Here is a 284,603-nt window from a genome sequence, read left to right as displayed (position 1 = left end):
GAGGGGCTGGGGTCGTCATGGAGACAGGGACAGAGCAGCAGGGATTCAGCTCAGATCCACAAGGACTGAGAATGCATCCTTGCCTCTCTAGAGCCTGAGAAGGCCCAGAGAAGGTCTGTGCAGGTCAGCCCAGTAGGATAGGTAGGGTAGACAGGCCCAGCCTCAAGGCAGCCTGCTGAGAACACACTCCCACCTCATTCTGCTTTATATTTCTTATTAACAATAACAATGTCTATTTTTATTGAACTTTACAGCTTGCTTGGCACTAGGCCCTTGCGAATATGTTTTGTTATTTAACCAGGTGGTAGATACAAGAGCCTCTAATTTATAGATGAGGAAATTGAGATTCAGAAAGATTAAGCAATATGACAAGGTAACACAGATTGTAAGTGACAGAGCAGAAATTTTGAATTGAAAACCCTTTTCTACCCAGGCAGGGGGGAGATGATATAGCTAATGATGCTCTGAGTCTCTCAGTGAATAGGGAAACTGAGTCCTTAGGTGCCAAGGGGACTTTCCCAGGCTTCTGGCTTTAAAAAGATCGCTGGGGACAGAACTCATGTAATCTAGCCCTAACCACTAGACCACACGGCCTTGCCACTGCTTAAACTGGGAAGGTCCAAAGAGAAACTCCCTTTCCAGCCCCAGCCTGGAGCACAGGCTCTTCCCCAGTTAGCATGGCTGGCCTTGTGGAGGCCGCATTGGGTCAGGGTGCGGTGGGGGATGCTGGGGGGTTTCTGCCCACACATATGGTTTCCAGATTCCAGGGGATGAAAAGGAGGCCCTGAGGGGCGGAAATGGGGGATGTGTGATGACAAATTTAGACTGATTGCTTAAAAAAAAAAAAAAAAAAGCCAAGAAACCTTAAAAAATAAAAGCAAAAATTCCACTAGAAAACCAAAGGGAATTATTTGATTGTGAAACCGAGTGTCAAGTGCCGTGAGGCACAGCACAGTTTAATGTGGAACAGTACCAAGGAACTTCGACTGCTCAGAGGATACAGGGAGGGAAGGAGGCTATATGTTTTCCTGCCTTGCCTCTTAGGGTTTGGGACAGGGATAGAGTTTTTGACAGGACACCTAGAAGGATTTCCGGAGTCAGGAGAACTTGTGAGTGTGTGTGGGGGGGCAATCCTGGTGAAGCCTGAGCCCTTCAAACAGTCATATCCCAAGAGTCCTACCAGTTGCGGCCAAGGATCTTCCTCATAATGGGGAGCTTCCCCAGTGGAGGCTCTTCCTGGTCTATACTGGAAAGCATGGGAAAGGATGAGTGGTAAGGTGGGGGTTTAGGGTGTCTCTCAATTCTAACCTTGAGGGAAATGACCAGAAACAGAAGGTAAAAGATAGGATATCTGCCTGGAATTCCTCCTGCAGCAGGTTGAAGGGGTCAAACGTCAAGGGGGGACAAGGGGACTTCCTGAGACTCTCAGGGGAGTGCCAGCCAGCTAGGTTGTTATAAAAGATCTGGGGTAGACCATGAGGGGCAGGCTGGCAGAGGAGCCAGATCTGGTCAGTGGCCAGAAAAAGTTCTCTCCACAGTCCTATCAGTCCCCTCTCTCCTCCACAAAACCAGGAACTGACCCTCCAGGGAACAACCGTGTCCCACATAGGTTGCCACATTCTGTATGAGGGCTTTCTCATTTTCACCCTGAACCTCTCTTCTCTAGAGTCATCATTTGGCAGGGAGCTTTTCTTAAGTAAGCTTTTTCCTTCTAATTCCTGAAGAAATCAGACAGGTTTGTGAGACATGAGCTATCATGGGGCTCACAAAGCCCCAGGAGTCCCAGAAAGGAGAAACAGGGTAAAAGGAAGAGAAGCAAGCATCCAGGGACTGCTCTGGTGCCAGGTGATGGGGTAACAGACGGCTGCCCTATGCTCAGTGAGGCTTCACGAGAGCTGCTCAAGGTCTGTGATAATTCATTCTCATTTTACAGATGAAGAAATTGAGGTTCCAGGGGCATTATTAGCCTGACTTCTGGTAAGTGGCGGGGTAGAGACCTGCACTTGCTCAACTCCCTACCCCTTAGCTCAACAAACTGCCTGAAGATGGGAAACAAGCACCATGGAGGGTCTAGGACAATGTTTGGCTCACAGTGGGCATGGGATCACTTCCAACTGATGCTGAATCTCATGGAGAAAGGATAGAACCCTGGATGAGCCTCCTGTCAGCCACCAACTTCTCCTCTAAGATTCAGCATCTGTAAAATCAGGAGGTAAAAGTGGTAGATCAGTGGTTTCCAAACTGGGTTCTTGAGCAACCTGGCATCCCACAGAGACTGGGATGAGGAGGAAAGGACACACTGAATGAACAGGAGTGTGCTCCCTCCAGGAGCCCAGCTTCCACCAGAGGTGCTCAGCATATAAATTTCAGGTACTGGACATTCATGGAAGTTTTTATTTGAACAAGGGTTCCAAAGAACTCTATGGTCTCTATCCAAGATCTCTGCAGCTCGGGTGGGCAGATCAGAAAGATTCTGAGCTGGGGAGAGAACCCAGAGGATCTGGTAAGGGAAGGGGGTAGACCCTGTATTGGCTTCTAGCCCTATGGTAAAGCCAGGGAAGCAGGTTGTGGGTTATAGCCCTGAGATTGGGCCACAGTATGGGATGATGAGCTGCACATATATATAGCACCTGCCTCTGCACCTGGGAAACAAAGACCTTTGGCCCCAGCAGCCTGGGAAACAGGAGCAGCACCCACTTTTCTGAGGGTCAGACCAGTGCCCCTTTCCTTTTCTGCCCTGACTTGTTCTCAGTGGATACAAGTTGCTGATTGTCAACCTAGGGCTACTCAATGTCCCATGACCTCATGGTATGGCTCCTTACTGCTCAGCTCAAGGATTACTACAAGGCAAAAGTTGTGCAAAGGCGAAGCTACTCAGCCCTGGGCATTAAGAGGTGGCCAATCTCCTTGAAAGGAAAACCCTACTTTGTGTTCCTCTTACTGTTCATCATAGATTAAGGTTTGTCCCTTTGCCTCAGTTTCCCCCTTTAGAATCTGGACATGAGAATAATATTCCTCTCCTGGTGGCATGAGCATGCACATTTTTCTGAATATCATCATCTCCATGGTCCAGGTAGAGGGGAAAGTTAAGGGTTCCAGCTCCTTAGCACTAGAACTATCCATCTTCCTTCTGTTCCACTGCTTCCCCACCCCCCAGGCCGGCCTCTGACCACTATTCACCCTCAACCTGCTGCAGGGCCCAGCCTTGCTCCACATAAGTAAAGCTGCCAGCAGGGTCCTTTGTGGTGCTGCTCCCGTGTGGCACTGCCTAGGGGCCCCACCATGGGGCAACAGATGGACCTATGGTCTCTACAGAACAATGGTGGGGGAGGGGCCCTGGCATCGCCTGCCCCAAACAGGAAGCGCTGCATGAGCTTCAAAGGACTGGCAGGGCCAAGGGGCTGAGTGGTGGAGTCAGTGCCAGGGCTGGCGGCTGCCTGAAGAGCTGCCTGCCAGCCTCGGGATGCCCAGCCTAGTGGTGGGGGCAGGGCTGCGGTGGCCAGGGCAGCTGGGGCTTAGGCAAAAGATGCCATGCACCCTCAGGACAGCAGCCTCTGGTTTGGAAGCAGGTTGGGGAATGGGAGCTTGCACCCTGCGCTGTTTCCCATTTCAGTTGCCACTTGCCACTGTGAGGGGGACTGCAGGTTCTCTCCCAGACCAGTCTGGCCCTCCAGCAAGCAACCATGAAGGGCAGGGCTGGCACCAAGCCTGCAGCCCACTCCCTGCCTCCTGATCCCAGCTGCTCTGCTCAGGGCCTTTTCCTCTCCACTTCCTGTTCACACAGGGGGGGGCGGGAAGTGGAGGGAGGAAGTTGGGGGAGGCGTGTAGGGGGGACCCATTGAATAAAAGGAATTAACCGTTTCCCTCCTCTGACCTCTGGGAATTTCCGCCTGTGAAAGTGTCTCGAAGAATCAGATCTGCGGGAGTGGAGAGGAGGTGTGCCCCCTTTAGGCCCCCTCCCCCCACCCGGTGGTGGTGGGGCCAGATAACTCCCTCTGGGCTCCTAACCTTTTGTTTCCCTGGCGCCAGGGGGGCAGCGTCAAGGGCAGCCTGCAGACTGGTGGCCTCAGAGACCCCTCCCAACCAATGAGGTTGGTGCCAGGCCCCAGCCAGCGACCCGAGCCTTGGGAGGAGGGGCAGGAACCCGAGAATCGGTGGTCTTGGGAAGAATGAGCTCACACCCAGGATGGCCAGGCTGAGCCTCGCGTCTCTGTGACAGGATTGGTGCCCTTGGCTGGTCTGCCTAGGGAACAGGAGGAGAAGGACAGGATGGCGAGGCCAGGGACTCCAGACGGGCCCACCCTCCGCTGGCCACTCCCCCAGAAGCTCTGGTAGGGAGCGGCGGGTTTGGAATGCCAGTAGACAGCGCCTCCTAGTGCCGGAGGCCGACCGATCCGAGCGGCCCCCAGGGCCCTCTCAAGGGCGGGCCTCAGGAAGCACCTGCTCTCCAGGACCAGTGGCCGCCCTGCATCTCCCCCAGGTGGCTTCCTTGTTTACAGGCCTCCTGCCCTAGTCCCAGCGTCACTGCCTGGGGCCACTCCTCCTATTTCCAGTGACCGCTCCAGGAGCAGCTCATTCATCTTGGCCCCTGCCCACACAGCTGCTCCCCCCGGTGCCCCGCCCCCCCACCGCTTTTGGCCCTCCCTCAGGCTTAGGGCCAAAGCTCTGAGGACCTTCTCTGCGCTCCATTCCAGGCCTTGCTTGATTTCCAGGGATCTAAAAGCTGTAGCTTCCCGTTGCCTTGACTCACCGGAACCCCTTCTGTTCGTGCCAGAGAAGCCTGGGGCCTTTTCCCAGGAAAGAGGAAAAAGCCGAAGACCAGATGGGCTCACTTAGAAGACAGAAGGGGCAGGGGCATCCCAGGTTGCTTTAGCCACGCCCTCTGGGAGTAGGGAGCAATAGGGCAATGTTTGTTTAACTAACATGTATTAGGCATCCATCATGTACAAAGAAATTCCAAGCTGTTTTAGCTAAGTAAGCAACTGACCACACCAGTAGCAGATCAAGGTTTTATACTGTGTTCACTGATGGTGGGGAAAAGGGAATCCCCTGAGTCCTCCTTTAGTAACATCTAGCTGTGAGGGAGCCTCAGGCTACATGGGGAAAGGAGCAGCAGCCCCTCAAACCTTCCTGGAACAGTACAAAGAGAAGAGGATGCTTGCTACCTCCCCCCGCCTCAATTTACTCTCCTCTATTTGCTCCAACTCTTGCTTCTGGGGAAAGTTGGGGAGCCTGGGACTCATCAAATGAGCAGCTTTCACCCATCTCAGTCAGCAGAGACTATGAAGAGATCTTACTCTAGAGGTTAGGGAACTCAGGAGGGTGATTCAACCAGGACTGCAGGAGATAAAACTCCTGGGAGAGGATTAGGGTGGAGAAGAGAACATTTGCCAGTCAGGTGAGCTTGATTCCAGCATGCTTATAGGAACACATTATCTCGTTCCAATACAGCCCAGCAGCTAGATCACACTCACAGAGTCTAGCAGTGCACTATGAACACCTGTCCACTGAGCAAAAGGTGCTGAGCTGCTATCACTGGAAGGCCCTGCTCTAGGATTCCCTAAGATTTAGCCTCCAGCTCCAACTAAGAAGTATAATCTTGGGGAAGCAGCATGTCACAGGAGCAAGGTGAGGAGCAAAGCCAAATGCCATGGATAGTGGGAGTAGCAAAGTCAAACAGCAAGGGCAGGGATCCAAGCTGGCAGAGGTAAGTAAAATTTTGCATGTGTAGGGTAGTGGAGGAAAGAACAAGAGGTTTAGGATTATGGTTAGTCAGTGCAGATTTCCAGAAAATTCTTGGGGCCACCAGGGAGGGAACAGATGAGGATACCAATGACTTGAGAAACCAATGCTCCAAGTTGATTGAATTGAATGGATTCTGTGGTCAGTAGCACCACCTGCTGGCCAGAGGGAACTGTTATTTAAGATGATGGGCTATAATCCTTAAGTGAGTCAAAGTATAGAGGGAGACAAGGAAGAAAGCAGAATCTGACAAGATCATCCTGTCTTCATCTCCAGATGAAAGACCATGTGCCATGGCTTGAAGGTCAACAGGGCCCTGGCAGCCTCCTCGTAGCATTCCAGTCCCTCCCAGAAATCACTCACACCCCACTAAGCTTAACATCACAAAGCCATCAACTCCAGTGCCATCAATGCAGTGCAGACAGTTTAATGCTCGCTACCCATGGTCATCTCCTACTGTCCTCCATGAGGTCCCCAGCTCCAGGGCACCCCTCACACTGGAGGTCTAGAGTGTGCATCATAGTGCCACCATTAGTGTCACCTTCCCCGCCAGTGCTTAGGACTTAGAGGGCTGTTTTTCACTTCTGGTACACCTAGGCACAGACAGAGAGGAGGCTTCCTTTGAGGGAGAAAGGTTGGCGGTCCAGAGGCCACAACACAAAGAAAGAAGGGTACTCACAATCCAAAATGTGAACAAGGTGGGGAGTGACAAGGACAAAGGAGCTATTAGAGAGGGGTGGGAGTGGATCTAGTTTCTGACCTTTCCAGCTGACAGCCTGAGTAACAGCAGTTCTAAGGTGGGTCGAAGCACAGCAGGTAGCTGGCAGAATGCCCTCACCCCTGACCCCTCAGGGTGACAGTTCTACTCCCACTCCCCAACACAACCATAAGATGACTGAGCCCAGACCAGTGCTGACGTTCCCAAGAGGGCCAAGTAGCAGCTCCCCATGCCTGCCCATTCTTCACAGGACACCCTTCTACAGCCAGCTGAGGTGCTCCTCCTCATAGCGCTGGGGATCAATGAAGGGCCGGTCAATAGAGCGGATCATCAGCTCCCCACAGTACACGCACTCAGCAGCCACCAGTTCATCTAGATCAGCTTTGAGCTGCTCTCTGCTGGGCCCTCCTGCTGCAGCCCCACCCTCAGCCTCCTTGGCTCGGGCAGAGCCCTTGGCTGGGGGAGGTGCAGCCCCCAGCTTTCGCTGCAGCTCCTCAAGCCGGGCCTGCTTATAGGCAGGCAGGCCAGGCCGCACGGCCTGCAGCAGGCAGTCAGCATGGAACATGTGGCCACACAGGAAAAGGTAAAAAGGGCGGTTGAGCAGAGGGAAATCACAAGTGGCACATTTGTCCTGGGGCTCCACAGTGCCATAGCGGCTCCGCAGCTCCTGCAGGTCTCTCCGAATGCGCTGGGCGCTGGCTGTGGCCTCTTCCATCTCTCGCTGCAGCTCCTGGATGTGGTGGTTATAGGCCTTAAGTGAGCTACAGATCGCCTCCTTGAAGTGGTCGATGGTGACAAAATCAGGAAAGAAGGGCAGCACATCCTCAATCTTGAGTAGGGGGCAGCTGGCCAGGCAAGCCATAGCTGTCTGCACATCCTCTTCTTCCTGCACCACATGCCGAGCAATCTTCAGCCACAGCTTCTTTCGTAGTTCCTCATCCTCCTCAGGCAAGTCTGCACACTGCTTAGCCAGGTCCACGTCCACCTGTGGGGAAATACTCAGTTACGGTCAAGCCCCCTCCTCACCCGGGACAGACACTATGGGAGAGACAGATGCCTAGGGAGACCCTGCGGGAGTGTGACCTGTCCCTGTCACAGCTATGAAAAAGTTACTTATGGTGGTAGGGCTTCAATTTCAGAGAATTTAAAAATCACCTGGAGAACATATTAAAAATACTGATTTGGTGGTATATGTCCTTCATCCCAGTGGCTTGGGAGGCTAAGGCAGGAGGGCTGTGGGTTCAAAGCCAGCCTCAGCAACTTAGCCAGGCTGTAAGCAACCTAGTGAGATCCTGTCGCAAAATGAAAAATAAAAGATGGCTGGGGATATGGCTCAGTGTTGTTAAGTGCCCCTGGGTTCAATCCCTGGTACCCTGGGAGGGGGAAAAAAAAAAGAAAAAAACAGATTTTTGAACACTATCCTCATTCTGATTCAGTAAATCCTGGGTTCAGCCCAGGAATTTACATGTTAAATAGCACTTCATGTGATCCTAAAGCAAGTTACAATTCATAGTTCGAGAACTGTAACTCAGCCACCTCTCCTTTTGCTCACATGTTGTGCCAGGCACTGTTCTGAGTACTTTTCTCTGCAGTTCTATGCAGTACTAATCAACCTTATGAGATAAAAGAACTCTTAACATTACTCCCGCATTATGGCTGAATAATCTAAGGCACAGAAAGGTTCAGAAGCTAGCCCAAGGTCACAGAGTTTAGTAAATGGCAGAGCTCTACAGAGTCCATGTCCTTAGATTCTACAGTATAGCTCCTCTCTGCCAGGGAAGCCAGCACCCTCTAGCCTTGTTCTCTGCCAACCCTTCACCCTCTGAACCTACTGCTCTCCAGGTCCCTCTCCTAGCTGGGGTCATGACTTACCTGCAAGGCCAGGTCCACGGCTTCCTCATATAGCTCCAGCACCTTGTAGACATGGACACAAGCACGGTGATGGCCGTGCTCAGCACAGAGCCGCAATGCATACTTGAGATCATAATGCACACGGTGTGGGCTGGCCCCAGCCTGCTCCAGGTAGGCCAGCAGTGAGGCTGGCTGGCCGCGGGCATACAGCGACAGCAGGTAGTTATGAATGGCCTGCTCAGTCTCCCCGAGCACATTCACACAGAACTCCATGTAGCGGATGGCCTGGCTCACCTGCTGGGCCTCACCACCCTGGCTATAGTTCACCAGAGCAGGGATGAGCTGCCGGGCATCCAGACGGTTGCCCAGCTCAATCCAGGCGTCTACCAGCTGGCGTGGGATGTGACGAATTAGGATGGGCGAGAACTTGTAGAAGAGCTGGGGGTCACGGTGGCGGGAAAGCACAGCCAAAGCCTCCTCGTAGGCCTCATGCTGGCAGTGGTACGCCACCACGCGTTCATAGTCCTGCATGATCACTGCAAAGTATACCATATGCTCTGTGTCCCCATGACTGGCAAGCAACTCATGGATAGAGGCCCGGCTGGCAAACAGCCACTCCTTGTGGCGAGGGTTGATGAGGAAGGCTCGGAAACGCTCCCGTGTTTCTCTGTAGAGGTTCAGAGCCTCGGGGTCACCCTGCAGAGCCCCAAGCCGACTCAGGTAGAGCTCTGTCAGCCAAGTGGTCAGCAGTGTGGCCTGGGTACGCTCAGCTGGCTTCAAACTGGCCAATTTTCGCTGCAGGAACTCAGCCAGAGCCTCTTCCTGTCGGGCCTCTAAGAACTTAAGGGCAATCTCCTCAAAGTAGCTCTGGGTCAGGGCATAACAGCGGGCACTCTCCAGATAGCGCCGCTGGCGAAAGCAGAAGTCAGCCTCACGGGCCAGGACTGTATCCAGGCAGTCAGGCCTATCTCGGCAATACTCCTTGGCCAGATCAAAGCGGTTCATGTCCAGGTAGGTGCGCCAGACATCCCGAGCTTCACGTTGCACATGGTAGCGGAAAACAGCTCGCTCAGTGTAGGCCCAGAGCTGGCCCGTGGAGGAGTCTTTCACCATGTGCTTGAGTGGCCCAAACTTCTCCAGGAAGTGGTCCCGCAGCACCACCTGCCCAGTCAGCGTGCACACTGCCTCCACCCGGTCGGCCAGCAGCAGCAGGAAGTGGAACTGGGTCAAGACAATAGCTAAGGGTGGGCTGGCCCCAGGACCTACTCCCTCTGGGTATTCCCAGACTCGCTCCTCACTCAGCAGGGAGTCAGGCCGGCCACAGTCCAACGAGCCATACAACACGCCATCCCCCATCATCCAGGCAAAAGCCCGGGGTGCAGAGCGCAGCTTGGGGGTATAGAAGGCCAACTCACTGTAGCCCAGGTTGCTGGGAAACTCACGGAATGGGGGTGGGTGATCCGTGTAGGCAGCAAAAAGCCCTGAGAAGCCCTGGGCCTCAGCCCCCTCTGCTGCTCGGCCTATGAACTGGAAGAGGCGCTGCCGAGTGGTAGCAATAACAAAGCCACGCCCATCAGGGCCCCGCTCCGCCTCCAGCGAACACACAGGTGCTGGACCCCCTTCTTCATTTAGCACGTATAATGGACGGAAGTAGAGATCTGGGGCAGGGCCAAAAAGTCCACCTTCACTGGCTGAGAGCTCTGCTTCGAAGATCTGACCTTGGGCAGTGCCAACCAGGATGGGTCCCGTGCTACTCTCAGTGCCCAGTGCTTTGTTCCAACCTACACTCTCCACCAGTTGCCCCTTCCAGCGTGCTAGTGGCCGTACTTTCTGTCCATTACGGTTCACATAGAGGACCTCAGTGCTGCTCAGAGCAATCAGCAGATGAGAGCCTGGAGAGGGCAGAATATGGCATCCTAGAGGCTGCTGCCATTTCTACCCGCTGCCCCCTCCTGGCCCCTTCCCTGCTCAGATCCCTCCCTCCCAGGCAGTGACTGGCCCACAGGTCCTGTCAGATCTCCACCACCACTTACCAGTATGGTCCAGGAACATCTTGTGAACTTTAGCATCATCCTTGCGCCCCAACTCTACATGGTTGGGTTCATTTGCTTTGCCCAAATCAATGCTGTGGGGAATAAGAGCCACGGTATCAATCTAGAGAAGGGCAGAGCCTCTTTTGGATGATGAAATTCTTTACTAATCTGGTAAAAGTCAGTCATTCTTCCCTGAAATCTACATAAACACAAAAATTCTGAATGCAATCCCAAGAGAACCCTGAAACAAATATAGTGTCCTATTAAGAACACTCAGTTCTGAGAAATTCCCCACTTCATTCTGAGAAGTCACTAAGGAGAAGACCTTCCCCTGTGCTCAAAAGATCTCCAGTGCATCTGGAAGGCTTATCCCAGACAGCAGTGGTAAGAAGGGAACAACAGAGTTGCTAGTGGTTACTGAGCACTTACTATATACCAAGCACCATGCCAAGAGCCTAATCTAGTATTACCTCAATCTTCACAATAATCTTGATGGTATACACTTAAAATATATTTTTTCTTATTAAATTCTTTCCAAATTATATGCCTTTTCTCACTAAAGAATTAATATAAATATGTATAAAGAAAAAGGTAATGATTTCCTTTGCAAACCTGTCATTCCCAACCTAGAAAATCAATTCTAACATCTTTTTTCATGCTCATAACATAAATGGGTTGTTGTTGCTGTTATTATCAAAAAAGCCTTCATATTCCATGTATGTGTATTAATTTGTAACTTGCTTTTGTCAACTACTGATATTCCATGTACATTCCATTAGTCAATAGATGAAGCTGTTTTTTTTTTTAATTATAATTACTAGAGTATATTAGCTGTACAAAATAATGGGTTTAATTGTGACAATTTCATACATGCATATAACATGTTTTGATCATATCTATACTCTTTGTTCTAATAACTGCATGACATTCCATTTTATGGCCAAACCATAATTTAATTGCCATTTCCCTGCTAATGGGCATTTGGCTTGGGTCCAGTTTTTTCTACCACAAATAATACCACAATTAATATTCTTGTATCAATACCCCTGCAAACTGGTACTTTTTTTCCTACAGTATATATTCCCCAAAGTGAGATAGCTGAATCAAAGTTATAGTTACTTTATAACCTATCAGATTACTTTTCAAAAAGATGGTGGTGGTAATTTACACCCTCACCAGAAATACACGAGAGTCCACAAGAGTTCATTTTACCATATGTGAAAAAAGATCTCTTGCTATTATTTTAATTGTATTTCTCAAGGGTTAAAAATATTCTTATATGATTATTGAAATTAAAAAAATTTTTAGTTGTTGATGGATATTTTATTTAATTAATTAATTCATTAATCTGCAATGTGAGAATCGAACCTAGTGCCTCAGGCATGCTAGGCAAGCATCTACCACTGAGCCACAACTCCAGCCCTGATTATTGAATATTTTAAAGTTTCTCTTTTGGGTACCACTTTTGGTATTCTTTGCCCTCCCTTTTTTACTGAATTGTAATTTTCATATTAATTTGTAAGGGTTTTTTAAGGAACAGGGATGTAACTCCATCATATGTGAAACAAATATTCTTTTTTTTTGTCTTTTGTCTTGACCTGATTTATAGCTTATGTTTTATCATAAGAGCAATTTTACTTTTTGTGGGGAGTTACTGGGGATTGAACCAGGGAACTCTACCACTAAGCTACCTTCTCAGTTCCTTTTATTTTGAAACAGTGTCTTGCTAAATTGCTATCTTGGCCTCAAATTTGTGATTCTATTTCTCTTGTAGCTGGGATTACAGGCATATACTACTGTTCCCAGCAATTATTATGTAGTCAAAGATATATATCTAGATAGACAAATTTATCTATGTATCTCTTTTTTCTTATAGCTTCTGAATTTTTTTTAATTTTTATTTTTTATTTTTTGTACCAGGGATTGAACTCAGTTAGCCACATCCCCAGCCCTTTTTTGTATTTTATTTAGTGACTGGGCCTCACTGAGGTGCTTAATGCCTTGCTAAATTGCTGAGGCTAGGCTTGAGCTCGTGATCCTCCTGCCTCAGCCTCCTGAGCCACTGGGATTATAGGTGTGTGCCACCATGCCTGGCTTCTGAATTTTTTTTTTTTCTTTTTATTTGGTACCAGGGATTGAACTCAGGAGCATTTAACCACTGAACTACATCCCCAGCCCTTTTATTTTGAAACAGGGTCTTCCTAAGTTGCTAAGGTTGGCTTTGAACTTCCAATCATCCTGCCTCAGTCTCCCAAGTCATTGGGATTACAGCACCTCACACTTCTGGATTTTTCCAGCTTGAGTAAAAATATCTCCCTTTAGTCCAAGAATAGACATTCATTAAATGTTCTTTTAATATTCTCATTATTTTTTATTTTTTGCAGTATGGGATCAAACTGAGAGACTTGTGCATGCTAGACCACTACACTACACTACTAGACCACTGAACCACACCCTTTTGCCCACCCCTGTACTGGGAATTGAACGCAGGAGTGCTCTACCATGCATGCATGGCATCCCCAGCCCTTCATTATTTATTTTTACATAATTACATATTTACATATTTTACATAATTATTCTACCTAGAATTCATTTTGTGAGACAGAGGCTCTGTTTATCCCAGATGGTTTTCTAGATAGATAAACAATTTTGGTGATACCTTTCTCATATATTATTTCCATTTCTAGTAGATATACTTCAGGACTCTATAGATAGTTCCAATGATTAGTGTAACCAACTTGTGAGCTGGGGCTATCTTTAACAGATGAAGGACCACGTTTAGAGAGATTAGGTGACTTGCTCAAGTCACTTATAACTGGAACTGGGCCCAGTGGGGCACAACTGCAATCCCAGCTATTTGAGAGGCTGAGGCAGAAAGATTGCAAGTTCGAAGTTGGGCTAGTCAATTTAGCAAGACCCTATCTCAAAATAAAAAGTAAAAAGGGGGGGTAGGGATGTAACTCAATGATAATCCTTAGTACTGAAAAAAAAAAAAAATTCCATAGCTGTTAAGTGGCACAGCTGGAATCTGAATATGTCTGTCTGATTCTTAACTACTATACTACATTGGTTCTCTTCAGGATCCAAATAGAATATATTCTCAAAATTCCAAATCCACTGCTTCCCTTGCCCAGAGTTAAAGAAAGGACCTAGCTAATAGTCTCTACTTCCTATTTCAAAACCTTTTGGGCTCTAGATTACCGGAGCAGTGAATCTTTGCCCAGGCTCATGCAGAGCTGATTGCAGGAGACCACAAGACTGGTGATACGTTCAGAAGGAGTAAAGTCAATGCGCTGCTTTGTGAAGATGGGCACTTCCTTCTCCAGTTGGGCATTCACATACCCTACAGGTGAGAAGTGAGGACTAGTTATGGAAGAGACAGAGGCAACAAAACAAAAAAAACCCAAGAAACAACAGTGCTATGTAACACTTTCCCAACATGTTCCTACCCCCAGGACTTTGACAAATAGTTTGAGATCAAGTAGTTTGTTGTAAGGGTTTTGGGCTCTTCCCACACTTCTGACAGCAGGGAGTGGTTGATTCTTCGAATCCCTGTTATATTCGATGCTGTTATAGCAGGATGTACCTAGTTCCAGTGGTAATGGAAGGGGAGGAGGGTGAGTCTTGCAGGGAGTTGATTTGAGCTTTCTCTTTTATCAGTTTTTGGCCCCACAATCCCACTTTAGCTTAATCCCAGCTCCATTATCCATACTCCTTCCTGCACATGCAATAGTGAAAATTAGTGAGTTTTCAGAAGCCTGAAGAAGGCGGGAGCCCTGGGGAACTGCTTCAATCATTGGTGTTAACAAAACTGCAGCAGCTTTCTCGATAGACAATTACTCAAAAGGTTCCAGCACTCTGACAACTCTGCACTACTTTCTACAAAAAATTTCCCCTAAACCCAGCTCTAGCCAAGGCCAAGAGTATTTCATCACCATTTTTCCCAGATCAGTGACAAAATTCCCTTTAGGAATCATCCTTCCTACATTCCTCTTTCACAAATTTCATTACCTATCACCTCCCCCCCCCCCCCCCCCCCCCCGCAAGGGGTATGGTGGGAAAGCACAAAATCAGGTATCAGGAAAAGCCTGGATACCATTCTTGGTTCTCCCAACAGTTCAATTGCGGCCCTGTAAGCAAGTATTTCCTTAACTGAGCCCCAGTTCCCTCTTTAGAAAGGATCCTGGTGGCAGGCCCTAGATCATGCGGTTGCTCTTGTGGCTCTTTAAAACTTCCACCATTCGCCAGCTGGAAGCCAAGAAAGCCTGAGGAAAATCAGGAGCCGCAAAATTCAAGTCCCGGAGGTGACCCTAAGCTCTTGGAGCCGTTCTCCCCGCTCATCCCCCAAAGGTGCCGAAATGGGATATCGGCGCCCCTCTTCTTACCGGAGTGGGGGATTGCCACGTTAGGGCAGCCGGGTTGCAAGACTGCGGAGCGCGACAGCGAGTCCTCATACTCATCCAGGATGGATGCCATGGTGCTTGGCCTGAGTCCTTCGTCCGGGGCGCGGAGATCACGACTGGGCTCTCCCCAGGGATCCCCGTCGCCCCGACTGGAAGCTGCGACTCCCCAGCCTCTGACAGATCTTGGGAACCTGCCACCGCCGCCTCCTTTTTAAAGTCCTGAGGACCTTCTTCCTCTCGCCTTATAGTGGAAGAAGGTGGGGGACTCCTTCCCCTTGAATCTGGAGCAAACTTGCATCCGACTCAGGCCCCAAGAGATCCCAAGCTCCCCTTAGCAGATCCCAACCAACCTCGACCGGCAGCTCAGCGGACTCCCGCTCCCCTGGCGCGCGCCTATGGCGTAACTTCCGGGTTCTCAGAGCCCCGCGTTTGCAAGAGCAGGCTGCCGCCGGGCCTCCATCCCCAGCGCCGCAGGGGCAGCGAGGGAGGGGTGCGGCCAGGGCGGGTGGGCCCTGGGCGGCTCCCGCGCTGCAGGCTAGTGAGCTTGTCCTGCCGGCGCAAGCCCCTCCCTCCAGGTCCTGCTGCAGTTCCGGATCTCGACACTAGGGGGAAGTCCCGTCTTTCTTAGCCCCTTTTCCTGATACGCCCCGCGCAGTCCAGTACCAGCATAGCGGTTTCACAGCTTTCAAGGCCAGGCTTCTCCTTTTCAGATGGTCTGCTCGGCCTCTCGAACAGCCCTCTGCCCTAGGTACCCTGGAGGACCTCCAGTTCCTTAGTCTAATCGTTCTTTCTGTCGACCATCACACGGCACAGGCAGAGCCGGGCAAGGTGGCGCTCGCCTGTGATCCCAGTTACTGGGAGACTGAAGCAGGAGGATAGCAAGTTCGAGGCCAGCCTTGGCACTTTTAAGCGGCAACTTATATAGACCTTGTCTTGGTAGGGGCGGTGAACCAATAAATAGATCATAAATATTAGCAAAGTGATTGACTTATGCATAATGTCACTCGTTTCACAAATGAGCACCCCTCAGTGCCAGTCTCTGGGAACATGATAGACAACAAAACCGACAAAGGTCTCTGACTTCATGGTGCGTTGCCAGCGACGTGGCCACAGGACTGGGGGAGCATGGAGGAGCAAGGAACAAATACCTGCAAAGCCTAGCAGAAATGAGGGACAAATGGAGATGGTGGAAAAGGTGAGAACCACTAGCCAAAGTCAGAGAAGGGAGTCTTAAGGCCCAGAAGTTTCAGGGCTTGAGCCAGATGTGGTAGTGCACGCCTGCAATTCCCAGCGACCCAGGAGACTGAGGCAGGAGGATTGGGAGTTCAAAGCCAGCCTCAGCAAATTAGTGAGGCCCTAAGCAACTTAGCAAGACCCTGTTTCTAAATAAAATATTAAAAAGGAGTTGGAATATGACTCACTGGCTAAGCGCACCTGGGTCCAATCCTCGGTACCAAAAAAAAAAAAAAAAAAAAAAAGAGGGCTAAAGTGCCTCTGCATTTGGGTTTCTCTCATCTGCCTAGGTGACCCAGACGAAGTCTGTCTCTTCTGGGACCCAAGGACTCTACCTTGGTAAAATGAAAGGGTTACAGCCAGGATAACTGCTGTCCTCACTTTTGCAGGTAATCCCATCCTGAAAATGAAGAGTGTCCTTTCTCTGTCAAAGGCATGTAGGTTTGCACTATACCTTATGTGACACTCCCACCATGGGCTCTCAGGGCCTGGCAGTGTACTGGCTCTGGAGAGATTGAGAGGATAAACTGTCTAGGATGCTTCCTGCTGCACCAGGGTCCTGCTTTTTCTGCCCAAACTTATAGTTGTGACACCACTTTCCAGAAGGAGGCCCCAGATTGGAGGAGGGAAGTGTCAAGGCTGGATATTATGCAAGAGGTTTCCACCTTGGGGAAAGTGTCCCAGGTAGGGAGTTGCCCTGCTCCATGCATAAGGCTCCACCTCATATCACCTGCCACTTACCTTCAGGTTTGGACAGAGCCTGGGGATGTCATGCATATGGAGTAGGTTAGCAACTGGAGGCCAGCATACCTTGAGGGTTGTCTCAGGGACACAGAGTACTTCCAGACACCTTGTCACTGTCCCATATCTGCACTCTGTGGTTTGTATGTGGTGGGTCCTAGGTGAACCCTGTTTGCTATAGACTCTGTACATTCTGCTTGGTGGGCTGGTTACAGAAGTCCACCTCCACATGCTCATCCTTCAATTCTTTGGCTGTACTTTGGAATAGGAACCAGAGATCTGCCTTCTTATCCTGTCCAGCCACTCAGTAGCTGTGCTACTACACAGCAGATTCTCTTAACCTCAGTTGCCTCCTCTACAGAAACAGGTAGAATACATACCCAGTAGGTCTGTGTGAGAAGTAAATTAGGTGATCTAGGTGCAAGCTCATTGCTATAGTGTAATATCCAACTTGGAACATGTGCTCAGTAAACTCTAAATGTGGTTTTAACCTGAGTACTTCTCAAATCCACCTTCTCTGTGGAGCCTCCCTGAACCCCTCAGAACTGCTATAACTTTTATCCTGGCCACTTGGGGGCACCCAATTATGAAGTATGGGCATTTTGTTTTAATATGTAACACAAGTGATTATAGAGGAAAACTCAGACATCTCTGAACATGGGGCTACAGAGGTGCCTTAGGGAACTCATAGCCGGAGATGTGGGTCACTGATCTCTAGCCCTCAGAGTCACTTTGGTGGTTGCCAGAAGACAGGTAAGAGCTGATCAATTGCTGGGTCAACAAGACAAGAATTTGTGTATGAAAGCAGTTGAATTTTTTTTTCCAAGAGAAAATCACTTTATTCTAATAAACTCAAAGAACATCAGAACAGCTGGCTTAAGGAGGGCACGCAAACATTTGACCAGCCCCAAATTCTGAACCAACTCGCTGAACTTCCATGCAATTAGAACTCTCTTTTGCTGCCATTCAGAAACATTGAAGCTAATAGGTGAGGCTTTACACTGCAGTTTTACATTTCATACTTTCACTATCGATTACATTTTTATGCTGAAGTAACTTGGTCATCAGAGCCGATTTTCCATTTCTTCAATTTGAGCCTCTCAATTAGACTAATCCGTCAGCAATTCTGCACTGCTTCAGCACCTCATTGAAACCCTCACAGAGCTTAACATCACCCTGCTTTTAGGCATGCTCCAAAATTTGCTGCTGCTGCTGCGCTGGCTGGGTTCCCTATGGCTACTGGTAGGTGATATGGGGCTTTGAGGGCTCTGCAGCACTTTCTCCGCTGAAGCCCCCCGTGATGACATGGCCCAGTGTGTGCCCCACAGCAGAGCCCACAGCCACACCCGCCGCAGTGGTCGCCAACTGGGCCATCAGACCTGGCTGCCTGGGTGCTGCAGCAGGTGAGCGCACTGCAGCTGGTGGGGCTGCAGCTGGTGGCTGAGCTGGTGGTGTGGGCCTGGGCACAGCTCTCATCTGAGGGGCCCGACATCCAGAATGCGCAGCAGTTGAATTTGAGCTAAGTTTGAAATACACATATAATCTCCAAAGGCATTATGTAGACCTTAAAAACTAAAAGCAAAGTCCTGTAAACAATGTGGGGGTAATGTTTGGGAGTTAAAAACTGGAGTGCTGGGAGCTGGGGTTGTGGCTCAGTGGTAGAGCACTTGCCTAGCATGTGTGAGGCTCTGGGTTTGATCCTCAGTACCACATAAAAATAAAATAAAGGTATTGTGTCCATCTACAACTTAAAAAATAATAGGTATATAGATTTTTTTAAGTTGGAGTGCTAGGGAACAGGGATGTGAAATAGGGTAGGTCATGGCCAGGTTGTGGAAGCTATCAAATGGGTCATCAGAAAGTTTTGTTTGGGGATGAAATCATCTGATGTGGGTTCTAGAAAGACGGGTGGTGGCTTGGGTGGAGCTCACCTCAGGAGGGATCTGAGGTGGAGGCAGAGGAGAAGCTGTGAGGTACCAAACAGGGGAAAGAGTAGGCTGGAAAGACTGGGAAGGGTCCCTGGCAAGTTAGAGGTGGAGGGTGAAAGAAGAGTGCAAGGCAACTCTTGGGAAGGCCTGGCAGATGGTGGCACTGACTCCATTTTCTGGGTCAAGGGAGGAACTATGTGAAGTTGGATGGAGGTTACATGACTGATCTCAGCCTGAACAGTTGCCCATGACACTTGCCGGGTAAACTCTTCCAAGGCAGTCACCAACTTACTAGTCAGAATTTATTCATTTATTTATTTAGGGTACTGGGGATTGAACTCAGGGGCACTTGACCGCTAACCACATCCCCAGCCCTATTTTGTATTTTATTTAGAGACAGGGTTTCACTGAGTTGCTTTGCACCTTGCTTTTACTGAGGCTGGCTTTGAACTCGTGATCCTCCTGCCTCAGCCTTCTGCCCGGCTAGTCAGTATTTACTGTTAAACAGTTGCTTGAATGAACCCTCTCCTGCCTCATTTCTACATTTGTAAAATGAATAAATCCATTAGTAGCACTGTGAGTGCACTAGCCTACAATCACAGAGACTCCAGAGGCTGAGGCAGGAGGATGCCAAATTCAAGGCCAGCCTTGAAAACTTAGGGAGACCCCATCTCAAGATAAATAATAAAAAGGGCTCAGTAGTAGAGTGTCTCTGAGCTCAATTTCCAGTACTTAAAAAAAAAGAAAGAAAAAAGAAAATGCTTAATGCAAGTTAACTATGAGTTGTAACTGTTGACCAAATTCAGACCCAGACCAAAAGGAGTGATATAATTGATTTAATTTAAGATTAAATTTCCTTCCTTCCCTCTCTCCCTCCTCTCCCCTCTCTCCCTCCCCCTTTGCTTGCTTGTGCTAGGAATTAAACCCAGGGTCTCAGACACAGTAGGCAAGTGCTCTACTACTGAACTATGACTATACTCCCAGACAGATTTTTAAAAATGGTTTTAGATTAACAGAAAATTTGAAAAAATAGTAGAGTTCCCATATACCTCACATACAGTTTCTCTCATGATATTTTACATTAGTATGTTGCCTATGTTAAAATTAATAAGCTAATATAGATGTTATTATTAACTAAATTGATACTTTACTCAGATTTCCTTAATTTTTATCCAGTGTCCCTTTTCTGATTCAGAATCCCATCCAGGATACCACCTTATATTTACATGTCATATTTGCTTAAGCTCCTCTTGACTGTGGCAGTTTTTCAGATTTTCCTTGTTTTTGGTTTTTTTGTTTTGTTTTTTAGTATTGGGATGGAACCCAGAGTCTCACACATACAAGGCACTGCCATTGAGCTATATCCCAAGCACTTTTACTTTTTTTTTTTTTTTTTTTTTAATTTGAGACAGGGTCTAAGTAGCCCAGGGTGGCCTTGAACTTGTGATCCTTCTCCATCAGCCAACCCAGTAACCAGAATTTCAGGTATACACCACTGTGCTTGACAGATTTTCCTTGTTTTTGATGACCTTGATGATTTCTTTTTTCCAGTGCTGAGACTCAAACCCAGGCCTTCAATGATCTTGATTGAATGTGTGTTTTATAGGATACTCTCTATTGAAATTTCACTTTTTCCCCCCCATGTTTTGACTTGGGTTATTTATGACTGTGGGGGAGGAAAAGTACCATTATCATCATTTGATATCAAGGGTACATTTTAGCAACATGACTTATCACTGTTGATATTGTCTCTGATCACCTGACCAAGATAGTGTTCTTCAGGTCTTTCCACTGTGAACTTCTCCCTACTTTCCATGCTGTTCTCTTTGGAAGGAAATCATGACTCACTCTGCACTTAAGGAGTAAGGGGTTTTGCTTCCTTGAATGTGAAATATTTATATAAATCCTTTGAAATTCTGCATGGAAGTTTTAGGATTTTTCTTTTCTTTTTTTTTTTTTTGTTCCAGGGATTAAACCCAGGGGCACTTAACCACTGAGCAATATCCCTAGCCCAGTTTTATATTTTATTTAGAGACAGCCTCTCATTGAGTTGCTGAGGCCCTTGCTAAGTTGTGGAGACTGGCTTTAAACTCGTCTATCCTCCTATCTCAGCCTCCCAAGCCACTGAGAGTACAGCCGTGGACCACCGCACCCTGCAGGACTTTTTTAATGTGTGTACCCAGGGTCGCATAATTTCCAGGTAAGTGTTCTACCACTGAGCTATATATCCAGCCATTTTTTTATTTTATTTTATTTTTTTACTGTCCTGCTAAATTGTCAGGTTGGCCTCAAACTTGTGATTACCCTGCCTCACCTCTGAAGCATCTGGGATTATAGGAATGTGGCACCATACCTGAGTAGGGTTTATTTTTAAATTTTTATTTTAACCATCATAATATATGTGTGCAATTAAACAATATAGCCAAAATACTTAAAACCCAACAGTCCTTCGCCTCATCCCAGTTAAACTCCACTTGTACTTATCACTCAGTGCCTGGGACATGCTGATCTAAATCTGTTCCTAGAATGCACCACACCCCTCTTGACATTTTAGCATTTGATCTTGGGATTTTGCGCCCTCTGGAATGCTTGCCTTCTCTGATCCTCCTCCTCTTGCCAGACGTCTCCCTGTCTCTCTCCTCCTTGACAGAAAGGGATGAGTGTCTCTAGCTCACCACCTCCTGGCACAGGGCCTGGCACATCGCTGGCTCTGGTTGAAGTATGCTGAAGGAACGAGGCCCTTGGCCCACTCGGAACATCTTTCTTTCCCCCTCCGGTTTAGTTTCTTTCCAGATGTTTCCAAATCTACCTAAATGGTCCTAATTCTCAAAAGCCTCCCTTTTCCATTACTGTCATCCCTTTACTCACTGGACATGTCTCTACCCAGCCTGACCTCTTCCCCACCCCTGTCCAAGACTGTAGGCTCAGTGGCCCCACTTGTCTAGATGGGAAACAAGAGTATCCTCTGGTCAGGGGTCCTCAAACAGGGATTCTCACATCCTTAAGGATATGAAAGGATTTCTCAAGGGGTACATGGCACAAAATAATTTTAAGGGGATCAGCTTCTAGAGCCTCAGCTTCCTTGGCCTCTTGCCTAAAGGTGCCCAGTAGCAGAAGATACCCCGAAGTAAATGGCAGGTCCCCTCTTGCTCCTATGTTACAAAACAAAAGCTCACCACTCACCCAACATGGTGGTGAAACCTCACCAAACCCCCACCCTGTGGTGCACTTCTTGGGGAAACAAGGGAGTGTAAAAATCTCCAGGGAATCCGGTAAAGAGCCCACTTGAATTACTGGTGGTGTTCCCCACATAAGACCAATGACCAGGTAACAAGTGCTTTGTACATCAAATGGCTTCCAGTTCTTTAATTTGAATAAAATTTGAGAGTCTAATCTGTTTTTAGCTGTCTGGGAAAAAAAATCACTATTGTTTTAGGCATATAACATGGAAAGAGATCAAATAATAGTGTAACAGCTTTATACCAAACCTCCTTCCGTTCCAATCAATGATTTATGTGAATGAGATTTTTACACAAAACAAAATTTAGAAAGGTGTGACAGCACGGCCCATAACCCCTGCAACTTGGAAGGCTGAGACAAGAGGATGGCAAATTTGAAGCCAGCCTGGGCAACTTAGTGAGATCCAGTCCCAAAAAAATAAAATAAAAAATGCCTGGGAGTGTAGCCCAGTGGTAGAGCACTTTTGCCTGTCATACATGAGGCTCTGTCTCAAAATAAAAAACTAAATGGCTGCGGGTATAGCTCAGTGGTAGAATGGCCTTTGGTTCAATTCCCATTTCCAAAAAAAAAAAAAAAAATACACACACACACACGCACATGTATATATAAATATATATGTGTGTGTATAAAAATATGCATATGTAAATATTATATTATACATATATGTGTCATATATGTATAAAGTATTATATATATACACACATATATACATACACATATATACATATGTATGTATATATAAAATTTTATAAATATACATGTAATTGATGATGCTGGTTTTGGTATTCTACAAATACATGAACTAATTTAAAACAAAACATGGGCTGGGGATGTAGTTCAGTAGTAGAGGGCCGTCCTAGCATGCACAATGCCCCAGGTTTGATTTCCAGCACTGCAAAAAAAAAAAACTAAACAAAAACCCTATGAGTCTCATCAACAGATGTATCTCTATTGCAATTTTACTTATATCTGATAATCTTTACCAAAATGTATATTTATGCTTTTGTCAGTTGAATATTAATAAAAATTATTATAACTTAATTCAGAAGAAAACAGTGTTTAGACTTGTGTGTGTGTGTGTGTGTGTTTGTGTGTTAGGGGGGATTAAACCTAGGGCCTTGGACACATTAGGCAAGTGCTGTACACTGAGCTACACCCCCAAATTTGTGATCCTCCTCCCTCAGCCTCCCAGAGAACTGGGATTACAGGCATGTGCCACTATGCCCGGCTGTCTAAAGTCTAACAGTAACAAGAAATATAACATCACTGTATGATCTTAAAAAAGTGTATACTCATTACAAATAAATATGTTATCAATAAAAACACTCAAACATAACATATATTAGAGTAATATTGGAAGCATTGAAAGAGAAAATGACTAATATAAAATTCCAACTATTAAAGAAGAATTTATTCATGTATTTTTTAAAGTGGATAATGGAGAATATCAAATTGCTTTGGTATTTGAATTTAGATTCCAAGTCATACATATTTAAAAAGTAAGGTAACGGTCTTATTTAAATTTCTGTATTTAGGACTGTGGATATAGCTCAATGGTAGAATGTATGGAAGGCCCTGGGTTAAATCCCCAGCACCAAAAAATAATAAAATAAAGTCAATATTCACAGTATACTAGAAATGATGTGTTGGAACTATTTAGTCTTGAAATGAAAAGTTTGAGTTGTCAGTATAGTTTTATAAACTTCTTTAGGGGAGTATGGAAGTGCTATGGTTTGAATGCCTCTACCAAAACTCATGTTGAAATTTAATACCGAATGTGTGGTATTAAGAAGTGGGACACGCTGGGTGTAGTGGTGCACACCTGTAATTCCAGCAGCTCAGGAGACTGATGCAGAGGAATCACAAGTTCAAGGCCAGTCTCAGCAATTTAGTGAGGCCCTAAAGCAACTTAGCAAGACCCTGATTCAAAATAAAAAATAAAAAGTGCCTTGCAAGCACAAGGCCCTGAGTTTAATCCCCAGCACCTCCAATAAATAAGTAAGTAAGTAAGTAAATAAATAAGTAAATAGGGCTGGGAATGTGGTTCAGTGGTTAAGGGCCCCTGGGTTTAATCCATAGTACCAAAAAGAAAAGAAAAGGAAAGAAAAAATTAGAGATTGAACCAGGGAAGATCTTTTAGGTCATAAGGTTTCTGCTCTTATGAATTGATTAATCCATTCATGTATTAATGGATTATCTCAAGAATGGGCCTAGCCTTAATGTCTCATGTATACACTCCTGTCATGATGTGCTTCCTCAGAACCCTACAGAGTATTCACACCAGTACAAAAGACCTCACCTTAGACTTCTCATTCTCCAGAACCATAAACTAGATACATTTTAGTATTTATAAATTACCCAGTCTGTGATTTTCAGTTACAGTGACAGAAAACAGAGTAAGACAAGTGCTTTAGTGGGGTCAATGCTTTGTGCCAGCACTACCTGTGCCTGGAGCCCCCTGGCTTTTGCTCTTCCTACCCCATTCCCCTCATGCTGTTTTCCATGGCCTCTTTGGCCAAGCCCTCAAGGTCCCTCTTCTCAGATTCAGAATCCAACTCAGCCAGCGCTGGCAAGTACTCTAGCCCCTCGGAGCTCCCCTCTCCCTTCCTCAACTGTAAACCGACAGGGTAGAACTAGAGCATCTTTAACATTCTGTGATTCTCTAAAAGTCAAATAATTTGTCACAGTGCATTTAGACATTTGGGGACAGTGCCCGGAAATAATGATTTCAGGGCATTGTCTCAGAAATGAGCTCCATTTTCATATCTTATTCTAGGAGACATTTCAAAAAATGCCTCATGAGCCATGTTCACTGATGAATACCTGTAACCCCTGGCTGAGGCAGAAGGATTGAGAGTTCAAAGCCAGCCTCAGCAATTTATTGAGGCCCTAAGTAACTTAGTGAGACCCTTACTCAAAATAAATAAATAAGTAAATAAATAAATAAATAAATACAAACATCTGAGGACTGGAGTTGTAGCTCAGTGGTAGAGGGCTTGCCTCACATGTGTGAAGCCCTAGGTTCAATCCTCAGTGCCATATAAAAATAATAAATAAATAAATACAGGCATTGTGTCCATCACAATTAAAAAAATAAAATTTAAAAAAAAAAAAAACACAGCTTGGGTTGTGGCTCAGTAGTTAAGCATCACTGCATTCAATCCCCACTGCCAAAAAAAAAAAAGATGCATCATGCTGAACATGGTAGTGTACACCCATAATCCCAGCAGCTCAGGAAGCTAAGACAGGAGGATCACAAATTTGAGACCAGCCTCAGCAACTTAATGAGGTCCTAAGACCCTGTCTCAAAAAATAAAAAAGGTTGCACCCCTGGGTCCCCAACCCCCCTGAAAAGGGAAACTCACCCAAGCCAGGGAATCTTCTCTGATTAATGTGAAACCTAATAAAATCCAACAGCCACTCCTCATCCTGCCCACAGACCTAACAACCTTTTAGATCATAAGACCTGACACTTGGGAAGCGCCTACTGACTGAACTCGTGATTTGACACATTAATGTGCAGTACACACACTGCACTACATGTGTGTATGAATTAAATGTGCATATATATTCAACCATGTGGCCTTCTGCAAAAATTGTTTTCAAACTTTAAAAAATGATATTTTTTTGTGATAAATGACACAACAACAAAATCCAAACTGTTTTAAAAGACTAACAACATTGAGTTGTGTAGAAAATACAACTTTCATACATTGCTGGTGGGAAGATAGAACAGTACAGCCATTAACAGTCACATAACACACATATTTTTTTCTTCATGGTGTTGGGGATTGAACTCAGGGCCTTGCGCTTACAAGGCAAGCATTCTACCAACTGAGCTATCTCCCCAGCCCTTTAACACACATATTTACTTTATGACCCAGCAATTTCACATCTGAGTACTTATCCAAGAGAAATGAAAACATACGTCCACACAAGATTTTTTTTTTTTATTTTGCAATCCTGGGGATTGAACACATGGTTTTCTACTACTGAGTTACATCCCCAGTGCTTTTCATTTATTTTTAAATTTTAGAACAGGGTCTCACTAGGTGGCCTAGGCTGGCCTTAAACTTGTGATCCTGCTGCCTCAGCCTTCCTGGTAGCTGGAGGTACTGGTGTACCCCCACCTTGCCTGGTCCACACAAAGATTTGCATATGAATGTTTATAGTAGCCCCAACTGAAAACAGATGTCTATCAACGATAGAATGAACAATTGTGGCATAATTATACAATAGAATACTACTCAGCAATAAGAAAGAACACACTACTCTTATAGTAGTATGAGCAAATCTCAGAAACATTGAGGAAGCTGGGCATAGTGGTGCATGCCTGGAATCTCAGTTACTAAGGAGGCTAAGGCAGGAGGATCACAAGTTCAAGTCTAGCCTGGACAACATAGTAAGACCCTATCTAAAAGTGAAATAAAATTGGGGCTGGGGGTAAGTAGCACACATACACTAACCCCAAGTTCAATCCCTAGTATCTCAAAAGAAACAAAAACATACTGAGCCAAAGAAGCCAGACACAGAGACTATGTAGAGTGTGATTCTATTTATTTGAAATTCTAAAATAGCAAAATGAGTGGGGCACAGTGGTACTCACCTATAATCCCAGCAGCTCAGGAGGCTGAGGCAGGAAGATTGCAAGTTCCAGGCTAACCTCAGCAACTTAGTGAGACTCTAAGGAACTTAGTGAGACCCTGTCTCAAAATAAGAAGGAGGAAGAGGAGAAGGAGAAGGAGGATGAGGAGGAGGAGAAAAATTGGGGATGTAGCTCAGTGGTAAGCTTCCCTGGGTTCAATCCCAAGCACCAAACCAAACAAAACCAAACAAAAACTCCAGGAAAATATGTAAGCTATAATGGCAGAAAGCTGGTCACTATTCACCTGGCCTCTGGTGTGGCAGTGAGAAATTGTCTAGAAAGGAGCAAGATGGAACTTCTAAGGGAAGATGGAGATGTTTTACAACTGGATTGTGGTGGTAGTGATTACATAGGTGGAATTATAAGTTGAATTATGGCCAGACATTGTGATACATACTTATATCGCAGTTACTCTGGAGGCTGAAGCAGGAAGATTGCAAGTTTGAGGTGAGCCTGGGCAACTTATTGAAACATTACCTCAAAAGAAAAAATAAAAAAGGTTGAGGATATAGCTCAGTGCCCCTGGGTTCAATCTCTAGTACCACAAAAGAGAGAGGAGGGAATCCTCAATGAGCTATGAACTTAAAGTGGGTGCATCTTATTGTAGATAAATGATATATCAAACAAATTGATTACAGCTGGGTGTGGTGGCACACACCTGTAATCCCAGCGGCTTGGGAGGCTGAGGTAGGATTGCGAGTTCAAAGCCAGTCTCAGCAAAAGCGCGGTACTAAGCAACTCATTGAGACCCTGTCTCTAAATAAAATATAAAATAGGGCTGGGGATGTGGCTCAGTGGTCAAGTGCCCTGAGTTCAATCCCCAGTCCTCCCCACCCCCCACAAAATTGATTACAACACAAACTTTTAAAAGTTTTCTGTGGCTGGGATGTAACTCAGTGGTAGAGCACTTTGTATATAAGGCAAAAGATAATAAAACAATGGATGACATGCCTTATTGTCCTAATTCTTATGAGGAGACTGAGAGGCTGGTGTTGGAATGATGGACCAGCCCTTCTCTCTCTAAGCTATGAGGCCTCAGAAAAATCACTTAACCTCTACAGAGGCTCAGTTTACTCATCTGTAAAACAAACACAATAATAGGAGAAGGAGAAGGAGAGGGGACAATAGAAATTTACAAAATAGTAATCACAATACTACCATATTATAATGATGACTTGAATCAAAGCTACTTTCTTTTTGTGTGCCCTGTCTAGGTCACAGAAGACAGAATTCTGAAACTCACTTCACCTGAAAAATTTTTATTGTTCATTCTTAGGCAGGATCTTCATTTACCTAAGAAAACTTGCCCTGACCCAGGGGAAGAGGGTATAAGAGTGTACCATGGCAGAGCACTCTATGAATGCTTTCTAAGCCCTCCCCAGGAACCATTTCATCTCCACCATGCTATGAGATAGATACTATTTAATTAAATTAAATTAATTTATTTATTTGGTACTGGGGAGTGAATCCAGGGACACCTAACTACTGAGTCCTTTTAATTTTTTTTATTTTGAGATAGGGTCTGGCCCAGTTACTTAGGTCCTTCCTAAATTACTGAGGCTGACTTTGAACTTGTGATCCTCCTGCCTTAGCCTCCCGAGTTGCTGGCATTACAGGCATGTGCCACCACGCCCAGCAGCAGATATTATTTTACTCCCATTTTGCAGACAAGGAGACTGAGGCCTGGGGAAGACAGCTGCTGGTAGGTGGCACAACCTGGATACCAGTCTAGATCCTTTGGCACAGAGCCCAGGCATGTGACTATCAAGCACTATGCGTCCTGTTGACAAAGTTGAAATTTGTGATAAAAGAGGGGAAAAGAGTTCAATTTAGAAATAATAGCTTTATACAAATTTAAAAGTTAACAAAACCTAATACCCTTCATGTCGGTATTTTTACAAAAAATAATGAAAGCTGATTTCATGTTGGTTTGGAAAACCCTATTCTGTTTCTAGTTTCAGTTGTTGCCATCCTTCTAGAGAGCAGGCGGGGAGTACTAACAGGGGTAAAAGGGTGACTGGCCATCCTGGTCTTAGCACCTCTGGTCTTGGTCACCCTTGTGGTCCTCCAGTAAAATACACCAAAGGAAAAGAGAAGCTGCGTGTGACCTTTGGATTTGACTTCTGCATTTCCCTCTAGCTCCTTTCTCAGCCTCCCTTGAGCTGCATTTAGCACTGAAATGGACCACACTCTCTTTCCTCTCAGCTTGATTCCTGCTGTGGTTTCTGGCTGTTTCCACACCTTCATCATTTGCTTTGGTTCACACCCATTTGTAATCTGACCAGACTTATGGATGTGGCCACACCATTTGTTAAAATACTGATATATTTCCCTATTGGTTGGCATAACTATTTCCCTGAGTGTGTCCCTTCTCCATCACTCTCCCTCAGGATCCATGCATTAAAGGGTTAATGTCAGACACAACAGAGAGCTAGACATCTGGTCCAACACAAAGACTAGCATCTTTTCTGTGGTCACACTGCTTGGTAACAATTTAAACATCCCTGATTTCAATTATGCAAAATATGAATTTATATAAGCAATGCCATGGAGTGATATGACTAATTCAATGCTTATTTATTGGATCCTCTTTTTATAAAGTTGCTGATGTTCAGCATAGTTATCATCATTCTCAAACAAGAATGCATGTTTTGGGCTGAGGTTGTGGCTCAGTCTTAGAGCCACTGATTCTTAGCACCACATATAAATAAATGAATAAAACGCAGGTTCATCAACAACTAAAACAATTTTTTAAAAAAAATAATGCATGTTTTAGGTTTAACCCCAAAGCCTTGAATGGATCTCAGAGGTAACAGGCCCTGGCTTTGATTCAAGAGGCTGCATTGGGCCAGTGTAGCCAATCTTCAGAGAGAAGCAATGAAAAATTTGGTGATTTGATGAGGCCCAGGGATTGGTCATTTGGACACATGCTTGTGGTATCAGGAAAGGCAAGGCTGCCCACCAGCCTTACCATTTGGTGAGCTATGCCTCACCATTCTTTTATTCATTCATTCCACAAATAGTAATCTCCTACCACCTGGGATTCAGCTAGGCTGGGGAGTGAGATCTCAAGACCTTCCCTGCCTTCTGTTGCTTTCAGTCGAGCTTAGTTTGTGTTTTTTGTTTGTTTGTTTGTTTGTTTTTTCTTTTGGGGGTGGGGTACTGGGGATTGAACCCAGGGCCTTGTGCTTGCAAGGCAGGCACTCTATCAACTGAGCCATATCACCAGCCAGCTGAGCCATATTCCCAGCCACTTTCAGTCTAATAGAAGTATGAGATAGCCACACAGGAAACATGGAATGACCTCAAAAATAGTGAAATGGAGCTGGGTGCAGTGGCCCATGCCTGAAATCCCAGAGACTTGGGAGACTCAAGCAGGAGGATTGCAAGTTTGAAGCCATCTCAGAAACTTAGCGAGACGATCTCAAAAACAAAACAACAACAAAAAATGCCAGGCACAGTGGCACATGCCAGTATTCCCAGCAGTTCAGGAGACTGAAGCAGGAGGATTACAAGTTCAATGCCAGCTTCAGCAAGTTAGCAAGACCTTAGGCAACTTAGTGAGACCCTGTCTCGAAATAAAAAATAAGAAGGGCCGGGGGTGTGGCTCAGTGGTTAAGTGTCCTGAGTTCAGTCCCCAGCACAAAATTTTATATATATATATATATATATATATATATATATCACCCCCCCCCCAATTTTTTTTAAAAAGGAAGATAGGAACTTAATTAGAGGAGAGGGTGTCTTTTTAGGTGAGCATTTTAGGTGGCAACTCTTGCAGGCATTTCAATAATACTGGCCAGGACTTGAGAGTAAGGTTGGGTAAGAAAGAAACATTCAAGGGGCTGCAGTAGTTGGGATCAAATGGATGGAGAGGGCATGGCAAGAAATGAAGGGAGGAATGGAGGCTAAGGCTGGGGGGCATGGGGCAGGATGGGCATGGTAGAAACTCAGGAGCTGAGAGAGAGCCCAAGGGCGACATGGAGAATGTGGGGACTTGGAGGCTAGAGGGCTGGTCAGACGTACCATGAGTCAATGAAATTTGCCACAAACTCCTTCCACACTGAGTAGAGAAAAACTCCTGGTGACCCCCTTAACTGGAAAGCTCAGATAATATGCAGTCTAATGATTATATCATCCTCCTCCTCAGAGTGTTGGTAAATAAGTGTTAAAAATTACTTTTCTTGCATTTATTTATTTCTGACCTGCCTATCTGAGTCTCCCAGTTCATTCTCAATAGCAGACCTGATTAGGAGATCTTTGAGTGTGCAGAAGAATTAGAAAAAGACTATGGAAAGTGTATTTTACTAACCTCTTATCTCTCTGAATGAATTTTTGGAATAAACACTTTCTCAAAATGGGTGTTCTTTTGTTAATCCCTTTTATGGCAGCAGGAAAGTCATAGGTAACACAGAGGGTTAGGTTTCTTTTGGTTTATTCTGGTTGAGTTGTGATTTTGCTATAGATATCCAAATATTTTTAAGTAAACTTAAATTAGAGATAAACAAAAATGCCTATAACTTGGGGGTGTACCTGCGTCTAACTGGTTCTAGACCTGCCGGTCACTTAACTAGTTTCTTTGATCCTGGGATGGGTCCCCTACTTGTTGTTGTTGTTGTTGTTATTATTATTATTATTATTATTTGGTACCAGGGATTAAACCCAGGGGCACTTGACCCCAAACCACATCCCCAGTCCTTTTTATTTTTTATTTTGAGACAGGGTCTCAGTAGGTTGCTTACAGTCTCGTTCAGTTGCTGAGGCTGGCTTTGAACCTACAATCCTCCTGCCTCAGCCTCCCAAGCTGCTGGGATTTCAGGCATGTGCCACCACATCCGGCGGGTCCCAGTTCTGAGTTCTACCCTCTGGGTCTCACTATACTCAATATAATGGGCAAGAGCATATACACAACTGTCACAACCCCTCACCCCAATCTCTCCCCCTCAGCTGTCTCACTTGGATTCTTATCAGACAGGGCTAATTATAGCACTTTTACAAGTCTAAAGCCCCATACAACTGTGTTGAACATTCTGGAAGCATGATGTAACTATTGCCATGATTCAATATCATGGCTATGGTTTAGTTTTTTTGTTTGTTTTGTTTGTTTAATAATAAACTTTACCTTAGAACAGTTCACAATAACAGAAAAATTGAGAAGTCAATACAAGTTGTTTTCATATACTTCACATGCAGGTTCCCTCAGTATGATCATCTGACATCAGTATGGCACACTAGTCAAAATTAATGAGCCATCATTGGTACATTTTTAGTATGTGTGAAACTGGGATACATCCCCAACCCTTTTTTTATAGGGTCTTTCTATAAATTATCCAGGCTGGCCTTGAACTTGAGAGTCTCCTGCCTCAGCCTTCCAAGTAGTGGGAATTATAGATGTGCACCACTGTGCTTGGCCTCTATTTTTAACTAAAGTTCTGATTTTTTTTCAAATCTTCTGAGTTTTTACTGATTTCCCTCTTTCTCTTCCAGAATCCCACCCAGCATATCATATTACATTCTCATCATACCATATAGAAGGTACATAAGATCCACTGGACTTATCACTGTTGATCTTAATCTTGACCACCTGGCCAAAGGAGTGTTTGTCAGGATCCTCTGCTATAAAGTTATTCCACTCTGCCCAGTTTTCCATACTGTATTCTTTGGAAGGAAGGCAATGGATGCAGCCCACTTAAAGAGTGAGGGTTTAAGAAATAAATAAATACATTTTTTAATAAGGGGGGGTGGTAAGTCATTTGGGCATGGTGGTGCATGCCTGTAACCCCAGAGACTTGGGAGGCTGAGGCATGAGGATTGCAAGTTTGAGGCCAGTCTCAGCAACTTAGCAGTGCCCTAAGCAATTTAGTGGGGCCCTACACAATTTATTGAGACCCTGTCTCAAAATAAAAAGCAAAAAGGGCTGAAGATGTGACCCAGTGATAAATCGTCCCTGAGTTCAATCCAGTACCAAAAAAAAAAAAAAAAAAAAAAGTCAAGTGTTTATACTCTGTCTCCTTGAGGGCAGAATATTGACATACATTATTTAGAATTCTTCTGCATAGGATATTTATGTTAGTCCCCATATTTATGTATTCAATTATTGATATTAGTATGGACTTATGGACATTCATTTTATACTTTGGGTTATCATCTGACATTATTTTGCCAAATTGTTCCAGTTTTGGCCATTGGCAGCTCTTTCAGTTAGTTGCTGTGTCCATATGAAGTACCAACATCTGTCTATTATTTTCATTTTAGCACCATCTTCTTTTTTATTTTTTAAACTTTTTTGTTATTAAAAACCTTATTTAACAAAAAGTTTAATATGAAAATGTACATGACCCAATTTTTTTAAAATTTATTTTTATTGTAAACAAATAGGATACATGTTGTTTCTGTTTGTACATGGAGTAACAGCATACCATTTGCATATTCATACATTTACATAGAGTAATGATGTTTGATTCATTCCGTTATTTTTTTCCTTCCCCCCCACCCCTCCCACCTCTCTTTTCCCTCTATACAGTCCCTCCTTCCTCCATTCTTGCCCCCCTCCCAACCCCCATTACGTGTCATCATCAGCTTATCAGTGAGATCATTCGTCTTTTGGATTTTTGAGATTGGCTTATCTCACTGAACATGATATTCTCCAATTTCATCCATTTGCCTGCAAATGCCGTAATTTTATTATTATTTATAGTTGAGTAATATTCCATTGTATATATATACCACAGTTTCTTTATCCATTCGTCAATTGAAGGGCATCTAGGTTGGTTCCATAGTCTGGCTATTGTGAATTGAGCAGCTATGAACATTGATGTGGCTGTATCTCTGTAGTATGCTGATTTTAAGTCCTTTGGGTATAGGCCGAGGAGTGGGATAGCTGGGTCAAATGGTAGGTCCATTCCAAGTTTTCTAAGGAATCTCTACACTGCTTTCCAGAGTGGCTGCACTAATTTGCAGCCCCACCAGCAATGTATGAGTGTACCTTTTTCCCCACATCCTCTCCAACACCTATTGTTGCTTGTATTCTTGATAATCGCCATTCTAATTGGGGTGAGATGGAATCTTAGGGTAGTTTTGATTTGCATTTCTCTTATTACTAAAGATGGTCAACATTTTTTCATATGTTTGTTGATTGCTTGTAGATCTTCTTCTGTGAAGTGTCTGTTCATATCCTTAGCCCATTTGTTGATTGGGTTATTTGTATTCTTGGTGTAGAGTTTTTTGAGTTCTTTATATATTCTGGAAATTAGTGCTCTATCTGAAGTATGAGTGGCAAAGATATTCTCCCACCCTGTAGGCTCTCTCTTCGCATTGCTGATAGTTTCCTTTGCTGAGAGAAAGCTATTTAGTTTGAATCTATCCCAGTTATTGATTCTTGCTTTTATTTCTTGTGCTATGGGAGTCCTATTAAGGAAGTCTGATCCTAAGCCAACAAGGTGAAGATTTGGACCTACTTTTTCTTCTATAAGATGCAGGGTCTCTGGTCTGATTTCAAGGTCCTTGATCCATTGTGAGTTGAGTTTTGTGCAGGGTGAGAGATAGGGGTTTAGTTTCATTCTATTGCATATGGATTTCCAGTTTTCCCAGCACCATTTGTTGAAGAGGCTGTCTTTTCTCCATTGCATATTTTTGGCACCTTTGTCTAGTATTAGAAAATTGTATTTATTTGGGTTTGTGTCCGTGCATGACCCAATTTTTATGTCATAGTTAAACAGGCCCTCTGGAAAGGGGACATGGATTTCTCTGCTGAATAGCCATTATTTATACTCATTCCAAGGCTTCTAACATGATGATACTACTTCCTCATATTACCACCATTCCAATATTGTTCTGTTGACCACTGGTTGCCATCTCCATACATTCGTCTATCACAAGATTCATAAAGGAGTCAAATCCCCACAATACTCCTTGGACATGTCTGCCACCATTTAATTTCAATGATAACTTCTTGTCCATAAATTTTTTCAGCTTAAGAGGGTGAGCTTTGCTCCTGCTGTCTACTCTACAGGCTCAGAGAAGCTTTGAAATGGAATTGGTGGCCACCTTCACCTTTTTTTTTTTGATGAGAATGGAGAGTGAAATATGCTGAAGTTTTGTTTTGTTTTTTGATTCTGGGGATTGAACCCAGGGATGCTTTATCACTGAGCTAAGTTCCCAGTCCTTTTTTTATTTTTTGAGATAGGGTCTAGCTCAGTTGCCTGCTGGTTTTGAACTTGTGGTTCTCTTGCCTCCTGAGTTGCTGGGATTACAGGCGTGCACCATGCTACCAAGCCTGACTAGCACTTCCTTATTTTCTGTATACAAAATTTTCCAGGCTCATCTTTTATATTTCATGCCCTAGTCATAGAATCTATCATTACTTCATGGAAGAATGTCAGGGCCGAATTTTAATCCTAACAAATGTGTGCCTGGAAGTTGGGGCAGATCTGGCAGGCGGGCAGGGATAAGACCCAACCCACCCTTAGATAGGACTTTCCCAGCAGTAGCAGCCAGAATTGCAAGTCCTTAGCTGAGAAATAGGTGACTCACCAGCTCCCAGGTTGTCTCCTCCCTCCCCCTCATGCTGACAAGACTATACCTAAACCAGCTCAGACAGAGGGACCTAGGTCACCAAGTGTCCCCACCCTGAAGGTCAAAGAAGAATGGCTTGTCTCAGGCCAAGTCAGGACTTTTACCAGTGTCCAGTGGATATCACCCCTATTTGTGTATTACGTATGCCCCTCTACCTGCAGAAAGAATGAAACAGAACTGTCCTCAAATTTAGAGCTATAATAAAGCTATTATTATAACCCAGGTAAAAGGACAAGGGCAGTAAAGAAAAGAAAGCACGTGTGTGTGTATGTGTGCTTGTGTGTAGCAATTTTGTTCCAGACACCTGGGCTGGGGCAGGTTCCCTAGGATCCTTGAATCACAGGTTGCTAGCCCAGAGGACTTCAGAGATAAACACATATCACCTATATTTTTATGGCATTGAAATGGGTGAAGTGATTTTGTAGGAGTCACAAAGCTAGTGAGCTGAAAACCTGGGACAGGTTTTCTGATGTCTTGGTATTTTAAAATCCTCTTCCCTTTCTAGGAGAGGGAACAACAACAACAACAACAACAACAACAACAACAACAGCTCTTGGACTTTCTAGGGGATACAATCGCAGGATAACACTTAAGGCCATGAATAAATTTATGTGGATGTGTCTGAGAAGTGTTGGGGTGTTCTGGGGCTACAATTAGGATTATTACCATCCCTAGACACTGGGATTAGGGAATGGAGGATGTAGACACTGGAATGAAGAAGTGGATACTGGGGATCTTATCATTTCCCCATATTCAAGATGTTAATGGTTTACTCAGCAACTTTTTAGCTTTTATCAACTTTTGACAAAAAAAGAAGGAGGAGGAAGAAAGAAAGAGGGAAAGAAAAGTAGGTAAAGAAAAAGAATGAATGAAGGAAGTTCAGTCAGTTAAGGATCCTGAGACTTTGCCCAAGAGATCTGGAGATTTAAATTTATGGATTTCTGTACTATCAGCTCTTTGAGAAATAGAGTTGTCTTTTTCCTTTAATACTCACCACCCTCCCAATCCAATGTTCCCCTTCCCAAAACTCATGAATGTCTGACTCCCTTTGTGAAGGTGTTTCAATGATCTTTGTATAGGCTGAGATGAAAGACTGCCTTGGGGATCAGAGAAAGGATTCTGGGTCTGGTGTCACTCAGTTTGGCTGCAATAAAGAGACTAAATTAGCATCAGGCTACTCTTTACTTGCTCTCTAGGTGACCTTTCTAAGGCTACCTGGGAGATCCTGTTTCAGTCTGCAAGTGCCTTCTAGGGCAAGGACAGTGGGTGGCCCAAAACAGCTTCTGCAAATAGGTAATTATGTGCTTTTGATGATAATGAAGATAATATTAGGTACTTTGGGGATTTATAAAATATTCAAATAGAGAGCTGTTCTTGAAGATCCTCTCCAGCTGGCTTCTCAGCACCCTGAGTTCCATTAGCAGAGGGGCATAAAGTTGTTCAAAGTTTGCCTTCAGGCCGAATCTAGAGAAAGCTCTTCCGTGAAAGGGAAAACAGGAAAAAACAATCCTGCCTGCTATGCTCACGCTTCAGTTTCTCTGCCTCTCTCATCTGTATATTTTAAAAATATATTTATTTATTTGCTTGTTTATTCGGTTTTGGCGATAGAAACCAGGCCCTCATGCAAGCTATAAAAGAGCTGTGCCAATCAACACACCCCCAGCATAATTTTAAAATAATTCTTTTATTAATAAAATTACTATCCCGACTTTTAATACTCATACAAAGATGTATAGAGTTTTTAAATTTGAACATGCCATATTATGTGCTCTACAACTTGCATCTTCCTTCTAACAATAAATCATGGATGTCTGCATCGAGATACCTCGATTTTGGTATTGTGAGGTGATGCATTGTCCTTGTACCTGAGTGATGCTTCGAGTACCAGCTTTTCGACTCCCTTTCTTCCTCCCGGGTCTTTGTGATTGCCTGGCAGCGTGGAGTGCCCTGCCTAGAGAAGTCCAGCGCGGTGGGCGGGGCCCGGGGCCGCTCGGGACATGCAGATGAGGTGGGCGGGGCCCTATATATCCGCGGGTAGCGTTGGTAGCGCGAGCCCAACCCCGACAGACAGCGAGAGCAGACAGCGGAACCTGTTTCCCTCAGCTCAACGGGTCCTGTGGTCCGGGCTGGCCCCTCTGCTGCCCCGGGAGCGGGCCATGCCGCCGCGGGAGCTGAGCGAGGCCGAGCCGCCCCCGCTCCGGGCTCCGACCCCACCTCCGCGGCGGCGCAGTGCGCCCCCTGAGCTGGGCATCAAATGCGTGCTGGTGGGCGATGGTGCGGTAGGGAAGAGCAGCCTCATCGTCAGCTACACCTGCAATGGGTACCCAACACGCTACCGGCCCACGGCGCTGGACACCTTCTCCGGTACGTTCAATGGCCCTAGCGGCCGCGTGGCTGGGGTGAGGTTGTGGGGGATCTGGGGCCGGCGTCGTTGGGGGAGGGCCCCGGAGACCCCAGGTAGGGAGCGGAAGCAGTCCTCGAGGTGGCGCTGGTGAGGCCCAGGACGCTCTGCTAACTCAGGCTTTCGCCGCCCCTCCCCTGCAGTGCAAGTCTTGGTGGATGGAGCCCCGGTGCGCATTGAGCTCTGGGACACAGCAGGACAGGTGAGAAGCTGGGCGCAGCCTCTTGGTTTGGGCTGGGGATGAGGGGAGTGATGAACTGATAGGGCAGGAATGGAGAAGGCCTTGGGTCTTGTCTCCAGCCCCAAGTGGGAAATGGATTCCTGTCCCATGTGGCAGGGAACAGCCCTTCTAACCACCTGGCCTTCCAACCCCAGGAGGACTTTGACCGACTTCGCTCCCTCTGTTACCCGGATACTGATGTCTTCCTGGCGTGCTTCAGCGTGGTGCAACCCAGCTCCTTCCAAAACATCACGGAGAAATGGCTGCCTGAGATCCGCACTCACAACCCCCAGGCACCCGTTCTGCTGGTGGGCACCCAGGCCGACCTAAGGGACGATGTTAATGTACTGATTCAGCTGGACCAGGGAGGCCGGGAGGGCCCAGTGCCCCAACCCCAAGCCCAGGGTCTGGCAGAGAAGATCCGGGCCTGCTGCTATCTCGAGTGTTCGGCCTTAACACAGAAGAACTTAAAGGAGGTGTTTGACTCAGCCATTCTCAGTGCTATTGAGCACAAAGCCCGGCTGGAGAAGAAATTAAATGCCAAAGGTGTTCGCACCCTCTCCCGCTGCCGCTGGAAGAAGTTCTTCTGCTTTGTGTGAGCAGTTATGGCAGTGTGTAGCAAGTGAGTGGTAGGTAGGAGGCCAGAGACTTCTGGAACCTGGGGCAATGGGCCTTTGAGTGGGCTACTGGCAGGGCCTGACCACCCTAAGGGATTTAGTTCCCTTTTGAACACTGGGGACACGGCCTCTAATTGATCGTTGTGATAAGCCAGGGTGAGCCTAGGGCCTGAAGAGAGGGAAAGCTTTGAATTGGATTTCTTTGGTCAAGGCTCACCGAGAAAACCCAGCACTTTGATTTTCAAGGGATGGCCATAAGAGGGTCAGCCATCTCTGAGCAACCTGGGATCCAATTGCCAGTTTCTTATTATGGGCCTACAGGGCAGCCTGGCCCAGTTAGGGCCCTTTGTGGTGATCCTCACCCACTCCTTGCACAAAGGTGAGGAACAGCCTGGGGAATAGCCAGGCATCTTGGAGGGCTGGAAGGTGCTAGCCTTGATTTGGAGAGAAGTTTGAGATGGAATGGGTTAGACAGAGGCCAGAGAAAGAGATTGAGAGAGGGAGCAGTAAGTGAGGCTTGGAGCTGTTGGACAAGAGGCAGATTAGAGGGCTGGGCTGGGAAGGAGGAAGAGAAAGAGAATAGGGGATGGGCGACTGTGGAGCAGGCTGACACCTGGGCTACCCTCAACCCCCAAGGCCAGAGAGGGCGGGGCTGGTCCCTGGGAAGAACTGGGTCTCAGAGCTCCCTAGGTACTGCCCAAACTGGCTGGGCCAGCATCCGGGCAGGAAGTGAGAATCAGGGCCTAGCAAAGGGAGGGAAAGAAACTGTAAAATAGAGCCTGAAAGAGAAAAGGGGTTAGGGTCCCTTTTGCCAAAGTCACAGCCTAGAAGGTAGAGCAGTTGCAGTTTGCAAATAAAACCTTATGTTTCTGAAGCTACTGTCTCTGTCATTTCCTGCGACAGTCTGCTGCCCTTTCCAGGTGTCTGTAATTTGATTTGGGCCTAAAGGACTGAGGTTAGGTTGAAGGGTGGGGGCTGGACCAGATGAGACAGTGTGATGGGAACTGGATGGAGGGGGCAGGTGTGGGGCTCCCCAGTTGGGGCTTGGCCTAGCTGGTTCCCAGGAGAGCTAGCGTGGGAAGCAGCCTGGAAACGGGTTTCCCCAGGTGTCAGCGCCAGACCTGCTTTCCCATGACCTCACCAGGTGGGTGGGGCCCCTCCCGTCTCTCCCTCCTTTCTAGAGCGTGGTGCTCAGCACTGGGGCGCTGGTGTAATCTCAAGCCATCTAACCTTTCTGTTCTGATTCTTCTAACAGTTTACAGGCCCCAGAGACTCCTCCATTCACGATCTGAGCACAAAGAGCACCCCCATACAACCATAAACCTCAATCACTGTCCAAAGTTCTGGACTTGGGCTGGTTGGACCAGTCTTCAGCCTTGGTGCTTAAGAACCTAGTGAAGGTCAGGGTGCTGGTTCTGAACAATTTAAATAGAGGTTTGCCCCAGAAATCCTGTGTGCATGACAGTTCATTGGGAGAGGGCTTGGAAAGGAGATCCAGAGGGTATTTCCTGTAATTGGAACTGGGAGGAACTTAAAAGGCAACCTAGGGGAAACAAACCAAAACCTTATTTTATCTTAGGGAAACTGAGACCCAGAGAGAAAAGGTACTATCTCAAGTGAGTGGTCATAAGAGCATCTGATAAAGTTGGGCATTTTGGTAAAGAAGTATTTCTAAAGCACACCTGGGACACCTGCTAGGCAACCACTCTGCCAGGTGAGCACTCACACCCATCCCAGTCCACTGGGCCCAGCTCCCTCTGCAGGAAGTACAAGTGTTTGTGTGTGTGTCCCTCATAGCTGAGGGACAGAAATCCTAGCCAAGTGAAACCTCAGATAATCCCCAAGTTTAGTTTTAGCCAAGACTGCCTCCTATCCCCCAGAGCATCAGTCACTTCTCCTTTTATCCTCTTGTCCCCTCAGTTGTAGCTGCTGAGCCACACTATGATAGCTAGGTTCTCAGGGTCTCAAATCCATGGGCTATGGCCAGCTGTTACCTCTCCCCTTGAGGGCATAGACCCAGGTTCAAGTTCAGGCTCTGACACCTACCATTATGATAGACAAATCATTTCCCTTCTTTGTCCCTCATTTCCTTATTTGCGAAATGAAGGACACAGGCCTGACTGGACTAGAGGTTTTCAAGCTGTTGTAAAGTATATACAAGGCATAGTGGTACACACATATACTCCAGTGACTTGGGAGACCAGTCTCAACAACTTAGCAAGATCCTGTCTCAAAAGATAAAATAAAAAGGGGCTGGGGACATGGCGCAGGGTAGAGAGCCCCTGAATTCAATTCCCAGTATCCCTCCCTCTGGCACACATACACAAACTGTTCTGAGGTGCCTTGGAGTCGCCATGGGTGGAAAGAGAAAGCCCAATCGGGTGATATCTGTACCCCCATACCTGAGGGAACAGGGAACAATTTCTTTCCTAATTCTCATGGTACCAGCGCATCCATTTGATCCAAACTGAGTACCTCCTGCCAGGTGACTATTCCTGGTCAGGACCTATATCAGCCTCACCTCTACACTCTTGCCATGATGGCTTCCCACTCCCATCCACCTAGAGCTGCTGCCTCCTTCTGGCACAACTCAACTGTTACTGTTCTCACTGTTCGCAATGAACTCCGAGTTCCTATTTCCTCATTCAAGACATACCTGACAGCAACTTGGACCAAACCATTTTGTTCCAGTGATCTCCCATTATCTCCTAACTTTGATCCCAAGTCTTGGCTTTTGTTAGATCCCCTAAAAAGCGCCCCCACCACCTCCCAAATCTCCTGTTTGTTCATTTTCCTCCATCTCCCTCCCTCTTTCATTTATTGGTACCAGGGATTGAACCCAGAAGTAGTCTACCTCTGAGCTATATCCCCAGACCTTTTTATTTTTTTATTTTGAGACAGGGGCTCACTTAAGTTGCCCAGGCTGGCTTTAACGTCCTGCTTCAGCCCCCAGAGTAGATGGGATGACAGACACGTTACACTGTGCCCATCCTGTTTCTCCTCTTACTACCTTCTAATAATCTCTCTCCTCCAGAAAGGACTCTTGCTGGTATTAGTGGCCTCTCTGTTCCCTGGGCAACTGAGGCTACTCTTTATCACTGACCCAAACTGCATCTCTCCAGCCAAATATACATAGAGAAAAGCCCATTCATGCTCCCTCCTTTCCTACAGGGTCCCTGGCTCAGGCAGTGTTTGCTGTTAGCTCTTAAGTGCTTAAGAATAAAACACCAGTCAGAGTCCTGGACGAGACTGAGAGGATCAAACTCAGCTTCAGGTTTGTTTTACTAAGGTCTAAGAGCAATGGCTTGCAGAAAAGGATTCCCAAACTTGGGGCCCAAACCTGTGCAGGATGAGAGGTTTTATCTCTGATTCCAAATCCACCAGCTCTCTCTCTCTGGTTCTGTTTCTCTATATTATGTGGTGTCTTTCTTCTTTTCTGGGATAAATTGGTTTCTTTAAATTAATTTGGAGTAACAGGTACAGTGGGGCACCCATATAATCCCAGAGGCTCAGGAGGCTGAGGCAGGAGGATTGCAAGTTCAAAGACAGCTTCAGCAACTTAGCAAGACCCTGTCTCAAAATGAAAAATAAAAAGAGCTGGTGATATGGCTCAGTGGTTAAGTGCCTCTGGGTTCAATCCCTGGTAACAAACAAACAAACAAACAGGAAGATCTAGGGGACCCACCCCAAGCACCTTAAATATACATTTTAAAGGAATATTTATTATATTAACTTGATAACATTGTTTTATTTATGTCCTTATCAATGTAAGTTGTTTTTAATGTCTGTGCAACCTTAGCTGATTTTTAAAATAGCATTTATTTTTCCATGATAAATACCCAGAAAAATTAGAAAATTCAAAGAATTACAAGACTTTAAAAAATTATCCAGGCGTGGTGGTGCTTGCCTGTAATCCCAGCTACTCTGGAGGCCCAGGAAGAGAATCACAAGTTCAATGTCAGCATTGGCAATTTAAGGAGACCTGGTCTCAAATAAATAAAAGACTGGGCATGTGACTTGGCAGTAGAGTACCCCCAGGTCCAATCCCTAGTACTATAAAATCAGTCAATCAGCCTTTTTTTTTTTTTTTTTTTAAACCCAGTGGTACTTAACCACTGAGCCACATCCCCAGTCCCTTTTTTAAAAATGTTTTATTTACAGACAGGGCCTCACTGGGTTATTTAAGGCCTTGCTAAATTGCTGAGGCTGGGTTTGAACTTGCAATCCTCCTGCCTCAGCCTCCTGAGCCGCTGGGATTACAGGCATGCACCGCCACTCTGGCTCAATCATAGTCTTAATTCCCAAATACAATAGAAATATTTTGGTGCACTTCTTTCAATCTTCTATGCATATTTCTTTAAATGTTTTTTGTGATAATGCTGTATATATAACTTTGTATTTCTATTTTTTCATTTAGGATATTTTCTTTTCCTTTTTTTTTGGTACTGGGGATCTAATCCAGGGGTACTTAACCACTGAGTAGCATCCCCAGCCCTTTTCTTTCTTTCTTTCTTTTCTTTTTTTTAAATTTTGAGACAGGGTCTTGCTAAGTTGCTTAGGGCCTTACTAAATTGCTGAGATTGGCTTTGAATTTATGATCCTTCTGCTTCAGCCTCCAGAGCCACTGGAATTACAGGTGTGAGTCAACACATCCAGCCATTTAGGATTTTTTTAAGGGGACAAAATTTTATTTGCATTATGTTTTACTATAGTCAAATTCTTTGAATTTCAGTTCCTGCTTAAGAAAGAAGTTGTGGGCTGGGATCATGGTTCAGTAGTAGAGCACTTACCTCACACATGTGAGGCACAGGGTTCCATCCTCAGCACCACATAACATGAATAAATAAAGTAAAGGTATTGTGTCCAATTAAAGAAAGAAAGAAAGAAAGAAAGAAAGAAAGAAAGAAAGAAAGAAAGAAAGAAAGAAAGAAAGAAAGAAAGAAGTAAGTTGTAGCTTGAAATCATTTAGGATTTTTTTTTTTCCAGTACTGGGGATTGAACCCAGGAATGTTCTATCACTGAGCTACATCCCCAGCCCTTCAGATTTTTTATTCTGAAACAGGGTCTCGCTAAGTTGCTAAGGCTGACCTTAAACTTACAATCCTTCTGCCTCAGCCTTCCAAGTTGCTGGGACTATAGGCATTTAGGACTTTAACAGTGTTTTTTTCATGTTGTTATTAACTCTGACCATGAGGCTATAACTATGGTATGATTGCTTATTGTTTCACCCTAACCTTAAATTCTTTAAATTCACATTTTGGGGCATTTAGGTTGTCTTCCTTGAACTTTTTTTCTATTATAAATGTTCTGTCTTTGGGTTGATGACTGGGCCCCAGTATAATTCCCAGTGGATCTTACAGGGAACTTGGGTTTCTATGTATGTGTGTGTGTGTGTGTGTGTGTGACTGTAGGGGGTGTCTTTTTCTGTTGGAGCATGACTAGCAGATTGTGGGTGTTCAATAAATACTAAATGATGACAAAGTGTATGTATGTGTATTCATGTACCTTTCTTTGTGTCCCTAATATTGCTCTTGTGTGTTTAGAGTGTTGTCTTTCTGAAAAACTCTGAATAATTCCATATATGTGTACATCTGTATTTGTATGTAAATGCAGGTGGTTTATCTTTATGCTAAATGTGCATACATTTTTGTAGACCTGTCTTTAGGAACATGTGTTAAAGGGCTGGGGATGTAGCTCAGTGACAGTTCTTGCCTAGTTCAATCCCCAGTACTACAAAAATAAGGTGCCTATTATATACAACTGTATATGTGAATCTCTGAATGTACATTGCTCTCTTGCCTCTATGTGACCATCTAAGGTGGGCCTGCTTTCTTGGGACTGTATGTCTATGTGGCTTTGTGTGCTTATGCTCAGTTCTATGTAGGTCTTTTGGGGGCAGGGTTCCACATTCATCTTTGTGCTGACTGTGCATACTGGGCTAGAACTGGGGTAACCCTGAGTGCTTGCACCCTTGAATGAGCTATGTCCTTGCTTTCCCCACGGGAGCAGAGTGGTGGCCCAGGGCAGAGGTGACGCACCCTCCCTGAGCTTCCCGTTCTCTTGGGAACCAGCCCGAGAGTGAGTGAGACCGAGAGTAGACTGCGTCAAGAACACCAGCCCCTTTTGCAACCAGCCCTGGCCCCAGGCAGTAACCACAGCTCTGCGCTAGCACAGGTCAGACCTGCCTACTGTGTCTCTGCTGCCAGGAAACCCCCAGTCTTAGCAGGACAGTGCTGGCAGTGCCCTCGTTGGCCTTGGGCCAGATCCCAGTGAGCGGATCCCAGCTGAGGGGCCACATGAGTCATGCTGTGGCAAAAGTGGGGATTGACTTCCTGCGTTAGGGCATGGCCGTTTTCTGCCCCTGTATGCAGCAATGCATAGGCAGTCATGTCCTTCATTATTGCCTTCTATACTTACAACCGAACTAAAAGTCCAGATGGCTTTTATTAGCTCATTTTCAAATGAAGGATAGAACAACAGACCAAGTTGAAGCCTTGGTCCTAAATTTCTTGACCCTGGGTCCAGTCCTCTTCTCAATGTTCCATTCAGAGCGTGGAGGGTTCTGCTCCTAGAAATGGGTCTCTTAGAGGACAGAGTTGGGAAGTTAGATTTCTGGCACAGACCAAATTGTCATGAGCATGTGGATGTCAGCATTGAGTGGCCTCCTGTGCTGGTGGAACATTCTCAGGACTAAAGGATAGGCCCATAGCTGAGATGACCATGAAATTCATTGTCAGACTGCATGGGAGCTCTGGTAATAAACTGGGTCTGTCTATAATCACTGTATCTGTAATCCCTCTAGAAGGTGGACTTCATCACCATCTCTAGATTCATGCCTCCTTGATCCTTACCTACAGCAATGTGCCTGTCTCCCCAGGTATCCAGATGATCCCCTGGGTCTCCGGTAGTGGGGGAGCTTTTGGACCCCATGTGAACATCAGAGTTCCCTGAGACCTCTTGAAGTTGGCAGAAAAATAGGTAGCACAGACCCCACCCAGGGACACTTGACTCACGACGGCTTCCTTCCTCAGACCTGTATTCTCTGTTGTCATAACTGCTCCTGCCTGCCTTCCTCTCCAGTTCCCTGCACTAGCCAGCACACTGCGTCTCCAGGTCTCCCTCCAGGGATGGTGAGATTGCTGTCTTTGAAATAGGAAACTCTTGATTCCTGGGACTGTGTACATTTTCTACTCCTGACCCGAGCCAGCAGGCCATGTGCCCTGCTGACCCCTCTCCCATGAGGACTGGGAGAGTGTACCATTCTGGCCCCATCCCGACTTGCTGGGTGACTTTGGGCAAATTACTGCCTTCCTTCTTGTTCAAGTTTCTCCCAGTCATGAAGTGGGGCTAATACTGTGCCCCTCCCTGGCTCCCAGGGGACCTGCAGGGATAAGCAAGATAATAGCCAGGAACCGATTTGGAGGAAGCTATCGGGTGCCAAGTGAGAGGTATCAGTGCTGGCCTGTGTTTACATGGGTGTGGACCTTCAGTTCCCAGCCTCCTTGGGCTTGAGGCCAGCCCTGACAGCTTTTTGGCTTGTGGCTTCTTTGTCCCATTTCCAGAAAAAGGACAGAAATCAAAGTCAAAAACCCAATCATCTGTAGAGGATGAGAACTGCACTGCATAGAATTTGGGGTGCTGGAACACTGGCTTCCTGACCTGGCCACCTCCCCAAACACTGGCTATGTGATCTTGGGCCAGTTGTTGCTCGCCTCTGTGCCTCAACTCCTCAGCTCTGAAGTGTCCCCAACTCTGGACTGAGGGGGCCTTAGAGCCTGTAATTGGAGGCCAACATCACTGTTTTGGAATAGAAAGGATCTTGTCATTTAGTCTAGTTTCTTTATATTTTGATAGATTACCATTGACCCCTTTTGGGGGCCACAGACTGACCCAAGATCAGCCTGGTCAACCCAAGGTCATAAACTGGTCATAAAGGGCATTATGCAGAAGAGGGTGAGTGGGTCAGGGAAAACCCCCCCGGAAGAGGATCCCAAGTGAGTTAGTGGGTCAGCAGTGTAAGCTGTTTACTCCACCAGAGCTTTGTTCTCCCTTTTGCCTTCAGCTTTTCCCTCCTTGCTGGTCACCCCCTGTCAGCCTAATGCCCAGCCCAGGCCTCTCCTCAACCTCTCCCAGGCTCTTCGAACCTTCCCTGCTACACCTAAGACAGCCCCACCCCCACTCCACTCCCTGTGGCCTCTCCACCAACACTGCTCTCTCGACCATCCTCACAGGTTAGCAATCTCCTCATCCCAGCCTGGCAGGGTTTGAAGCCTCTGGTTTCCTGGCCTTTGACCTTCTTCCCTGCTGAGTCTCCTGCTGCCCCTCTAGCCTCTCCTCCTCTGTGTCCTCTCCTCCTCCTAAGGCTCTGTCCTGCCCTCACACTCTCTTCCCTTGCCTGTCCCTCTGTGCACGTTTCTTTCTTGCCATCATCTTGTGCACTTCTCTGTTTCACCCTTATACCACCTCCTCCAGAGCCCTGGGCTCCATTGCCTGCACCAAGTCCAGACCCATCACCCCTAGGGTGTGAGGGGCCTCAAGGGATGCACTCAGAGATAACCTGTACGGCCCACGTGTACTTAAACCCTGGTCCTATTTTATGTTCCCCCTTGTTTTTGTTTTTTAACTTTATTTATTTTTATGTGGTGCTGGGGATCGAACCCAGTGCCTCACATGTGCTAGGCGAGCGCTCTGCCACTGAGCCATGACCCCAGTCTCTCCTCCTTGTTTAAAAAAAAAAAAAAATCTTTTTACTACCTCATATCCATGTTATCTCATAATTTATAGACCCTGTTAAGCTGTCTTACGTTCCTTTCCTGTAAGTCAAGCATAAGCAAACTAAGTAATGACAATAAAATCAATGAAACTGGTCTCCATCTGATACCTGGGGCCCCTGGCCTTCTGCCTGGTTCTCCTGAAACTGCCCCTCCTCTACTTGTCCCTGTCTCTGTCAGTGGCATTGCCACATGGTCAGGCTCCCAGGACTCTGCACAGCCCAGAGTCACCAAATCTTGCAGTGGCTGCCTTCTCCCTCCAGGTCCTCGGAAGCTCCGTCTTCTTTTCCAACCTTCCTATCTTTATACCAGTACAGAGTTCCTGGTTAATGATTTGTTTATTCCGTATATATTTAAATACTTTTTCTTTATTTTTTTTTAAATATTTTTTTAGTTGTAGATGGATGCAATATCTTTATTTTTATTTTATTTTATATATATCTTTTGGGATACCAGGGATTTGAACTCGGGGGCACTCGAACACTGAGCCACAAACAAGCCCCATTTTGTATTTTATTTAGAAACAGGGTCTCACTGAGTTGCTTAGCACCTTGCTTTGCTAATGCTGGCTTTGAACTCGTGATCCTCCTGACTCGGCCTCCAGAGCTGCTGGGTTTTACAGGCGTGTGCCACCACACCCAGCAATACCTTTATTTGACTTATTTATTTTTATGTGGTGCTAAGGATCGAACCCAGTGCCTCATGCATTCGAGGCAAGTGCTGTACCACTGAGCTACAACCCCAGCCCCTAAATACTTTTTCTTATTGTCAAAGAAAGTTTAGAAAATACAGAGTGAAGCCAGGCATGGTGTGGGTGCCAGCTACTTGGGAGGCTGAGGTAGGAGGACTGCTTGTCCCCAGGAGTTAGAGGCCAGACTGGGTAACAAAGCCAGAACCCCTGCAAACAAAGCAGGAACCCCTGCAAACAAACAAAACTCTCATTTTATCAATGAGAGAGAATGTTGTGGACAGTTGAGCATTTGTTTTTCTAAACATATTACCCATCTCCCCCTTTAAACACCATGACAAGGGACCTCTTTATTTCCTTTTCATTTTGATCTCTGGTTCTGGGATCTGTTGATACAACCCCCAGGAGCTGCTGTAGCGGGGGAAGGAGAGGCAATTGGGAGGAATTAGGATCCCCCTGGGCTGAAACTGGGCTTCCAGGTGAGGTTATTGACAACAATCCCTCCTCTCTGGGGAAGCTTAAAAGTGCCTTGCTGCGGTTGGGTGGGGACAGGCGTAATCTTGTGCAATAGGACAAACCACTCCTCATTCGGGGTTGATTGTTTAGTGGGCTGATTGTTTAGTGGGTTTGGGAGAAAGAAACCAGTTTTTGTCTTTGTTTATTTGCACTGTTAGAATATATAAATTGGGGGACAAACCCCCAATATAGGGAAGGCAGGATAGATTTTAAAGAATTAGATAATGCAGATTCCAAAGTTAAATGCCTACAGGGCTCAGGTGAGCACTGAATTCTGGTGGTGGCAGGCAGGGTGAATGGGATTATAGGCATAACCATTGCATCCAGCTCTAAAATTTATTTTTATTTATTTACATATTTATTTAGTACCAGGGATTGAACCCAGGGGTGCTTAACTACTATGCTGCATCCCCAGCCCCATTTATTTTTTGAGAGAGGCTCTTGCTAAGTCCTTAGGGCCAATTTGCTAAGGCTGGCTTTGAACCTGTGATCCTCCTGCCTCAGTCTGCTAGGCTGCTGGGATTATAGGCATGCACAACCTTGCCTGGCCTCTAAATTTTTTTAAAAATTGAAGTTTCCTAACTCTTTAAATGTTGGCAACTAATTAATTAAACCACAGTTTGGGTCAGAGCATGGTGCAGCTGCCTGAGTACAAAGGCGTTGACTAGCCTGTACTGATTGTGTAGCTTCCGTGTCCCTCACGTAGGTTATCATGGCTAATTGACTCGGTCTTGCCTCCTCCCTCTGTCACTCTCCTGTGGTGTGAACTCTGGTGATGTGGCCCACTATCCACTTCTTAAAGCCTAGCTTTAATTCTCAAGTGCCTGCTCAATACCCTGTTCAATACCCAAGAGCCCATTGATGTGGCCTCTATTCACCAACCTCCTCACTTTCCTTCTCATGACTTTGGGACACACTGGGCAGCTTTCCACTCCCAAATGAAGCAAGACCTATAGGGCTGGGGATGTGGCTCAGTGGTAGAAATCTTGTCTAGGATGCATGAGGCCCAGGATTCAACCCTCCCATTACTACGCACAAACACACAAAAATACCCATGATTTCTGCTACTTATTTTTAAAATTTTTTTTAGCAGTACTGGGGATTTAAACTCAGGGTCTTATGTATGCTAAGCAAATGCTCTACCACTGAGATATATCTCCAACTGTCCATTTTTTTGCTTGCTATGGTTTTGCTGTGCTTGAAATACCAAACTTACACCCATATGCACCTTCTTATCTCTTTTTTTTTTTTTTTTTTTTTTGCGGTGCTGGGGATTTGAACCCAGGGCCTTGTCCTTTCAAGGCAAGCACTCTACCAACTGAGTTATATCCTTAGTCCCTTATGTCATTTTTTTCAAGTTATTTTTATTGTGGTAAAATAAAATAACATTAAATTTATTATCTTAACTATTTTAAGTGTCTACTTCAGTAGCAATAAATATATTCATATTGTGCAACCATCACCACCATCCATCTCAGAGCACTTTTCATACTGCAAAATGAAATAAATGCATTAAACAATCTTTCCCATCCCTCCTTCCCCTCAGCAATCACCATTCTACTTTTGGTCTCTATGATTTTGACTCTCTAAATCAAAATATGTCTAAATATGAGTGGAACAATACAGTATTTGTCTTTGTGGCTAGTTTTTTTCACTTATCATAATATCCTCAAGGTCCATCTATGTTGTGGCATGTACCTGAATTCCCTTCCTTTTTAAAGGCTGAATAATATTCCATTGTTTATATTATATGTATTACATTTTGCTTATCTGTTCATGTCCATAGACACTTGTGTTGCTTCCATATTTTAACTATTCTGGCTAACACTGTTATGAACATGGTTATACAAATATCTCTTCAAGATCTTTGCTTATCTATTTAACACCCCCTCCATAAAGCCATTTCTCAACCTTAATCTCCATGGCTTTACTAGCTTCTGCTTCTTTTCAACAGCTATTTACTGGATACTTAGTATCCACCAGCATGGCCTGGAATTAGGAATACTGAGGTAAATATGAGGCAGTTCCAGCCCTGAAGAATCTCAGTGAAAGCAGACACACTGGTTCATCTATATGCAGCTTGAGCGAGTGGAGAGAGCGACAACGAACTTTCACTGGAGAACCAGGGAAAGTTTTCCGAGCTGGGTCATAGGTAGGTTAAAGTAGGAATTTCCAGGGGCAAAGGGGCATTTGAGATAGAAGCAACTGCTTGTGCAAAATATGAGGAGTGTCATTTGAGTAGGGATGAAGCAGAGGAAGTGATAAGGAGTGGTTTGGGAATCAAATTATCACAGTGTTCGCATCTGTGCTGCCTGCATTCCAGAGTATAAGCTCCCTCGGAGCAAGGCTGTGTCTTGGACTCCATTCCTTCACACCTGCCACCTGCCTGAGACTGACTGTCCCTTAAACTCTTGCAGGAAAGAGATCACACTAGCCAGTAGTGGTGAGAGCGCTCCCTAGCGGTCTCTGCAAAGCTCTCACCTCCTCCAGCCAGAGCTGACAGCCACGCAGCCATTAAACCAGCAGCTGTTACTATGGATGGCACTTTACCTGGCATCAGCCCACTTGATCTCTACCCCTCCCCGAGAGTATGTTCACTTCATGCCGACAAACACTTATTAAGCACTTACTCTGTGTTGATCACTGGGCATTCTAGGCATTGGGTTAGCGTTTGAGTCATTAATCACCCTGCTTATAGAGTACCAACAATAATGGGGGCCCAGAGGAGGATTGAGTTTATTTTGAATCTCAAAGGATGGACAACTGCCTGGAAAAGTATAGGGTTAGGAGGGAAAATGCAGTGCCCCATGAAATGGAACACAGAGAATGAGCCCCACCCCTGCCATCTACTCAACGTTCACTGAATAACTACCATTAACTAAGGTCACAGAGGGTGCATGAGGTCCTTGAGATCCAGAGATGACTAAGATGCCATCTGTGGCTCCAGGAGCTCACGACAGGAAGACAGGTAGGCAAACAAAAGAAGAGGTGCCCTGTACTCAGGGTCCTATTGGCAGGTACAGGGGTGTGGAGCAAGGACTGCCAACCAGCAGGACCATTGCGGGGGTCAGAAGTTTTGTTTTGGATACCGGGGATTGAACCCAGGGGCACTCAACCACTGAGCCACTTCCCCAGCCCTATTTTGTATTTTATTTGGAGACAGGGTCTCACTGATTTGCTTAGCACCTCCCTAAGGCTGAGGCTGACTTTGAACTTGTGATCCTCCTGCCTCGGCCTCCCAAACCACTGGGATTACAGGTGTGTACTATGGAGCCCAGCTCAGGGGCGGGAAGTTTTGAGTTTAGGTTGGGAAAATAAAGGGGAGGTAGTCTCAGTGGACAGAACAGGTACAGAGGCATTACCATCAAAAGGTGGCTCATTTGATGTGCAGGAAGGTTCTGCATCCTGCTCTGGTTGCTTCTTCAGAGATGTGCACAGTAATGGAAATTCACTTCAGCAGCACACCCAGGACTTCACATACGCAGGTTCATGTCAGTGGCACTTTGGTTGCTTACAAGTAGCCCCCAACCTCTCTTGGAAGACTATACTCTGGAGACATATTGTTTGGGTTTGGTTCCAGTTCTCCCACCCCAATTCCAGGACCTCAGAACTAACCTTTCACCGTCAGTTTCCTTGCCTGTAAAATGGGGGTAATAGCACCTTCGCCAAAGCGTTGTGCTGGAATGCATATGAAACGTAAAGCACTTCAGTAGTGCTTCCCACCTGCTTATCTCAACGATGCCAAATTTCTAATGGTCAGCAGTGCTTGGCATACAGGAGCTCAATATAATTTGTTTAATAAATAAATTGAAAGTAAACTTTTTTTCTTCCCCATCAGGAGATGCTTTAGAGCAAACAGAGGAGTGGATTGGTATGGGGTACCTCAACTAGTGGCTCCTGGGCAGCACAGCACATGGGAGGGGCAGCATTGGCTTTTGTGGGTAGACAGGGAGGCAGACCTAAGTCTGATCAGGGAGAGGGAAGGATCAGGGTTCAGGTATGTGCAACCCATCTCCCAACCCACTAATACACAGGGAGTTAAGACTCGCCCCAGCTACCCAGCAGGTCCAGTAAGAAGCTCCACCAGAAGTCATACTACACAGCAGGGCCTTGGCCTCCAGGTGCCCCTTACTCGCATGACCCTCACCCCTCCCCTCTGGTGGTCAAATTTGGCACTTCTCTCCACCCTGGGGCCAGAGCAGTTTCGGGAGAGGTAGGAAAACCTGCTAAACAGGGTGGCCAAAGTCTGAACCGGTTGGACTGGGCAGTTACATCTCCCCCTAGCAATCTTGTCCCTCTCTTGCCCACAGAACAGAGGCAGAAACTCCACAAAACAAACAATTTTATTTTAAAATTTTAGTTTTTGAGGTGCTGGGAATTGAATCCAGGGCCTCAGGCATGTTAGGCAAGCACTCTACCACTAAGCTATACTCCAGTCCTACAAACCATTTTATTACACTGTGTGTGAACTGGATTTGTGGGATTTGAGGAGGGGTTGGTGGTGTGATGTCAGAGAGCTCTGGGGTTAGGGACTGGGGATTCAAGGGCTGGTCAAGGGCAGAGCTCAACCTCAGAGGAAAAGGAAGAAAGAAGGCAAAGGAAGACGTACCTTCCATTCCTCTTCACCCCACCCCCAGGGCATTAAATAAACAAAAAGCCCCCCCCCCCCCCCCTGGGGAACTGGGGATGGAACCCAGGGCTTTGTGAATGCTCAGCATTAAGCACACACTCTAGCACTGAGCTAGGCCTCCAGCCCCGAAAAGCAATACTTTACAGCACTAGCTACATAGGCAAGTCCTTCCTCCCAGCTCTGGACTATGCAGTATAGAAAGGCAGCTGTCAAGACACTGGGGCCTCTAGCTTCTGAACCATCCAGGTTCCTTCCCAGTGCCATAGGATTGGGGCAGGCAGCTTTGACCAGGACATAAAACTCCAACTTCCTCTGAATCCTGAGGCAAGGCAGGTCCTTCTATGTACAGTACTCCTGGTTCAAGGATTTTTTGCTCCTCTTGGTTTCTTGCATTTTCTCAGAAACAACTAGTCTGGGCTCAGTTGAGACTTCCAAAACAACTAAAGCCCTGGCTTCTGAGGCAGAATGTGCCTGGGAAATGTGTAAGAGGAGTCTGGTCCCAAAGTTTTCCCCAGTCTAGGCCTCTGTCTTGGCAAGCAGGAAGCTGGGCCTGGTGAGAGATGGCAAGAGCCCCCAGGCTCAGAGGGGTCGGGTGGTGTGATTATAGACCAGGTGCTCTGTGTCTTCAGTGGTGGAGACAGTGGAGCTGGCAGGGGTGGGTGGTGGGTGGTGGTGGTGGCGATGTCTGCGGAAGTCGCTTCTTTGGTTCTTGAAGTACCAGTAACCCAGGATGGCTATCACCACAATGATGCAGATGACCAGGAGAACAGCAACAGCCACCTCCACAGAGCCTGGGGAACACGGGGCAGAACAAGGTGTTCCCAAGCTGTACCTGGCTGACACCCACTCCACTCTGCCAAGGGAGCCAAGTCAAGTACGGGTACCCAACTCACATGTACATGGAAGTACATGGGTACCCAACTCACACCTCCAGCATACAAGCAGCTGAATGGCAGCTCACAGGGGGTTCCGATGGGTCTTGGCTCCAAGTTACTCTACTTACAGGTAGCTTGGGAAAAGACCTGGGACTCTGATAACAGACATCTGTCACACACTGTGTTTCTGTCCCTTGCCCACAACAGACCTCACTATTTGATTGTAGCATTCTGTCCCTATAGGTGACCTTAGGATCCTTTTCAACATGGTTTAGGAGTCTTATCACCAACCATGTGGAGTTGATTCCTTGAGTTGATATCTATGCATCACCTTGGCATCAGGACAGACCAGGACTTACCAACACTGGAGATGGAGCTTTCCCGTCGCAGACCAAACACATCTTTCTCTGCAACATGATCGGGGAGAGAGATCAGTTAGTTAAGGGTCGGCTGCTCCCAGTGTCCCAACCCCTCTCTGCTATCCTCTCCCATGGCTTGACGGAGGGGTGACCTGCCTAGGCCTTGGGACAGTGCTGTTTTCTCCTCTGCATCCCACCCCAGACATCCCCAGCAGCCTCCTCACTGGAGATGCCACGACAGGACTCGAGACACTGCTGCTCTTCCTCAAAGTTGTTCTTGTTGCCGTAACAACCACCATAGGTGAAGCGGGCACAGCGTTCACTGAAAGGGTTGTAGTACCAGCGTGGGATGCTCTCCTGGCAGAGTCCTGTGTCTGGCAAGTCCACACAGTGCCCTGGGGGTAGAGAGCAGGCAAAGCAGCAAGTAAGCACAGAGAACCCGTCGCCACCCTGCAGGCTCCATGGGGCTGCTTCCCACCAACTCTTGCCTGCCCCATGAGGAGAGTAACTACGGCTCAGTGAGGGTCTGGGAGCTCCAGAAACATGTGGCTCATCTGCTATGTTACCAGAGGCAAGGAAGACAAATCCTGACAATAATCTTCGGTATAGTGGGAAACTACATGGATTTATACAGTTATTTTTCAATTTTCTGTTAATGGATGGTTTGCTTTTTTGACAAAGAAGATGGGTCTCAAGAAGATAATTCCCAGAATCTGAGTCTTGTCAGGCAACAACGTCCAGCTAAAATTCACTAACATTGTTTATTATGTTTATTTTTATCATTATTTTCAACTTATAGCAAATTATAGTTGCTTTCCATTTATGAGAAATTCCTTTTTAATACATTAAGTTAAAAAAAAGTAACAGATTAAATGACATGCATTGGGCACAGCTATTCTAGAGCTGTTCAGACAATAAGTGATGGGTGATGTGTTGGAAGCAGAGTTGCAGAAGAGGACCCAGGTGCCAGCCAGCGAATAGGCTACTCAACAGGAAAGCCCCCCCACGGCTTTGTGCTCTTAGTCTGGGACACACAGCGGATCCCTTGGGCACTGCCAAGTAGAATGAGGATGGCAGCGCCAGCGTCTGCCCTGACCCAGGGGTCCTGGGGAGGATCTTACCTTTGTCACTGAGGAAACGGATACTCTGGAGCTCATCAAAGCCACTGGTGTCTGCAGAGATGAAAGTCAGAGGCTTGGGCCCAACAAGGATCTCTCAGGGACACAGGGCAGAGCTGCTGGGACCTCCCTGCCTGCTGCCCACCCCTTTTCCATCCCCCAGGTCTCACATTTTTCACAGGTGGCCTCGTCAGAGCTGTCAGGGCAGTCTGGGGTGTCATCACACTCCAGGAAGCTGTCGATGCAGCAGCCATCACTGCAGCGGAATTGGGTGGGGTGGCAGCTGCCAGAACACACTGGGTGGGGGCAGGATGGGGTGGAGGTGAGGTCAGGCTCAGGCGAACAGCACGTGCCAAGGGTCCATGGTCCACCCGGCCTTCTCCAACATGGTATGCTGATGTGTGCCTACTTCCTCTCCACCAACCCCAACTCCTCATACATGTAAACTGGGAAGATCCTGACAGGAAGATGCTGGGTTGGAAGGAGTGGGGTGTTCTGTGGTCCTTCCATAAAGTTGGATTGGTCACAGGTATGGAGGAAGACCTGGCAGGGTGAGGGAGAGAGGGAAAGGAATAAAACCCACCTGGATGGTGCCTTTCCATCGAGGGACCTGGGAGAGAGAGAACAGAGAAGTCAGAGGAGACATGGTCAGGTCCCAGCAGGGATGAGATGATTGCAGGTGGGGAACGGGAGACTCCCACAGCCCACTCCCTGACTGGTGAAGAAAGAACCCCCACCCTGGGGGAAAATCAGATAAACCCCCAAACTGCCTCTCAAAGACCCACCTTGCACATCCCGGCAGGCTAGCATACACTCTTCTTCCCGAAGGTAGTTGTTCTTGTTGCCCAAGCAACCTCCATAAGTGAATCTCTTGCAGATTTGTTCCTTGGGGTCATAGTACCAGCGGGGGAAGGAACCCCGGCAGCGGCCCACCTTGTTAGATGCAAGGCAATAGTCTAGAGGGAGAAGAGCTTGTGAGGTGGGGCCTACAGGGCCCATCAGCAGAGGGTGGGAGGCTCCAGGTGCCACCGGTCCACCCTTCCCTCACCTTCTGTCTGCTTGGCGGATAGCACAGTGACCGTGATGTTGGCCTTGTTCTCTGGATGTTCTGAACCAGTCACTGCCAACTGGAACAGGTAGGTGCCTTCCTTGAGTCCCCACAGCTCCACCTGGTCCGGACTGTTCCTCTACACACAGGACTGGCTATCAGGCTTGGGCACCTTTAATGCCCTTGGCTGCTGCCCCAGGCCCTCCTAGCCACATACCCACCTACTAGGGAGAGTACAAGGACTTGGTGCTAAATGCATCCTAACCTTCTCTCCACCCCACTCCACCTGGAGCCATTGGTTGGCCTATGACCCCAGGAAGGGACCCCTGGGAGGCTGATGGGGAAGGGGGTCAGGGAGTCAGCCAGGTGTCTTACCTCTACTCTGACGTCTGTGTCACCCTGCAGTAGATGCCAATCTGTGTTGTCCATATCCTTTAGCACCAGGGGTTCCTGGGGCTGCACCTTCAAGTCTATGCCCACCCAGGCCCTGGGGATCCGGGACCCTGGGGGAAGGTGAGGTAAGGTCAACTCTCACTGAATGGACCAGGTATCTCCTGGGGAGAAAGTGGGGTGGTGGCAGTATGGGCAATATCTGGATCAACTTGGAACCTAGCAATCTGTGTGGGACATGCTAACATTATGTCTTTAGTATACTAGAAACATTTTTTATGTGGTAAAACCCACCTTCTGTTTATTACTGAACAGCATGTGCTATCTAATCTCATTTGGGAGGAGGAATGAGCTTGTTCCTCTACCATAAGCAGGTGCTTGTTCTAATTGCTTTAAAGTGACACTTTACGGTTAAAGTAACACTTTCTTTAAAAGCCAAAAAAGGAAACGTGTAATTAAAATTTATCATTGCTCACTCTGCCAGTCTAGACCATACAAGAAGCCTGTCTGGACAGAGGTCTAAAGCAGAGTTCCTGGGAAATAAGGTAGCAGGCCCTGGTGCCCCAGGGTGAGTGGTTATGGGGATGAGGTGTCTGTGTCAGCTCTGACAGACTCTACAAGTGATCCCAGACTCTTACTGACAGTCTGTGCCTATGGCTTCCTCCATCTCAGGGTTAAAATCCAGGGGACAGAGACAAGCACAAAGCATGAGTCCCATTTATAAAGGGTTAAAATGGTGGCTCCCAAAAGATATGTCCACTGCAAACCCCTGAAACCTACAAATGTGACCTTATTTGGGAAAAAGACCTTTGTAGAAGTACTTATGTTAAGGATTTCCAGATGAGATCATCCTGGATTAGCTGGGTGGACCCTAAATCTAATGACAAGTATCCTTTTAAGAAACAGAAGAGAAGACAGTGTGAAAGAAGAGGCCATGTCAAGACAAGCAGAGATTGGAGTGAGGCAGTCACAAGACAAGAGACACTTGGAGCCACCAGAAGCTAGGTGAGGCAAGGAAGAATTCTCTGCGAGAGTCTTCAGAAACAGTATAACCCTGATGACATCTTGATTTTAGACTTTTTTTTTTTTTTTTTTTTTTTTTGCGGTGCTGGGGATTGAACCCAGGGCCTTGTGCTCGCAAAGGAAGCACTCTACCAACTGAGCTATATCCCCCCAGCCCTTGATTTTAGACTTTTGACCTCCAGAACTGTGAGAGAACAAATTTCTGTTGTTTTAAGTCACCCAGCTTATAGTACTTTGTTACAACAGCCCTAGGAAATGAACGCAGTGTCTGGCAGGGATAACAAATCGGGCAGATAAAATTCAACAACATGAAGCAGTATATGTACAAGACAAAGCAGAGGACACTGTGAGAAGGGAGAGACTGTGACAGGCGAGAGGAAGAAGGGAGGGCCTTCTGGAGAAGGGAGGAAGGTTTTAAAATCTTTTGTTTTTATTTGTTTAGTTGTGGGGAAGGATGTGGGGTGTTGCTAATGACAAGAGAAACCAGAGTGAGGAACTAGGAATTTGCAAGCTGGTTCAGTGGGCAGTGAGGAAATCAACCTCAAAGAGCTGTGGATGCCAGGCAAGGGTGTTTGTACACAGCAGAAGTAACAATCAAATATTAAACAACTGGTGGTACAGGAAAATAGATACTGGCTGTGAGCAGTGGGGCAAAGTCCTAGAGGCTCTGGCATTACCAGACACTGACCTCTGAGATTCCTGATGGAGACCCAGGAGTCCTAAGGAAGGGACTCAGCAGGATGCTCCTGTTCTGGGCAGTACCTGTTCACATGTCTGTTTGAAAGGGTTTTGTGCAGCAATGAGGCTGACAGGTGGACCAGGGCAGTGGTCAGGGCAAGTTCAACAGGAAGGGTCTGAATCATGAAGTAGCCAAGGAAATGGAAAAAAGGATGTGAGAAACACTGATGGGCAGACATTTCAGGATTCTCATGAAAGGCTCTTGGGAGGAAGAGCCAGGGCACAGGTAGAAGGGAAACCAGAGGGAACCCGTGTTCAGTTACAGAGAAACCGAACTTGAGGCAAGGAAGATCCACCAGAAACAGCAGGCAGTAGAAAATACATGTGGGTTCTCCAGAGGCCTGGGCTGGAGACAGATCTAGAGGCATATTTACCAACAAAGCTGACACTTTGCTGGGTACATTGAGTATGTGCTGGGCATCACTGAGTACCTATCTGTATTACCTATATCAGAGGTCAGCACACTAGGCCTGCAGGTCAAATTCATCCCACTATCTGTTATATTTTGAAATGGATAAAGGAAAAATGTATATAAAATTAAAATTTGTGGGGCTGGGGATGTAGCTCAGTAGCAGACTGCTTGCCTAGCATGTGTGAAACCTTGGGTTTGATTCCCAGTACTGGAAAAAAAAAATATGTGCCAGTAAGCTGGAGCACAAACTTGCCTCTGTGCTTACATATTGTCTATCTCTGCTTTCACATGACAACAGCAGAGTGTTCACAACAGAGACCATATTTCATACAAAGCTTAAAATATTTACTATTTAGACCTTTAAAGAAAAAAATGTTTTTACTAGTCATAAAATGTTTCTTTCATTTACTTAGAATAATTTCATTATTCCAAATAAAATGAGTTCTATATTTAAAAAAAATAAGAAGAGTTTGTTGACTCCAACACTTTTTTTTTTTTTTCCTTTTGGAACTGGGAATTGAACTCAGGGCCTGGAGCATGGTGCATAAGCTCTACTACTGAGCTATACCCTCAGCCCTTCCTCCAGCCCATCTAAGTTGTCCGGGCTGGCCTCAAACTTGTGATCCTCTAGTCTCATTCTCAAGTAGCTGGGATTACAGCTGTACACCACCAAATCTGGTTTCAATACCCTGCTACACCTACATTCCCATCTTGTTTTCAGATGAGAAAACCAACACCTGAGAGGTTAAATAACTTGCCCAGAGTCATGGCTCAGTTTTGCTGTTTTTTGTTTTGTTTTGTTTTTAAGTGGAACAAGGCAAGCACTCTACTACTGAACCACATCCCCAGCACTTGTGGCTCAGTTTTTAAATGGCAAAGCTGGGGTTTGAATTCAGGCCTGACTCCAGAGTTTATGTCTTCTCCAAATGTCATGCTACAGGTCATTATTTGCTTAAAGGTGTCATTTTTGTCGCTTTAAAAATCCTGATTTTTTTTAAAATTTACATGATACGTGTACATAAAAATCAAAAAGGACAGTGAAAATTAAATAGCCTCTTCTTAATCCCTCAAATTCCTTACACCAAAGGCACCTTCAGTTTGTGTGTATATGAATATAGTATTTTAATTCCCAGCTTTTCTTCCTACGTTCCTAAACCATGCTTCCTTAGGGTTTATTATTATTCTAACAGCATCACAGGATTCAATTAGAGGCTATGCTGACAGACACTGAGATTGTTTCCAATTCATCATTATTATAAACAATCCTACATTGAATAAGTGTGTGTTAAGTTGTTGTACACATGTATAAATTGAGTGGCAAAATGAATTCCTACAAGTACAATTGTGTCAATGGTAATAAGCATCTAGAGTTCTGATACATATGACTAAACTGTCCTCCATGGAGGCTCTAAAGAGTGTTACTTCCAAGGGTAAGACTGAGTGAGGGCAAACCAAAAAGAGAAGGTAAAGCCAGGTGTGGTGGCACACACCTGTAATTCCAGGAGGATCACAAATTCAAGGCCAGCCTCAGTAACTTAGTGATACACTATTTTAAAAAAGGACTGGGGATCTAGCTCAGTGGTAAAGTGTGCTTGGGGCTCAATCCCCAGAACAACAACAACAAATAGAAAAGAAAGAAAAAGAAAATGAAAAAGTTTAAGAGATAAGGACAACTGGTAGAAGACGAGCCAAGGTATGGGGGCAGTCACAAAGGTGGTCACAGAGGAGACCCAGGACACATGGAGACAGCAGAAGGGATGGAAGCGAGGAGGTTTCATAGGGAAGCCTCTCATGTCAAAAGGTATAGAGACCTACAAAACTGAGAAAACATTCCTGGATTTAAGGAATTGAGGAAAAAGAAGGAGAGTAGAAATGTGTCTGGAAGCAACCCTGGCTCAGTGGCGATCAGGAAAACAGACTGAGAGATGAACTAAGGAAGCAGTGAACTGGGAGGAGCCCCCTCCTTGCATTTTGTAGAAAACAACCAGCTGTCTGAAAGGGGGAAAGAAAACAGACTACTTAGAAGTCTACCTAGCAGGCAGACAGACTACCCACCCCAAGCCTCACACCCTAGGTGCAAGTGGCAAGCGGAGTGATGCCAGACTTTAAATTGAATTAGGAACTTCCTACTCTTACTTGCCAAGCGCCAGGTCCGTCCCAGGACCAAGGGCAGATGCCCTGCCCTACCACTCCCTTCTTCCCACCCCCAAGAGAGCAAAGGCTAGACTGGCAATAAAACCAACCCTCCCCCAGCTGCCAGGCCTCAGGACATCTCCAGGGAAACACAGACTCCACCTCTTAACCACTCTGCCATAGGAAAGATGGGGGAGGGCAGGAGCAGGGGAGAGGAGGGACAAGCTCCTTAGCCTCCAGCTGTAGGAATCTGGATTGGACTGGCCTGGCCACAGGCAGGGAAGAGAAAACAAATCAACCCATCTTGAATAGTATTTATCTACCCAGTATAAGAATCAAAGATTTAGGGCTGAGGATGTGGCTCAGTGGTAGAGCATTGCCTGGCATGTGAGAGTCTTGGGTTCAATGTCAGTACCCACACCCACCAAAAAAAATTTAGAAGCCCTAACTACCCAGTCCACTTTGCCTACTTCTGTCCACTCTCGCCTCCAATTTACCAGCCAGACTTAGCTGATAGTGGAGACCTTGACATGCACAGCTTCCCCTACTTCCCAAGGCAGAACCCTGAGAATATTCTACAATGTCCTGGGGCTCACCTGCAGTCCAAGTTCTGCCCAACTCCTTACATGCCCCAGGAAATTCCCACTCTACCCTACCTTGTGCCAAATGGGCCTGTCCTTGGGGGTTTCCAAATGAGAAAGGCTGGACCCAAGACCAGATGACCCTGATCTAGCTCGGCTCCCTGACCAGATTTCAGAGTTTCAGGCTCTGGCCCTGGAGTGGTCCTCCTACAGTGCCTCTGTAAGAGTAGGAAGGGCACTGGCAGTCAATTAGAGTCACTGCCACCTACACTATCTGCTGCTTCCTTGTGGAACAGGCTCCAGTTCTAGCCCAGTGGGATCTCAGGTTTCAGCCTAGACCACAGATGTTGTCCCCCAATTCACAGAATCCCCATTTTACCACTCCTCAGAGGCCCAGAAGAGCTAATGTGAGGCTAGGGAGAAGAAAGAATCCTTAACCTGGAAGAGGTACCAGCCCAGGAAAAGGCTGGAGAGGAAAGTCCCTTCTCTACTTTCCAAACTGAGCTCACCTCTGACTCAGCTCCAGTCAGTCCTGGCCACTGGGTTCCTCAATCTTTGCTTTTGTTATCTGTTGGCTATCTTAGGTCAGAATGGTGGGTTTCTACTGGAATGGTGGTCTCATGTGAAAAAGAACACAGGACTTTTGGAGGACCCCCCTGGTGAGTCTTAGGTTTACAATTTATGGACAGTATTATCCTGGGGAAATTATTTAACATGGGGAGGGGACTCAGTTTCCTAATCTAAAAAGCAGTTGACTACCAATAGCATCCTTTTCAGAGATTGCTGAATGAGGCCTGTGGGATGTATGGCACAGAATTCAGTAAAGGTCATTTATGACCCACTTCTACCCTGGAGCCTTACCTGGCCAGACAACAGGTAAAGAAAATGGGGAGGGAAGGCTCTTACCAGTCCTGATCTCAGCTCAACTGCTCAACTGGAGGAAGAAAAAGGAGGAGTCCTGGCCCCCATTTTGCCCCTATCCCTGGAAGTAAATAAGGTGAGCAGACAGCTCTGCTACCAGTTCCTAAGCAGGGAGAGCCTTGCTTGGTTCACATGGGTGCATGCATACACAAACACACACACACACACACCCCTGCATGAACAGCTGACAACCTTTCCCTACCAGGTATACATGCCATTGGGCTGACTCACCTAGCAACCCTCCTCATCCCCCACCACAGAGCCTCTGGGCTATTGTACCCCCCAATACCACCTCTCCCCCTCTGAGTCAATGCCAGACTGGGTTTGTTCCTAAGTCTCTTGGGGTCTGCCTTTTTTTCCCCCCAGATCACCAAAAGGCCAATCTGTTCCCAGGAGTACAGAGATGCTAACCAGTTCAACATCCAGTCAGTGGAGGAGAATGGTCAGGATGACTGCTCAGGCTAACTGGCCAAGGCCTCAGGGTGCCTAGCACAGTGCTTGGCCAGGGTACCTTTCTAGTCACCAGGCTGCATCCACACAGCTCATAACCTGACTCAGCCTATTAGGGTCAGAGGTTGTGAAGCCTGGGGAGTTGTCTCCTCTCTCCCATACCTACAGCCCAGAGCCAGGTTTCCCTTGGATACCAGATCATCACCTTTGAATATCCTGAATTCAGAAGCCAGAGCCGGGGCTCTGGAATGTCCTGCGTCCCCACTCACATCACCTTTCTTTTGTTTACTGTCCCCACTCACATCACCTTTCTTTTGTTTACTGTCCCCACTCACATCACCTTTCTTTTGTTTACTGGTTATAGTTTCTATTGAAGGAGTCGGGTGGAATTGTATTTTTCTCCCTAACTCCTTTCTGATGCTCAGCTCCCTCAGGACGATAACTAGTTCCCTTTTGAGTCTCTCCAGATCCATCCAGGCCCGCTGCCGCCTCCTTTTTACCTCCGAAGCCCTGGGTCCGAAGCTCGCGGTAGGAGCGGTAAACCTCTCTAGTGAGGTAATTGATGAAGCCCTCTCTCGGAGCGAATTTGCACACGAAGTTCTGCTCGTACAGGCAATTCATGAGGAAGCAAGCGGAGATGGCGTCCTCGCCGCCGTCGGGCTGCAGCTCTACCAGCGCCAGATTGCAATTCTGGGTGGCGCAACAGGCGCGCACGCAATCCCAGCCCCGGCGCACGGTAGGGGAACCCAGGAAAGTGGCCCCGTTGCTGACTGAGGCTTCCGTGTCCAGCACGAAGGCAGGAACTCCCGGGGTGAAGAGGCCAAGGCAGGCGGCTCCTGCGGGCGGCTCAGGAGCTGCGGGCGGCAGCCCGGCGTCGGTGATCTGGAGACCCAGCACGCACAGAAGCAACACCGCCACCACAGGGATGCGGGTCTGGGCAAGGCGGGCGCCAGCCATCGTCCTTCCAGGGGCCGTAGCCCTCCTCCCGAGGGGGGTCACCTTCATAGTACCGGCCTCTGGGTTCTGAGGGTGCTTGAGACCTGAGAGAGGGGAGGGGAGAGAGGAGACACACCTGATCAGCCTGGGAGACTTGGAGGGGGCGGGCAGGCCGGCAGGAAGTCGCGAGGGGCGGGGGGTCACGGAACACCCCGGAGTGAAGAGGGGCACGCGGGCACGACCCTCTAGTGACCCGGTCACCGGACGGACGGACACACGAACTGCTAAGGAGCTCACGTACCCGGACGCACGCATAGGCGCCAAACAAACGGCCAAACATGCTCAGAGCCCGCTCCGCCTCCTCCTCCGCCTCGCGCTCCGGGGCCCCGGTTACCTGGGCAGGTGAGTGGGGTGGGGCCTGGCCTGCCGAGGATCCGGGCCCGGCTTCCTGCGCGGCTCAGGCCGCGGCTTCCGCCGGGGTGCCTAGTGCTCTTGGGATCTGCCACCGCCACCCCCTAGTTTCTGGTGAAACTGAGTCAGCGCGGCCGGGGCGGAGCCGACATTAACTCCTGCGCCGCCGGCCCCGCCCACGTCGATGCGCCCCTACCCGCCCTTCCCAGCCGAACTTCCGGCCCCGCCAGCCCTGCCGCCCTGGGATCCTCGACCCCCGGAGCTGCCAGGTTCTCAGAGCACTTGGAGAACGGAGCCGCGTCCCCTCGAGGCGACCTCCATAGGGCCCAGCCTCCGGAGGGGCTCTGCGCCCCAGAACTGCTTCCTGAACTCCGAAGGCCAACGCAGGTTGGGGACGCTGCAGCAAAGTCGCGCAAGTCGTGCTCTTTGACTGCTGCTTCTTGTCTTCCTTTCCTGTCGGAGCCAGCATTCCCAGTCCCAGGCCGGGAGGAGCTTGGGTAGGGGCTGGGGAAAGGCAGATGCAAACGATCTCGCTCTCCGTAGCCTACACCTAAGACATCATGTCCATCTCCTGAAGGGAAGAGAACCCAGAAGCTGGGTGGCTGCACCTGGGATCTGGGATGTCAGCCTCAGTGTCATCACCCTTTCCAGTTCTGGGCAGCCATCCTTTCTGCCAGAATGAGAAACAGGCGATTCCCCTTATCCAGACTTCTCTGCTTGACCACAGTGGTTCCGTTTGAGGCCTTCCCTCAACTTGTATTAACATTTTCTTTGTAGTCTCTCACCCCTCATTGATGGGCTGCCCCCTTATCTCTTGAGCTCAGGTTCCTCTCCTCTCCCACAAAGGAACTGTTCCAGGTCCGCAGTGACCACTCTCGTCCAGTGAAGTGTCATCCATGGAAGCTTAGAGGTTCCAGTTCACAGATGTAGCTGGTTTTATGTCCTTCACAAAACCGTGGCCTCCTTGAAGCCAAGTTCATTGCACTAAGTGAAAACCTCTTAAAAGACCATTCTCTACACAACAAGATCAGTCCTATTAATGCTCTCCCTCCCTCAAAGAGATTCCACATCTTTTCATGATGTCTTTACGACCCAATGGGAACATTCTTCCCCATTTCTCACAGAGAGCAGCTTTACCTAGTAGGACTTGTAGCCAAGGATCATTTTCTTTCATGAACAGCAACATCCAACCCACTGCCCACATTATGGGTGCTGGGGTTGGGAGCTGGTGTATGTCTTCCCTTCTCTAGATTTTCAGGGGTGTTCCACAGCCCTTGGCATAGTGGTGACCATGGTGGTATGCTGGGAAAGAAGCAACTGATTGTGCAGCTATTGGGAAGAAAAGTTTTTGTCAAGATCTGATTTCAGCAGTTTATACATACAAGAATCCTGATTCTAATAATATATAATATATAGTATTAATATATAGTGAATTACATTACCAGAGGTTTGTCATTACATTCATTATACACACCATTACAAAGACCTGCATTTATCAAGTACTGGGAATGCCCCAACCCTATTCCTAAGCACTTCCCACATCTTACCCAATAAGATCAAATCAAGGAAGTCATTACTATTTTAATTCCCATTCTATGGATGAGTAAATAGGCTCAGACAGGTGAACTAACTTGTCTGGTCATCCAGCAGTTAAGTGGCAGAGTGAAGATTGGAGCCCAGGTAAGCCCACCTTACTTCCACACTTGAACACTGGGCTTTATGGTACTTGCAATTCTAACTTTATCTGGAAGTTTTACCCTTACCTCGGATTCGATTAGCCTGAAACAAAAACATTTTTGAGTGGTGAGCAGCCACCGTTTGTGATGCATGCTGCTATGGTTTGTCCCCTCTGAAATTCATGTTGAAATCTGCCACTGTGGCAGTGTTGGGAGGTGGGGCCTTTAAGGAGTGATTAGGTCATTAAGAGGGATTAATACCTTTCTTAGGGACTGGGTCAATTCTTGATGGACTGGATTAGTTGCCATGTGAGCAGAAAGTGTGACCACACTTTGTATGCAGTAGACACTTGTTTTGTGCCTACTGCACATGCCCACCTGCCCTTCCACTTTTCTTCCATTGTTATGATATTTCACAAGGCTCTGACTGGATTTGCGCACCAGATCTTGAACTTCTAGCCTCTAGAACCATGAGCTAAATAAACTTCTTTATAAATTACTTAGTCTCAGGTATTCTGTTAAGTAGCCGAAAATGGACTAAGACATCTACTGTGTTCTTTCCAGGCACTTGACATGTATGAATGCTAATGCTTTGGCAACACTTACTATTTCCACCATACACAGAAGTACACTAACTATGGAGGTCCTATAGTGAAGAGTGGGAGACAAGATTGCATGTGGTTGAGCTGTGGGCTTCATATTTAGATTTGGTGTTTATTTATTTTGGGGGATTACTGGGGATTGAACCCAGAAGGACTTTACCACTGAGCTACATCCCCAGTCCTTTTATTTTAAGACTGAGTCTCACTAAGTTGCTTAGGGCCTTGCTAAGTTGCTGAGGCTGGCCATGAACTTGCTATCCTGCTGCCTTAGCCTTAGCCACTGGGATTACAGACATGCACCACCATGCCAGGCTAGACTATTGTGTTTAATTCTTTCATCTGCCACTTACTCTCTTTCTACTAAGAGGTGGAGTCTATTTCCCTTTTCTTTGACTCCCATAACTTTCTTTGGCCAATAGGACACAGCAGAAGTGGTGCCATGTGACTTCTAAGTGTGGCTTAAGAAACTGTGGTTTCCATCTTTCCCTCAGTTGTGATGTAAAGAAATTTGAGTATCTTGCAGGAGAGAGAAAGTCACCTGAAGAGAGGAGGGCTGGGAGGATGAAGGACTGAAGGAAAAAAGAGGAGCCTAGCTGGTTCCCAGTGTCCTCTGACCCCCAGCCAAGGAGCTGGGTGAAGCTGTCTTGCATCCTCTGCCCCAGTAGGTCCCCTCAGCAGAAACTAGATGGTCCTGCCAAGCCTCTACTAAGATGCAGAATTGTGAGCAAGTAAATGTCTGTTTATGTTTTATTTTAAAAATTTTGGGGGTGGTACCAGGAATTGAACTCAGGGATACTCAACCACTGAGCCACCTCCCCAGCCCTTGTTTGTATTTTATTCAGAGACAGGGTCTCAATGAGTTGCTTAGTACCTCACTTTTTGCTGAGGCTGGCTTTGAACTTGTGATCCTCCTGCCTCAGGCTCCTGACCTGCTGGAATTACAGGCGTGCACCACCGAGCTGTTTTCTTTTTCTTTTTCTTTTTTCTTTTTTTGGTGCTTGAACCCAGGGCCTTGTGCATGCTAGGCAAGCACTACCAACTGAGCCATATCCCCAGCTCCCACTGTTTTCTTCTTTAACTCCTTGAATATTTGGATGTTTTGGTACATGTCAATACTAATGGAAACAGAAGGATAATAATTACAAAATAAATTTTACTGTTAATGATCTAAGTAAAAGCCCACTACTTACAATGCAGAAACAGTGATTTTTGTTAAGGAATTTTGAGGGGGAAGTGATGCAATAGTTTTAAAGATTAGGCCACTGTCAGTTTTATTTAAAGGAGGATAGGATGGGCCCTCTCAGATACTGCAGCAGCCCTTAAGTGGGTTTTTTTTTTTTTTTTAAGTTGTCAGTGGATCTTTTATTTTATTTATTTATATGTGGTGCTCAGTATCGAACCCAGGGCCTCACACATGCCAGACAAATGCTCTACCACTGAGCCATAACCCCAGCCCCTTAAGTGGATATTTTTGAAGAATTCTAAAGTTGAAAGTGCCCACAATATTCTACTATGGTTGGTAGCCTTTTAATAGCTACCAATGATCTATACCTCCAGGTATTCACACCCTTGTGTAATCTCTTCCCTTTGAGTGTGTCTGGATCTGGTCACTTGCTTCTAATGAAAAGAATATAGCCAAAGTTATGGGATGTCACCCCCTAGATTACAGATAGACTGTAACTCCTTTCTCTCCTTCCCTCTCTCCTCCTCTGGTCTAATGTAATTGATATGCCTCTTCCTTAGTAGCCTTCTAGGGGAGCCCACATGACAAGGAACCCATGTTTCCAGCCAGCAGCATCTGAGAATTCAAGACCTGCCAACACCCATGTAAATGAGCTTAGAAGTAGAAGAAGTAGGTCCTCCACAGTACCATCATTTTTTTTTTTAACCTTTACTTTATTTATTTTTATGTGATGCTGAAGATCAAACCCAGTGCCTCACATGTGCTGTGCAAGCAATCTACCACTGAACCACAACCCCAGCGCCAGCCACAAGTCCAGCCCCCTGCAGTTGCGTCTTAAAATGATTGTAGGCCTGGCTGACACCTTGACTGTAACCTTATGAGAGTCCCTGAGCCAGAGGACCCAGCTGAGCTATTCCCAGAATCCTCACCTACCCAAACAGTGATACAACAAATGCTTACTGTTTAAAGCTGATACATTTTGGGATGATTTGTTATACAGCAATAGATAACTGCTGCACTTATTAACTGAAAAAAAGTATATAATTTCAAATATACAGTTTACTTGATACAACCATTTAGGTAGTTAATATATCCATAAATATCACCCTCCCCCCCACAATTTTGCATATCCTCTGACATTGTAGTTCCACCTCTAAAAACTTTTCTAAAGAGAAATAAATCATGAATGTGACCAAAGAAAGTTACAAGAATGTTCCTAACAACACTATTCATAATGGAAAATTGGTTGCAATCCATATGTCTAATAACATTAGTGACTGAGTGACTAAATCATGATTTTGTTCTACTAAACCCATTAGTGAGTCTTAAAAGCAATAAAGAAACTTGTTACCAACTCACTTTTTATTTGAAAAAGTAAAATGGAATAGAATTAAAAATATCAGAGTAAGGGCAAATTTGACTCATAAGAAATTTTAGTTTTATATTTGTACATGTATATGTTGCAATGTTAAATGAATCCTTTACTGTGAGTCAAAATCCATAGTTTGAAAAACTATAGCATTAAAAAAGAAATGTACAAAACTACTATTTAAAGATGCAAAATATATTGTTATAAAATAGCACATATATGACAAAATGATCTAATTTTATGAAAATCTAAAATAATATAGAAAAAAATCAAAAAATAAACATACTAAAAGGTAATTTATGCATTTCTTTTATCTGTATTTTAGTTTTCTACAATGAGCATGCCTATTAACTTACTATTGTTATTATTATTATTACTATTATTGGTACTGGGGATTAAACCTGGGGGGCTTTACCATGAGTCACATCCCTATCCCTTTTATTTTTAAAGACAGGGTCTCACTAGTTTCTGGTCCTCGTTAAGTTGCTGAGGCTGGTCTTGAACTCACAATTCTCCTGCATCAGCCTCCCAAATTGCTAGGATTACAGATATGCACCACCACATCTGGCTGGACATGCCTTTTTAAAAACTTCTTCTTTTTTTCCCCACAATTTAGAAAGCCCCTAAACAACTCAGCAAGACACTGTTTCAAAATAAAAAATAAAATGGAATGGGGATGCGGTTCAGTGGTTAAGTGCCCCAGCGTTCAATCCTTGGAACAAAATAACTAAATAAATAGAGTTGGGAATATAGCTTAGTGGTAGATCCCTGGCTCCACAAAACAAACAAAAAAGCTTAATTCTTATTTCTTGAATGACAATAGCTAAGAAATTTTCCAAATAACTGAATATAGTATTTCCTCAACTATATTAAGCATATATGCATAGAAAAAAAAAGACTAGAAAGAAACTTACCAGAATGTTGGTAGTAGTGGTTTTCAAGCTGCTGTGGTTTGGATATGGTTTGAGTGTCCCCAAAGGTTCATGTGATGGAAGCTTGGTTCCCAGTGTGTCAGGTGGCAGAACCTTTAAAAGGTGGAGCCTTTTGGAAGATAATAATGTTTGGGGGGCACTGCCCTTGAAAAGGATTATTGCTGGTCTCTCAGAGTAAATTAGTTCTCATGAGAGCAAGTTCTCATGAGAGGTCACCCCTTGTTATTTGGGTTGCATTCAGCCAGTTCCTCTTCTGTTTCTTTGCTATATTGTGATATAGCCAGGAGGCACTTGTCAGGATACCAGTGTCATGCTGTTTATATACTTCAGCCACCAGAATTGTAAGCCAAATAAACCTTCCTGCTTTATAAGTTAACTAGACCCAACCCAGGTATTTTGTTATAGAAACAGAAAATGTACTAAGACATGTATGATGGGATTATGGGAGATTTTTAATGTCTTAAAGCATTAAAAAAGTTTTTCTTTTTATAAAACATGTTTTTCTTTTTATATAAAAATTTTTTTTAACAACGAAAGAAAAGATATTTAAGGACATTCCGGCTCTGCCTGCTACCCATTTGATCCCACCACTGGACCTGTGTCAGGCCAGGAGAACAGTGCAGAGGCTTCCCCTCCACCCTGTGTACCCTCTTTGTCTTCCTGCCCTCATGTGGTTCTGCTGACTTTTTCCTCGCATCTTTTCTCAGGTCTTGAGCTCTTTTATCTTGGGCAAACTTAACGATGAATGGAGGCACATGTAGGGTAGGGAGGAAATGTATGTCAATACTGAAGTGGAAGAATGTAAATAAGGAGCCTCATGCTACAAATATCGGATATAACTGTGTGTCATCAAGAGTCACAATGTCTATGTTGTATGTTTATGTAAAATCTCACAAAGTTTACTTACAAGGAAATAGGCTCAGAGAGGCTCTATGAATGAATCATGGATGCCCTTGGAGACATTCATGTCTATTTTTCAGTACTGTGGATCAAATCTACAGGCACTCTACCACTGAGCCACATCCCTAGTCCTGTTTATTTTTTTGAGACAGAGTCTTGCTAAGTTGCCTAGTTTGGCCTTGAATTTGCCATCTTTCTGCCTCTGCCTCCTGAGTCACTGGGATTACAGGTATGCACCACCACACCTGGCCAGGTTCTGTTAAACATTACCGCCCAAATAGTTCTTCAACCTGTCTACTTCTAACATTGACTGTACCACATCTTCAGTCAAGTCATTCAGCAATGTCCTCATAACTGGTTTCCTCTAGCTGGGTGCAGTGACATATGCCTATAATCCCAGAGACTTGGGAGGCTGAGCCAGGAGGATTGTGAATTGAAAGCCAGCCCCAGTAACTTAGTGAGACCCTGTCTCTAAATAAAATATAAAAAGGGCTGTGATGTGGTTCAATTCCCAGTACCAAAAAAAAAAAATAAGTTTCTCTAGCCCCTCTATACCCTCTGATCCTTTTCCCGTTCAACAGCCAGCACGAGATTTAGAAATTTAAATTTGAGCTTGTCAACCCACCCAGTCATCACTGCTTAAGAATATTCAGTGACTGTCCAATGTTCCTCAGCATGGCTCACAGGGCACTATGTGGGTCCTCCACCTCTTCTGCTTCATATCTTGGTTGTCCTTTCCCCCTCCCTCTGCTCCAGCCCCACTGACCCTCTTTTAGTTCCTTGTACTCACCTTCTCCCTTTTTTTCACCCACCTCGTACTGGGGATTGAACCCAGCATACTCTACTACTGAGCTGTGTTCCCAGCCCTTTTTATTTTTATAAAATAAAAATAAGGGTCTCGCTAAGTTGCCCAGGCTGGCCTTGAACTTGTGATCCTCCTGTCTCAGCCTCCTAAATTACTGGGATTACAGGTGTGCACCACCATGCCCAACTTCACCATCTCTCTTCTACCACTGGCCTTTATATGTACTCTGTCTTCAACCAGACCCATCTCTGTTGACCCCTGTGCTTAGTTAACTCCTACTAAACCTTCAGAACTCAGTTTGAATGTTTTCATTCACTATGTCACAGCCTCACTGGACTGGACATTCTTTTTTTTTAAATATATTTTTTAGTTGTCAGTGGAAATTTTACTTTATTTATTTATATGTGGTCCTGAGTATTGAACCCCGAGCCCAGTACCAGGCAAGTTCTCTACCACCGAGCCACAACTTCAGCCCCTGGACATCAAAGCCCCTTTCTTCAAATCACTAAATAAAATGGTAGTTTTACTTTCATTTGATTAATCAAATAATGTTTATTTTTACACTGGACCAGACTATGAGTTTTATAAAAGCAGGGTCTCTCTCTCTCTCTCTCTCTTTTACGAGACAGCCCTTTACTACCTTGCCAAGCTAGCTTTGAACTCCTGGGCTCAACTGATCCTCTGCCTCAGCCAGTACCTGGGGCTGACTACAGACATGGGCCACTCACTACACCTGGCACTGACTTTTTCCCAAAACTCTCTTTTAGGAGTCATGCATGATAGTAGAAGTCAATACAGTGCATGCAGAAACTCAACATCCTAAAGGCAACAATTATAAAATCTGAAAAGACATATTAAACAAAAATTGGAATGTGGAAAGTGAAGGGAACAAGGGAGTTAGCGTGAGTTAATTTCTCATCCTTCACAGTGAAGAGACAAAAGATACTTTCTGACAAATGCAAAAAAGATATTCTATAAAGGGCTAATGGTGATTGCAGAAGAGCTAAATCCACAAGGTGTTGGTGGAGTTGCTGCTGGGGAGAGAAGAAAAACTCATTTTCATTTGTTTGTCCTTCTGAGCTTTCATTTAAAAAAAAATGTTATAGTGTTCTTCTGTAACCAGAAAAAGAAAAAAGAAAAACATTTTTAACAAAGGACTAAACAAACAGTAATATTCTCCCTTTAGAATGCAAGCAAGCTTGTCTAAAGTCCTAGTCCTTGACACCTGAGACACCTGAGTATTAGTTAAGTCTGCAGGTTTCCTCTGTGTCAGGAAGGAGCTGAATCAACAGAGGGTCATGTGATGATAAACATGGCTTCCTAAGAAACTGCCTCTAGGGAACAGGCATGGATGGTAGACCAGCCTGATAAATTTGCCTTCATAAGCATACAGGCCAGGTTGATAGCAACTCACATTCAGACACACCCAGACACAAGGGGCACTGAACCTAGGTAGCCAGTTCCTAACTCCCATCAACCAGCTGAGACTCTGCCCTTGTAGTGCCAAGCTCTGAGCAGGAAGCCCTGCCAGCCAGGGACCCTGCTCTTGCAGAAACTGACCACAGGTGCTCAGTGGTCCAGAGTGGATTTTGTACCAGGAAGGTGAGATGCAGAGGGCCCTCAGGCAGGTGATTCAGGTACTGTTTAAGAGCTCACCAAGGGGATGGGGTTGAGGCTCATTGTTAGTGTGCTTGCCTAGCATGTATGAGGCATTGGGTTAGATTCTCAGCACCACATATAAATAAATGAGTAAAATAAAGGTCTATTAACACCTAAAAAATAGTTTTTTAAAAAAGAGCTCACCAAAGGGCACCCATGATGGAGTCCCCTCACCCCTCAGGATCCAAGGTTCCCTTCCTTCTTCCTCCTGGGGCACAGCAGCCTCTTGACTTCTGCTTGTCTACGGTTTATGATACTGTGGGCCTCAGCAGCTACAGAAAGGGAAGCTGGGGGCACAGCTCTGGAGTGCCACTTGCTGGCAATAAGGAGCCAGGAGATTGGCATTCCCAGCACCAGACAAAGGCCTGTTGATCTTTGACCCTCACCGCTCCCAGGGCCCTTGGCCCTCCTCCCATCTGCCTTCCCACTGGCCTCTCCGTTCTGTCTCCTCATTTCCCTCTGTGCTTTTGGTCTGATAGGCAGTTTTTCTCAGCTCCTCGCCCAAGCCAGTCCTTCCATGCTGTCTTCAAGTCAGGGTTCCTGCACATCTCCCAACCCGGACAGGGAGAAACCAAATAAGAAGGTTCAGTGGACTTCTGAGAGGAGGAGGAGGACATCATCCACAGACTCAGAGTCAAAGTCCCACACAGACCCCTCTAGGGTGTCCAGGTCCAGGAGACCCAGCCGACTAACAGTGAAGTACGACGTGGGGCAGCTCCAGCGCTGGCTGGAGATGGAGCAATGGGTGGATGCTCAGGTTCAGGAGCTCTTCCAGGTGAGTAGTGCTGGGGAGGACTGAGGAGATAGGGAACCTGGGTCCTGGCCACGGGCTGAGAGAGCCTGCTCAGAGACCTTGAGAGGAGCTGGAGGGCTGACACAGGAGCTCCCAAGAAGAGAAAGATTTTCCTGCAGGTGGATGAAAGTAGGTCTTAGCTGTCCCTCTAACTCTCTTCGCAATCTGGTGAAAGCAGTTTAACATTTCTGAGACTCACTTTTCTCATCTATGAAATGTGTCTATCAATGCCTGTTATACTTCTCTGAAACTACTTTTTGAGGCTCAAATGAAAAAGTCAAAGGGAAAATCCTTGGCTAGGCTATTTTACTTTTTTGTCTTAATTACTCTTATCCTCAACACACATATGTGTTTAGATCTACACTATCCAACACTATAGCTATCAGCCATATGTAGCAGTTAATTTTATTTATTATTTCTTTCTTTCTTTCTTTCTTTCTTTCTTTCTTTCTTTCTTTCTTTCTTTCTTTCTTTCTTTCTTTCTTTCTTTCCTTCTTTTTATTGTAAACAAATGGGATACATGTTGTTTCTCTGTACATGGAGTCAAGGCATACCATTTGTGTACTCATAAATTTACATAGGGTAATGTTGTTTGATTCATTGTTATTTTTTTTCCTTCCCCCCACCCCTCCCACCCCTCTTTTCCCTCTATACAGTCCTTCCTTTCCTCCATTCTTGCCCCCCTCCTAACCCTAACCCTAAACCTAACCCTAACCCTAACACTAACCCCTCCCACCTGCAGTTAATTTTAAATGAATTAAAATTAAATAAAGAAAAAATTCAGGTTCCCAGTCACACTAGCTACATTTCAAGTGCTAACTAGTTCCATGTATTATACTGTCAGCACAGGTGTAGAACATCTGCAACCTCTAAGGGAGAATAGCCAGGGGTGAGGGCCAATACCATGACCCTACTTCCCTTTGAACCTAATCCTGACTGACTCCCCTCAATCCCACCCTGGGTAAAGGATGGGTCTAACACCCTGGTCACTGGAAGTCTTTCTCTCTCCTTCCTTCCTTCCTTCTTCCCTCCCTTCCTTCCTTCTCTTCTTCTTTCTCTTCTTTCTCTCTTTCTTTTGTACTAAGAATTAAACTCAGGGGCACTTAACCACTGAGCTACATCCTTGGTCCTTTTTATTTTGTATTTTGAGAAAGGGTCTTAGTTGCTGAGGCTGGCCTTGAACTTGTGATCTTCCTGCCTCAGGCTTTTGAGTGGCTAGGATTCCAGGTGTGTGCTACTGCACCTGGCTAGAAGTGGCACTTTCTTACTTAGAAATCTTAACTCCAAATCTGAATCCCAGAACAGTAACAGCTGCTGCTTCAACAAATTAATATTTTGAGCACTTAACTATGTGCTGGGCACAATGGCCAAGCACGGACATGGGTTATTTCATTTAACCCTCCTCACAGCTCCATTAAGTGGGTACTGTTTTACAGCTGAGAGAATGAAGTCTTAGAGATGTTGAGTAACTTGTCCAAGGTCACAACACTGAGAAGTCCTAGGACCAGGAGTTGAAGACAGATCTCTGACTGCAGAACTTGGACACACCTGAAATACTTAAACACACACACACACACACACCAATGCCCCAGCTGTACTTCAATTGAATTTAAATCTACTAAAGTGGGGCCCAGATGCTCGCTAGGCAGTTATCGTAAGCAATACAATTCGTTCTAATGTGTAGCTGGATTGAGAACCATGAGATAGTCAGAAAATCAGGAGTCCGGCTTGTCCACAAGACGTGGTGCTTGTTTTTCCTTCTTGATTCAGGCCCTTTCTTTTCTTTTTAGGGCAGCAGCCACCTGTCAGTGATCCTATGGTGGGGGGTGTGTAAGAGTGATGGATGGGGTTCAGCCAGTCTGAAACTCTGTGGATCAAGGGTCAGTTTGGTTCAGGTGTTGACCATATTCCCTGAAGCATCCTGAGCCCACTTATGGAGGGTGGGGATATGCACTACAACTGCAAGGTGGAGAAGCAAAATTTTTTGGCTTGTCTGCTCTGACCTTCCTGGGCCCCTCCATGCCCTTCACTACTTCCAGAACTCTCATCTGGCTCAGTTTCAATTTCAGGTTGGTTGTCGTACACTTGCATGAAAAGTCTCATATTTCAGACACCTCAGGCAAATCCTGTTGGGCATCAGAGAAAGATACCGAAGAACCTTGTTTTACAAGATGAAGGTGGAGGGGGGTGGAATCTGTACAATTATGAGCCCGTAACTTTAGAAAATAGGACATGTGGGAGGACCACTCCCAGGCAATGACCGGAATAAAATGCTTGGCCTGTGGTTACCATGGCAACTGTCCAAAGGTGCCAGGTGGCAGTTCCTCTCCCAATCCTTGTTCTTTTCAGCAGGAAGCAGCTAAGTGCCTGGGGAAGCCCCAGGTGGCTGGACTCCTTGGTCAGAGGTCAAGGCAACCCAGACTCCAGGCTCACCCTGCTACAGTTCTGTTTTCATAGAATCCCTCGTCACCTGCCAGGGTGTAGGGATGTGTCACTTGCTTATTTTAATGCAACTCAACTTTCCTTTGTTGGAGGGCCCTACTTCTCCCTGGGTGTACAGCCTGGTTTGGGGTCTTCAGAGGAACCAAGTTTTGGAAATACAAACAGACCTAGGACCCTGTCCAGAGTTAGAGTGTGGATTTGGCTTCTAGGCAGAGCCTTAAACATCCATGCATTTCTCCCATTTTAAGGAGACCCTTGCTCAACAACACGCCCTCCTTTATTTATGATGCCCTGCTTCCTATCTCCTCATAGCCAGATAACTAGATGTCTTAAAAGATTCATTAAAAAAGATTTGTCCACACTCACAGCCTTTACTTACTTTTTATTTGGCCCTCTACCACTGAGCTATACCCCTAGCCCCTTTTATTTTTTATTTTGAGGCAGGGTCTCATTAAGTTGCTAAGGCTGTTCTCGAATTTACAGTCCTACTTTAGCCTTTCAAATTGCTGGGATTACAGGCCTGGGCCACCTCACCTAATTCCTTTTCCTACTTTTTCCCTTCTCATCACCTTTCAATCCACTGAAATTTCCTATAGCTTGTTAAGATCTCTTGTAGTTATCGTCAATAACTACAACTGCTTTGGGGCTAAATCTAACGTACATATCAGCAGGGGACACTACTGATCATCCCAGGGTTCTGGAACATTTCTTTCCACTGGGTGTGGTTGTGCACAACAGTAATCCCAGCCACTGGAGGCTGAGACAGGAGGATTCCAAGTTCAAGAACAGCCTCAGCAATTTAGTAAAGCCCTCAGCAACTTAACAAGACCCTGTCTTAAAATAAATAAAGGGCTGGGATGTAGTCTAGTAGTTTCCTGTAGATTCCATGATATTTTTTCCTCCCTGGTGGCAGCTGTCATTTTGATACAGTCCTTTTGATGTGGTGACATTCTTAATTAACCTATTACATTTTCAACTTAAAAAAAGTATTGCAAACAATGTGGGAAACAAACACATTAGCTCATTTGAACCTATTCCATTACTAGGCTTCATGGTGGAGAGATAGGACTAAGGAGTCTGGTGTGGAGTGGAGGTAAGGAAAGGGGTCAAATCAGACCACCCTTGTTCATTCTGATAGGTTTTTGTACACCTGCTTATTTTCTGAGAATTCAAAAGGTACTTTAGAGGGTTGGGGGCATAGTTCAGTGGTAGAGCATATGCTTAGCAAGTGCAAGGCCTAGATTCAGTCCCTACCAAAAAAACCAGACTTGCGGGGGAAAAAAACACCAAACTATATGATCCCTTATTATCAATGCTAGACTGCAATGGCAATCATATTCAATATATGTATATATATATATATGTATTATATATCAATTTATGTATGTCAAATAAGCAATATGATAATGGTTTGGGAGATAGGACTCACATTTTTATAGAGGCGAAGTTTCAACCTTTATAACTTAGCTTTATTATTCTTTCCCATCCCTTCTGGGACTCTGGTCACACGTTAGACCACTTGATATTGTTCCACAGGTCATCAAGTCTCTTTTTGGTTCTGTTCTCTATCCCACTCATCCCATAACCGGGTTTCCCTGCCTCTGATCTTTTTTTCTGTAGTCTTAAATATGCAGTTGATTCCATCCAGTGAAATTTTAATTTAAAATATTATATTTTTCACATCTAGATATTCCCCATTTGGCTCTTTCTTATGTTCTCCATTTCTGTCATTACTGTATCCATGTTTTCCTATTTGCTAATTCCATCCTCTACCCCTTCTGGGTCTGCTTCTGTTGACTGCTGATTGAAGGTCTCCTGCTTCTTGGCATGAAATTTTTCTTTCTTTCTTTTTCTTTTCTCCCCTCCCTTCCTCTCTCCTCTCCTCCCCTTCCTTCCCCTCTCCTCTCCCCTCCCTCCCTCCCTTTCTCTTTCTCTCTCTCTCTCTTTCTCTCCCCTCCTCCTCCTGCCTCTCCTTCCCTCACCCACCATTGAATCCAAAGCCTCACACATACTAGGCAAGCACTGTACCTCTGAGGTATGCCCCAGCCTCGCTAGTCATTTTTGATTAGACATTAGACATTGTAAATTTTATGTTGAGGTAAATGTATTTTTTAAAAAATCTTCCTTTAAGCTGTGCACAGGGCTCATGCCTATAATGCCAGCAACTTAGAAGGCAGAGGCTGGAGGATCATTTGTTCAAGCCCAGCTTGGGCAATTTACTGAGACACAGTCTCAAAATAAAAAATAAAAAGGGCTGGGGATGTAGCTCAGTGGTAGAATGCCCTGGGTTCAATCTCTAGTACTACAAAACAAAAACAGTTATTCATGATTCAGTTTGATACAATGGAGACTTGTTTTTAAACTTTGTTAGGGCTGGTCTAAAAATAACCTTAAACTAGGAAATATTTCAACTCCCTAGTAAAGCAGGACTCTTTGAAGGTCTCTGCTGAATTCCTGCATGATCAAGAATAACTGTCCACGGAGCCGAGGTTGTGGCTCAGTGGTAGAGCCCTTGCCTAGCTTGTGTGAGGCACTGGGTTCGATTCTCAGCACCACATAAAAATAAATGAATAAAATAAAGGTCTATCAACATCTACAAAAAAAAATTTTTTTGGTACTGGGGATTGAACTCGGGGGCCCTTGACCACTGAGCAATATCCCAGCCCTATTTTTTTGTATTTTATTTAGAGACAGGGTCTCACTGAGTTGCTTAGTGCCTTGCCATTGTTGAGGCTGGCTTTGAACTTCGAGATCCTCCTGTCTCAGCCTCCAGAGTCACTGGGATTACAGGTGTGCGCCACCATGCCCGGCTACAAAAAATATTTTTAAAAAAGAATAACTGTACACTCTAGTTGGTTGGAACTTGATTTATCTTCCAGTCCTACATAAAATCTGGGAACTGTTCACCTCTGTTTTCAGCCTCATAGACCTGGTTTGTAGTTTTACTTGATGAATGTGCATCTTCTTGTTCAACACAGATAGAAGAAAACCCTCACACAATTTCTGGAAGTGTCTTTCTATGTAACTTCTTTCTCTCCAGAACTTTGTCCAGCAACTTCTAGCCACCTCAAGCTGCATCAGCTCTGATCTCTGTCACATCAATTTAGCGAGACTACTGGGCTCTGCTTGGGATTTCCCCCCCCTGCTCCATAGTCTTCCCAGGAAGAAATATGGGTGCGATTATAGAACTTCCTTCTTTCATTTCCCTTCTTTCTGGGATTACAGTTCCAAGCTACCTGTTGTCTGATGTCTAAAAATATCGTTCATATATTTTGTCTAGTTTTCTAGTTATTTATGTTGTGAGAATAAATCTAGTCCCTGTCACTCCATCCTGTTAGCACAGATATCTCATTAACGCTTAGCCTTTAGATCTCAGATTAGAGGTCACTTCCTCTATAAGAAGCTTCCTGAACCCCAGGCTTGGTTGAGTTTTCTTCCCATATGCTCCTATAGCATCTCCTCAGGGTGCTTATACTATTTCTCTTGTTTCTATCCTTCAGGAGACTATAAGATTTTTTGTTGTTGTTTGGTACTGGGGATTGAACCCAGAAGTGCTTAACCACTGAGCTACATCCCCAGACCTTTTTATGTTTTATTTAGAGACAGGGTCTCCCTAAGTTGCTTAGGGTCTTGCTAAGTTGCTGAAACTGGCCTTGAACTTCCAATCCTCTTGCCTCAGCCTCCAGAGCTGCTGGGATTACAGGTATGCACCACTGCACCAAGCACTACAAGTTTTTTTTTTTTTTTTTTTTTTTTTAAGTTGTAGATGGACACAATACCTTTAGCTAATTTATTTACTTATATGTGGTGCTGAGGATTGAGCCCAGTGCCTCACACGTGCTAGGCAAGCACTCTAGCACCGAGCTACAACACTAGCCCCAGCACTATGAGCTTTTTAAGGGCAGTATCATGTCTGTTTTGCTGATATGACCCCAGCAATCATCACAATGCTTAGTACATGGCATGCATTCAATAAATAGGCATAATATGAATGAATGAATGAATTAATGAATGAATGAATGAATGAATGAATGTGGAATAAGGTGAGCTAGAGATCAGGGGCTGTGGCTGTGGCTCAGTGGTAGAGCACTTGCCTAGCACGTGTGAGGAACTGGGTATGATTCTCAGCACCACATAAAACTAAAGAAAATAAAGGCATTGTGTCCATCTACAGCTAAAAATATTTTTTTAAAAAAGATGGGCTAGAGATAAAAGAAGCAAAGGGGAAAGTCTAGAGCTCAGGGTGAAAGGGCTAACTTAGGCACTATTTATTTTTAAAAAGGTGTGGAAGGACCAGAAGTGTTAACAGTGGTTACCTGTTGGCAGTGGGAAGAGTGAGAAGGTAGGTGAGGATTCTTTTCCTTTTTGCTGTCTTTTCTTTCTTTCATCTGTTTTATTTATATATTTAATTTATAAAGTTGGCTTTATTGAATTATAATTGACAGAATAAAATGTGCCCTTTTGAAGTATACATTTAGATGAACCACCACCACAAGGAACATTTCCACCTTCCAAAGAGTTCTCCAAACAGCACTTACCTTTAAACAAATTAAATAATTGCTTATCATACCTGGGTTCCCCCCACCCTGCTCCCTGGGTACTAGAGATTGAACCCAGGGCTTCATGCATGCTAGGCAAGTGCTTTATCCTGAGCTACATTCCTAGCCCTTTAGACCTATTACTATGACTCACTGACTACCACTTATCTGTAGGCTCTCTTAAAGCATTATCTTTGTTTTGTTTTGTTTTTTTTTTCTTTTTTGGTACCAGGGGTTGAACCCAGAGGTACTTTTACCACTGAGTTGCATCCCCGATCCTTCTTTCCTTCTTTTCTTCCTTTCCTTCCTTTCTTTTCCTTCCCTTCCTCTCCCTCCCTCCCTCCCTTCCTTTCCTTTCCTTCCCCTCCCTCCCTCCCTTCCTTCCTTCCTTCCTTCCCTTCCTTCTCTTCCTTCTCCTTCCCCTCCCTCCCTCCCTTCCTTCCCTCTCTTCCTTCCTTCCTATTTTTCTATCTATCTATCTATCTATCTATCTATCTATCTATCTATCTATCTATCTATCTATTGATACTGAGAATTTAACCACCCAGGGGCGCTTAACCACTGAGCCACATCCCCAGCTCTTTTTTTTTTTTTAGATTTTATTTAGAGACAGGGTCTCATTAAGTTGCTAAGGATCTCACTAAATTGCTGAGGCTGGCCTAAAACTTCCAATCCTCCTGCCTCAGCCTTCTGAGCCACTGGGATTACAGATGTGCACCACCACGCTTAGCTATTTATTTTTAAATTGGTGCTTTATAGAAATACATAAAGGTGGAACTCACTGTGGTATATTTACACATGCGCATCGCTTAATTTTGTCAAATTCATTTTGCATTTCCTCCCCTTTCCTGTCCCTCCTCCTTCCCTCTCAGTCTTAAACTCATGTCTTGTTTTTTTTTTTTTTTTTTTATGTGTCACTTTTATTGTTATCAAGTAAAATATAGCCGAGCCCCAGCAAGCTATGATTTTAAACTATAATTGTTATCAAGTACAACAAGGGGACCCGGCTCCCTCCCTGGGCTTTCCCTTCTGCAACCTCCCCCCCCCCCAACGCTGAGTTATGGATGATCAGTTAATTGGAATTGGTGGCATGATGTGGCCACCCTCGCTGAGGGAGGGGGGCTGGGAAAGCAGCCTTTCCTTGCCTCTCCCTCCTCTGTGGTCCTGCCACCCCCCCCCCCCCATCATGGTATTCCTATGGGAGGGTGGCAGAGGGAAAGTAAGGGTGGGAATGGGCTGGAGAACCCCCAAAACCTTCCCTACCTCCCCAGCTTGGTGACCTCACTCCTCCTTTTTGGAAGGCAGCCTAGAGCTGGCCCTTGGGAAATATGTGTTTACATGTAAACACACGTGTTACATGGATACAGTCCCCTCATGTCTTCTTAAAAAAGTCTCAATCTTTCTTTGCTGAGTGCAGTGGCATATGCTTGTAATCCTAGCAGCTCAGGAGGTGGAGGCAGGAGAATCACAAGTTCAAAGCCAGCCTCAGCAACTTAGTGAGGCTCTAACCAACTTAGCAAGACCCTGTCTCAAAATTAAATAACAACAACAACAAAGGGCTGGGCATGTGACTCAATGGTTAAGTTCCCCTGGGTTCAATCCCTGGTACTAAAAAAAAACCAAAAAACAAAAAACAAGACTCAGTCTGTAAGAACAGTTTAAGGTTAAAAGCAAAATTGGGTGAAAGGTACAGAGTTCACATATGCTCTGTCCCCACACATGTACAGTCTATTATCAATATCCAGCACCAGAGTGGTACATTTGTTACAACTGATGAACTTACACTGACACATCATTACCATCCGAAGTTCATAATTTACTTTAGGGTTCTCTCTTGGAATTGTACATTCTATGGGTTTAGACAAATGTATAATGACATGTATTCACCAATATAGTATCCTACACAATAGTTTCACTGCTCTAAAAATCCTTTGTGTTCTGCCTTCTTCTTTCCTCTTCCCCCAATCTCTGGCAACAATTGATAATAATCTGTTCCAAAATGTCATTCATTATAGTTGAAATCATATGGTATATTGCCTTTTAAAAACATTTATATTGGTACATTATAATTATATATAATAGTGGTATTCATTAAGCCATATTCATACAAGCACATAACATAATTTGGTCAATCTTATTCCCCAGTACCTTCCTCTTTAGTATATAGCCTTTTAAAATTGACTTCTTTAGGACTGGGGATGTAGCTCAGTGGTAGAGTGCTAACTTAGCATGCACTAAGGCCCTGGTTCAATCCCATTGCAAAAAAGGAAAAAGAAAAAAATTGACTTCTTTAACTTAGCAATATACATTTGAGGTTCCTCCATGTCTTTTCAGGAGTTGATGCTCATTTTGTTTTTATACTGAAAAATATTTCATTGTCGGAATGTTCCACATCTTATTTATGGATTTACCTACCAAAGACCATCATAGTTGCATCCAAGTTTTGGCAAATATGGATAAAGCTATAATAAACATCTCTTTACAGATTTTTGGTTTGTTGTTTTCTTGAGACACAGTCTTGCTATGTTGTCATGTGGTCCAGGCTGGCCCAGAACTCGTGATTTCTTGCCTTAACCTTCCAAGTAGCTGGAACTATAGGCCCTTGCTACAGTGCCCAGCTGTGTGCAGGTAGGTTTTTGTTGCTGTTTTATAACCCCACTTCACCTTCATTGGGTATTGAACCTAGGGGTGCTTTGCCACTGAACTACAGTCTGCAGCCCAGGCTGCATTCTCCAGCCCTTTTTCCTTTTCCTTTTTTTTCCTTTTTGGTATTATGGATTGAACCCAGGGGTACCTTACCACTGAGCTACATTCCCCAGTCCTTGTAATTTCTAATTTTGAGATAGGGTCTTATATTAAGTTGCTGAGACTGGCTTTGAATTTGTGATCCCCCTGCCTCAGCCTTCCAAGTATCTGGGATTACAGGTATATACCACCAAGCCTGTGTGCAAGTCTTTGTGTGGACATCTTTCCAACTCATTTGGGTAAACACCAAGGATTGTATGGTAAGAGTATGTTTTGTAAGGAACTGCCAAACTATCTTATAATGAGCCTGTACATTCTTTATTCCCATCAGCAATGAGTGAGAGTTTTTGTTGCTCCACGTCCTCCCCAGCTAGGTGTTGTTGAAGCTTTGGACATCTTGCCATTCTAATAGATGCATAGTGCTGTCTCATTATTTTAATGTGCAGTTCCCTAATAACATGTGAAGTTGAACATCTTTTCATATGCTTATTTGCTGTCTGTATAGTTTCTTTGGTTACATATGTGCAGGTTCCCCACCCGCCAAGTACTGGGGATTAAACTCAGGGTCACTTAACTAGTGAGGCATATCCCAAGCCCTTTTTATTTTGAAACAGGGTCTCCCTAAGTTGCTGAGGCTGGCCTTGATCTTGCAATGCTCCTGCCTCAGTCTTCCAAGTCATTGAGATTATAGGTATGTGCCATACTGTCCAGCTCCATTCAGATCTTTTGCTTTTTTTTTTTTTTTTTTTGTGGTGCTGGCAATAGAACCTAGGTGCACTCTACCACTGAGCTACATCCCAGTCCTTTGTGATTGTTTGTTTACTGAGGCAGGGTCTTGCTAAACTGGTGAGGCTGGCCTCAAACTTGAGATCCTCCTACCTCAGCCTTCCAAATCACTGGGATTGCAGATGTGTGCCACCACACTTGGCATTTTTGGTCCATTTTAAAAATTGTATTGTTTATCTTCTTACTGTCCCACCCCCCGCCCCAGTACTGGGGACTGAATTCAGGGGCATTGAATTCTTTGTTCATTTGGGATAATAGTGCTTTTATCAGATATGTCTTTTGCAAACTTTCTCTCTCAATCTGTGGCTTGCTTTCTTATTCTAAGATTTTTTTTCATTTTTAACTTTGTATTTAATTTTTTCAGTAACTATAACTTTTTTATATGCATATTTTTTAGTTGTTGATGGACCTTTATTTTTATTTACTTATATGCAGTGCTAAGAATTGAACTCAGTGCCTCACACGTGCTTGTCAAGCACTCTACCACTGAGCTACCCCAGCTCTCAGCACCTTAAAACAACAACAAATAACCTTTATTGAAGTAGGTTTCACACATCACATAATTCACCCACTTAAAAGTGTACAATTCAACTGTTTTCAGTACCTTAAAGGGTTATGCAACCATTACTACAGCCTAATTATAGAACATGTTATTTCTCTCAAAAAAAGAGCATAAGCATCAGCAGTCACCCCCATTCCCTACCACTACCATTTCCAGCTCAAGGTAACCACTAATCTACCTTAGTCCTTACAGATTTGCTTATTCTAGACACTTCATATACATTGACTCATTGACAATGTGTGACTTTTTTAACTGGCTTCTTTCACTAGCAGGTTTTCAAGGTTAATCCATGTTTTAGCATGAACTGGTATTCCCTTCCTGTTTACTGCTGTGTAGTATGATCTATCTATGCAATATTTTGTTTTTCCATTAAATAAGTTGAGGGACACTTGGGTTGTTTTGATTTTTTAATGAATAATTCTGCTTGTGAACATTCATGTGCAAGTTTTTGTGCAGACCTCTGAATTCATGTCTCTTGGGAGTACACCTTAGAGTGGAATTTCTTGGTCTAACTATAACTCTATATTTACCATTTTAAGGAACTTCCAAACTGCTTATGTATATAACCTTGGCGTTAAATGTAGACAGTTTTTAAATAATCCTACTACTGTTTCAAATAGAACATAGTAGGTATTAAGTAAATGTTTGTTGAATGAAAAATGGGTGTTTTCTGAGTAAGGTGAGGCTGAACGTGAGTCAGAGAAGATAAGGTTGGAGATGGGTGAGTTCCTGACAGTAACTTCCACTCTAGCACTAACTGACCAGGCCCATCTGAGTCCTGTGTTCTTCCCAAATAGGATCAACCAGCCCCTTCTGAGCCTGAGATTGACCTGGAGGCTCTCATGGAACTATCTACAGAGGAGCAGAAGATTCAATTGGAGGTAGGATGGGAGAATGGGCCCAAAGGTTGGGGGCTAAAAGCTGGGCTGAGACCATAGGGAATTCAGGAACACAGGGTCTGCATCCTTGGGTTGAGTGGGAAAGAACCAATTTAGAGGGGAGAATTAGTGGGAGATTGAGTGGGACTCATAGGAAAGTACTTTGGCTCATGGATCCACTCTGCTCTCTTCTATTCAGGCCATTCTCCAAAACTGCCCCCGCTCCACAGAGGTATGGGATATTCTGCTGGTCTAGGGGCAAGAGGGGGATGGGGGAAGGATGGTTGTGGGGAGGTCGCTAATGAAGAGGAATGTTTGAAAGGAAGGCTTGGTTCTGCATCCTTCTTCCATTCCTTGGCTATGGGAAGCTAGGATCAAGGTCAGGAGAGACTGGGGAGGGCAGTGTGGTGGGTGGGTGTGACTCCATGCCATGATCTCGCTCTTCTTTCTCCTTCAGCCTTTTATCTCTGAGCTTCTCAGTCAACTCAAGAAACTCCGAAGACTCAGCCGGCCTCAGAAATAAACCTGGAGAGACTATCTTTAGCAGCCTCAGTACCCTGGACTCTGGCTGAAAGGGACACAGCTCCTTGGGACACAGACAAGGAATATAGATGACAGGGAGGGACATTGGTACACCCTTAGTGTATGTGCAGTAGCAGCTAGGCTCTCTGGGAGCCACTTGTAGCTGTTGCCCAATGCTTTCCATGTCAGCCAAGTGGATAAAATCTTCAGCAGCCCCAGCTTAATGGAGTGTGGAGCATATCTGTGCCAAGGGACCAGGGGAGGGAGAGGGTGAAGTGACTCATTCAAAGACGAATGACCTCTTCATTAGGCTGTACCCACATACCCTATCTATCCATCCATCCATCCATCATCCAAACAGGTATTGAAAATTCAAAGATGAAGGTCAACAGCTTTCCTTTGGTAAGATCACAATCTAATAAAGACTGGAGGGCAAGCTGAGGGCAACTGGCTAAGACACATAGCATCCTGGCCTTACAAGAGAGCTCAAATGTCAAAGATTAATCTTGAATCCAAAGAGATAACAGGAAACACTTAGCTGGATCTGGAGGTATCAGAGAAAGCTCATCTTTCTTCCACTCACAGCTGATGGGGAAGGCCTCAGGTGAGGGTCTCTTTCTTGAGTTGATTCTAGTTAAGGGCAGGAAGAGAAAGAGCAGAGGCTATGCAGAGCATAAAGGCTATAGGCTGAGAGGGGAAGTTGTTAGAAAACAGATACTGGGTGAATGGCAGGCAGATTGGGACAGGAGTTCTGGGAGGTGGGGTCCTTTGTGAGTAAGGCAGGAAGCAGGGTATGTATGCATCATTCCTCCATGCACTGTTTGATTACTAAGAGAGGCTGAGAAATTCAATATGAAGGGGTCTGATAGTTCTGCCTAGAGCAGGAAGCACAGTTTGGCTGAATGAATTTTCATGCTTACTTCATATGAGGCCACCAGGATGGGTGGGACTGTTCCTGCTGGAAGAAGCTTACAGGGTAGCTCAATTTTTTTTCTTTCCTTCTACAGAACTGTTCTCGTCGCCTACTCTGCTTGTGCCACCTCTCACAGGGTCTGGGCTTAGGGTCAACCAGGTTCTAGAGATAAGAGATGCTGGGAGTGGGGTAGCTCAGTGGTAAAGCATATGCTTAGCATGAGCAAGGACCTGGGTTCAATCCCCAGCACTGCTAGAAAGAGAGATATGGGTAGATGCTGAGCCCAATGAATAAATATACTTTATTAGATCGACTACATGCCAGGTAGGGGAATAGGCCCTGGCCAGGCTACAGGACTCACCCTTAGGTTCAGTTTGGTCTTTCTAGAACATCATGCCTCTCACTTCCAGTCCAGGATTCTTGGAGGAGGGTCCCTACTTTTTCCCTTTGGATCTTTCACTTGTTGTTTCAAACAGAATCTTTCCCCTTTCCAGGGGTCACTGAGGCTCAGGAAGGGGAATATCCATCATCGGTAGAGCCTGATCCGCTGTCTCACTGATGCCCTGAGGGCATCATTGCCAGCTTGCAGGCTGCCTATAGGACCACCTTTCCAGGAGGACCAGGTTTTCCTCAGTGCTCTTGGCCAGCATATGGGGGATGGTAGGCTGATGTCTGGTGTTCTTTAAGCTCAAAGGCATCATGGCCCTCCCTGTGGAGCAAAGGGATACAGGTCAGGGATTGCAGGCAACCCTCAAGCTCTTCCACAGAACATTCTACCTGCACCCACCGGAAGCACTGGGCACAGTACAGGTCTCCATCACAGCCGGCACAGCGCAGGGTGGCATCCTCATTGCAGATGCAGCACCAGGGAAGTTCCTCTTCCTTAGCCTCTGGCCTGGGAGCCATGACCTGAGCCTTCAGGGATTAGAGAGGAATGCAGGAAGTAAGATACATGATAGGAGCAATCAGCCAGGCAGGAGGAAGGCTGTGGGCAGAATGGGGATGTATTTGGGGCTTTTCTCACCCTAGGCTCTGTCCTGCAGGGTGGGGCCTGGGGTCGGGAAGCTGGCTCCACAGGGATGTTAAAGCCACTTGCCTCATCCAGGGCAGCTTCTTCAGTGAGCTGTGAACAAGGTGAAAAGGTACCACTCCCAGTTCCAGGGCCATTTCCCAGTATTTCTGTGCTATAGCCTTAACTTCTCAACTCTTCTTCCTTTACCTCTTGCCTATGGTTGCTGATTCCCCATCTCAAAGGACCAGGGGGCAGATGTGGGTCACAAGGACAGAGGGACCCCAAATTGAACAGTAGCTGCAGAATGACTACCCCAGAATGGAGGTCAGGTGAATGGGGCCAGGCAGCAATGAGGCAAAAACAGGACAGGGGTGGCTGGATGGGTAAGCCAGGCCCACCTGCTGCATGACTCTCTGGATGGCTGTCTCCTCATCCTCATCATCATCACTGTCTGGGAGGCGGAGGTCCTGGAGGGTCACTTAAATGAGGGAGAGATGGAAATGAGGAGTAGGGGTGAGAGATTTCACCTGAAATCTGTCCTCCTCTGGAACTGATTTGTTTCCTAGGGGTTTGTTCCAGAGCTGAGGCTCATTAGCTACCCTGATCAGAACTTGTCCCTCCCTCCCTCACCTCCACAAGGTTGGACCAATACTGAAGCAGCCTTGAGGAACAGGGTAGGAAAAGAAGCCTCAGCACCTGAAAGAACTGAAGGTCCCTCTGCCTCCTGATGGCTGCCACTGATTCCTCATCTACTGCTTTGCCCAGTTTATTCCTCATGGCACTGGGCAGGGCTCAACAGATATCTGGGCACAGGGACCTCTAACACCTGACTCAGTCCTGGCAGGGAGAGCTTGGCCTGAGTGCGGGAGGGAGGCCCTGACCAACAGACGTGAGTGAACAGCTGACTCCAACCTCTACCTTTGTCAGGGTCTTGTCCACGCAGCACAGCCAGTCTCTTGGCAAGGGCCAGGATCCGCTCCTGCCTTGTGTTCTCCTCCCGTAGCTCTATGGCTGCCTCCGCTAGCAGTCTGGCCTTCTCCTCTTCCAGGGACCAGCTGGCCTGCCCCTGGGAATTAGTGTGCTGGCTCCCTGTGCCACCCTGGTTGAGGTCATTCTGGAGAGAGGCAGCTGGAAGAAGTAATGCAGTCAGGGAAGCAGAGGCATTCCAAGATCTCACCCTCATAAGCCACTGAGCCCATTTCTCAACTATTTTGTTAAGTATACATTATTAGCTTTGTGCTCAGCCCTAGTACCTGTGGTTTATATTACAAATAAGATTAGCATTTCCTCCAATTTTCACATGTTAAAAATTAGCAATCTTAGACATGTTTTTTCAACCACATCCATCCCCACTCCCCTGATATGGGCTGGATATCCCATGGCTTTAGAATCACTGCCCTAAAGGATTAGGATATGAGGAGGCCAAGGTTCAGTCAATTTCTGCCTTTCAGGGCTGGGATTAAGACTTGCCTGGGAGCAGCACGAAGAAGGCATGACTGCAGCTAAGGTCTTGTATATCACGGGGTAGAAAGAACTTTACCAGAGTGGGTGTGGCTCTGACATGATCACCTTTAGCCTAGAGTTTCAGAGCAAGAGGTTTCAAACCAGATAGCTTTGGGTTCAAGGCCCATCCCTGCCACTTAAGAGCTATGTGACCTTGGTCAAGTTCCTTAAAGCTCACCATGCCTGAGTTTCCTTATGTATAAATAAGGACGATTATAGTTCATACCTCGACATTATTGAGAATATACAATGAGATTGTGAAAAACAAGGTTTCTCAATCATAATTCAATTGACACATTGGATTGAATAATTCTTTGTTGTGGTAGAGGGGCTAACCTATGTATTGTAGGATGTGGCTTATAGCATTCTAGACTTCTACCCACCAGATGCCAATAGCATCTCCTGAGTTGTGACAACCAAAAGTCTTTAGACATTTCCAAAAGTACCCTGGAAGGTAAAATCATCTGTGGTTGAGAACCACTGCTCTGAAGCCTTCAAAAAATACTGTCCAACAGAATTTCCTATGATGATGGAAACCATCTATATTATGTTCTATATCTATCCTGTACGATAGTAACCATGAGCTTATGTGGGTATTGAACACTTGAAAAATGGCTGGTACCGCTAAGCAAATGAACTTTTAAATTACATTTAATTTTAAATAGCCTCTTATTCCTTCTTATTACCATCATCATCATAGAGAACACTCACTACTCTAAATGAGCACTTACTATGAACCAGGCATGGCCCCCAAAATTAATGGATCATCTCATTTGCTCCTCATGACTTCCCTGTGAGGTAGGTTTTTACCATATATACCTCCATTTTAATGTGACAAGAATGAGATTTAGGTCACGTACCTTGCCCAGGGTCACACAATTAGTATGTGGTAGAACTGGTGATCACAGTCTGATTCTAAAGCCCATGCACTTACCACCTAACTAGGCCTACACTAGCTCCCTTTGGAGTAAGCACTCAATAAATGATAGCTCTTACAATGTTGATCATTCTTTGATTTATAGTCATCTCCCCAGAGGGTGGATAGCAGAGCCTCCCCCATGTGGGGGAGAAGATGGGGCATGTCCCTGGAGGAGCCAAATGGAGGGGTTACCTGTGCTTCCTTGTTCCCAGCTCTCAGCAATAGCCACCTCAGCTGCCAGTTGTGTTAGCAGATCTTGTGTCTGCTGAGCCTGTGTCCTGGTGTCTGCTGTCAGATATTCCTGCCCAGAGGAAGGAACCTCAGTGGAGAGTGGGAATAAAGTAAAAGCCACATAAAGCCTAGAAGTAGCCTGGGTCAGGGGTGGATGCTGAGGAGTTCTCAAAGACCAGGCAAAGGACCACATAATCAAGTAGGTCTGGCAGTCCCCAACAGGACTGTGTCCACTCTTTTCTGACCCACTCAATCTTGCTGCTTGTCACTTGTTCCTTGGCCTGGCAGCAGGCCTGAGGCTCAGGAGGTAGGGGTGGGAAGCTTTACCAACTCCTGCAAAGTATATGACCATACATGTATCTGAGCTTCTTCTGGATCCTTTCCCTAGGAATCCCTTCCCTCCCAAGCCATAGCACTCACCAGCCTATGGGTCTGAGAAGGCAGAACTCTGCCCTGCAGGGCAGCAAGGCGAGTCTCCATCTCTTGGACAGAAGGGATGGAACCCTGGGGTTCATCCTTCAATGCAGCCAGCCGTGCCTCTATTTCTGCCTGTGAGGGTATTGACTCTGCAATTGGCATGGGGGGAACCAGGTAAGGGCCAGAGGAACCCCTATCTCAGAAGTTCCAGACTGTGTCCTTTTGGCCACCCTGCCTGCCTCCACTCACTCGGCTTGTTCTCCTGACGGAGTCGTGCTAGGCGCTCAGCAAGGACTTGGTCTTGTTGAGTCAGTGCCTGGTTTCTGGAAGTGCTGGGCTTCTGCTTGGTTTCCAAGGCTGCCACACGTCTAACAGGATAAGAGATAGAGGTGCTTGAAGGCAAAAGTGAGGACTGAAGGTACCCATTCGCTGTTTCCCATTCAAATTATTTCAGGGCACCTATGGAGTCCTGCAGTGGGCAATTTTCTATGGCTCTTGCTCATGTCACCCTGCAGCCCAGCTCCACTGACTGACTACAGGGTCTGGCTGAAAGGACACGATCTGCCAAGTGCCCTTTCTGGGGAGAAGCTACTTCCTGAGCCCAAAAGCATATGCAGACGCCTGTGAAGTGGGGATTCTCCTGACACTGTACTTATTTGAACTAGAGACTGGGAGAAGAGTCCTACCCATGGCTCGCTTATCTTTTCCCTGTCCGCATTTGTATTTTTTTCTTTAGTACTTACTTCTTATAGTTCTGAGGTGGTGACCACTTGGAGGCATTGACAGGAGACCCTCTGTAGAGAAGAAATCTGGTGTCAGAAGTCCTACAGCCCAGTCAGTGTCCCCACCCCCACCCCAAACACTTCCTGACCTCTGGCTATAGAGCACAAGGTTGCAAGGGCTGGCCAGATGCTCCCTGCTGTGGTTGGTGGGGCCTTGTCCAGGCTGATTTCTTACCTGGTCAGGACCTCGTGACACTGCTTGCAGACTTTCTGTTGGGTATTGCCAGTCCGAGGCACCACTGCACTGAAGTTAAGGCAGCCGGAACAGAAGGCCCGGCCACAATTCTTACAGCCATACTACAAGAAATATGAAGTAGGAAGATCCACCTCTCATCTACCCCTATAAGCTCCTCCCTGGTGCTCTAAGTATACAGAGAGCACAGTGAAGTTGTGACCAGATGCTAGGAGGAGGAAAAGGATTGGGGTCCCTAGGGCCTAAGACTAGGACAGAGGGTGAAACAATTCCTTGGTTTCCAGTCTCTTATTCAAATCAAACAAAGCTTCATATGGAATTCCCATGCTTTCAACAATTTTCAATTCCCTGCCATTGGGAGCGGTGTAGAAAGCAAACCCAGTGCTTCACGTCACCGACTCTTTAACAAAGGAGAATCAAATAACACAGGGCTCATCTTCTCTGCTCTGGAATAGATAGAGGGAGGTTTGGCTCAGGATGGGATGATAACAATAGCCTCCATTTATTAAGCACATACTGTGTGCCAGGCACTAAGCTCAGTACTTAACCAAAGTTACACAATTTGCCCAAACCAAGGTCACCCTGTGATAAAATAGCAGAGCTCAAATTTGAACAGGGACTCCAAAATCCAGGATTCTAAAATGTTCTGCCTCCTGACATGCCATTAAGTTACTCCATCTGGGTCAGGCACAGAAAATCAGCATTTTACCATGATAACCTGGTAGGTCTACGTTGAGGACAAGAAAGCCTTTGCCATGGTGCCCTGGGGACGATAGAAGTGTGGGCATGTAACTCAAGAGACCCGGATAAGGTCAGGCTGCTGTATGGGGAAGGTTTCACAGCAGAGAAAGTAAAGGGCAGGACAACCGTCCGAAAGTATTAAAACCGCGCGGGGGAGGAACACAGTGGGAAGGAAACAGTTGAACGCTACATTAAGGCTACAGGAAAGCGTAAGTTTCCAAAAATGACGTTAACAAGCTTTAGGGTATTCTCACCTCCGGCACCTCACTGGACCCTCGCATCGACCTCGAAAGCGAGGGAGCCCTGGAAAGAACCCATAACACCGAATCTTTGAACCGTAAGTCTCATGCTTTTCCCTTGCCTTCGCGTCCTCCCTAACCCTTCAGCCCTCGGGAGAAGACTCGCCTCCTTCTTGAAGAGGGTGAACTTGACAGCGCAGCCATAGCACCTACTCTCCATCGTGGCTTCCGGCGCTGCAGAATCAGCTGGACTGAAGTCAAGCCCTCCAGGTCTGAGCCCCTAGGATCCTCGCCCACGCCCTGCTCTACACGCCCACTTGCACTGTCCTGCTGCGGCCTTGGGCTGGGGGAATCCGGACTCTCCGCCCACGCCAGAGCGCGGCAGAGCCGCCAGCAGGGGCTGCCGGGAGCCGTAGTTCATTTATGGCTGCGCGGTCCCTCCGAGTTAGTCAAGCCTGACCGGAACACGAAGATTCCCAGGGGGCTAAGCGCCACTGGGTCTGATAGGAGCCCGCAGTCCCCACGCACGCTTGGGCTCCTGGGAGTTGTAGTACGAGTACCGTCAAGTCTGGAACCATGGCGGTGACCAAGGAACTCTTACAGATGGACTTGTACGCGTTGCTGGGCATTGAGGAGAAGGCGGCGGACAAAGAGGTGAGGATGGTGGTGAGGAAGGCTGATTCTGAGCGAACTGGCAGCCCCTACTGTCCTGGCGCCTTGGCCGGGACGGGCACCTTTTCTTCAGGTTCGACCGGGCCTTGAGCGAGAGCGAAGGGAGGCCCAGCGGCCTCAGAAGGGGGGCTCCCACACTTTCCTGAACAATTTGATGGTCTAACGAGTAAGGGGAGTACAGGGGGCTCTTTAGGAGAGGCCCTGTTTGGGAGAGTCCTGGATGAGTCTGTGGGGGAAAGCTGGCCTCCTCTCTGCGCCTCCGCAGCCTTAGTCGCGGATTCAGCTTCTGCCCTGACCCGCTGGCTGTTTCATTTCAGTCTTACCATTCTCAGCACATGATAGTAGGCCAAAAGCGAGAGAATCGGAAGGGTAAAGCAAGTGGCCCGGAGTTCCTCCTGTCTAGGTGTGGATCAACGTGATGGGTGGGGACGACGGGTTCGGTGGCACGCACCTCTTTCCAGCGACTGGAGAGGCTGAGGCAGGAAAATCGCAAGTTCGAGGCCAGCCTCAGCTATTTAGTGAGACTCTGTCTCAAAATAAAATAAAAGGGACTGAAGATGTAGCTAAGTGGTAAAGCACCCTTGGATTCAATCCTCAGTACGTTTAAAAAAAAAAAAAAAAGCGATGGCGGATGGTGAGATGCCGATCAGGCTGGACTTAAGTTTCTGTTATTTCCCCCAGGATCATGAGGATCATGGTGGTAGTTGGAACAATATAGGGGAGGATGATAATTCATGGGATGAAAATTAATACCCACCAATGCCCCAATGCCCCTGTACTTCTGAGCCGTTCTGCTTAAGGTCTGAGTGAGCTTTCTAGAAGACGGAGCTCTGGGGCAGAAATCAGGGAGACCCAGGAGGGTATTTGAGAATAGATGCTGTTAATCTGCACAGAATGTCCCCTGCAGCTGAAATCAGAAGTGGCCATAGGAATATACATAAAGCACCAAAAGCATCTACTACATCTCTCTCATAAGGCTAATATTTCAGTATTAATAATGTTGAACATGCCAGGCAGGGAGGTGCAGGCCTGTAATCCCAGCAACTCGAAAGGCTGAGGCAGGAGGATAGAAAGTTCAAAGACAGCCTCAGCAATTACTGAGGCCCTATGCAAATTAGTGAGACCTTGTCCCAAAAATAAAAAACAAAAGTCTAGGGGATGTGGCTCAGTGGTTAAGCACACCTGGGATCAATCCCGGTATAAGAAAAAAAGCTCAGGGAACACATAGCTGGGTATGGTGGCTGACCTGTAATCCCAGCTACTGGGAAGGCTGAGGTAGGAGGATAAGTATGAGGCCCAGGCACTCAGCAAGACCCTGTTTTAAAAAAAGGCAGGAGGGCTGGGGACTGGAATGTAGCTCAATGGTAGAGTGCCCCTGGGTTCAGTCCTCAATATCAAAATACTACTATCACCACCACTACTATTACTACTACTACTGCTGCTGCTGCTGCTGAACATTTATGTAGTACTATGTACTGGACACTAAGTGCTTTACTTAAATAACTTGTAAGTTATTTAATTAGCATTTTATTAATAATGAGTAATAATTTTGGGACATTTTACCCAAAAGCTATCCCGTGTGGAGTCTGAAGCATGGAACCCTGAAGTTTAGAACTCCTGAGAAAGGCAATTGGAAGGCCAGGAGATATATATCAATCAGAGGTGACATAATTGGACTTTAAACATAATTGGATTTTAATTCTTTCTTTCTTTCTTTCTTTTTTTTTTTCTCGGTGGTGCTGGGGATTGAACCCAGGGCCTGGGTATAGCTTAGAGGTAGAGCCCTTGCCTATCGTGAGAGGCCCTGGTTTCTATCTCCAGCACAGAAAAAAAAAAAAAAAAAATCAACATTTGTGTGTAGAATGGACGTGAATGGGGGTGGGTGAAGGAGCTGCTATTAGGTGTCTGGCATGTTGGCACATGCCTGCAGTCCCAGCAACTTGGGAGGCTTAGGCAGATGGTAAGTGAGGCGCCAGATCAGCAACTTAGTGACACCCTGGTAATGCCACCATGCCCAGGGTTTTTTAAAAAATATTTTTAGTTGTAGATGGACACAATACCTTTATTTATTTATTTTTATGTGGGTCTGAGTATTGAACCCAGTGCCTCACGCGCGCTAGGCAAGCACTCTATCACTGAGCCACAACCCCAGCCCCCATGCCCAGAATCCATATGTAAGTGAGATCATGCAGTATTTCAGTGTTTGGTTTCATCAATGTTGTCTCAAGTGACAGAATTTCCTTTTAAGTTTGGATAATATTTCATTGTGTGCATATATATGTATATATTTTTAAAAATTTATTAGAGTGTTATACATAGTAGTTATGTTCATCCTAACAAACTCATACATGCATGGAATTTGATTTCAGTTCATGATCTCCTACTTTTCCTCCCTCCCCCATTTTCTCCTGCCTCTCCTTTCACTTGTCTATTTAAATTCCATTGGTTTTTACTTATATATAAAGGTGAAATTCCCTGTGGTATATTTATATATGTATTTATATATTCATTCTGCTTTGCCTCTTTTTTCCCATCCTTCCACTCTGCCTCTTGATCTCTTTCTACATTACGGATCTTCCCTTTGTCTTCATAATATCCTATCCTTCCTTCCCCCTTTCTTTATTTCACTCTAGCTTCCACATATGAGAAAACATTTGACCTTTGAGTTTCTGAGTTTAGCTTATTTCACTTGGTATATTATTCTTCATTTCCATCCATTTACCAGCAAATGCCATAATTTCATTCTTATCTATGCCTGAGTAGAACTCCATTGTATATACATAATACAATTTCTTTATCCATTCATCTGTCAGTGGACACTTTGGTTGATTCTAGGTCTTGGCTATTGTTAGTATTGCTGCAATGAGCAAACTAGGAACCTGAATCCTGAGCCATTCTCTCTCTCTCTCTCTTTTTTTTTTGGATACTGAGTATTGAACCCAGGCATGCTTTACCAGTGAGCCACATCCCAGTCCTTTTTTTTTTTTTTGAGACAGGGTCTTGCTAAATTGCTGAGAGTCTTGCTAAGTTGCTGAGGCTGGCCTCAAACTTGGAATCTTCCTGTCTCAGCCTCCTATGTCCCTAGGATTACTGGATATGCCACTGTCCTGGCTCTGATTCATTCATTTTTTTTTTCTTTTTTTAAATTGTCTATTTGACTTTTTTAAAAAAAAATCCTAGTCTATTGGGCCTGTCCAATCTATTCTCACAGAAAATGAAATGATTTTTGTACTCCCTTAAACCACCCCCCCTTTTTTAATTTTTTTTTTTGCAGTACTAGGGATCCAATCCAGAGCCTTTCACATGTAAATGCTCTTCCACTGAGTTACATCCCTAGCTCCGCTATTGAACTATGCTTTTTATTTTCTAAATTGTGGGGAGGGGTCACACACACACACACACACACACACACACACACACAAAGGACGAAAGGGAAGGAGTGCGTGGGTATAAAGTGCCCAGGATAGTAGGTGAAAGGGATGGATGGCAGAACTTTTAATTTTTTTCCCCTGCTGTCCTTTTAATAAAATAGAATTTCTTACTCTTTTGTACGTGTTTTCCCCTCTGCCAAGAACTTTCCTTCTGTTAATCTGGGTTGTTTTTACTTATCCTTTTTTTTTTTGCGGTGCTGGGGATTGAACCCAGCACTCTACCAACTGAGCTATATCCCCAACCCAGCTGGCTTGTCTTCTTTCCAGCATTTGTATTTGTTTGCAGTTATGCATTGAGCTCTATGATTATTTGTTTCCTGACTTACCCCCTTTGTGCTACTACCTCTGTGGAGCAGATCTGATCCATTAACTTCTGAGAGCTCCTTACTTGGTGACTGGCACATAGTAGAGCTTTCAATAAATATTTGTTGAATGAATGAAAGAGCAACTACAGAAATCCTGCATTTACTTCACTGGAAAATCAGGAGACCTAGGATAGTCACTGTCTCTCTCAGGGAGGAGTAGGGCAACCTATGGTTTGGGGTCAAATGTTCCATGTAATGCCCATTTACTCAATGTGTGAAAAAGAACATATATATCACTCTAAACTTTTACTCTCTGGCCCTTTACAGAATAATTTGCTCATTCTAGTTAAAGTAGAGACAAGTTCAATTCTACCTTTCTGTACGCAGAGCTAGTCCTCCTGCAAACTTTTTCCCCTCCTATCAATACAAACCTGGGAGGCCCAGAAATGGGCTGAACACCACCATTCATATGAGTTTAGAGAATCAATAATTCCCTACATCCCCCATCCAGCCATGGAGCAGGCAGGTGTTGTTTTCTTATAGAAAAGCCTTGAGTGGAGGACCTAGGTTTGGGGTGGAAGAATTCCTGGGGAGAGGATCAGGCTCCTGCCAGAACCTGTAGCATTGAACACTGAGTTCTCATATGCTCACAGTTCAGGGCACCAAGGCTTGCTAAGATGAAGAATAGGTTGTAAATTAATGCCATTGGCAAATCCTCTAGGGAGATTCTGAAGTAATCTCAGGAATTTTGAGGGTGACTGCCGTGAATTTCTAACCCTTTTCCTAATTCTGGTCTTGTCCCTTGATCCTGTATACACAGAAGCCAAAGTGACTCTTTAAAATGGTGAGCAGATTTTGTCACCTCTGGTCCCACCTCCCTAGTGGCTTCTCATTGGTCTTAGAATGAAATCTGAAGTGTTTTCCTTGACATGAGGACTTCTTTGCCTGACGTGCACATTCCCTACCATTTTCCCCTTTACTTATTGTGCCTCAGGTACATTATATTAGTTCTTCTGGTTTGTTTTGTTTTGTTTGTTTGTTTGTACTGGAGATTGAACTGAGGGGCCCTCTACCACTGAGCTACATCCCTAGTCCTTTTAATTAATTTTTTTTTTTTTTTTGAGACAGCATCTTATTAAATTGATAAGACTGGCCTTGAACTTGTAGTTCTCTTTTCTCAGCCTCTGGAGTTACTGGGGTTACAGGAGTGTACCACTGCACCCTGCTGTTATTTATTATTATTTTTAATTTGTGGCAAACATACATATATAACATAAAATTTGTCATTTAAATCCTTTTTGAGTAGGATTTTCAGTGGCAATAAGTATATTTATATTGTGTTGCAACTGTCATTACCATCTATCTCCAGAACTTTTCCATCATTTCACCATCATTTCAAACTGTACCTCTGTACCAAGTAAACATAACTCCCCATTCCCCCCTCCTCCCCTCTCCCTGTAAATACTCCTCTACTTTCTATGAATTTGACTATTCCATGTACCACTTATATGTGGAATCGTATATTTGTTCTTTCATATCTGGCTTATTTCACTTAATATAGTATTTTCAAGGTTCAACCATGTTGTAACGTATCAGAATTTTCCTTTTTTTTTTTTAGTTGTAGATGGGCACAATACCTTTATTTTATTTATATGTGGTGCAGAGGATCAAACCTAGTACCTCATACATGCTAGGAAAGCACTCTACCACTCAGCTACAACTGTAGCCCAGAATTCTTTCTTTTTAAGACTTTTTATGCCTTTTAAAATTATTTTTTATTTTAATTTTTTGTTATTGGGGATTGAACCCAGGCACACTTTACACCTAGCTACATCCTCAGTCCTTATGCATATATACACACACACTTGTATGTTTAAATGTATGTGTGTAAATATACATATATACATTTTTTTTAAATTTTAATTTTTTAAAATCTTTTTTTGTTTGTTTTGGTGGGGGCAGGGTACTAGGAATTGAACTCAGGGGCACTTAACCACTGAACCACATCCCCAACCCTATTTTGTATTTTATTTAGAAACAGGGTCTCACTGAGTTGCTTAGTGCCTTGCTTTTGCTGAGGCTGTCTTTGAACATGCAATCCTCCTGTCTCAGCTTCCTGAGCCACTGGGATTACAGGTATACACCATCTTGCCTGGCCTTATTCAGATTTCTAGAGAGACTTTTCATGTAGAGAGACTTTCCATGATCCATTATTTAAATTAACTTCCTGACTGCCTATTTTGCTATGTGTTTCTGAGTAATAGATCTCATTACTGTATATTATATTACATACCCATTTACCTACTATTGTTCTCCCCTTTAGAAGGTAAAAAATCTGTGAAGAAAGGGGCTTCATCTTTTTTGTTTATTGCTAGGTCTCTAGCCCTTGACAGACGCACAACAAATCCTTGTTGAATGATTGAATTAATATTCATTATTATTTTCTTAGGCAGCAGTATTTTATGACAAAGTGAAATTACTAGACCAAAAGTAAATATATTTACAAGCTTTTGATTCAAAATACAATCTTTCAGAAGGATTATACTGTGTGCTTCTACCAGCCCTGACTCTTGATAGCAGCATTTTGTGTGCCCAGTGTCCTGCCCAAGAGAGCTACACCCTGAACCTACATGTAGTCAAACTGGACCCTGTTCTCCCTAGTTCTTTTTCATTTCCTTTTCCTTTTTCCCTGTGTGCTTTAGAGGAGGGTGGAAATATTTCCTATCAAAAACATTTTTTTGGTGTGTGGTGCTGAGGGTCGAACCCAGGACCTTATTTATACAAAGCATGCAGTCTTCCATGGTGCTACACCCCTAGCCCATAAACATTTTTATCAAGGGCCTACTGAATGCCACAGTGTGCCTTGTGCTGGGGATACAAATGTAGAATAACTGTAGAGTTTTCACCTGTGCTCTGTTTCCAACTTTTCTGTCCCTTCCTCCTAGGTGCTATCATTTTGAAATGTGGATGTTAACAGTGGTAAGTCTCCTAGAAATTCCTAAATCAGAAGGTTATTTCTTAGAGAGGAACTTGGTGTAGAAAGTAACAGTTTTTATAACTACTCTTAAGTGAGACCAAGAACTGTTACTCGTCATGTCTACAGTGTGTTGAAAATAGTTGGAAATCATAATATGGAGGAACACAGCAAGGCTGAGAATTGTACCTTTATAATCACTTTCGTACTAATTATCAGTTGTAGTTAAGAAAGTGAACTTTGGAGTCAGACTGCCTCACTACTGACTATGATTTATTTAGTTGGTGACCCTGAGCAAATATTTAACTTTTCTGTGCCTTGTATTCCCCATCTGCAAAATGAGAATGATTACATTTTCTCATTGTGAAAACTTGATCCATGTACTTTGCATGGTATCTGGCACAGCGTGAGGTACACTGTAGGGTAACTCTTGCTGTTTTCATTGTCATCATTGCAGGTTGGTTTGTTTGTCACTTTACTGGGAATTGAACCCAGGGGTGCTTTAACACTGAGCTATATCTCCAGTCTTTTTTATTTTTTATTTTGAGACAACATCTTGCTAAGTTACTGAGACTGGCCTTGAACTTGTGATCCTTCTGTCTTAGCCTCCTGAGTAGCTGGGATTACAGGCCTGCACCCAGTTTGTCCTTTTAGTTTTGAAGTCAAATATAAACCCTCAATTCGTATCCAAGGTTGCCCTCTACCCTTCTTACTCATTCTATTCCTGACAGATCAGTGCTAATTCACCTCATAACACACCAGTGATTCTTGATTGGGGCAGGGGTCAGGGTTTAAAGGAGGTGGAACAATATTGATGGCCCTAGAGTTCACTATTTTGTTCAAATCAACAAATTGATGGAGTCCATCACTATGGACAGGTTCTTTTTTTTTTTTGCTACTGGGGATTGAACTCAGGGGAGCTTTACCCTTGAGCTACATCCCTAGTCCTTCTTATTTTTTTAGGACAGGGTTTCACCAAGTTGATTAGGGCTTCATTAATGTGCTAAAACTGGCCTTGAACTTGTGATCTCTTGCTTCAGTCTCCCAAGCCGCTGGGAATACAGGTGTACACCACTGTGCCCAGCTAGACAAGGTTCTTTTTGGACATGGTGGGATTTGAGTGCTGAATAAGATGCCACTTCTGGCAGTTCACACAGTGTAGTAAACAGTGAACTCTGAGGTAGAATGAAAGAGGTTCAGTAAAAGTGTACAATAAAAATGTTGTAGGAATAAAGAAGACACGATTCAGATGATTGCAAGATCAGGGAAGGCCTTCCTGAGGAGGCATTTTTGTGCAAGACCTTAGAAAAGAGAAGAATACATTATAGCAGATTTAGAAGGGATCATTGTGGCCATTTACTGTTTTCATTAGTCCAGAGAGGTTGTAAAACATGTCTAAGACCATTCCGTGAGTAAGTGTCAGGCCTGGACTAGAGCCCAGTTTGATATGTTTTCCAGCGTACATGTGTCTTTCTTTCTATCTTTAGCAGCCTTGCTCTTCATTTGAAACCCTTTGAAGGAAGGGGTAGGTAGCTCACTCAATCTTGGCAGGTATTTGGTGAAGTCAGGTGCTTAAAAATGCATTTTTGAAGGACTGGGGACGTGGTTCAGTGGTAAAGCTCTCCTAGGTTCAACCCGTGGTACCAAAATAAATAAATAAATAGATAGATAGGTAAACAAATAAATAAATAAATAAATGCAATCATTCCTTTACCTAGGGCCTGACCTCTCTCTGATGGTAAAGTCACCTCTATCTAATGTTGTCTGGCCAAAACTCTGGAGTTTTGAAGTTAGTTGGCTGCCTGTTAAATCAAAAGGAATGATTCATTTGTGTTTGTAAGCTGTAAGCTACTCATTACCATTCAAGATAATACCTCACATTTATATGAGTGCTTTCACATAAATTATCTCATTTGAAGTGATCTTCAAAACAAGTCTGTGAGGTAGGGCAAGGATCATTAACTCCAACTTATAGATGAGAAAACAGACTCAAAGAGTTTAATTGATTTGCCCAATATAAGATGTCTAGTAAATGCAGAGCCCCTGAAATTTCTACTCCATCTTCACAGTAGTTTCCATGACCCATACTTCAGGAGCAATTAGGGCAACAAGAGACTATCTGTGGGGTCCAGAGGGCCTCAGGACTCCATCAGTGACACAGAGATATGACTCTAAGTAAAGCTGCTGGCTTGAGTAAATCAGCAGGTGTAAACTGATCTGAAAATCTTGAGGAAGTGTGCTACAATTTGTATTAAAGCTACATAATGTAGTTTCCGTTTTAGCTAACTACAGCAGTATTGAAAATATTTTCCATTTGCATACTGCTTTCCCTAATTTTGCTGTTCCTAAGTACTGTTATTTATTTTTTTAAATTGACCACTTTTTTTTTTTTTTTTCCTTTTTTTTTGGAGGGTTGGGTACCAGGGATTAAACTCAGGGACACTCAACCACTGAACCATATCCCTAGCCCTATTTTGTATTTTATTTAGAGATAGCCATGTCTGGGGGGTGGGAATCTATAACTTGAGAGAAGAAGGTGGGAAAGGGGTTGGGGGACTGAGCCTAAGATAGGAGTGCTTAGAGAAAGGGTGGGAAGGTAGAGGTGAGGCCTGAGAGAAGGGAGGCATTTGAGAAGGAGAAGGGTTGTGGGCTGGGTTCCAGGCAGGCAGCTGGTTTGTGGAAGTGTGCTGAGAAGCAGGACAGGACAGGAGTTGAAACCCAGGAGGGAGTGCTGGAAGAGCTAGAAGGGAGGACCCACAGGGGCCAAGATTTGGAGAGAAGCTAGTCAGTGGATGCTCCCAGTTTTTCAATGTGGTGTAGTTCCCTGTCCTGAGTTGGGACCATGGACCATGGTTAGCAGTTTGAGGGAGACCTTGGTGTGAGATATAGCTTCCCCTAGAATCATCTCATTCCACCAGCAGGCTTGTTTTGAGGTCAGTGAGCTGAAGGGGCTGATCTGGGAGGTGGCTGGCTCCCTCTCTGCTTGTGCTAAGCCCTAGGAGACCTCCCTCCTCCAGTATCCAGTGTCCAGGTATTTGGGGATTTCTTTGTGGTACTGTCTTAAATGGCCACATGCTCTAAGGAGTGAAAGTGAGAAATCTTTCAGGCATTTTTCAGTGCCCAGAGCCCAGTGGTTTACTTCCTGCCTGTGAGCTCAGGCAGTCAACTTCTGGTTTTCTTGCTCATGAAGAAATAAAGAGATGTCTGCCTTCCCCAGGCCTGGGGAGAATGACTGCCCACACCATCATTACAGACCATTTCCTTTTCTGGAACTGGGTCTGGTAATGAATATCTAGCTGATTCATCCCATATGGTTTGTTCAGTCAGTCCCTGTTGTCACATAGGACTGCCTTCATGAAGTGTGTTCTTATCTAAGTCCATCCTACCAGCCTGGCTTTTGAGAATTGGGCCTAATTTATTTGTACTGCTTACTTAGCTGGCTCCAATTTGCATTATAAGAAAGGTCAGAAACCTTTTAAGAAATAATAACTTCTTTGTAGGGCACCTTTCTTTTAAGTTAATGATGGCAATTTTCTATTTATTGGACCCCTCAGCGCCTTGCTCTTTTGGTTGTGTCAGGAATTGCTTCCCCTAAAGAGGTGAAATTGGGGCAGGAGGATTGTTAGAGGCCCTGCAGGGTACCTAGGGCAAAGCCCAGTGGAGGTGGCAGGAGACCCACCTTGCAGGACCCACCCCCCCTCCCCCCAGCACACACATACTTTGGTTGCTGAGAGTGATAGAACCAGTTATGGAGCTTCTGGGGAAGGGCTGACTGGATGGCTGCTAATTTATTACTCATTCTTCCTTTCCATGATATGGGCTGTTGGGAAGGGATGGGGATAATATTTAGTTCCCACTCTAGTTGTCCTTGCAGTCTGCTTGAGTAAGTTCTTCCCATTTCCAGACTTGGTTTTCTGGAGGAGGTGTTAGCCAGGTAGAAAGGAAAATTACAAAATAGTTGCAAGGTCTCCTAAGGTCAGGACAGCAGCTTACTTCCTCCTACTCCTTAGTAGGCCTGAAGTAATTGACATAATTGAGGTTTCTATTTGTGTTTTTTGTCAACAACATACGAATTGCCCCTTTTATTCCACAGATACTTACTCCGTGCCTACTAAGTGCCAGGTGTTATTCATTGTGCTGTTCTGGGCCCTGGGGAGAGCAAAACTTCCTGCCCCTTAAGCACATTCACTGTATTTGTAAAGGGGAACCCTGTTCCTTCTTACCTGAAAGCTCTAATTTGACATATAGTTTTATATATATATATATATCATATATATATCATAGTTATGGTTATCTGTTAGTTATGGTTATCTGTTTTTCAAGCTACACCAGAAAGAAACAGTAGATTAAGAACAACTTGTAGGGACGTGCTGATATCTGGCACAGTCTAGGAGAGACTGACTAGGAAAGTGATAGGAAAACAATAAAAGGAATAGACCTTAAGATCATTACCTCCTAGAGAAGCTTAGAGAAAGCTTGATAATTTGCTCTCAGTAGCACTTGATTGTGTTCTGCCCTTAGTATTTTATGTAGTTTATAGTAGATGATGATCCTGAGGCAATGAAGACAAATTAAACTCAACTAGTGCCTTAGGATGGAAAAAGGTAGGTGTAGGTAGGAAGATTTTAGAAAGATGTCAAGAGAAAGACCAAACTTCTGTAAATATGAGTTTGAAGTCCTTGTGGGGACTTCATTCAGATCTTTGTCATTCTGGGGCTATACCTTAGAGACAGCCTGATCCTCTGAAAAACCATAGTTTACACAGAGGTGGTTGTGTGGGTAGCCCCTCAACTGTTACCCAACTCCTCCTCTTTGTGAAGCCTCAGGAATGCAAGTGTTTGCAAGTGCTAGAGAGACCAAGGAACTTAGGGGAAACCTATAGGTAAAAGAGGGAAAGCTGCAAATATTTAAGAAAATCCAGGAGACTTTGTAAACTTGCTGCAGTTGCTTCAACTTGGCCTAAATGATCTCAGGGCCTGTGGACGGGGCTGTGTAGAGAAGCTTCCAGCCTGAGATTCTTGGGTTTCCACAATCCTGTCTTGGTTCTACATTCTACAATGGTATTTCTTTGTCTTCTGAAAGCTCTTCTTCCGACTTTATCATAGTTAAGAAAAATACTGTTTTGTTGCCTCTTGAGCTACTCATGAGGTGGGGTTATTTCATAATAAACAATATTGGGTGGGGCTGGAGTTGTGGCTCAGCGGTAGAGTGCTTCACATGTGTGAGGCACTGGCTTTGATCCTCAGCACCACATAAAAATAAATAAATAAAATAAAGGTATTGTGTCCACCTATAACTAAAAATATTAAAAATAAAAAAATAAACAATATTGAGACCAGAATCTTTTTTAAAGGCCCACTTCAGGTGAGTTATGTTTACCTGTTGAGAAATTCTTCAGACAGCTATCACTCCAGGAGGGCTGGATTAAGTTGGGAATCCAGTTTATGACTCAGAGCACCAAAGTCCAGACCAACTGGTTCAAAGTCAAAACTAACTTTCCAGGCTCAAACTAAGGAATAGGACACACTTAGCCAAATACATTAATAATTTAATCTTGACTGGTATTCTTAGGCCAGCTGGGTTTTGTTTCATGGTCACTCTGGAAGATCTCAGGATACCTACCTATGCCCCTCTTTGAATGAGAATTTTTCAGAGACTCTGGGAACCAACCAAGGATTGACTTTTAGGACCATGCTGTAGCAGACTGCTCACATAGAGAATTCAAATTGGGTTGATCTGTATCCACAGTAGACCAGAGTCCATTTCTGAACCTTGTCAGGTTGGCATCCTACTGAGCTGATTTTGTGACTTATTCCACTTCCAGGAGTTGGGTGAGGGAAGCATTTCAGAACTATAGAGGGCCTCATTTTTTGTTGGGTGCATTGCATGGACTGTTTTCTTTTAATCCTTCCAACAACCCTGAATGTAGGGCTTATTTTTCTTATTTTGAAGTTGAAGAACCTAAGGCTGAATAAGATTCAGTAATTTGCCCTCTATTAGTATGTGGAAAATTCTGAAACTGATGATGCATCCATTAGACTCTAGAAACCTTTTACTGAACCATGCTGTCTCCTAGCTTAGAATAGTATAAAAAAGCAAGCACCCTGTTTGTTTTTTATTTTTTTACTTGTATTACTTAAAAAGTAATCCAAATTCATTATAGAAAGTAAATATCAACTGTTAATAACCCTGTCTTTCGGGGATTTTTTTGTATTTTCATGTGGCAGGAATGAAAGTCCTGGCTCCTTATTTGACCTTCTCTGATTCTACTCTGATAGAGGTTTGGGCTGTTTTGTTACAGCTTGGGAATAGTGGAAGTTTAGACCTCCCCCTCCCCCGACCTGCCATTCAGCCTTTAATGTTCTAAGAGAAGCCAGAGCCAGTGTTGTTTCTGTAGTGTTTGACTGGAATAGTATAATGTTTTGATTTTTTTTTTTTTTTGTTTTTTTGGGTACTGGGGATTGAACTCAGGGGCACTTGACCATTGAGCCAAATCCCCAGCCCTATTTTGTATTTTATTTAGAGACAGGGTCTCACTGAGATGCTTAGTGCCTCTTGAAGTTGCTGAGGCTGACTTTGAACTCTTGATCCTCCTGCCTCAGCCTCGTGAGCCGCTGAGATTACAGGTGTGTGCCATTGCTTCTGGCCCTGGAATAGTATGTTTTTTGTTTAATGTAATGACTGTATGATTTTCCATCAAATGGATTTTCAGTATCATAATTAACTCCTCATTGTCAGTTTCCTCATTTATAAAATGAGGATAATAAGGATTTCTACTTCAAAGGGATTTTAAGTGTTAAATAAGTTAATACTTGTAAAGTACTTCAAACAGAACTTGTCATATGGTAAGCATTGTATAAGTGCTAGCTACTATATTTGTTGTTGTTTTGGAATTTAAATAATTTCTAACTTTCCTCCATTATGAAAAAGTTATACATGAATAGCCACATTTATAAATATTATATTAATTTCTAGATATTTCTTTAGAATAGACTTTTAGAGAGGGCTTGTTAGGTTAGTGGGTCTGAACTTTTGAAAACCTCCTGATATGTACTGCCAGAATCCACCTTTAGGTAGTTTTTAATTTTATTAACCATTTATATTTTATTATGAGTTATCTCTGTGTTTTATCTCCTTTTTCTTATAGTTTGTTTTTTCCCTTACGTCTCTGCATGAGTTCATTATAGAGTGAGGATTGTGTTGTCTCTCATAGTTCATGCAGAAAATTCCCTCAGTTTTCATTTTCTCCTGCCTTTTAATTCCCTCTGTGATTTTCTTTTCTTTCTATCTTTTTTTTTTTTTTTTCTTTTTTTGAGAAGGGGTCTCACTATGTTGCCCAGGTTGGTCTTGAACTCCTGGGCTCAAGTGTTTCTTTTGCCTCATACTCCAGAGTGCTGGGACTACAGGCTCATGCCATCATATCAAGGTTGTCTGTGATTTTTGACTTAGAGGAATACTTTTGTGGGGGTGGGGGAATGACACGTGTGTGGTTTCTTTCCTTGATTTTATACTTCTCATCCTGAAAGCAGATTAGTAACCCCATTATTTTCTTTCTTTTTAATCATTTTAGTTTTGTTTTTTAAATTAAATGTTTTAATATATCTGGAATTATTTTGGTATATGGTTGGAGATGAACATCTAACTTTTTTCACTTAATATAATAAATTTTAATAATACCTTTTACTATATATTGAATTTGTATGAATCTGTTCTTTTCCTACAAATTAGAAAATTATTAGTTTACTTCGACTAATTTTTTTTAAAAAAATTTACATATTTATTTTGGTAATGGGGATTGAACCCAGGGGTGCTTAACCACTGAGCCACATCCCAGTTCTTTTTAATTTTTATTTTGAGACAGGGTCTCACTAAGTTGTGTAGGGCCTTGCTTAATTGCTGAGGCTGGACTTGAACTCACAGTTCTCCTGCCTTAGCCTTCCCAGTCACTGGGATCATAGGCATATGCCACTGTGCCCAGTAATTTTTATTTTTATTTTTATGTCTTAAGGCACCTCTCTTTTAGATGTAGTTCTTGCTGTGTTTCCCAGACTGGTTTCAAACTCTTGAGCTCAAGCCATCTTCCCACTTCAGGCTCTGGAGTAGCTGGGACTGCAGGTGCAAGTCACATGCCTAGCTCTTTATTACTGTACCCCCCCCCAGGGGGGGTTGAATTTTTTTTAATTAACCAAAGCATCCTCTAATGAAAACCATTATTATTATTTTCGGTATGGAATTGAACTCAGGGGTACTCTACCGCTGAGCCACATCCCCAACCCTAGTTTGTATTTCATTTAGAGACAGGGTCTCACTGAATTGCTTAGTACCTCACTGTTGCTGGGGCTGACTTTGAACTTGAGATCCTCCTGCCTCAGCCTCCCAAGCCACTGGAATTACAGGCATACACGCTACTCCACCTGGCAAAAACCATTATTTTTATTTCCATGTTTTATTACACTCATGACCCTTTCTGTTCTCAGTACCTTTTCCTTATTAAAACAAAACTTTTCTATTTCTCCTCTGAACTGGTCGGGGGCTTGAGAAGTCCAGGTGTTTTTATACTCTGGACTTTGAATGTCCTTTCTGGCTCTCTGCCTGGAGAACCCCATCACCTTTCTTTTCTTTTTTGGGGTGGGGGTGCTTGGGATTGAACCGAGGAGTGCTTAACTACTGAACCAATCTCCAGCCTGTTTTATATTTTATTTTGAGACAGGGTCTCACTAGGTTGCTTGGGCCTCACTAAGTTCCTGAGGCTGGCCTCAAACTTGGGATCTTCCTGATTCTCCTGCCTCAACCTCCTAAGTTGCTGGGATTACTGGTGTGCACTACCACACCTGGCTCCACTCACCTGTCAAGACCCAGTTGAATATTGCCTTTTCTGGGAAACTTTCAAGGCTAAATTAGCCACTCCCTTCTCTGTTTCCATTCTTATGGACCACTTTTGTGGCATCTCACATACTGGCATCTTCTCTACTAAGCTTTGTCTTCCTCTTCTGTGTCCTTCTGTGAACATTCCTGATTTTTCTTTGTATTCCCATAGCCCACATCAGCCCCTGCATATCTAGATGCTTCTTTAATGGACCTAAGAGGTATGGTAGATTCACTGCTGCAAGGAGGGGTTTTCAGAGACCTCCTTCTGCCCTTAGTCATAACCTCCCTGGGAATGAATACCAGCTAGTCTTCACTTTCAGAATGTCACCTCTCTCCCATGCCCAGCCAGTGCATGACACTGGCAGTCCCCCCCCCCCCCCCCCCACCGCCTTAGAGGAGCTTCAACATAGAATGTTCTTACATCTTTATTTTATTTTTTGAGGTGCTGGGGATCGAACCCAGGGCCTTGTGCTTACAAGGCAAGCACTCTACCCACTGAGCTATCTCCCCAGCCCTGTTCTTACATCTTTAAAAGGTAGTTTGGAGGCGGGTGCAGTGGTGCACGCCTGTTACAGAGTGGCCAGCACCCTGACAGAGCAGGTTCCTGCTCAGGAGGTGAGAGTTGCTTGAGAAAATGAAAAGTCTGAAATAATCAGTAAGAGATTAAAGACAAAGCCAAAGGTTAAATTTAAAAAGTGGAGTGCCTCATGGGTTTTCTAGTCCTGATAGTAATTGGAACTGAACCACTGAAAAAGGCCCCAATTCTTTATTTAAGGGGTCATATATCAAAGGCAGGGATAAGGTTTCAGTGGGAGGAGTTTTGATTCAGTACTTGGTTCTCTGTGTGGCAGGGGTCTTGCAGTAAACGGGTTGATTGCTCTTTGGCATGTTACACCCATCTTGGGGAGGCTGTGCTTAAACTTGGGTGGTGAGCAGGTCAGGGAGCCAGCGTGAAGTGGGCAGTCTCACACTAGGGGATTTCCACCTGGGAGTTCCCAAGACAGAACTTCCCTGCCAATGGCTAGAACGTTGGTCAATTAACACACATGGTTCATAGATGACTCCCAGCATGCCTGTAATCCCAGTGGCTCAGGAGGCTGAGGTAGGAGGATGGAGAGTTCAAAGCCAGCGTCAGCAATTTAGTGAAGCCCTAAGTAACTTAGTGAGACCCTGTCTCAAAATAAAAAATTAAAAAAGGGGCTTAGTGACTAAGTGCCCCTGGGTTCAACCCCTGGCACCAGGAAAAACAACAAAAGAAAAGGTGGTTTGAAAATTGAGGCACAGGCCAGGTCTTGAGGGAATGGGGGTCCAGGCAGTTGTATTTGGTTGTGTGGGAGGCTGGGGACAGGATAGGGTTCACCCACGTAGGGAGTGAGATAAGGTAAATAGGACTACTAGTTAACTCAAATAAAATTTCATGAGGTGTTATAGACATTTGTCAAACACATTCTGAAAAGAAAATTGATAAGGAAGCGAATTAATATGTAGATTAGCCTTTTATTGTTAAATAATTTTTTTTCAGTTTGAACAGTTTTGTTTCTCTATTTAGTGAAAAGCCAATTATCTCATGGACATTCAGAATGAATTTTAAAATGCAGAACAGTATTTAATATTATTCTTTTAGAATAAAATTCATATAGCATGCTCTCAAAAACAATAGAAAAGAGAAATGAAGGAGGTATCTTTACCCAGCCCACCCTATGCCTTTTTTGTCTTGCTTTCTTTCTGGTACTTTTCATTCTTTTCTTTCCCTTCTACTGCCCCTCCCAGATTTACAAAAAAGAACATATGAACTACTTTATAAAAACCCCATGATATAAAAGAAAAAGTCTTCCACAAAATTCTCTTATATCGTATGGATAGGGCACACCTATTAATCCTAGGACTAAGGACATTTATTCCCAGGGCAGCTTTGCAGGTTGAGGCCATAAGATGTGGGAGAGACTGCTCCCAAGACGCATGAACCCTTCTTCCTGTCTCTTCCCCTCACTCATCTTAAAGTGAAGGCAGAGGGAGTCAGAGAGAGATGGGAGTAGAGGGCCAAGAACCCCATCCCTCTCCTATAAGTGTGCATAGGTGCTTCCATGTGTTAGAGTGACCAAGAGGAAGGGTCAGAAGGACACCCACCATCCGGTTAACCTGGGAACCTCAAAAGAAAACAAAAACAAATGAACTATTTAATAAAGGTAACGAAGCTGAGGGAACCACAGAAGAGGCATATGAATGAAACGGAGAAGAGACAAATGATATGAGACCTAGAGAGTAAAGATGACATTGCAAATGTAAGACTATCCAGAAAGTTTTCCCCTCCCCTTCCTTTATCATTATCATTTTTTAATAGTGAAAACAGAACTAGTAGGTGGGCCAGATGTGTACAGGTGGGTGATTGGAAAGGTAGAAGGCAGGGAGGGAGGCACATCTACTTGCTTATGGCTCAGGGCCTGTCCTGAGAGTCATTCCTATCTCTTTGAACTCAGTCAGGAAAGCCAAAAGAAAGGCTTGGGTTGCCCTGGCAAGTGAAGGTGTGGGGCTGGCCATGGCCCAGCAGGTGGCAGCAGACCCACAAAGGTCATGGACTTGACAGCTGGCTCTAGAAGTAGGAATTGAGTCAGGAACCTGCCCAGTAGGCCTTCCCCTGGCAAATGCTAGCTGCCTGCCTCTGAAGGTCCTTATTTAGCACACTTGGGTGTAGAGGTATTTATTGCTTCCATTTGAGAAGCCTGGAAAGCCAGTCTGCTTAGCTGTTCCTCCTGGAGTTCGAGCAACAGGTAACCTGTGCAGAACCAAAGTGAAGGGTGGGGGCGTTGGGAAGCAGGGACAGATTCTGTGATTTTTTTTTTTTTTTTACTCTACTTTCACTTACAACGACTAGGTAGGTCAAATGTGAAACAGAATCTTGTGAGCTATGATTGCTTATTTTTGCTAATATGAGAAATAGTAGGATTTTTTTTTCTTTTTAATACTGAGAGATACAAAGATGAAAACTAAAAGTGGGACCATAACTTCCCCACTAAGGGCAATGAAAAATGATAGACCTGTTTAAGGTTAAAAGACCTGTTTAAGGTTTGACAGTTTGAACCATAGAAAGTTATAAAATGATAAGTAAGTAAATATTTTCTTCCCCTCCACCTTCATCCTGTCCAAAGGAGACTACCATTAAGTTTTTTTGTTTTGTTTTGTTTTGTTTTTGCAGTGCTGGGGATTGAACCCAGGGCCTTGTGCTTGCAAGGCAAGCATATCCCCAGCCTGCCATTAAGTTTCTTATGATTGCCTTGAGAAAAAAATAAAACAGTACACATGCCCAGGTATCTATAACTTTGTGTGCCATTTATTTTTTTTTAGATTTTAAACCCCAAAGTAATTACACTGTTCTGAACCTTGCTTGTTTCACTCACGTGACTCTAAAGATCTTGGTCAGCACCCAGAGACCTCTGGCTATTGTAATATTTGTGTGTGTGTACTGGGAATTGAACCCAGGGCCTTGTGCATGCCACATGAGCATTCAACCACTGAGCTACATACCCCTAGCCTTTTTTTCTAAAAAATTTTTAAGGGACTTGCTAAGTTGCCGGGTTGTTCTCACATGTGTGCTCCTCTTGACTCAGCCTCCCCAGTAGCTGGGATTGCAGGCATGCCCCACCACATCCAGCTTATTAGAATGTTTTTAATGGGTCTCCTTATTGATGAAAATTTGGCTGGTTCCAGTGGGTGCCTTGTATAAACAGTGTTGCAGTGAACATCTTGTGTATTTGTTTTGGCATAACTCTATGAATCCAAATTCCTAGGACTGAGTCAAATGGAAAGTACATCTTAAAATTTGATGACACAGTTTTCCTCCAGTAAGGTTGCCCTAGCTTCCATGCCCACCAAAACTGTGAAGAGAATAGCTGTTTGCAGGTGGTTATATAGAGACCAGAGTACAGTGCTCCTGCCCCTTTCAGGAACCCCTTTGACACACAGCAGTGGTGAAATTCAGCACTGAGAAGAAAGTAGGCCTGGCTCCTCTGCTGGGCAGCAGGGGTTGGCTCCTTCCATCACTCTTGCCTCCTCTGTTGCAAATCTCTATGATGACTATGAAAGAGGGAGCCAGAAGCATTTCTTTTAGATGGGCATGGGGTTTCCCTTATTGTTTTATCAAGATTTCTCTGTTTGTGACTGTGATAGGAATGGATAATCACATCTTCTGACTTTTCTAGGTGAAGAAGGCATACAGGCAGAAGGCCCTATCCTGCCACCCAGACAAAAATCCTGATAATCCCAGAGCAGGTGAGACTCCAAGCCATGGGAAGAAGAAGACCCAGTTAGTCTCCTGGGTGTTGTGCTAAGCTCTGCATGTGAGTGCTCTGGAGTGTACATGCTCATGGCCTGGTCTGGGCTTCACATGTTGGGCCATGCAGTCAGTTGCTGATGTACTCACTCACTCTTCCTTGCAGGTTTGTCATCTGCTGATGTCAGTTTTTCTGCCCTCCTGTGGCTTGGAAGTGCCTTTTTGAGGGAGCATACCATTGCCAAGTCTAACTGTCTTTCTTCTCTGTTTTTTGGGTCTTTATATAAATAGCCGAACTCTTCCACCAGCTCTCTCAGGCCTTGGAAGTACTGACAGATGCTGCAGCCCGGGTAAGTGCCTCCTTCTGTAACTGAATAGTTCCCAGTGGTTAGAGACCACTGCTGCTTTCAGCCTTGATCCTCTGCCCTCTGCCATGGGGCACAGTCACTGTCTAAGCCCCAGAGACCTAATCACCCACCTGTTGCCCTGATGACTATGGGCTAGGAGGCAATGGCTAGGGAGATTGCTGGGGCTCTGTCCTTTTTCTCTGGCTGACTCACAGCTCTATGTTCCTTCTCCTTCCAGGCTGCATATGACAAGGTCAGAAAAGCCAAGAAGCAGGCAGCAGAGAGGACCCAAAAACTTGATGAAAAAAGGAAGAAAGTGAAGCTTGGTAAGTGACTTCGCAGTGCTGGGTGGGCCTGGAACTTCCTTGACCATTTTCATTCACCTTCCTCACTTTTCTTCCTGGAGCTTCACTTCCAGCAATACAAAGTCTCTTGGCCCAGGTTCTGGGCAAAATTGTTCCGAGAGGTTAGGTCCTAAAGACCCCCTTAGAAATAATAGCAATTATTAAATTTATTTTTAAGTTTAGAAACTTGCTGGAGCTGGAATTTAAACCCATACAGTATGAGTAAAATCAGTATTCTTATTTCTCATGGTAGGCTGGGTCTTTTTTTATTTGTTCCAGTCTCATCCCTGCCCAGAACTTACACTCCTGAAATGCTCCCTCAGAAAAATTCTAAGAGGTCCAGGCTGGTTGCTTTTTTTCCCCCCTTCTTCCCTTCTTCCCGAGGTGTTAATCAAACCCAGGACTTCATGCAAGCTAGGCAAGTACTCTACCACTGAGCTACATCTCTAGCCATAAGCTTTGCTTTTTGAACAACTTTATTTTAAAAATTTTATTAGTTGTAGATGGACACAATGCTTCATTGATTGATTGATTGATTTACTGATTTATTTTTATGTTGTGTTGAGGATTGAATCCAGTACCTCACGTGTGCTAGGTGAGTGCTCTACCACTGAGCCACAACTTCAGCCCCTGAACAGCTTTATTTTGAGGCACTCTTTACATATTGTAACATTGATTCAGTCCAACTGAATGCTTCAGTGATTTTTATTAAATTTACCAGATGTTGCTACTATGACTATAAATCAATTTAGAACATTTTCATCAACCCAAGAAGATTGGTCCAGCATTCTGTACTCAATCTTATCCCCTTCTTAGATGTTGCATATTCAGTGGTTTGTTTTTTTTTTCCCGCCAATATCGGGATTGAATTTGGGGGCACTCTACCACTGAACTACCTCCCATACCTTTTTATTTTATGTTTTGAGACAAGGTCTTGCTAAATTGCCCAGGCTGGCCTCTAACTTGTGATCCCCCTGCCTCAAGCATATGCCACTGTGTCCAGCCCAATTGCATCCATTTCTCTATCAAAAAAAAAAAAAAAAAAAAAGGTGGAACCACACAGGGTGGCACATGCCTATAACTCCAGCAACTTGAGAGGCTGAAGCAAGAGATTCATAAATTCAAGGCCAGTCTTAGCAACTTACTTAGGCCCTAATCAACTTAAAAAACATCTCAAAAAATGAAAAGGACAGGGGATGTAGTTCAGTGGCAAATTGCCCCTGGGTTCAATTCCCAGTAGAAAAAATTTATAAAAAGGTAAGGGGTGCCTGCGAGTATAAGTCAGTGGTAAAGCACTTGCCTAGTATGTGACTTTGATTTCCAAGCACTGCAAAAATAAAATAAAAAGAGGTCCAAGGTAGGTAAGTATGCAGAAAGGAAAGCAGTGAATCCCAGACCTGAAAGAAGGCTTTGTGGTGGCATCTGGCTAGACACAGGACCACAAGCAAATTTCCCTTGGGAGGCAGGAGGGCTCTAGGACCTGGGGTACCCTGTCATAATCTGCCCATCCCTGCAGGAGCCACTGTAGCGAGGATCACAAGTAAGGCTTGGTAAAGGTGAGTCAAGTGGGAGATAAGGGAGACAATGAGAACTTGAGCTTAGTGGTGGGAAATGAATCAAAGCCAAGGCAAGCTTGGTTAGGCAGTGGTGCCAAACCACAAAAATAGAGGCCAGCAGCTCTATCCGTGGGCATCCCTGACTTCAAGGCCCTGAGCTGCTGACATAAGTGCCCACCTGCACCCTTTTCACTGCATGGAGAGGACCAGCTCAGTCAGTGTGAACTGTTTTAACTCTTCTAGCCCCTGGTCACTTGACTGGAACCCATTCCTCTTCTGTGCTATGACCTTTCTTAGTGGAAAGTAACTTAGGGGCAAATGGGCATGGTAGGAGCGGGCAGAAATTACTGTGTGGTCTCATCAGCCAGAGCTATGGTGATCTGAGTCAGTGCAGAAACTGTGCAGACCAGCAATTGAGTCATTCAACCTTGGACCTAGACCTGGAAGCTCGGGAGCGTCAGGCCCAGGCCCAGGGGAGTGAGGAGGAGGAGGAGAGCCAGAGTACCAGGACGCTAGAACAAGAGGTAAGCCCAAGGGCCATCTGCTGCAGGAGGAGGGGGTGGAGGAGGGATTTGGGTGATTATTGTAATGGGGAGGACTTGTTCTTTCCACCTTCTTCTGTGGGAGATGGGTGATTTGTTCCACCCACAGGTTGCTGAGCCCTAGCGTGCAGGTGGGACCTTTACAAGGTGAATCAACCTGAAATTGGATCTGCACAGAATTGTCCTCCCTCCGCTCCCTGCTCTATAGATTGCACGCCTACGAGAAGAGGGTTCCCGACAGCTGGAGGAGCAACAAAGACTGATCCAGGAGCAGATACGTCAGGGTCATGAGCAGAGGCTAAGAGGTGAGAACACCATTCTCTCCTATCTCTCCTTAAGGGCAGCTCCCCCTTGCCCAGAGCTAGTAGCTGTGGAGGCTTCCACCTCCTGGAACCCTGTGAGCACCCCATGGCACCCTATTCCAACATACCAGTCATTGGGGAACTTTTTTTACTCCCCTTGGAATCTCCTGCCATATTGGTTTTAGTCCTAAGCAGAAGTAGCTCTCATTTGGAAGAGTCCACTGGAGTAAAGGCCCTGGGGTACTTTGCTTCAGTGGGGCCTCCTGCCCCCAGGAAGTGCTCCCAACTCTTTGGAGATAGCTAACAAGTGACATTCAGGAGGTGGCCAGGTAAGCCACTTTGGGGATGGGGTGGGATGACATGCACTGTCCCCACCAGGTGCCTCATTAGGGTAGGGCAGATATTGCCCTTGGTCTGGAGTGACCTTTTCTAGATCCTCTAGCTTTTGGCTGCCTCCCCTATGGGAGAAAATCAGACTCCCTCATATTGTACCTTTCGTCTTTTCTCAATATTTCTAGGAAAGGTAGAAAATACTGAATGCAGAGGAACTCCCAAACTAAAGGTGAGCCTGGGTGAGATCTGTGGGCTACCTCATAGCACCTCCTCTTCACAAGAACACATGGTTCATGTGGTTTTAGGGGTCCTGTTCAGTGATACTTGGTCTCTAAGATAGCCACATCCTTTCCATCCTCCAGCCTCCTAGAGAACAGGACTGCCCTCAGAATTTGCCATGGAAGCAGCTCTCAGGTTTGGTGATTGCAGGGCAGAGCATCCCCAGAAGCCCTCTAAGGAGAGTGACTTACAGGGTGGAAGGCATTGCTGAGAGTGAGCAGGCTACCCTGCCTCTGTTTTCACCAGGAAAACATGTTTTTGGTGGTGCTTGGAAACAAGCAAGGCATCTGCTCAGTTGTGGGTCTGGTCTTGTTCAGCCAAAGGTCAGTTTTTTGTTTTTTGTTTTTGTTTTTTTTTTTGCGGTGCTGGGGATCAAACCCAGGGCTTTGTGCTTGCAAGGCAAGCACTCTACCAACTGAGCTATCTCCCCAGCCCCAAAGGTCAGATTTTTTAAAAATTTTGTTTTAATTAGTTATACATGACAGCAGAATGCACTTTGATACATCGTACATAATGGAGTATAATTTCTCATTTTTCTGGTTATACATGATATAGAATCTTACTGGTCATGTAGTTATATATGTATGTATATATGTATGTAGGGTAATAATGTCTGATTCATTCTACTATCTTTCCTATCCCCACACCCACTCTCCTCCCTTCACTCCCTTCTGTCTAGTCCAAAATACCTCTATTCTACCTTACCCCGCCCCATTGTGAAGTAGTATCTGCATATTGGAGAAAACATTCGGCTTTTGGTTTTTTGGGATTGGCTTATTTCACTTAGCATGATATTCTCCAGCTTCATCCATTTACCAGCAAATGCCATAATTTCATTCTTCTTTAAGGCTGAGCAATATATCTCACTTTTTTTTTTAATCCATTCATCTGTTGAAGGGCACTTAGTTTGGTTCCATAGTGATTGATTGGTTCTCTTGCAAATTGAGCTGCTATAAACATTGATGTGGCTGCATCGCTGTAATATGCTGAGTTTTAAGTCCTTTGGGTATAAACTGAGAAATGGGATAGCTCTGTTAAATGGTGGTTCTATTCCAAGTTTTCTGAGGAATCTTCATACTGCATTCCATAACAGTTCGCATTCCATAACAGTTGCACCAATTTGCATTCCAACCAGCAATGTGTGACTGTGCCTTTTTTCCCAAAGGTCAGTCTTTAATGATGCTGTCTTTTCAGTTAAAATGGAAGTGCAAGAAGGAGGATGAGTCCCAGGGTGGCTACTCCAAAGATGTCCTCCTGCGCCTCTTACAAAAGGTATGCCCTGCTGACTCTCTCCCTTTCCTTGTCATTCATCCCACAGCTTATCCCAGACCCCAGGATTCTTTATGCCCCTAAACTTCCCTTAACATCTCTATCCACTTTTTCTTGTTTTTATTTCTTGTTTAGGCTGACCATGCGACAGCCTGAAGACTTTTCCCCAAGATATGGTCCTCTTGTCCCTTAGGTTGCTATGTGCTGCCCCCAGCCAGGTCTCTCCTTCATCGCCCGTCTAGCCTTTACCTTGGAAACATGGGCTTGGCTGAGCGTGCTGGGAGAGAGGGGTACATTTCTGGCATGAAAGCCCTATCTTCATGACTGCCTTCAACTAGCTGAGGCAGCTGTTCCATTGCTGTCTCCTTTGCTATCCTGCATTTCTGGAAAACACTTTTTTTCTTCCTCATCTCTGACCTCATTTCTCTGGACCTCTAGCAATAAAAAATTATCCTCAGGCTGAAAATGTCCTAGTGGGCTCCAGGGCAGCCCAGGCTGGTCTCTGGCATGTGCTAGACATGGCCAACAGCCTAGTCATGCTTACTGGGACATCCTTGTCTCCACAGTATGGTGAGGTTCTCAACCTGGTGCTTTCAAGTAAGAAGGCAGGCACTGCTGTGGTGGAGTTTGCAACTGTCAAGGCTGCGGTGAGTCCTGCCTGGGACTTGGGGGTAACTGGGGTCCCTATCATTCTAGGACAGGGGACCACTTTTGTGGACCCTCTAAGTTGGTGATCCATACTCCCAAGCAATCTCTGGGCCATTCCAGAGCCAAGAATCTCTCAAAGACCCCCTGAGTCCTAGGGTGAGTGCTCTGACTTTTAATTTGATGTTGGTTGGCTATATACCCTCCTTCACCCCTCCAGGATGTGAGTCCCACCTTCCCACCCTTCATGCTCCTCCTTGCTCCCCCAAAGCAGAAAATTGATCCCCATCACTCTCCCATGAGGAGCATCAGAGTTTTAGCACACCATCATTTGTGGTAGTTGAGGTTGCCATCTCTGTTTGAGGGACTAGAATGTTGGTTCTGGTCTTTCTGTTGGATAGAGAGTACCATTTTAATAGTTGATTTGATGGATGAGATGAGGACTGGGTCTCTGTTTGGCAGGAGCTGGCTGTCCAGAATGAAGTGGGCCTGGTGGATAACCCTCTGAAGATTTCCTGGTTGGAGGGACAACCCCAGGGCATGGTGGGTTGCAGTCATCCAGGACTGTCAAAGGTAAAGAGCCAGGCCTCACCCAGCTGGGCCTGATCAAGGTTCAGGGATCTCTTCTTGTTTGTGCTCTTCTCAGGACCTTTCTTTCCACGTTCAGATTGGCAAAAGTAAAATGAGACTAGCAGGTTCAATCTCATTGGAGGGCTGTGACTCCCTGTTGACCCCTTTTCCTTTCTTTTTTTGGCCTGGTGCTGAGGATCAAATCCAGACCCTTCATGTATGTACACCACACTCTACCACTGAGCTACACCCCAGCCCAACGCAGTATCTTTGGACCTTGCTCTCCTTCCACTTCTGTCTCCTACTGGGGCTGTAATTCTCATCCAGAGGGCACACAGGTTGCTTGATCGTAGTTTGAAGTATTTGGAGCTTAGATGACCCAGTGCTGCAAAGAAGGGGCTAGTGACTAGGGCAGCTGTGTCCTTCTCTAGCTCCTCAGTTTTCCAGTGTCTCCGATTCTCCAGTCAGGGGCCAACTGTGAAGGGGCAGCATCTCCTATAAAAAAACACTGGCCCTTTGCTGACCCTGGGGTGCCCCCAACTGGTGGTGAAATGTGCACCTTCCACCAGATGCTAGCCCAGTGCTGGCTCCTAGACCTCACAGCTCCATGAAGCCTTGTGTTTACCTGCTTCTGTGACCCTGCTATTTTCTAACCTAGTTTCAGTGGCTGGGGTTGCATAGTTTCTGGGCACAACTGCCCCTACATTGTGGGACATATTGCTTTGTGGGCAAGATCCAGCAGCTTGGCTTTTTCCTTTTCTGAACTGATCTTGGTGCTTTTTTGATATGTCCCTGGCTCCTCAATAGGTCACCTGTTTTTCCCTTTTCCTATCTGAGGGACTAGAAATTTTATGGCTATGTGTTCCAGACACCGGACAGAGGAAGAACATGTAGTCTGACCCCAACTCAAGACCCTGATTGAAAAGACCTCATTGCCAGGCACAGTGGTACAGTCCTGCAATCCCAGAGACTTGGGAGGCTGAGGAAGGAGGATCTCAAGTTTGAGCCCAGTTTCAGCAACTTAGTGAGGCCCTAAGCAACTTAGCAAGATCCTGTCTCAAAATAAAAAATAAAAAGAGCTGGGGATGGACTCAGTGGTATAGCACCTCTGGGTTCAATCTCTAGTAGAAGAGATAGAAATAGAGAGAGAGAGGGAGAAAGAAGACAGACACAAACCTTATTTCATGCCTTTAAGGGAGACAGAGAAAAAGTGGGTGTGGTGGCACATGCCTGTAATCCAGCCACTGAGAAGGCTTAGGCAGGAGGATTGGGAGTTCAAAGCCAAAAGCAAGGCACTAAGCAACTCAGTGAGACCTTGTCTCTAAATTTAAAAAAAAAAAAAAAAAAAAAAAAGGGGCTGGGGATCTGGCTTAGAAGTTGAGTGCCCTGAGTCCAATCCTTAGTAGAAAAAAGAGAGAGAGAAAGAGAGAGAGAGAGAGAGAGAGAGAGAGAGAGAGAGAGAGAGAGAGAGAGAGAGAGAGACCTCATCCCTGCTTTTAAGTCTCAGCATTTCATAGTCCCAGGTAACACTTCATAGATTGGATTAGAAAGAACTTTATTCTTATCTCTATCACAGAAGTGCTTTTCAGCTTGGCATCTCTGCACAAGAGGAGGTAAAAAAGAGACCACAGATTTGGGCTGTAGAAGCAGTGTATGTCCAAGTTTTTCTCTCCCCCTCTGCCACATTTGGAAAGGCCAACAGATCAGAACTACATGGTCCAGATGACTGCTGCTGGACTTAGGTTTCAGAAATTCTGGCCAGGCCACAGGGCAGGACAGTAGCACAGCTGGTGGCCTTGGCCTGATAGGTAGCCCCATTGTCAGGTTTGGGCCCCCAGAGCTCCCAGTCCTGGTGAAGGATCCTGGAGTCCAGTTATGCCTCTCCTTGATTTAGTATCCATCTCCTGATCCAGTTTTCTTTTTCTAGGAAGGATATCCGCCATTGTTTTTGCAGCATTTCCCAAAAGCTCCCATCACTAATAGTCCTGAGAGTTCCCCACAACACCTTTTTGCAAGCTGCACCTGTGTCTTTGGCAGGCATCTCTTAGAGCTACTTCTTCAGGCATCAGGGATTGCTCTGGGCAGCTGTTTTGGCAGGCTGAATCTCTCACGTTCTTTTATCTGCTAATGATTTGTTTGGCCTTTTTCTTGTGTTTTGCTCAGTATCTCTACCTACCTTTCCTGCTCTGCAGCCCATTCTTGCCATCACAGCCCCTGGATGCCTCTTCCTTCCCCTACTCATGCCACTGAGGCCTCCAGGCCAGCATCAGCAAGCACTGTTCAGTGAACCTTGATCCAGTGATATCAGTGTTCATGTTGTGCTATCCAGTATGGTAGCCACTAATCAGGGTGGTTGTTGAACATTTGAAATGTGGCTAATGCAAACTGAATTTGCAATTTTATTTTATTTCAATTGATTTAAATTTAAACAGGTACATGTAGTGAGTAACCACCAGATTGGACAAAGGCAAGCCTGTCTCCCTTTTCCTCTCAGGCTTCCCCAATTTCCTCTTTAGCCTGGATTGGACCATTTTTCCCTAAACATGTCCTGTGACCTCTCTGTTGACAGTGGCTTCAGAGGAAGCTGGTTCAGGACACTGTCTGTTCTGCTCAGTCTGTGTCCTCCCACACCCCAACTCACTTCTGTGCCACCCTGTCACTTGTCAGGCCTCTACCTGGTTCCTGTGGTTGCAGGGTGTGGCTTCCCTTTCTTAGCCTCACCAGCTTCCTTTAGGGCTCCAGCCAGAAAGTGACCCTCCAACAATCCCAGCTGGTCTTTGTTCCTCCATTGTTAGGGACTTGAAGGACTGTTTAGGACCCAGAGGATAGGCAGAGACCCAGATTCCTATTCCTTCCTTTTCTTTAATTTACAACTGTACTGTGCTTCCTCCAGTCATCCCAGCTGTGCCCACCCTCACCCCATTCAAAAGCTAGGCTCACTAGGAAACTGCTCCCTCAGCATCTGTAGAACTTCTTCAAGAAGTGAAATCCCCAAGTCCACTTTGAAGGAGAAGAAGGGATCACTGAGGTCTGGAGCAGGTGTCTTCTGGAAGGTGGCAGTGTCTGAAAGGTCCTCCTCTGAGGATTGGTGGAAGGTGCCAGCCAGGGAGAGTGCTGAGGGCAGGGTGGCTGAGTAGGCAGCGGTGTAGGTGTCTGCGGGCTCCAGGATGTTGGGACAGCTGGAGCTCTCTCTGTAGAGACGTGGGGGCTTGGGTGGTGCCAGCAGAGTGGCCCGGGGCTGCTCATCCCCCCACAGGGGAAGACGCCGTCCGTCTGGCCTCCCTCGCAGTTCTCGGATGACCTCTCTGTTGCTGTACTCCTCGTGGTCACCACCAGCAGTGCTGGCCTGGCTAAGCACACTGCCCTGTCGCCAGAGTCGCCGTGGCCGTCCCAGAGTCAGCCGCTTGAAGAAGGAGGCATTACGGAAAGACCCTTTTCGCCAGGTCTCCATGGGCCCTGGGGGACCAGCAGACAGGCTGACACTTCAGAAGCCCAGCAAACAGGTGTTTAAGAGCAGCTAGTGACCATTTAGTCCCTGCTGGAGCAGTGAGTGCCAAGAATCAGGGAGTCAGCCCTAATGGGCTAGAAACAGGCCCCAGCTTTCTGCTCAGCAGAGTCTTTTGGTCAGCATTTTGGATGGTGAGATGAGACCAGGAAGAGGGCACTTTTTGTCCAGGAAAGCAGAGAGCTGAGAGTTTCTGGTAGCAAGAATTCCCACAGGGACAGGAGTGGCCTGGTTACTTGATAGGACAATGGAACAAAACCCAGAGGAAGAAACAGCACTTACGGAACCAGAGTAAGGACAGCCCCGGTGGTGGCAGAGATGAATCTTCTCAGCTGGGCAAAGGCAGCCGTGTGCTTCTTCCGCAAGAGGCAGATGGGCCCCAACTCATCCTTTCATCTACTCCTGAGGGCTCCTGCGCCCTTCTTTAGACCAGTGTAGGGTTTGCCCTCTCGCCAGCAGCTGCGGGACTCTGATTAGTGGCTTGGCTATTTGTGCCAGTGTGTGGCAGTGCAGTTGTGTTTTGTTTTCAGCTGACTCAGTCAGGTGGGAAGCCGGGTTTCATGCTCTTAGGTAATTACAGCATCCGCAGGCAGGGATTGGGGCAGCTGTGACCAACACCCCAGGGCAATGGGAAGCTTAAGATTCTTCTGGGGACTGGTCTGGGGGCAGCCTTGCTTTATGTGTCACCACACTGCTTCCTTTCTCATCACAGCCCTGCCACCGTGGCCCCTGCACCTGCACCTGGCTCCTCAACCCCCAGCGTGTCTGGGAGGAGCCTAGGGAGGTGGGCGTTAATTGAAAGGCAGGCCTGTGGAACAATTGCTGGGGAAGGAAGAGAGACCTGTCCTTGGTGTGGGTGACTCAGCCCTAGGGCCTGATGACAGGCCCTCATTAGCAGAACCTGCAGGAATGAGGGGAAGGAAGCAGAGGGTGTGTTAATGTGGAGCAGCCCCATGCCTATAAAGGGCTCTGCTCCTCCCAGGGCTGGGCCCAGGGCATGCCAAGGGTGACTCTAGGTTTTCTTGGCAGAGCAACATTAACTTGGGGAGGGGAGTGTTGCCCTTCCCATGGCCTGACATCCAGTCTGGCTGCTTAGTTTCCTACTCCTCCCTCCTGGCAGGAGAGCAGTTGAGGGTCAGGGTGTGCTGCTCCCTCATTCCCCTTCTGTCCTTCCCCTCTAGCTACTGTACCTTATTTGTGACCCTTCTTCTGTGGAGGGGGGTGGGTCATGTGGGACTGCTGGGAATTGTCAGCAGTGGCTCAGGGATTTGGCTGGGAGGGTCACTCGCTTAGTGCAGTGGAGGGTGGTGGGGTGTGCTAGGGCTGAGTAGCCTCCCTGTTTCCTGACCCCACCTTACTCCACACCAGCTGACCAGGGCTTGGCAGCTTAACTCCAGCCACTCCCTCCTTATCCTCAGGTCACTAACCACCATACTTTCCTCCTGGCCTGTTCCATGTGAGAACCCCAGAACAGGGCTCTACAGCTTCCTGGCATGGACAGGCCAACTCATTTGCAACACCTGGCCTGGCTTTTTTAGGTGGGCTTCACACTTCTCTAATCAGCCAGTGGAGCACTGGATGGTCTCTCAGCTTCAGCTGCATGTGGGGAGGAAACGATCTAATTCTAATTCTAATTCATACTGCAGACCTTATCAGGACCTGGTGCTGATAGCTCAGGGCTCTGCTATAGCACTGCTTCTCCACTCACAGCCTCAACCAGTTGAGGTAGTTGTTTATTATTCTTTTGATTATTAAAATATAGCCCTTCTTAATCCCCTGAACAGCACTGTAAAAATCATAAAAGCAGGCCACAGGCCCTGCCCTTCAGGCCTCTGTTTATTTTTAGGAGGCAGATGGTCTCATGCTTAATTCTATAGTGGGGATGTTTGAGGCTGTGTGGAGGGCAGGGCTCACTTCTGTGTTCTTAGCAGGAGCCTACCTCAGGGAAGCCTGGCAGCTGGTCTGTTCCCAGCTGAGCCAGGTGGATCCCTGTACTTGGGGCAGCTTCCTTCACTGGAAACTATGTGAGGCAGAAGCCATGGGATAGAGGGAAGGAGAGGCAGATAAAGGTTAAGAGGAAATGGAGATAGGGCCTGGTGAGAGAATGGGGAAGTGATTCACTCGAAAGAGTACACAGAGCTGACTACAGATGTGATGGACCTAGTTAAAAAGAGGCTGGCCGGAGATAACTGGTCAAGATGGGCCAAAGGGGAGCTGGCTGAGAGGCCAGTGACTGAGCACAAAGCCAAAGTGGGGCTCTGAAGGAACATGGATGAGTAGAGATTCCAAAAGGATGTTCCTAGGTCCTTCCCTTCTTGACCGTTAAGAGTACAGCTCTGTCTAGGCCCCCTGAGTCTGCAGTCTGTGGAGCAGTGCCCTGCTGGCCCTGACCCTTCCTTTCCTTTCTGTTCCCCAGGGTTCAGTACTGTCAGAGAGGGACTATGAGAGCCTCGTCATGATGCGCCTGCGCCAGGCAGCTGAGCGCCAACAGCTGATCGCCCAGATGCAGCAGGAAGAGGAGGGGCAGCCCACATAGCCCCCAGCCCCATCCTTCCCACCACACAGCTCTTTCCTACACAGCATCAATAAACTTGTTTTTCTTTTTTCTTTCTTTTTTTTTTAAGTTTACCTCTACTCCATGCCTAGGTATAGGGTACTGGGCTCTACCTCAGATGGCTGCACCCAGGCTCAGTAGTGACAGTAACTGCATAAACAAAGTATAGAAGCTTCCACTCATCAGAGCCATTTATTGGCTTGAACTAGCTGCACAGGACCGCCTGTCAGGTCCCAGGGCGTCCTCTACTGGGCTGACCAGCTGCACTGGGCACCTTCCCCCAGAACCCAGCCTACTGCAAGGGTCAGGGTTAGGCCTGCAACCAAAGGACAACTGGGAGCACCAGGGCAAGGGGCTTGTCCCCCACTGACTAGAGCAGAATTTCAGAGACTGTTCAGTGCCCATTGGTGCTGGGCTGAAGAAGGTAACAATTTGGGAAGAGAGGCAGGGCCCACAGCAGACCCTCCAAAGGAGTGCCCCTTCTGCAAGAAAAGGTCACTCCTTGTGCAGGCACCACACCAGTGTCTGGCCCACCCCTGTCATGCTCAACACACGGAAGCCCCTGCGTTCCAGCTTGTCCAGGACTATGCGAGGAGGGTCATTGACGTAGTACTCGTAACTGCAAAGAGACCAGAGTGGCAGCATGAGGGAACGCAGACAAAACTCCTATACAAAGCTAGTATCTACTGAGGTCCAGGCCTGGCCAGGAGCTCCCTTCAAAGTGGCATTTACTGGGACTTTCTGGGTACCAGGCTAAGGGCACTTTCCCATCCCCTCCCCTGCGAAGCACTTTACATGTAAAATTTACTCCTCCCAACAACATAATGAAGGTACTATTATTGTTCTCATTACACATGAGAAAACTGAGAGGGGCTGACTAGTTTTCCCATTGTCACAGACAGGAGACCCAGTTAGTCTGGCACCAGCCACACATACCCTGAGCGCCCCACTTTTAGGCCTCACTCCTTGCCCAGCCTCTGGGTTATTCTGGTGGTCCTGCAGTCCTGGCTCTGCATGCCACTATCTTGCATGGAGAATGCTTGGTTTCCCTTCTTTAGGTTTAATTGGTGCTGAAAGGCCATGAAGCAGATAAGAGGCTGAAGCCCCAAGCTGGGCATCTTGAGCCAAATGCCTCATGGCGAAGGGATGGGGGTGGTTTTCGCACTCCAACCCTGACTGAAGGGGCTAGGATCAGTTCTCTTTCCTTCTTTGAACTGGGACTCACTCTGGCAACTCTTTAGGATTCCTCAATCTGTGTGACCAGGGCCTCCCCTACTCCTTGAGTAGGAAGGGTAAGGAGCAGAAAAGGAAACGGTGGTCCCAGTGTAGACGTGGAGATGGTGTGAAGGATGCCGAGGGAAGTGCCCCAGCAGCAACTGAGCTGGAAAGAGGACCCAGGCATTTCTAGGGCTGACCTTTGTTACTCACCAGGTCTTCAAGACAGAAACCCTTCTCTCCTGTCTTTGCTTGATGGGGTCCAGCTTAGAGCTGAGAGGTCAGGGCAAGGAACAGTCCACTCATGGAGTCCTAGACCCACAGAACAGACTGCCTTGGGCTTCCACTCAGGATGAACTGCCTTATGAAGAAAAGCTGGGGAGAAGGCTTTCTGAGTGAGCCTCATGGGCACTGTAAAGGGGCTGGGGGAGAGCTGTGGGCAGGACCAGCCCTGCAGAGGACAAATCCCTGGATATAGGTTAAGAGGGCCCAAGCTGGGCATTGCCTTTGGGCTTAGTGGCTGTAAAAAGGGAACAATGGCAGAACTAGTGGGTTCCAGGAAGAAGATGCTAAGGGATGTCACTACTTACAAGTTGTTTCCCAGGACACTTCTCTTTGAGGCCCCCAGATGCTGCATCAGCTCTGGATCCGAGTGTTCATCACCCACCATGGTGGGGCCCACCTCCTGCAAAGTAAGCCACAGTGGCTGTTCGGTTGGCTGCTTTGGCTGCTAGTAGAGGTGGAAGGTATAGCTCTCCTTCCTCCCCTGCCTGCTGCCACTGAGCAAGCTTCAGATAAAGGTGAGGTGGTAGTGAGGATCCCTGGAGAGTGAGTACAAGCTGGGAAGGGTGGAGCCCTTCAACATTCAGGCCAACAATGTGAAGTCTCCCTGGCCCTTCTAAGTGGACCTGGGCATAGTGTGACTATTAGCACCCTCATGCCAAATACCATCTTCCACATTTGTGTGTATTAGAGTCACCTGGAGAATGAGAGAAATGAAAACATGTCCACACAAAAATTTGTACACAGGTAGGTAAACTTCCTGAGTTAAAAGAAACAATGGGTTGGGATTGTGGCTCAGTGATAGAGCGCTTACCTAGCATGTGTAAGGCACTGGGTTTGGTTCTTATCACTGCATACAAATAAATAAATAAAGGTTCATCAACAACTAAATAGAAAATTTTTTTAAAGTTTAAAAAAACAACAAAAACAAATGTTTTTGAACAATTGTGAACAAATATTCATAGTGTTAATATCCAAAAGGTGGAAACAACCTAAATGTCAGTTGACCTTTAAGTAAACAACATGTAGTACAGCCTAACAGTGGAATCTTTTTTGCAATAAAAAGTAAGAACACTGATGCATGCTACAATATTGCTAAAACTTGAAAACATGTAAGTGAAAGAAGCCAGACCCCGAGACCACATGGAGTGACAGAAATGAGGTTAGTGATTCCTTAGTGCTAAGGGAGTTGGGGGAAAGGAGGAGTGACTGCTAGTGGACACAGGGTTTCTTTGTGGAGGGGGGTGTTAGAATGTTCCAAAATTGATCATAGTGATGTTTGTGAAACTCTGAATATGCTAAAAGAGGCATTGAATTGTACATTTTAAGCCAGTTGATTCTTTGGTATGTGTATTAAGTATCAAAGATACATGTGTGTCTATATCTTTTTTTGGCAGATTGAGCCCAGGGTCTCTCCTGGTAGGCAAGAGCTCTACCATTGAATTATGACTCCATTCCTTCCCCCCGCCATTTTTTTTTTTTTTTTTTTTTTTTGTACTGGGGATTGATCCCAGGGGTCCTCTATACTGGGTCACATTCCCGTACATTAAAAAAAAAATTTTTTTTAGTTGTCAATGGACCTTTATTTTTATTTATTTATATGCAGTGCCTCACACATACTAGGCAAGTGGTCTACCACTGAGCTACAATCTCAGCCCTCTGATAACATTAAAAAAATTTTTTTTGTTCAGTTGTAGATGGACAGAATGCCTTTATTTTACGTTTATTTTATGTGGTGCTACGCATTGAACCCAGTGCCTCATGTGTACTAGACAAGCATTCTGCCATTGAGCTACAGCCCCAGCCCACATTTCTGATACATTTTATTTTTTGAGACAGGGTCTTGCTATACGTTGCTAAGGCTGGTCTTGAACTTGTGATCCTCCAGTCTCAGTCCCCTGAGTCACTGGAATTACACTGTGGGCCACCATGCCTGGCTAAAAAAGACTATTTGTATTTATATCTATTTATGTGTGTGTATTTATTTTAAAAGAAGAATCAGGACTGGGGATATGCTCAGTTGGTAGAGCACTTGCCTACTATGCACAAGGCCCTGGGTTCAATCCCCAGTACTGGAAAAAAAAAAAAAAAAAAAAAAGGAATCCTCATCTGGAAACATTTCCCCAAACGCACAAAGAAAAAGAGTTTCAGGAGATCTGGGAAGGGGACCCAGGGACCCACATCTGAACAAATGCATAAGTGACCCGTGAACTGCTGCTGCCCTGGTGTACTGCCAAGACTTCTGTCACCCTGTGAACCCACCCGCTCTTTCCTTTCCTTCATCTCAAGGGAGCTGGAAACCCTCTGCTTGATCACCCGAGCATTGATTGGGGAGAGGAACAGGGGAAAGGGACACCCTGTCGCCCAGCTGCGGGCCCAGTCGTACTATTCCGAAGTTAAAAGGGGACTGGGGCTTCCAGGACAACCGGAACCTTCTTTTCCAAGATTAGCAAACTGCACCAAGAGAAAGGGTCATACGATCTGGTTCCTGGACGGCCCTCTCCCCAGCGCTATCCTAAGCGCACCTCTCCTTCCTTCTTCACAAACAGGGCGTTCTTTCTTCCTTCCTTTCAGGGCTATCCCTTCCTAAAAGGGCGTAAGGGTGTTATGGGCCAAAGGCTTAGTATATGGCTTTTAGCGCCTTAGCACGTCCTTTTCTTACCCAAACCTCCTTCCCCAGCTTATTCCACTTCCTTTCTACAAAGTGTCCCAGTGTGGGGTGCTGGATGCAGCACGTGTGAGGCCAGGGCTCTCTGGGCACCTCCGCAGACAGGGAGGACAGTCCGCCCTGTCGCGACCCAGGCACCCGGGCCCTCCGCCGCCGTGGCACTCCGAGCTGACAGAACTTCGTGTGTCCGGGGTACCGGCCGATCCCGCTTCCCCAGTTCCCTCTCCCGGCTGTCGCGGGAGCGTGTCGGGCGGGTTTCCCAAGTTCAGCCCTCCGCCGGGCTACTCTGAAGGAGGCGCCAAGGGGCAGCCGTCCTCTCTTTAGTCAGTGCCTGGCCGAGAGCCGCCGGGCGGCAGGTACTCACCATGCGGATCTGGGTGCTGATGAGCACGTAAGGCATGGTGCACGCCTCACGACCAGATCCCACCAGCGGATCTGGACTCGGCGCCGACGCCAGTCCCTCTTGCGTCGGGACTGCGACCCGCTGCCCGGAATCCCGTTACTCCGGCTCTGGCCACTGGCGGCGCCAATCTGCCAGCCGGCCACCGCTGCAGACCAATCAGGGACAGGCAGCAGTGACGCGCCCGGCGCTCCGACCCGCCCCTGCAATCGGGGACTTGGACCCTGGATCCTACCAGCTTCCTCCGCTGAGCAGTCCGCCCGCGAGGAACCGAGAGCTAGATGTGGGGCGCTCCCGCGGCTGGGAGGCGGTGGTATCTTGGCGGACTCGAACTGGCTATGGCGGCCGTGGCGTCGAGAGCGCGCGTTGACCCTGCGCCCTCTTCCTATGGCACCTCCAGGTACAGGTTCCAAAGTCGTGCAGGTCCCTGCCTGTCCCTGCGAAGCAGAGAGAGCAAATGGCGCTTCAGATCAGGCTCGAGCCCTCGCGGTCACGGACTCCTCGACTGCTTTAGTGGACCCCCTAACCCTCGCCAAGACACTTCTTCAGAGATTCCGTAGAGGGAGCGGGATGCAGGGACAGAAGGCTTGTGACCACCCCTTAACGTTAAAGCTGAACTACCACTCGGGACACACTGCGCAGTTCTGCCTCTCAGACTATAATTCCTAGTACAGAGGCGGATGCATGCATTTCTGTAGCCCTACAAATAATTCTGTACAGGAACTGTGCGCTTGGCTTGGTGCCAGTCTGGAGTGACCAAATGGATGGAATCTGGCTGTCTTTGGGGGAGCTTCACCGCACTCCCGCAGAGACGGGGCGCGTGCGCAGATACAAGGCAACACCTGGGGCAAATGAAACATCACCCCGCACCAGCTACTGGAGGACAGCGACTTCATAGCTAGGCGTCCAAGCCGCCTTCTGGATGCATCAAAATCTGACACTCTATCTGCCTTGTCGTGACTGCCTCTCTAAAAAGTAAAGCAAAAAACAAAACAAAACAAAACAAAACAAAAAACAAAACAAACAAACAAACAAAAAAACCCAACAACACCCTGTAACTTTCCCTCCTGGGCCTTGGAAACATCTGCACTTCCTTCAGGGGACATTTATAGGACACGCTCTCTGTCTCCAGCATTTTGATAGAAGTGAAGAGAGCTATAAGGGAAGCAGGAAGTTTTAATTCTAAAGGATCTTTGCTTAAACTAATTTATTATTCTGTTAGCAAGTGTGAGGCTCTGGGTTTAATTCCCAGCACGGCAAAAAAGGAAAAAACCTACTTAGGGCTGGAGATGTAGCTCCGTGTTAGAATGCTTGCCTCACATGAATGAGGCCCTGAATTAAATTTCCTCTAAGGAAAATAAAATAAAATTGCTGGGCATGGTGTGGTGGTGCAGTCTGTAATCCCAGCCACACCAGAGGCTGAGGCAAGAGGATCCCAAGTTTAAGGTCAGCCTCAGCAATTTAGCAAGACCCTAAGCAACTTAGTAAGACCCTGTCACAAATTTAAAAAATTTCAAAAGCACTGGGATGTAGCTCAGTTGTAGAGTACCCCGGGTTCAATCCCCAGTACCCCTTCCCTACCCTCCCCCAAATCTGAAGTTTCTACCCCTGCCCTTTAACTCCTGGACTAACAATTTAGAGGGTATAGTTACATTCATCCTTAAAGGATTTTTAAAATCTGACTAAGCACTCCTGTAAACCCAGCTACTCAGGAAACTGAGTCAGTAGGATGGAAAGTTCAAGGCCACCCTGGGCATTTAGTGAGACTCTGTCTCAAAAAAACAATAAAAAGAACTTGGGGTGTGGCTCAGTGGAGGAGTGTTGGCCTTCCATGCAGGAGGCCCTGGATTCCATCCCCACTACCTAAATAAATAAATTGTAAATGTCAAATGTTGGTGATGTCTAACAACTAAACTACTTACCTTCGAGATTGCAAATTGATGCGACTGATACAATCAAATGTGCGTCTCCTATGATGCAGCCAAACCTGTCATATAAACCTCAGAAAGACTCTCATGCTGCCAGTACACTTACAAGCATGACCATAGCAACACTGTAATTAGCAAAAATCTGGAAACAGCCCCTACTATCTATCACAAGCAAACTACAGTAAAAGCTTTTGGCAGATTCATAGAATGGAAACTTTATGGCAATGAAAATGCTGAGTGAAAAAGCAAGCCTTGGAAAAATATAGAATAATTCTATTTATTAATTTATTTTTCACATAAGGGAGTTTATTAAGCAAATAGAGTGTCTCCCTGCAGGGTAAGAGAGAAAATGAGAGGAAGAGAAAGGGCGCATGCTAGAGAGTGGAAGAGCGAGGAGGAGAAAGGCGAGAGAAAAGATGGCTGTGAAGCTATCTTTAAGAATCCCACTGGGCTAACGGGACCAATGACAGAGAAGGATACTTGCAAGCTGACTGATGAACCAATAGCTAGCTAGGATGTTCACAGACTGACAATAGTTGGGAGGTGGGGAAATGGCTGCATTGGAAAGGGTGGGGAGAGCAGCTTTGTATATTACATTCCCCCCGTTTCTGTTTTTATAAGAAAATCTTTTGCTCTCCAGTTCTTTCCAGCCTTATCTCTCCTTCCTGCCTAAGTGACTAGGGCTGGTTTTGCAGGTGAGGTGTAAAAAGTCCATTCTCCCAGGGGCAGTGTTCATCTTCCAGACTTCCAGAGGCAGATGGTTTTCATGGACTTCATTTCCTCCATTTGACTGATCCCCTAATTCTACGCTAACTGCCTGTCCCCAATTCTGGCTTCATTCACCCCTCTAATTTTAGGAACTCCTTTACTGCTGTAGGGAAAGGGGATCGATAACCGCTCTGGCTTCTTCAAGCTGGAAGGGGGCAGTGTGGGGCAAGCAGTTTGGAGTTCCCTTTTTAGAAATTGGGTTGATCGAGGGGTCCATGGGTGAAGTCTGGTTGGGGAAGAGCAGGTTGTAAAGGCATCTGAGGGTGGGCGCTTCTATGAGAGAAGAACAAAAAGACATGAGTACTGAAATGAGATTAATACAATATAAATGTTGCTGAATCTGAAACATGTCAAAGACTATCATGAAGGTGACAGAAGTCAATAATCCCTCACCAGGGGATGGAAGAACTGAGAAAGCCTAGCAAAGGCTGGAGAGGACAAGGCCTTCATTTGGGAACTTTAACATTGTGTAGGTTATCAGGAATGTAAACACAACATTTAGTAGAGATACTAGCAAACATAGATTAAGCCTACCTGTGTCTGTAGGCCTTAAACTAACTAAAACTTCTGACTCTGGCAGTTTCTCTTGATAGTCATCAGGCACATTTGCCTAAGAATCTCTCTTTTGTAGCTTCCAGTCTTTATTCTAGTGGGCTAACACAAGTGTACATCTTAAGTTACATTTAACTATTATTTCTTTTAAATGCCCAAGAATAGCTATATTTTGGTTTTAACTGTTTTGCTAGGTGTGAGATCAAGCTGGTCAAAGTGACATGTTCCTGTCTGTTAAAGAGTCAGCTGAGTTCCCACAGGGGTCACTCATAGAGAACTTGAGAGCCTTAGCTTTAGTGCTGTCCATTAGGCAGGGTCTCCTCGATGAGGTGGCTTCCCTTGAAAGCACAAGGGATGTCTCCCTTTTTCCTTGACCCTCCTCTGCAGCAGATGCACTGATTGACTTTTCATTCTCTAGTGGCCTTATCAATCTCCTTGATCAGGAGGTTGCATGACCCACCCAGAGTTGCAAAGCTCCTTAGAGAAGTTCTCTTGTTCCCTGGGTTCAGGCTCACTTTGAGGGAAAGACCCAAATATGGACTTTTCTTGACCTCTGTATTTAATCTCAATCTCTAAGTTTGATCTTAACCATCAAGCAAGCCAGTCTCACCAGTCATAAAGTAAGAGTACTGGGCTTTAACTTCAATGTCTATAACTCTGCAGTTATTTATCCCTTTTTATCTAATTGGGGTCCACATTATCTGTCCTATAGGTGATGGCTTTTCAAGTTAAATCTATGGTGTACGTCTGCAAAATATCAGGCAACAGTTAGTTTACAAGGAAAATACAAAATGGAATCACCAACAGTAAAACAGTTTGTGCAATAGCTATCTTGAATTTTGGCTGAGTTATTCATTATATCCCCTGTTTGAGATCACAGTAATCTTTACAACAAACATCAAACTTTGAACACAACTCTACATATATTGACTCCTGAGTCTATATGAACATTAGTTAACACAATTTAACATTATATCTAAAACATGAATCAAAGAAAGGCTGGGAGAGCTTTTAACTTTCCTTTTGTGTGGCAAAGTGGCAAAATGCTTTCATGTTTCATGATATTAACCTTTAAGCAAATCATGCTCTCACTAATTTTTAGAAATACATTTAAATTTCTTTTATTTCAGTGTAACAAATTTTACATATACCCTATTGATGACAGGTCCTATAATAGAACATTAAATGATGAGTTTAAAATTACCATTACAGTCAAGTTTAATTTGGAGAATAGCAGCTTGATAAATTTTCTGCTTTAAAGGCTTTTACACCTGGAAAATACGAACACATTTAATATACAAAGAATAATGTTTTTAAGTATGTTACTCCATGGAATAATTTTATAAATTAATCAGATGTCTCTAACAAACACATTTGAGTAATCCCATACATGTCAACTCTAATTCACTCATCTTATTATAAAAAAAAACCAAGATATCAAACAAGTGTACCAACAGTATTTGCCGTCTCTTTCCTGTGGAAGAAAAGTCCTAGAAAAATTGATGTTAGACGTTTTATAAACATCAACATTTTATTAGTTCGACCACCTAGAGACTTGTGAGTTAATTTTAAAGACATTTTACTTCTTTTAGTTTACCCAATTTAAATTGAACCTTTTTAAATCATGTGAATTAAAAGTATTTGGATCCATTTTTTAAATTTTTATGTGCGCTTATATTTAACACAAAAGTAAAGCCTTGTAATATTTATCTCCATTGCAATGTAACAGATGTTCAAAAATAATTCTAGAGTTGGATAAAAAGAACTGATAAAAAATCATTAAGCTAGGTATCTCTAGGTTACCTAGATAGGTATGTAGGATCAAAATTGTGAGCTCAAAAATATAGCATTTAAGAAAAACAAGAGTCCTAGAAGAAAAGTGATAATGGCCATTAATTATAGCATGAGAAAATGGGGAAGAGAAGGGCAGAGAGAAAAGGAAAAGGGAGAGATAAAGTGTTGTGTTGCAGCCCAGGAAAATTTAAAATGGACACTTTTTTTCCCCTTGGGTTTGAGACTGGTCTCCCACTGCACCTTCCTCCATTTACATTTCAATATAAGCCTTGACTGAGATCTGGATCTGAAAGGGGCTAACAGGTTCTACCAGAAACTTGATGCCTAGGGCATTTTAACCCTTTTCCCTGGTTAGTAATCAATTAGGTTTGGATGCAGAAAATTGTGAAACATTATCTCCCACTACTTCTGGGGAATGGGGCTGCTATATCATACTCCTTACTGGGACATGCCACTGATGGTTGGGCTGGTTACTCCCTCCACAGTGGCCTATGCAGGACCTCCTGGCAGGAGGACTAGGTGGGCTGGGCTGGGGAATGGAAGCAGAAACAGCTGAGTCAAAGTTGGAGGAGGAGGAGGGATTAAGAGGGGGAGAAGGAGGTGGCGTTTGAGTTTGCAGGAAGAGCCAAGAAGCAAGAAGGAAGAGACTTGTGATAAGGAATCCCTTTCTATCTGCCCACTCGCTCACAGAAGCTGTGTGCCATTACACAAAGGAATTTTGATGGCTTTAAGCCGGGGGTCAGGCGAAGGGTTGAATCTGCCGGAATGGAGGACCCAGATCCCATGGTGGAGACTGATACAGCCGAGTCTGTGGCCAGGGCGTCCCGAGGCCAGAGTAGTCGACTGGAGACGAGAAGGTGGCACATAGATGGTGTCGAAACACAAACATCAATGTGGGGCCAGGCAAAAGCTGAGAAGAGTTGAGGACCTGATATCAGGGTTCTTGAGTACGAGTGCGAGCGTGAGATGAGCCTCAACCCTGAGAGAGAATCTCCACCATAAAATCAGGAATCCTCCCAGCAGGTAAGACCGACTATAGGGGCCAGCCATAACTATAAAAGTTGTGGCTGGGGGTACTCCCCACCCCTCAGCCGCCTTGAGAGCCCCGGACATTTGATGGTCGCTTCTCAGGTTAGCAGAGGTGTGTTTAAGTGGTCTAGAGTGGGGACCTGTCTAAGGGAATTCACCAATCTAAAGTCCAGTGTTGTGTGCAAAAAGCTGAGCGTCCAGGTGAATGGAAGTTGGGGCCGTGTCCGGGGGTCACTGGGGCATCAGATGGGTTTCCACTTGCTTAAGAGGCAATGGAAGGACCCATCACGAGTCACGGCACCAATGTAAGGGATCCCATGAAAACCATGCCGGACACGGGAAATCACATAAGGGAGTTTATTAAGCAAACAGAGTGTCTCCCTGCAGGGTAAGAGAGAAAATGAGGGGAAAAGAGAGGAAAGAGAAAGGGTGCGTGCTAGAGAGAGTGGAAAGCGAAGAGGAGAAAGAGAGTCAGGGGGAGAGAAAAGCAAGGGAATAATTCTATTTAAATAAAGCTCAAATACATTTGTGTGTGTGTGTGTGTGTGTGTGTGTGTGTGTGTGTGTGTGTGTGGTACTGGGATTAAACTCAGGGGTGCTTTATATTCATATCCCTTTTTATTTTTGATTTTGAGACAGGGTCCCACTACATTGTCCAGGTTGGCCTTGAATTTATGCTTCTCCTGCCTCAGCTTCCCAACTAGCTTAAGTTACAGGCCTGTGACACCATACCTGGCTCTCAAACATATAAAAGTAAATATATTGTTTCAGAATAAAAACTCAATCAATTTAAGTACAGAAGCTAAACATACAAGAACTTTATTTGGGGTCCTAGAAATTGCAATTTGGGAGATACAAGTTCACATATCCCTGACTCAGCATTCAAAGGAGGCAGGGAAAGTAGAGCTTATGATGGCAAAAATCTTTTAAGTCATTACAAGGTAATTGTTTTAGTCAGCTTTGTTTTACTATAATGAAATACCAAAGACAATTAACTTATTAAGAGAGAAGCTTTGTTTTGGCTCATGATTTTGGAAGTTCTAGTCCAAGATTGGGTGGGCCCTTTGCATTGCGTCTCTGGTGAAGGCAGCCCATCATGGTAGAAGTGCATGGTGGAGCAGATGGCTTACATCAGGAGGCAGGAAGCAAAGAGGAAAAGATTGGAGTTCCACAACCCACTTCACGGGCCCACCCCCAGTGACCTAAGGACCTCCCACTGGGACCCATCTCCTAAAGGTCCCACTGGGAGTTGGTACTCCCAATAGTGCTAACTTGTCAACTATGCCTTTATCACCTGGACTTTTGGGGGTCATGCCTCCAAACCATAGTAGTAATTAAAAGTGTTTAAAGAGAAACTCCCATTGAAGTTGGAAAAGAACGTAAATGCTACTTGACATGGACTACATGATAATAGCAAGAAAGACAGTATAAGCCACATGGAAATTTTCATAAAGCAAAGTCCATCATGACTCTGGTAACACTGTAATTATCTGGTTGTTCCAGAGGCCTACAAAGAGTGGGGGTGACCAAGGTTCACTTTCCAGGTAGCAGCTTGAGGCTTAAGTCCTATTCTTTAATGGCCTCCTGACTTCATTTTGAAAAGTTCTTTCAATGTTGTTTCCATCATGATGTTCCTTTCATTTTCATAAAATATATGTAGTCAAGTTTCAAACAAAAAGGGATTCCTAGGTGAGGTGGCACATGCCTGGCTCAGGAGGCTGAGGCAGGATAGCAAGCTTGAGGCCATTCTCAGCAACTTAGCAAGACTGTAAGCAACTTTGTTACATCCTGTCTCAAAATAAAAAATAAAAAGGGCTGGGGATGTGGTTCAGTGGTTAAGGTCCCCTGGGTTCAATCCCCACTATCAAAAAAAAAAAAAAAAAAAAGTAGGAGGTCATAAATACAATATTCAGGAAGTCAGTACCTCTGAGAGAAAAGGGAAAGGGATGAAATGGGGAGGACACACAGGGTCACACCAGGAGGTGGGTACAAGGACTTTCCTTGTGGGGTGGGGGTTACTAGGGATTTGAATTCAGTGGTGCTCTACCACTGGGCTATATCCCAGTCTTATTTTTTTTTTTTTTTATTTTGAGACAGGGTCTCACTACATTGCCCAGGTTGTCCTGGAACTTTTTGATCCACCTGCCTTTGCCTCCCCAATAACTGGATTTATAGGCATATGCCACTGTGCCAGGCCAAAATAAAAACAGTTTTTAAAAAAGGTCCATAACTGTAGAGGAGAAATGAGGGATAAGGCCACTATCCGAAAGAATTTAATTATTGGATTGTTTCCTCTTTTGGCAGTCAGGTAGATGAGGCAGATGTTCTGGCCAGAAGGCAGGACAGGAGTTTGGGGTCACATCAGCTCACTTCTCTTGGGCTGGACTGTGAGTATGTGGGAAGAAGACAGGAGGGTAGTGCATTTCTCAGGCTTTATTGCATTTGCAAAACTGGTCTGTAGATGTAGCATAAGATAGAGAGCTCCGTCCTGAAACACTCATCCAGAAAAACCCGCTGCACCGCTGACGGCCCTGCCAGCCTCATGCCTGCCAGATAATATCTTTAATATCCAGGGGGAAATGAATTCTCTTGCTTGAGCTGTGCATCTGGTCTCTTATCTCAGTTTATCTAGCAGAGTTGTCTCTCCAGCAAAGAGAGGAGAAATTGTTCTTTTGTAATAGAGGTTTTTCTCATCTGAAAAAGTATCACCAAAGCAACAGGTGCTTTCCTTCCTTCCTCCAGTCAGTTTTTATGGATGGCTTTTGCATTAGAACTGTGCTAGGCACAGGGAATGTTGAGATGAATCAGGCATGACCCTTGCCCTGAGACAATGAGCAGTTTATTGGTGTAGCAGATTAGAAAGCAAATAACCACAGTGTTATGAGGGTAACAGCCTCCAGAGCAAAGAAAAATGAAGAGATTAATTCCACCATGGTGGGGGGCCTGGGAAGGTTTCCTAGAGGAAATGAGTTTTTATTTCCTTGAAAATAAAGTTAATATCTTTTTCTTATTACAGAAGCGATACAGGCTTATTACACGAAAATGAGGAAAAAAACTGAAAAAGGATATTACATAGTAAATGCAAAGGTACTGAAATTAATCTTTAAAAATGAGTAGAAAATATTTTTTGGTATTGGGGGGTACTGGGGTTTGAACTTAGAGGCACTCAACCACTGAGCCATATCCCCAGCCCTATTTTGTATTTTATTTAGAGACAGAGTCTCCCTGAGTTGCTTAGCACCTCTCTTTTGCTGAGACTGGCTTTGAACTTGGCAATCCTCCTGCCTCATACTCCAGAGCTGCTGGGATTACAGTTGTGCACCACTGTATCTGGTGTGAGCAGAAAGTATTGATGAAGTTTTATTCTTTAAACTGTGAGGTGGATACCTCATGTTTTTATTCTTTATGTTGTACATATACATTAAATATTTTGTACTAATACATTAAATATTAAGTGCATTCTTTCTGTTTGTTTTGTGGTGCTAGGTATTGTGTAATCCAGGGCCTCAAGCATGCTAGGCAAATGCCATACCACTCAGCTATATCCCCAACCAAGTTGCCCAGACTGGTCTTGAACTTGTGATCCTCTTGCCTCAGCCTCCCAAGTAGTTGGAATTTATAGGAGTTTGTCACCATGCTCAGCTAAATATATTCTTGTACATGTAAAATATTTCATCATTAAAAGATAAGTATAGGGTTTAATTAAGGATCTTGGGAGGACCAACCTAGATATTTGCAGTCAAAATACCCTCCAAAATATTTTGATGCATACAAAAATTTTAAAAAATTGACACATAGTAATCGTACTATGTATATTTATGGGGTACAATGTGATGATAAACTAAACTCTGTTAAGAAATTATTTATTATTATTTGTACTCAGGGTTGAACTCATGGGTGCTTAACCACTGAACTACATCCCTAGCTTTTTTCATTTTTATTTTGAGACAAGGTCTAACTAAGTTGCTTAGAGTTTCATTAAGTTGCTGAGGCTGGCTTTGAACTTGGGATCGTCCTGCTTCAGCCAACAGAGTAGCTGGAATTACGAGGGCTCCACTACAACTGGCAAGAAATTCTTTTTTTTTTTTTTTTTTTTTTTTTTGTGAACCCAGGGCCTAGGGCATTAAAGGCAAGCACTAAACCAACTGAGTTATATCCCCAGCCCAAGAAATTCTTGATAACAATAAAACTGAAATCACAGCCCATAAAAATCCTTTTTAGTTTCTAAAATTACCAGAAGTTGCATAACATCACAAGAGTAAAATGGTTATAATATAAGGATCACTGGTAAGCACAGAAAAACTGATCAACACAGAAAAACAAAAACTTGGAATGTCATGTGAACCAATTCATAGGTCAACTCAAATATCAGCCTCACCCAAATATTTAAAAACATTATCATCAGCCGGGTGCTGTAGTGCACACCTGTAATTCAGTTGGGGAGGCAGGAGGCCAGCCTCAGCAACTTAGAATTTGTTCCAAAAATAAAAAAAATATAAAGGGCTGGGGATGTGGCTTTGAGATAAAGCGCCCAGTACCCCAAACCAAACAACAATTATAATCAGATAAAGGAATTTAAAAGATTCTATCCATTCTGAAAGTGGAAAAGTTTATAATCTTGTCCCCATTAATGTGAGAACGATTTATTAGTGCTGTATATGCATCTATCTTTTGAGTTTTGTTTTTATGTTTTGACGGTAAGAGTGGTTTGCTGGGGCTTCGTGTGTGCTAAGAAAGAGCAACACTACTGAGCCAGTTCTATGGTGTTAATTTAAGCGTTAGCAGGCAGAAGCCTGCGCCAGGGACTCGGGGACCTCTCACCGATAACCAGCAATCTACCTATTCTAATTTGATCTGCCAATGGCGATATTGTCTGGGGTTTAGTAAATGGTCTGACTAGGAAGTCTTTAAACTATTAAGCCTACATGAGAAGTCTGAGCTAAGAAACCATAAAGAAAAACTGGGGAGTGGCGTTTCCCAGGTAGAGAAGGGAGTCTTTGCAGGCAGAAGCTAAAGTAGAAAGCGTGAGATATGTTGAGCACATATCGGGAGCAGCAGATGAACTGATGTGATTGGTGGGAAATGGAATCCCAGATGGCCAGACCGTGGGGTTCTGGCAAGAGGTCTGGCTCTAGAAGACTTCCAGTTTTCTAGCCTTCTCTTCTCTGGGGTCTTGGCTCTCCGCGCCCGCTCTCTGGTGACTCCGCCCCTCTGATGACCCCTGGACCCGCCATCGGGAGGCGGAGCTGGGTAGGGTCATCGCTCGGCGCCTGTCTGCGGTGGGCTGAGCTGGTGGCGCAGTTTAATTGACGTCACGGTCATTGACAGCGTGAGGCCTCGGCGGCTGCTGCTGCCATGGTGGCTGGAGCCTGGGTAAGGGTCTGAGTTAATGCCTGCCAGGCGAGAGCGGCTCAGGGGACTTGAGGAGGCTAGGGCAACGAGTTTGTCATCTGCATTGTGTGGGCCGAGAGGGGGGGTTTAAGACTCAGAAGCCAGATTCTGACCAGGGTCGGGGGCGTGTTGGAAGGAGGGCTACGTCCAGGCTGGGTGAGGGGTGCGACAGTCAGGGCCAGGAAGCTGGGGGAACCTTGGGTCGGGTTGGTGTGAGGGTAGTCTGCAGCCTAGAGTGTGGGCAAAGGGATATCTGCCGGGTTCGGCCTTGCGGTGGGTGACCCAGGCTCACGAATCTCTTCCTCTCCGCCCGCCCGCCCGCTCGCTCCCGTGTCTTACGCGGGCTGCAGGTGCAGCATGTCTAGACTGGGGGCCCTGGGTGGCGCCCGCGCGGGGCTGGCGCTGTTGCTTGGCTCCGCCGCCGGCCTTGGATTCCTGTGCATCCTTTACAGGCAGCGATGGAAACGGACTCAGCGCCATGGCGGGAGCCAGAGCCTGCCCAACTCCCTGGACCACGTTCAGACTTCAGAGCCTGGACGCCAGGGTAAGGAGCCTGAAACGGAGGTCCACCTGTTGAGTGATAGGCCTAGGGCACGAACTGCCTTTGGCAGAACCTGTGGGACAGGCAGCGGAGGAGGTTGCTTGAGGGTTTAATTTTTTAGAGAAAACTTATTGAAAACAAGGCATCTTCATTTTGTGTACTCATTCCTCTATAATTCCAGGAAAGTATATTGCGAAAAGGTCTTTTGCGAAAGCCTTTCCTTTTTTCCTTTTATTTCTGGCTACGCTCCGGCTGTATGTATTAAAGACACTTACTAAGTGTTGGGTGAGGTGTGGTAATAAGAGTCCAAAAGAAGGCAAAAGGAATAACCTTGTGGAAGTTAAAAGTCTTTAGGTTCATATATTAAATTACATATTAGAATATGAAGGAACTTGGAGACTAATCCAAGCTTTTTAGTCGTCTTATGAAGAAATAGGGATCCAGAGAGATTGTGTAACTCTCCAATGGTTGTCTGAGTGTAAGTGGCAAGGTTGGGCCTAGTCACCTGGTTCTACCTTACTATTGCTGGGAGCACACTCATGCAACTGAAACTGAATATGGCTGGAAGCCAGCAGCTGAAATGGGTTATGCATTCAATTTTGAAAAACTTCCACTTTCACTTGTGGGCTGGTTTAAACCACTCCTCCTATTTTGTGTGGAGGATCATTTAGATCCTCTCACCCCCTGTTAATTGGAAAAGAATGTTTTCTCTGACGCACAAGATCTGATGATTTAGAAAGCTGTTTTGAAGAGTCTTTCAAGAGTTACCACCTTGCTGCGCACAGTGGCTCATGTGTGTAATCCCAGCAGCTTGGGAGGCTGAGGCAGGAGAAGCCAGCCTTGGCAACTTAGGGAGGCCCTGACTTGATACAAAAAGAACTGGGGGAAGTGGCTGGTGGTTAGGCATCCCTGGCTTCAATCCCCAGTACCAAAAAGAAAAAAAGAATTACTACCTTATATTGCAACTGTTTGTCAGCGTTTGTTAACACAGTGCTAATGTGGTATGCTGGGTGCATTTGTCTTCCCTTTGGTTTTTCTTGTGTTTTGTTAATTTGTAGTTTCTTAGTAGTCTGTTTTACTACTGAGGCTGGGAAAGTGACCACAATCCCAGAGATGTTTCTTGCTTTACTTCTTGAACCCTGGGTAGTATGTATTAATAATTTGGCCTACATTGTTACTAGATTTCCTTGAAGAAGGGATTTCTGCTTTCCTATTCTGTGGGTTCTGCCTTCCTCATTTCTTTCCTGTTTAGTCCAGTTGAGTGGCTCTTCGCTGACTAGCATTTCACTGTTGGAATTCACCCAACCCTCAAGTCAGGGTTCGGTAGGTGGGGCTTGCTATAGCATTTTTCTGATTTGGATGGGTTTTTTCCAGTGTAACCTTTCTTGGTAACTGACCCCTCTTTCTCTTTATCTTTGCAAGCATTTCACATTATTTGTTGTGCACAGCTTTGTTGAAGGATTCTGGTATGGAAGGTGCTTGGAGTACAGGGCACTTGTTTGTAGAGACTTGGAACTTAATTTTTTTCTGGATAGTTATTTGGGACTTGTTACCAACAATTAGCCTTGAATGTTTCTATCTGGGCCTCAGATCTTCTCTGTATATTGAACTCCACTGAGAAGCAAGTGTTTCAGAATTCTAAGCATGAGACCTTTCCCCAGACATACTTGGCTGTGTGTCTGTCTCCTGTCCCTCTTCCTTCAGCGATACTGTTGCGAGCTGTCCCAGGTGAAGCTGGAGATGCTGCGGTGTTGCCCAGCATTCCACAGGAAGGGCAGGAGAAGGTGCTGGACCGCCTGGACTTTGTGCTGACCAGTCTTGTGGCATTACGGCGGGAGGTGGAAGAGTTGAGGAGCAGCCTTCAGGGGCTTGCTGGGGAGATTGTTGGGGAGGTCCGGTGAGTAATGCAGCCTCCTTTCCTGCTTTGCCTCTCACCCTTCAACTTTTCCCTGCCCCTAAAAATTTTTTCAGCTACAGTGTTCTGACTTTTGCTGGCCATCTCTAAGAAAGAGCCAGTTCTATAGTTTCTAACCTAATTTGAGAGGAAGCTGTGCATTAGGTTTCTTATCTTGCACAAGCTTGTTGCTTCTGGCTCCTCATGATCCGTTGTAGCAGCTGACACTGTTCTGTCCAGCCTACTCTGCCATGCAGGCTGCTGCCTTTCTTGCTCTTTGGAGAGTGGATACCCAGGATTTTCTCTGCTCTTGACCCTTTAATGAGGAGGAGTGAGGGAAACGAGGCTGTATTGGGCCTAATGGTCCCTCTGAAATGGGGCCTGCCTTCTAGATCCCACATGGAGGAGCATCAGAGAGTGGTTCGGCGACGGAGGTTCCCGTTTGCCCGGGAGAGGAGTGACTCTACTGGTTCCAGCTCTGTCTACTTCACAGCCTCCTCTGGAGCTGCATTCACAGATGCTGAGAGCGAAGGAGGGTGAGTCGTCTTTCCTGGAGGCAGTTGTGGCTGCAACCACGTTGTGTTTTGTAAAAGTATTATTTATCAAAGGAAAATTCAAGCCAAGCCACTCTAAATTTTTGGAACAAGGTAAGGGTATGAATAAATGAAACAGAACTATTGAAACAAATATCCCATCAAGTTTGTCATTTCAAAAAATGGAAATTTTAATAGTGGTTATAGTTTGCATTTGTTACTTTCTCTGAGTCAATTTATTTTTTACAGTTATATTTTTTATTAATTTAGGACATTTTTCTGTGTTATCACAAGAATTTTTTAACCATTGTTTCCTGACTTTGTTCCTTTCCTTGAGTAGTTGAGTAGGGTGTGCACAGGTCTCTAAGCACAAAGTATGCATCCTTTCCTTGGGAGTTATTCTCTTCTCACAGGGGAGCCTTGTCCATACTCCTTTTCCTCTTTACAGTGGGGAGGTAACTGTCCTAACTTCTCAGGTCTGACCATAGGCTTTGCTATGAAGAGGGATAGTAGGCAGGAGTCAGCCTCCTCCAAACTTGGTCAGGTTAAGGGCTTTTTAATTTTAAACCACTAACACCATTTTGAAATGGTCCCAAAGACAATCTGACACTGTTGGTGGTAGGAAGCATCTGTCCCTGTCTGCTGCTAGCTCCAGTTGTCCTAGTGGTAGCCTGCATGAAGTCTGGAAGCCAGTTTCTCTGTGGCCTCTGCCAACCTTTCTTCCTCAAGGAAAAAATTGGTACAGAGAACAGCTAAGGGTATGCCAGGTCAGAATGACTGAATCAGCTTTAAACATGCACATGGGAACTAGAAGTTAAAAGTGTTGGACTGGGGATATAGCACACACAAAGCCCTGGGTTCACTCTGGATGATCTTTGTAGATTCTCTTGAGCTAAAACACCTGAACACACTGGCTACCATTTGTTCTCTTTTCCTTTGACAGAAACTATGCTATACACCACAGAGGAATTTCCTCACTACTCACACTAGTCCTATGACAGATGTCCTGCTTTTCTGTTCCTCAGATATAGAACTGAGGCTTATCAAGGTTTCACACCCAGTCCAGGGTTGTATAACTACTGAGTGCAGACTTAGCCTTTGTGATGCTGACCTATTCTCCTGACAACTGGGTTCATCTACAGGGATGTAGGGGTTTTTAATCTAATGAATGGCTGGGTTATTAGGGCACACAAGGGCTATCATGGGAAGACGAGTGGGATGTGGACATTGGGAGTTTTTCCTATTGACTAAATTGCCATTGTTCATTTGCCCACTTCTAGCCAGGAAAGCTGGAAGCACAGTGGTAGTTCTGCATAACTTACTCAAGTAACTTCAGCCTTGTTTAGTTGTTTGGGCTATTTTTTCCTGCCTTTCCCTTTTCTTTTGTGATGCTGGAGATCAAACCTCATTTATGCTAGGCAAGTCCTCCTCCATTGAGCTATATGTGCACCCCATTTGATTTTCTAAGAAAATTAAGAATAGTTCTTCTTTTTCCATATCACTGCCATTGGTCAAAATGCTGGATTTGATCACTGCTCATGTGCCTCCTGAAACAAGTGAAATCTTTAAATTTTTTGGTGCTGGAGATTGAATCCAGACCTCATGTATGCTTCACCCAGCTGTACCCCCAGCTGGAACAGTTGAAGTCTTGATGTATAGCTCTAATCCTTCATTCATCATGACTATTGCCTGGGTTGTCTGATCCCTATTTTCTGTATTCTCAAGAGCTAGCAGAAGTGGTTGGTTTCTATTCAATTTACCTAATAGCTCTGGGCTGAGAGATACTTCCAAAGGCTGTTAGAGGAGGGAGCAAAAATGAAATGAATATTTGACATATCCAAAGGGCAAAGAGAGAGAAGGATGAAGTAATTGATAGTGGGCACTGAGACCTAATGAGTATCTCTCTGCAACCCAAGGGAGTAGGTCATGTGGATGGGTAATTGATGTTTAAACTTTGTAAGAGGAAAGAATGGGAGGAGAGGTCAAAGCTCTGTCATAGCTCTGTCCAAAATCAGGATGTGGAACTCTAGGTCCTTAATGATTAAAAAAAAAAAAAAAAAAAAAATACAAACTTCTGGGGTCAGTGTGAGTCCCAGAGTGGTTAACCAGGGAAGCTTGTGGGTACATAAGTGCTTGGGGTGCTTACTGGAGCTTCCAAGGTAACTAGGCACAAGTCAGGGCTACCAGCCACCAAAGGCATGGGTGGCTTTCTTAATTAGAGCTCCGGCAGGCTCAGCCCCATGGCCAGTCCTGTGAAGGCCAGTGATGGTGCAAGACTCTGTGGCTTAGCTGACTGCTATCTGGAGCAGTGGCCATGATAAGTAATTCTTTTTGTCATGGAAGGTGCCATGTAAGTCAAGAGGGGATATTCTGGGAAAAGTCCACAAACTGACATGGCTTTGGGCACATGGGGCTTGGGAAGGAGAGAACTCTGAGGAGTGAAAGGATGAGATTTGATGGGCTACTCTGTTACAATGAAAGCTGTTTTTTCTTCCAAATAAATCAAATAACAACTTTGAGCTTCCAGGAGACAGATTGGCAGAGGCATAATCACCGTGCAGGTTTATGTGCTTGTTTTCAGAGCATTGTACAGTTTGAGTTCCCTCCCTGGCAGAATCCAACTTGCCTTAAAACATCAGCTTCTATAGCCAGGCTTTCCAGGTATTCCAGCCAAGCAGGTTGCTGGCAACCTCACCTTCACCCTCACTTCTCCTTGAGCATTTATCACATCGTTTATTTTGGGTCTTATCTTTTCTCCCTCTCAGGGTCAGGGTTCATGCCTAGTCATCTCTGAATGCCCAGGCTCAGCTCCTTTAATGGGGCTTAGGAGTTGAAGGAAACTTAATTGCCAGGAGGGGACATATGTGTAACTCAGTCCTTATTTCTGACTGGTGGGCTCTCCTTAAGGAATAAAGAAGGGTGGCTTGGTCTTCTGCCCACTGTGAAAGCAATGTGTCCAAAGGGCCTTTTCAAAGTCCTGCTTGTCCCTATCAGCTCAAGCCTGAAGATATGTTAAAGAAAAGGACCAACCCTTCTCCCATAAGGGCTAGATTGGTAGTGCAGCAGGTGTAAGGCGAGGGAATGGTGCAATGTACTATCCCTGCATGTGATAAATCTCAGGCCCTGGAAACCCGTGGGCTGATTCTAGGCAGTGGGGCTTCAGATTGGTGAGGCTGAGCTTAAAGTGGGGTAAGGCACAAAGTCCTCCCGATGCCAGCCTTGCTGGAGCCTCCCTGCCTCACAGGGCTATACCAGCTGTCACTCTTGTGGTGACAAAGCCCCTCCTGACCTCTGCTTCTTCTCGACTGTGTGAGCTCTGCCTTTAGGTCTCAGGGATAGCAGCACTGCGGCCCCTTTCTTATAGTTCAGCTTTAGCAGAGTAAGACAGTGTTCCCTCCCTGGGTGTGCTGCAGGATAAGAGACTCCTATTTTGAACTCAGGTGACTGAGGCAGCCCTCAGTCTAGCCCAGAATATGGTCTCCCCATCTCTAGACTTAAGCTCTCACTCCAGATAAACCACTGCTCATTTGTCTTTGTCTCTAGCTAGGCAAAGTAGACTCTGGTTTGATTTTCTCATCCAAGGCAAGTTATTGTCCAAGTGTTAGAGCTTAGCTGAGAGTTTCTCTAGGTTGCCCCTCTCTGGTCTCATCACTGCCCAGGTTGGTTGTGAAATTGGATATCACTTTTCCTTGTCCTTTTAATTTCTAAAGGTTTTACTGCAAATTGCAAGGGAAAGATACTTGTATAATCTCTTGAAAAGCAAGATGAGGTTAGGAAGATTTAAAATATAAGTTCTCATAGTGAATGTTTCTAGGGTCTTTTTGCAGATAGACTGGAAGCTCCTCTATAAAGAGGCGATTTGCATGCTTAGATCAGCACACCGGGTATGTTTGCTCACTTGGTACCTTCTGGAGCCTGCCTGCCCTCTTTCTCTGGCTTTCTAGAGGAGGAAGACTAATTTGCATACTAATTTAGCCTGACTTTAGGCTATTTTGTATTTACTTTGTCTCCCTCATCTCTCCTCCTTCAGTTGTTTTGCACCAATCAGAAAGAGCCTATCCTTATCTTTCACTCCAGGAAGTAGGAAGGTTTACCTGAAACGGACATTTAAGATCTTTCCTGTGCTTCAGTACAGAACCTGTTTTACCTTCACTCAGACGTAAGGGCTCTCATGTCTTCTTCTGGCTCCTGGAAGTCCTGCCTTCTCCCCAGTCTAGTTCATGTCTGACTTAATTGGAAAACACCCTAATCAGCTGCTGATGGGGACAGATCCAAGAGAAACTTGGCTGCTTCTTCAATGGTTGGGCTCCCTAGGGTGTAGTTGGCATTATCTCTCCTGCTTTCAGGTGCAAAGTGGCCTCTACCACTCAACTATTCCCCCAGATTCCCAAGAGTTTCCTCTGTTGTTACTGAGGTTTGGTTGTTGACTTGGGTTCAATCCCCAGTATAGTGTGGAAGGGGAAAAAAATAAGGATATGAAACTGCCTGTTGCCTCAGAAGCTGGCACTCACCCATGTTGGTTCTGGCAGGTGCCTTTGACTGATAAAACAGACAATTAACAAATCCTGAGTCTGGTGATCAGTCCACCTCAGGAGATCAGTTCCACCTGTATCTTTAAGGTATATGTGTGAGTGTGTGTGCACTTCCCCTCTCCAATGCTGGGATCAAACCCAGGGCCTCACAAGGCAAGGTAGGCAAGTGTTTACCACTGAGCCACACCCCAGTTTGCTTCTTATTTTAAAACATTTTTTATTTATTAAAAAACAAAACAAGAAAACAAAAAAACAAACTGGCTATTCCAGAGGCTGAGGCAGGACTGCAAGTTTGAGGCCAGCCTTGGCATCTTAGCAAGACCCTACCTAGAAATAAAAAGGGCTGTAGCTGGGTTGTAGAGCATTCCTGGATTCAATATTGCACGTGTACACACACAATTGCATGTTCACACACACACACACAAGTATGTGTATGTGTGCGTTTACTGAAGCATCTTTAAAAGATAGAAATGACCTTTTGTTACCCTATGCGAAGAGATTTACTGGCAGCATTTTTCACATACTTTTCCAGTTTTCCCCTTTTTGTTTTCTGGTAAATTTGGTGGTCCTCAAAAAACATTCTTATATTGGCACTGACCAGCACAGGGCCCTCACTTGTATGAATACTCTAACCCTCCTTGATGATTTTTTTATTCCATAGTTCCCATGGGAAGCTTTTTCTTGAAGACTGTTTTCTACCCTTAAGGGGTAGGCATGATTCTTATTTGGTACCTTGTATAACAATGCCACAGAGTCCCTCTTTGTGGATGAAGGATAGACCCTAGAGTCTTGAACAGAATAATCCGTTGAGTTGACCCTGTTACGTATGTTTCTCTGCTAGTTATACAACAGCCAATGCCGAGTCTGACTATGAGAGAGAGACTGACAAGGAGAGTGAGGATGAAGGGGAAGATGAAGTGAGCTGTGAAACTGTAAAGATGGGAAGAAAGGATTCTCTGGACCTGGAGGTGGAAGCAGCTTTGGGTCCAGCATCTGGTGTCCTAGAGACTGAAGGCTCCTTGGATTTTGAGGATGTGCTGCCTCTCTTGCGGCAGGCTGATGAGTTACACCAGGGCAGTGAGCAGAACAAGCGTGAGGGCTTCCAGCTGCTGCTCAACAACAAGCTCGTGGTAAGGCTCCAACTGCTTGTCTGCTTCCCCTCTCCTCCCTCCCTTATCTCTCGACTCCTAGAGAATGAAGGAAGGCCCATATGGTGACTGAACCTGCTAGACAACATGGGAAGGAACATGGGGATGAGATGGCTGGTTCTGCATCTACTCCTAGGTTGCATGTCATCTTTCAAGAACGCCCAGCCAGGGTACTATCTGCCCTAGAACTTCCCTCCTGCTGAGGAAGAGAAGTAAAGTTCTCTGCCTCTCGAACTGCAAAATGAGCTCTTCCTTTCTCTGTAGGGGGAAATGTGGAAAGGACTGGAATTGGTCCCTCTCCTTTTATTTTCCTTGAAGTAGAACTCAATCTGTCCGTTCTAACTTGAACTTTCTATCACAAGTAACAATTGTGTAGATCACTCGATCACAATTCCTGAGGCTCACTGACAAAATCTATGCTTTCTCAGGCATAAATGTTACCCTTGCCCAAGTTAGAATTTTCCCTTTTCACACTTTTTTTTTTAATCAGCAAGACTTCTTGCTGTGTTTCACTGTATCTTCTTGGAGTTGACCTTTCCCCCAACAGTATTAGGCCAGAATGCCCTCACCCTGTGATTATGCAAGGTATCAGCTAGAGATGCGTCATCAGTTAACTGAACCTGGGAGGTCATGGGGTGGGAATACTGCACAGGAGTTGGCCTCATGTCAGTGGTTGTAACACACAAGCTTTGAAAATCAAACCGAGGATGTTGGGGGAGGGGGTACAAGGCCAGGTCCTCCATTTTCTATGGCTATGGGAAATGGGGCCTCATTTTCATTTGTTTTACAGTATGGAAGCCGACAGGACTTTCTCTGGCGCCTGGCCCGGGCCTACAGTGACATGTGTGAGCTTACTGAGGAGGTGAATGAGAAGAAGTCATATGCCCTAAATGGTAGGTGCTGACAGGTTCCTGGTCGGAAAGTGACTGATTGTGTAGGTACAAGTGGTTCATCTACCTGGAAATCACCAAGATGCTGGCTATGAGGAGTTGTGGCTTACTCACTCACTAAGGAACAGACTCAGGTTCTCAAGGACTCTAATTTTTTTTTTTTTTTTTAATATATAGCAGTTTACTTATCTGAATGTCATGGTGATTGACACAGGAGCACATGATTTTAGGGATAGTTTTATCATATTGGCATTATTCTTTGTTCTTCCTCTTTAACCATAAGAGGGACAAAGCCTTTCTTTTCCTTTATGATACTGGGGATTGAACCCAGGGGTGCCTACCACTGAGCTATATCCCTAGCCCTTTGTAGTTTTGGGGACAGGGTCTTGCTAAGTCTTGAACTTGTGATCTTCCTGCCTCAGCCTCTTGAGTTGCTGGGATAATATGTGTGTGCCACCATGCCTGGCAAAGCCGCCTCTCCTTGCCGGAGGGTTTTGGTTGCTGTTTAGGAATCTGGTTTCAGTTATACTGTGTGGCAGGTGTTCTGAGACTATGATGAGTATATATGGTGAATACTTAAGAAGCAGTTTGGAAGTTTACTGCTAGTGTAGAAGTCCCTGATATTCATCTAGCAAATCTGTTGGCTAAGTACTCTTAGGTCAGGGTAGGGTACATCTGACCTGTGCCAGACTCAGGGATTAGCCTTGTCTGTCATGAGGGTGGAATCCTAAGACTTTAAACAAGACTGATGTGAGCCAGGCATGGCAATACATGCCTATAATCCCAGCTACTTGGGAGGCTGAGGCAGGAGGATCACAAGTTTAAAGTCAATCTAAGCAACTTAACAAGACCCTGTCTCAAAATAGAGTGTTGAGGAGGCCAGACCTGGTGGCCTGTAATCCCAGAGATGTGGAAGGCTGGGGCAGGAGAGGAGGACTTTGAGTTTAAAGCCAGCCTCAACAACTTAGTGAGGCTCTAAGCAATTTAGCAAGCAAGGCCCTAAATAAAATATAATAAAGGGCTGGGGATGTGGCTTTGTGGTTAAGCACACCTGGGTTCAATCCCCAGTACAAAAAAAAAAGTGTTGAGGATAAAGCTCAGTGGTAGAGCACTTGCCTAATGTGTATAAGGCCCAGGGCTCAATCTCTAGTACTGCAAAAACAAAAATGAAACAGGCTGAGGGTGTAACTCCATGGTAGCATGCTCCTGGGTTCAATCCCCAATACTGCCCCTTTCCCCCAGCAAAAATGACTGATGTGTCTTACCTTGCCGCATAGTCTATGTCAGGTATCATAAATGGGCTTACAGGTATATGATCCATTAATTATATAAGGTGACTGACTAATGTGGATTTGTCATCTTTCCCACTTAAGACAACCCTACAAATATTATCGAATCTTTGAAAATGTGAATCTGACAATACTTCAGGGTCAGCATCCTAAACATTAGTAGAATTCTATTGATGGAGGAAGACTTACTGAGTTGATACAGACTCTCAAAGGTCCCAGGAAATTTTAAGGAAAGGTGCTTTTACTCTTTGGTCTTTTTCTTCAAAAGCTTCTGTCCCTCCTAAATTTCAAGGTGAGGATTCTTATCAGCTTTTGGGCTGATTTTTGAGCTCTTGGTATTAACAAACTTTTTTTTTTTCCCCTCTGATCATTTCTCACCCCAACCCATTCCCAAATAGGACTTTTTGCCACTATGAAAAGTCTGAATTTTAGATTCTTGGGACTGGTGGTTCATATCCATCAGCTCATTCATCTTTAGCACGTGTGTCATCCTCCATATCTTTTCCAGAGCTGCAGCCTTCTCCATGAAGTACCATGAATTTTCTCAACTTGTACTTCTTTAGCATTTTTAAAAAACTTTTCTAACAGGATATCATGAAAAGGATAGATTGGAAAGTCTTTCTATATCCTTTCCAATGCTGTCTAAAATCAACTTATTGACCTTATCTTTCAAGTCATTTGTACCTCTAGGGTTATGGTTTCTATCTTCCAGATTTGGTAGACCTGTTGGTGCTGAGCATAAGAGGTCTTCCAAATCTAATAATCACATTTTAAAGTAAAACCAACAGAACAGACAAAGAAATAACAATTTTTTTTTTTTTTTTTTTTAAAGTACTGGGGATTGAAACCGGGTCCTTGTGGATGCTAGGCAAGTACTCACTGAGCACATACCCGGCCCTACTGATGGTATTCTTGACATCACCATGAGCTTCAATAATGGCCTGCCATTTTTGGCTGTGAAACATTGTCATGGGATCCATGCCCTAGAAGTTAGGCAGTTTATGTCTGAATGTTCACAGAAATTAGTTTGAATTTTCTGTACAATTTAACCATTTTGTAGATCAGCAAGGCTCACTTTAAACATACAACCCTTGGGGTTATTGGTTGCAATTTTGATTCCTTAATCTTTGTAACCACTTTTGGGGGGATGGGCCTTGGGAATTGAATATAGGGATGCTCTACCACTGAGCTACATCCCCAGTCCTTTTTAATTTCTTGAGACAGGGCCTACTAAGTTGCCAATGCTAGCCTTGAATTCACACTCCTTCTGAATAGCCATTATTTCTTATATTGAACATAGTAGGTACTTTCATATCATCTATTTTTCTTAGAAAATGGTTTAACTCTCTTCTTTCTCCCTTTTTGCTCCATTTTGTATGCTTCCTGTGTTTGCCAACTGCCATTATGTTTTTCAGAGAGCCAAAGGGCAAACTGTTTTTACTTTTTACTTTTTTAGTTGTTGATAACCTGTATTTTATTTATTGACTGATTTATATGCGGTGCTGAGAATCAAACCCAGTGCTTCACACATGCTAGGCAAGCACTCTACCACTGAGCCATAACCCCAGCCTGCAAATCATTTCTTAAAATATAGTATATAATGTAGTATGTAACTACATTATAATGAAATTATAATTTATAACCTCTAAATTATGACTTCCAACTCCTTTTAATGTACCTGTGTTGATGTCATTGAAATACTGGCAGTACTGAAAATTTGGGATTTAATAGGTCCCAAGATGTTCTATCTCTAGATGCTAGACCATAAGGAAATTATTCTGTAGTTCTCAGGCTATGGTTTGTCCATCCCACTGTCTGGCTTGGTAAGAATTGGCTGTCACATATTCACTATTATTTTCCTAGTAACATAGTGCTTTGAAGGAGGCAGAGAGAAAAGGTAATGTCCCTCACTGGTGGGGTTACATTGCCCTTCTGTTTGGAAAGGGAGAGGTAGAGACCTTTATAGCACAGTTGCCTTAAAAATTACTAAAATATGATCAAACAGTATAGATTAGCCAACCCACAACCTCAATATATTACTTTTATTCCATTTTGATCAAAGGAGAAGTCCCATTTTGCAATGTCTAATGTATGGATGTAATGATCCTAATCTGGTGGTCTATAGATTCCATCTTGATACTTTAGGGGACCCTGATCAGGAGCTTTCGTGTGTTTGGGTTTTGATGTCTTTGTTAGTCTTTGTGCCTAGAAAATTTGGTAAAACTTCAAGAGTTGTGGCTTTGGTGGAGTGCTTCCCTAGCATACAGAAAGCCTTGGGTTCAGTCCCCAGCACTGGGGCAGGGGGTATAATAAACATTTTTGGATCATGGATCCTTTTGAGAATTTTATCAAATTTTATACAATTGCTACTGACGACAGAGATGGGTCACATCTCCAAGGTGAAGAGGAATCATCCTTGAGAACCTGTATGCAACCTTTTCACAAACTATTTCCAAATAAGTCCAAGTTGTATAGGGATTAGTAAGAACTAAGGCACTCATTTTCCCCAGTCTTTCCTGTGGGAGTGTATATGGGAGTCCATGTTAACTCTAGATTTAACTTTCTCTTTCAGGAAAGGAAGAAGCAGAGGCTGCTCTGGAGAAGGGGGATGAGAGTGCTGAATGTCACCAGTGGTAATAACACCCTGCAGGGTTCTGGCAAGAGCCAGCAAGAGCCACAACAGTCCTTTCTTTTCTCTGCCCTGGCCAGAGGAACCAGGAGGGGGAGCTCTACTCTGCATTTCTACATGCCTCACCCTATCCCTGCCAGGGACCACAGGTTTTCTTTGGGAGATGCTTTGGGGCTGAGGCAAGTAGGGAGAGCAAGCTTTTTTTTTCCTGCTGTGGTTAGGAGAAATGGGTATCTTCCTAAGAGCGATCCTAGCATAAAACTTGTGGGTTCTTGGCTCCTTAGGGAGACTGGGGCAATTTGCTGCTGTCTTGTCCTGAACAAACTCTTCTTTCCTCTGGCTGTGATCCCTGGCTGGTGGTAGACCTTGGCTTCTTTGCATGAGAAAAACTAAAGCAAAGCCAGGAAGATTGAGAGGCCAATTATTAGCTTACTGGGCTGGGGATGTCACTTAGTGGTAGAGTGCTTGCCTAGGCCCCAAGTGTGATCGCTGGCACCACAAAATAAAAGCCCCAAATGGCCCTTTCTGTGGTCTTTGTGAGGTAAAATTCCACCAACTTACTAGTCAAATCTACCCATGTCCAAAGTCCTGATTCTAGCATCTGTGTTTTAGTGAAAAATTCTTTTCCCTCTCTCACTACCCTGTTGCTTCTAAGTCTCTGCCTTCAGATTGTGAGCTGAGAGGCTGTTTCTCTCTGTTGATGAAACTTTCTCTGCGAGGGTTCTTGGAGGCTGGGTAACTGTTTCCAGGGTGTCATTGCTTCCCTGGTCTAGGCTCCCAAGGATGAAAACTGGCTCTGAGGAACAGCTGCTTTGATTAAATATGGAAATGAGCCTCTGGAAGTATCTGATACAGATAACCCCAGGTATTTAGTAAATACATGAGAGAGCAATTTGGGCCTGGTTAGGCACTCAACAAATGTCAATTTTGCTTCTAGGAACAGTGCTGGGGGGATAAGGTAGAAAGCCCACCCCTGTCCCCCACTTTTGTAGTACTAGGGATTAAACTGAGGGGTGTCCTACCACTGAGCTACAGGTACAGCCCTTTTAATTCTGAGAAAGGGTCTGACATTGCTGAGATTGCCCTTCAACTTTTGGTCTTTCTACTTCAGGCTTCTGAGTAGCTGGGACTATGGGTGTGCACCATATGCCAAGCTTGGCCTTATTTTTTCTTGCAAGTGCTGGGCTTCAAATATAGGGCACTGAGCATGCTAGGCAAGTGCTCTACCACTGAGCTACATCTCCAGCCCTCATGTTTATTTTGCAGACTGTGAAAGCTGCTGTCTTTTTAGGGAAGAGCTAAAATAGGTCTTTCTTCTTTGCTTCTGTTGGTTCCCAAGTTAACATGAGATTCCTACGTATCCCATCCCAATTGGCCATACTGAGAACATAGTTTCCCAAATTCTGATGATATATCTGTATACTTCAAAGGCTAAGATCTTCCTTTAGTGTTTGCTTAGAAGACAATTAACAATGCAACTCACTCAAGTCATTTAGTTTGCTGCTGACTTATGGGTACTTCTCTACTTTTTTGTTTGCAGTACTGGGGATGGAACTCAGGGTCTTGCACATGCTAGGCAAGTGCTCTAGCACTAGTACACCCCCAGTCCTCTGCTTTTCAAGTTTTTATGATTAGCTATACTACACTGTACTATATGAGGAAGAAATTTTAGAGATCTGTACCAAGACCTTGCTTAAATATATTCTTTACTTTTGGTATTGGGGATTGAACCCAGTGGTGCTCTACCATTGAGCTACGTCCCCAACATTTTTTTGAGAATGTCTTGCTAAGTTACTGAGGCTGTACTTGAACTTGCAATCCTCCTGCCTCAGCCTTCTGAATCACTAGGATTACATGCATGTGAACATCACTACCAGCTTGCCTAAATATTCTTAAATGTGAAGATATTTATTGTGATGGGCCAAATTTTTTAATGCCTATAAACACTCAGGAGAATTTTAAGCCTACCACTGTGTTTATGAAATACTATCCAGAACTGCAGGTCTTTGAAGAGAGGGAATTAAGAAATGAAAATCACATTTTCAGCTGTATTTGAGCATGGAGGGATAGGGGATAATAGAACTAGGCTGTGAGTGGGTCTCTGTTCCTTGCAGTGGTAGTACCCAGTCCTTGTCCTTGAGCTTGCTGCTGCTTCCCCCCTTAGGTATGCAGTGCTTTGTGGTCAGCTGGCTGAGCATGAGGGCATCCAGAGGCGTATCCAGAGTGGCTTTAGTTTCAAGGTGAGGATGAGCTTCTCCTTCCCTTGTGCTAGTCTATTCCGGATTGCCTGTTCCTACCCAGCTCCCTTAGAAGGGCTTTCTCACAGCCTCAGTGTCTTGCTGCTTTTCTTGGACTTTGGTCTGATGTTTTATATTTGTATTTTCCCTCCAGGAGCACGTGGACAAAGCCATTGCTCTCCAGCCAGAAAACCCCAGGGCTCACTTTCTTCTTGGCAGGTGGTGCTACCAGGTAAGCTACATTCCAGGGCTAACGTAATGGTCCTAAATGTCCTCTGTCACTGATCCCTACAGGGTTGGTCCTCAGCTTCATCATCCTGGTCTGGCTTGGGTTACATTTCCTCAATGCTCACGTTATTGATGGCTGACTGGTTTTAGTACAGAATATTCAGTACTTCTAAAGGTTTTTCTTAAACCTTTTATTCACATCTTGATCTTTTGATGGCAGGTCTCTCACCTGAGCTGGCTAGAAAAAAAAACTGCTACAGCCTTATTTGAAAGCCCTCTCAGTGCCACTGTGCAGGATGCCCTCCAAAGCTTCCTGAAGGTATGGGGGAAGATGGGTAGCAGCCCCAATACCAGGGTATCCTTATTTTTCCTAAGGACATTACTGAGACCCTTAATGGGAGGGATTCCTATAGGGGACAGTTGTTTGCCTGTTCAGTGGGAAAATGAGAATACCTAAATAGACCCACTGAATCAGTCTCTTGTTTGGGACCGGAAATCTCTACTTAATAGACTTCAGCCTTACTTGAATTTTGGAACCTCTTAACGAAGTGCCTTCCTTCTCTAGGCTGAAGAACTACAGCCAGGATTTTCCAAAGCAGGAAGGGTGTATATTTCCAAGGTAAACCCACTCACTTCAACATAGATGAAAAAACATTTATGTAGATGTATTATGTATTTCTGGGAACTTATTTTTTGGTGCTGGTGATAAAACCCAAGTCCTAACACATGCGAGGCAGGCTCTCTACCACAGAGCAACATTCCCAACCCTTCTGGAACTCTTGAAAGCACTCTTGTCCATTTAGTCTCCTGGTGGTGGTTGTCAGGTTTTCATTGTTGTCTCTTCTCAGTGCTATAGAGAACTAGGAAAAAACTCTGAAGCTAGAAGGTGGATGAAGCTGGCCTTGGAGTTGCCAGATGTTACTAATGAGGTAATACTTTTTAGAGTTTTTAAAATACTGAGTTCTACCACTATGTCATCAGGTGACCTTTTCAGCAAAGAAAATCTTCCTTTGAGGTCTTATTTCCCTAGGATGAGAGTATACCCTCTGCATGGAATCTCTTGTATGTTCTATGTACATCTCACCTAGGGGAGGAGTAGATTTCATGGGCTCTAGGCTGTCCGGGAAAGTAGGAGAAAAACTATAGCTAACATCTCAGGAAGGAAGAAAAGGGCCCCTCAGGTACCAGTTGTTTGGAAAAAGGTTGGCTCAGATTTTGAGTACTAGATTTGTTCTCTTTGTTTCTCTAGGATTCATCTTTCCAGAAAGACCTGCAAGAATTGGAAGTAATTTTAGGAGAATAATCACATTTCAATGGCCTTTATGACTTCAGGGATACTACTTAAGAGGAGGGGGGAAATCAAGGCTTTTATTCCACAGACCCTGAGATCAGAAAACCAAGCAAGTCTGGTGTAGGCAGTGTCCTGACCCTTGGGTCTGACTGCTACCCACTACCATTCCCCAACTTCTTGCCTGCTGTCCATCAGTTAATTTATTCTCATGTTTTTACCTAATCTAAAATTAGGGAAGAACTTGAATCTTAGGTTTTTATTGTTCTTCCTCTTAAAGAAATTCTTGAAAGATCAAGAGTCTAGCATTTGCCTTAGGGTTACATGTGGGTGGAGCCCTGAAGGCTGCTAGAGCTAAATGGTGAAGTAGCACTGCCTTCTGATTGCTGGTGAGGTGGATGAAATTCAAAAAGCTATAGGAACAAAGAGAACTTGTCACTCTAATGTTTTGAACTGATTAATATTTAATAGCTATTATCTATAATCCTAAGATCATACCCTACTTACCAGGACAAAGAGGGCTTAGAACAGTCCAGTATTGCCCTCTCATAACCTATCATGTGGACTCTACCTATATTCCTGGGTTAAGGGGCTGGATCACTTGACTTCCAGAGTTCTGGCAGCTTTTGGAATGACAGCACTGGCATAGGGTTTATTGTGCAACAGTGATCTGAAGCATTACCTGGAATATATTTTGGCACAAGCTTGAAATAAACCAAAGTTGATAATAATGATGATGTTCTTGTTTCCTCCTTATATGAAATTATAGATGCTTAGAAAAAGTGCACTAAATAAGATCTTTGATTAATGTTCTTTCCAGTGAAAAAATTTAGCTGCATGTAAAACATAGGCAGAGAGCTCGTTTTAGCCTGAACAAGACCTATTGCCACTAACAAGTATTCCCTGCTCCTCTTGTTTGGCACAAAGCCTAATTCCACCTAGAATAAAGAGTAAGACAAGTGTCTAGGTCAGATTCACCTGAGTACTTTATAGGGCTGAGATGCCTTTATATAAGAGCCAATCTTTCACTCCAGAATCTGTCATTATGTCTTTATTATACCAACCTAGGTTTATTTTGTGATGTAGAAAGAGAAGACCTGAGATATGGTCAGTTCTGAGAATAAAACAACTTTTGTTATCTACAGATACAAGTTTTTGGATGGTCAATGAGCACTTTCAGTAAAATCAGGATTAGAAGCCTTCTATAGCTGGGACTGTAGGTGTATACCACTGTGCCCAGTTCTTAATCATTAAAATCAGTCAAACAAAGCTGCATTAAATTGACCTGAGTCTTCCCATTTCTTTGCATATGGTAGGGGACTGGCCTATGCAGCAACAGAGATTTTCAGTGACACATGCCAATACTAGCTGACAGGCCCCTTAAACTTTGAAGAACTGGTTAAAACCTATTCCAAGTAGAAGTCTTGGGAAGAGAAGGATCTCAAATCCCTATAATAGAATAATCTGGGAAAGTGCCAGACCACTACAACCCAAGACTTATGGAATAAAAACAGGCCACAGGAGAGTCATGAATAATTCAAATATTTCCCATTTAAGTATATAAGATCAATTACCTGAAAGTAGGATTTTCTTTTTAGTTTTCAATACTTAAAGCAACAGAAACTGTGCCAAAGAGGTATTATGGAAACCCTATTTTGAAATATTCATCTTACTCTAGAATAACTCCTATAAATGGTACACTGGGTTTCAGTGCACACTTATAATCTCAGCAGCTCAGAAAATTGATAAAGGATCACCACAAGTTTGAGGTCAGCCTTGCCAACTTGCAGACTCTTTCAAAATAAAAAGGGTTGGGGATGTACTTCAGTGATAGAGCACCCCTGGGTTCAATCCTCAGGACCACAAAAAAATAAACAGTACATTAATTTCAAATAGTTATTTTATTAACAGCCTCATACTATTTCTGCTTACTTAGCCTATGAAATGCTTAAGATTCCAGAATTAGGTTAGTTTTAGTGGTAAGTAAGCAAGCAAGCAGAAGAAGGGCTGATGGCCCAGCAGGCCTCATCCAAGATTCCTTAATCAAACCAAATTTTTATGAATTCAGGCACACAACCTTAAAACCTACATACTAATTAACAGGGGAGTTTTACTGATACAGAAAAGATCCTGTGAAGAGACTCATTCATTTGGCTACAGAACTCAGACATTTTATTTTATCATTATCTGGAAGTGAAAGAAATCAGATCTTCCCAACTTTACTTGTCTGAAACCTGTTAGCCCCAAGTCCATCCCAAGACACTATGTCAAAGGTATTTTATACCTCTCCAAACACCAAAGAAATTACAAAGATTAACATACTCCAGAAGGAATAAACATTTCAGATCAGTTTGTGAATACTGACCTGTCTCCTGTTTACACCATCAGAAAGGTTGAACAATAGCTATTTTCCTGAATGTCTTGTCCTGGCAGTCACAACAGGAAGAGGCCTGTGAAGAACCCCAGGGAGCAGTCCTCTTTGTTAGATTGTAGCACTTAAAGTTTACCACAGGGAAAAAACACCAGTAATTCAGTCTTTGGCATCTCCCACACCATCCGCATTGATGGCAAACATAGCTTCAGCTTCAGGAAGACAGGGAGAGTCGTAGATTTTGCAGATTCTTGTTTCCCCTCTTCCTTTTCTCAGGTATAGTCTGACCCAAAGACACAGACCAAAGCACCAAGTTATAATTACATCCTTTTTTTATAATAGAGCTTTTTTAGACATGTGTATGTGTGTGTATGTATTTCCTACAAGGACATTAGGGATCTTAGTGCATCTAGTGCACTTCCAACCTGGAGAAATCCATTCTACCCTAATGGAATGTTCATACTGAAACACTTTTCAAAATAATCAGGCACAGGCATATTAATTATTCATATTCATTCTTCAACAATTGAGGGTTTTAAATTCCTTTCTGAACTAAAAGCAAACACCTGTACCAACCAGAGTAAGACAATTAGATTTAGCAAGATTTTGTTTTTAATTACACAATGTCAGCTTTAATAGGGTTTAAGTGGAAATATTTTATCATCATGTCTAGTTCATAGTTAATATGACATGTATTTCAACAAGAAGTATTGATGCCATTACCTTACCTGGTGGTTGATGCATGAGCAATGATGTTTCCTCCAATAGGTTTTTTGGGATCTGCAGCAAACATGGCTGCTCCGTCCACTTGAGCTACCACTTGGTTGGTGATTACCACTGCTACACCAAACTGATGGGGAAAGGATGTCAGTTTTGTGGCTATAGACATTCTAAGAACCTTAATGCTGCCACTACATTCCCCCACAAAGCAACAAATGACTCATGTTTCTCCTCTTTTCTATAACTTGATGATATTAGGCACTAATGTCCTAGCCTCTCAGCAAGGTTCCTTCCTGCAGCTTACCTCATCAGCAAGTCTCAGAAGCATCCGCAGAAACCTGGCCAAATGCATCTGCCTGGCTGAGAGCTCTCCTCGACCTGAGTAGTCTGTTCTATAGAGAGCGGTGGCACTGTCTACAATAAGCAGTGCATACCTACAGGGAACAAGAATTTTCTTTTTTTTTTTTTTTCTTGGTATTGGGGATTGAACCCAGAGGCACTTTACTACTGAGCTACACCCTCAGTCCTTTCTATTTTTTGAGATAGGGTCGCAGTAAGTTGCCAAGGCGGGCCTTGAATTTTAGATGCTCCTGCCTTAGTTGCTAGCCCAGTGGGAACAGCATTTTCTGAAGACTATTTCTAGCCTGTGTCAGTTTCTGCTCCTGTACCCACTATCCTAAAATCTCATATTCATGATTTAATTTGTATAAAGGTGTTTAATAAATATTTGTACAGCATTCAACCTAAGGTAGTATTTAAAAAGATAAGATTTCTAGCACGTTCAGTTATTTTTTTTTTTTTTGGAATGTGTATAGTGATGAGGATTAAATTCAGGGTCTCACGCATGCCAGGCCAAGTGCTCTACCACTGAATTCCATCCCCAGCTTTGGCTTTATTTTTCATTAGTGACTTGATCACAAAACAAGAGTGTCACAATAGGCCAGGAGTGGCTATGTACACCTATAATCCCAGTTCTAGAGGCTGAGGCAAGAGGATTACAAAATTCAAGCCCAGCCTGGGCAACTGAGAGAAACCCTGTCTCATAATACAAAAAAGGGCTGAGGATATGCAACTCAGTGCTATAAGTGTGTGCCCAGCAGGCACAAGCCTCTGGATTCAATCTCCAGTACAGCCTGTGTGCACACACACATCATAACAGAAACTAAAATTCTCCATTTCTAATTCAAGTTATTATCAACAGGATTGAGGGAAAAAGCTCTGGGAACATATTTGGTGTCTTCTGCTGAGCACAAACCTGGACTCTACCATCATGGCTGATGCTTGATAAAGGAGCTGAGTCTGGTGGTCTGTGTTGAATCCCCGAGCATATGCTACATTATCCAAGACATCACTGCCAGAGAGACCATATCTAGAAGAGAGAACATTTTAGGCACAGAACTCAGATGAGTGAGAAATTCATTTTTAAGATTTAAAGATAGGTAGGTAAGAAGTAGTGTTGACAGTGCTTTCAAGGCCCAAGAATATAAATATCTTTCTTTTTTCCTTTTTTGGTGGTGCGGGGGATCAAACCCAGGGTCTTATGCATGCTAGATAAGTGCTCTCCAACTGAGGCACATCTGCACTAAATTCCTTTCTGTATGATATACAGGCAAACTTCATAGAGAAAGATGATATTAAGAGTAGATCTATCTGGCAAGACTTCAAGATAAATCAAATTTATTCTTTGAGATCTCCTGAACTAGAATGAGAATTTCTAATTACAAGGAAACAATATTCTGCAAAAAACCAAGGACAACAAGCCAAAATAATGTATCAATTTAAATTCCCATAACTGTTGCTATATGGAAATTAAATCTGCTAAAAAGGATCCCCAAACTATAAGTTCAAGAAAACCAAAATAAATAATTTCATTTCTTCCAAACTCTAATAATAGTTTACAGTTACAAGAATAAAACAAGTTACAGTTCAGAATATATTTATGTATGAATGACATCTGAATTCAACTTATAGCTCAGTGATTTTTTTCCTTTGTGTCTAAAAATGGCAATAAAATAGCTCCTGCTTTCATAGAATGGACTCACTTTTGCTACTGCCACCTAAGACAATGTTCAAGATTGATCAAGAAAGACAATTTCATTCTCATTAAATGTACAGGGCTGGGGATGTGGCTTAGTGATGGAGCACTGGTGTAGCATACAAGAGGCCCTGGGTTCATCCTCACACCATTAAAAAAAAAAAAAAAAGTTTTGATTTACCCATCTGAACAAATTCAATGAACTGCCTGCACTTTTTAAAATTATTTTTTTCAGTTAGGGGTCTCCCTGTGTTGTCCAGGCTAGCCTCAGAATTTGAGTTCAAGTAAGTCTTTCCCATAGCTGGGATTAAAGGCACACATTACCACACCTGGCTTTGCCTGTACTTGCACAAAAGATTTCCTGCATCTGTCAAATATGATTCTCGCTCTTCTGGACTTCCAAAAATGTGGTTTGGGTATTTTTATGGCTCTTGTGAAGAGCTACTGGGCCATTCTTTTACTGGAATATAAATTCCTTTAGGGAAAAAACTGAAACTCTCTACTTTCCTAGTATATATACCTAGTAAATTTTTCTCCCCCTTTTTGGGTACAAGGGATTGAACTTAGGGACACTCAATCACTGAGCACATCCCTAGTCCTATTTTGTATTTTGTTTACAGACAGGGTCTCACTGAGTTTTTAGCACCTTGAAATTGCTGAGGCTGGCTTTGAACTCAAGATCCTCCTGCTTCAGCCTCCTGAGCCACTGGGATTACAGGTGTGCACCACCACACCTAGCTGTATTTAATTTTTTAAAATAACTATGTTACTAGTACCATGTACAGTAAGGGTCTAGAGTTTCCTTTTTTTGCACATTTATATTGAACTATATTAGCATCATGTTGAAAAGTTGTCTTTTCCACATAAATTGCCTTGGCTTCTTTGTAAAATCCAGTCACCATAAAGTAAAGGTTTTATTTTTGAACTCTCAATTCATCCTTATTCCATGATCACATTTACCTAATTGCTGTAACTTTATATATGTATTTATTGGCAGTTCTGGGGACTGAATCCAAGGCCTTACATAGGCTAGGCAAATACTCTTATCACTGAGTTATATCCCCAACCCTTTTAATTTTATTTTGAGATAGGGTCTCAGCTAAATTACCTGGGCTGGCCTGAACTACGATCTTCCTGCCTCAGCTTCCCAAGTAGTTAGGAGTACAGATATGCCATCACTAATCCTGAGTTTTAAAATTGGAAAGTCTAAGACCTTCAATTTTGTTCTTTCTTTTTCAAGAATATTTTGGTTTTTCCAAGTCCTCTATATTTGCATATCAATTTTGTATCTGGTTCGTCAATTTTGCAAAAAGATTGCTTAAATTTTGACAGGGATGGTGCTGAAATCTGTAAATCAAGCCAGGTGTGGTGGTGCACGCCTGTAATCCCAGCAGCTCAGGAGGATAAGGGAGGAGGATCACTGAGTTCAAAGCCAGCCTCAGCAACTCAGCGTGGTCCTAAGCAACTCAGTGAGACCCTGTCCCTAAATAAAATATAAAAAGGGCTGGGTTGTGCCTCAGTGGCTAAGCACCCCTGGCTTCAATCCCCCATACCCAAAACAACAACAACAGTAAAAAAGAAATCTGTAAGTCAATTGGAGGTAGACTACCATTTAATAAGAGTCTTCCTACCCATGAATATGGAGTTTAATCTTCAATATCTGTTAGCAAGTCTTATAGTTTTCAACTCTTCTTTTGTCAGATTTATTCTGAAATATTTTCTTGTTTTACCCAGAATGGTCAGAACTCATGGGCTCAATATTGTTCTAGCTCAGCCTCTCAAGTAGCAGAAATTAAAGACATGTGTCACCATGCCTGGCTACTGTTTTATTCTTTTTCATGCTATTGTAACTGAAACTGTTTTTTGAATTGTTCTTTGTTAATATGTAGGAACACAATTATTTTACATATTGATATGGTATCCCACAACCTTGCTGAACTATTTTTTTTAGTTCTAGTTTTTGGTGGATTCCTTAGGATTTTCTACATATAGTCATCATGTCATCAGCAAACAGTTTTGCTTCTTCCATTCCAAATTTGGATGCCTTTTATTTCATTTTCTTATCTGACTGCACTAGCCAAGACCTAAAGTACATCAATTGACTATAAGTGGTGAGTTTACTTTGATCCTAACATGAAGAGGACAGCATTTGAAACCTCACCATAAGTATGCTGTCGGTAATAGGTTTCTCAGAGATGTCTATTATGGTTTAGATATGAGATGTCCCCCAAAAGCTCATGTGTGAGACAATGTAAGAATAAAGACACATCAGATTATGAGCTTTAACCTAATTGGTGTATCAATTCACTGATATGGATCACCTATAGGCAGGTAAGGTGTGGCTGGAGAAAATGAGCCAGTGGGGGTATGCTCTAGGGTTCATGTTTTATCCCTGGTGGGCAGAGGACTCTGCTTCCTAATTGTTATGTCCTGAGCTATTTTTCTCCTCCGTAACCTTCTGCTGTGATGTTCTGCCTAATTTCCTACCCAGAGGAACTGAATCAGCCATTTATGTATGGACTAAGACCCCTGAAACTGTGAGCCAAAGAAACTTTTTCTCCTCTTATTGTTGGGTCTTTTGGCATAGTGACAAAAAAGTCAATGAAAACAACACACACTTCATCAAGGCACTGAACAGATGATTTACCCATTATTGATGATGATATATCGAAGGTACCATCCATTATTGAAAGTGAGAGAGACATTAGTCCTCAAATATTTGTTGCATTGTCTATTTTTTCTTTCAATTACCTCAGTTTTTGTTTTGCTTATTCTGGAGTTCTGTTGTTAGGTGTGTATATGTTTATAATTATTTATTCCAGGTGAACTGACCTTTTAATTCTAAAATGTTCCTCTTTATCACTAGAATTTTTTTTTTTTTGCCTTAAAGTCTATTTTGTTTTATATAACTATTATTCATTATCCTTATGGTGACTGTTTGCATGTGAGATCTTTTTCCATCCTTTTACTTTCAACCTATTTGTCTTTGAATCTAAAGTGTTTCTTTGGAAGTCAGCTGGATTCTATTTTTTATCCAGTCTGACAATGATTCATATATTATTGTGTCTTTTTTCCCCCCTTCTTCCTTTTACTAAAGAAGACCATCCTTCTGAACCATACATATAACTTTGGGATGTAAAGAAACACAAGAGACATTCTTTAGCCAAACTAACATTGGCGATCACTACAGTGAGAAGAGCAGCCATATATTCTCTAGTCTAATAGGTAACCTACCTCTCAGCTACTGCTAGCAGTCGTTCTGGCCTAAAGGTACCCTCAGTGTCAATGTACATGGCCTTTCCTTCACCTCCACCCCGATCAATGGGAAGCTAAAGAGGAAAAAAACAACAAGAAAAACAATGGAAACAATTGATATTTCTGATACAGGAGATCAAGTTCCCCACGACAGGTCTATAATTCCTCTTACTCCCAATAAAGCAGAGAGGGGAAATAAAAACTCTAAAATGACAATCAGAGGCAGGAAGGAGTCATTCCCTTTTGATGGAAACACAGTTGGTATTAGACATGAAGTTGCTCTCATTGTGTCTAATAGTACATAAAGCTAGCATCTTGTCAAGAGCTGGATTGCTTACAAATATAGTTCAAAGTAGGTGAGAAAATTTGACTGCACACCAACAGATGTATCAGTTCAACAGTACAAATACTTAGACCTTTACCCTAGGTTTAATTAACAAGGGACCCTAATCCAATGCCCAATTAATTTTAGCATCCAGATCAAATGTATACTTACTTTATTTAAAACAAAATTTTTATAGTTGTAGATAGACAGAATGCCTTTATTTTATTTGTTTGTTTTTATGAGGTGCTAAAGATTGAACTCAGTGCCTCATACATACTAGGTAAGTGCTCTGCCACTGAGCTCCAGCTCCCGCCCTATACTTCACTTTATTGAGCAGAGTTCATTCCAAAGGGCTACTGAAGGGGCTTGTCAATGGCTCAGAAGCATCTACAGCAAATTTAAAATATGAGCAAGAGAGAAGGTATTTGCTGCAATAGTATATATGTGTTAAAAATGAACAAAGGGAAAAAGGAAAATAACAGTTTGTTATAGAAAGAAGTGGGGAGGGCAGAAAGAAAGAAAAAGCAAAATGCTTAGCATGCATGAAGCCCTGGGTTTAATCCCCAGCCTCAAAATCCAAAGAACCTAACAAAAAACTCCAAATCCCCAAACCCAACATACACACAAAAACATACATACACCCAATCAATCAAACAAAATAGGCAAGAAAAGAAAGGAACACAACATTATGAAAACTGACTTATAGGCCACAAGAAAATCTCTATTTTGAACTACCTACCCCATGTTAAACACCTTTAAATTAACTCTACAAATTTTAAATGAATGATGCTTAAGGATAGTTTCCAAAATAGAAACCTATTTTGAAGCCAAAATTCACATTTAGATTCTGAGGAAAATCCCTTGGAACATTTTACGTTAAGGGGCTCGTGGTGCTAAATGTTCTCATCCTAGAAAAAACTTTTTTTCAAAATTACAGAACTATATGCTTGGGTTAAAAATTCAGCCCCCTTCCTCCTGCCCCCTATTCTCCTTCCTTTATTCTACTGGTCTTTCTTTCTCTCATTTATTTTTGATTGGTACTTTATAGATACACATAAAGGTGAAATGTGATATGGTATATTTACGTATTTACATAGTGTAATTTTGTTAAATTCATTCCATGTTTCTTCCCCTTCTTGTTCTCTCAGCTCCCTCTTGATCTTTTTTTCTTTATTCCATTGATCTTCCCTAAATCTTTATGATATCTGACTAACCTGCCCTTTCCTCCCTCATTTTGCTCTAACTTCTGCATAGGAGAGAAAACATTTGACTCGATTTTCCAAGTCTGGCTTATTTCACTTTGCATGATATTCTCCAGTTTTATCCATTTACCAGCATCTGCCATTCTTCTTTATGTCTGAGTAAAACTCCACTGTGTTCAAAACCACATTTCCTTTATTCATTCATCTATTGACAGGCATCTGGGCTGCTTCCATAATTTGGCTATTGTGAATTTTGCTGCTGTAACACGCTGCTGTAACACTGATGTGGCTGTTTTTTTTTTTTTTTTAAAGATTAAATAAAATCATGTAAATCACTTAAATAGTACTTGGCATACAGAAAGTACTTACTACAGGCTATGTTCTCCAACTTGCCCTATTAGTGCAAACACAGCCATCTTGTGTTATTGGGCTAGGGCGCCAGCATTTTAGCTGTTTTTAAATAACTGATTAGTATCATAATTTGACTCTTCCTATCCTACAGTGATGCGTGTTGTTTCTCACTGTTACTATTCTAATAATGCTATGGTATAAATTCTTTGTACATTTATTAGACATATATGAAACATTTCCTAAAATAAAATTTCGGTGAAAGAGTGTTTTTTTTTTTTTTTTTTTTTTTTTTTTTTTTTTTTTTTTTTTTTTTTTTTTTTTTTTTTTTTGTACTGGGGATTGAACCCAGAGGTGCTTAACCAAGTCTTATCCTTGGTCCTTTGTAAAATTTTTGTTTTGAGACAGGGCCTCAAAAGTTACTTAGGGCCTTGCTATGCTGCTGAGACTGGCCTTGAACTTGAAATCCTCCTGTCTCACCTTCCCAAACCACTGGGATTAGAGGTGTGCACCACTGTACCCAGTTAGCATATGTTTTTAAATTTGATTCATATTGGGGCTGGGGTTGTAGCTCAGTGGGAGAGCACTCACTTAGCATGTGTGAGGCCCTCAGTTTGATCCTCAGCACCACATAAAAATAAAATAAAGGTATTGTGTCCACCTATAACTAAAAAAAAAATAAATAAATAAATAAAAACCACATTTTTTGATACATGTTAAATTCTTTTCAGAATTTTAAAATTATTCTAGTACTTGGACAAATATGGACTGTATTTTTATATTTTAACTATAGCTCTCAACTTTATATGACTTCACTGTTAAGAGATCTAATACTTAGCAAGTTTTTACTTCATTAAGTTGAGAAAATCTGAACAGTGAGAACAAAGAATGTTTAGACATAAGCAGTAATCTAACATCCTCTCTATACCTCTGGTCCTAGCTCTTAGACTGGTGAAATGTAATCCTTTCAACTTTTAATAAATTAGCATTCTTTTTCTCTGAAAAAAAAAAAAAAAAAATCAAAGATCTACAGTGGCTCAGGCACCTGTGAATGTTATTTTTATAAAAAGGCTAGGTTTACGTGAGACCTTTGCTTCAGTTTATGGTTGAGAGGAATATCTGATAACTTAATAAACGTCACAGGTTAGGATTTTATTTACAACTTTAGAGCACTAGCATGATACTTGATTTGCTACGGCAATGATGAATATTATGTACTGTGTCAATATTTATACTACATAGATCACTTTCAAAACAACATGGGGTGGATGTTGGGGATGTAGCTCAACAGAATAGCACTTGTTTAGCCTGAGGAAGCCCTAGTTTGATCCCCAGTACAACAAAAAAGCAGTCATTAAAACAACACAGGTACAACATTTCTATTAAAAAGGTCACACATCATGTTCAATGACCCATGTAAGGCTACCACCCTCTCCAACGCCTGGTTCTAGGTATCAAACCTAGGGCCTCTCATATGCTAGGCAAGTCTTCTACAACTGAGCTACATCCCCAAGGGGCAATACATTGTGTGGGTTTTTTTCTTTTTTGGTACTGGGGATTGAATCCAGGGGCTCTTTACCAATGAGCCACATCCTTAGCCCTTTTGATTTTGAGATAGATTCTCACTAAGTTGCCAAGGCTGGCCTTGAACTTGCAATTCTCTTCCCTCATCCTCCTGAGTTGCTGAGACTATAGGCATGTGCCACCATTTCCAGGTCCCATAGGGCAATATCTTAAACAGTGCTTTTTTCCTTTCAGCTATCAATTTTCTAATGGTGCTCAAGCAACTTTCACAGTTTATTATCACTTCTCAATACTTTCTTCTTATCCCCAAACTTCTCCTACATTATCAACTTCCTCTTTCTCAGAATTATTCATGTAAGAGGGCCAACAATGACATAGGCCTACTTGATACTGAAATCCCAACTTGGCTGTCTCATAACATATGTTGAAATTTTGGTTTGCAAAGAAAAGATCAGTGGTGTGGGCTAGGGTTGTAGCTCAGTCGTACAGTGCTTGCCTAGCATGTGTGAGGCACTGGGTTCAATCCTCAGCACCACACAAAAATAAATAAAATATATTGTGTCCATCTAAAACTAAAAACATTAAAAAAAATCAGTGGAGCAATCAAAGAAACAAACAATAAAATGGTAAATGAGAAAGGTAAATGATAAGAAAACAAAACTATCAAGCTGGTTTGTTTGATGTCAGGTAAACTTATTCACAAAGAACCAGAATATTCTTCTAACATAACAAACGCATTCACCATCTCAAGAAAGTGGTGACCCATGCCAGGGCATGGTGAAACATGCCTGTAATCCCAGTGACTTGGGAGGCCAAAGCAGGAGGATCTCAAATTCAAGGGAAGACTCACCAACTTAGTGAGACTGTCTCAAAATAAAAAGAACTGGGGATGTAGCTCAGTGGTAAAGTGCCCCTGAGTTCAATCCCCAGTACTGCAAACAAAAAAACAAACAAAAATTTTCTTTGAATTATCTAGAATGATGATAAAGTCTCAAATATTTTAACACAAGAATTGGTCAAAATGGGAATAGTCCAGATTCTAAGGTACTTGGACTGACCCACTCCCAGGACATACTCTTAAAGTCAGAGAGCGTGAAGATGACCTATTCAGGAAAGAAAAAAGGTACCACTAAATACTATTTGTAACTGTTAACAGGGAAGTTTGTTAGCTTTCTCTTCTATATGCTACACTCTCTCTTGTAGATATTTCATTTCCATAAAGTTCACTGTTACTTCTCTACATGACTTGGTTCCATACTTCTCAATCCTGGTAGATTAAATGAGTACAGTGGTACATGCCTGCAGTCCTGGTTGCTTGGGAAACTAAGGCAAAGAATCACTTGAGTACGGAATTTCCAAGTCAGCCTACGTAGTGCACTGAAGACCCTGACTCAAATACAAAGAACCCCTGCTATATATTTTCACTTGGGTTTTTATGGTTACCTCCGACCCACTGTCTCTAAACTTGAACTCATATTTCCATAAAAACTCACCAGGTGAATTCTTTTAATAATCTTAGATCAACTTCCTCAGATCTAGTCTTTCCTTTTAACAGATTGCTATCAGAATATTTCTGGAAGTTTTATTTTCCTATTAAAAAACTTGGAATATTCCCAACCCTTTACAGAACCAAGTTTAAATTTCATTAGAAGGGTTTTTTTTTTGTGGTGCTAGGGATTGAACCAAGGGCTTACACATGCTAAGCACATACCCTACCATAAGCTGTATCCCCAGCCCAATTTTATACTTTGTACCTCTCCAATGAAGACCTAAGACCTTGATTTCTCTCTCCACTCCCCAAAGAATTGGGGATTGAGCCCAGTGAGTACTCAACCACCAATCTATATCTCCAACCCTTTTAATTTAAGACAGCAGTGCGAGGGGTGTGTGGGGGGTGTCTCACTATGTTGTCTAGGCTGGCTTCAATTTGTCATCTTCCTGCCTCAGCCTCCCAAGTAGCTGGAAATACAGGCATGCACCACCAAGCCCCACTTTGATATATCTTTGTAAGGTTCATATCCTACATTGTTCTACATAAATGCTAAACAGGCTATATGTGAACAGATTTATATAATGTCGTTTTGCCTGTATTGTTTATTCCATTCAATACAGTTAAAAGCTTTTAATTTCTTTACCTCCCAAATTTTGTATGCTTTAGGGGTCTAGTCCAATAACTATCTATCCTTCTTTCTTTCTTTTTTTGGTACCAGGGATTGAACCCAGAGGCACTTAACCACTGAGCCACATCCTCGGCCCTTTTTATTTTGAGACAGGGTCTCACCAAGTCTTGCTTAAGTGGCTGAAGCTGGCTTTGAACTTGTGATCCTCCTGCCTGAGTCTCCCAGGCCACTAGGATTATAGACATGCGCCACCTTACCCAGCTTCTAATATCTTTCTTTATGAAGATACACACTCTGATTACTGTAAAGCAATCCTTCCTTCTCCTTTAAACAGTTGAACTATTTCCTCTGTATCATTTATTTTACAGTATGTCAGGCATGCCTTAGGACTTCTATAATCTCCATCCATTCAAACACTATTGAATGCTTACTGAATAACAAGTAATGACTTAGCATCTAGCAACACAGCAGGGAACAAGCTAGTTATAGGCTCTACCCTTACAAAGGTTTTAATGCTCTCAAGTCTAGTTTGATCCCTGTATTTATTACTTAAATGCAAAATATTAAGCAATTGTTTAACCCAGTGTTTATGTTCCCATCCATCCATGAATGAGAGTATAAGTAAAGGAAAAACAGGAAAGATTTTCCTAATAGAGGAAATATTGGGCATATTTGTATTCTGATGAAGATAATCTAAGAGAAATTGAACAGAAGCAGAGTCTGAGAGGATGGCAACAAGATGGTAATCAGATCGCACTGTTAGGGATGAGCTATTGAGAGGAAAAGGGACATACGTCCATCACAGTTTGAGATAAAAATGGGTAAAAATATAGCTGGATTTATAGATTTGGTGTCAAAAGCAGATTAGATCATTGGCTCAGTGTGAGGGCTGAAAGAAACATGAAAGTATGAGAAGGACCAAGTATGAGATCAAGTTTAGGAGAGCATACCTAACCGGAGAAATTCAGTAGATTAGCCAAACAGTACTGAATGCTAATCCAAAATTTGTCATTTTGAATTTAAAGTGAAATCAGTCAGCTTTATGGTATGATTTTTCTTCAGTATGATTCAGTGAATAATTTGGGCTCAAATATAGAGAAATGGGGTTCATCTAAGGTTGGCATCTCTTCAAGTGGATATAAAAGTTGAGATTTTTCTAAAGGAATTACTTTAATGATCAACCATAGAAGGAAGACTAATGAAAAAAAAAGGGCAGGTAAATCCAGGAGATGCCTAAGGGATAAGAAAGTATTTGAAATCAGTGATATGGAAGTTTCTATGAAGTGGAAGATTTGCAGTAGGAATCAATCTTCCAACTAGTTATAGGAGTCCTGAGAACAGAGAAAGTCCCTTTTATGTCTGTCCTAACAGATGGTTCTGAATATATAAGCCAACTAATCCTTGTTAATTTAATTAGCTAGGGTCCCAACAGCTCACCTGGCATGTTACAGCTAGTGTATGACAGATCTGGGTCTTCCCAGTTCGGAATTCCCCAAACATCTCTGTGATGGATCCAGTTTCTATTCCACCTAAAAGCAATAAGAAGCACTTCTCAGAACAATAAAATGTCTAGAAACTATAAAGAAATGTTAGGAATGTTCTTGGAGCTCATCAGAAAGATGTTTACATAACTTAGAAATTGAGATTTCAATAAGCAGTGACTTGTTAAACTTATTTTGAAGTAACCATAGATCATAGAGTTGTAAAGAAACAAAGAAATGTACAGGGAGGTTCTGTGTATTCTTCATCTATAGCATCTTTTTTTCCCTTTGGTACCAGAAATTGAACTCGGAGGCACTCAATCACTGAGACACAATCCCAGCCCTATTTTGTATTATATTTAGAGATAGAGTCTCACTTGGATTCAATTCCTATAACTACCACTGCTTTTAATTAGTCAGCAAATTTTCAACCCTATGGTAGAATAGGTCATAATTAGTTTTATTCCTTAAGCAGAGGAAGCTTATTCTCTGAATGTAGTATTAAATAGATTAAATTATTTAACTTGAAGATAATTTTAGGGCCTGGGGGTGTAGCTCAGCAGTAGAGGGCTTGCCTACACATGTGAAGCACTGGGTTTGATCCTTAGCACTGCATAAAAATGAATAAAGGTATTATGTTCATCTACAACTAAAAAAACAAAAACATAATTTTAGTATAAGTCAAATCCCACCCTAGCAGTCTTAATTCTTTGGTGTAGACACTTCCCCTTAACTCTTAATCATATCTAACATGTAAATCCTGCTTAAATATTTTAGTTTTGTTCTATAACCTGCATGCTTTGCTAATCAGTTTAGAACATGGGTTAAAAAATTGATATTAGCTCAGTTGGTAGAGTGCTTGCCTTGCATGCACAAAGTCCTGGGTTCAATCCCCAGCACACACACCAAAAAATTGATATTACCTTGAAGTAGTTTGTCAAGCTCTTTGGAGCCAGTAGTAATCTGTATGATCTCTGACCGCCTTTGGTGGAATTCAGTTGCAGTGGTGAAACCCATTGGAACTAATTTAGCTGCTTCGGCCTGAGAAAATGAAGGAATGTTAAACCAACCAAATAATAACACTGATCTGGAAAGTTTGTGATCAACAGTGCTAGAATACAAGTCCTTCTCTGAGATTTCAGTGTTACCAATGCTGTCTTTCAAAGGTTTCAACTGTCAAATTCAAATGAATTATTTTTAATATGTTCCCAGTTTCAAAATCATGTCTCATTTTACCTTGCTTTATATCTAAATATCTTTCCTTTTCTTTTGCATTCTTTGACTTTATCCTTTGTCAAGTTTTCCCAGTCTCTCAAACTTATGAATTCTATGGAGTCTGCCTTTTAACTTGAAGGTCTTCATTCCTGGGGTGAATTCACCAACAAAGAATCTGACATCTTCTGGAAAAATTACTTCATTCACAATATCCTTCTCTCTCAATCATTTTGATTTATATGCTTAAAATGGATTTTCTTACTTAAAGTCTCAATTTCAAACACATTAGGGGATTTGGAAGGAATAGCCAGGGTGACTGAACAAATCTTCTTTTTGTGTATGTATGTGGTGCCGGGGATTAAACCCAGGGCCTCACGAGGCATGCTAGGCAAGTGCTCTACCACTGAGTTTAGTCTCCATCCCTGAAAAAATTATCTTTAACATTAAAAAGCAAATAACACAATATGCATCTTTAGGAACCAGGAATTCACAACATAAAATATCTGAAATCAAACCAGACACATATGTCTACATCATTTTGCATATCTCAATTTACTTATTTTAGGTTCACATTTATGTGTTCCCAGAGCAAAGAACTGATATCATTCCTGAAACTAAGATATGACCATAAGTAAGATCCTATCAGCTTTTGTTCAGTCATGAAAACTGATGCCCAGAAGGTGATAGCAAATAGATTTTGGAGACCTCTACTGGCATAGTTTAGTCAAATCACAGTATGTGTATTTCTTTTCATGGTGCTAGGGATCGAATCTAGGGCAGAGTGCATGCTAGGCAAGTGTTCTACCGCAGAGCCACATCTCCAGCCAAAATCAATCTTTGAACAAAGTATTACAGACTCAGAATTTTTAGTTGTTGGTGGACCTTTATTTTGACTTTATTTATATGCGGTGCTGAGAATCGAACCCAGGGCCTCACATGTGCCAGGCAAGTGCTCTACCACTAAGCCACAACCATAGTTCAGAATTCTTATTTATAATTAAGCCACCACTTCAACATTTGATTGAATAATCTAATAAATAACTTCATACTTACATAGATAGCAACATCTCACTCTTAGGACTTAAATTAGTAAGTACTTATTTTTTTTTAGCTCTGAGTAAATTTTACAGATTGATACTAAATAAATATCTAGAGTGATAGTTTTGCTAGTGTTTAAAAACTCAAAAGCTCTTAGTTTAAGAATATACAATAAGGGTTGGGGTTTTGGCTCAGTGGTATAGCACTTGTCTGGCATGTGTGAGGCCCTGAGTTTGATACTCAGCATTACATATAAATAAATACATAAAATAAAAGATCCACTGACAATCTAAAAAAAAAAAATTAAAAATAAAATAAAGGTATTGGGTCCATCTACAATTAAAATATATATATTAAAATATATACAATGAAATGTAGATGAGGAAGGGTTAGAGTACAAGAAAATAAAAATAACTGAATTCTGATCTTAGTTCTGTTATCATCTGCATGACCTTGGCTCAATAAATAAACCGTGTTTAAGTTTCTTTATCTATAAAGCAGCAATATTGGCCCTACTTATCATCTTTCTCAGTATCGTTAAAAAGGCAAAATGAGAATATGTGAAAGAGAAGGGATTTCAAAAACTAAAGTGCTGCTTGGGCATGGTGGCACATGCCTGTGATCCCGGCAGCTTGGGAGACTGAGGCAGGAGGATCTTGAGTTCAAAGTCAGCCTCAGCAAAAGCAAGGCCCTAAGCAACTCAGTGAGACTGTCTCTAAATAAAATACAAAAAAATAGGTCTGGGAATGTGGTTCAGTGGTTGAGTGCTGGAGTTTAATCCTTGGTACCCTCAACCCCCCAAAAAACTAAAGCATTATAAAATAAAAGGGATTATTATATTAGCACCTCATAATCAGTTAAGCCAGTAAAATTACTTTTATATTTATTACAGCAAAAAAAAAGCATGATTTGAAATCACATTCTCATTATTAAAGATCTTATCTACAATAAAAATTAACTGATAGATTATACATAGTAAAATCAATACAGGATTTTAATATTTAAGCCATAAAAACAGCTTTTCTACTTGAAAGCAAGACATGCTCATTAAAGAAAACATAGAGGCTTCAGAAAATTGAGGCAAAAAATTTGGGGTATAGCGACAGTAGTAGGGAACATATTTAGACTAAGTAAGGCCCTGGGTATAATTCCCAGCATATGTATGTACCTACACACAAAATTGCTCATATTCTTACCATCCAGAAATAACAATGCTAATATTTTAGTGTCTTTATCCCCAGTATATGTTCTAAACACAAATTTATAAATACAGTTGAAAAATTAAAAAATCAAATATACATATTTTCGTTCACCTTTCTTATATCAAGAACATTTATTTTTAAAAAAGTTTTGTTATAGGTAGGCAAAACACCTTTAGTTTATTAATTAATTAATTTATTTAATATGATGCTGAGGATTGAACTCAGTGCCTCACATGTGCTGGGTGAGTACTCTATCACTGAGCCACAACCCCAGCCCCCAAGAACATTAATATTCTTCTCAAATGTTTTAATATCTGGCTACTGAATGATCTTTTCTATTGTGGTCCTAGGGATTGAACTCAAAGGTGCTCTACCACTGAGTTACACGCCTCTTAAAATTTCTCACTAAATTGTGATCGTTCCGCCTCAGTTACCCAAGTTGCTGGGATTACAGTCATATACCACCATACCCACTGAATGAATATATTTCTAAGATATGGAATCATAATATCTAAAAAGACAAGGTATAGTAGGATTTAAATCTAATTTCATGATATTGAAATTTATTCGAGGAGGCAAATACAAAGGTAAGCAACTGGAAACCGAAGGGGACCAGGATGAAGGGAAGGATGAGGATGGAAAGAGGAAGACTACCTTTCACTATTTACTCTTTTATACTGTTCCCACTAATGCCTCCCTAGGTCACAGAGCTGAACTTACCAGAATTTTATCAGCTTTGGCTTCACTAATTCCTTTAATATTTATTAGTTCCTTCTTCGGTGCATAGGCAACAGCCTCCACAGTATGGAATCCAGCTTCTTCTAATTTCTTCACATCATTGGCATTTATACCACATTGCTACAAGTAAAATCATGGATAAATTTGTTTCAGTTCTCTCATCTGTTTATAAGTTTAATGTGTATACTATATAACCTATCTAATTCAGTTTTTTTTTTTTTTTTTTTTTGGGGGGGGGATACCAGGGATTGAACCCAGGGGGGCTTAACTGCTGAGCCACATCCCCAGCCCTTTTTATAATTTTATTTAGAGACAAGGTCTTGTTCAGTTGCTTAGGATCGCACTAAATTGCCAAGGCTGGTTTTGAACTCACAATCCTCCTGCCTCAGCCTCCCAAACTTCTAGGATTACAGACATGCATCACCACGCCCAGTTTAATTCAGAGGTATTTAAAGCAATGTAATTAATACAAAAGATCTGAAAAGTGTGACCTACATATGATCCATTAAATTGCAAATTATCAACTTTCTCATCATCAAAACCAGTCATTTAAACTAGCACTAGACAATCATCAAGAACACAAACAAGAAAAAATATGAGAGCCAACTGTAGGGGCACACCTGTAATCCCAGTAACTTGAGAGGCTGACAAGTTTGAGGAGTGTCTCAGGAAGTCAGAAAGGCCCTAACCAACTTAGGAAGATCCTGTCTCAAAATAACAATATTGAAGGGATATAGCTCATGGCACAGCATCCCCCAGAGATACAATCCCTGGTTCAAAAAAAGAAAAAAGGAATAAATGCTGGAAAAGATGTGGAGAAAAGGAAAGGTTTTACATTGTTGGTGGAATTGTAAATTACTATGGAGATCAGTATGGAGGTTCCTCAAAAGACTAGGAATGGTGACACAGGCCCATAATCCGAAGCTGAAGCAGGAGGATCACAAGTTCAAGGCCAGCCTCAGCAATTTAGCAAGGCCCTGAGCAGCTTAGCAAGACCTGTCTCAGAAAAAAAAAAAAAAAAAAAAAAAAAGAATGGGAAAAACTATTTTTGGTCACTAAACACTACCATTTTTTATGCCACTTCTTCAAGTGAACCACCAAAAGGGACTTCTTTCTCCCTATTTAGAAGGTCAGATTTGGTTTCATTAGCCACCAAAACAATGGTTTCCAAGAGCATGAATTAGTGGAGGGATGTGTTTGTATGTGGGGTCCAGGGAGGCTTCAGGAGAAGGGAAAGATTAGTGTTTGTCAACAGAAACCATATCTGGTAGTAATGCTTACGCAGTAACATGTGGGAGTGTAAGGATGCTCAAGGCACCAAAAGTTATGACTCTGAATACTCAAATGTTTATCAGAAACCAACTTAAGTAATCTCTAGAGTTCTAAAGCTTAGTTGGAGATGGGAGGATTATGCAAAAGGAGACAGAAAAATCAAAAGCTTTCCCTCCTACTACTTTCAACCCAAATCAGCTACAATGGGTTAAAATACTGCAAAACCCCAGCTCTGGTGCTTGATGTTCTTAGGCAGTCACAAATTTGAGTTTGGCTCCTATACCTTACCAATCCCACACTCTTCTTCCTGCCTATGATAGCACAGAAACTTCAGCAGAGATCTGGGTGAACAGATCTCCCTGCATAACCAGTCCAGGTCACCATAACTCCTGGACAACACTTTCATACTTAATGTAAGCAGTACTGAGATTACACCATAGGATTCTAGCCTCAGTTTCTGAAAATCCAGCTCTGAGAAAGAAAAACAATAAAATATGAAGATTTGGTCCAAAATGTTTAGCAATAATATTAAACCTTTCCACAGTATTCTTTCTTTTTTTGTACTGGGGATTGAACCTAGGGGTACTTAACCCCTGAGTAAATCTCCGGTCCTTTTTATTTTAAAATTTGAAACAGGGTCTCCCTAAATTCCTGGGATTACAAGCACGATTCTTGATAACCTCTGAAAACTCTAATCTGGGATCTGACCTTAGGAATATACCTACAATTTTATGTAAAGGTTGCTATTCCCCATTAGGTAGAATCTAGGTACAGCATTACAATTAAAGAACTAGAAACTATGAACATACCTCTAACCGTGAAACAGGTTGTGGGCCAAAGCTTTCTTCCTCCACTGAAGTATCTGCGTTTGCTTCAAGCTGCATCTGCACAGCCATTACTGAAAAAAACAGATGGCCAACAGTATGAACACTAGAGAAATACTGTGGGGGTAAGTAAAGAGCTGCAAAGTTAGTTTTGTAACTAATCTTTGAAGAATTACTGCTGGCCTCCCTATTTGCAGGTTCCACAGGGAGAATTTAACCAACTATGGGTTGACTGAGCCTTCCAAGTAACTGGGATGATAGCTGAGCATCACCATGTGGGTATCACAATAAGGCTACTAAGACAGTTATATGATACTCAGCTTGAAAAGAATTGAGAACAAAAAACATTAAATTATCTTCAAGGTGTATTAATAAAAGTGTGCAAGTCTTTATGTCCACAAGAATAAATGGGCTTAAATCACATAAAAAACTGGGTGCTATAATCCACTTTGGTAGGCTAAGGCAGGAGGATCTCAAGCTTGAGGCCAGCCAGAGCAACTGAGACCCTGGCTGGGGATGTAGCTCAGTGGTAGGGCGCCCCTGGGTTCAACCATGAGTGGTGGTGAGGATCAAATCAAAAGAATCTGGACAAGGGCTGGGGGATATAGCTCAGTGGTAGAGCACCTCCTGAGCACTCAGAAAGAAAGAAAAGAATCTGGGACTGGGGTTGTGGCTCAGTGGTAGAGTGCTTGCCTAACATGCATGAGGTCCTGGGTTCAATTCTCAGCACCACATAAAAATAAATAAATAAATAAAGGTATTGTGTCCACCTACAACTAAAAATTAAAAAAAAAGAAAAAAAGAAAAGAAAGAAAAGAATCTGGACAAATATGAGGACAAATTTAACCCCAAAGATAACAGAAACGCCACTCTTGGAAGTCTTGACAGAAGAGAGAAGATAGAATGTCATTTATTCTTGATTGGTTTAGGTACTTATCTCTTAGATGGCAGATTTAACATACTGTGAATTGATAATTCCATATCAGAATCATTGAAATGCAATTTAAGTATCTCCTTTATAATTTAATGAAAAAGACAGCACTGCAGAATAATATGGAAAGGATGGTCTATTTAATAGTGTTTAATAAATAGTGTTGAGTAGATAGCCTTGGAGAATAAAATGAATTTGATACATCTTTCATACCCACAAGGGGAAAACAGATTTTATATTTAAATGTAAGAGGTAAAAGAAAAGTTTTCAGAATATAAGAATACTTTTACAACCTTAGGATGGATAACGATTTCTTGAACTGGATAAGTAATGCAACAACCAAAACGAAAAAAATACTAAATTTAAATTTAGAACGTCTATTTACCAAAAGAAACCATATTAATAGCATGAAGAATCAATCACAGTAAAAGTATTTGCCACATAGATTGATAACCAGAATAAAAAGAACTCCTTCAAATTTGTAAAGACAGAAAACCCAAGAGAAAAAACGACAAAAGATTTGAACAAGTATTTCACAACAGAAGATACCCAAATGTCCAAGAAACACATGAACAAATACTCAACATCATCAGTAATCAGGAAAATTAAAACCACAATGAGATATTACTGGATACCCACCAGAAGAGTGGAAAATTAAAAAGACAAATAGCGACTTTTGACAAACATGTGGAACAGCTAAACACTCAACACTCTTGGTGTATTCAAAAACAGGCTAAGTTAATGGTGTTAGAAATCAAAATACAACATAAGGAGGTCCAAAGAAGGCTTCTGGGTTTTTTTTTTTTTTTTTTTTTTTTTTTGCTGGTGCTGGGGATTAATCCAAGCCTTTACTGGGATAGCGAGCCATCTACCAGTGAGCTATATCCCCAGCCCCAGGTTTCTATGTCTTGACCTGAGTGGTGACTACATAATCATTTTGTATCAATTCACGGAGCTGCATACCCTTATGATTTATACACTCTCACAAAAACCAAACCTCACTTCGGATCATTCCCCAGGCATTACATGAACCATCAACAGTTTCCCATATTAGACGATGAAAACATCTTTTTGGCAGCTGGAGGTCGGTACTTCATAGGCAAAACTTGAGGAATTCAGAAACCTCTGCTGTAAGATTAATCAGCTGTGAGTATCTCTCTCTGGATCTCAGCTTCCTAGCTCAAGCCCATCAAATGTGGGCCGGGTTTGAAGCTCTGAAAACTTGGGTCCGTTTCTTTTTTCTCCACAACGAGCTCTGAGGGTCGGTTGGGCCCCGGCATGTCCCTCCCCGCCATCTTCGGGTTTCTCGGCGCAGAGGGGCCCCAAGAGTCGGCTGCGGGAGCACGGACCAGGTCAGCATCAGCCCGGGTTCTAGGAGTCCCGACTGAGCCTTAAACTCACCTGGGCCTGCTGCAGCGCTGCTCGGTGAGGCGGGCCGCGCGCTCCGACTTCAGTCCACTGCTCTCGCTCCACTTCTCAACCCACTTACTCCGCCTTCTGTGCACAACCCTAGCGAGTTTCAGTACCCAACCACGCGCTTCCGAAGGCGCCTCAGGGTCCTCAGGCCTGGGTCTCCAGCTGCCCTCCGCGTCCCGCGACTTTCAGAAATCCCGCCAAAGCCTCTCAGGCAGGGTCACGCCCGCGTTAACGTGACGTCGCCCCGCCCCTCTAGAACCCGCCTTTGATCGCGAGCCTCTTTCGCCTTTGATCGCGAGCCTAGAGATGGGCTCAAGGAATTTGAGGGTGAGTAGTACTGTAGATTACGCTCTTCCCTTTCATCTCAGGACTGTTTCAAACTTCGTGAGTTTTTGCTTTCTTGCTAGATCGAGCACTACAAGTTCCAAGAATTGGTGCGATCGGCCCGGAACTACATCTCCCAGTATGCATCACTGGAAGCTGCGGCTAGCGATCCTGGCGGCTTCCGGAGAAGGGGTGGCGCGAAGGTATACTTGTTTTTCCTGCAGCGTCGGAACTCGAATTCTTGATCTTTCCTGGCGCTGAGCTTCCCAAATTAAAATTAAAAAACAACAACAACAACAAAAAAAACACTCAAAAACCCAAGCCCTACCGATTATTGGTACCTTTGGTTTTCTGATTCAGTAGGTGTGGGTAAGTCTGACGCTGATCTGGGAACCTAGTTTTGAGAGTCATTGCATTAGCTCATAGTCATGTTAGCTTCTCGAGAAACTTTTTTTTAAAATTTATACTCTGGGATTGAAGCCAGGCCTCTTGTACTTGCTCTGACACTAAGCTATACTCCCAGCCCCCAGTTTTCTTTTACTGCCTTTCAGAGACATAAGAATAGCTGTGGTTTTACTTGATTCTTACATTCAGGTCCTGACATATTTTAATCTTATCTGTTTTTAGTTAGGTGAGTGTTGGTAGAAGACTTGGTATTCCCTCTGAGCTACTTCCCCAGTTCCGTTTTTTTTTGGAGACGGTCTTGCTAAGTTGCTGTTGCTGAGGCTGGCCTCAAACTTGGGATCCTCCTGCCTCAGACTCCTGAGTGGCTTGGGATTAGAGGTTTCTTTGGTATATTGTCAAAGGCCTACTGGATATATGGTAAAATACTCCTCAGTTAATTAAGAGACATCACAAAAGATTTCAAATAATAAACTTATTTTAATAGTGCAAAAACAATCAGCTTTCCAATTAGTAAAAGAAAAACTAAACATTTTATGAAAATAGCTGACACTTTGAACAAAGTAAAACACAAATACTTACTATATAAATATTTTAATTATATACTTGAAACCCAAGAAAGCACATATCATCACTACAAATCAAATCATTCTTAGAGTGGGAAAGTGGGTTGTTGCAGTTACCAAAATGAATAAAACAAAATCTCTAATTTTTAGACATACAGGAAAAACAATAAGAAAGCAAAACTTAACTTTCATTGAAAAAAAAAACAACTGATAACTTTAATAAGTTTTTAAAGAAGTTTATAGAAATAGGAAATATCTTTGTCTTTTATTTTTATGCCAAATGAGTTTTGTGTTGATTTTTTTTGTTGTTGTTTTCTTTTTCAGGGGGGTATAACTGGGAATTAAACCCAAGGGTGCTTAACCACTGAGCCACATCACCCACCCTTATTTATTTTGAGATAAGGTCTTGTTAAGTTGCTTGGGACCTGGAAAAATTGCTGGGGCTGGCCACCAATTTGCAATCCTTCTGCCTCAGTCTCCCAAATTGGTGGGATTACAGGTATGTCCCACCATGTCCAGCATTTGTGTCGACTTTTTTTTTTTTAATATTGAGTTTTTTTTTTTAAAGTTGTAGATAGACACAATACCTTTTTAATTTTATTTTTATGTGGTGCTGAGGATTGAACCCAAGGCCTCACGAATGCTAGGCGAGCACTCTACCACTGAGCCACAACCCCAACCCTTGTGTTGACTTTTGAAGCTCAGATCAGGTGATCTTTTAATGTGTAGCTCAGAAGTAAAAACCAATGAAGAGGAGAAAGAACATGGACCCACAGGACTTTAACCTTATCTTAAATTAAAAAGCAAAATTTTAACACAAATTTGTTTAAAAATACAAATAGTTTAGAATTAAAAATAAAAACAGAAATTATCATGATTCAGATTTGACTAAAGTTTGAGTGAAAGTTCTTTCATATTTGTATGCCTCATAGATAATACTGGTCATGTAATAATGGATATACTTATTTTTGTGTATGAGGAGTGTGTGGCTTCAGGAACCAATACTTATAGTAAGTTTATTATTACTGCCAGAAACTAGAGTTTTGGATATGATAGTTTTAAAGCTCATTATTTAAGAAGACTGAAAATCTTGCTTATAATAATGCTCTATAAACCTAGGCAGAAGGCAAACATAATATCACAAACAAAAACAACTTTAATATATTTATATACATGTACTGGGCCAAAATGAATTAATTTTCCCTAGAAAAAAACTGTACTTATCAAGAAAACATTAATAGACACTATAGAATAAAGGGCAAGGCCCCAAGAAAAGATAACAACCAGTCCAATAGCTAAGTGCTATTGCTTTCTTTTAATATCATTTCTGAAGTGGAAAAAAAGGAGGATGAATAGTTTGTGGACAAAAATGTTTTTTTTGTTGTTGTTGAGATAGGGTCTTGCTATGTTGTTCAGGCTGGACTTGAACTTGTGGGCTCAAGTGATCCTCCCACCTCACCCTCCTGAGTAGATGGAACTACCAGGCTGTTGACAGACATATTTCTAAATCCAGAAATATTTGCTAGGAAGAAGCCAGTCTACCCCAAATAATAGTTCTACATATGGGGAACAGCTTTGTTTTTGTCAGTGGTTAATGCCTCCTCTTAAAAGTTACTCCTTAGGGTTATATTAAAGCAGATAGCACCACTTTAGTTAGGGGGAAATTTCCCTAAGTTCCCTATTATACCTTTAGTACAAAGATAAGCAACCTGATAGGCTATATGAAGGCTTTTATCATTCCTAACTATACAGATTCTACAACAAACCATATAAATTAACTATTACATCATCAAAAGGAATTTTACTCTGACCTAAAGACAAAGTTAAATGGCAATAGAGACCGTGACATAGTGTATTCCTGCTTGGTTGTTACAGCTGTGGTCCATGGGTCTAGCAGTAGAAATGGCAGCCCTGAAGTAGATCTTGGTAAATTTGCTTGACTATGTTCTTCAGGTAGTTTTCTGCTAATGGCACTTTAGATATAATGGCAGCAATTTCATCTTGGCTAGAAAGAACAAAAGGTTAATTCATTTTTCTGGAAATTTATACTTGTCTCCAATTCAGTACTACTTACGTTATTGGATATAGTTTCTCAGTTTCCTAAGAGGCACATATGGGTATTTCGGTTAATAAGCAGACTGACTTGTTGAAATGGGATTATGATAAAAAGTTGAGAAATAACTTATGTAATTGTAAGGTATCCAAATCTAGTTGTTTTCTTTAGCTATGAAATTCTAAACTATTATTGTTTGCTGATGGATTTTAATTCTGTCTTCTTCCAGTCTATCAGCAGGGTATCTAAAGTCACAAAATAGATAGATCGCAGTCTAGGAAGAATAAGACATTTATAGGTCTGCTTTCACAGATGAATTGAGAATAGTATTATAAAAACACAGCTTTTTAAAGTGTTTTTAAAGACAAAAAAATTGTTGACATGATCTGGGTTAAGCTTATGTAGAATTTTTTCCTTCTTAATTATTGTTTTAATTAAGTGTTGAAAAGTGAAGAAGGTATAAAGGAATAGATCAATGGGCTCTAGCATCTACTGGAGATAGCAATTAAGGTCACTGACATTAAGAGTAAATTCTCTGAAATGAAGTCAGAAAGAAGTGACATTTAGTTCTCACTACCCATAATGATGACTTTGAGAAATAACAAAGGTAAAAAAGCAGCTGGGAGCCTTATCCTGCTGGCCCTTTACTTACCCAGTGTTTCCAAGGTGATTTTGAATGGTGAAAGGTAATGGGACGAAGGGATATTGGGCTGAGAGAGACAAAGTTACAGCAAACTTTGCAAATGCTGCAGAGCTGGAGAATAAAAGCTTCAATCTATTAAAAAATAAGACCCACAATTAAAAATACATGTATCATGAAATACAAACATATTTTCTTTTTACAGTGGCATGTGAAATTTGGGTACATGTTATTTCTTGTCCTTATCAAATGGACATATCTTATTCTTGTCCTTATCAAGTAAAATATCTGGAACAAGGTATTATAATCTTTTTTTAAATTGTTAGTCAAGAGACACAATAATAAATATTATGTGGTTGGGGATGTAGCTCCGTGGCAAAGCACTTGTCTAATGTGTAATGTCCTTGGGCTAAATCCCCAGTAATATAAAAAACAAACAACTATTTTAATAAGTTCTTAACTAATTATTTGCTGTTATGGGTTGAAATATATTCCTCAAAATTCATATGTTGAAGTCCTAACTGCCAATACCTCAAAATGTGACCTTATTTAGAAATCAGGTCATTGCAAATTTAGTTAGTTAAGATAAGGTTCTATTAGAGTAGGTCGGGCCCTAATCAAATATGACTGATATTTTTATAAAAAGGGGAAATTTGGACACTGAAAGAATACCATGTAAAGATAAAGGCAGGGATCAGAGTTTGTGCATTTACAAGTCAATATAAAAAATTGCCAGAAAGCCGTCAGAAGTTGGGAGAAAGGCATGGAAAAAGATTCTCTCTCACAGCCCTTAGAAACCAACCTGAGTAATACTATGACTTTAGACTTTTATCAACTTTAAGACAAATTTCATTTGTTTAAGCAATCCAATTTGTAGTACTTTATAAGAGCTGCCCAGAGAAATAATATACTTACTCAGTATTATTCACATCTATGTCCATTAGATTATAACTTGGTCCCCATCTCTTTAAAAACTCAATCTCTTCTCCAAGGAGTCTGCAATGGTTTACTATTGGTGAGAGTTCCTGAAGCATCTTAAAAAATAGAAAAAAGATTTCAATGTTTAGTGACTGTTAAAAAGAACTCAGAAAGTTAAATAATTGAATCTATCATTTCAGAATACTATTATATATTCAGAATTTCAGTTATGCTTTGTGGAACAGAGTTTGCTAATTTTCCTTTATATACTTCATCAGACTTTACCTTGGGTACCTGATGCTGTGTTGTACACTTCTTCTTCCAGGATTCCTGCTCCTCAATGTACTGAAAAATAAGCTTATGAACTAAAAGGGAGGAAGGAGGAGCTTTATCCTCTAGGGAAGAAAAAAAAAGCAAGGTATTACTTTATGTAATTCATATATTTTATGTAAGCTAAAAATGCTATATCACATAAGCTAGAAATACCCTCAACCTATTAGGTGCATTTAAGTATCCCCTTCATTTTTATTTTCAACACAATATAACACATGGTGAATTAAATTAGTACCACAAAAACTCAAGCCTTTATCACATACAGAATAGTATTTGTTAAAACCATGGGTTTCAATGTAACATAAACCTAAGTTCATATCCTGACTTCTAATCTGTAGTTTCTTAACATGTAAAGTGGGAAGTAATACCTACCTCAAAATACTGATGTAAGTAACACACATGCTTGACAGAGAGGAACTGTTTATGATAATTTTCAAACTATGGAAATACCTATTATCACTTCAAGAACCAGCAATAATGAAAGTGTCATTTCTTTTAAAATCTGCCCAATATTTAAAACATTACCTAATTTTTATATCTAATCACATTTTAAAGACAAATAATTGATATTAATGTTAATATAATATTTAAATTAGTATGTGAAAGAGTTATGAAGAAGCAATCTGTATCTATAAATTGCCAACAAATTTTAAGAAGCATAAATGTTTTGAACTTACCATCTAATAGAGACTGAAAATTCAAGTCAGTAATCTTCCTGTAAGCCTTGTCCAGGAAAGGGGGACCAACTAAGATGAACAAGAACAGCGTTTCTTTTTGTTATCTGATTTTAAGCCACATAAAACTCAGTACTCTTCTGGGTAAAAGGGTTTTTTCACAGGCAATTGAAGGTTTATCTTTGAGTCACATTCTCTAATATTATGGTAAAAGTTTGCCTGAGATTTTTCAACAACATTGTTAGATCTTTGAAGGAAATTTTATGGATAGAATATACCTCCCCTCCTTTGTGCCCTAACTTCTTCTTCTGTTTTTTTTTTTTTTTTTTTGCAGTACTGGGGATTGAACCCAGGGCCTTGTGCTTGTGAGGCAAACACTTTACCAACTGAGCTATATCCCCAGCCCTGTGCCCTAACTTCTATACAAAGATAAATTTTTTTTTCAGGAATCATATAAGGAACATAGCCATTACCTCGCCACACCTATTATCCCTGAACAAATACACTAAAACGATCAATACTTTTAGTATTGCTCTGATTATTATTATTATTATTAATTTTGGTATAGGGGATTGAACCCAGGGGCACTTAACCATTGAGGAACATCTCCAGTCCTTTTTTAGTTTTTCTTTAGAAACAGGGCATTGCTATGTTACTTAGGGCCTTGCTAAATTGCTGAGGTTGACTCTGAATTTATAATCCTTTTGCTTCAGCTTCTTGACCTGCTGAGATTACAGGTGTATACTATGCATGGTTCCTGGGTCCCAGGCCTTTTTCAATTTTTTGAGACAAGGAGTAACTAAGTTGCTTAGGGCCTAAGCTAAGTTCTTGAGGCTGGCTTTGAACTTGTGATCATCCTGCCTCAGCCTCCCTAGTTTCTGGAATTACAGCTTAGTTATAATGAATTTTAGATCACTAGGTGATCATTCTTCCAGACTCTAGAGATATCATCTGATATCTCTAGAGTCAAATTCTGATTCTTTTCACTTTGTCGAATGCTTTGCTAAATATTTTCTATGTGTTAAGTGGATACTATAATGAGAAAAAGAGACACAATCAACCCACATCCTTAAGAAGGACGTACAAACCACATATCGTGATAAGTGCTATCAAGGAAAATTGCAGAGAGCAATGAAAACATACAATATGAGGGGGAATTGGCAGAGCAGGTAGGTAGGTATAAAAGGAGAGTCATGGAAAACTTTCCTGTGAAATGGACAATTGAGCTGAGCTCTTTAAGGATTATTAGAAATTTTATTAGTGAAGAGGAAGGAAAGAACTTCCAGGAATAAGAAACATCTATATAAAAGTCTTGAGGTAGAATGGAATGACTGAACATGAAAGATCATGATCATTTAAGGAAATGAAAGAAGTTCAATCTGTTCGACATGCAGAATATGTAAGAAAGGTGTAGAATATGAGGGAGGAAAAGAAGGAAAAATTCAATTTATGAAAGGCTTTACAGACTATATAAAATATTTTGATCATCAGTTTAACTATACATGCATGATAAGATTTCCAGTAATCACTACTGCTACATGGAGGAGAATGAATTGGCAAGGAAAAAAGGAAGATCCAGAAAGACCAATTGGAATGTTATCTGGATTAGAGATGACAAGTGACAAAAGAGATAGAGAAAAATGGATGAATATTAAGAAATTAAAATCAGTATGTCTTGAAGATTTTGGGTATATATAAAGAGGGAGAAGGAGATGTAGGGTGATTCTTAAGTTTTAAGTCTGGACTTGGACAGAGGGTAATGCTAGTCTTTCTAAGGAACTTTTAAGGAGAATCAGTTTCAGAGGCTGGGAGACTAAGCTGACCAGTTAAAGAGAAAAGACGTAAAGATACTGACAGGAGCACCCACCTATAATCCCACTGACTCAGGAGGACCACCGATTTGAGCCTCAGCAACTCAGCAAGACACTATGCTACTTACTGAGACCCTGTCTCAAAATAAAAAATAAAAACAGGGACTGGGGTTGTGGCTCAGTGGTAGAGTACTTGCCTAGCATGTGCGCGGCACTGGGTTCAATTCTCAGCATCACATATAAAAATAAATAAAAATAAAGATCCATCAACAAAAAGAATATTAAAAAAAAAGAAAAAGGGCTGCTAAAGATGTAGCTCAGTGGTAAAGTGCTCATAGGTGTCTAATCACCAAAACAAATGGCAACTTTCACTAGCTATGTTTTTATTTTATTTTATTTTATTATTATTTTTATTTTTATTTGGTGATACTGATGTTTGAATTAGGGCCTCCTGCATGCCAGGCAAGTGCTCTACCTGACCTACATCTCCAGACTTTTATTTTATTGTTTATCTAATAAAATAATTTTTCTTGGGCTGGGGTGCAAGTTAGGGGCAGAAAATGGTGCTTGGCATGAGCCTGGCCCTGGATTCAATCCCTAGCACCCAAAAACAAAGGGAAAAAAAAGAATCTATTATCACTAAAGTTTTTTAAAAAACTTTCTTGGGCTGAGGTTGTAGCTCAGTGGCAGAGCACTTGTCTAGCGTGTGTGAAGCACTGGGTTCGATTCTTAGCACCACATGAAATAAACAAAGGCATTCTATCCATCTACAACTACAAAAAAAAAAAAGAACTTTCTTGTGGTATTGAGAATCAAATCCAGGATCTTATACCTGCTAGGCAAGCACTCAATAAGCTACATCCCCAGTCCTTTGCAGATGATTATCTTACTTTCACTACTCACCTACTGGCTCTCCAAAAGTGATGGTTAGTTCTATTGTGTCATAAACAAAGGTAAATACAGCTTGATCATCAGTCCACTCAATGACATCCCACTCAGACAAACTGGAAACAAAAAACAAAAACCACATCTTTTCAAAAGATAAAAGATTAACTTCTTTTTTTTATTTTTGCTGTGCTGGAAACTGAACCCAAGGTCTTGCACAAGCTAGGCAAGTGGTCTACCACTGAACTATACTCCCATCCCGGAGAGAAGAGAGAATTTTTAAAACTACAACTATAGCAGTTGCTGATGTTTTCCCACTGGATTTGGAGACAATTGATATCTCAGTTCAAATATTGTGAATGTACAGTTTTATGCTTTTAAAACAATTACGAACTCAATCTTAGTTGTATATCAGAGAAAAAAAAAGTCTATGCAAAGTGTTAAATATTTTAACATTATTCTATACATAGATACCTCTTCTTCCCTGTATATTTTCACTTTAGTGAAAACTGACTCGTTTTGAAGTTTCACCCTGCATACAGGTTAAAAACCTATAGTGATTGCTAGGCACGGTGGTGTATGCCTGTTGTCCCAGCTACTGAGGAGATATTGTCAGTTAGGATTGCTTGAGCTCAGGAGTTCAAGGTTGGTCTGGACAAAATCTTAAAGCAAGAACAAAAACAAACCCCCCGAAAAGACCTACAACACATTCAAAACATATCAACTGCTCCAGGAGATTCAGATAATGACTAAGACACAGGATAAAATACAAACAAATGTCACCTGCTTTGCCTTACCTCAGCTGATTCAGTAGTTCTTCAGTTCTATTTGTTTGTTTCTGCATAAAGTCTATCTGAGCAAGGGTCTGCTCTTTCTGTACCTCTAGTTCTAAGAGCTTTCTGCAAAACAAAAAACAAAAACAAAATACCAGGTATTCACCGAAAGATATGGCCTTTTTTTTTTTTTTTTTTTGCGGTGCTGGGGATCAAACCCAGGGCCTTGTGCTTGACAGGCAAGCACTCTGCCAACTGAGCTATCTTCCCAGTCCTAAGATATGGTCTTTTTTAAGAGAATTCAAACCATTAACAAAAAGGTTTATGACAAGAAGTCACATGCTTGATGGGTCTCAGGTTAAAAAAAATTATTTATTTTTGGTAACCTTTAATGTAGAAGTAGGTTTACTGAGAAAAGGTATAAATCATTGGCTCTCATATCAGGATTCATGAAGACATCCTTGGGTTACCATTATTTGCTAAAATAATTATTACTTTTTCATATTTTGAAAATGAAAAAGCATAATGTAAGATCATAAGGATGTTCACTTTACCATAAATGACATGTTGCCTGCATTTGATTCTATCAGTTTCTTACAGCTAAACAGAACTTGACCTTTGTTAGTCATTTTGCTAGCACTGATTTAATTTCAAACATTACCACCTGTCAGTGTTTTCAACTGAACTTTTATTGGTTTTGTCATGATTTATATTTAATGTCTTTTAAAGCTGGCAAGATTCACATGTCTAAGAAACATATGCCTCATTTTATATTTATGTATACTTATTTAGTGTTTTTTTTTTTTTTTTTTTTTTGGGTGCTGGGCAATCGAACCCAGGGCCTTGTGCTTGCAAGGCAAGCACTCTACCAACTGAGCTATCTCCCCAGCTCCCGCATACTTATTTAAGTACAATATAAAAATAGTTTAATTCTTGGTTTATTTTCTTTAAAAGGATCCTGACAGTATTCAATATTGGGAAATACTGCTTTGAATTAATGCACTGTAAATAGTAAGTGCTTTAAAAATACTAATGACTAAGATGTGCTTTAGGGTCCAGTTCAGTGGAGCAGAAGCTCTAAGTCAGCTTTAGTCAAGACTCATGTTCATAGTTCTTGTGAGTCTCTAGAAGTAGGAAGTTATTTAGCCTTCTGGAGTTCAGCACTGTATTTTCTAACACTGAGGTTGCAGTCTGACCTTTGAAGCTCCTCCTCTTCTGTTTTTAGCTGTTCTAGTTCTATGAAAAGAAAACAAAACAAAAATGACACATAATACTTTCACAAAAATAATCTATTTTGTTGAAAATTCTGACTTAATCTCTTCTAATATGTAAACAAACTCAAAAGGGCTTTTTTTTTTTTTTAATCTCCTTAACTAATTCAGAAAGTTACCTTTCTCTGCAGCTCTCATTTCAGAATCCCATTCTTCCATAGGATTGTCTTTTTCGTCTTCCAAATTCTTAGTTTCTAAAAGCAAATAGCATGTATTAGAATAACTCAATCAAAATAATTTATTAAATAAGACATGAAAATAATAGATGGTTCAAAATTGAACTGTTGGGAATATTTCACAAACACCACCCATTCCCTGCCAGTAAAGTACTATATATAATTTCATATGAAGATATACTTATCTGGTGGCAGATAAGTGAACTCTGAGCCACAAAGCAGTGATCTCTATTAGCATCTTCTCATGGGCCACTATTTATATACATAATTTGCAGTTACATATTTGTTAGGCAACTTACATGGGTTTAAGTAAAAATATATGAACACATTTTTTTCTCTTTGGTTTATGGGGGATGGGATGGAGGTAAATATGCATGGCAGGTGGTCACACAATTTGTTTTAGAAACCTGGGAATCATTCTTAAAACTCTCCTCTCTCCCCACATTTTAAATCAAGTTTATCCAAGTTAACATGTTACCTCAAAGATATCTTTTTCTTCACCATCACCAGCACCCCTTAAAATAAGCTTCTGTTTTTCTTTCTTTCTTTTTGATACTGGGGACTGAACCCAGGGGCAGTCAACCACTGAGCCACATCCCCAGTCATTTTATATTTTATTTAGAAACAGGGTTTTGCTAAGTTGCTTAGAACCTTGCCAAGTTTCTGAGGCTGCCTTTGAACTTGTGATCCTCCTGCCTCAGCCTCCCATGCCACTGGGATTACAGGCATGAGCCACTGTGCCCAGCTCTGTTCTTTCTTAACCTTGCCAGTCCAACAACTGATTAGCTGGTTGCATTTTCTCTGGATCTACTCAAATCCAATCTCTAGTCAGTAGCCAGTGCTTAAGACTTTTCAAATGGCTGTTCCTTTCTCATAGAAAAATTCAGAATTCCTTTTGAGGCCCACCCAGACCTGGCTTCCTGTGATATGACAGAAGTTATTTTGCCTTTTGCTCTATTCTAGTTATAGTGGCCTTATTTTCAAACCCTTGTAGTTGGAGCATTCTCTTCCTCATAAGGGTTTCTACTTTTGTTATTCATATTGAATAGGCAGCTCTATCTTTTTCACTGTGTAACTCCTATTCATCCTTCATATCTTAGCGTAAATGACACTTCTTTAGCAGTAAGGCTACTATGAGCTCTTAACTATGTCAGATTTCTGTTACAGGATCTTAATAGCATCTTGTAATGTTTTCCCCAGAATTTATTATACGATTATTCAATTAATGACTATATTTTCTTTTGAACTTGAAGCTCCATAAAAGTACAAAAAAATGTGTTTGATCACAAGTGCGTTCTTAGCACTAAGTATGGCACACACTAGGTACTCAGCAAATTTGCTCAATAAATGATTTTCTGTGAAATAGAAAGGTAAATTAACAAAGGAGTGGGGGCAGTCTAAGACTATGGAATTCATATATTATCAATCCAATGCAGTACACATGTACAGGCACTTACTCTGTATAAAGCATAGTACTAAGAACTTTAAAGGATATGGAGAAAAATAAGAGCTGATTTGTGCTTCCATGTACTTTATAATTAGGAAGATAAAGTGAACAAAATAACTATAATACCAGTGATAGCCATAGGAGCTAAAGGGGTGGAGAGTATTTCCCTTGGAAAAATAGGAGAATATATTAGCAAAAACAAAGTGGCAGCCAGGCATAGTGGTGTATGACTGTAATCCCAGCTACTCAGAAAACTGAGGTAAGAGAATTGCAAATTTGAGGCTAGCCTGTAAAATTTAGCAAAAACCCTGCTCAAAATAGTAAAAAAAAAAAAAAAAAAAAAAAAAAAGGTGTGGGGAGGATACGGCTCAGTGGTAGAACACCCTGAGTTCAAACCCCAGGACCTCAAAAGCCAACCAAACAAATAAAACAAGATGGCCCACCACACTAAATAAATAAATAAATAAAGGAAGGAAGAGGGGGAAAAAAAAAAGTGACAGGGGACTGGAGATATAATTCAGTAGTAGAGTCCTTCAGTTCTAGCATGCCCAAGGCCTTGGGCTTAATCCCCACACCATAAAATAACAACAACAAAAACAGAAAGTGGCAGAACTACATAGAAATGTAAAGATTTGGCTGGAATTTATAATGGAATTTAGGGAGTAGTAGCAAATAATGTAAGAAGTAAGATGTGACTATGACTAGAGAGAATGTTAACTGTCAAGCTTAGAAGTTTGGACGATCTATTAATCCATCTATTTATTTATTTTGTGATACTGGGATTAAACCGAGGGGTACTCTATCACTGAGCTATATCGCCAGTCTTTTTTTCCATTTATTTTGAGCTAGGGTACTGTTAAGTTGCTCAAGATGGCCTCAAACTTGGGATCTTCCTGCCTTGGCCTCCAAAGTAGCTGGGATTACAGGAGTATGCCACTGCATCAAGCTAAATTTGGACTTTATTTTGTAATAAACAGACACAAGTTTTCAGAGGAGCAACATAATGACAACTGTCTTTCATAATTATATGACAGCAATGTGCAGGCTGAACTGGAAAGGGATAAAATGAAGGTAAGAATGGAAACAGATTAGTTACAAGAGTTGAAATAACACAATTCAGAATTAATGACAGCCTAATGGAAAAGTTGGGGGGGGACAGATGCTGAAGAAGCAAATATAATAGGGTTAAAGACAGTATCAAAGACAATGAAAATATTTAAACTCTTACAATATATAAGAATTGGGATAGCATTAATAGAGACAAGAAACATCACAAAAACAAGTTTTGAATTAGACGCTGGAGATGGGAGAAGATATTTATTCACACAGAGTTTAAGATGCATAAGGATATTTTTGCATAGAAATTCAGTAGGAAGATAGAAATATATAATCTAGAACTCAAATAGGTTAAAGATGTGCTCAACCAAAATGATTATAAGGTACTTGAGGGCAAAATCTGTATCGTTTATTTATTTTTTCCCCTGATGATAAGCAGAGTATAAGGCATATAGTAGGTGCTCAACAAATATTTTAGGAATTTAACAATTTGGGAATTAGTAATTATTAAAGCAGATGAAAGCGTTAAGGGAGAGAATATAAAAGGGGTGACAAAATCTAAATCCCATACAATAGGTTAGAGAAAAAGAAGCCATCAGAGGAGCTGAAAGGAATAGCCAGGAGAAAACAATAGGGTCAGGATAGCATGATATGAGAGGTTAAGGTAGATGAAAGAATCAGGAAGAAATGAACAATTAGCAGTGGCAAAAGCGGAAACAAATCATATGGTTAAGGGCCAAGAGGAACCAAATTTGATGATTTGTGGAATTTTGAGATCTTTGAGAAAGCAAAATTAACAAGTGAGGATTATGAGAGGCTAAACTGAAAGGTTAGAGAATTTTCCTTCTTTTGATGGTAGTCGGGATTGAACCCAGGAGCACTGTATCACTGAACTATGTCCCTAGCCCTGTTTATTTTGAGATAGGGTCTTGCTAAATTAAATTGCCTAGATTGGCCTCCAACTTGTGATCCTCTTCCAGAGTCGCTGAGATTACAGATATGTGCCACTGCACCTGGGTGATTTTCTTGTTGTGTATGCTGTTGTGGATAAAAGCCAGGGACTTGCAAATGCTTGCAAGTGCTCTACCACTGAGCTGCATCCCCACTGCTGACAATTTTCAAATGAGATGAATTTATTAAAAAATACAAAATTATAGTCTAGATTATGAAGAGTTTTCTAAAGGGACTCATCATGGGTTTCTCTTATTGACTATGTTATGGATGACCATAGTAAAGGAGTTTTAATTTGCTTTCAGGTCTCAAGGTGCTAATACAATCTTCAGCCTAATAATAAGAAACCATCTTTATTGTAGGAAAGCATTAAATTAAACATTATTTTGGAAAAGTATTTATGATTCTTCAGTGACTCTAGAGTGCTACCACTAAGCTAAACATCCAACCCCCTAAAAAAGTATTTAAAATACTTTACCTATTTCCACTTCAGACAGACAATTATTGATCTTCTTGAGTATGTTATCCATCTCATCTATCCTTATCTGAAGTTTCTCCCTTTCATTCTAAATATAAAATATTATAAATGTAAGGTTAAACCTCCAAACAAAACATTATAAATGGCTCAAATTGTTGACATAACTGCCATGCCTTGATCATAAATGGGTAAATCTTAAAATGGCCAAACCTTCAATCTGGAAAATAAAAATAAATGAAATTTTAAAAGCACATAAATACAAATTGATTTGTATTCTCTTTTACTTATTTGTTTATTTAGGTGCTAGAAATTAAACTTAGGGTGCTTTGACACTGAGGTACATCTCCAGCCTCTTTTTGAGAGACTCTTAACTTCCTAAGTCTGGCCTCAAACTTGTAATCCTCCTGCCTCAGTCTCCTAAGTAATTGGGATTATAGGCATGCCCTATGGAGCTTGGCTGTACTTTCCTTTATTCAAGCATTTGTATTGTATTTCATGGAATATGGGATATTGATATTACCTAAAAATAAAAAGTTCTTTAAAATTTTTTCTGTAGTCAAATAAGAGAAAAACTGGTCAATAACATCATTTTTATTTTTAGATTTTAAAATTTATTTCTCTCTAAAAGGTTATATTATATGCAACACTTCTCATATTTATTTGCCAATGTCTTTATTTGTCACTTATTTTTATGTAGAGCCTTTTCAAAATGATGATGCTATTTTAAGCTTCATTGACATACATATACAGCTGGGTATGAAGGTGAGGAAGACAAAACTATAGTCTATATACTATACTTTCCATTTTACAGTCTTTAACAATGAGAGACCTGAATCCTATATATTTTATTTCAATGTGTAACAGTATCTGAGATGAGATATAAGCCCATATTTGTAACTTTTCCAGTTTACTAGAGATACCAAGATTTCTCACTTTTGACTGAGCCTCATCTCTTAAGAACAATTAAGTTTTTACCCAAGTTTCATTCACATGTATCCTAAGGAACATTCTTCATATTCCATACCACTAGAAAGTCCTTTCTTTTCCCCCCACTTGTGGCACACTGGGAATCGAACCCAAGGGCACTTTCCCACAAGCTACATCCCCAGCCCTTTTCTACTTTTTATTTTGTGACAGGGTCTTGCTAAGTTGCTGAGGCTGGCCTCGAACTTGTGATCCTCCTGCCTCAGCCTCCCAAGTTGCTGGGATTATAGGTATGAGCCACCACACCCAGCAAATAATTTTAATATTTTTTTCTATGTTGTTAATTATCTAAAATTACCTGAGCTGACTGCACCAGCTTGCTGTACAGAGTCACTTTTCCTTGGTGAGTGAAGACTTTAGTCACCTTGGTAACACGTGATTTTATTTTGGTAAGGTAAATTCCAAAGGCCTTCAGCTGTAAGGAAGAGTTAAAGAGTACACTGCACTAAAGCAAACCAGTCAGAAAAGGTAAATGGTCCATAAAGGTTCATTTAGCTGCCACATGCTAGGCATTGCCCAATCTAAATTCTTATTCCTAAAGCAGGACACTGCTAATGTGGAAATTTACTTCCACAGAACTGCTTAAAAACAGAACCAAAGATTTTAGTTTTGATTGCTGTGTGCAATTCATTTATTCATATTAAAAATTAGAAAATGACAGGTTTACTTTCAACATATTAGCATACATGTGTCACTTGTTACTTAACCAATTAAAGTTAAACTTTTCTTCATTTAATTATAAGTAAGTGAGAGACCAACAAGGAAACTTCAAATACATTTCATATATTAAAGTGTTTTTTTTTTTTGGTACCAAGGGCTGAACTTAGAGGCACTTTACTCGTAAACTACATCCCCAACCCCTTTTTTAGAATTTTAAGACAGGGTCTCACTAAGTTGCTTAGGGTCTTGCTAAATTGCTAAGGCTGGCTTTGAACTTTCGATCCTCCTGCCTCAGCCTCCTGAGCCACTGGGATTACAGGCATGTACCACTGTATCTAGCAATTATCACAGGTTTGAAAAGATTATATATTGCTGGGCATGGTGACACATGCCTGTAATCCTAGCAAGTTGGGAAGCTGTGACAGGAAGATCAGGAGTTCAAAGTCAGCCTCAGCAACTTAGTGAGGCCCTAAGCAACTTAGTGAGACTTTGTCTCAAAATAAAAAATAAAAGGGATGGGAATGTGGCTCTGTGGTTAAGCACCTCAGGGTTCAATCCCCAGCAGAAAAGATGATATTATTATGTATAAATTATATAATTACTTGTGTATGATTAAATAAGACCTTAGCATGTTATATCTAAGAAAGAATTCATCACCAATTATCAAATAACAATTATTTCACAATAATCATTGTTCAAAGTGTCTGCACTGATTTCCACTTAGAAAAAGAGAGCAGAGTACCTCTTCATCAGAGCAGTGTCTCATTTTTTCCCACAGGTTCCTATTGACATCAGTCAACAATTTATCCTGGGTCAATGAAGAAACCTTTAGTCTGAAAGACAGAAAAGTTTATTAGCACAGGGTTCCAGAAGTCATCTTAATTGAACCAGCTCAGATCTAGTCATGCTTAATTTTAAATCTTCCTAATTTTTTGCTACCTAAAAAAAGGGGAATTCACTCAAGAGGCCAGTCTAATTATTATTTAACACTTGAGCAGTTTAAGAATGCCTAAATCAGAAAAAATTTCACACACAAAAAATTCTTATCTCAATGTATCAACTTGTTCCCCAGTGAAAACATGTTGCTTATATTCTTAAGGCTTGTCAGAGCATAATTGCTATGAAGTTGTAGTTACTAAAAGTTCCTAGTTAGCTCAAAGTTATATCTTACTTTTATAGAATAGCATTTATAAAAATAATAAAGCTATTATATGTCAATGTATATTAGTTTCTTGTTAATAAGGGAAAGAAATATATTTCTATTGAAGTAAGAAGATATTATATGTAGGCATGTAAGTGCAAAATTAAACAGCAAAGCATCCTAGCAGCTCGGGAGGCTGAGACAGGAGGACTGTGAGTTCAAAGCCAGTCTCAGCAATTTAGCGAGACTCTTAAGAAACTCAGTGAGACTCTGTCTCTAAATAAAATACAAAATAGGGCTGGGGATGTGGCTCAGTGGTAGTGTGCCCTGCATTCAATCCCCAGTACCAAAACAAAACAAAACAAAAAACAAAACCCAGCAAATCTAACCTTACTGCGCATTGAGTGTAATATTCTATTATATTCTTTAAACATGAACTTAAAAAACTTATTTATTCAGTGATGAACCCCAGTACTTAGTACAGACCCTGGCACACAGTAGATGCTCAAGAAGTATTTGTTAAATGAACAAGCAGAATCAGGCATATTTGAAGTACCATCAATGAACGGTATAAATTTCTACTTTTAAAACTACATAACTTTTTTTTTTTTTTTTTTTTTGTAGTGGTGGTGGAACTCAGGGGCACTTAACCACAGAGCCACATCTCTAGCCCTCTCTTTTCTATTTTACTTAAAGACAGGGTCTCACTAAGTTGCTGAGGCTGGCTTTGAACTTGCGATCCTCCTGTCTCAGCCTCCCGAGCCTCTAGGATTACAAGAATGCACCATCACACCTGGCTCAAAACTACGTAATTCTTAAAGATTATTTAATTTCTTTTCTGTTTGTTAGTTTAGATCAAATTTAATTAGATAGTCATAAATAATTATAACAAACATTATTTTGAATTGCAAATTCTAATTTGCCTGAGGAAATCCAGATATATCTAATTTGTAAATCGATGTACATTTACAAAAACCAAAGCATGCTGGGCATGGTGGAGCACAACTGTAATGCCATGGACTTGGGAGGCAGAGGCCATAGGGTTGCGAGTCTGAGGCTAGCCTCAGCTACTCAGTGAGACCCTCAGCAACTTAGGAAGACCTTGTCTCAAATTAAAAAATAAAAAAAACTAGTAGATGAGTGGCAAAGTGCCCCCTGGTTCAATCCCCAGAACCAAAAACAAACAAGCAAACAAAAAAAGCACTGTGTTTAACTGTATTCTATACACAGATCAAGAGTTAATGTGATAAAATTTGAAACCTAAAGGCAATCTTGATTTTAGGCACTACATATACATCTTCTTTTGAAGATTTCTCTTGCAATCAATTTATGATATCGTAATCTAATAATCACTGTTTATTTCCATGGAGAACTTACTTCTTAATAAGAATAGTATGAAAGCATTTCATATATATGAAAAATACTCATTTATATTTGTTTTTACCTACTAAGTATTATTATTATCCCAACTTTATGGATGTGTAAATGAAGGCTGAATGACTTGCCCAAGGTTATACAGCTAGTGTTTCAGCCAAGACTGAGTTTTAATGTTTTTGGTCAAAGCCAAAACTCTTGTACCCATGTCAATGCCATTAATTTGTTTCCATGCCAGTATTATTCTAATGAAAACCTTGCCACACAGATTATTTGCTTGTTAAACAAAAACAAAACCCACACAGAAAAAAATTAAAACTTTCTTACTCTTCTATCTTTTGGCGAAGAATCTCACAATCTTCTCTATAAATCTGTATCTTGGGTCCATAAACATACTGTCTTAATATCAGGTCTTCTGGGGTAGGTGATGTGTTTATAGTAAACTGGAAAAAAATAAATCAGTTCTTCAGAACTAGTATCGTGAGGATGAAACCATGTATAAGAAACAATTTGAATTTCAGAATGCCTATTTTAGGAGTAAGTCATACAAAGAGGACTGGGGGTGTCGCTCAGTGGTTTGGTGCTTGCCTTAGTTTGCATGAGGCCCTAGATTTAATCCCTAGTACTCCAAAAAAAGAAAAAAAGTTATACAAAGCAAGAAACCTTTGAACACTCTGTGAGCTCTTAAAACTAGTAATCTGTAAATCACAAATTTCAAAATCGATTCCTCCATAGATGTTTAGCAGAACTACAGTGATTCCACTCATACAGGATTCAAAGTGGTTCAAAAATGGCTATTATTTTAAGAAAATCAATACCTGAAAATTCAAACTTACCAGGGACCCCATTATTTAAAAAAATAAAGCCAATTACGTATATAATTCTATTCTCATAGTCTCTAATCATGTTTCCTACTTCTATCCCAGGCTGAACTCAAAACTTTTCTGGTATACCCCCATTTGTAAAGTAAGACAGTGACAATCTAGTAATTTAAAAATGTTTTATAGCTCTAGCCCAATGACTTTTCAATGTCCTTGATGCTATATTAGAAAAATAAAGTTGGCTCCTTGTCACATTACTTATAAAAACCAAACAAAATCCCACAACTGTCCATTATTCACAGGCAGTATAGCACTGAATAAGTCATCAAGGCCATGCAGGGCAACTTAGCAAGACCTCGTCTCAAAATATAAATTTAGAAAAGGGTTGAGGATGTAGCTCAGTGTTAGAGCACCTGCCTACTATGTGTAAGATACTGTGTTCTATCCTGAGTACTGAAAAACAGATGTTCCCCCAATTCCTCACCCTAAAAGATATTAGAATAGATGCCCACAGATATCAACCTCATTTCTCATGGTTCACATAAATTCCATCTGTTTTTCCTACTTTGGGATTTTTAAATCTCTTTCCTGAGGTGGGATGAACCCTCTCTCCACCTTGAGTTCCCTATCACTGCTCCTCCTGATCCTCAAGGATCAATCCCTGAGGTTCCTATTCGCTCTCCACCTTGCTTGCATACTCTCTGCTCCTATTGGTCCTTTACCATCTTCTCTGCTTATTGTTGGTTCCCTGGTATTCTATCTGCTTTTCTCATAAAAGGTGCAGATCCTGAATGCACACCTATGTTCTTTTCTCCTCCCTATCTATTAGCTGAGGCAAGAGATTACTAGTGGAAGGGATAGCTAAAGTGATAAAAATAGAGGCTGAAGCCTAAATGAGGTGAGCACATCCTCTGTTTCACATACAATCTCCTGGAATTGATTATTTTTTTCTAAACAAATTTATTGAGATAAAATTCACACATCACACAATTCACTTACTTAAATATTCAATGAAATGATTTTTAAAATGTGTTCATAAGGTCATGCAACCATCAACCATTATTTTATTTTGGAGTAATTTCTTTCCCCTTAAAGAAACCCTTTAACTATTAGCTATCACTCCCTGTTCTCCCAACCCTACCCAACCCAAGGTAAACACTAAATTAGTTCACTTTCTTGTTATAATATTGCTATGAACATTCATTTACAACTTTTTATGTAGACATATGTATTCATTTCTCTTGGGTATATACCTAGAAGTGGAATTGCTGTATCCTATTCTGTTTAACTTTTGGAGGAACTACCAAACTGTTTTCCAAAGTGCATCATTTCACGTTTCCACCAGCAATGTATGAAGGTTCCAGTCCCTCCACTTTAAAAAAAAAATTTTTAGATGTTGATTTACCTTTATTTTATTCATATATATAATATATGAATAAAATATTATATATATATTATATATATTATATATATTAATATTATATATATATTATATATATATATAGTGCTGAGAATCAAACCCAGTGCTTCACACATGCTAGGCAAGCATTCCATTACTGAGCAACAACCAAAGCCGCCCAATTTCTCCACATTCTTGCCAACACTTGCTATTTTCTTTGTGATTACAACCACCCTAGGGAATTTGAATTGGTAGCTCCCGTGCTTTTCATTTGCATGTCCTAACAGCTAATGATGCTGAACATAGTTTCATGTACTTATTTACCATTTGCATATCTTTCTAGAAAAAAAAGTCTTAAAATTCTTTGGCCATTTTTAGATTTTATTTTTGAGTTGTAAGATTCCTTATATATTCTGGATTCAAGCCTCTTAAGAAATATGATTTCTAAATGTTTTTTCTAAACTTATGGGTTGTCTTTTTACTTTCTTGTTGTATCATGTACAGCACAAAGGGTTTTTTGTTGGAGACTGAAGTACAAAAGGTTTCGATGAAGTTCAGTTTTTAAATTTTGTCACTTTAGTGTTTTTGGAATTGTATAGAATTAATTTGTGTGATAAAATGTGAGGTAAAGTTCAAGGTTCAATTTTTTTAATGGATATTCAATTAATACAACACCACAGATAGGAGAGATCACTATTTTTTTTTTTTTTTTTTTTTGTGGTGCTGGGGATCGAACCCAGGGCCTAACTGAGCTATCTCCCCAGCCCTGTTTTCTTCTTTAAAAGTTAGCTAGTACTCATTTGGTCCTAGAGGTAATTTCAATGGTAAATTTAAAAATAAACTTTTTAATGGTAATTAATTTTTCAGTTCTTGGCTTAATTTTGGTAATTTACATTAGTTAAAAATCATTTAGGTCTTAAAATTTATTGTCAGAGTTGATGGATTTAAAATGTATTCTCTTTCAGTCTGTGAACAAGTCTTTTTTCTCAATCTTAATATTCCATTTGTTGTTGTTTGTTTCAGACAAGAGTCTTACTATGTTGCCCACATTAACCCAGAACTTGTGGGCTCACATTATCCTCCTGTGTTAGCTTCTTGAGTAGCTGTGACTGCACATGCTAACCATGATGTACAACTTACTCTTCCATATTTTAGCTTTCTCTTTTTTCTTTTTTTCTTTAGTTGTCAATGGACCTTTATTTTTTATTTATATGTGGTGCTGAGAATTGAACCCAGTGCCTCACTCATACTAGACAGGTGCTCTACCACTAAGCAACAACCAACAGATAATTATTTCTTAATTAGGCTCTTGAGGAATTTTCTTATTTTATCATTTTCTCACAGTATGTTTTTGAATTTATCTTTTCTACCAGTTTTCATATCTATTTCATTAGCTTCACCTTTTACCAATATTAACTGTCTTCTACATTTTTGTGGTTATTTTATTGTTCATTTTCTAATTTCTTAAAGTGAGTATTAAAAGTTTCTTTTTCAGGGCTGGGGAGATAGCTCAGTTGGTAGCATGCTTACTTTGTAAGCACAAGGCCCTGGGTTCGATCCCCAGCACCCAAAAAAAAAAAAAAAAAAAAAAAAGTTTCTTTTTCCAGGCACAGTGGTGCATCCCTGTAATTCAGTGACTTGGGAGGTTAAGGCAGGAGGATTGCAAGCTCAAGGCCAAACTAAGCAATTTAGCAAGACTTTTAGCTACTTAGTGAGACTCTGTCTTAAAAAATAAAAAGGACTGCAACATCTCTAGCAGTTAGAGAAATGCAAAATTATACTGAGATTCCATCTCACTCCATTCAGAATGGAAATCATCGAGAATACAAGCAACAATACATGTTGGTAAGAATGTGGGGAAAAAGGTATCGCATACACTGCTGGTGGGAATGCAAATTGGTGCAAACACTATGGAAAGCAGTACTGAGATTCCTAAGAACTGGAATGGAACCACTATTTGACCCAGTCATCCCACTCCTAGGTTTATACCCAAAGGACTTAAAATCAGCATACTACAGTGACACAGCCACATCAATATTTAAAGCAGCTCAATTCACAATAGCTAAACTATGGAACCAACCTAGGTGCCCGTCGTCAGATGAATGGACTAAGAAAATGTGTATTTATACAATGGAATACTACTCAGTCTTAAAGAAGAATGAAATTATGGCATTTGCTGGTAAATGGATAGAACTGGAGAATATTATGCTAAGTGAAATAAGCCAATCCCAAAGAACCAAAGGCTGAATGTTTTCTCTGATATGCGGAAGCTAATTCACAACAAGGGGTGGGGGGAGAAGAATAGAGGTATTTTGGACTAGAGAGAGGGGAATGAAGGGAGGGGAGGGGACATGGGGTTAGGAATGATAGCAGAATGAATCTGATATTATTACCCTATGTGCATATATGATTACATGACCTTGTAACTCTAAATTATGTACAATCAGACAAATGAGAAGTTATACTCCATTTGTGTATGATGTGTCAAAGTGCATTCTGTTGTCATGTATAACTAATTAGAACAGAAAAAAAAAATAGCATGGGGAGCAGGAATTCCCATCATAAACCATCAAAATCACAAAAAGATATAAAAAGAGTCCTTAAAAGATATTTAACTTCACTTGTAATAAGCAGAATGCAAATGAAAGCTATGAGATACCATTTCTTATTTATCAGATTGGTGAAAATTCAAAACCTTGATGATCTATTAGTGATGCTATGGGGAAATGGCCTCATACATTGCTGGTGAATGTGAAATGCCATCTTTATAGAAAGGAAATTGGTAATATATAACAAAATTTTATGTACACCCTTTTTTAAAAAAAATAATTTTAGTTGTCAATGGATGCTCTTTTTTTAAAATTTATTCATATGTGGTACTGAGAATCAAACCCAGTGCCTCATACACGCTAGGCAAGTGCTTTACCACTAAGCCACAAACCCAGCCCATTATGTACACCCTTTGAAAAAATAAATTTAAAAAAAGGGGCTAGAGATGTACCTAAGTGGTAAAATGATCAACCTCTATTACCAAAAAAACACCCAAAACATCAACAAAAATCTTTATTTTTAGATTCTTTTCTATAACAGCCAAGCTTCTTAATTTCCAAATAAGTTACGCTTTATGTCCAATAGATTTGACATTAGATATTCTCTGTCATTTGCTTTCTAAACAGTTTTTATTTCTTTGATCCAAGAGTTATCTAGAAGTGTTTCATTATTTGTAGTGCTGGGGATCAAACTCAGGGCCTTGTGTATGCCAGGCAAGTACTCTACCACTGAGATACACCCCAAATCTTAGAAATGTGTTTCTTTTTTTTTGGTATATAGAACCCAGGGGGTGCTTTATGAGCCCTTTTAATTTTTTATTTTGAGACAGGTTCTCACTAAAATTGCTAAGGCTGACCTCAAACTCGTAATCCTTTTGCCTTAGCTTATTAAGTCGCTGGGATTGCACCAGTAATGTGTTTCTTAACCTCTAAGAGGCTGAGAATGTTTTAGTCCTTTTGTTAGTTCTAATTTTATTGGATTAAGATCATAGAATGTGTTCTACAAAACCTCCACTGTTTTCAATTTGTTAGTTTCCTTTGTGGCTTAACACATAATGATTTTGTAAATGTTTGGCAGACTTGGGATAGAATGATGAACAGCATGTGTTTGGCGTGAGGCCCAAGGTTTAATCTCTAGCACCAAAAACAAAACAAAACAAAACAAAAAACAAGGTTTGATAGACTTCAGAGAAACAATATTCCTATGTAAGGATACAGTTTTCTATTAGTCATTTATATTGAGTTTTTTATTATATGATTCAAATATTTTATGATCTCACATATTTTTAGTATTGAAAAAGTTTATTAAAAATTCTGTTAAACTTGTATTTTTAAAATGGGGGAAAGCACATTATTTTTATAATCAGGAGAAAGTAAAAAAACATGTTAAAGAATAAGATGAGATTAAAATTGTCTTATCAAAATCCATAATTTTGGGCCAGGTGTATGCCTGAAATCCTAGCAGCTCAGGAGGCTGAAGCAGGAGGATCACAAGTCTGAAGCCAGCTTTAGCAATTTAACAAGGCCTTAAGCAACGTAGTAAGACCCTGTCTCTAAATAAAATGCAAAGAGGGCAGGGAATGTAGCTCAGTAATTAAGTCCCATGGGTTCAATTCCCAATACAAAAAAAAAAATTCCATGATTTTAAAAAATTCCACTTTTTAGGTAACAAAGGTACTTAATCTAGGGTTAGGGTATAAGTATATTTTAATGAGATAATTATTTTGCCAGGAAATTGTACTTACTTTGGCTGGGAGATTGCTCTGCCGGGGTTTTTGTATTAAGATGTGGACCTGAAGAAGTATAAAAAACTCCCTTATTGTTATTCTTCCATCTTTAAGTTTCTGAGAAAATAAAAAATGTTTGCATGATCATTCATGGTGACCTTACTTAGAGTATAACCAAATTGCTTGATTCTAAATAGCTTAAACTACTTTGCAAATATTCATGAAATTATCCAGATTAGCAGGCTATTCACAAGCAGGTTTTATCTAAGATTATTTTTCAGGTTATTCAGTAAGGATAGAATTTAGAGAAACAAAAACATGTGAATTGAGTCTTCATTTCTACTTGCTATTGTCTAGGTGTTTTTCCCCTACAAAACTGATGGTGAAACTTAATTCTTTCAGTTACATAAGTTAATGATATTTGGAAATGAAACCTATGAGAAGTAATAAAAGATTAGACAAGGTGAGCCTCTATGAATGCATTAGTGGCTTAACAAGATGAAAAGAGGTCCAGGTTAGTGAGCTTGCTCTGTCTCAACATGTGATGTCCTGAGCCACTTTAGGATTCAGCAGAGTGCCTATTAGCAAGAATGCCCTCCTCACCAAATGCTGAGCTGATGCCAGTGCCATGCTTTTCCCATCTTACAGAACTATGAGCTAAATAACCTCTATTCTTCATAAATTACCCAGTCTTGGGTTGGGGATATAGCTCAGTGAGAGTATGCTTAAAGTCGTGAGTTCAATCCCCAGCACCATGAAAAATATAATAAAATGAAAAATAAGTGATCCAGACTGTGGTATTCAATTATAGAAAGAAAAAGTGGACTACGATATTTCATGTAATTAATTGCAATGTTGAGACCTGAACAAAGAAAACTAGTCTTCGGTACATTTGAGATAAAATTTTAAAAATTCTTAAAAAAACAAGAAACTTAGTGCATTACAAATGAGAAATATTTTTAACATACCTCTCTCAAGTTCTCTTCACAAATAGTGTCTCTGAGAAACCGTGATTCCATTTGATTATTGCGGTATGCTAGAAGTAAAGCAAATTCATGTGATAAACAGGTAGAATCTAAATTGTGAACTTAAATTTTTGTTATCTTTCAGATTTGTGTGTTGTTTTGTAATCTTGAGGCCATCTACTGGGATGTTTCTGGGAAGGCAGTCATTTAGCATGGCATAATCTATTATACTTTTAAGGCTCCATTCAATGTTTACCCACTAGTTTTAAGCCTTTGAAGGAAAACTCTATTCCTCTATACCACAGCACTTCTCAATTCCTTAAAATAACTAAGAATTAAAAATAAACTAAATACTATTTTAACTTTTAGACTCTATAATGCTGAAAAGGCTTATGCAACATTCAGATATTTCCTAAATGAAATACATTTAGGAAATACATTAGTCAAGAATGCAGATGACTATAATTAATTAGCCTTCATAAAGATCTTACTACTGAAATCCAGTGAGGTCCCATCAGCCTTGATTGAATCCAGAGAGCTGCTGCAACTAGATGGGGTCCTGTTCAGGCTTTTAATCAATACACTGTTAACATTTTTATCTATATCCCCTTCAGTATGGTGATCGAAAATCTGAAATTAACAATTAAGAAACATCATCAGAATAGTTATGACATTATACTTAAAATGACTAAGTGATGGACACTAACAAAAACACTACTTTTAACATAAAAATTTACCTATAATTCATATGAAATATCCCAATAAATAATTAGACTGGCAACCCAGGCCTTTAGGTAATTTAAAAATATATGGAAATAACTCTGCATCATACTTTGTAAACTGCTTCTCAGATGTTATATCCAGAGCTAAATACTAAATGTCAACCTATCCAATTATTTAACTACTAGCCACCAACAGCAAGTCTATATCATTGCAGAATATGACTGGAATATTGACTATGCACGTGGCCCTGGCTTGAGTACAGAAAACTTGATACTTTCCTTCTCATCAATTAAGACTACCCTTGACTAACATCAAATAAATTATTTGGTCCTTTTTTATCATTTCCATTTTTATCATTTGACTTCACAGATTAAAGTATCATCTACACCTACTTACTTACATATGTTTTTTGAAGACAATATATTCTTCACCTAAATATTAGCATGCAAGCTTCATAAAAGATTTTTGTGATACATTCCCACTGATGGGATCCCAGCATCTAAAATAGTGCCTAGGGCATAGCAGGTACTCAATATTTATTGAACAAATATAAAATTCTTTCATAAAATATAATTCAGATTTCTCTATTACTTTTTTTTTCAAAACTTCATGACTATTTCCTCATGATCTCATCTTAGAAACCACTGAAATTATCTTCTGTCTACAGCCATACCACTCTGAACATGACCAATATCATCTCAAATATCTTCTATGCTTAACTTACGGGGTTCTCTTTTGTTGTTGGGGATTGAACTCAGGGGCACTCTACCATTGAGCCACACCCCCATTCCTTTTTGAGACAGGTCTCACTAAGTTGTCAGGTGGGCCTGGGGCTTCTGATCCTTCTCCCTCAACCTCCTAAGTCTCTGGTATGCACAACTGCCTGACATTTATGTGGTTTCCTAACAGTTTAAGCTTGTAAATCTTTTCCCCACCTATAAAACTTGATTTGAATGATAGGTTTTATTCCAAGTTATCCAAATCAATGTTTCTCCATGAAAATGCTTGATCAGTGCATTCTCCTATCCATTAAAGAAATGGACTCTTAGCTTCTACGTATCTTCATTATCCAAGAAAATTCAGTCACCCTTTTCTTGTTGCAGTTTAAATAGAAATGTTTTTTTACTCCCCAACTATTTATAACACTGAAGACTTTTTAAACTACATGTATCCTCCTAAGAGATTCTCATATACAAAACATTGATAAATCACCAGAGGTAACAAAATATTTAGAATTATAGTTTCAACATTGGTTAATTCTGCTACTTTCCATTTTATTTTTTATGCTATTTGTCACTATAAATTATGCTAAAGTCTGATAGTCAACTAACTCTTGAAGATTCTGTACAAGAGCACTTCTCCAGGCCCATAACTATATATATTTGACTTAATACTAAGATTAAAATTCAAGGGCTGGGGTTGTAGCTCAGTGGTAGAGAGAGCATTTGCCTAGCATGTGGGAGGCACTGGGTTTGATCTCAGCACCACATATAAATAAATAAAGGTCCATTAACAACTAAAAAAATATTTAAAAGATTAAAATTCAAAAACACCCACAAGTTTAAAAAAAAGAATTCCAACTCAATAACATTTCTTAGGTCAAGACAGAGCTCACCTCCTGATCTTGTATAGTATCACTAAGCTTAATATCATATTTTATGATTTTTTTCTCATTCTGCACATCATCATCTTCTTGTACCCAGGTTCTTTTTTGGTTATTGCAGGTTCCTTCCATTTTGTTTTCAGATGGTAAAATCTCTTTTTGATATGTCTCAATCAAAGTCTTTTCTTCAATTTCTATGCTAATAGTGTCTGAGGAATTAATCTCACCAGGACATATAGGGAGATTTTCCTCATTTATATATTCAGATGGACTTAAGTTTAGGTTAGCTGCAACAGATTCAGTGTCTGAATCTTTGCTGGAGATTTGCTGAGTTTCTAAATTATTTAAATCAGTTGTGTCTGCTGGAATCTGTTGTAGGTCATCAATACCAGTGACACTGCAATTTCTCTTGTTTGGCAATCTGGGCAAAAAGATTCCCAAAGAACATCTCCTCATTTTATCTTTAACAACCATTTTCAATGGTACAGAGGTAGTGTCAGCTCCATTAGGAGAATTTTTATTTTCTTCATCCCAATTATCTTTAGCTTTGGTGGAGACTATGTTAATACTATGTATTTCTGTAGGTTGCATTATACTCATATTATGGTGTGCCTTATTTCCTAATTCAAGTAGTTCTTCTTGAGGTAGTATATGAACAGTTTGAGAATCTAAAAACTCTTCAGTTTTTCCATTCAAATTATTCATATTTGGGTTGATACTACTAAGACATGGAGCATTAGAAATAATATGATCTGATGCATCTCTAGCATTGGAATAGGTTTGAATGATTTGTGTAGTCAAGTTTGAGTTACTGTGAAAATCTATAGCTGTTTGATTATTTTCTTCTAGTTCTTTTTTATAGGCTATAGCAAACTGTTTCCCATTATTGAGCATTTTAGACTCATTTTCATATGTAGGTGCAGAGGAATTTTCTGTAATAAAATTTAAGCTCTTATTTCCATTTTTAGACAGTATTGCTTCAGTTTTACAGACAACATTCTGTCTGTTTTGAGCTAATGGAAGTTGGGTTGAGAGATGAGGCTGAGAAGCATCACAGATATCAACAATGGCCTCCATTTGATCCTTTGGAAGCTTAAAAGATACACGCTTTGAATTAAGTTTAGTCATCTCCCCCAGATTTTGACTATTTACTAACATTTGATTAGCTAACAGATTTTGAGGCTTCTCAATCTGATCTTCATCTTTGAGCAGTGTCATGGCACAGTTTAAATGTCCTCTGGAATCAGTACAAATAGCTTTCTTTTCTAGCAAAGAACAAGGAGAAAGAGGCAGTCCCTCGGAGTCCAAGTAATATTTACTGGCTAAATTATCTGCACAGGCAAGGTCATTTTGCACTGGGCAATCAATGGCTTTCTCTTTATCAAGTAAGGATGTAATATTTCCCTTTAAATTATAGACAGAGGAAATAACATTTGATAAACAGGAAGACTTATCAATGGGTTCACAAATAGCAGCTACAGGACTACTTATAAAATCTACATTTCTTTTATCTGTACTACTTAAGTGACAGCTTTCAATTCTGGCCTTTTCCAATATACAGGCCTGATCTACAACTTTCTCCATGACCTCTTCATCCATAGCAGTTCCACAGAATTTGATTTCCATTTCACTGTGATTCCCAGACAATGTACTAGTAGGATTAAGGGATACTGTATGATGCTTTTGCTTAGGGTAAAGAGCAATTTTGTTTTCTACATCCAAGGCTTGTTTTTGAATGGTTTCTTGAATATAAGTATCATCCTTAGGAAAATAAACATTCAAGTTTTTTCCTCTTGCAATTCCAAATTTAGGGTACTCTTGAAGCATTTTCTCTGTGGCCTGACAATCGATGAAAACTGTATGGGACTTGGTGACTTCGAGGTCATTGTAATTATCTACAAACATTACAGTTTTATCCATAGGCCTAGTAATTTCATTTGGTAAGTCAGTTTTACAATCTGAGGCAGTTGTGTGACTTGCAGTGATCTCCATGTCATCATGCCCATATGAATACGAAATAGTTTTAGATGTTATGGTCAAAGGCACCAAATTGAAGTCTTCTTTGTCTTCTAGGGCACTTTTGTTACTTGTTCCTACCACACAACTCTGGGTAATAGTCATCTCACTTTTACCATTTTCTGAAAATGCAACGGTCTTGTCATTTTTGAGTCGAAGACTTTTTCTTCTCTGACTTTTACCTGATAGATATTCATTCACAAATCCAGGCTTTTGCACATCATTGATATTTTCCCAAGTGGTTAATTTAGACACTTCCACACTATCATCAGCTTTAACTGCTACACCTTTTTCTATAGGACCAACATTAGACCATTCGTCCAGTCCTGCTAGCTGACTGCATTTTGCTGTTGGATGATCACTTTCATTGTTTTCCGAAAAGAAAACCCTGTCATCTTCAGCAATAGATGCCACTTCTGGTTTTCGTAGGCTTTTCCTTTTAGCTAGTTCAAAGGTAGATGTGTCTGGAAGTACAGTTCTCTCCTGTGCTTGGTAATCAATGAAAACAGTGTGAGACTTTGTCATTTCTAGTTCATCAAGACTATCTACAAACATTACAGTTTTGTCCACTGGCCCACCAGTTTTTTCACTTGGTAAGCAAGTTTTACATTCTAAGGCAGTTGTGTGACTTCCAGTGACTTCCATGTCATCCTGGCCACATGCATACAAAATGGTTTTAGAAGTTCCTGCCAAATGTGAATCAAGTTTATCTAATAAAGGTCTTTGCTTTATTTCTACTGTGTAACTCTTGGTAATATCCATATCATTCTCATCACCCTCTGAAAATACAATAGTCTTATCAATTTTTAGCCCACCAATACTTCTCCTTCCATGAATTTTGACTTTTTGCTTTTCCATCTGAAATTCAGGCTTTTGTATGCTTTTGTCATCTAATACATCCCTATCACTAGATATAAATAAGTCACTTTTTTCTACAGGACTTTTATCACATTTTTCAACATCTGTAGTGACTTCTCTATTTACTCCTGTGAGCTGGCTGGTCCTGTATACTAAATTAGTCTCACTAAGTTCTTGTGATTCAGAAGGGCCAAAACCAATGACAACAGTGTGGCTCTTGGTTAGATCCATACTTTGGTCCTCCTGTACACCATCAGCCATCTTGTCATGAGAACAGTTAGGTGTGGGATCATCTGAATTTTTCCTCTGTGGCTCAGGAAGTTTAGAATTCTGGCCTAGTATAGATTTCACCAGGTGACTATTCTCAGCAGTATCATGATTTTTCACAGCATATTGTCTTTCTGATGCAAACAGTGGCTTTGTGGTAGAAAACAAAGATTGCTCACTTAAAACTGTATGTCTCTTATTTCCTAGTACTACTTGTTTATCAAGAACTGCACCAGAGTAGACTATATTATGGTTTATTGCTGTGTCCTGATTAAAGTCAGTTGATGGAAGAGGATCCTTATTAAGATGGGGCGAAAACTTCACAATTTGATGATTTTCTTTGTTTTGGATGTCAGGTAGGATGTTTTTAGATATGTTTGGATGTTGGGATGGTTTGATATGATTTTTTATATTTTTTTCCCATTCATCCAAAGGGCTTTTGCTTTGATAATGAGATTTACTGGTATTTTTTGCTACTAGAGTATAAGATGCAAGAGGGGCATGACTTCCTAAATTACTTGCATGACTTCTGGTCAAATTCGTATCTTCACTTCCTAAGAGTTCAGTCTTTTGGTCAGTAAATGAAACAGATAAAGGCTTTATCAGATTCTGTCTTTCATTAAATATATTAGCAACTGAGCTACAACTTACATTCATTTTCTCCTCTTCTGACACAGTTATGTGATGCTGGAGCATCATTTCTTTCTCAGATATTGATGCAGCTGCTATCTGTACATGTGCCTGATCTTGTTTAAAAATGTGGTTATCTATTGCAACTGTGTGACTCTTGGTAATGTCCATGCTATCTTCTCCTGAACAAATAGTTTTCTCTATGAAAAGAGGGATACCATCTGGATTGGAACACATTTTAGAATTACCATCATGCTTCAGCAAATCTTTCTCCTCTCTCAAACTTGACAGGCACTTGGTTAGTTCCATGGCATCATTATGACTAGAATAAAAAACTGTCTTATAACCTTGAATACCTGGACTACAATATATAGATTCTGGAATCATTGTCAATGTCCTGGCATCCTGATTAGGTATCTGTATGACTGTTTGAGTTTCTGACTCTATGATATGACTTCTGGTAATATGTATTTTGTCTTGAGGGTTTAAGGAATCTTGAACAATAGCATTAATTTTATTTTGAAAGAATGTTTCCTTTCCGGGAGCTTCACAAACTGTTGTAACATCCAGTTCAACATTCTGAGTTTGATTTTCTTTTTCGGATAAATCATCTGCTGAGGGTAAAATCTGTACAGTGTGGTTAACTGTCAAGTCCATACAGTCATTGCCATAAATTGTAATATCACCTTTCAATGCTCTTAAGTTGGCCTCACTGGTTGCCAGAGTCTGAATATTCGCTGTATGACACTGGGTAAAATCCATACCCTCATCTTGTTCTTGGAAGATTCTAGTAATATTACTACTATTTTTATCAACCTTAAAAGGTACATGCATTTGGTGTGTAGAAGAGGCAGAATTTGATTCTTTGGGATAAATAAGTATCTCAGAATTTTCTTTATCAGGCCCTGTAGAAGGAGAAACACTATATTTTCCTGTTTTCAATCTTTTTATAAAATCGCTGGAATTTATTTTCTTTTCTGACGAAGTGCTTTGATCCATTGATAATTTGTTTTTTATTCTTGAATCCTCAGCATTGTGCTTTAAGTTTGCCAGAAAGGACTTGGTATCTATCTTGGTAGGCTTTTCACTTTTGGTACAGTCTAAAAGGCCTTTGGTAATCATCACAGTGTGACTTGCTGTAAGGTCCATCCGGTTTTCATCTGAAAAGATAACTGTCTGGTCACCTTCATGTTTCCCTTCATGGATGTGTTCTATAATTGGAAACTATAATTAAAAAAAAAAAAAATGATATCAGACCAAATGTAAATTTTTATAAAAGTAATTTACAACATGTTCCAAATAAACAATTCTCAGTGATGGTTTCATGATACTGGTGTGTTTGAATCAATGGTGTGGTATGTTGTACAAGATTTGTTGTTAAAATTTTTTCTAAAATCTGAATAATTTACATTTTAGTGTTTCAGAAAACTAAAAATTCAAAGTTAGCTGGGCACAGTGGTACACACCTATAATCCTGGTGACTCAGGAGGCTGAGACAGGAGGATTTCAAGTCTGAGGCCAGCCTCAGCAACTTAGTGAGGTCATAAGCAACTCAGTGAGAACATGTCTCAAAACAAAAAAATAAAAAAGGGTTGAGGATGTGGTTCAACCCCCTGGGTTCAATCCCTAACTACAAAAAGAAAGCGGGGTGGTGGGGTGGGGGTAGGTGGGAGGGGTGTCGTGCAGCGATTTAACTATTCTTAGTTAATGGAAAGACAGGAAGTTTTCCCAGTCTGTGCTTTCATTTTCATAAGTCATCCCTCAATCACTCCATTACCATTATTTGTGTTATAACTATGGAGATTAAAACGTGAAGTTACTTGCATGAATTCATACCTCTCTTTGTTGCATCTGGGTCTGAATGGGAGCACAAAGCAAGGTATTCATTCCTATTGAGAAAAAAGGAAAAAAAATTGTAGTGAGAAAAAATATATTATCAATAGCAGTCAAATTTCCCTTTTCTTAGGTCCTTCATTAGTGACAAGTATTTATCAGGTATAAGCTCTTCATAAAGACTTACAAATAAAATTTCATTAAAACTTTTGTCTTTTTTTTTATGGCAGTGCTATAAACTGAAGCCTTCATATATGCTAGGTAAGTGCTCAACTATTAACCTATGCCTGTAGTCCCAAACTGTCTTCTGTTATGTAAGATATCAGTATTACTGTATCCTCCATTTGAACAAAATGTTTTTAGAATGTGGCAATTTTAGTAGAAGGTGGAAAACTTAAACTACTTTTTTTTTTTTAACTTCTCTGTTCAAAGAGAGAAACAGATTACTGAGAAATAAAGGGTAAGATTTAAAGGGTCTTTTAGTCAATGTTAAGGAATTCAAATGTTCTCATGATGAGATATATGCATTTGTAATCTATTATTAAATATAATACATTTCATAATATATAGATTTTAGAAAAGTAATAAAAAACAAGGAAGAGAAAGTAGAGTTGAGACAGAATGAATCACTGAGAAAACTACTGCAATAATTCAGATATAACATGGTAAGTGTTTATGTTAGGATAAGAGTGAAAATGGGAAAAAAAATTAGACTCAAGATATTTTAGAACTGAGATATAATATAGATTTAGGTATCAAACTGGATTCTGGAAATAAAGGATTGAAGATGCTATATTAAACCACAAAATACATTTATGCATCATGTTTGTTTACGACAACCTTTAGTACATATGATGAAGTAATTATAGGCCTTTTAGTAAAAGCCTTATTTCTATCAGGCTTCCATTCATTTATTCAACAATTATTGATTCAGACCTACCACATGCAAAAAAACCTCTCAATTACCTATAAGACACAAAGAGGAACAAGAAAAAATGTCTACCCTTGAAGAGCTAGTAGTTTTAAATCTAAAAATCCAAGGTAAGTACCTAAAATACTATGTGAAAAATTCTAAGAATGACCGAAAAATAAAAGTGGTATCATAGGAGCATAGAACTTAGTGGTTCACTCCATGATTTTGTTAGAAAAGACTTGAGCCATTGCTACTTGAAGTATGGTGCCAGTCTATGAACTGCTTATTACCAATTCTTGATAAGGAGCTTCATCAAGAAGGCCCTACAGTTGGGCGCAGTGGCTCACAGCGGTAATCCCAGAAGCTCAGGAGGTTGAAGCAGGAGGATCCCAAGTTCAAAGTCAGTCTCAGCAACTTAGTGAAGCCCTAAGCAACTTAGTGAGACCCTCTCTCAAAATAAAAAAAATAAAAAGGGCTGGGGATGTGGCTCAGTGGTTAAGCATCCCTGGGTCAATCCCTATTACAAAAAAAAAAAAAAAGGCTTACTAAGAAAAATCTGTTAGCTGAACTAATTAATTTATAATTTACATTATGATACAAATCCCTTTTCTGTTGTGGACAATTTGTAGACTGGCTACTCTGAATATCACTGAAGTTAAGTGAAAAGCTAAGTAAGTGAAAAATTGAGAAGACTGACAGGTAAATTGTAGTAGAAATAGCACTCAGATGGAGAAAACAGTATTTATTAAGTACATAGGGGCAGAAAAAAAGTCCATATAAAGAATTGCAAATAACTCATCAATGGGCTAAGAGCACAGGTTACCTATAAAGCCAGGAGATAAGACTGGAAAAGAAGACAGGAAAAATTATAAAGGACTTCTAAGTCAGTGCTAAGGGTGTGGGTTTTATCTTGTAAGTAAAAAGTATTTTACGTTTTAAGCTATAAGTTAACCTAATAATGTTTAGAAATATAGAGAATGGATTGGAAGGATAAGAAATTAAGTACATGCAGTGGTACATGCCTATAATTTCAAATATTTTGAAGGTTAAAGCTAGAGATCAAAAGTTCAAGGTCAGTCTGGGCAATTCAGTGAGACCCTATCTCAAAATAATTTTTTTTTTAAATTTTGTTTTAGCTGTAGGTGGACACAGTACCTTTACTTTATTTTTATGTGGTGCTGAGGATTGAACCCAGGGACTCATGCATGCTAGGCAAGCATTCTACCACTGAGCCACAACCCCAGTCCTCAAAATAAATTTTAAAAAGGGCTGGGGATGTAGCTTAGAGGTAGAATGCTCCTGGGTTCAATGCCATACTACAGCGGGGGAAAATTAAATATAATAGCCCAAAAGAAAATAACAAAGACTTGAATTAAAAGGAGTGGTAGTAAAACAAGACAAAATTTGCCAGATTGGCAAGATACTTAGGAGACAGAATTTATGGAAAGTAGGGACTGCTGGATATGGGGAATAAAGGAAGAGTTCAAAATGGTTCCTAACTTGAGTGAATGGCTGAGTGAACAGGAGTTCAAGAAAGGAAAAACAGGAGGAATAGAACATTTGAGAGAAATCATAGCATGTTTATGAAATTTTAAATAGAAAAATCTGTGTAAAGTTACAAAGTTCTCTTTATATTTTTCCATGTTTCTTGTAGTTACTACTTATCAAGAAATCTAGATTAAGAGAAAGGTATATTACAAAAAGGTACTCTGGTCATACTCACCAGTAATCTCACAATAATTATCTTCTGAATTCTTATTCCTAAAAAAAAAAAAAAAAAAATTAAAAGGCACTTTTCTAATCTATTCCCCCAAACAATTAACAAGAATCAGAAGAGTAAAAAGATTAGGTAAGGGGAAAGGTTTTCATAGAGTACTAGCAGAAAATTACAGACTCTTAAAAAATGACTCATCTAATAGTGGCTGAAAAAAACTACAAGACAAAGGACTTTTCAGAATGGTTAATGGTTTGTTAAATCAAAAATACTATTAAAATATGCTTAATACATGCTGTTTGATTATTAAAAAATACAGAATGATCTGTAAAGCAATTTATTTTCTAAACCTTTAGCCTTAAAAATAAATAAAAGGAAACAAAGTGTTTGCCAGTATAAAGCTAACTGTTGGTTCAGATACACAAGACTGTAATAGACTGAGATCTTTTTTATTTTTTTTCAAATTTGCATCATAATTTTATTCACAATGCGGGACAGATTCCTTTCATCCCTAAAATGAATCACATGCTTACCATTCCTGGTAAGACTTAGGAAACTCTTAGACTGAGATCTTTATGCAACAAAATGGAAATAAACTATTTAGTGGTTCCATTTTTGTCTTGCTTTTAAAAAGCTAAAGATAAACATGTACTTTGATATAATATAGAAAATTTCTCCAGGGACACCCAAAATAATAACAGCTGTTATCTGTGAGGAGTAGATCAGCTAAGGATAAGAATAATTTTTACTTTTCACTTTTTGGTCTTTTGTACCATTCTGAAACCATGATTATTACTTCCACATCTTTAACAATTTAAAAAATTAATAAACCACAAAACCAGTATGTATTCTCTTAAAAGGTTTTCTTCTCTGTAGGCAAACAATCTTACTAGTTTTTTTCCAGAGATATTTTATGAATGTGTAAATTAATACATGTACATTGAATATATGTGCACACACGAATAAATATATCCACATATAAGCTTTTCTTCATTCCTTTTATACAAGTGGTGATATACTATGTACTGTTTTGCATCTTGCTTTTTCTCCTAAATAAGATGACTTACAGATTTTTCTATTTATTATATAATTGTCTTTTCTCTAGCTGCACAATAATCAGTTTGTGGGAGCAGGGTGTATGCTTTGATTGAACCCAGAGGCCCTCTAGCACTGAATCCCACTCCCAGCCCTTTTTATTTTATTTTGAGACAGGGTCTCCCTAAGTTGCTGAAGCTGGCCTTGAACTGTAATCTCTTCGCTTTAGCCTACAGAGCTGCTGGAATTACAGGCTTGCACCACCAAGTTTGGCCACATTAATCAATTACATGGAAAATGTTATTATGATAATGGCTGCAGTAAATAACCTTATTTATTCTTCATTTCAAATATTTTTAAGTATATTGGTAAGATAAATTTCCAGACATGAAATTACTGAGAAAAGGGCATGTGCACTTAAAATTATTATTGATATTGCCAAATTGCCTTTATAATTTATACTCTCACTAGCAATGAGTAACTTTTAACTATATCCTTAACTGGTTTGATAAAAAAAAATATTTCAATATAGTCTTTATTTGTATTTGTCTTATAAGTAAAATAAGCATCTTTTCATTTGTTCCAAAGTTTATTTACTTTTCTACAAATATGGAAAGCATCCCTAATCTGAAATCTGGAACTTTTTCATGTGATGCTCAAAAAGTTTTGGATTTTGGAGCATTTCAGAGTTCATATTTTTACTGGTGGGGATATTCCACCAGTAAAGTCTACACTCAACCAGTAAAATCTGAAAAACATATGGTTCCAAGCATTTTGGATAACACATACTGAACTTATATTCCTACCACAAGAAAGACTAAAAACAAAAAAATTTAAGACTTAGTATTTAATGTTTTGTACTAGCTACTTAAATTACGGGTTTATAAATAAAAGTAGTATATTTCATCACTATCTTAAAACGAAGTTATATACCAGACATTTTTATCAGATACAGCAATGAATATACTAAACTCTGCAAAGTATTTTATTTTTCAATTAACCTTAAGTATTACACAAAAGGGATAAAGAATAAAAAGCAAAAGAATATTAATTTTAAGAGGCTTCATTTAATAAAAATAAACAACTTTTTAGATGTAATTTTAAATGTCTTACTTACTGAATACACAGAACATTTTCTCCTGCTTCTGTTTCTAAAAATAAAATAAAATTATTCAAAGATATAGTGATAAAGCATTAGAAAAATTACGTAAGGAATTTTTTTTTTGGTACCGGGAATTGAACCCAGGGGCACTTAACCACTGAGCCACATCCCCAGCCCTATTTAATATTTTATTTAGAGACAGGGTCTTGCTGAGTTGCTTAGGACCTCGATAAGTTGCTGAGGCTGGCTTTGAACTTGTGATCCTTCTGCCTCAGCCTCCTGAGCTGCTGGGATTACAGGCATGCGCCACCATGCCCAGCTTATATAAGGATATTAATAATTTTAAAAGAAGTTACTAATTATCTGTCCTACTTTTCCGTCCCATAACTCAAAGTACACTTTATTTTTTTGAGACAGAGTATTGCTACATTCCCCAAGCTTGACTGTGAACTCCGAATCCTGGCTTCAGTCTCACCTGTAACCTGGGATTTACAGGTGGGTGCCACCATGCCCAGATTTGAGGTATATTTTTTAAACAGTAAGACAATAAATTATATTGACTATCAGTTAGATAACCACAGTAAAATTTTAAAGAAAACAGATTAGCAGGGGCTGCAGTAACATATTTACCTATAATTTCTGACTTTCTCACTAATTTCATATGAGACTCTGTCTGGAAGACCCTAGAAGAGAAAATAAAAATTACTAAAAATATTTGATTTTTAATTAGAATCTGTTGGTATTCACTTGTAGTTTTTTTGTTTTTGTTTTTTGTGGTGCTGAGAATTGAACCCAGGACCTTGTGCTTGCAAGGTAAGCACTCTACCAACTGAGCTATCATCCCAACCCTGTAGTTTGTTTTGAGATAGGTAAAGATAATACTTTTTTGTGACTGATCCAGGGCTTCACAAATGGTAGGAAAGCATTCTACCACATGGCTACACCCTCACCCCAAAAATAATACTTTAAAAATGAAAAGAGAGAGAAAATACTTTGATTTGGACCTCTCTTTGCTGTACCATATACTATTAATATTTCAAATGAAAAAATTAGCTTACCACATTAAATCATGCTTTTTTTTTCCCCCCTATACCAGGGATTGATCCCAGCAGTGCTTAACCACTGAGCCACATCCCCAGCCCTTTCTATCTTTTATTGTGAGACAGGGTCTCACTAAGATGCTTAGGACTTTGCTAAGTTACTAAGGATGGTTTTGAACTTGCAATCCTCCAGTTTCAGCCTCCCAAGATGTTGGGATTACAGGCATACAGCACTGCGCGTGGCAAAATTATGTTGTTTTTTTTTTTAATGAACTCTGATATAATCATTATTTTATCCCTCCTAATAACCTAAAATACTCATTTTATTTAACAAAGATTTAATAAGCACTCACTATATGCCTGGTACTACACTACAGTCTGGGATATAAACACATGATCCATGGCCTCAAATAACTACCATTGTAGGTACAGAGTAAGAACAATGATTATAAACATTATTTCACTGATTTTTGTTAATAGTTCAGATAAGGAAGCATAGACTCAGAAGGAAGGGATCCTCTTTACATTGGCATAATTAAGAATAACCTTCATGGAACATTTGATATCTTAAAGAACCTGGCCAGTTCATTCTAATGCTAATTCTGATAATATATTGTTCATTATACAGAAGCTATTCTTAATTAGAAATATTATTTTATTTGTTATAAAAATGCAGTACATAAAAGTTGGGATTGTAGTTCAGTGGTAGAGCACTTGCCTAGCATGTGCGAGGCACTAGATTCAATCCTCAGAACCACATAAAAATAAATAAAATAAAGGTAATGTGTCCATCTACAACTTTAAAAATATTAAAAATAATGCCATAGACAGGTTGGATGCAGACTTTGTTAGGCACTGTGTTATATTCTTTTATTTTTTCGGGGGGGGGGGGGGGCAGCAGTACCAGGTATTAAACTCAGGGGCATTTAACCACTGAGCCACATCCCACCCTATTTTGTATTTTATTTAGAGAATGGGTCTCACTGAATTGCTTAGCACCTCACTTTTGCAGAAGTTGGTTTTGAACTTGCAATCCTCCTGCCTCAGCCTCCCAATCCACTGGGATTATAGGCCTGCGCCACCATGCTTGGCTGTTATGTCCTTTATAAGCAATTTTTTTTTTTTTTTTGGTTATTGTTTATTTTTGTGGTACCAGGAACTGAACCTAGCTAGGGCTTTGCACATGCTAGGCAAGCACTCTGCCACTGAGCTATGTCTCCAGCTCTACATGTTTTTGTTTTAGCTCTCCTTCAGTACTGGGGATTGAACCCAGGGCCTCCTGCATACTTGGCAGGCACTCTATCACTGAGCTATATCTCCCCAGGTCTCCACATGCATTTTTTTTAAAATTAAAAATTCTTGGACTGGGGAGATAGCTCAGTCGGTAGAGTGCTTGCTTTGCAAGCACAAAGCCCTGCGTTCAATCCCCAGCACTGCAAGGGAAAAAAAAAAAATCTATTTTTTTTAAATTCTTTTTTTTTTTTTTTTTTTAAGCTGTAGGTAGATACAATACCTTTATTTTGCTTTTTATTATGTAGTGCTGAGGATTGAATCCAGGGCCTTATGTGGGTTAGGCAAGTGCTCTACCCCTGAGCCACAACCGTAGTCCCCACGTGCATTTTTAATGTCTATAATGATTACGACAATATTTTGCAGATGTAGATACTACAGGTCATAAAGTTTAAACAACTTATAAAGCCATATAATTGATAAGTGGAAGACCCAAAATGCAAGTTCAAATATGGCTTCAAAGTCTAAGCTCATAACTACAAAGCTATTTTGACATAATTTTTCTTCAAGTATTTTACAATGAAACTAACTTTTTACTCCATGAGCAGAATTAGAAGTTGGGCAATTAAAACATATAAATGAATTTTAATTTGTATTTCTTAGATCAACTTGACATCTTTGACTCTAGATCTAATGATGCAGTTTTAGTACATTAATAAAGGAGAATACACACTGAAAGAAATTTGCAAAATAATGTAAACACAGAATTCTTCTACATCATCTTCCTCAATTGCTTCCCTATCTTTATAGTTGTCTCATCCATGCCAAATTTGAAATCTTTTCCACCCCCAGTACTGGGGATTGAAACCAGGGCCTTGTACATGTTAGACAAGTGCTCTATCCCAAGCTAACTCCCAACCCAAAAGTATTTTTAAAAATAAATCCATCTTTACCAAATTTTCCCTGGACATTCAATATAATTTTCATAGAAATAATTATCTTGCCAGGTGAGGTGACACATGCCTGTAATCCCAGTGGCTCAGGAGGCTAAAGCAGGAGGATCAAGAGTTCAAAGTCAGACTCAGCAACTTAGCAAGGCACTAATAACTCAGTGAGATCCTGTCTCTAAATAAAATACAAAAAAGGGCTGGGGATGTTGCTCAGTCGTTAATCACCACTAGATTCATTCCCCAGTACCAAAAATCATCACCACCACCATCATCATCATCATCTAGTCATCGAACTCATTTCAGTGGTTTACCCAATATTAAACAACATCATCAACATACACAGGTACCCAAAAATATGGCAAATTTAAAGATTTTAATTAGCTTTATTTACAATTCTACAGTCAGGCAACATTTCATTTCATAAAATGGGCAGAGCAGAGAGAAAAGGGCTGCAGAAAGCAGAAACAAACAAAAAATGGATTAGTTATTTCAAAATCACTTTCCTTATAACAAGGCTAAGACAGGAAGATAGAACAAAGAGAAATAACTGACTAGTTAATATCAGATTACTTCAGCTTATTTGGGGGGCAGGGATAAGGATTAAAGCAGAGGGAATTTCATTACCATACTGATTGAAACTGGCCTGATTGGGAAATTTTACTTTTTTGCCTTTCCTGATTTCTTGGAAAGTCAGGTAACAACTTGGTTTTGGTTTGGTGATATGAAAATTTAGTATGAGTGATCCTATTTTGATTTTTAGTTTGATCTATTATCCAGGATGTTTAGTCCAAAACAACAGCCTCTGTTATGGTGTGAATATGATTTATCTCCACCAAAATTCATGCTGAAGCTTGGTTCCCAATGTAATGGTGTTGAGAAGTGTCAGATCTTTAAAGTAAGAAAGACATGGGGCTCTCAACAAAGGGATTAATATAGTTTCCTTGATGGTGGGTTAGTTATGGTCAAAGCAGATTCTTTTTTTTTTTAATTTATTTTTATTGTAAACAAATGGGATACATGTTGTTTCTGTTTGTACATGGAGTAACAGCATACCATTTGCATATTCATAAATTTACATAGAGTAATGATGTTTGATTCATTCCATTATTTTTTCCTTCCCCCCCACCCCTCCTACCTCTCTTTTCCCTCTATACAGTCCCTCCTTCCTCCATTCTTGTCCCACTCCCACCCCCCATTAAGTGTCATCATCCGCTTATCAGTGAGATCATTCGTCTTTTGGATTTTTGAGATTGGCTTATCTCACTTAACATGATATTCTCCAATTTCATCCATTTGTCTGCAAATGCCATAATTTTATTATTCTTTATAGCTGAGTAATATTCCATTGTATATATATACCACAGTTTCTTTATCCATTCATCAATTGAAGGGCATCTAGGTTGGTTCCATAGTCTGGCTATTGTGAATTGAGCTGCTATGAACATTGATGTGGCTGTATCTCTGTAGTATGCTGATTTTAAGTCCTTTGGGTATAGGCCGAGGAGTGGGATAGCTGGGTCAAATGGTAGGTCCATTCCAAGTTTTCTAAGGAATCTCCACACTGCTTTCCAGAGTGGCTGCACTAATTTGCAGTCCCACCAGCAATGTATGAGTGTACCTTTTTCCCCACATCCTCGCCAACACCTATTGTTGCTTGTGTTCTTGATAATCGCCATTCTAATTGGGGTGAGATGGAATCTTAGTGTAGTTTTGATTTGCATTTCTCTTATTACTAAAGATGGTCAACATTTTTTCATATATCTGTTGATTGCTTGTACATCTTCTTCTGTGAAGTGTCTGTTCATTTCCTTAGCCCATTTGTTGATTGGGTTATTTGTATTCTTGGTGTATAGTTTTTTGAGTTCTTTATATATTCTGGAAATTAGCGCTCTATCTGAAGTATGAGTGGCAAAGATATTCTCCCACTCTGTAGGCTCTCTCTTCACATTGCTGATAGTTTCCTTTGCTGAGAGAAAGCTATTTAGTTTGAATCTATCCCAGTTATTGATTCTTGCTTTTATTTCTTGTGCTATGGGAGTCCTGTTAAGGAAGTCTGATCCTAAGCCAACAAGGTGAAGATTTGGACCTACTTTTTCTTCTATAAGTTGCAGTGTCTCTGGTCTGATTTCAAGGTCCTTGATCCATCGTGAGTTGAGTTTTGTGCAGGGTGAGAGATAGGGGTTTAGTTTCATTCTGTTGCATATGGATTTCCAGTTTTCCCAGCACCATTTGTTGAAGAGGCTATCTTTTCTCCATTGCATATTTTTGGCACCTTTGTTAGTATTAGAAAATTGTATTTATTTGGGTTTGTGTCCGTGTCCTCTATTCTGTACCATTGATCTACCTGTCTATTTTGGTGCCAATGCCATGCCGTTTTTGTTACTATTTGCTTTGTAGTATAGTTGAAGTTCTGGTATTGCGATACCCCGTTTCATTCTTCCTGCTAAGGATTGCTTTAGCTATTCTGGGTTTCTTATTCTTCCAGATGAATTTCATGATTGCTTGCTCTATTTCTGTGAGGTACGTCATTGGGATTTTAATTGGAATTGCATTGAATCTGTAGAGCACTTTTGGTAGTATGGCCATTTTGACAATATTAATTCTGCCTATCCAAGAACATGGGAGATCTTTCCATCTTCTAAGGTCTTCCTTAATTTCTTTCTTCAGTGTTTTGTAGTTTTCATTGTAGAGATCTTTTACCTCTTTGGTTAGATTGATACCGAAGTATTTTATTTTTTTTGAGGCTATTGCAAATGGAGTTGTTTCCTCATTTCCCTTTCAGCTGTTTCATCGCTTGCGTATAAAAATGCTGTAGATTTATGCGTGTTGATTTTATAGCCTGCTATTTTGCTGAATTCATTGATGAGGACTAGAAGTTTTCTGGAGGAGGTTTTTGGATCCTCTAAATATAGAATCATATCATCCGCAAATAGTGACAGCTTAAGTTCCTCTTTTCCTATTCGTATCCCTTTAATTTCTTTAGTCTGCCTAATTGCTCTGGCTAGAGTTTCAAGGACAATGTTGAATAGAAGTGGTGAAAGAGGACATCCCTGTCTTGTTCCCGTTTTTAAAGGGAATGGTTTCACTTTTTCTCCATTAAGAATGATGTTGGCCATGGGCTTAGCATAAATAGCCTTTACAATGTTCAGGTATGTTCCTACTATCCCTATTTTTTCTAGTGTTTTCAATATGAAGGGGTGTTGTATATTGTCAGATGCTTTTTCTGCGTCAATTGAAATAACCATATGATTCTTATCCTTAAGTCTATTGACATGATGGATTACGTTTATTGATTTACGGATGTTAAACCATCCTTGTATTCCAGGAATGAACCCCACTTGATCGTGGTGCACAATTTTCTTAATGTTTTTGGATACGGTTTGCCAATATTTTGTTAAGGATCTTTGCATCTATATTCATCAAGGATATTGGTCTAAAATTTTCTTTCCTTGATGTGTCTTTTCCTGGTTTGGGTGTGAGGGTGATATTAGCTTCATAGAATGAGTTCGGTAGGGTAAAGCAGAATCTTATGAAGTGAAACTGACACTTTCTATATCTCTCTCTTACACCTGAGTTCTCTTCTGCCAATGCCTCGTCCTTCTGCCATGAGACCCTCACGAAAAGTCAAGGAGATACCAATGCTATGCTCTTAGACTTCTACAACTATAAGCCAAAGTAAATCTCTTTACTAATTACCCAGTTTCAAGCAGTCTGTTTAAGCAGCAAAAAACAGACTATAATTTTTACAATTCAACTCTCAGGATCTGAAATTCATTCACATGACAGAGTGTTCATGTGCTGTAAGAAACTGTAACAAGGTAATGGGGAATATATGTTAATTCTAACAATTAAGTTAGGTGGGAATTACATTGTTTAGTAATACTTTTGACACTATCTGCAATAACATACACTGTCTTATTTTGGCAATGCAAAAACGCTATGAGATATGTAAGGATTATTATTTCCAGCCTAAAAAGAAGGAAACTGGGGCTATTTAGTAATGAAGCCAGTACTTGTTCCAGGTTTTCTGGTTTTGAGTTTGAAATTCTAATATCCCAGAGCCATTTTATAAAAGTATAGAGACTAGATTATTTCCAAAGAAACAGTGGAATCGGTTTAGCAATGTTTAGAAAAGGCAAACAGAAGCATTAGAAAAAGCAATGAACCAGGAATCAATAAATAAATTATACAGTATTAACTGTGGCTGTGATACTACCTATATATTACCTTGGGAGTATCAAATCACTTCTGTGACTTTAATTGTCTCATTTATAAAATGTAAAAATTCAGACTCTTTTCTTTCTAAGGTTCCTTCTGATTTGACTAGAAAATACTGATTTTTAAAAAATGTATCTGTATTATATGGGCCTAAAGGAGGAACAATCATACCTTAGGCACAGAAGTTCTCTGTTGATTCAAAAGAGACAAAAGTTCCTTTCTCAAAAGTACATTACTGACTTTTGGGAACATATATTTTAGTAGCCAAATTCATAAAACAAAGGAAACAAACAAGCAGCAGAATAATCAGGTAGGCATGAATAAAAAGAGCAAATCTGAAAAACAGATTACAAGTAAAAGCACTGCAATACCAATGAGATAGATCTAGAAAATTTACTACAATCTAATTCAACAAACAATAGGGTACCAGAGGAAAAAGAAAATACCAACAATGTGAAAAAATATAATAGAAGACTTTACAACATGATGATTAATACTTGAGATAAAACAATCTAAGGTCTGAGTCCTTCCCATTGATAGGTATAGGAACTTGGGCAAGTTACATATTCTAAGCCTTGGTTTTCTCATTCATTAAATGAGATGATTGCTACAATTTATAGAAATTACTGACACCAAGATGAAATCATTTTGTTAGACTGAGACAAAACTGGAGCTGGGAAAAGGGAAAGAACTCAAGCCAGCCTATCTCAGATAAGTACCACCTCAAGGACTTTCTAAACACCCCACAAGAAATTCCTTATAGTTCTACATGTACCCCATGTTCACACTAAGACTGAAGTAAGCTGGGCACTGTGGTGAAGGTTATAATTCCAGAAGTTCAGGAGTCTGTGGCAAGAAGATCAGCAATGGTGAGGCACTAAGCAACTCAATGAGATCCTGTCTCTAAATAAAATATAGAATAGGCTAGGGATATAGCTCAGTGGTAGAGTGCCCCTAAATTCAATCCCCAGTAAAGACTGAAGCAATTCATACAAGAAGTTCTCAATGGAAACACTTGCCCAGAAATGGCACCTGCACCAGTGAGATGACACCAACACTTGCCTTGATGTTGAGTATGGTGGTGCAGTGGTATACACCAGTAATCCCAGTGACTTGGGAGGTAGAGGCAAGAGGACTGCAAGTTTCAGATCAGCATCAGCAATTCAGTGAGGCCCTACACAACTCAGAGAGACCCTGTCTCAAAATAAAAAATTAAAGGGTTGGGGATGTGGCTCAGTGGTAAAGTTCTTTCCTCTGGGTTCAATCCCCAGTACAAACAAACAAAAAAGCTATTGGAAATACAGAATGAGATACATTAAGAATGAAACCGAGTTCCTTTCTCATAATTCATGCAAAAGTAAAGCAATTAAATCTATGTAAGATTATAGCAGACCCAATAAGAATTTGTAATGTGAATATAATTTTATATCTCAACCTGTAGACACTGAAAACACAAAATATACTGATTTTTCAAGTACCTATGGCTCATTTACAAAAGTTTGTTATGTACAAGAAAACATTTTTTTTTTTTTTTTTTTGCAGGGGCAGTGGATACTGGGGTATTTTGAGATAGGATCATGCTAAGTTGCTGAGGCTGGCCTTGAACTTGCAATCCTCCTGCCCCAGCGTCTGAGTTACTGGGATTACAATCATACACTAGTGCACCCGGAATTTCTTTAGAGAATTTCTATAGAAATAAAAATAATACAGATTAGCATTCTCTGCCTATAAAATAACTAAAAATGAATGACAAAATGCCTCTAACACCTAGAAATTTTTCAGTTCTACATTAAACAACTTTGGGGAACTAGGAGTGTAGCTCTCAGTGGTACAGCACTTGCCTAGAAAGTGTGAGGCCCTTGGTCCAATCCTTAGCACTATAAAAAAATTAAAAAATAAAATAAACAACTTTGATTCCTCTTGAATCAAAGAGAAAATATGAATACACTGCTGAATATTAAGAAAATAATAATGAAAATGATATGCATAAGAATTACAGTGGGGTTGCAGATTTTGCTCAACGGTAGAGCATTTGTCTTGGGTTCAATTCCCAGCAAGATAAAAATAAAATAAAATAAATTACAGTAAAATAATAGCAACAGAACATTATAGAATAAAAGATATTGATTTCCATATATTAATTTTGTATCCTGCCACTTATTTCTATAGTAGCTTTCAGTTGATTTTATTGGATTTTCCTAATATAAAATCACTTAATCTACAAAAGGCAATAGGTTTACCCTAATATTTCTAATATATAATACCCTAATTACTTTCTCTATTATTTTTTATTAGGACCTCCAAAACAATGTTAAACAACAGTGGTAAAAGTGGATATCATTGTTTTGATCCTGACTTTAAGAGAATGTTCTCAAAGTTTCTCTTTTAAATATAATGCTGAATAAGAATCTTTTAAGTAACCATTCTCTAATACATAATAAAAAACAGATTATCCACATCATTCTAACATTTTCAATTTGACATACAAAAAAAGCATTACCAATAACATTTTAATTCTTTCTTTCAAGAAAACTTACTTTATAGTATCTGCAAAGCTGACTCGGCGAGAACTTTTCTTATTTCTCAAAGTATTGGATTCCTAAGAGGAGAGAATATGTGATATGATTCTTAATGAAACCACTGTGATTAGGAGTCCAGAGCACCAAGGAAAGAGATCAAATCTTATTCTGAATTTGATATGTGATTACCCAAACTGTCTCAATGTAGAAGCACTTAAGGTACATGATATAAGCATACTGACACAACACATAACAGAAAGGACTGGAGACAAAACAAGTGATATGTTGCCTATTATGATAATTTTAGACTTTTCTACAATTTTTTAAAAAAAATTAATAGTACTAAGGGGTTGAACCCAGGGACATTCTATCACTGAGCTACATCTCCAGTCCTTTTTATTTATTTATTTTTTAAATTTTCAGATTGGGTCTTGCTAAATTGTAGAGACTATCCTTAACTTGGGATCCTCCTGCCTAAACCTCTGGGGTAGGTGGAATTACAGGCATGAGCCACCATGCTTGAATAAATTTTTACAAATTTGCTGGTCTTGGTAGTGCCTGTAAACCCAGGGACTTGGGAAGCTGAGGCAGGAGGATCACAAGTTCAAGGTCAGCCTCAGTAATTTAGCAGACTGTTTCAAAAATAATTTAAGGGCTGGTGGTTTAGCTCAGTGGTAGAGTGCTTGCCTAGCACATGTGAGGCCCTGGGTTCAATCCTCAGGACCACATAAAAATAAATAAAATAAAGGTATTGTGTCCATCTACAACTAAAAATAAATAAAATAAAAAGGATTGGGGATGGTTAGAGACATAGCTCAGAACTAGAGTGCCCTGGGTTCAATTCCCAGAGTACCAAAAAAAAAAAAAAAAAAAAAAAAAAAATTAAAATTTTAATCATAAGATACACATAAAATTTACCATCTTAATCATTTTAAAGCATACAGTTTAATAGTGTTGTGTGTACATCCACCCTGTTGTATAACCAATCTCCAGATTTCTTTTTTCTTGCAGAACAGAAACAATAATCATTAAAAAAAAAAAAAAAAATCCCCATTCTCTCCCTCCTCTAATCCTACCAATCACCATTCTATTTTTAGTCTTTATGAATTTGATTATAGTAAGTACCACATTAAATTGAATCATATGGAACTTTTCTTTTTGTGTTGGGCATGGTGGCACATGCCTGTAATCCCAGTGACTTGGAAGCCTGAGGCAGGAGGAATACAGGTTCGAAAGCCAGCCTCAGGAACTTAGTGAGGCCCTGAGCAACTTAGTGAGACCCTGTTCAAAATGAAAAATAAAAAGGACTAGGGATGTAACTCAGTGAATCCTGGATTCAGTCCCTGGTACCAAAAACAACAAAAAAAGAAATTATATTTTGTGACTGTTTTTCTCACTTAGAAGTATCCTCAGGATTCATGCATGTTATGTTATGTCAGAATTTCCTTTTTTTTTTTTTTTTTTTTTTTTCCCCAGGTACTGGGGATAGAATGCAGGGGCACTTTACCAGTAAGCTATGAGCTACACCCACAGGTTCTTGCCAAGTTGCCCAGGTTGGCCTTGAACCTGTTGTGATCCTCATACTTCAGCCCGGAGTCCTGGAATCACAGGCATGTGTCACCTACCTTTCCTTTTTTAAACAACTTCATTGTATGAAAATACATTTTGTTTACCAATTTATCCATGGATGGACATCTGGCTTCTACTTTCCGGCCATTGTGAATAATGCTACTGCAAACACAGACACTCAAATCTCTCCAAGATGCTCCTTTTATTTCTTTTGGGGATATACCCAGAAGTAGAACTGTTGGATTATATGGTAATTCTAGTTTAAATTTATTGAGGAATTACCATACTGTTTTCCAAGGCAGCTGTATCTTTTTACATTTCCACCAACAATGCACATAGGTTCCTATTTTTCTATATTCTTGTTGATACTTGTTATTTTTTATTTTTCAGACAGCCATCCTAATGACTGTGAGGTGCTACCTCATTGTGGTTTTGATTTGCATTTCCGTAAGCATCAGTGAAGTTGAACATGTTTTTATTATAATATACTATTCTTATTTTTCTTCCCTACCTTTCTTCTTAACAAAAGTAAACATTTCTCACATAGATAACAAAAAAAAAAAAAAAAAATTCACAGAGAATTTTACTAGATTAATTCTAAATACCTGAGTATAAACCTTATTATAAAAAGGAATGGTATCCCCTTTGCATCAAGTAGTCCATATGATTAAGACCCTAGTAGACACTGCAGAGAAAACATTTACCTTTTTTGATTTTATATTTCTCATCTATAAAATGAAGAAACTAAATTCAAGATTACTGATAAGATCCTGTTGGGTTTATTTTTATTTTTTTAAATTTTGATTCATTGTACACAAATGGGGTACAATTATTGTTTCTCTGGTTGTACATGAAGTAGTCACACCATTTGCATAACCATTCATGTACATAGGGTAATGATGTTTGTCTCATTCTGTTATTTTTTCCTTCCCCCCACCACCTCCCCACCCCTCTTTTTCCTCTATACAATCCATCTTTCCTCCATTCTTACCTCCCTCTCACTACCCCCCCGCCCGTTATGTATCATCATCCACTTATCAGAGAGATCATTCAGCCTTTGGTTTTTGGGGATTGGCTTATCTCACTTAGCATGATATTCTCCAACTCCATCAATTTACCTGCAAATGCCATAATTTTATTATTCTTTATGGCTGAGTAATATTCCATTTGTGTATATATAACATGGTTTCTCTATCCATTCATCAATTGAAGGATATCTAGGTTGGTTCCACAATCTAGCTATTGTGAATTGAGCAACTATGAACATTAATGTGGCTGCATCACTGTAGCATGCTGATTTTAAGTCCTTTGGGTATGGGCCAAGGAGTGGGATAGCTGGGTCAAATTTGGTTCCATTCCAAGTTTTCTAAGGAATCTCCACATTGCTTTCTAGAGTGGCCGCACTAATTTGCAACCCCACCAGCAATGTATGAGTGTACCTTTTCCCCCACACCCTCACTAACACCTACTGTTGCTTGTATTCTTGATAACAGACATTCTGATTGGGGTGAGATGAAATCTTAGTTTTCATTTGCATTTCTCTTATTACTAGAAATGTTGAACATTTTTTCATGTATCTCTTGATTGCTTGCAGATCTTTTTCTGTGAAGTGTCTCCTCATTTCCTTAGCCCATTTATTGATTGGGTTATTTTTTTTTTTTATAATGTATTTTTTTATTGTAAACAAATGGAATACATGTTGTTTGGGTTATTTGTTTTCTTGGTGTAAAGTTTTTTGAGTTCTTTATAGATTCTGGAGAGTAGTGCTCTATCTGAAGTGAGTGTGGCAAAGATTTTCTCCCACAATCTTGTTGGTTTTAAAGCTCCAAAAATCTATGACTATGATATTTACTCATTCAATACTGGTTCAATTTTTTAAAAATACAAACACACACATACTAGATTCTGTATGAGTGATGGAAAAATAGAGGTAAATAACATGGATACCATATGATTTTATAGGGGATTAGACTAATGACAACAAAGTCACATAAATATAAAATTCAAAATGTACAAACTGCTATAAAGAAAAACAACATATAAAAGAAAAACAACATATAAAAGACTAATTTAGTCTGAGAATCAGGGAGGTTTTCTTTAAGAAAGCACATTTAAGTTGAGACTTGAAGATTAGTTAGAGCCTTGAGATCCTCCAGCCTCAGCCTCCTGAGCTGCTGGGATTACAGGCATTTGCCACTGTACCTGGCCACTGTGCCCAGCACAGATTATGTTTTGTTTGAGGAATAATTATCAATACTGAGTGGTGGGATAAATGTATGAAAGTGACAAGAAAGAAGGCTGGAAAAGTAAATAGGCCTAACAATCACAAATGCCACCATACATATATTTGGATTTTTTTTGTTGTTGTTGCAATGCTAGGGATGGAGTCCAGGGTCTTGTGCATAGTGGACAAGTGTTCCACTATTGAGCTACATCCCCAGTCTGCAAGTGTTGACTTTTAATCTGAAGGTCATGGAATACTAACTTGTACACATTCATATAGGAATTATTCATGATGATCTCTCTTCATATTACAAACAAAATTCCTGATTAAGCCAGGCATGGTAGTGCACACCTGTAATTCCAAAGGCTGGGGAGGCTGAGGCAGGATTTTGAGTTCAAAGTCAGCCTTAGCAACAGGGAGGCACTAAGTAGCTCAGAGAGACTCTTTCTCTAAATAAAAATACAAAATAGGGCTGAAGATATGGCTCAGTGGTTGAGTGCCCCTAAGTTCGATTCCTGGTACTCACCCTCTACCATCCTGATTAAAAATATCACTGAAGGTCAGACATGGTAGCACAGGCCTATAATCCCAGTCACTTGGGAGGTTGACACAGAAGGATCACAAGTTTGAGGTCATCCTGGCAACTCAGGGAGACCTGGTCTCAAAAATTTTTTTTTTAAATTACTTTTTTAAAGGGCTGGGGCTGTAGCTCAGTAGCAGAGTACTTGCCTAGCATGTGTAAGATCCTAGGTTCAAGTCCCAGTACTGGGGGTTGGGAGGGAATCATTGAAAAGACAAATCTATAAAACAAATGCCTAGAGACTTACCTGAGCTGTTTCATTCCCATTTCTGAGGTCCTGAAGAGGACTCCTTGGAGGTTTCAAAATCTAGAAGTAATAATTATAATCGTTCAAAAAAAAATCTGGCATATCTGTTAATAATCACTTTATTTCAAGTTATACCATGAGTAGAAAGCCAAAATTTCCATTAAAATCTCTGAAATCCTTCAAAGTCATATTGCTCAGTGTTGTGTGGCAGATTTAAATATCTGACATTTATTTCTTTCTCCTGGCCTACTCTCCCTAATTATTTTGCCCACTCTCATCCCATGTGGTCTGGGTGAAGCTCCACACCAACTCTACGGTATAACTCATAGCCTTGTCTAGAACAACATAATATTTGTTTGATTGAGGTGAGGTGACCCATGCCTTTAAACCTAGTTACTCAGAAGGCTAAGGCAGAAGGATCTAAGGCTCAAGGTTAGCCTCCATAACTTAATGAGATCCTATCTCAAAATTTAAAAAGGGGTAGGAACCTGGGAGTAGGGAGAGCTAGATGTACCACAGTAATCACAGGGAGAGGGACTGGCTGCTAGCAGAGATTACCCAAAAGAAGCAGTCAGAATAGAAAATGAGAAAGAAAATCCTAGAAGGTTCCATTGTTGAAATCTCTCATCCATAATTTATACCTACAGCCATCCCTATCTGGATTTTTCAGTTTCATTAAACTGATATACATTATATGCTTAAATTAATTTGGGTTAGATTTTTGGGTCTTGCAATAGCTTTGTACACCAGATTAAATGTAATTTTAAACAGCTTTATTGAGGTATAATTTATGCATTAAATTATAATAAAACTTATAAAATATTAATTTTGGTTTACAGATTTTCATACTCAGGTTAAATATTTGAGTCTTGGCAGGGCATAGAGGAACACGCTTATAATCCCAGGGACTCAAAAAAATTGAGGCAGGAGGATCACAAGTTCCAGGCCAGCCTGGGCAACTTAGTGAGACTCTGTCTCAAAATAAAATTTAAAAAGGGATGGGGCTATAGCTCAGTGGTAGAGCACTCCGAGGTTCAAGTCCCAGTATCAAATAAATAAAATAATTTTCTGAGTCTTTTTTCAGAGGACAATAGGAAGCTAGTGGGGGTGGGAAGGTGAGGTCACAATTTAAATTATTGTATATAGTTATCATTTAATAAAAGGTAACAATAATTGTTTCTTACTGAGGAATGCCGTCTTCTAATAGGTCTCTCTCTATTGTCACTGAAAAAAGGGAGAAAAAAAATTATGTATATATAGGTAAAAGAATGAATTTCCAAAAGCTATCATCACATTACCCTTTACATACTTTAAAACTCATTGCTTTCTTTCACTCTGTACTCTGGCCGGCAAAATTTGTATTACAGTATAAGACTTTAAGTATTTAGTAATTCAATGTTTTAAAATATATATAATAGGGCTGGGGTTGTGGCTCAGTGGTAGAGAGCTTGCCTCCCATGCCTGGAGCACTGGGTTCGATCCTCAACACCACATAAAGAAATAAAATAAATGTACTGTGTCCATCTACAACTAAAAAAAAAAAACTTAAAAAAAAATATATATTGTATGCGACAAGACTATCTCTTAAATAATAATCAGTACAACATAATTTTATTGTATAGAGGTACAATTAAAAGATAAATGGGCTATAAATCAAGAGACTCTCTGCCTCTGGTTCTTGCTTCTGTGTGATTTTTAGACCAAGTTTTGAAAATCCAAATATCATGAGGTCAAACATAATTTGTTAGGTGTAAGAAAAATTGTTAATGTAGAGATGACAGTGACTTGGAAAATTTCTGCCTCGTCTAATGAGCACAGCCATTACTTTGCTTTGCCTAGTTGTTCCAAGCAAGAATATGAGCCCAGTGTTTCATATTTGATTTTTCAAGAGAAGCTGAAAATCCAATTATTGTATGAAATCATGAGATTTTGCAATTTTGGCAACTAATTGAAATTTTTTAAAAAATTTGTAGGCTACAAAGAAGTCATCAGTTTGTGATGCCAACTTTACATAAATCATTGTATCTTTCTGAGCCTCAATTTTCTCAAACTTAAATAAAAAAGAGATAAGGTGATGTCTAAATTCCTCAGTTTTGACTCTAGATGAATTTATACTAACACTTTGTAATATTTTCTCGTTTTCCCTGAAACACAGAGGAAAAATATTTCTGAAGTTTGTTAATAGAACTTACTAGATGGAAAAGTATCATTCTCTAATAGAGCATAACATTTTTAGTTGCACTGAATCATGAACTTACTTTTCTTCATTAGCCTCTGAAGACATTCCATCCATTTTTTTAAGAAAACTTTTTTCCTGTAATAGATACACTACATGAAAAAAGGTGCAAAAGAAGGAAGAAAAATTGCAATCTATGAAGAAATAAAGAACACAGTTGAGATTTTAGGGTTACTTTCTAAGAAGACCAAAAATAGAAAGAAAAGTACTATGAGCTCTAAAACATAAGATACTTCAAGGAGTTCAAACTACTGCATTATAATTAATATTCCCAGAAAATTCTCATATTCAAGATAAAATCTGTACTAATATTGATGAGAATGATATGAACTTCACCAGTTCAAATAAAAACTTGGCCATTAGACAGCTAAAACAGACATTGATTGCTGCTTTTTAAACCAGCAGCCTTCTGCATTCCCAATTCCTCCTTCCCAAAAGCAACCACTTTTACTTTGCACATATTTTTATATGTACCTTGTTAGTACTTGTTTATACCCTTTTTGATTTGTCTAGTTTTAGGCATGGGAAATGAAAATTAAACAACCTTTCTTGCAATTACCTCCATTTCTCTTACACATGCATGCACAGATAAATACAGTACAAGAAAATAAAGATTACATGCCAATCTCACTATATAAATAGAAAAATTCTAAATAAAACATTAGCAAAAAGAATAATGTATCACAGTCATGTTTGCTTTATTCCAGAAAGGCAAAACTGGTTTAACTTTAGAAAACACTTTGTGATTTAACATATAGAGGTGAAAATCATATAATCACAACAGATGGGGAAAAAAAAGTATTGATGAACTTTAACATCTTTTTCTGTTCATTAAAAAACAAAACCAAACTCTTATGGAGCTAGAGGCAGAAGGTAAATTAATAATATCTATTTTAAAAAAATACAAACAAACTTATTGGTTGAACTTTAAAAACTCCCTATAAGATCAACCAAGTGCAACAGCCATTTCTATTTAATTCATCCAGTCTTAGTAGTTCTATTTTCAGCACATTTTCTCATTCCATTCATTTCTATTTTTAATTCCATACCATAGTTCAAACTTCCGTGAACTCTCACATAAAATACTGTAATATCTACCTTGCTTTCACTCTCAACCCTATACAATATTTTCTTTATATAGCAGCTAGTTATCTTCTCAGTCTTTCAGTGACTTGCCATTGTACTGAGAATAAACTGCTACCAGGACCTGTGGAGTTCTAACAGATCTGGCCCCTGCTTGCCTCAGACTTTATGCTTCTTCTCTTACCAGTCTTCTCTCTGACTATGCTGTTCCCATTAGCCTTTCTATCCATCCCAAAACACACAGAGCTCTTCCCTAAATCAATGTGTTTATATTTGCTATATTCTCTTGGCAAAAAAGACAAGAAAGGGCCAGGGTTATAGTTCAGTGGTAGAGCGCTTGCCTGGCATGTGTGAGGCACTGGGTTCAATCCTCAGTGAAGGAAGAAGAAAGGAAGGAAGAAGGAAGAAAGGAAGGAAGGAAGGAAAAGGGAAGGAGGGAAGGAAAAGGGAAGGGAAGGGAAGGAAGGAAGGAAGGTATTGTATCCATCTACAACTAAAATACATAAATATATATACACATACAGATACACACGTATATAAGAGACAAGAAAAACACTCTTGGTAGCACTATGTATGCCTCCTTTGTGTGTCTCTTTTGTAATTTAAAAGTATGCTTTATAGAGTAGTGGATGTAGCTCAGTGGTAGTGTCTGCCTTCCATGCTCCAGGCTCTGAGTTCAACCCCCAGTACCACAAATAAATAAGCAAATAAATAAATAAGAATAAGTCTGTTATTTCTATTATCTCTCCAAACTACCCTTGCTCCAACAGTACATTATGAGAATAGAGCTGGAGAGTCTTATGTTCAATATTACAGCCTAGCAGGGCTTTGAAAATAGGAGCTCAATAAATAGTTGCTGAATGAGTAATAAAGAAACAATGAGGGGCTGGGGATATAGCTCAGTTGGTAGAGTGCTTTTGTAAGCAAAAGGCCCTGGGTTCAGTCCCGAGCACCACCCAAAAAAAAAAAAAAAAAAAAAAAAAAAATTTGGGGCTGGGTAATTAGCTCAGCAGTAGAGCCCTTGTTTGGCATGTTCAAAGTTCTGGGTTCAATTGCCAAAAACACAATTAAAAATAAAGTTGGCTTTATGATTACCAACTAGCATATTTTTTGTCTCGTTTGGGAATATTTTCAAACTCAATACATATTCAAACTCTAGATAAAAATATTAAATACTATCAGCTCAAGGTCACCTAAACATCAAAATGACTGAAACAGTCATTGAGCACAACTCCTGTTCAACCTACAGATTAACTGTAACTGATGAGATTCAAAGTTTACTGAAGTCCCATCTTCTTAACATTTTATTTAACTGTTAAGTTTTACCTTCAACGGAAATAGGAGACCCTATCGTATTGTCTCACTAATAAAACACTGTCACGTCTGAATTATTAATCACTGCCATGATAATTACTGATTGGCCCCCAAACTGTGCACCTGGCATCCAGGGTCCTGCAGCATATTTAAGAGATGTTTGAAACACACAACCATTTTCAACATCTGTCAGACACTGTGTGAACCACTACCTCAAAAGTACCCATTCATATTTAATAACATATCATTGTGAAGCTAGATTTTTGGCAATTTATATGAATAAAATCAAGTTTTTTTTTAATCAAAGTGGCTCAGGAAATGAGAATGACTATGTACAATCTGATTCCAAGGTTTGAAAAACTGTGCATTATCCAAGAGGCACACATATCCAATTAGTATCCATGATTATTTAATAAAAAAAGTATGTATGTTATCTTTTACTTCAGCTTATGTGTATTTTTTTCAAATGGCTATAGATCATTAGAACATAAATACTCATTAAGCTGTACTTTTGTACTTAACTACTGAAATAAAATCATCAAGTTTTTTTTTTTTTTTTTTTTGGTCTAAGAGAAATAATACGTGAGTTTGTAAACCACTGCCACTGGCCAAATCAGTCCTTGAGCTACGAACAGTTTTCATATTTTTAATGAGGTATAGAAAACAAAGCTAATTTTTAATGAGGTGTAGAAAACGAAGACAACAAAACAAAGAATATGTGATAGAGACCATGCCCGTGACTGTGTAGCCTGCAAAGCCTGAAATATTTACTATCTGGCTCTCTGCCTACTCCTGAATTTACACTTCCAATACCTAAATATTTTCCAGTGTCCAGTGACATAGACTCTAGACCTGCGCTGTCCAATATAGGAGTTATTTATATTTAAGTTAATTAAAATTCAGTAATTTGATTTCAACAGCCAAATTTCAAGTGTTCAACAGCCACACGCGGTCAATGGATACTGTGCTGGACAATGCAGATGAAAGTCTCAGCACTGTCAAAGTGCTACTGGATTGCACCATCCTACTATCAACATCTAGAGTCAGTATCTTCTAGTTTATTAGTATTAAAACACACCATTAATACTACCATTCCAAACATTTTTACTCAATTTAAATGTATTTGTTACCTTGTGAACATTACCAGTAATTTACAGGGTCAAAACCTAACCTTTAATTTCCAAAACCTTACAATATATTAACTCTCCATCTCTGTAAATCATTCCTCCATGTTCCACTTCAAATGCCATTTTCTCCATGAAGTCCACTTTATTCTCCATTGCTAAAAGCATCAAATCAGTTCCCCCTTCTGTTATCATACCTCTTTAGAATGTCTTATAATTCATTACATTGTCTTCTAGTTATATTGTACATATTAAATATTTCCCTTTCTGGGACTTAAAGACTCTGAATCATTCTCTCCCAGTCCTAGCACAAGACAAGGAACCTAATAAACGTGAGGAATTCGATTGATCCAATTAAAATGATTTGAAAAATTCCTTCAGTCTTAATATTTAGAGAAACCCTGTGCTTTGGTCTTCATCCGCGCTCTTTATCTCTGTTAACCACTAATAAACCCATTTTAAAATTCCAAACAGCAGTATTTTTCTTCCCAAACTCTAATACTTACACAAACAGCAAGATAAAGGAGTTTTGACTCTAAGCTGGACAGAGGAAAATTTAAAAACAAATAATCTGTGGGACGCTGATATTGACTTTGTTAATGTTACCTGCAAAAAGCCGAAAATCTGTTCTGTGCTGCTTGCACTCTGATCCCAGTAAATAAACCAATGAGAACCGAGAACTTAAATATCACTCATTGTTGTCGCTTCTTTTAGAGCAAAGAAAAGTCAGAATTACAAACAACCAAAAAGAAAAGTGAAAGGGCTGGGCGGGCCAGGACGCCGCGAGCTCCACAAGCAAGCAATCCGAGCCGGCCCTAGGGGCCCAGGTGTGGGTGCCAAAGCGCTAGGGAGGAGAGAGGAGGAACAATGTGCAGGCCGAGGTGAGGATGAGAGCCCAGCACCCGCGGCTTAGGCATCCATTTGGGTCCGGCGCATTCGGAGGCCGCAGGACTGACCCCGCGCCCCCACCTCCCACGCCGGACCTTCGAAGTGCTCAGACAAAACCCAAGTCTTCTCAGGAGCCGACAGTGAGAGGGACATTCTCCTTACCAGCCACAGCCCACCTGTTCGCGCGCTCCTCAGAGAAGACGTCACTTCACAACGCCTAGCCAAACTCAGTGAAGTATTCAAATCTAACCGCCCAGCTGATGCGCACGCGCAAAGCAGCTCTACGGGTCGACTCCGCCTCTCAGGCTTCACACCGGCCCATCTCCTAACACCCCCTCACTTAAACTTCTTTGCTTGCCTCTGTGCCAATTTAACTTCCGTCAAATGTATCTCATTTTCTACTGAATTTCCTCCAGCCCTTCCCAGCGCAGACTTCCCAACATCATGGAAGCGGCCATCTTCTTTCGATTGTCGGTTGTAGAAGTGAGCGACGTTGGCTTCCGTACAAAATGGCGACTTCCATAACATTGCGTCACAGCCCCCTACCATTACTCCCTATACCTACCAGGAAGAGACAAGCTTCTGGGACGAGGTGGCCGAGTGGTTAAGGCGATGGACTGCTAATCCATTGTGCTCTGCACGCGTGGGTTCGAATCCCATCCTCGTCGAAAGGGCTTGCGTTTTCTTTTGCGTGAGTTTGCGCCGATGAATGAAAATTCAATTACTGAATGGAAACAATTGAATAATCCGGCCATGATTTACTAACTGGTCGATTTCGTCTGGCTCGATCAAGCTCAGGATTGGGACTCTTTTTTTCTAAAAGACTGAGGTATTTGAAATATAGCTTCCGAAGCATTCTGACCTTACAGAGGAAGAAAAGGGAGGGAAAGACTTTCTGGAAATCAGAAAATGTGCTGGATTTAATTTCTTATTAAGTACAAAAAACAGTGAATTAAATGTCTTATGAAGTAAAAAATAATAAAATTCGATGATAATTTCCATCTCATCTATTCTATTACCGGTCTGACCCAACGTAAAATAACCCAGCTCCTAATGGAAAGGTTTGGGTTCTTAAGGACTCTTACCCTGGGAGTTTTAATACCTGTCCTGATTAGGAAATACCAGGTTTCACTACAAAAGTTACCGTGAGACTGAGTGTTCACAATTTTCTTCACCCTCCAGCAAACCGTAGGTACTCAAGAAATGTATACTTCGGGAAACATTTTTAGAATGCTGATGGCGTGTTAATATCTAGAAGCCAGATTGAAGAAAGGAACATGTCTACCTTCCCCGAGATGCCGAATGGGTTAAACCCTCTTCTGGATTTAACCAGAGGAGGAGTAACAGGGAGCAGGAATAGATTCCCTTCTAGGAAGGTTATCAGACAGATTCATCCACTTAACATTTAATAGCCTTTGTTTATGCAGTTCTTAGTTGCAGGAACTATACGTTTTACATGAATCCCATTACTTCAACTCACAATAGCCTTGTGATTGCAATAGATACTTTCATTACTCCATTTACAGATGAAGCAATTTATTTGCTCAAGGTTATACAACTTCTAAATTGCAGAAAGAGCAGTGTAACCCAAATCTGGATTTTTCATGAGTCTTAACCATCATCCTATATGGTACAGGTTTAATAAACAGCACTTATCAATCTCTTGAGGTACTGGTTTAAAGGTTCTTTCTAACCACAGATGTCTGCACAGTACAGTATTCCAGAACCCAGCATCTGTCAGATGCTTCAGCAAGGGTCGCAGCCCTGAGGGTTCCAAGACAGCAGTGTTTCTCTGCTGGGCTCTATTGGCTCCTCCCTCTTAGATCCAAATTCTTTGGGGATGTTGATACCTCCATAGGTTGAAGGTTTTGGGTCACCCATCTTCAGCTTTGCTTTTCAATCCATTCTCTCTACCTGCTGCTAAGAAATATTTCTACTCATGTTCCACATATATCCAAGGAGTCCATGGATATTTGCTTGATAAAAAAATATTATATCCTTATTTTTACAGTCTTTAATTGAAAGTATTTCCTTCAATAAAGATAACCAACAAAATACAGCTAACTTTACCTATGACTTTGTCACCAAAAGAAATCAAATATTTTTATATAACATTACTATTTCTGCTGTAGCCTTGCTATGGTGTGAATGTGTCCCCCAGTGTTCTATGTGTTGGAAATTTGGTCTCTAATGCAGCAGTGTTGAGAGGTGGGAACTTTGGGAAGTAAGGCAGAGTTACATGAATGGATTAACTCATTCATGAATTAATGGGTTATTATGGGAGTTGTTTTGTTGTAAAAGTGAGTTATTTGGTTAATTATTCTGTCTGGCCATGTGATGCCCTTCACCATATTATGATGCAGCAAAAAGACCTTCACCAGATGCTGCGCAGATAGATGCTGGTGCTAGTCTCTTGGATTCCCAGCCTCTAGAAGTGTAAGCCAAATAAACCTGTATTCTTTATAAATTACCTAGTCTCAGATATTTTACTACAGCAACAGTAAACAGACTAAGACAATGTTCATCACTAATTTAAAAGTATGATAATTATTAGAACTATCACTACATCTTATGTCATGCATTAATAAAGAAGTATAAATTTTTAATTTTTGCAATATAATAATATGTATATTCCAACATACTTAATTTTATGCATTATAAAACAATTTTCTGAGAAGAGATCCACAGTCTTCACTGGACTGCCAAAGGGCTCTGGGTCACCAAAAAAAAAAAAAAAAAAGTTAAGAGCCCTTGAGGAACAACATTTCTGAATGGCCCTGGAGACACTAATCTTACCTTTTAATTACTTTCTCCACATATCTTTGCAGATGCTGTCCCCACCCCTTTCCCTGGGACAGACCTCTGCCCCCACCCCCTTCCTATGCTGTCACTGTCTGGCTGGCTTCTGTTTCTCCTTCAGATCATCAGGTTCTCCCCATCAACAAGCCTCCCCTAGCCTTGCAATGGGCAGGTCCCTCTATTTCCCTCAACTAGTTCCTCCCCTCCACCCCGGACCCCAACCAGCTCTCTCTTGCTTCTGGTCCTTTGTGTCCCTCCTAGATAGATGCTCCTGAAGCCCTCTGGGTTTTCCCTAGCACTTGCCAGGCAGTATTTAAATTGCCCATTAGTGCTGTAAGCTCTCTACAAACCAGCATAGCTGCATCATTTTCCTGAACTTTGCCAGCTTCTTGCAATGACAACTTCCTTTAGAAAATTGGTAAGGTCTATTATGCAAGGTGTCCAGTTTCTACAAATAAAAGGTTGGTGAATTATTTATTCAAAGAAAAATCTTCACTGCAGAAGTTCTGAAATACAACACACCAGTAGAGCCTAAAGGGAAAAAAAGCAAAAAGAAAAAAAAGTAAATTGGAAGCTCACTTTTTTTTCCCTCAGTTCTTTACTTCTTCCCACGAATAGTTGTTCACTTGTGGTTTCTTTCATATGAAATTACAGTAAAACTTGCTATGATAGTACCAGTTTTTGCATTTCTGTTGATCTATTAAAATTGTGTTAATGTTACCTTTTTCTAAGACAGTAAAAAGAATCAACAACATCCCAGATTTCTTAAAAGTCCAGGAAAATATTTGAATTAGTAATGGAAAAAGAAGTTTAAAGAAGCTAGAATGATAAAAGAGTTAGAGGCGCCATCTACTGGAGAAGCTGCAACTGCACCATTCAGACCAGATGGGGTTTTTTTGTTGTTTTGTTGTTGTTGTTGTTGTTGTTGTTGTTGTTGTTGTTGTTTTTGCTGTGCTGGGGTTGAAAGACCAGACCAGAGGGTTCTAAAGGAACAGTTACAACTATTGAAAAGATCTCCACCATCCTCCAAAATGCAGTAGACCTTAGTTCAGAGAAATCATTCTCTATCAACACCAGCATTCTTCCTTACAAGTACCATCCTGAATTGTTTCAAGACCCTTCGATCTCTGAAAGACTACGAAAAAGAATCATTGCACAAATTACCAAGATATTCCAGCTCTTTTAACTGCTTGGGTGCCAGGAGATGAATCTTAATTTTCTGGGTCCAGGAAGATTCATTCTCTGTTGAGAATGAGGTTCTTTGGGAAGAATTATTCAGTGTTTAGTTGGTGATGGTCCACAGTCCAGGCAGGGTATGTGTCCACAGCTCTTACATGACATAGCTCTGAAGGAAGAATTTGAAATCAGTGCTTTGTCGGTGTGTGTCTGAGTTTATTTCTTACCTCTTATAAGAAAAATCCAGACCTCCTTGTCTAAGACTTGCAAAGATTGATTTTTTTAGAGGGAGTTAATGACAGGAGTGAGGTTAGTCTGCTCTTCACCATAAAGAAGTGTGTCCCATTGAAGATCCAGCTCTGGGAAAACAGCATTGATAAGGCCTGGGGAGGCTCAAGAGTGGGTCCAGGCATTCTTCTCTGGGTCTGCAACACCAACCCAAGACATTTTTCTTTGTTCAAGTCATTCTCTACGATGCATACGCATACTATCATGTGAAAACATCTACTATATTATTAGAGCTTCTAGGGACATCTACTGAGTTGAAAACTAAATAATTTTATACTGAAGATTGATAGAGCAAAAATTGAATCCAATTTATAAGAACCTTCCTTAGAAAAACCAAGATGAATGAATAAATTCCAAGAGACCAGGAAAAATGTGTAATACCATCATGGTATATTCCATGCTAGTGTAGCAATGGATAGTTAGCAAACAACTACTTATCTTTCCTTCTCATTATATTGAGGAGATGGTCTCATTTTCCAAATGAAATCTCCAGAATAAAGTAAAACTGAGTTAAACTCAACTCCAATAGAATCAAGTTAATGGAGACCTGAGATTAACAAAGACTACTTTGGAATACTAAGGTTTTCTATATTTCTCTTTGTACTAAATGAAAGGTCATTGATCCTGAGTACTTTTCCCCTTCTCTTGCCCTCTCAAGAAATTCTGGTTTTCTTGAATTTTTTTTTAATTTTATTTTTTTTTAGTTTTTGATCTTCATTTTATTTTTATGTGGTACTAAGAATCGAGCCCAGTGTCTCACACATGCCAAACAAGCGCTCTACCACTGAGCTACAACCCCAGCCCTCTTGAATGTTTTATGTGAATGCTTTGACTTATATTTATCAATTCTAGGTCAAATTCTTTCAGTAAATCCTTAGCAGTATTACTTATGGACAAAGCACCATTTGTTCTGAGCTATGATAGCAAATTGAGTGATTACAATAGACAATTTTAAAAGATCAAGTTAATGCTGGGGGCAGTGGAAGAGCCTATAATTCCCAACAATGTGGGAGACTGAGGTAGTAAGATGGTAAATTCAGTGTCAGCATCTTTCTCATTTATTTACTTTCTGCTGATAGCTAATAATAGCTACTGACTTAGAATTCTGATTTTTAAACTCTAAAATAACACAGAAAATTGATATATGAAAAATGTGGGGGACTTTTTTGTTGTTGTTTTTGAGTTTTTAAAAAATTAAAATAGCTCCTTGATGATAATTTGAGTACCCACTGAAAGGATCACTTACAGTCAAGTGTCCTCTCAATGACTATATATAATCATCTTGGATATAACTTAGCAAGTAACAGAGGCACTCTTTATTTGAGATCATGTTGCAGGGCTTTCTTTTCTTTTGTCTTATTAACAGAAATGTATTGTCTCACAGTTCTGAAGGCTAGAAATTAGAGGTCAAAGGGTCAGCAGGATTTGTTCCTTCACAGGTCTATGAAGAAGAATCTGATTCGCATCTCTTTTGTAGGTTCTGGTGATTTGCTGGCTTTATTTAGCATTCCTTGACTTAGAATTCTTATTCCTTGTGATTTTGCCTCAATTCCATTTCTGGAAAATTTATTAATTTTTTAAATAAGAAAATTGCAGTACTGGGGATTGAACCCAGGGATGCTCTACCAATAAGCTACATCCCCAGCCCTTTTCATTTTATTTTGAGATAGGGTTTAGTTAACTTGCTGAGACTGGCCTTGAACTTGGAATTCTGCCTCAGCCTCCCAAGTAGATGTGGTTACAAGCTTGCACCCATGCCTGAACTACTTTTGGAAAATTTAGCATTTGGGATGAGATATAAAGCTTTTTGTTTAAAGTTCTTAACTTTGGAATCTCAACATTTGGAATATTGGAAAACTGGTGAGAAAAAAAAAAAAACAACAAAATTGTATCATTTATTGTTTACCTGAATTACTGAAGTTTTTCAAGAACCTTGTGTCAAGATGCCATGGTAATGAAGTGTTAGAAAATGCAAGGCACAAGGCTATCTTTGTGTGTGAGAGCATGACAGATTTAGAATACAAAGCCATGAACTGCTTTTAGATCCTTCAGTTCTATGATAAAGGAGGAATATGTGAATCTAATACACACTGAAGTGGCTACTCACTGTTGCAAATTATTATGCATTATTTATCATGATAGTATCCAAAATACCAAGATTTATGGTGTTCTCTTCTCATCCCTGGTGAGACTGGCATTGCTAGGCACTTATTTTGAAAGGTATTACACAATGATATAATATGTACATATACATATATAACATATTACGTATGTACAGTTTACAGGTGACAATAATGGAAACCAAAGCCACATATACATAACTCAGTTTAAGAAACAGAACATTACCAGCACCTTGGAAGCTTCTAATGTGATCCTCCCTTCTGGAACCCTCCCACCAAAGACATAATTGCTTTCCTGAATTTTAGGTTAGTAATTTTCTTGCTTTTCTTACCAAATATGCATATACATATCCCTAAAATATTTTGTCTTAACAATTTTTAAATTTTATATAAATGGAGTCATATGTATGCTTCTGTGACTTATTTCACTCAACACCTTTTTGCTGTGCTGGAGATCAGTAAACAGTTTTATCCATATAATTCATTCATTTTCACTGTTGCATAGTGTTCGGTTGTTGGAATAAACCATTTGGTATCCACTTTCTTATTTATGAATACTTTAGTTGTTTCTTTTTGACACAGAATATTGTTGTGTGAAAGTTCTTGTAAATGTCTCTTGGAGTATATGTATATATGTTTCTCTAGGTATATAGCTATAAGTGGAATCATTGGTACTGTGTGTGTTCAACATTGCTAGGCAATTTTTTTCCTTAACTTGGGGTCTTGCTATGTTGCCCAGGCTGACTGTGAACTCCGAGGCTCAAACATTTCTCCTTCCTCAGCCTCCCAAGCAGCCAGGACTACAGGTATGTACTAGTACTACCAACTACTAGGCAATCCTTAACTGTTTTGATGTGGTTAATGAATGATAATTTTTTTGTAGTTTTGAAAGCATGGACAAGCTTCAGATGAAAAGAATAAATGGATAATTTGAAGGGAAAGAAAACAACAATCATAGTTATAGACAATAATGCTTACATGTGCAAGGTAAGTGCTCTAAGCAGAATACCTTTGTTGATGAGTCCTCTAACTGCAGTAAACTTGCTCATCTAAAACATGGTCAACTTCCTTAGGCTGCTCTGTTTCCACTGTGGTTTTCAATAATCCTATGTTCGAGAAAATCTGAGTTCCAAGTACAAGTGATTCAAAGCCAAAGAGGCTCTGAAATAAGCCCATTTTCTCTCAATCCTTTGGGAGAAAAACTAACTTGGGCAAGTGTAGGTCTTTCATTAAGATATATAACCACATAAGGCTGAGGGGTAGCTCAGTGGTAGAGTGCTTGCTTAGCATGTGTGAGGTTCTGGACTGCAAAATCCCCAGTACTGCAAAAACAAAATGAAAGCTACAGACTTACTCAGAAACCCATTGCTGTAACTCAGGCCTTGCATCAAAGCTAACATTAAAAATTCAGTTGACTGAGCAACTGTTTTAATCACTACATTCAATTAATCACCTCTGCTTTTCATACTACAAATAAATTGGTATAGTCTTTTGGAGGGCAGTTTGCTGTTACCTGTTAACATTTATTTAAAGCTTTTTACCCCAAAATTACACACCCACAAAATGTTTTACTAAAACACTGGCACAAATGTATGGAAGGATATAAGATTAGAATGTTCACTACAGTTTGAGATCAATCAAATACTGCAAACACCTAAAATTCTACCAACAGAGGAAGAATTAAATTATGGTATGTTAAACAATAAAATACAATGCAGTTATTAAAAAAAAAAAAAAAAGAAGATGTCCTAGACAGGAGGATCACAAGTTCAGTGCCAGCCTTAGCAACTTGACAACACCCTGTCTTAAAATAAAAAAAATTAAAAGGGCCAGGGATGTGACTCAGTGATTAAGTACCCCCGCGTTCAATCCCTTATACCAAAAAAAAGGAGAAAAAGTTATCCTAGAGAAAAGCAAGTCACAGAACAATATGATCCCATTTTTATTTTAAAAATACATGTAGATTTGTGACTAGGAATAGAAAACAGGAAGGAGATCACTTAATTATTAATAGTGGTTATGTCTAGGGGAGGGAGCTATAATAAAAATTAAAAAAAAATTTTTTTTTTTTGGTACCAGGGATTGAACTCAGGAGCACTCAACCACTAAGCCACATTCCCAGCCTTTTTGTATTTTATTTAGAGACAGGGTCTCACTGAGTTGCTTAGCATCTTGCTGGTGAACTTGCAATCCTCCTGCCTCAGCCTCCTGAGCTGCTGAGATTATAGGCATGTGCCACTGTGCCTAGCAATAATTAAATTTTTTTAAAAGGATAACATTTAACAAGGGAAAAACACATCCAAGAACTTTCATCCATAGAAATGAACAACTAGGTTCAACCTGAGTTCCTTAAAGGAAATAATTTTGTTTTGTTTTGTTTGTTCTTTTGAAGTGTTGGGGAGCAAAACCAGGCCTCATATGCGCTAGGCAAGTGCTCTGCCACAGAGCTGTATTTCCATTCCAGAGAAGTATCTTTTTCACAGGTTCTGTGTAAATATTCTAGCACCTAGCCAGACATGGTGGCACACACCTATAATTCTAGTTACTGGGGAATCCGAGGCAGGAGGATGGCAAGTTCAAGGCCAGCCTCTGCAATTTAGCTAGACCCTGTCTCAAAATAAAACTTTGAAAGGTTGGGGATATAGCCCAGAGGTTGCACCCTCTTAGGTCTATTCTCCAGTAATGCGAAAACAAAAATTAAAAACTAAACAAGGGCTTGGGGTTGTGGCTCAGTGGTAGAGTGCTTGCCTGGTGTGTGTGAGGCACTGGGTTTGAGTCTCAGCACCACGTATAAGTAAATTTTAAAAGGTTAAAACATTTTTTAAAAAACTAAACAAACCACCCCATAATCATAGCAGCTAGTGCAGCATTTGAGTAACATAGAGACCCAATTAATTACTCAACAAGTATGTGCTAGGTGGAAGAACACATAGAACACACACACATATTCCCTTTTTTTAGGTTTTTGTAGACTAGTGAAATTCATTGTAATGGACTCATTTCGTTTTGTGTAGCTTTTTCTTTTTTTTTTTTTTTAAATACTGGGGATTAAACCCGGGGATGCTCTACCACTGAACCACATCCCCAGTCATTTTTACTTTTTAATTTGAGACAGGGTCTTGCTAAATTGCTGAGGCTGGCCTCAAACTTGGGATCCTCCGGTCTCAGCCTCCCCAGTTGCTGGGATTACAGGCATGTGTCACCATACCCAGTGTAGAGACTCTTTGAAGGAATGCTGTGCTATATAACTTAGTGCAATGAAAGCATGTTCTATATCTGTGCTATATAATATGTGATAGCTACTAAACCATCAGGCTTTGAACATCAGAAATGTAGCTTAGTGCAACAAAAGAACTGCATTTTAAATTCTACTTTAGTTAAATTTAAACTGATACATGGAACTAAAGCTGACTAAACTAATAAGAATAGACTAAACAAAGCTATAAAGAATGAAATACAAAACTGAAGACCTAAGATGGCAATTGGGCAAAAGCTAATGCTCCCATTGAGAATCTTGGAAGGAACCATGCTAGATAAAGAGGTAGCCTCTACCTTACTCCTCCTTACACACAGATCATGTTAATAACTGTTTACTGGTCTTCCCATGTTGTGCTGTTCATTCACCATATACTCCATAAGAGCATAGACACATATCTTTTTTCCTTTTATTTCTACTAGCATTTATTTTATGCTTACTATATTCTCATATCATTTTCAGTTTCTTTTAGGATCCTTTTCTTTTTATGCAACCTCATTTTCTTTTCAGTAAGTTTCATGTCAACGTGAGAGGGAAAACTCATGTCTGGGTGAATCCAGACAAACTCTGTAAGAGGCTGAAGCAGGAGGATCACAAGTTTGAGGCAGCCTCAGCAACTTAGTGAGATCTTGTCTCAAAAAATTAAAATAAAAAGAACTGAGGATATAACTCAATGGTAAAACACCACCCTGGGCTCAATTCCCAGTACCAAAACAAACAAACAAAACAAAACAAAGCAACAACAAAAGACTTCTGAGGAGGAGACACCCAAGAGCAACTTTGGGACACTTTTGGCCCTGGGTCCAGTCTTGCTCACTGTCACTGACTATTGGAACCTTTACATGGATTGTATGTCACAAGGGATTCTGAACTGTAAGGCATATAACAGTCCAGGTGATGCAAAATCCTCAGCAGCACATTTTGGGTATTTTGTTCACCTGGATGCAACATTTATCTTATTCACCATCACATACAGTCTTATGTAAACCTAAGCACATAGTTGGCACTCTGATTCCTCCCCATCCTAGGAGCCCAGAGCTCCTGAGTTACAGAGGGTCTCAGTGAAAAGGAGTTGACTGGCTCATGGGATAAAGATAAGTTTTCATGAAGTTGAGCAGATACTCAGATCCAAGATGATCCTGATTCACCTGGAATGTTTAATGCCTTGCAGTTCAGAATTCCTTGTGATATACAAGCCATACAAAGGCTTCAATAGTGACAATGAGCCGTATTCTGGGACCCGAGGGCCCAATGTCCCAAAACTGCTCTTTAGGTTTTTTTTTTTGGAACTGGGAATTGAACACAGGACACCAGGACACTCTACCAGTGAGCTATATCCCCACCCTTTTTGAGCCTAGGCTGGCCTGGAACTTGTGATTCTTCTGCTTCAGGCTCTACTTACTGGGATTACAGGTATACACCTGCACCCCCCCCCCCATAGCAGGGATTGAACCCAGGTGTTCTTAACCACTGAGCCGCATCCCTAGCCTTTTTATATTTTATTATATTTCTTTTTGGGGGAGGTACTAGGAATGAACTCAGGGGCACTTGACCACTGAGCCACATCCCAACCCTGTTTGGTATTTTATTTAGAGACAGGGTCTCACTGAGTTGCTTAGTGCTTCACTTTTACTGAGGCTGGCTTTGAACTCTCGATCCTCCTGCCTCAGCCTCCAGAGCCACTGGGGATTATAGGCATGTGCCGCTGTGCCTGGTCCCTTCTGTCTTCTTTATCTTAGGAATATACCTATATCTCTTTTTTAAAAAATTCTAAAAGCTTTTTAGTTGTAGATGGACACAATATCCTTATTTTATTTATTTATGTGGTGCTGAGAATTGAACCCAGTGCCTCATATATGCAAGGCAAGTGCTCTACCACTGAGCTTCAACCCCAGACCCCTTTAACTCTTGAATGAAAAAAATAATAGATTCTCTCATATTGCTTCTCTATCTGGAATTCTTCTCTTATGTCTCTAGTATGCAAATTCTAACTCACTGTTAAATGCCTCTTCCTCTGAGAAATCTGTGCCTCTCCAACAGAATTATCTTATATCTCTATTGGTTCCCTTTGTATTTTGTATGCTTCATCATGCATATTCAGCCAGGGCAGGGACCAGGCATTCATCTCTGTATTCCAGCATTACAAAGGTTTGGCATATGGTGGGTAGTTAACAAGCAGTATGGATTACTGTAAGAATATAAACACAGTTGTTTGTCCCCACCCACATTACTACTGCTCAATACGTGTTTGTCAAAGGCTATGGAGCAGGTATTAATAATCCTGTGTCATTCATCCTGACGGTGCCTGAAAACAAAAATCATGGTTCTCCTTATGAGTACAAAACAAACAAAACAAAAGTCTATAATCCTAACTACTCAGGAGCTGAGGCAGGAGGACTGCAAATTCAAGGTCAGGCTGGGCAATTTGGTGAGATCCTTTCTCAAAATAAAATAAAAAGGACTAGGGATGTAACTCAGTGGTAGAGAACCCCTGGGTTCAATCTCCAGTATCAACAAACAAACAAACAAGCAAAAAGCAACAAAAAACCCCAACAACAACATATAGATGCACAGCATAAGGAACAGAAAAGAGAATACGTGTTTGGACAGAAGTCAAAGGGTTATCCAGACAAACCAGACATGATAGTACACATCTGTAATTCCAGAGGCTCAGGAGGCTGAGACAGAAGGATCACAGATTCAAAATCAGCCTCAGCAATTTAGTGAGGCTATAAGCAACCTAGTGAAACCCTGTCTGAAAATTAAAAAAAAAAAAAAAAAAATATATATATATATATATATATATCTGATATATATATATATATATAAGAGCTGGGGATGTGGCTCAGTTATTAAGCACTGGGTCCAATCTCTCGTACCAGGATAAATAAATAAAGTGTTGTTCAGTCAGAAATTTAGGGTAAGAAACAAGCATTGAGAATGTCCTAGCTGGGCACTGTGGCATATGCCTGTAATCCCAGAGGCTCTGGAGGCTGAGGCAGGAGAATCAAGAATTCAAAGCCAGCCTCAGCAAAAGTGAAGCACTAAGCAACTCAGTGAGACCCTGTCTCTAAATAAAATACAAAATAGGATGGGGATGTGACTCAGTGGTCAAGTGCCCCTGGGTTCAATCCCCCTGCCCAAAAAAAAAAAAAAATGTCCTTAGCCCAATGTTAGAGCCATGTGCTTAGCATGCATGAGACCCTGGGTTTAATATAACATGCACATGCACAGTATATAGAAAAGGGCACTCATGACATGCCCACAACTAACATTATATACAATAGTGAACAACTAAAACCTTTTCCCTAAGATCTTTGTTTCTAAGAACAGAAACAAAACAATGGTGCCTACTTTTACTCTACCACCTCTATTAAAAAACTACTGGAGGGGCTGGGGTTGTGGCTCAGTGGTAGTGTGCTTGTCTGGCACATGTGAGGCATTGGGTTCAATTCTCAGCACTGCATACAGCACTGCATATAAATAAATAAATAAAGATCCATTAACATCTAAAAAAAATTTTTTTTTAAAGTATATTGGAAGTTCTATCTAGGGCAATTAGGCAAGAAAAATAAATAAAAGGTATCCAAATGTGAAAAGAAGTAAAATATCTATACTCACAGATGATTTTTTACACACACACACACACACACACACACACACACAAACACAAAAAGATGAAGTATTCCACCATAAAAAGAGGACTGGAGTTCTAATATATGCTATAAATTAATCTTGAAAACATTATGCTGAAGCAAAACAGACACAAAAGGCTACATATTATATGATGCTATTTATATGAAATGTCCTGAACAGACAGATCCATAAAGGCAGACAGATTAATATTTACTACTCCTAATAACCAGAGAGTAGGGATACAGGAATAGGAAATGACTGCTTAATAAGGTGCAGGTTTCCTTTTGGGGGTGAGGAAAATATTTTGGAACTATCTAAGAAGTGATAGTTGCACATCATCACAAATATATTAAATACCACTAATGTACATCTTAAAGTGGTTAATTTTATGTTATGTGAAATTAACTGATTAAAAAAAAAAGAAGCAGTAGAAAATCAGATACACAAGGTGTTAGAAAAAAAGGATATATTTACAAACCAAAAAGCTCCCAGATTCAAGCTGGAGGGAGAAGAAAGGAGGTAGCATGTATGAGCATGTCCCTTTATAGCCCAATCCCAATCTTATGGAAACCCTGAGTACCAGCTCATAGGGTCAGCCCCTGCCCCATGGCTCATCCCTGTCCCATCCCAAGAAGCAATCCTGCCATTGGTTACTGCCTTCAGTTTTCTTGCCAGTCATCCTGTGCCCAGGGAGGCAAAGGTGAAACATATTCAAAGTCTGGCCCTTTATAGCGAAGGGCATGCAGGAACATCACAAGGTCTTGGGGCAAGGGATCCTGTCGCACCAGCCTGCATTCTGCACAAAGTGGGTCTGTCTCTTGATTAATAACTTCTGTTTCAGCTGCCTTTCCTTGTGCCAAGTCCATTGTGTCCAGATCCTGAGGGGCTGCTTCAACTACTCCATCCATCTTCTGGGCAGCTGTGGCCAACTCTTCGAGGTTGTCCTTGGCCAACTCTGAAGAGGGGGCTGTAGTGTCTGTGAGTCCTGGGGGCATGTCACCATCACAGAGATCTAGTACATCCAGGCTCTGTTTGGCTTGGTGCTCTGCCACCAGGTCCCGGAGCAGTTCCTCATCTGTCTTGGGAATATGGCCACCCCTTCCTCGGGAGGGGCCCCAGGCCACTGAATTGTAGATGGGGTCATTGAGAATGGGGTGGCCCAGGAATTGAAGATGGACTCGGATCTGGTGGGTACGGCCTGTGAGTGGCCGGCATCGTACCACACTGGAGCGGCCATTGTAGCTCAGCCTCTGGAAAACAGTCTCACAGGGCTTGCCCTGGGGATCTACACGGCACACCCCTACCTTGTAAGATACCACTAAGATGGGTTCTTTGCAGGTCACCTCCTTGGCAGGGAACTCCCCTTCCACACGGCACACATACTCCTTTTCCAGCTAGGAAGAGGAGGGAAGAGGGAGAAAATCAGCAAAGTCTAAACTTAAAGAGTCTAAACCATCTGTGGAGTGATAGGAATATACCAGTGTTACAAAGAAGAGGATTCAAAACCCAGCTCTGCCACTTACCAGTCTCATGATCCTGGGTATATTATTTAACCTCTTTAAAGACCAATAACTCAACTAGAAAATGTGAGATTAAAAAAAAAAAAAAAAAAATTCCTCACTGGGTATGGTGGCACGCACCTGTAATCCCAGTGACTTGGGAGGCTGAGGCAGTAGGATCACAAATTCAAAGTCAGCCTCAGTAAATTAGCAAGGCCCTAAGCACTTCAGTGAGACCCTGTCTCTAAATAAAATACAAAAATGGGCTGGGGATATGGCTCAGTGGTTAAGCACCTGAACTTAATCCCAGTACCCAAAAAAAAAAAAAAAAATTCCTCACAGGGCTGCCATTAAGTATTCGGTAAATTGGGCTCCAATGTGCTTGACACTAAGTCTAGTATGCATTCAATCAATGAATGCACAATATGCACGTAAAATGATCCAGATCCAGATGCAGAATTCCAACTCTCAAAACTATAATTACTATCAGTAAACTTCTACACAAACCTCTTCCAACTTCAACCAGAATTTCCTCACCAAACAGGCTCTCCACAACATCTTTCTTTTCTTTTTTCTTTTTTTTTTTGTCGTGCTGGGGATCAAATCCAGAGCCTGAGGTAAGGTGATGGTCAAGCCAATGCAATGGGTGTAGCTTCCTCAGTTGGAGATGTTCTACCACTGATCTAAAACCCTAGCCCCTCTGAAATCTTAAAAACCTTCCCTAGTGTCTCAGCACCCTAAAACTTCAAAACAACAAATTACCAAGAAGGGCAGTATATGAGTATATGCTGGACATGGTGGTACCTACCCATAATCCCAGTGACTGGGAACTTGAGGTAGGAGGATCCCAAATTTGGAGCCAGATCCAGCAACTTAGTGAGACCCTGTCTCAAATTTTTAAAAAATAAATAAAAAGGGCTGGGGATGTAGCTCAGTAGTTCAGTACCCCTGAGTTCAATCCTCTTACTAGAAAGAAAGAAAAAGAAAAAAAAAAAAAAAAAAGGCAGTGTATGCCATCTCTAAAGATCTTTTGAAACATACAGGGTTTGCTGTCTTTGAAATCTTAGGTGATGACTTTCAAATAGGAAGCTTGGCCAGATAAACAGCAAGCCCATTTAAGTTATAGAATTCTGTGACATCTTGCTGACGCAGAGCACTCATGAGCCCAGAAAAGGCCTGGCTTACCTGCCGGTCCCGAACCTGCTCATGAATTCTCTCAGAGACAACTGCTGTCTTAGCAAACATGAGCACTCCTGAGGTAAGGCGGTCAAGCCGATGTAATGGGTGCAGCTCCTTCAGTTGGTGCTCTTTGCCCAGGATGAAGATGACTGTGTTGTGTCGGAAACGGCCGCAGGGATGGACAGGAATGGAGGAAGGCTTGTCTACAACTACCACGTCTTCATTTTCAGCTAGCAGGCGAACAGGCTCTGCGGTGACTGGTGGCTCATGTCTGTGCACTGTGTTCCGCAAGAAATCATTATCCTGTCAAAAACACAGGTAACCTGTCAGCCTGGGATCAGCAGCCTATAATCAGTCAACATTAGACCTAGCTCTCCCATTTCCTTACTGACACAGAACAGTCACAGTACATGCTTAAGCAAAAAAGAAAAGTGTAGAGTATGATCTCATTTTGCAAAAATGCAGACATACACAGGTAGCAGGTATTGAAAAAGTATGCAAATGGTGAAACAGCATGTGTTTTTATTCACAATGTCCCATATCAGTTTATAATTTTAATTTTGAATGGCTATAAAACACTGTTTTTCGCTCCACCTATTTGGTCCTTTTGAATTTTTTTACTGGTACAAATAACACTGCTGTGAGCACCTGGACCTATGTGTGTGCATAGTTGTTTCCTTTTTAATTACTGGGATGCATTTCTGGAAGTTAAGCTACTGAAATAGGAGCATATTGTTAAACTGCTTTCTAAAAGGTTTGTATCATTTTACTCCCACCTTTGTAGCATTTTGTATGAATATTTTTACATGTTTTCTTAAAAATTTAAGTAGTCATATTGTATCTTCTTATTTTAGATTGTATTTCTTTTGATGGCTTAATTAATGTGGACATTACTCCACATATTTATTTGCTAATTGCATTTTCCTTTAAGTCTTTTTTGTCCATTTTTCTTTTTTTGATTTTGGTCTTATTTTGTTAAAGACAACTTTTAGTAATTTTCTTCTAGAGAATAGCATTTTCTGAAAATTTTTTTCTGGTTTATTTTTTTCCCTTCTTAGTTTTACTATTTTTAAATTAAATGTTCAATGTTTATATAGTCTTTAAATTGTGGATGTTTAACTTTTCTTTTCACTGAGCTGTGACATAAAAAAAAAAAAAAAAAGGAGAGGCTGGGGTTGTAGCTCAGTGGTAGAACGCTTGCCTTGCATGTGTGAGGCACTGGGTTCAACCCTTAGCACCACATAAAAATAAATAAGTAAATAAAGATATTGTGTATGACTAAAAAAAAATTTAAAAAAAAAAAAATAAACTTTGTACAATGGCAGTAATAAGACCAGGAACAGAATCCAGAAAAATTGCTGGTTGTTGTTTTTTCATCACATAATATGATTTAATTATTATTTTTTTTTTTAAAGAAAATGTATGTAAAGAGTTAATGATATCTCTGAGAGGTGAGATTATGGATGTCTTTGGTTTTGTTTATTCTCTACTTTAAAATTACATTATAAAAGCAATTTTTAAAGTGGAGTTAAAACGTCCTTGAATCATCACTTCTTACAACCTTGATCAACATCAAGTTGTTAAGTCCACAGATATGAGACCTACATGTGGATTTGCCACAGGCTGTCTACAAGTTCTTGGGGAAGTCAATTTCTCCAGAATCCAGTTTCCTTATCTGTAAAAAATATGAGGATTAGATCATTCCTATACTTTTCAAAACTGGGATAGGAGAAGAAATTCCTAAGTTTTGAAATTGCCTTGTGTTACTGACAGGGGTGTCTGGTGTCTCTTAGTGTCATAGAATTTTAAAGGGGTCAAAGCACCTGTCTAGACAATTCTGATCTCTATCCCTGACATCCCACCATCTATTACATATCACGCTCTATGATAAATAATTTAAACAGTAGTTACGAGAACACAGTGGCACCGGTGCCTTACCCTTGTAAGGTTTACATTTAGTTTAGTGTCCTTCAATTTTCTTAAAAGTAAAATGGGGTGACAATACTTACTACACAAAGCTGTAATTAGAATTAAACGTTATAGTACATAAAATGTTTAACTTTGTGCCCAACACGCAGTAGGGAGACATAAATGATAGCCCCCCCTTTTTTTTTTTTTTAATGATAGCCCCTGTTATTACTATTTGTACAGACCTAAGATGCAAGGTAGAAAGTGGATAGTGCCCTTGCCACAAGACAGTATACAAAAGGAACTATGAGAATTCCAACTTATGTTCCTTCGAAACAAGGAAGCCGCCGTGATGGGGAGGATAAACAGACTGAGTTCTGGAAGCACAAACAGGCTGTCTACTTAGGGAGACAGAGAGCAGAGGCTAAAAAAGTGTTCCAAGTGAACGCTTCCATAATTTTACTCCCACACCTATATGCCAAAATCTGAAAAACAAAATCCCCGGCTCCTTTTCTCGCCAGCTTCTGGCCAGCCCCATCAGAACTGCACCTTGAGCACAATGCTGAGGTCCTGTACTGGCTCCTCGTTGAGGTGCAGGCGGCCGGCTCGGATCGCGGCTTCATAGTAGGTGAGCGGCTGGGCTCGGAACTCGGTGCTGAAGACATGCATCAAGCTGTGGCCCACCCAACGGCCTTTGCAGTAGGTCCGGAAGTCAAAGTAATAGGGCCGCACCTTGCGCAGGCCGCCCTCGAAGTAGTAGCTGGTCTCTGCAAAGTGCTCATCGCTGAAGCTGACCCCAGTCCGCCGTTTCTTTGGGGGCGGCACTATGCGCTCTCGCGTTGCTCCCCGCCGCTTCTTCCGCTTGCCTGGATCTGGGGCTAGAACCGAAGGCTGCTCTCTGCCTCCTGGGGTCTGCTCCCCGCTCCCCAAGGCCAGCTCCACTACTGGGCCCCCGGGAAGCGGCTCAAGGCTAGCGTCCCTACCTGCGTCTCCGTTTTGCTGAGCCGTTTTGCTCAGCCCGCCTGCTGCCTCAGCTCGAGTCGGCATTGTTTCCGCCATCGGACCCCTACAGCCGCCCCAAGTCCAAGCAAGGCTGAGGAGCCGGAGGTCCAAGCGCCACTGCACAACAACCCCGAGCCACCCGCAGCGGGACAGCCACATAACCCCTCGGCCACCGCTCCAGGGTCGCGATCTGAAGGCGTCACTCGGCACCAACCAATCAGAGAGGCCCAGTGTCGAGGCGGGGTCTGCGATTGAGTGAGTGAGCAAATTGAATTAAGTTGGAAGAGTTGGCTAAGTGGCAGTTGTGAGGTTGTGAGAATGTCTCACCAAAAGCGGTCTTACGTTCTTCTACGAGGGAATTCTGACGTTATTTCGTAGAGAAAATATTTGGGATTGCTCTGTGTAAAAGCCATGGCAGGAGTCGTTCGTGTACGTTCCATGTAGACAACTTGCTCAAAATTCCTTGAATCTGGAGAAACCCTTGAAAGGAGCTTTATTTGAAATAAAAAAACAAAAAGCCCCAACCACAATGAAGATGGCCAACTTTTGTAAAAATACTAAAAATCCTGTATTGTATACTTGAAAAGGATTGAATATTAGAATATGTGACATCTCTCAAAATTACCCCCCTCACAACACATACAATTTTTTTTTTCACACTTGTCCATCCCTCTGACAGCATGAGAAAGATTGGAAATTTCCCACTTGCCTCCATGATGATCCACTTGCACATTAAAGCTGTAAGTGGATCAGAAAATGTACTGCCAGAGTTCTTAAATGCAAAATCCTGAAACCAACACTGGTTAACTTCATCAGAGAGGGTTATTGAAAAGATATTGGTGCCTCATAAAATTTGCAAATGATCTGGAGAACAGGCTCAGTAAAAAGGGCTAAATCAAGGGAAGCAAAATTCTCTGAGAACCAGCCATCTGCTGTCAGAGAAGAAACCTATTCGAGATGCTATAGCTACCAGATACCCTGTTGTACCAAAGAACTCCTTGCCTTGCAGCCCTTCTACCCCTTAGAAATTCCTAAATCTCCCTGCATCTTTGTGTCCCTCTCTCAAGGTTCAAAGTCCTGCAAGGGAGCCTTTCATCAGCCAAGCCTGGGTCACAGTTCTGAGTCTTCACTTCCAGGGTGCCTGGAGATAGAAAAATTCAACCTTTAAGTTTCCAGAGTGGGATTCCTCCAAATAGTCATTTGGAGGCTATGGTACCAAATAGGTACAAATATCCAGTCTAATTCAAGAAAATGAGCATTAATCTTCCCTAGGCCTTTGTGATATAAAATGCTAGTGTTGATTTAGGGCATTCTTGTCATATGTGTTAGCATTCTGAGGAGTAAGAGAAGTCTTTTTTGGCTAATTTTCTGTTAATCATCCGTCTCATCAAACTAATTTAGAGACTGCAGATTATTCTTACTCCAGAACAGCAGGAGGTATCCTCAGCTATAGAAATTCCTATGCTAAAAAGCCCAATTCCCAATTCCTTCCTCAAATAAGAGGTTGAATTTTCCATTGATTGTGGGTATAATAGAAACTGTTTCAAAGTGAAGCCACCATCTCTCAAGTAGTGTCACCTTATTAAGAAATCCACGAGGAGGGTAGAGTCTGAGAATAAGAAGGTGTTCTTAGCTAGACCTTCTGCTTTATGAAGTTTTTTTTTTTTTTAATTTAAAAAGAAAGCATATATATACACTGAGGATTGAACCCACGGGCACTCCACCACTGTGCTACATCCCCAGGACTTTTTATTCCTTATTTTGAGACAGGGTCTCACTAAGTTGCTTAGGGCCTCACTAAGTTGCCGAGGCTTTGAACTTGTGATCATCCTGCCTCAGCCTCCCAAGTCACTGGGATTGCAGGTGTGTAACACGACGCTAGGCTCCCCAGGATTTTATATATATACATACATATATATAATATATTTTATATATATATAGATTATATATAATATATATAATATGTAATATGTATACATACATATATATGTATGTATTTTTTAAATTTGTTTTAGTTGTCCATGGACCTTTATTTTATTTATTTATTTGTATGTGATGCTGAGAATTGAACCCAGTCCCTCAGACATGCTAGGCAAGTGCTCTACCACTAAGCCTCAACCCCAGACCTATATTTTATTTTGAGACAGAGTCTTCCTTAATTGTCAAGGCTGACCTTGAATTTGCAATCCCCCTGCTTCAGTTTCTCAAGTAGCTGGAATTACATGCATGTACCACTGCACCCAGCAAGCAACTGATCTTGTTGCTACCTAGGACCATGCTTCTGTCAGTACATCCCCGATAAATTTCACTCTGTGCAATCTTGGATCTGTCTGCCTTTTTTCAATCTCATGGTCTTCATTTACTGAGACCAGTTGTTTTGGAACAGAGTTGGGAGAATCAAATAAATTAGTTCAAGTAAAAACAGAATAGTGCTTGTCAAAACTATGGAGATAGAAAACAAAAATCTTATCTCCCAACTCATTCTGACCTCTGGAATGAGAATATTAAAACTTGAGCAGCAGTGGCATAGACCATGTACATTAAATATTTGTTGTATTTTATGGACATCCAACATCTTCTAAACATCTGTGTGTGTGTGTGTGTGTGTGTGTGTGTGTGTGTGTGTGTGTGTGTTGGGAATTCAAGAAGTGGAATCCAGAAATTGGTCTTCCCAGCTTCTCTTGAAACTTGGACATAGGAATTTGACCTGGGCTCCATTCATCTGGCAGAAGCTTTGATTCAGACGCACACAGCAGCAGGAAGAGGCTCAGCATGGAACCATGTCTGACAAGGTAGCAGTGGAGGCATCTGATTTGGGGAACTAAGTGGGGAAGTTTCTTGTATCCAGTGTCCAGCCAGTGATGACAGCTGCAATTTCTATGGTCATGGTAGTGGGTTATTCCCTGAACATACCCTCAGTGAGATTTAGATACCATGCCTGGTTAAATAGTTCTGAAGCTTGATTCTGCCCACCTTGAAATTCTGTGAACTACTTAATATACCTCAATCCTGTGCTGAATAATGTATAATAGGGTCGTCATTAGCTGCACATGGCTATTTTTTTTTTTACAGGCTACAGCACAAAATTTATTGGAATTATTTTACTAAATAATTTATACATATTTAACATCATCAAATGGAAATAATTTAAAGAAACACAACAACACAGTAAGGCTCAAATTAGGGACTTTTCAGAAACTAAAGAATGTCTTAGTGACTTTAACAAATGGAATGACCAAACTAGTAAAGTCAGATATATCTCAATCAACTACAAAATTCAATCTTGCCAACATATTTTTCTATTTAAAAGTAAACAAAAAAAGCTTCATAATTTAGTAATTACCATATTTCTTGGTTTCAATTCTCAATGCCATAGAAAGATATCTGATGAAAGGAGGCAAAACACCTAGTATCAGCAGTATTCAAAACTATAAGGTTGCTTTCACAATTATTGGTATAAATACTTAGATTCCCACCTGACATATTTACTTGTGTGAATAGGAATGCTCTTAAAACCTTAATCTTTACCTTTGCTTTACACTATAGTGGTATGATTAAACCATTAATAAAGGCCCTCTGTATTGGACGAATTAAAATGTTAGAAAAAAATGTACTACCGTCTCTTCCAAGAAACCAAGGTACTCTCAATATACATATTTTGGTGGTCAGTATGTTACAGTACTAAAGGATACTTTATTTTCTAGTGGTAAATATATTGAAAAATTTCTTATCAGTCAGTTTTGTAATGTGCATAGAAATAAATGATTCTATTATAAAAACAGCCTTTAATTCATTCTCACTATTCCCAATAACTTTAAATATAAAAATTATTTTAAAAATTCCATGCCTTATTAACCCTGTATACCAAGTAGATTATGTTGAAAATGAAAAACATTTAAGAAGTCTCTGTTAAGAGGGAGCCAGGCATGGTGCCACACACCTGTAATCCCAGCTACTCTGGAGGATGTGGCAGGAGGATTGCAAATTCAAGGCCACCCAGGGCAATCTAGCAAGACTGTGTCTCAAAATAAAAAAATGAAAAGGGCTAGGATGTAGCCCAGTAGTAGAGTGCCCCTGGGTTTAATCCCAAGTACAACCACCAAAAGACCATGAATTAGTATTAGTGATAGAAGGAGAAAACAAATTTCTCAGAGATGTTAAAGGAAGAATAGACTCCAGAGCCTTTTTAAAATTTTGTGCCTTTCAATGCTTCAATATGATGTCCTGTACCCCCCCCAAAAAAATTTACTAAACAAAATTAGCCAGGAAGGTAATCAAACATTTGTAAGATAAATTTATTATTTTTCTGACCAAAGTACAATGATTTTTAAAAAATTTTAAAACAAATAACTATGAAAAAGTATTTCAGAAAATAAAATGCAAATGGGAACTTTAATCATTAGGTTGTTTTTAAATTTATCCTAACCCTATATTTAGTCTGAAAAACAAAAGAAGACTTGGAAGCGTTGCTAAAATGAGAAATGAATCACTTTATTATAAATCTAACACATGCATTTCAAGGTTCCATTGCTACGAATTGTGTTAAGATCAATTTACTAATGGATAGCACTATATAATAGAGCATAAAGAACACAAGCCATTAGATGTGATCCTTGCCTCATACCCTAGGATGCTGTCAGAATAAAACTGATAATTCGGTCAGGCTCTGAACCCCTCATGCCTCCAACCTAAAACCCTGGAAGCCCTGACATACAACTCTGTGTAAGCTGAAGTAAATCAAAGCCTAAGTTTTCTCATCTTACTATAGGAAATGGTCAGTTGTTTGGTAAATACTAACATTGTTAAGAATCTACTTTATGAGTTTGTTTACCAAACACCTTGTATAAGAACTGACTACACAAAAAAGATCCTTTGAAATTTGGTCCACAAATTCAATTAAGAGGTTAGAAATTTAAAACCTGCAAGAAAAAGAGGAAGTGGGAGTCCCTAATTCTAACATGTTGTAATTACTAAAGGGATATGCATGCATACTAAAAAATTTTGCTCACAGAAGGCACAACTATAAAAGGGATAGTCTTTAATAAAAACAAAGAACCAGCTGATACCCTTCTTTGTTTTGTGAGCACCATAATAAGTAAGATGTAATTAAACCTGAATTCACTGTCTACTTCTGTGACCAAAAAAAAAAAAAAAACCATAAAAATTTGCTTTGTCTTACTATGTATTTTCTAGTCATTAACTGAGATATAATTTTGAAGATTAAAATTGTCTTTGAAAGGGGTTGTAATAGCAGCTAGAAAAGCAATATTCAAGCATGATTTCAAGGATGCTTTCAGGTTTAGAGTTAGCCTTCTTTGTCAAAAATCTTCACGACTTCATCAAAAACTTCAACAGATTTAGAAGCATCTATTTTCTTGACTTTCCCATCTCTTCATATAAGTCAATAATCGGCTTTGTTGACTGAAGGTAACTCTGAATTCTCTTTTCCAAGCTCTGTTGTCATCACTCTTACCACTACTCTTTCCCCTCTCAAGACATCATTCAATACAGATCTTCTCATTATTACAGTCAAAAAACAGAACAAAAGATACATCTGCCTTCCTATCCATAGTCTTGTTCCAATCTTGAAGATTGTCTTGATTTCTTGGAAATCCATCAATCCGGAACTTATTCTTCTCAGCGTTGGAAGCTATTGTTTGATTCATTTGCCTCTTTAATAAACTGATGGTTATCTCAACTGATACAATCTTTCCATCTTTTTTTTTTTTTTTTTTTTTTTTTTTTGTGAGGGCCTTGCGCTTGCGAGGCAAGCACTCTACCAACTGAGCTATCCCCCCAGCCCTCTTTCCATCCTTAATGTACTTTTCAATGAGTTCACCATACTGTGAATCTGGGTTCTTCCTTTCATCACGGAGAAGTTCTCCTGCGGAGAGGTGTGTGTAGCCATATTTCTTGACCATGCGGGCGCACTGGGTCCCCTTGCCAGCGCTGGGACCCCAGAGTACCAACATGACCAGTGGCTTCATGAGCTGTGAGGGCAGAAAAGCGGCAGGCGAGCCAGTAGCGTGGAGTTTGGGCCCAAGACGTGTAGCTGGCTATTTAAATTTAAATTAATCAAAATAAAATAAAATTTAAAGTTCACCCTCAGTTATACAAGTCACATTTCAAGTACTCAACAACCCCATGAAGCAATGGCTACATTGTTGGACAGCTAGGAAAATTTTAATCATCATAGAAAGTTCTATTGGACAGAGCTGCTTTAATCAATTCATTTTATATCTTAAAACAGCTGAAATTAGTTCTGTTGTTTGAACTAAGAACTGCAACCATTTACTATGATAAGGAGTTAAAGTTTTATTTTAAGATCATTAGATAATTGGCAAAGAATTTTGGGGGGGTGTCTTTAGAAAGAGAGCGAGGACAGAATATGAATGAATATGAATGAATTGCTGTTGCAACATGGAGAAGTGACTGAAAAAGGAATCAAGTTTTAGTAGTTTAACTCTAGTTCTGCATGATCCTTGACCATAGGGTTCTACTTGCAAACATTCATGCACCAAGTTTTGAACATTTGCCAGACTTGGCTCTAGAGATATGGAGATCAGAAAGACAGTTCCTTCTGGGCGTTGTGGCACAAGCCTATCATCCCAGTGCCTGGGGAGGCTGAGGCAGGAGCATTGCAAGCAATTTAGTGAGGTCCTCAGCAACTTAATGAGACCCTGTCTCAAAATAAAAAAGGGCAGGGAATGTGGCTCAGTGGTTAAGCGCCCCTGGGTTCAATCCCTGGTACCAAAAAAAAGACATAGTTCCCAATCTCAAGGAAGGCCTAGGCTGGTTGAGGAGACGTTAAAAAACATTAATGTTAATCACACTGCAGTAAGCAGAGTCTGACATAAAGAGCTGCCGATTGGTCTCACGTGGCTTCCATTGTGAGCAGTCTTTGGGAAAGGAGAGATTACAATGGTTTTTAGTTTTAGTTTCCCAGTACAGGATGTGTTCTGGGTTTGCTCATGCACACATGAATCAGACTCAAAAGACATGGGTGAACTGGTAGGGTGTCAGTTTGTTAATTTACAACTGCAAGTTTAAATTATAAAATGTGATTTTCCAGGGACTGGGATATTTGTGCTTACTGTCTAAGGCACCTTCATCCTGACATCAAGATACCCAACAGAGACTGGGAGTGTCCTGAAAGGTCAAATTTGAAATCAAGAGTTTGATGAGCATGAAATCAGAGAAAAGAGCTTAAGTGAATCATGAAACCATGAAGTAGCTTGATGAAATACAGTGCTTGCCCTTTGTATGAATCAGATACTGCCAGATTCATGCCTCTTTTTCCATGAATAAGCATGGCCAAAATCTTGTCCATCATTTGCTCCTTTGTTTTCTAACCTCCTCACTTTCCTTTTCTTTTTACATAGTCTTTTTGAGAATTGGTTATAAATGTGAGCTGGGTGAGGTAGCTCAGTGGTAGAGTGATTGCCTAGCATGCATGAGGCACTGTGTTGAGGTTCCATCCTCAGCACCACATATAAATAAATAAATTGAAGGAAATAAAGGTCCATTGACTACTTTAAAAAAAGCGGGGACTGGGGAGATGGCTCAGTGGTTGAGCACCCCTAGGTTCAATCCCCAGTACCAAAAAAAAAAAAAAAAAAAAGTTATAAATGTGAACAGTAGAGTACCTTGCCTTGTGGTGGTACTTTCATATGGTGGTAGTTGTTGCTACCATAGCCACACTGATGGGATTTGGTCACATCTAAAGAATGTACTCAGTCAAGTTACTGTTACTAATGGCTACTAGCTTTCATCCCTCATTTCTTTCGGAGACAGTAACAGTCCTGAAAATTGGGGACAGGGAAAAATTATAACTCAATAAATATGATGATATCCCTTGAAGGATATCCAAGGTCATCTTTTAATTATTTGTGGTGCTGAGGACTCAGACCCAAGGTCTTATGCATGCTAAGCAAGTGCTCTGCCACTGAGCTACACACCCAGCCATCAAATGTCATTTTTAGAAAGAGTTTCTGACACAACACATTCTTATGTACTGTGGTCACACTCCTGTCTTAGCTTCTTATAGCTTTGCTATTATTTGTAAATTTGTTTGCTTCCAAAGTGATCCCCCCTTCTACAAGCTGTAAAGATCTCTGGGATCCATACCAAATCTAATGTACATGTCTTGAATTCACGCTTAACACAACCCTAGAGCACAACAGGAGTTTGGCATCTATTGACTAGATGAATGATGGAAAATCTCACAATTTGGTGAATGGGGCATGGGTCTCCTGTGACGTTAAGAAGCCACCAAAGTGCTCTAACTTGATCAGCAAAGGGATGAAGGAGACAAACATTGGCCTGGAAAATTGCCTAGAAGGTGAACTTGCTCAGGGGACCAAGAAAAGTCAAAGGTCTGGCACCTCACAGGAGAAGATATACAATCGATCAACAAATACATGGAAAAATTTTCAACCTCTAATAATTAGAGAAATGCAAATCAAAACTACCCTGAGATTTCATCTCACTCCAATTAGAATGGTTATTATCAAGAATATAAGCAACAACAATTGTTAGCAAGGATGTGGGGAAAAAGGTACACTCTTACATTGCTGGTGGGATTGCAAATTTGTGCAAACATTCTGGAAAGCAGTATGGAGATTCCTCAGAAAACTTGGAATGGAACCACCATTTGACCCAGCTATCCCACTCCTGGGTTTATACCCAAAGGACTTAAAATCGGCCTACTACAGTGTACAGCCACATCAATGTTTATAACAGCTCAATTCACAATAGCTAGATTGTGGAACCAACCTAGATGTCCTTCAATAGCTGAAAGGATAAAGAAACCGTGGTATATATACACAAAGGAATATTACTCAACCATAAAGAAGAATAAAATTATGGCATTTGCAGGTAAATGGATGGAGTTGGAGAATATGCTAAGTGAAATAAGCCAATCCCCAAAAACCAAAGGCCAAATGTTTTCTCTGACAAGTAGATGCTGATACATAAGGGGGTGGGTGGGTAAGGGAAGAATGGAGGAACGTTGGATTGTGTAGAGGGAAATGAAGGGAAGGGAGGGGGCGGGGGGGAAGAAAAGATGGTGGAATGAGACCGACATCATTACCCTATGTACATGTATGATTACACGAATAGTGTGACTCTACATCGTGTACAACCAGAAAAATGAAAAGTTGGACTCCATCTGTGTACAAGAAATCAAAATGCATTCTGCTGTCACCTATAATTAGAACAAACAATAAAAAAAGAAAGAAAGAAAGAAAGAAAGAAAGAAAGAAAGAAAGAAAGAAAGAAAGAAAGAAAGAAAGAAAGAAAGAAAGAAAGTCAAAGGTCTGGAAAACTGGGCTACTGTATCCCAGCAGGGGATAGGAAGGTGATGCTGGAATCTCCAGCTCTACAAGGAATCGACCACATTCTTCGGCGGGATGTAGGGAGGAGGCAGAGCTCTAGACAAGGGACTCCAACGTTTCCAGGCAACCACAGCCCGCCCTCCACTTCCTCGCCTTCGGCTCCTGCCTTCCTCACGAGCCCCCCTTGACCAATCGACTCACACAACGTTACCAGGTCGGATGGTAATTGGAGGACTTCTGGGCTACGTCACTTGATGACTCCGCCCCTCGCTGTTTCTTCCTGTTTGCCAGCGACATACTACAGCAGAGCGTTCCCAGGTTCCTGGGCAGGTGATTGTGGCAGGTGAGGAGGGGTTGGGGTACTCGGCATTTTGTATTCCCTGCTGTGAACTGACCCCCCGAAAACAAGAGGGTATCGAGGACCTGATTCATCGTCACCCCCAGCCAGTTCTTGAGGTCGGAACGACTGAGGCCTGGGGTCTGGACACAGAGTTTCCTGAAGGGTTGCGGACACCCTGAGGGCAGGGCCTAGCGGTGCTCCAGTGAGAGCTAAGTTTTGGTTGGGTGTGTTCAGAGGACTTCGCGGGGAGGTGCCTCACTTCATCAGCTGTCTGTTTTACCTAGGGCCTTTGCTCTGACTACTGGGCTCTGTCGCAGGGAATTTTTCAGACCTTTGGTTGGGCAACCTTCCGTATTGCAAACACCCGCCCCCCTTCATGTACTGATTTTGCGGTACTGGGGCTGGACTTCCTACATGCTAGTCAAGCGCTCTACTATTGAAATACATCCCCAGTCCTTTTGGGGCTTGCTGTCCAACTGCCTGGGACCCCTGAGTAGCTGGGATTTCAGGCATGCGCCACCGGGCTAGACTCTTAAGACCCTTCTTAAGAGAGGTGTTGATCTGGCCTTTAAACTTAGATGTTTATGCAAGCCCCCAGGTTCGCTGCGTAGCCCTTCCCATCTGTCCTTGCGGCTTTCAGCATCCCAAACAGGCAGAATATTGGGTACTGGCCCAAAATAGGGATTTTGGAGCAGCACCATTCTGGTCTCCAGAGATTCATCTTGTATTAGTAATGTGCCCTTAAGCAGCTGTCCTTCTGATCCTGTTTCTTCATAAATGCCTATTTTTCAGTGTTTCTGTTAAATGCTAACTACCCTGATTTGAGCATTACACCTTGCATAATGTATTGAACACTATACCCGGTAAATGTACACAATTAAAATGATTTATTTAGCTGGACATGGTGGTGCACACCTGTCATCCCAGCAACTCGTGAGGCTGAGACAAGACAGATTGGCATGACAGCTTTAGCAATTTAGCAAGGCTCTAAGCAACTTGGTGAGTCTGTCTCAAAATTAAAAAGTAAAAAAAGGTCTGGGGATGTGGCTCAGTGGTTAAATACCTCTGGGTTCAAACCATGGTACCAAAAAACAAAAAACTAATAATGTAAAAGTGAAAAAGATAAAATATGAAGAAGGAAAAAAGGAACATAAGTTATATAAACCAGCTGCTACATGTAATAAGCACATGGCCCCTGTACTATGAGGGTACCCCCCTAGATAGTCATGCATCACTTTTGCTATCTTCATGGACTGTGCAAGTGCCTGTCTGTATCCTGTTGAAAACAATTTGGCTAAGGATAGAGCAGTTGTATTTTGGAGATCTTTAGAGAAAAGCATAGCTGTTCATTTACACTGGAAGCATTCTAGAAATTCCTGTGTGTGTGTATATGTGAGAGAGAAAGAAAATATGCATAATGTAAGCCAGGGGTGGTAGCCCACACCTGAAATCCCAACTATTTGGTATACTGAGGCAGGAATATTGTGAGTTGGATGCCAACCTGGGCAACTTACCAAGACCCCATCTCAAAACAAAACAAAACACACACGCAATGTAAAATTTATCATTTTAACCATTTTTGTGTGTATTGCTCAGTGGTATTTATATTATTATATAACTATAACCATTATTCAACTCCAGAACTTTTTCACCTTCTCAAATAAAAACTGTGTCCTTAAGAAATAACTTCCCGGGACTGGGGAGATAGCTCAGTTGGTAGAGTGCTTGCCTTGTAAGCACAAGGCCCTGGGTTCAATTCCCAGCACCCAAAAAAAAAAAAGAAATAACTTCCCATTTTCCCTTCTCTCCAGCCACTGATGATCACCATTATTTCTGTTTATCAGTTCATATAAGTGGAATCATAATAGTTTTTGTCCTTTTGTGTCTGGGCTTATGGAAAGTCCTTTTTTATTATTTATTTATTTATTTATTTTTGGTACTGGGAATTGAACCCAGAGGCACTTAACCACTGAGTCACATTCCCTGTCATTTTTGTTTTTTTATTTTGAGACAGGATCTTGCTAAAGGGCCTTACTAAGTTGCTGAGGCTGGTCTCAACTTTGCAGTCCTCCTGCCTCAGCCTCCTGAGTTGCTGGGATGGAAATTCCATTTTTAGACAAACTTCATTATGAACAACTTGAATGCAGAGCTAGAAAGGAACTCAATTTCTCTTTTGTCACCCTTGTGTATATATATATATATATATATATATATATATATATATATATATGAATCTGATGGAAGATATTTTAATTTTTTTGTTAAAAGAAACTTCTTAAAATTCTATTACTTTTCTTCAGTGGATAAATATGTGAGTGCCACAAACTTATACTGTATCCTTAAAACTAATTCTTACTCACTTGATCTTCTGTTTTCCAGCTTAAATCCCAAATGAAAATGTTTGAGAGTATTGACTGTACAGCTACAAGATCTGGCAGGGATCTCTGGGCTGAAATCTGTTCCTGTCTGCCAAATCCTGATCAAGATGTTGCCAGCAGTACCTTCTCGGACTCCTTTGTGAATTCTTACCCTACAGGTGAAGGCCAGAGGGAGGCAGCAAACTTTGCTGTCCAGCCAGCAATAAAACCCTGGGCTCCCTTGCAGGATTCAGAAGTATATTTAGCATCTCTAGGTAAGTTAGCTTGCTGGCATACTCTTTTTAAAATCAGAAGCTGGTGGTTTTATGGGAGCATGTTGAAGTTTTGTTGACTCAAACTTGGTTTCCTCTCCCTCCCACCCCCCTTTTTTTTAAGTGCTTGATACATGTATCTGTCAGATGTAATTCTAGGGGTTTCAGTTTTGTTATAGGAAAGGATCACTCTCACTGTTCTTGCACATCCCTTGGAACTGTTTTTTTTTTTTTTTTTTTTTTTGCAATATGGGGGATTGAACCTAGGGGTGCTATACTACTGAACTAAATTCCCAGCCCTTTTATTTTTTATTTTGAAATAGGGTCTTGCTAAATTTCCCAGGCTAGTCTCGAACTTGACATCCTCTTGCCTTAGCCTCCCAAGTTGCTGGAATTACACGCATGCACCACCACACTTGACTTAAATTCTATTTTATTTCTTGGCATTTTGTAAAACCCTCTTGCTTACTATTGGTGGCCGACCCATGTATTCAGATAACTTAGAAGTGTTAAACTTTATGCCATCCTGATAGAAATGCCCATGACCCCAAAGCTCTGTGGAGATTTCTAATGTTAGAGTTTTGAAAAACTGTTATAGTATGTAGATTGGTTGTTGGAAATGGGAGCATGTTGATATAAATTCACTATCTTTTATTAGCCATTTATTTAAAAAAATGTTTCTTGCCTACAGTTTCAGTGCCCTGTCCTGTGATCAGAATGTAAGTATCTAGAGAGAATCCAAACATAGGAATGAAATTCAGATTGTCCCATGCTAGGAGAAAGAGAAATGTCAGTCTAATTTATTTTTTAACTGATACATAAAGGCATAAAACTGCACATATTGCCTGGTGTGGTGGTGCATGTTGTAATTCCAGCTCCTTGGGAAGCACAGGCAAAATGCTTGATTACAAGTCTGAGGCCAGCCTCAGCAACTTAGTGAAACCTTATCTCAAAATTTTAAAAATTTTAAAAAAATGGGCCAGGGATGTAGCTCATTGGGTAAAGTGCCCTGAGGTTCAATCCCAGTTTTAAAATATAAAAAATAAATTAAAACTGTACATATTAATGATGTACCATGTATATCATATAATATTTAAGTCCAGGTAAGCATATCTATTCTCAAGCATTTATCATTTCTCTATGGTGAAAATTCTCAAAATTCTTTCTTCTTATGGTAGTCTTTTATTGTTGAACATCTATCACAAGACCAAATCTGCCCACAAAAATTTGAGGAAGGAGCTTTTGATGAAGGACAGAGAGGAATCAGAGCTTATGTGATTGCTAAGGAATATCTTTGGGAGAGTGAAAGAAATTTCATTAATGACATAATGGAGGAAAAAAAGATAGGAGAAAAACAGTTGGAATGATGGAGAATGAGAAAGATGAGGGAGTAGTGTGAAATTTTTGAGGAAGTCACCAGAGATAGAATAGTAATGCTTGTAGCCATGACCGAAAGGGTTGAAAGTTCTGCTTTCAGTGCCCAGAGCACCTGCTTAATGATGATAAGGAGAAGTAACAACAGTCTGAGAAATCTAAAGAACATGAGATACGCATGAACCTTTTTATATCTTTAAGGAAAAAATAAAACCCTTCAAATTTTAACATTTATAAACTGCAAGTTTTTTTACACAGGTGAATTCTTTGTGATAACTTACAGGAACACAAATGCTTCTTGTTTTGACTAGTGGATGTTCGCTGATGGAACTTGTTTAGAAATGAAAACAGGATTGCATATCATTAAGTTTCTGTTGGATCTAGGCTTAATGTCCATTCTCCCCTCCACACACAGAAAAAGCCATTATTTACCCATACATAATCATGTGCTGCTTAATAGAGGTACATTCTGAAAAATGTGTTAGATAATTTCATAAGTGGACATCATAGAGTGTACACACCCCAACTAAGATAGCTATGATATCAGTAGGTGATATAATCTTATGGAACCACCATTGTATATGTAGTCTATTCTTGACCAAAACATCTTTACTCAGCATGTGGCCATATTATAGTTGAAGGAAAGACTAAATTAAGGAAAAAGGTAATGATGATATTCTTTCTTATGTTTTTCAAAAGGAAAAATCTGTTCAACAGTTATACTTACAATACAAAGAAGAGTAATTAAACATCTATCATCAGGAAGCCATATGGACTACTCTCTGAGGGATTACAAGATGTTTGTTTTTATTAGGCTCCAACATCCAGACCACAAACTGAGCAACTTTTTTAAATGTTGAGAGATTCTTTTTCTTTAATCAAGAATTTAATCACATAGAGATCTTAAAGGTCTCTTATCCTTGAGTTCTCATCAAGTCAATTTTAGTGTCTAATGAACCATTGGATCTCTCATCATTTTCTCTAATTCTTTCTCATGAGGTTTGAAAAACCACTTTATGTCACTGTAACAAGAAGAAAAACCATTAACTCCTTAGAGACATTATTTTCAAGGAGTCAGAAAACAGACGATAGTATACACATGTCATACCAGGAAAAACAAGCTTTCCTTAGAGAGATACCTGCTGGGCTTCTGTGATTTCAAAGAAAACATGCTATTGATTTATTTATGAGAACCCATGCCTTTTTCCTTTTCTTGGGTTAAACATTTATTTGCTACAATGCAGGATGAGAACATGAAGGAAAAAGAAGTATGTTCAGTTCCTTTTTATGTGTCCTTTAAAAATTATCTCTTGTACAGGAAATGTGAATATATTCATCAGTGAAAGAATTGGTAAATTGGCATTTTTCATTTCATTTTGCATTGGTGAATTGGCATTTCATTTCATACTCACTTTCTTTGTTAAGCTCCATTTTCTCTTCTATTTAGAGAAGAAACTACGAAGAATCAAGGGTTTAAATGAGGAAGTTACTTCCAAGGACATGCTTCGAACCCTGGCCCAAGCCAAGAAGGAATGCTGGGATCGGTTCCTCCAGGAGAAGTTAGCATCAGAGTTCTTCGTAGATGGACTTGATTCTGATGAGAGGTAATTGATTTCCAGTCTGTTTCACTGAGAGCACCTCTTCTCTCACAAATTCAGGGATAGTGACATCTGAGTCCTGATATTTATTGAGATCAACATCAGTTCTTTTGAGCTAAAATCAGCCTTTGTAAGGTTGCTCAGTTTGTTCTTAGCTTGAGAATTTTGCCATAAAGCAAATACCCCAGCAGCATGTGAGTGAATGGAGTTGAGGATAAACCATCATTTTCATTTTTAAATAGGTAATGCACTTGAGAAAGTGGTAATCAATCAACAACTGGAATCATGTCTTCTTACTTGTGAATTTCCATTGCCTTACATAGTTTCTGTCATATTGTAGCTACTCAATAAATTTGTGTAGACCAAATGAATAAATTTATTAAGAAGCTACTGTGTGAAGGCACTGTGCTTGGTGTCATGGGAGGGTTGTGTAAGGAAGTTTTAACCTTTTTTTTTTTTTAGCTTTTGGTCCTCAGATAGGGACACATAGCAAATATATTTAAAGATTACCTTCCAATAGGAGACAGCATAAGAGAAGAGTTAGATGAGCAGAAGTGACAGAGTGTACTTTGGAATTAAGAGACCATTGAACTCCCTCCCGGCTCTGGTGTTTGTACCAGGGAGGGAGGGATGGTTTAGATATAGAAAGAGAGAAGGCATTGTGCCACAATGAGTGGTTTAGTACTTAACACTTGGAAATTCAGCTCTGCCACTTAACTTGTATGTTCTGGGATAAATAACCTGTGTGTGCTTCACTATCCTAATCTGTACATTGGGATTAATAGCTTTTATCTCATAAAGTTGTTTTAAGGGTTAATTAGAACTGCCTGGCACATGTTAAGCACAATATAAATATTAGCTATTGTTAATACTATCTTCCATAGCAGAATTTTAAAGTTTGGTAAGAATTTATTCTAAATAAAAATTGATGGAGGGACCCCCATCAGTACATAAAATTTTATATTTCTTTATCAGTTAAAAAGAAGTTTAATTTAAAAATGCATTGGGGAGTGAAAAATTGAATTTTAACCAAAAGTTTATACTTTTATCAGTTTAGAAAAGAAATTTAATTTAAAAAAATTCATGGAGAAGTGAAAACTTGAATTTTAACCAAAAGTGTTAGGGGAATAGGGCTTAACCTAAGTTTGCAAGACATCATTAATATTGATTTTGAGAGTCCCATCATATCAGATGAAGATGCTGCTGCTAAAATCATGGACAGTGTGTGAATAAAACTTCATATTTATATTTTACTTTTTAATTTGCAAAGCACTTTCACTTATATTATCTCAAATATTGGATCAGCATGCCCCCAAATCCTTCAGAAATTAGCATGACCTCGGCTGGGGATATAGCTCAGTTGATAGAGTGCTTGCCTGTCAAGCCTGGGTTCAATCTCCAGCACCGCAAAAAAAAAAAAAAAAAAAAATTAGCATGGCCTCTATGGTCACGCCAACTACTTTCTGAAGGCTCAGAAAATAAAATAAAGTTTGGACTCTACCCTCTCTTCCTGTTCTCCATCATGGCGGATCAAGGCGAAAAGGAGGACCCCATCCAGGAACTTCACATCCGCAAGCTCTGCTTCAACATCTGTGTGGGGGAGAGTGGAGACAGACTGACCCAGGCCGCCAAGGTGTTGGAGCAACTCACAGGCCAGACTCCTATGTTTTCCAAAGCTAGATACACCGTCAGATCCTTTGGCATCAGGAGAAATGAAAAGATTGCTGTTCACTGCACAGTTCGTGGGGCCAAGGCAGAAGAAATTCTGGAGAAAGGTCTAAAGGTGCAGGAGTATGAATTAAGAAAAAATAACTTTTTGGATACTGGCAACTTTGGTTTTGGGATCCAGGAACACATCAATCTGGACATCAAATATGATCCAAGCATTGGTATCTACAGTCTGGACTTCTATGTGGTGCTGGATAGGCCAGGTTTCAGCATCGCAGACAAGAAGCACATGACAGGTTGCATTGGGGCCAAACACAGAATCAGCAAAGAGGAGGCCATGCGCTGGTTCCAGCAGAAGTATGATGGGATCATCCTTCCTGGCAAATAAATTCCCATTTCTATCCAAAAGGCCAATAAAACATTTTCAGTGAAAAAAAAAAATAATAATAAAAAATAAAAATAATAATAAAATAAAATAAAGTTTGTTCCGTTCTATCTCTAAAGGCTCAACCTAATTGATCCATAAACTGCCTCAAACATAGGTGGCTTGAAGATGTATAGATTCTGACCTGCTAACAATTTGGTATTTACTGATAGTCCTCCTCCTCTTGCATATCTCCCTACTCCACTTTTGAGAAGAAAAAACAACTTTCTCCTGTGTAATTCTCCAGTAGGAATTCTCTTTCTTTGAAATCAGATTAGCATGTTTCTGTGTATTTATCCATACTTAAAATAATGGGGTATTCCTTTTTCTGTAGAAATAATTTGACTACTTCTATGAAAGGGTAGTTGATGAAGATTAAATATCCCCATCACACCTGATTCCCCTGAGCCATGGGCATGAGAGTCAGCCACTTGCTCTGCCCTCTGATGTTTGAATCTGATTCCCATGCCTACATCTGTGGGAATACTTCTTTCTGTCATCCTTTAGAACAAGCACCAGGAAAGAGTAGCTATGCTTTTGTTTTCAAACTTCAAAGTTTATGTTTTAAGCAGAGGCCATTTTGCAGTGAACTCATGTGAGTCTTCACATTTGTGAAGGCCAGGTAGATAATGCTCCTCTGTGTGCTTTTGGCAAGGAAGTAATGGGCTAAGAAATTCAGCTGTCCAAAGCATGGTTCCCCATACACTGACAAATGTCTAAAATCTGCTGTTATGACTTTGGGCTATTAAAGAGCATAGAATGAGGTTTACATTGTTTCTTGTCATTTATATCTTACTGTGAATGTCTAATAACTGTAAGATAGAGGAGCCTGGGTATTTAAGGAAGGTGGGAGGGCATCTGTGAGCCTGATGATCATACTTACCCTCTCTCTACATAGGCAAACACAAAGAGCCCTCTGGCATAATGGCCATTCTTTTGTGGGGAACATTTACAGCTCAGATGTTTTTATCTTGGAGACTTGCTATGGAATGAAATAAACAACACACACACACACACACACACACACACACACACAAATTGCACATGCTACAAATAAGCCCTACATATATAAATGAGCCTCAGACGCTTCAGATATGAGAGATTTAAAGATGCTCACTTTTCTGCCTTGCTAATAATTTGATATTTATTTGAGTGTTTCCTCCCCTTAACAATTTATCTCCTCTTCAGTTTTGAGGAAAAAAGGGTAAGACTGAGGCATAAGCTCTTCAGCTATTCTCATCAAGCCTTCAGAGGCTCTGCATTTGAAGGTGGCCTGGTGCTGCTTATAGTCAAAGTGCCCACTAGGGGGTAAATTATGCTGCAGAGCTGCCAGGATGCACAGCTGTCAGAGGAGTATCGCTGTTCTCCCAATGTTCACAGTGAAAAACAATTGTAGGAAAAATTGGCGGTGGGTGGGAAGGCAGTATTTGAGTAACTGAGCTAATCATTAAGTAATTAATCAGTGAAGTCTGATACAGTCTTTTCTTTTGCTCTTTTGTAGCACCTTGGAACATTTCAAGAGGTGGCTCCAGCCAGATAAAGTAGCCATCAGCACAGAGGAGGTCCAATATCTGATCCCTCCAGAGTCACAGGTTGAGAAGCCAGTGGCGGCCGGGGACAAACCAGCAACAGCAGAACAATAAATTACATATACACAAGCTGAGCAGCTGTCTTGGGTCCAGAGGGAACAGCAGAGAGCTCAGCGGCAGTGGCAGTAAGGAGAAATCCAGGGAGGGTAAAAAAGCCCAAACCTCCATTCCACAAAGCAAACAGCTGCAGGCCCCCGAGGACTTAACTTGCTTGGGACTGGCATGTGTGACTATCTTGGATGAAGTGACTGACCCAGTGAATGCTGGATCAGAATACTGCTTTCCTGTCTCACAGTTTGACCGAACTCAGTTGCTGGTTTGAAGTCTGATGAGGATCTGGTGAAGAACTGGTTGTAAGAGTACTTGGAGACACTGATGCCTTTGTGTATAATGTTAAGTGAACCATATTTTTTTTGCCTCCTTTGTATCCCATGTATTCCCTTGGTAAATTGTCAGCAGTAAGTGGGGCCAATGAAAGTGAAGTCAGCTGCCTGGAATCCAAGCCCATGTGGGACTTCTGTAACAGACCCATAGGAAATAGAGAGACTCTGGGAAAAAAAAAAAAAAGGCTGGGCTTTTCCTTTGTCTGATTTTTGCCTTGTAGAGAAAATGGGTGAAAGAAGTGTGAAAATGTGGGTGTTTATATCTGCGTATATACATATTTTTATTTCATGCATGGCTTATCCCCCAACTTCTTCCTGTGCCAGTTTCTAAATTAGACTTGTAAATATGGTTTAATGCTTGACACTACTCCTGCATAGTTCCAAACTTTTTCCTTGTCACAGCTTTCCTGACTGAGACTGCACATTATTCCTTGTTTATTATACTCTTATTCATATAAACATACAAAATATCTGTTGTCCATATAAAACTTCTTTCATCAGAATAACTGTGTGAGGTGCTGTTGATTGGATTCCTCCCAGAGGGATGTTCCCAGGCAGTGGGAGGTAAAGATAAATGCATCAGTGCAGGGGAGCTGGTAACCTTTGCCCATCTCTTGTTTTTAACATGAGCCCCCTGAGTGTAGGATTCTGAAGCTATGGCCCCAATGGAGCTTCTTCCTGGATAGTAGTTTCCAAATCCCTAATGATGAGCAGAGTGGCTATAAAAATCTTCATTTCCAAATCCTTACCCAAAAGGATGGGAACAAACTAAATGATTCCATATATTTGCTTAATGATATGAATACTTTCTTATAATCCCCAAACACACTTTTTTTCCCTCTTTTTTTATTGACTAATGGTATTAAGTGTTATTCCTACTGCTATTTATTTATTTATTTATGTTTTTGGTACTGGGGGTTAAAACAGGGCACTCTACCTTGGAACTACATCTCCAAACCTTTTTATTTTTTGAGAGAAGGTCTGCTAAGTTGCAGAAACTAACCTCAAACTTGAAATCCTCCTGTCTGAGTCTCCTGAGTAGCTGCGATTACAGGTATGTACCACCATGCCCAGTGATCATGGGTGTTTTGAGAAAACCAGAACACTGACTATCATCTGGCCTCTGACGAAGCTTGGAGCTGCCAAATCTGCCTGGGATTCAGTACCACCAGACCTCACACTTCTTCCGGGGACTTTGAGCTGGATGGATAGGTTCAAAAAAAAAAAAAAGACTTGAAATTTTTCTTCACTCTACATGATAAATTTTTTTTTTCTTCCTCAGTAACAAGAAGGAAAAATAACAATGAAAATCCTAAACACTCTCCACAGGACAGCTGGTCCTAGCGTGATGTGAGAATGTTTCTAAACCAGAAAATAGTGTTTCTGCTCAGGCAAGAATCTAGCTTTTTCTTTCCCTATCTCCCATTTTCTGCCTTAGAAAAAGACGTTTTAGTAAGAAAATTTAGGGTGTTGATTTAGAGGAAAACCTGGTAGAGGTGTGGGAGGAAGGCCTTAGTTTTCCAGCCACCTTCTTGCTTAACTCTGAGGAAATTCAAAAGGATCCCAATGAGTTGAGTTTTGAGGTGACAACTTAAGTGACAGTTTTAAAAATGTGAAACCCATTTATCCAAACTAAATTTGATATTAATTCCCAAAGCTAACTTATTAATATAGATTTAACTTAGGCTATCACAGTGGCACTAAATTTGAAACCAAGAGTCTTGGATGCTATCTTTTTTTTTTTTTTTTTGGTGGCTTATTGTGTGGTCATAAGTCAAATGACCTCTTCGTATTCCAGTTTCCTTAGTAATTGGACTCACCATAGGAAAAATTGTATTGGCCCAAAATGCTGATCTGTTTCCTTTGGCCTTTTAAACTCCAAGGAACTCCAGTGAGGATTTCCTCAAATCAGATTTATGAGTTGGGAGAACCTTATCACCCATAACTTTCTTTCTTCCTTCTGTCCTTTAGTAAAACTGACAGAGCAAATGAAGCAATATTTAATGCTAAACCATAGAGCCAAGGAAGGGTAATTACCAATGGAAGCAATGACCTGATATACCCAGAGAAGCTTGGGTTGGAGCCAGGGAGATAAGCTAAGTAACCGTCACTGTTCTTTCTGGCACATGCTCTCATCACCCAGTCCTTGGCAAGGTCAGTGAAGGAATGGCACAGGCTTGTATTCAGTATCTTCTCCAGAAATAGGCCCTGGACATAGGAACAGCAAGTAAACATTCCACTAGCTGTTGCTGAGGTGTGTCCCTCCTAGGCAGGCCTGCCCACCAGAATGATTGTTGGAAGAGGGAAGAATCCTGGAGGCCACTCGCTGGCCCTATCTTGGAGTGAGTCTTCCCAGGCTGAGAATAGCCCAAGCCATGAAACAGCAAATATTTTCTTGAAAAT

General features: G+C 41.6%; 14 protein-coding genes, 2 long non-coding RNA genes and 2 pseudogenes across 20 annotated transcripts; 8 read left to right on the top strand and 10 right to left on the bottom strand.

The window, feature by feature from the left end:
- Positions 1 to 4,995: 4,995 nt before the first annotated feature.
- VPS18 (VPS18 core subunit of CORVET and HOPS complexes) lies at positions 4,996 to 15,237 on the bottom strand. The gene is made up of 5 exons (XM_079129015.1): positions 14,730 to 15,237; positions 13,546 to 13,687; positions 10,345 to 10,436; positions 8,333 to 10,203; positions 4,996 to 7,445 (listed from the first exon to the last, which is right to left on the bottom strand). Exons 1-5 carry the CDS (start codon positions 14,818 to 14,820, stop codon positions 6,720 to 6,722), a joined length of 2,922 nt encoding a protein of 973 aa, XP_078985141.1. The 5' UTR covers positions 14,821 to 15,237; the 3' UTR covers positions 4,996 to 6,719.
- An 18,644-nt stretch (positions 15,238 to 33,881) lies between these two features.
- Positions 33,882 to 34,545, bottom strand: LOC306655571 (small nuclear ribonucleoprotein G-like; annotated as a pseudogene). Its single transcript has one exon. The product of its transcript is annotated as a small nuclear ribonucleoprotein G-like (transcript).
- A 2,623-nt stretch (positions 34,546 to 37,168) lies between these two features.
- RHOV (ras homolog family member V) lies at positions 37,169 to 39,220 on the top strand. The gene is made up of 3 exons (XM_079127257.1): positions 37,169 to 37,472; positions 37,653 to 37,711; positions 37,885 to 39,220. The coding sequence occupies exons 1-3, from the start codon at positions 37,265 to 37,267 to the stop codon at positions 38,326 to 38,328; spliced, it is 711 nt and encodes a 236-aa protein (XP_078983383.1). The 5' UTR covers positions 37,169 to 37,264; the 3' UTR covers positions 38,329 to 39,220.
- Positions 39,221 to 53,397: 14,177 nt separating this feature from the next.
- On the bottom strand, positions 53,398 to 64,529 carry SPINT1 (serine peptidase inhibitor, Kunitz type 1). The gene is made up of 11 exons (XM_079129020.1): positions 64,237 to 64,529; positions 63,500 to 64,039; positions 56,727 to 56,854; positions 56,352 to 56,490; positions 56,089 to 56,259; positions 55,887 to 55,913; positions 55,474 to 55,599; positions 55,307 to 55,357; positions 54,410 to 54,580; positions 54,186 to 54,233; positions 53,398 to 53,742 (listed from the first exon to the last, which is right to left on the bottom strand). Exons 2-11 carry the CDS (start codon positions 64,002 to 64,004, stop codon positions 53,531 to 53,533), a joined length of 1,578 nt encoding a protein of 525 aa, XP_078985146.1. The 5' UTR covers positions 64,005 to 64,039; positions 64,237 to 64,529; the 3' UTR covers positions 53,398 to 53,530.
- Positions 64,274 to 86,976, top strand: PPP1R14D (protein phosphatase 1 regulatory inhibitor subunit 14D; the record flags this gene model as incomplete). The annotated part of the gene is made up of 5 exons (XM_079129032.1): positions 64,274 to 64,337; positions 73,952 to 74,247; positions 86,136 to 86,219; positions 86,416 to 86,448; positions 86,674 to 86,976. The coding sequence occupies 5 exons, from the start codon at positions 64,274 to 64,276 to the stop codon at positions 86,737 to 86,739; spliced, it is 543 nt and encodes a 180-aa protein (XP_078985158.1). The 3' UTR covers positions 86,740 to 86,976.
- Positions 86,977 to 87,245: 269 nt separating this feature from the next.
- Positions 87,246 to 94,142, bottom strand: ZFYVE19 (zinc finger FYVE-type containing 19). Of its 2 annotated transcripts, XR_013762138.1 has the most exons (12): positions 93,855 to 94,142; positions 92,691 to 92,812; positions 92,477 to 92,527; positions 91,983 to 92,101; positions 91,737 to 91,882; positions 91,278 to 91,386; positions 89,582 to 89,791; positions 89,062 to 89,141; positions 88,676 to 88,774; positions 88,439 to 88,566; positions 88,013 to 88,360; positions 87,246 to 87,368 (listed from the first exon to the last, which is right to left on the bottom strand). XR_013762138.1 is itself a non-coding variant. In XM_079129022.1 (11 exons), exons 1-11 carry the CDS (start codon positions 93,906 to 93,908, stop codon positions 88,282 to 88,284), a joined length of 1,197 nt encoding a protein of 398 aa, XP_078985148.1. In that variant the 5' UTR covers positions 93,909 to 94,142; the 3' UTR covers positions 87,934 to 88,281. The 2 variants fall into 2 exon arrangements, 1 of the variants encoding a protein (XP_078985148.1); XM_079129022.1 differs by lacking the exon at positions 87,246 to 87,368 and having other exon boundaries at positions 87,934 to 88,360.
- A 51-nt stretch (positions 94,143 to 94,193) lies between these two features.
- On the top strand, positions 94,194 to 126,502 carry DNAJC17 (DnaJ heat shock protein family (Hsp40) member C17). The gene is made up of 11 exons (XM_079129027.1): positions 94,194 to 94,342; positions 114,135 to 114,204; positions 114,497 to 114,555; positions 114,791 to 114,878; positions 116,891 to 116,976; positions 117,203 to 117,299; positions 117,815 to 117,858; positions 119,103 to 119,180; positions 119,744 to 119,824; positions 120,285 to 120,395; positions 126,314 to 126,502. The coding sequence occupies exons 1-11, from the start codon at positions 94,265 to 94,267 to the stop codon at positions 126,431 to 126,433; spliced, it is 912 nt and encodes a 303-aa protein (XP_078985153.1). The 5' UTR covers positions 94,194 to 94,264; the 3' UTR covers positions 126,434 to 126,502.
- LOC306654963 (uncharacterized protein C15orf62, mitochondrial) lies at positions 121,927 to 128,351 on the bottom strand. Of its 2 annotated transcripts, none has more exons than XM_079129034.1 (2): positions 128,257 to 128,351; positions 121,927 to 124,798 (listed from the first exon to the last, which is right to left on the bottom strand). In XM_079129034.1, exon 2 carries the CDS (start codon positions 123,841 to 123,843, stop codon positions 123,316 to 123,318), a length of 528 nt encoding a protein of 175 aa, XP_078985160.1. In that variant the 5' UTR covers positions 123,844 to 124,798; positions 128,257 to 128,351; the 3' UTR covers positions 121,927 to 123,315. The 2 variants fall into 2 exon arrangements, with proteins under 2 accessions (XP_078985160.1, XP_078985161.1); XM_079129035.1 differs by lacking the exon at positions 128,257 to 128,351 and having other exon boundaries at positions 121,927 to 123,848; positions 124,180 to 126,317.
- GCHFR (GTP cyclohydrolase I feedback regulator) lies at positions 126,592 to 131,264 on the bottom strand. The gene is made up of 3 exons (XM_079129039.1): positions 130,981 to 131,264; positions 128,257 to 128,351; positions 126,592 to 127,070 (listed from the first exon to the last, which is right to left on the bottom strand). Exons 1-3 carry the CDS (start codon positions 131,014 to 131,016, stop codon positions 126,947 to 126,949), a joined length of 255 nt encoding a protein of 84 aa, XP_078985165.1. The 5' UTR covers positions 131,017 to 131,264; the 3' UTR covers positions 126,592 to 126,946.
- An 11,043-nt stretch (positions 131,265 to 142,307) lies between these two features.
- On the top strand, positions 142,308 to 160,415 carry RMDN3 (regulator of microtubule dynamics 3). The gene is made up of 13 exons (XM_079129021.1): positions 142,308 to 142,459; positions 142,828 to 143,021; positions 144,723 to 144,915; positions 145,305 to 145,448; positions 150,819 to 151,107; positions 151,916 to 152,018; positions 155,877 to 155,937; positions 158,098 to 158,173; positions 158,325 to 158,402; positions 158,619 to 158,717; positions 158,964 to 159,017; positions 159,247 to 159,327; positions 159,648 to 160,415. The coding sequence occupies exons 2-13, from the start codon at positions 142,835 to 142,837 to the stop codon at positions 159,699 to 159,701; spliced, it is 1,419 nt and encodes a 472-aa protein (XP_078985147.1). The 5' UTR covers positions 142,308 to 142,459; positions 142,828 to 142,834; the 3' UTR covers positions 159,702 to 160,415.
- On the bottom strand, positions 159,781 to 183,912 carry RAD51 (RAD51 recombinase). Its single transcript, XM_079129026.1, has 10 exons — positions 183,689 to 183,912; positions 181,342 to 181,430; positions 179,243 to 179,380; positions 175,991 to 176,108; positions 175,024 to 175,115; positions 168,047 to 168,141; positions 164,033 to 164,146; positions 163,082 to 163,211; positions 162,786 to 162,907; positions 159,781 to 162,340 (listed from the first exon to the last, which is right to left on the bottom strand). Exons 2-10 carry the CDS (start codon positions 181,426 to 181,428, stop codon positions 162,217 to 162,219), a joined length of 1,020 nt encoding a protein of 339 aa, XP_078985152.1. The 5' UTR covers positions 181,429 to 181,430; positions 183,689 to 183,912; the 3' UTR covers positions 159,781 to 162,216.
- A 171-nt stretch (positions 183,913 to 184,083) lies between these two features.
- LOC306654966 lies at positions 184,084 to 186,319 on the top strand. The gene is made up of 2 exons (XR_013762140.1): positions 184,084 to 184,230; positions 184,655 to 186,319. It is a non-coding gene; the product is annotated as an uncharacterized lncRNA (long non-coding RNA).
- On the bottom strand, positions 185,385 to 246,036 carry KNL1 (kinetochore scaffold 1). The gene is made up of 26 exons (XM_079129011.1): positions 243,716 to 246,036; positions 239,611 to 239,666; positions 238,537 to 238,576; positions 237,353 to 237,412; positions 232,751 to 232,812; positions 223,406 to 223,458; positions 222,791 to 222,824; positions 220,648 to 220,685; positions 218,015 to 218,067; positions 212,420 to 217,402; positions 210,573 to 210,711; positions 210,085 to 210,152; positions 209,135 to 209,233; positions 202,948 to 203,063; positions 200,848 to 200,938; positions 199,744 to 199,860; positions 198,462 to 198,549; positions 194,473 to 194,547; positions 194,279 to 194,318; positions 193,107 to 193,208; positions 192,328 to 192,428; positions 189,617 to 189,685; positions 188,892 to 189,001; positions 188,604 to 188,722; positions 187,701 to 187,823; positions 185,385 to 187,000 (listed from the first exon to the last, which is right to left on the bottom strand). Exons 2-26 carry the CDS (start codon positions 239,643 to 239,645, stop codon positions 186,886 to 186,888), a joined length of 6,930 nt encoding a protein of 2,309 aa, XP_078985137.1. The 5' UTR covers positions 239,646 to 239,666; positions 243,716 to 246,036; the 3' UTR covers positions 185,385 to 186,885.
- Positions 218,240 to 235,802, top strand: LOC306654968. Its single transcript, XR_013762142.1, has 3 exons — positions 218,240 to 218,272; positions 223,193 to 223,270; positions 234,209 to 235,802. It is a non-coding gene; the product is annotated as an uncharacterized lncRNA (long non-coding RNA).
- Positions 246,037 to 257,721: 11,685 nt separating the features above from the next.
- On the bottom strand, positions 257,722 to 263,035 carry RPUSD2 (RNA pseudouridine synthase domain containing 2). The gene is made up of 3 exons (XM_079129566.1): positions 262,408 to 263,035; positions 259,957 to 260,253; positions 257,722 to 258,666 (listed from the first exon to the last, which is right to left on the bottom strand). Exons 1-3 carry the CDS (start codon positions 263,017 to 263,019, stop codon positions 257,932 to 257,934), a joined length of 1,644 nt encoding a protein of 547 aa, XP_078985692.1. The 5' UTR covers positions 263,020 to 263,035; the 3' UTR covers positions 257,722 to 257,931.
- A 3,993-nt stretch (positions 263,036 to 267,028) lies between these two features.
- Positions 267,029 to 268,862, bottom strand: LOC306655314 (UMP-CMP kinase-like; annotated as a pseudogene). The gene is made up of 2 exons: positions 268,641 to 268,862; positions 267,029 to 268,580 (listed from the first exon to the last, which is right to left on the bottom strand). The product of its transcript is annotated as a UMP-CMP kinase-like (transcript).
- A 3,578-nt stretch (positions 268,863 to 272,440) lies between these two features.
- Positions 272,441 to 282,460, top strand: CCDC32 (coiled-coil domain containing 32). Its single transcript, XM_079129033.1, has 4 exons — positions 272,441 to 272,538; positions 274,915 to 275,167; positions 277,986 to 278,142; positions 281,730 to 282,460. Exons 2-4 carry the CDS (start codon positions 274,927 to 274,929, stop codon positions 281,869 to 281,871), a joined length of 540 nt encoding a protein of 179 aa, XP_078985159.1. The 5' UTR covers positions 272,441 to 272,538; positions 274,915 to 274,926; the 3' UTR covers positions 281,872 to 282,460.
- Positions 279,630 to 280,199, top strand: LOC306654958 (large ribosomal subunit protein uL5-like). The gene has a single exon (XM_079129028.1). It carries the CDS (start codon positions 279,659 to 279,661, stop codon positions 280,190 to 280,192), a length of 534 nt encoding a protein of 177 aa, XP_078985154.1. The 5' UTR covers positions 279,630 to 279,658; the 3' UTR covers positions 280,193 to 280,199.
- Positions 282,461 to 284,603: the final 2,143 nt, after the last annotated feature.

This window comes from Sciurus vulgaris (assembly GCF_902686455.1).
Source record: "Sciurus vulgaris genome assembly, chromosome: 2".
NCBI lineage: Eukaryota > Metazoa > Chordata > Mammalia > Rodentia > Sciuridae > Sciurus > Sciurus vulgaris.
This window is presented reverse-complemented; position numbering and strand designations above follow the sequence as displayed.

What these genes read in the sequence shown, in the direction of transcription:
- RPUSD2 (XM_079129566.1), bottom strand. Translation starts at nt 263,019, where the DNA reads ATGTGGCTGTCCCGCTGCGGGTGGCTCGGGGTTGTTGTGCAGTGGCGC. An exon ending in ACCTCAGCATTGTGCTCAAG is followed by an intron (nt 260,254 to 262,407) that starts GTGCAGTTCTGA and finishes TGTTTTTGACAG; the next exon opens with GATAATGATTTCTTGCGGAA. An exon ending in AGCAGGTTCGGGACCGGCAG is followed by an intron (nt 258,667 to 259,956) that starts GTAAGCCAGGCC and finishes TCCTCTTCCTAG; the next exon opens with CTGGAAAAGGAGTATGTGTG.
- DNAJC17 (XM_079129027.1), top strand. Translation starts at nt 94,265, where the DNA reads ATGGCGGTGACCAAGGAACTCTTACAGATGGACTTGTACGCGTTGCTG. An exon ending in AAGGAAGAAAGTGAAGCTTG is followed by an intron (nt 114,879 to 116,890) that starts GTAAGTGACTTC and finishes CCTTGGACCTAG; the next exon opens with ACCTGGAAGCTCGGGAGCGT. An exon ending in TCATGAGCAGAGGCTAAGAG is followed by an intron (nt 117,300 to 117,814) that starts GTGAGAACACCA and finishes CAATATTTCTAG; the next exon opens with GAAAGGTAGAAAATACTGAA.
- RAD51 (XM_079129026.1), bottom strand. Translation starts at nt 181,428, where the DNA reads ATGGCTGTGCAGATGCAGCTTGAAGCAAACGCAGATACTTCAGTGGAG. An exon ending in GCTTGACAAACTACTTCAAG is followed by an intron (nt 175,116 to 175,990) that starts GTAATATCAATT and finishes TATTGCTTTTAG; the next exon opens with GTGGAATAGAAACTGGATCC. An exon ending in CACTAGCTGTAACATGCCAG is followed by an intron (nt 168,142 to 175,023) that starts GTGAGCTGTTGG and finishes TTTCCTCTTTAG; the next exon opens with CTTCCCATTGATCGGGGTGG.
- LOC306654963 (XM_079129034.1), bottom strand. Translation starts at nt 123,843, where the DNA reads ATGGAGACCTGGCGAAAAGGGTCTTTCCGTAATGCCTCCTTCTTCAAG.
- VPS18 (XM_079129015.1), bottom strand. Translation starts at nt 14,820, where the DNA reads ATGGCATCCATCCTGGATGAGTATGAGGACTCGCTGTCGCGCTCCGCA. An exon ending in CGTGGCAATCCCCCACTCCG is followed by an intron (nt 13,688 to 14,729) that starts GTAAGAAGAGGG and finishes TCTCACCTGTAG; the next exon opens with GGTATGTGAATGCCCAACTG. An exon ending in GATGTTCCTGGACCATACTG is followed by an intron (nt 10,204 to 10,344) that starts GTAAGTGGTGGT and finishes TGCCCTCTCCAG; the next exon opens with GCTCTCATCTGCTGATTGCT.
- SPINT1 (XM_079129020.1), bottom strand. Translation starts at nt 64,004, where the DNA reads ATGAAGGTGACCCCCCTCGGGAGGAGGGCTACGGCCCCTGGAAGGACG. An exon ending in ATCCGCCAAGCAGACAGAAG is followed by an intron (nt 56,260 to 56,351) that starts GTGAGGGAAGGG and finishes TTCTCCCTCTAG; the next exon opens with ACTATTGCCTTGCATCTAAC. An exon ending in GTCCTGTCGTGGCATCTCCA is followed by an intron (nt 54,234 to 54,409) that starts GTGAGGAGGCTG and finishes ATCATGTTGCAG; the next exon opens with AGAAAGATGTGTTTGGTCTG.
- GCHFR (XM_079129039.1), bottom strand. Translation starts at nt 131,016, where the DNA reads ATGCCTTACGTGCTCATCAGCACCCAGATCCGCATG. An exon ending in TCAGCACCCAGATCCGCATG is followed by an intron (nt 128,352 to 130,980) that starts GTGAGTACCTGC and finishes CTTACTTTGCAG; the next exon opens with GAGGTGGGCCCCACCATGGT. An exon ending in AGTGTCCTGGGAAACAACTT is followed by an intron (nt 127,071 to 128,256) that starts GTAAGTAGTGAC and finishes GTCTCTTTGCAG; the next exon opens with TTACGAGTACTACGTCAATG.
- LOC306654958 (XM_079129028.1), top strand. Translation starts at nt 279,659, where the DNA reads ATGGCGGATCAAGGCGAAAAGGAGGACCCCATCCAGGAACTTCACATC.
- CCDC32 (XM_079129033.1), top strand. Translation starts at nt 274,927, where the DNA reads ATGAAAATGTTTGAGAGTATTGACTGTACAGCTACAAGATCTGGCAGG. An exon ending in AGTATATTTAGCATCTCTAG is followed by an intron (nt 275,168 to 277,985) that starts GTAAGTTAGCTT and finishes TCTTCTATTTAG; the next exon opens with AGAAGAAACTACGAAGAATC. An exon ending in GGACTTGATTCTGATGAGAG is followed by an intron (nt 278,143 to 281,729) that starts GTAATTGATTTC and finishes GCTCTTTTGTAG; the next exon opens with CACCTTGGAACATTTCAAGA.
- RMDN3 (XM_079129021.1), top strand. Translation starts at nt 142,835, where the DNA reads ATGTCTAGACTGGGGGCCCTGGGTGGCGCCCGCGCGGGGCTGGCGCTG. An exon ending in GAGATTGTTGGGGAGGTCCG is followed by an intron (nt 144,916 to 145,304) that starts GTGAGTAATGCA and finishes CCTGCCTTCTAG; the next exon opens with ATCCCACATGGAGGAGCATC. An exon ending in CCCTCCAAAGCTTCCTGAAG is followed by an intron (nt 158,718 to 158,963) that starts GTATGGGGGAAG and finishes TTCCTTCTCTAG; the next exon opens with GCTGAAGAACTACAGCCAGG.
- RHOV (XM_079127257.1), top strand. Translation starts at nt 37,265, where the DNA reads ATGCCGCCGCGGGAGCTGAGCGAGGCCGAGCCGCCCCCGCTCCGGGCT. An exon ending in GGCGCTGGACACCTTCTCCG is followed by an intron (nt 37,473 to 37,652) that starts GTACGTTCAATG and finishes CCTCCCCTGCAG; the next exon opens with TGCAAGTCTTGGTGGATGGA. An exon ending in TCTGGGACACAGCAGGACAG is followed by an intron (nt 37,712 to 37,884) that starts GTGAGAAGCTGG and finishes TTCCAACCCCAG; the next exon opens with GAGGACTTTGACCGACTTCG.
- KNL1 (XM_079129011.1), bottom strand. Translation starts at nt 239,645, where the DNA reads ATGGATGGAATGTCTTCAGAGGCTAATGAAGAAAA. An exon ending in TCAGAGGCTAATGAAGAAAA is followed by an intron (nt 238,577 to 239,610) that starts GTAAGTTCATGA and finishes CCCTTTTTTCAG; the next exon opens with TGACAATAGAGAGAGACCTA. An exon ending in GAAAATGTTCTGTGTATTCA is followed by an intron (nt 220,686 to 222,790) that starts GTAAGTAAGACA and finishes TTTTTTTTTTAG; the next exon opens with GAATAAGAATTCAGAAGATA.
- ZFYVE19 (XM_079129022.1), bottom strand. Translation starts at nt 93,908, where the DNA reads ATGGAGAGTAGGTGCTATGGCTGCGCTGTCAAGTTCACCCTCTTCAAG. An exon ending in CTTCTCAGACCCATAGGCTG is followed by an intron (nt 91,387 to 91,736) that starts GTGAGTGCTATG and finishes TCCTCTGGGCAG; the next exon opens with GAATATCTGACAGCAGACAC. An exon ending in CCTGCAGGACAGAGCCTAGG is followed by an intron (nt 88,567 to 88,675) that starts GTGAGAAAAGCC and finishes TAATCCCTGAAG; the next exon opens with GCTCAGGTCATGGCTCCCAG.